This window comes from Onychostruthus taczanowskii, unplaced genomic scaffold, assembly GCF_017590055.1.
Source record: "Onychostruthus taczanowskii isolate IOZ18803 unplaced genomic scaffold, ASM1759005v1 scaffold7, whole genome shotgun sequence".
In the NCBI taxonomy this organism is placed as follows: domain Eukaryota; kingdom Metazoa; phylum Chordata; class Aves; order Passeriformes; family Passeridae; genus Onychostruthus; species Onychostruthus taczanowskii.
The window spans coordinates 14,835,128-15,123,485 of record NW_024504786.1 but is presented as its reverse complement, the minus strand read 5'-3'; the positions used below and the strand labels follow the sequence as shown (position 1 = coordinate 15,123,485).

The window sequence follows — 288,358 nt, the reverse complement described above, 5'->3', positions numbered from 1 at the left end:
TTTGACCAGTTCCAATACTGATTTGTTAAAAATAAAATGGTTCTGAAACCTGGTTTAGAGTTTTTTGCTCTAAGCAGGCATTAAATTTTTATACAGTTTTTTTCCCTTTTGGCCCAAATACAGCGCTCTCATGTAAACCAAGCGGAATGCTTCCTGTTGTTTTCTGATAAAAAGTGCACTTCCATTCATTGTCTCCATGCAATTTCCTATCTTTCTGTGGTAAAGAGGGGTAAATCTGAGACAATTTATAGGCTACCTCTAGGGAAAATAGACTTTTATAACATGAAGTTGGAATGTTTTTGGGAATAATGAACAATGAATGTTAGAAATAGTTTGTGTCTGTTCTTTTCTTCCTCTGCACAATCACTTTGCTGAAGACAACTTCATCTATTAACAGTGATGAAAATTGAATGCTAAATTTGCTTCTTCTGTTAAGGCTTTAAGGCCTTTGATGTTTCTTTGCATTTTTAGGTATTTCTTGTTTTCTCAGATAATTTTTGTATCTTTTACAGTCTTGTTAAAAGTTTGTGATTTGAGTCAGGCATTTCTGAAATACAGCCATGCCTGGGGAGCAGGGGAGTCCTCAGGCTAACATTGACCACTGTTTAAAAAAGTATGGGTGCTTCATGGGGCAGAAGATTAGTGCAAGAGAATAATCTGCATTTGATTTTTAGACTAGCTGCTTGAAACTTGGGGTTTTTTACTACTTGAGGATAACAAAGGGAAAAATTCAACAGTCCTTTTTGAAACATTGGTGGACCGCTTTGTTTTCAGTTCTTTGACATGGAAACCAGAAATTGTGCTTTCAGGATGTGTTTAAATGAAAGTCAGTGCATACATGCTGTTCTGTTTATGGGTATTAAAAAGATGCTCTTATGTTAGTGGAAATGTTTTCCAAATATTGGCTTGGGAGAAGGAATGGGAAGAGAGAGTAAGAGCATATGTGGATGAGTTTGCACATTCAGGCATGGAAAAATACTAGGAAGAGTTCCTGTAAGCAGTGTTTTGCAGCAAACCTCAAGAGAAGGTAGGGCTCTGACAGTACTTCTGGTCAGAACGAAGTACAGCAGAGGTTACATAAAATGTAGCTCTGTGGTAGAGTACATCTGCTTTTGAAAGACTTCTTTGTTTTCCAGGTGCAGATGTTTGTTTTCTAAGATTATGCCTCATGGGTAGCAATGTCTTGAGACTGTGCTCAGCGGATGTTAAACCAAACAGGTTTTTCATTCATTGCCTTTTCTGTTTAGTTAGCTTAATATGTGTATAAATAAGACACCTAGAGTTTCTTTTGTTTAACAAGATGCTTAACTGATTGGCCTTTTCTATCTTTGCCTTGCTTACTTAGGGATTGAAATAGAGTTTTGCTGTATAACAAAGGCATATGACTTTATAATTTCCAATTTTTCATTAAATGGATAATTTCGGTTTAATTCATATTTTCTAAGTAGCAGCACATTACTACAGCAGTTGAGTTTTATTTGAGAGTTAACCTTTCCAATTAAACTTGGATCAGTTTTATGTCCTGATAAGGACAAAAAGATCAATATAAGCTTATTTTTCAAAAAGTGAAAGAAGGAATTTCTGATTTAAAAATGCAATTTGAATTTTTTTCTACATAAAAAAACCAGTGAGGTCCATGCAGGTAACACTTGAAATTAGATCATCTCTGCTAAACAGAGATAAACATTGTGCTTTTACCAGTGGCTGGTAGCCATGGAAGTGGATGTTTTGCAACACATCCACCAGAGAGGCATAAAAAATTATTTTGCTTAGAAGGCAAAGCCAGCATCAGGAGTTTGTACCAAGCAAAACAGCAACTAAAAAGGTATGGGGCATGTAATCTGAATGATGCCCAGCGGGCCGGCAGATGATGTTAGATAGACTTTACTATGTATAACAGAAATGTCTAGAGAAACTGCAGAAAACAGAGGATCAAAAGACATGGGAGATTAAGTGTAATCTAATGTGTTGAAATGTCTGAATAGTTTGGTCCATACATGGAATAAGTCTGGGCAGAGTTGATAATAGTGGAAAAGGAATTAATTGGGGGATAATGGTTGGGGATAGACAGCACATGGAGCAAGGGTCTAATTGCATGTAGCATTAGCACCAGATGTCAGTGTAAAGGTGAAGAATGTAGGTTAATGCATAATTCCACAGATTTTTTTGTTTTGTTTTGTGGTTTTTTTTGTGTTTTTTTTTGGTTTTTTTTTGGTTTTTTTTTGTTTTTTGTTTTTTGTTCCTTGAAGAAAGAGGAAAGGTGCAGGGATGGTGTCATGGAGTTGCTGGAGGATAGTGAGCTCGGTGCACTGGAATAGGAAACCACTGCTGAGTTTCTGCAAAAGCACATGTTTTTAGTTAGTACGACTTGTGTGTTTTAACTCCTTCTACAACCAAATCTTGCCACCTCTACTGGATATTTCTTCAGGATATATTTTTTCTCAGTAGAAGTTTTATAGCTCATTGAATTCAAATAGATACCTGTGGAGTCTGATATCTGGGATGTTTTGGTTAGTTGGATTGGTTTGTTTTTTCAAAATAGCCAAAATTAGTCCATGTTTGTGAATCTTCTCCCTGCAATTTTAAACCTCTCACCCCCCTGCAATTTTAACTACTTTTGACTGAATCACCATTATCCCAATGGTGATTCAGTCAAAAGTAGCTCCACTGTGAAAAAACTAAAGAACTCAGGGAGTTTAGTAAAAGAACTCCCTGCAAATTAAGGATCTGAAGGGAAATGTGTTTATTTATACAAATAAAAAATGCTTTAGACAGTCATCTTCTTTAGTCTTCCTCCTGGCCAGTATGAAGGTCTGATATTCTGTACCCTGCATCCTTCTTCCGTCAGTAACACTTAGAGAGGAGAATCATGTTACTCAGTACTATTGGACAGCCCACCTCCTTGTGGTTGCTGATCATTGTGGAGGTGCTTCTCCTGTTAGTGAGCAGAAACACTGAGGTTTCCTCTATGCTGTTGTCTCTCGACACAAAGCTGTGTAATATTTCCAACCATCTGATCTTGTCTTTTCCATCTCTCAAGGCTGCTTGCCAGAATGAACTGGTCCTGAGCATTGATGTCTTGTTCAAGTGCTTGCATATGAGGGTGAAACTGTTTTTTTCATGGTTATCTTTAATGAAAGCTGCTCTTCATATTAATAGTGGAGGTTGTCCATTATCCTCTACATTCAAATTACTAGGAATTGGGCTTTCCAGGTGGTCTTCTGTGAAGGTGTGTGCAGGAAGGAATTTAGTATTTACTGTTAGAGAGCCACCCATACAGAATAAGTAGTAGTGACTTAACATTTTCTCTGGTAGTGATAGTTGCCGCTTCCCTCTGTAAATTCTTATTTGCCTCAACTCTTGTGTATATTTTTCGGTATAAATACTTCCTTCAGTAAGAAACTCTCTATGAGAAGAAGGTTGTGTAGGTGGTAACAATTGCTCCATGTAGAACAGTGGCCCTTTGCCCATGCACTTTTATCTTTAGAAATGAGTGGTGAATATCAAGGGAAAAAGTTATTGCTGAGTTTTGCTCAAGTGCTCTGTGAAGCTTTTTAGTTCAAGATTCATATGATTTCTGCTCTCTGTTGTCATTCAAAAGTATGTTTGTTCAAGCCATCATTGTCACAAAGAGAGTTAAGAGAATACCCTTAAAATTAACCTTCTCTAAAAGAACTTTTGTGAAAGTCTCTCATTTAGGCACACTGAAATCTTCTTTAGTTAGCCTCCTCCACATCTTAATGTGCCTTTCAACATAAAGTGATGAATTCTGTTTTTATACATAATGACTAGATTATTGTCATTCTCTCATTCAAAAATCAATTTCAGTTAAGCTGTCCTTCTTCTGATGAATGTTCTATCCCATTGGTGTGGCTTGTACCCTCTGCTGGGGCATATGGGAACCATGCTAATGTGCTGTGGAGCTCCCAGCACAGATTCATGCAATTTGTGGGAGCTGCTCGCTCTTTTCAGCTGACAACACTGCAGAAATCACCATGGAAATACAACAGAAACTACATTACCCTTTACTATTGGAATAAAATCAATCACAGTTATGAGTTGGTCTTGGGTTGTTGTGTTATCCCCCTTAGTCTTACTCCCATTTCTGCTACCTTCTTACAGCAGAACACATGTTACTCATTAGTAGCATGGATGATATGGGAAACAAGAATGTTGAAGTTGGATTGAATATGTTCCAGATGGACACAGCTACACAGTATCAAACAAGGTTGGGTCTGCACTGATTTCCTGTAACATATTAATTGGAAGTGAAAAATAATTCCATACTCAACAATTTTCTAGAATTCTGAATTCACAAAACATTTGCAATAAGCATTGTATTGGAAAATATATACCTAATAATTGGTTCTTATAAATAAAACAACCTAATCTGCTTTCCATCCTCTAAAGGTATTAAGCAACAAAAATTTGATTGGGGTAGGAGTCAGGATTCACTAACAAGATTAAGTGGTTACATGCTCCAAAGTTAAATAAAACCCAAGGATGGCTGTGTGTTCACACACTTAAATTCTCAGCAGAGAAGGCACTAAACGCTTGTGACAGCACTAGGATGGATAAACTGGAAGGTATCTTTGACCCTTTAAGTGCTTTGATTGGGATGGAGATGCAGGAGAATATCTGTACATATTTAGAACTGATAAGGTAATCTTGATGTTTTAATTGGACATTGATAATGAATTTTGGCAGGTGATGCAGGTGAGGTTGGCAGGAACAGGGTGTGAGGCTGGAGTGGGATACTGGCAAAGGCTCATCCTGGGGTTTGTGGAAGGCAGAGCAACAGTAAAGCCCAGGTAGGATGAGGCTGTGGTTTCATGTTGGCTTTTCAAGTAGGTGGTGTGGAGGTGATAAACAATCAGATTAGTAGAATTCTAGGGAGGACTTTGTTTCAGTTTCTTTTTCAGAGTGGTAATATGCATTTTGTAGGATTTAAACTACATAGAGGAGGTAGCTGGCTTTCTAGTCAGAGAAAAGTAGCAGGAAGGAAGGAAGATGAAGGTTCTGTGACGGAGCCAAAAGTTGCTAATTTGGGTAGAAGAGAGCTCTTGCCACCCCCACTGTAGTGTGACAGTGCCTTGTAGCAGCATCCACCTTTGAGAGGGGCACATGTGCAGGTGCAGTAGGAAGGGCTGGAAAGAAATGCAGTTTATGAATGTTGAGCCAATAGCATTGCTATGGTGCATGCAGTATAAGAACAGACTAAAGTACGGCATAAATGCAGAGGAGGTGGCAGAAGAAGCTGCCTTTTGCCACTTACAGGCTGAGCATTCAGTGGACTTTGTGATCTAGAAATAATTTTTCCTTTCACTTGCTGCTGCCTGCAGGCATGCCAGTGTATGTGGGCATAGCACTACAGCCGGGTTAGTGGTTGGGCAGGTATGAGGATTATGATTTGGTATTGCCAGTGTAAGAGAAACGGTGATTGTGAGAGTCTTGAGTTGCTGGGAAGGGCAGTATGGGCCCAGGACACACCTACTCAGGCACTTGTGTGAAACTTGGCAAAAATTAGACAGCAGGATCAACCTCTCAGTTATTTACCCCCCCACAGCATGCCTTGCATGTGGGCAGTCTCACAGCACGTGTGGTCTGATTGCAGTGGAGCGTCCTCCAGGTAGTCCAGTTGTTGGTTCAGATTTCCAGGGCTATATCCCTTTCTCTTACAAGGCTGGCTGAAAGCAGTTCTATCAAATGCAGTAATTTTCCCAAAGCATTGGTTTCTTGGACTGTGCGGCTTAGAGCAGCTTTGTGCACCTCTTCCCTCCAAACAGATCTGACAGAGGGGGCATGCCCCAGGCTGCCAAGGTGTGCAGGCAGGTGCTGTGCAGCTGCACTGCTGGAAGAGTGGCCCTACACCAGTAAGCCCTGCTCAGGAGTGGCACAGCACGTGGGCTCGCTGCCAGCGAGGTGACGGAATTTCTGCTGGAGATCTGGCCCCTGGCCAGCCAGGGTGGAGCACAGGCAGAGCAGGCATGCCTCATTCTGCCCGTCCCTGTGCAGATAAGCTCAGCTGCACACAGTCATCCAGGATGTGAACTTCTGCTCCCTCCGGGACTGTTTCCATCTTGCATGTTGAGCAGAACAGAGGGATTTCTTAATGTGCATTTGAGGTGCCAGAAAAGGAGGCAGTTACAGCATGAGCGAAACAGTCACAATCATCTTCCCCTTGTAAGATGTGAGGGCAAAATCCAGATCTCTTTTACTCTAATGTATTAAATTTGTTCAGATAAGTACCAGATGAAGGCTGGAGGGGATGATTGGCAGATGTCCTGCATGGGAATAGGTGTTCACAAGGAAATCACAAGGGAGGTATTTGCTTTTTCTCCTCAACCTTTGCTAAGTAAAATGCACATTTTTATCAGCAGCTCCATTTCTGGTTTTGTTCAGTCTTGCGCCTTGTTCTTTGTGGGTGAGTGTGTGTTCTGATTGAAACATCTTAACCATCAATTCCGCTCTGGCTGACCAGAAACAATTCAATGAACAAGTGCCCCTTTCCTTCCCAGCTCAATAAATGCTTGTGGAGTTTAGGGAAGTGTTTTGTGCAGGTTGTGTAACATGGTGTGCTGTAGGACTTACACATCAGCGGCTGGGCTAGTTTATCAGTAGGTTCTCTGATCTGCTCTTATACATCAGGAAAATGCAGCCTCTCTGCTGGCTTTGTTATTGTTACAAATCCTCAATATTTCTTCAGCTGTTACAAAGGGCAACTTTTTAATTTTTTTTTTCCTTTAACTGAATCGTATCATTGCATTTTGTATGTGTCTTCTTTACAAGGAGTTAAATAAAAACCAGAAAACCTCCAGTCAGTGCTACTTGGTCAGTGCTACTGCCAAGCTCCTAATTTAGGGAGAAGAAAGTTTGTTTATCCTCTGTACCCCAAGCACATGCATGAGTAATTTATGCCTTGAGCATTGCCTTTACAAATATTCCTGCTCTGTGGGAGCTCATAGGATATGCACTATGCACTGGTGGGTTTCAGGAACGGCCTCTTTGTGGCCCGAGGCACTGCAGAAATCTCCCTGTGCTCAAGGGCTTTGCTTTTTCCAGGTAGTCTGGTTTAAGACAGACTCGACTTGTGAGTAAATGGCCACCTGCAAACTGTATTTTGAAAGAACCATGGTTTTAACCAGCAAAGTGTAGGTCAGTACTAATATAATTAAACATAAGTGTACACCAGTGTCAGATGATCTCTAGTGCTACAATAGCTGGCTTTAGACTTGACAAAACCAGATAGAACTCTTCCATTTAATCAGTTGAGGATTTTCTTTATTTTGAACTTCCTTCTAAGGAAGCATTTTATTTCAATTGCATATGTGCACAACTTGGAAAAAAAACTATGCTTCTGCTTTGTATTTCTCTTTTATGCCCGGCAGCCTCTGAACTGACTGGTTCATGCGAGTCTAATTCTTATCTGAGTGACTTTGGTGCAAATTAGGGGTTAAATCAATTACGTTCTCCTGTGACCTTCTGAATCAAAAACATACATGTATCTGTTACTGTTAGGGGTGGGCTTGAGCCATTTTGGAAAAGCAGGGCTGCTTTTCATAAATATTTGTCTTGATTTAGTTTCCTGGGATATAGTTTAAATGTAAACTGCTCTGTATGCTTTGCTTTTGTGCTATCTTGCTCTATCACATCACACGGTCTCACATACTATATAAGAGTATGGCACTACATCATGCTGTGCTGATTATTTGAAAGGGCGTACACTCTGTTTTGGACTAGATAACTGTTATCAGTGCAGATAATTGCTGTCAGACACAAAATAGACTCAGTAAACAAACATTTCATTTTATCATGTGACAGATGCCTGCTGTTTTGTACTATGTATTTGAATGATGTTCACTATAAATCAGCACTGCTTCAAAAGCAACAAATCCAGCTCGCCCAAATCCTTCCTGACATAATTACCTTTCTGGTAGATATTAAGTTTTCATTGTTATATACACGTGATGGCATTTACAGTTGCAGATAACAGTGTTTGACATAAACATCTAAAACAAACCAATTTCCCTGACCACTGTCACTGGTGGTGGTGGGGGTTTTCTTGTTTTTTTTGGAGGTTTTGTTGGGACTGTTGGTTGGTTTTGGTTAAAATTTTTTGGTTGTTTTGTTTATTTTTGGTTTTGTTTAGTGGGTTTTTGCTTAGTGGGTTTTTGTTAGACTTTTTTTCCCCTCTCTTTGTTTTCATCTCTAGTAAAGAATACCTTCAGTTCTGGAATTCATAGTTGAAAATTTAGGCTTTCAGAGAGAAACAAACCAATGAGCATATTCAGGACAACTTAAAAGTGCAATGGGAATGAAAGTCTTAATTTTGTGGAGAATGGACATGAAGCTTCTGCTTGTGTTCCCATGGATTTTCTGAACAAAAGGACGATCATTATTTGACAAGTATAAACAATGTATTGCTTTTTCTTTCTCTCAGTGATGTGTGTCTGTGTCTTTCTGTGCAGGTCCTGTGCCTCAGAGGGAATGTGTCTTATTGCCCGTTAACAATTCACACCCAGTCCATGCCTTATTGGAAAGCTTTACAGTCTTGTCTGGCTGTGCAAGCCGGGGCACGACGAGCCTGCCCCAAGAGGTGCACGTCCTCAATCTCAGAAACCCCAAGGAGGGTCTTGGCCATCATGAAAGAGAGGTAAAGGGGAAATTACTTTTTCTCCAGATCCCTGGTGATAAGTATGTCTGAAAATGGGATTATTATATGTTAATTTGCTGCATAAAGTTATTTCTGAATTGTCACCGAAGTACCACAAAGAACCATGTACAATTTGCATGGAAACTGTCCACCTACACTTTACATGTCATATGAATAAACTACTTCCATACCTAGCCACCCTCTTCATTATCTTTCACAACCACAAAGTATACTTAAAAAAGGTAGGGGGTGGGCAAAGGAAATAAGAAACAGATTTAGATCTCCCACAGGCCTTTGCAGAATTGGCTGTCTTCAAAAGCCGATCGTTTACCTAAATGTGTTGTAAATTAACATGAATACCTTTGGATCCCTGCCATGACCACTATAAACAAACACTGAAGTTTAGATTCTTTTACCAGTGTAATACAGCCTTAATGCTTCACTGAGGGGGGACTGCTGTACAGAAAGAAAGTGTTGCTGACTATGGTAGTCCAATTACTCATTTACGTGTGCTGAACTTGGAGGGACTGGCAAAAACTTCAGCTGTTCTGACAGCAACAGCAGAATAAAATTTTAGATGTAAAGTTGTGCCATATTGTTGTTTACTCTCAAAACACATCAAAACAGAGTGCCAAAGTACAAAGAAAACATTGCATGCCATGACAGCTGAGCCTTTTAGTTCATATTCTTACAGTATTACACACACAAATCCTTAGTACTGTGTCATGTGGGAGCAACGTGCGGGTACACAATTAGAGAATTTGTAAAGAGAGAACAAAGATGGTTCTCTAACAGGGAGAAACCTAGGAAAAGAGGGTCTTAATCTGTGCTGAAAGACTCCACTTGAAAGTTCTTTCTTAGTGATTAAAATAAAGGCAGATACTCTTGGCCAGAATCAGTCTTTCCACTGACTTCAGTATCAGCCTTGTTGGTGACTTCAGCTCAATGTGTATTGTATGCATCCATGAAACTTCAGCTGTTGTGTTCATTTTCAGTATATATATGTTCTTAAATGTCTAGTTTGTGATGAGAAATTATTTACCCTTTTTTTAGTAGATATCTCATTGACTTCCATTAATCAAAATTGCCAGATCTTCTACTGTCATGGATGAATAGAAAAATTATGATTTTTTTGGTAGGACTGTGAATGAGGAACAGATAGTTTTATATTTGGAGGGCGTGGTGGGGGTTTGTTTTGGGATTTTTTTTTTTTTTGTGTGTTCTTTAAACCTTTCTTAGTATGCCAGGCACTGGATTATCAGCCTGATAAGTGTACTGTCAATGACTGAAAAAAGTGTAGGTATGATCAGTTCTTGGGACATGAAGACAAAATTGTTGGGCTTTTTGGTTTGCTCTGGGTTTTGTGGGTTGTTTGCTTGGGGGGGCTGGTTGGGGTTGGTTGTTTTGGGTTTTTTGAGCATAGTTTCCGATGAGAACTAAATAGCTGTATATCATTCTGCTGTAGATTTTTCAGTGCTTCTCTCGTCTCCCAGGAAAATTTAAATCAATTGCTAAGTCATAGGCATATTTGGTATGAGTAGATCTCACAAGGTAATCACAAGTTTTATTGAAAGTGAGCACGAGAGTGCCCGCATGGTTGTGGTACTGGGGGAGCTTGTAACTTCTTGGTTACTAAAGGGTGCCCAGGGCAGGGATGAAATGGGCTGCAGCTGGAGCTTGTACCTCCTGAGAGAGCAGCATGACTCAAGTGCATTTGCATAAGCCCAAATCCAAATTTCCCTCTGGGCAGCTGCTGGCACCGCTGGCGTGACGCGGAGCTCTGCGCAGCTGTGAGCCAGTGCACGAGCACGCAGGCTGTGCCCCTGCTGCCTGCTCAGAGTGACACGATGGCGGAATGAAGTACTTGGCTTTGACTAAAAATACTTGCTGTCCAGCAGAAAGAGGCTGCTCAAACCTCGTCTAATGTGCTTATGATAAGAAAGCAGTTTGCCCTAAGCTGACTTGTCTCTGTGCTTTGGGGGTGTTGTGAAGTGTAGGGCACTGAATAGATCTCAGCATTTGAAACCCGCAGCCTCCTTCTCCCATTTCCTGAGCAACTTCCAGTCACGGCCCTTGGAGATGGCTGCTCTACAAATGCACAGGAAGCTGGAGCAAGGTTTGCTGGCAACAAGGTTTTGCTGAGCAAAAGAGTGTAAACAACTTGGAAAGATCAGATTTTACTTATAGGATAAGACTCAGAGAACAAAGCAGAGCAAATGTTATCTTTTCCATTGTTGTAGAAACCAACTCCAAGTGGTCCTTTGTCTAAAAGTAGAATGTACCCATCACCTTAAGTAATATGAGCTTGATTTACCAGCTGAGGTATTTCCTGTTGCCTGCAAATGCTGATAGCAAAGGTAGAGATTTGTTTATCATGTTGTATTTCCAGTAGACTCCAAAATAAAACCAGTAATTTTGTTTGACAGCACATTACCTAGATTTAGCAACATTGAAAGCATGTTTAAATAAATCACGTATTTGTTCAGAGGTTGGCTGAAGTTCTGATGATATGGAATTGCAAGATCTGAAAATTTTTAAGTGAAGGCTTACTTTGGAGGTTGGGTTGTTTCATTTTTAACCTGCACTGTGCTGGAATGCTGCTAAATTACACATTCCTTACTTGCTGGGAGGAGTGTAAACTTCCCCTAGCAAATTCCTTGGAGGGTTCATGCATTAAACGTACTTGTGCAGTTATCATGGTTCTCATAAAGATGCAACATATGTGTATGCATTAGTTTAACTCTCTTTGACATTCATGTAGAGTATACAGACAACAAACGTTCACAAATTTAAGCATAGGAGAGGTGGCTGATGAGGGGGAGGGCATGTGGCAGGGGTGATGCAGGCAGGCTTTTCGGTAAGGGTTAGTAAGATTTGGGTGCTTTTCCTTCCCTATAAACTGGGAAAAAGAAGACAAAAGACAGACTGGAAATGTATAGGAGTGTGTATTCTGAACAGTCTTTGTTAAACTGAAGTTTACCACTTCTGTGTTACGGCAGAAATCTGGTAAATATAAGATCACATCACGAAATGTTATCACATTTATGATCTTCAAGGAATTTGTTTGTATTTTAATTCATTAATCCCATTGGGATGAAATCTTGTATATTGAGACTGGGAATGTCTTCTTTCTTCAAGTAAGAACCCCCGAAGTTTCAATATTTTTCAAATATTTCTTAGAAATGTCTTTTATCACAATTCATATTTGGCCATGCTTTATCATAGGAAATAGAATACGGGTGCATGTAATAGCCTCAAGTGTTTATATTGAACTTGGCAAGAAAAATGCAAGCCTTTTTTGTTTGTTTTATTTGATCAAATATTCCTGGGGAAGTGAGTGCGTGTGTGCATTTCTGTACTGATCTGGGTCTCAGCTGAATGCCAGGAACTACTGAACTCTTACAATAACTTTCTCTTTGGCTTTGGTTATCTTCACTGCTTCAGTTTCTCACTTTTTAGAAAGGAGATAGTTGCTTCCTCATGGAGCTTTTTGTTCTTAGGAAGTTATTGTTTGTAGAATCACTTGGAAACTCTAGAAATTTGCACCAGAAGAATGTGTATAGAAGAGCATAAAAATTTTTTTTAAGATGGAAGTGACTCTTTAGGTATATTATCAAGTCCTAAATTAATGGAGGATTCTTTTCTTATGCCTGTTGGTTGAATCTCCCTGAGCTGCTTCGAGCACAGTTACAATTGAAATAGTTAACAGGAGAGAGGAGAGGCATATAAAGTTAATCTCATGTGAATACTTAGGATTGAATACATATGAATACATGGAATCAGAGTTCCTGGCAATGGATTCACTATTGTTTTCGTTGACATCCTCATCCTCAAAAACTTTAAGATGTTGTGCCTGATACAGATGTTTAACATGTGTTATATGAAATAAAGGCAGGAAAACTGAGGACTTGTCTTAATTTTTATAATTTTGAGTAACACCACTGAGGCTGTAATAATTTGATGGACCTTTTTCCCCACTGTTTAATCAGTGCTACTTGGCAAAAAGTTAATAATAACAACTTTAAAATTTCCTTTGACAGTAAACATGATATTAAAATGGCTGTTAGCTCCTGGAATAGGCTAATTATATTAGGCTGATCCTGAATTCAGGATAATTGTTCTGTGTCACAGTGTTTTTGGTTTTTATGATTTCAAGATCTGGGTGATAAAGGTGGTGAAAACCTAGTTCATTTTGCATATTATGCTACATATTTACTGTATTTCCCAGTGTGTTTGTTTTAACTGTTTTCAGAAGTTTAATACTACAACAGCCTTACCCAAGGCTATGTCAGGGAAAAATGTTTTGTTTCATGCTCAGGCATCCAGAGATTAGGAACAGCCTTGAGATTCAGCTCAGATAAAGGGGCCACTTTCTGGGCATATTTAAAACATGCTGACCTGCAGCACCAGAGTCATGGTCACAGGGAGCCTGGAGGTCATGTGCTGACAGCAGGCAGGAAGGGAATTCAAGGTTTGTTACTTGACAGCTGGACTTAGTGAGGATTTTGTTACCTCTTCATTTGTTTGAATAGGTACACAGTGCTGCATGTGGGTATTTTTAGTACTTCTGGTAGGTCAAAGGCCTTTGCTTTGAAGAAAAATAGATGCTTCTTTAGAAAAAGAAGCTCTGAGAGAGAAAACAAAGCACTGTGCCTCTGCCAAGGTACAGACAAATTCTGAACTTTGCAACGGTGTTTTTCTTTTCTTGCCTCTTCGCTTTCTGACCACCTTAGCTTGGCAGCAGTAGTCAATCTCTAGCTATAGCAGCAGACCTGCATGTTTCAATGCAAGTATGTTCAGGGGTTTTGAACCTTCAGGCTCTTCAGCTGGCCATCTCTCCTGTTATACTGAGCCCATCAAGGTCAATTAGATCACTTCATCCATTACTCCTTGTTCTTTGATGATGTGTGGTTGATGAAGTTGTGCAGAGGCAACATAATCAGTCATCCTGGGTACACAGAATAACAATGGAAAATGAGTTTGGCCACCTGCAAGGCTCTCTGTCAAATTTGAGGTTGGCTACTGCTTTTTATTGTAATCATTTTGCATGGTGTTTTGTGAGGGAAGAGTGCCACATAAGAAGGTTGAGAATGGGAAGTCCAGATGAATTACTGCTTCCACCAGTGCTCTGTGCCAGTGAGGTCTCAGAGTCAAGCTGTGAGTGACTCTGCGGCAAATGTACTCCAGGAACACCCTGTATTTGATGCTTGGAAAGCAGGAGTTCCTCATCACATGCATCTTTGATCCTGGGTTATTTCCAAAGCTTGCCCACAGCTTGTGGAAGCTCCACTGGCTCACCAGGGTGGTTTCACAGGCTGCTGTTTACTCCCTTTATGCACAGCCATGCCCAAGAGCCCAGCTGGAGTACTGGACCGAATCAGAAAAAAAAGTACATTATAGAGCTTATAAAGCCTTAAAAATAGCGGCAGCATACGCCACAGAAATCGTAGTCATTCAGTGTCTGTCTGAGAGAACTCTGTGTCTGCTGAAAGCTGCAACTCCCATGCAGCTGATACATTAAAGTGACATTGATGTCTGAATTGCCTTCATGATGAACATGGCATTACCATATTTTTAAGAAATGGAGTTTGCTTGTTGTTTGAAAACCTTTACAATGCTCTTTCCCCTCTTCTCTTTGTTAGCACTTTGAGGCATCTGTGCTTGCATAAAATCCCACCTTTTTTAATGTGGCTTTTTCGTCTTGTTTGTCTGGACTGCAGTCTTTGCATGTTGTTTTTAGCCAGCTCGGGATTTGCTGGTCACTGGATTTGGCAGTCCTTTCGCGTTCTGCCCACCAGAACTGCCAGAGGAAGTCCTGTGTTGGCCAGAGGAGCCTGTTTGTACAGAGCCTGATGTCCTGCAGGAGCGTGGCTTGACGCGTGTCTGCCCTTAAAGAGGCAGCAGTGACATCTCATGACTTGGAAAATGCTGTGCAAAGCCTCAGTATATTCTGTTTTTAGAAATGGGCCTGTTTGCTGTGTGCAGAAAGTGAGCCCTGTTCTCAGTTGAGAGCTGTGTGGAGCGGTGGCTGAAGCCCTGCCAAGGCCTACCACAGAACACTGACGGGTTCAGAAGGAAAAACGTCAGTGAGTTTTCTGACTGCTCACAGTTTTGAGTTTTGCTGACTGCTGCTTAAAATGTCGTGTTGGAAGCTGTAAACTGGTCTCTCGTTTTCCTCTGATGCACAGTGCTGCAGGTACTCATGTGCTCTTGCAGGGTTGTAGAGAGCAAGAAGGCTGCTGCTGCTGTTTACTGGATGGGCTCTTCCTGCTTCTCTATGGCTTGGATGTGTAAGCACACTGTGCACGTGGGCTCACACGTTTCTTTTAATCTTCTGAAAGCAGTTTCCTTTTTATTTAATTTCTAATACTGTTTGTGAGCATATGTAGTACAGACACACATTTACACAAGCTCTTACTTGGACTGGTGAGTTACTGACAATAAAGTAAACAAAATTGTTTCCTAAATCTGGAGCTGCTGCTAGGTTTTCTGTTTTTTTATGAGTCATGCACACATGCTGTTCCTTACCCTGGCTTGGAAAGCAAGAATTTCATTTTGCATGTCCACTAAAGACGTGAACACTGCATTTTACACTTTCTCTGTGACAGTGCCTCTTTAAAAGACACCTGTAGAATGACATTTCTTTTTTCCAGTCATCTGGATCTATGTGTGGTCTAGCTGCAAACCCTGAGGAACAAACTCTTTTGTGTGTGGAGGCTTTCAAATGGCATAACTCTCTGCCCTGCAGTGTTTCTGTCATCTTTTCATGTTTGTTTGTAGTATTTATTTGCTGTCTGAAGCCCTATTATCTCAGCCTCCTCCCCTTCCCCACCTGCAGCTTGTGAAACAGTGGAAAGTATGATGTTAAACCATTAAGGATACACCCTGAGATTTGGAAATTCTGTATTCATTTACCAGGTTTGCCATGATGTTTTTTAGACACTGTGCTATGTTACATCTGCATGGTGTTTTGCAGTTGAGGTGAGACCTGCTGTGTCAGCTCTAGCCTCAGAGATGAGATAGGGCTAGTGCTGTCTCTGAATACACATAGCATTCAGTGCTATTATTGTACTGAGCCTGGACTAAAGAGACCTGTTGAGAGCTGAGATGGGTTGATACTTCAGTGATACATTAGTGCAGCTCTGGCTTTTCTGCTGGGTGGCTAGCATCTATCTAACATGCTGAAAATACAGGCAGTGGAATCTTGTGTTTACCTGAAATAGCCTGTGTAGATTAGTTTAGAAGGCCCCAAATGCATTTAAGGAAAACCGTCCTGGCAGATATTTGTCATATGTCTTTTATCTCTCAGTTTAAGAAGCTTTTTCTTTGGGACAGGAGCTGCTTTTTAGTATGTCATCATATATCCTCTGACACAGTTAACTGCCTCCACACCCATTTTTTCTCTTCAGGGCACTGGATATCCTGTTACACAGCTACCTAGTAATAGTTTAGGGGTGGGAGAAGGGAAGGCAAATTAAAATTTGCAGCTCAGGCGATGCACTGAAGGAAAACTTAGATCTGCAATATATGTACAAATAAATATGGACTAGAAAATTATCTGAAAGTTTGTTTCATTTCTGCATGAGTCTTCTACCTTAATTATTAAAATAAAACTTAGTGTGCTGATACCATTTTTTGAATAGGCCACTAGCAACAGTGGCAACTTGTGGTGTATAGGGACAGATCCTCTGCCCTTAAACAGATCTAAAGCCAACAAGGAATTTTCCCATAAAATGTACAAAAGCAAGACTGTCCCCTCAGTATTCATTATATGCCATGTGAATGGTATTGACATCTACTGATTTATGCAAAGCTGAGCAAAACACTGTGTTTTGGGAAGCCTGGCTGATCTGCAGAAAGGCAGATGGCACAAATGGTTTCACTTGATCTTTGGGAGCCTGAGCATCTTGATCAGGTCACAGACAGAATGGGCAAAGAGGTCCCAGCTTTGTACTGATGGGCATCAGTTTTCCATTGACCAAACCGTGGGGCTGGTCACTGTGGGCAGCCCTTGCTCTGCAGGTGACCAAAGTGGGGATTGTGGTGTGAAAGTTACATTTGGTTGGCAAAGCTGAGCAGAATTGCATGTGCCTCATGCTGCCTCAGTATGACTTATGGTAATATAGTTATTGCCCTTTGTGTTCTGTCCTTATACAAACCCTCAAGTTTTTTTACTCTTATTATTCTTGCACTGTGAAAGTCATACCCCTTTCTATTGCAAATAGGACTTCAATAACTCTCCTGCATATTTGCCAAGTTATTTGTGTCAGGAATAGCTTTTATTACCTAGGTATTTGCATAAATTATTAGCATTTGGCTGTTCCAGCTTAGAATAACAACGCAGGAACATCAGAAATTAATTTGCTATGTTTTTGTCTGAAAATAAATGATGTGACTAAGCTGTGGGCAGAAATAGCCCAACATTTCCATGAAGCTAGAAGCACTATTTTGTAATGTCTCCTTGTGTCAGAATTTTCTGACGTTGTGTGAGCTGTGCTGCTTTCTGAACAGGCACTGCATTTCTAGTAAAACCTTACCAGCATGGTTGCCTGCTCTTCCACTTTTGAGGAGAAAGTATCACTGGTGCAGGAAACCACCAGTTATGAACCAGACACAGGCAACTCTGCTGCCAGGAACAGAGCAGTATGTTTAATGTCATACAGCATACTCATCTGGCACATGATGTCTTTGATAATGTTGTAGTACTAAATTTTACTTGTAATTTGCTTTTTTTAGTCTGTTGTGTGGAGCAGCTGAATTACAAAGCCACATGAGGAGATCCAAACGTGCTGCAATTCCATCCTATTACACAGACCCTCAGCTTGGTCATTTTAATATTGGGGCAAGAAGAGTACTGGAGCTTACACTGGAGGTAGAACTACAGATAGTTTTTGACTATTCTGCAAGCCCTTAGGCTTTTGTTCTAAAGGGCTCTCTCTCATCCAGCTGTTGGATACAAGTATGACGTCAGTGTATGGGCAGGTCAGTTTTCTAGCTGGTTCTGAAACCTTAGATCTTCATTAAAAACAATGTGCTGCTCTACATGGAATAGGTGCCAGACTCAAGGGTGATGCTTCATCCCTACTGAAGGTGAAGGGAACTTTGTTCAGTTCTTGTCTTCAACACATGTTTGGGGGCTGTTGTTTAATGGCTGAGGTCAGTTGGTCTGTTCAGCCCAGGGAAGAGGAAACTGAGAGGAGACCTTACCACATTCTACATTCCTCATGAGGGGAGAAGGAGGGGTGGCTAGTGGTGGCTAATGACAGGACCCAAGATAATGGCCTGGAATTGTGTCAGGGGAGGCTAAGCTTAGATATTAGGAAAAGGTTCTTCACCCAGAGCGTGGAAGTAGTCACAGCCCTAAGTCTGACAGAATTCAAGTGTTTGGACAATGCTCTCAGGCACATGATGTGACTCTTGGGGTGTCCTGTGCAGGGCCAGGAGTTGGACTGGATAATCATTGAGGGTCCCTTCCAACTCAGCTTGTTCTGTGAATCTCTGATTTTCCTCTGAATCATTAATAATGGGAACATCATGCATAATTCAAAATAGTTTTTTAGTGGATGTTGGCATGTTCATGTGCTGTAAGACTTGATTTTTAAGCTCTTTGTGTCTAGCATAGCACATCCTGACCTTTAGCCCCTGCTGTAGGACAAATGGGGGTGAAGGGAAAAGGAGTTTTCAAACACCTTTTGGTTAAAGATTTTTGAGAGTACTTAATGAAGAGAGGTCACAGGTCATAGTTGGGCAGTCCTTATCAACTTTTCTGTTTTCTTATCTTCTTTTTTATGGAGCCTACTTTTCCAGTCTGGGTGGTAGATTGTAACAGTCAAGAGATTGTGCAAGAGTATTCTCTCTTTTATGAAGTAATGTATGGGACCTCATCAGTCTCTGGTTTAATGCCAGTAGCTTCAGTGGAATTATGCCAGGGGTGAATCTTTCCCATGATTTTTAAAACTGAGCTATAACTGCTGTTTAGTCAATCTGATTCTCCAGTACTGTGTGGGCGAGAAGGTCCAGGCAATGCCCATCTATTTGCAATCGTGTACTTAGGGTAAAATAAGCAAAGGGTTGATTTTAAAATTAGAGTGTTACATGAGCCTTGGAAATAAACTTCAGTCCCCCATGCACCTGGGTAGATGCTACCTGGGACTTAGATCCATTCCCTAAGGATTGAGTTGTGCCTCATCCTGGAAGTAACAACAGGTCTTCCCTTCCCTTGTGCCTCGCACATCGCAGTTCCCTCCCTGCTCTCTCCCAAGGTCCCTGCCCCAGCAGCATCCATGAGTGCTGCTCTGGCAGACAGAAGGTGGCATGGTGTGACCCCAGCAAGGGCTGGGAAGGTGGCACAGTTGGGTTCTGTGGGAGAAAAAGTAACTCTCTGTGGGTATGAGTGCTTCCTTTTAGTGCCATTGCAGTTTCCCTGGAGTTAGTGGTTTCTTTGGTACTGTTTTGAAGATCTGTCTCATTGCTGAGGTGAGTTTTCAAAAATTGGTACTTGCCCTGTCTGAACAAAGAGTCTGCGTTGGAGAACCTTCCCAGAAGGGAAGCAGTAGGATCTTGTGTGCTTTTAGGAACCTGCTTATACAATAATTTCATTTAAGAATGCAAATGTGTAACCCTGCAAGCAAAGTTACATTCAAGCAGTAACACCATATGAATATATTTTGAGTTTCTTGGAAAAATCAGCAAACTCGCTCTCAGAAACTGTTGGCTCTCAAAAGCTGTGTAGTGTGATCTACTATAGCTGGCTTGGTATCAAATCTGTAACACAATATTCAGTGAGCATAGCAAAAAATATGAAGGGGAGGAAAAAACAGTATTTCATTTTGAATCACAATCCCTGTCTAAAGAGTATGCTTTTTCTTTAGTTTTATTTGAAGAAGAAAAGGATCCTTCCCAAAGTACTTGATAAACACCTCTGAAAAGTGGTGCAGTACCAGATCCCACCCGCTTAACTGGATTAATGGATTAATCCTTAACTAAATTCTGTTATGGCCAATGTGCTAACATTTTAATTTTTTCTAGTGAATTTCAGTAGAAATTCCGAATCTCCTATACTGATAGATACAAGTGAACTGTAAAAATAGGGTTCTTTATATTAATTTCTTTGACTTGTAATACCAGAATAAACTGTGTTCTATAAATATTGTATTAACAAAAGGGATGAGAATACTTAGGGCAGAGATAGGTGTAAATTTCCACATTTCAGATCTAAATTTTGCATGCTTTGAATTAGTTAATTTAATCTTTGCAGCAGTGTAATGAGTTAAGATGTCATAAATCTGTCTTTACTGCATCACTTGTAAGTCAGAAAATGTACTTACGTGATCTGAGAGTTAAAATTCTTTTTTTCTTCTTTTTTAGAGAACAGCTGTCCAAGCCTAGACAGTGTAATTCAATACAATGCTGCATATTTTGTCCTGGCTTTTTAGCACAGATTTGTAATGGCTGTTTTGGAAAATGTGCTATGAATTTATCTAAAGGTCTTCATGCCGGAATAGTTAATTCAACCTTACAAATCCTTGGCACTTAGCTTTCATCTTTTTAGAACAAAACACGGAGCCTGTGATTTGATGCCTTGAAGTCAGCAAAACAAAATGGTACTTTAACAGCAGCGTTTACTTTGATCAGTTTTCAGCATTTGTGTCCTTGCCTTTCACATAGTACAAATTGCTTTACCAGAGTAGCAGGGCAGGAGCCCATAGACTGTTTTTGTAGTTGGTTTCTGTGGTGATACTCAGCCTTCCATGAAACTGATCTCTGGGGACAGAAGCCTCTGCAGCCTCCTTAACCTTTCTGCTGCTGGAGACCTTAAAGGAACTGTGCAGAATGTGCAGGGAGCGATGACCAGCATGGTCTGGACAGAGGCAGCTGGCTCAGCAGTGCCAGCAGAGCTTTGGTGGGCACTGCGCCCATGAAGGGAAAAATGCATTCTGGCAAACAGGACAGAACCACTGGGCTTCACATCCCGCTGGTACCTAGGTGCTTTAAAGAGGAATGCGTAGGTTTTGTTCTAAGATTTTCAGAATAGCTTTAGTCTATAATTTTCAGCTATGACCAAATTGTTGTATTCCTCACAAGTTAGTCATGTATTCTTTGGAGGAGTGTGTGCCAAAGGGGGCCAGACGTGAGTCTGAAGAGGAGCTTCCTCTGACAAACAGCTGCTGAAGCTGAGCCTTGCTGAGAGAGCCATTGCTGACACACATGCCCAGAAGGTCTGGCCTAGCTATTGATTGCACAATGAAAATGTTGGCTGTGCAACAGCTTTGTGATCAAATGAGCCCTTCGCTGGGAGTGAGGAATGTGTTGGACCACATTGGCTTATTTTCCTGTACTGTTGTGGTGCTGTCTGCTTGGGTAATATGCTGTCTCTTAATATGTTTTTAAAATAATATGGGCAAAGCTTAGCAGCTGCTTTTTAAATGGACTAGGTGACCTAAAAATGCCCAAGTCCATTTAATTTTTCTGGTTTCATTTTCTTTTGGTATTGTTTGACCAAACTGGTCACAGAGCTGCCTGAGATGCAGAAGACTTTGAATGTATTATGTTGTTGAGAAGTACCAAATGTGTGTACTTTATAAGCTTATTTGAAAATCTAGGAATGGGTGGAGAATGTCCCTTTTTGGATCTCTGATTTTTTTTTTAAGCTTATATGGGACTTTCAGAAAAAAGTTAGGAACTTTACCACAGAGTTCAGTGAGTCCAGAGTTTCATACCGTGTCTTCAAAACACTCTTTACAGCACTGAACACACATAAGATTTGTTTCTGATGGAGTTTCTGGGCAAGGCTTCCATAAATATTTATTAATATGGATTTTGCCAGTGAAAATACAAAAAGAAAGGGAAATTTATAGTTATCTCTTGTGCTATTAATTAGAAGCTTTTTTTTTTTTTTTGTGGTTCAAAGCAATTCAGTATCTTTCTATAAATTTGTGTTGTGTTCTGAAGGTGCTGTGAACTGTAGACATAAGAAAAAATGTGTCTTGAATAGCTCTTGAGCTAAGATGGGACAGAAAGGTGTCCAGGGGAGGGGGATCACTTGGGACTCAGCTAATGCATGGTGTAACTAGAGCCACAGTGGGGGCACTGCAGCAGAAATGGTATTTTGTTGAGATTGCTGTAGAGAGAGCAGGGATGAAGATCTTCCTCTGTGGTGCTGTGGATTGAGGCAGCCATGCCAGAAGTTAGCAAAGGGCCAAGTCAGTGGGAGCACAGCTGTGGCAGCAGAAAGCTTAGCAAGGCACAGCTACAGAGAGGGCTGGTGTTGGGCTGGGGTGCTGGTGCAGCTCAAGTGTTGAACTTGTGTTTGTGTCGATGTCATAACTTTTAACACCTTAGAGTCCTGTTAAGCCTTTCAATCTCTGAAGCAGGAGTGGGAAGAGGCATTTAAATGCCTCTGATGCATAGTCAAAGTCCAGGCTTTCACTTGGACTTTGCAGTTCAGACCACTCTCCCTCACATAAACACCTCTCTGGTGAGCTGTTCTGACCATGCCTGCAGTATTTGGGCTGAAATTTCCCTGTGATACCCACTGACTGGAGTTATGCAATGTAAAAAACCCAATGCTTGGCAACAGGGTTTTGGTGTTAAGATCTTGAGTGCTGGTAACTTCTCAGCAGTTTGCTTGAAAAACTTTCCAAGAACCAGAAAAAGGTCTCTCATAACAGATACCACTGCTGTGTATCATCAAGTACTGACAGTGATGTCGGAGCAACTGTAAATATAAGGGAGGAAATGGTTATGCTGTGGGGAGTCTGTTAATTTTGTACAATTTCTCAGTGGTATCAATCACATTCAGACCTGGCTACCCAGCAGGTAGCTTCCTCAGCAGTGCTAGCTCTAAAGCAGAAAGTGATTATGAAAAAGATGATGACCAAGATGGTCCTCAGCAGTTTCTGTGGAGCTCTGGGTTTTTCTTTTCCAGTTTGTAGAACCAAGTTTTTTTTTTTTGCTCAAGACTCATATTTTTCCTGTGTACTTTGTTAGGTAAACAAGTGTAGTGACAGGGAATATATATGCTGAGTAGTATAGTGATGGAGATTCCTGCAGAAGCACAGTCACATTAATGATATTCTTTCTCAAGTTTAGGACTAGGCACATGAATTTTGCATTATGTGTTTTGTTGTTTAGTCATGAGCATCACTGAAGAGTGCAGTAATGCAGAATCACCTTTATCTGGAAAATTTGCACAGCAGCATTTAATTTAGTTAAGGAAAAAGTTGATTTGGTGTTGAGGTTCTGTACCTTTTCCCAAAGATCTGCACTTTTCAGGAAGAAATGTAGGAAAACTCCGTGATGTGGTATAATTTATCCTGCAGTTTCAGCCAAAGGCATGGATAGATACATCACCACTTCTGCATACAGCTCAAACTTTGTTGATTATTTTCGTGCATGTATGGAAATAATAATGTGTGTGTGCATTATATACATCTTTAATTTTACAAGCTGAGGGAATAGCAACAACAGTCTGATAGTAGATCCAGTTGCAAAGAGTCTCTGATTTTCTCACTAAGGCAGTGTGATTGCTCTATGCGCTCTCATGTGACTCAAACAACAGGAAGAAATCTTCATGAAGTTTAAAACATCTGTCTTGTCTGTGATAGTTGTTGGTTTTGAACAGTTTTGTCTGAGATCAGTTGAAACAGAGGTACCTCTCCATGTCCTTATTACCCAAAGGACTTGGCCTAGCTGTTTCTGAGATGAAATTTTCAGAGTGTGTTATATGTATTGTATCATCCCTGCTTTTAAAAAATAACCGAGATTTTAAATAGCAAAAAATTTTTGACGTTTCTAATAAGAGCCATATCTTTTACATTGACTTGACATTCTGACAAAGACAGCCAGGATGCATGCCTAAGCTGAGTGCTCCTCTTGGCCAGTGCAAGAGCATTGTTACTGGTTTTTATTCTTGGTCATTTAAGCATACAAACTGTAAGTAATTTCATCAATATCTAGGATCAAAGGAAATGAGTTATTATTGGGCATGGAAGTATGTTGGATGCACTTTATGCCATTTGAAGCTGAAAAAAAATCAGCATGAAATTTGAACTCATATTTCTGAGATCAGAACTTCAAAAGATATAACTGGACTACTTTACTAAACTGAGATTACAGGGTTTTTATTGTTTTGTAAGAAAACATGATCCTAGAACAAGGTAATTACATTTAATAGTTTTAACAGCTTATTATTAATTAGCGGTGATTACAACTGAAAAGCCACAAGAATTAATGAAAGCTGGTTAATTGTCGTGAATTTAATAGTGGTTCTAAACACCTTTTCCTTTTTACTTTCACCTTTCCATTTCTAGATAGAACAACAAAGCAAGAGTCTTGTAAAATGAATAATTTCTCTCTTATTTTCAGGTAACAGAACTACTTTGGCTCTTATAGCTGATAGAGAAAAGCAGTTTCTGTAGCTAAAAGCATGACTGTTTGGCTTGTCAAGTTTGTAGAACCAAGTTAGATTCAGATCTCTGTCCTCCCATTAGAATTGAGATCACTACCGCCCTGCACTTGGCTAAAATGAGGTATTTTATTCTTTAGAGGCAGTAAATAGAGAGAAATGTGGTTCTTGGTATTGGTGTTTTCTTTGTGAAATGTGTAAATAGCACCGTGCCCTCTGCTGGAGCGGCAGGTGGTGCCAGAGGTGGCTGCAGAGAGCAGAAGATGGCACTGCCTGGCCTTCCTGCAGGCAGGGCTGTCACTGCCCAGCTGCTGGCCAGAGAGGAGCTCGTTCTTTAAGGCTGCTTGGGTTTAGTACAAATATGGATTTACTCAGTTTTCCAACAAGTTTTAATCAAGCTTAACAAAGAGGAGGACAGGGATGTCCTCGGTGCTCCCAGAGGCGTGTGTGTGGGGTTTGATGTCTGTCACTGGGGGGATTGGGGACACCTTTGGTCAGAGGCATTTCAGAATCTGGTGCATTCTGCTTGTAAGCAACTGCTGCCAGTTAGTGAGGGCACAGCCAGCTGTTTGCTAGATTTTTTGCAATTTCTTAAGTAGTGATAAAAGGTCTTTCTGCTGTCCTCTGGGTGTCTCGGACCGGAGACCAGGGCCTGGCTTTGACTTTATAGTGATGGTGAACTTTTCAAGGTGAAATAAATAAAACAAAAAAGAAAAAAAAAATTAAAACCCAAAAAAACAACCAACCAACCAAAAATTTCCCAAGTAAAGCACAAAACCAACCAAAGTAAAACCACCCTACTGTCTATTTTGGAAAATATTTTCAATGAATAAATAAAACAAAAAAGAAAAAAAAATTTAAAACCCAAAAAAACAACCAACCAAACAAAAATCCCCAAGTAAATCACAAAACCAACCAAACTAAAACCACCCTACTGTCTATTCTGGAAAATATTTTCAACAGTAATAGGTACCTAGTTTTCAATTTGGTCTCTAGCTTTCATCTAGTTAGTTTACTGGATGAATCTCCATTTACTTTACTGGTAAACTAATGGTTGTTTGCCACTATATAGGAATCATGCAGTGAACTATATGTAGTGGCTCTTTTCTATTTCAAATATCCTTTTAAATTCTCTAGCAGAATACAGAATTAATTCTCAATTATCTTTGTGCTCATTTCTGTTTGCCACCACTCAAACTGGTGGTTGTGTCCATGTTTGCTTCCTCTGTACTTTTTTTAGAAAGAGCTGTGATTGTCAGGGAAGCTGCCTGTCACCGGTATGGTGGGACATCAGCTTCCCTGCTCAGTAGATCATCTCTCCATTGCACACTAGAGGTTTCTTCCTGTAATGTGGGATGAAGTATCAAGCTGAATCCTCACTGCTTAAACAGCTTATTAGGTGCCACAAAAAACACTGTAATATCAATTGCAAGTCTGTATATGCTAAAAAAGGACAGGCTGTTCTGTCGTGTGTTTGGTTATGGTTTTGCCCAACACTGAACCCTTTCTAGAAGGGCAGTACTGGGATATGAGGAGCTGGGCAGGAGGGACTTCCAGCAACTACAAACTGGTTGTTTCAAAGCCACTTCTAACAGGTTGCCTCACTTCCATGATGTCCTCTTTCCTCAGATCATTTACCCTGTGTACCTTTTTAGCCTCTGAACACAGGCATTTTCTTTCCCTAGTGTATGTTAAAATTTCTTTTGGAATTCCTTCCATAAAGTAATGTAGTACTTGCTTGTGTTTCTGGATTTGTTCCTCCTGGTTTTTGTTTGTTTAGTTTTATTTGTTTTGCAGGCTAGATTTATGCCCTTAACAGAATCAGCAGATGAAGTTTTATACTCTAAGCCAACTTTGTAGACTACCATCTAGAAACCAGAAATCAGAGTTTGCTGTGCAATTTTTTTTATCTCCTTGTTCTCCAACTCTCAACTTAGTGGTTTGACCTTTTGCATGAGATATTTTTCATCAGCATTTGCCAAGGTTTTCTTTTTAGCAGTGCTTTGCAAGCATAGAGCACAAATGTTAACTCTTTCATATTTTACTTTCTCTGCTCTGCTGACTGACTTTTGTGCAAGTAGATTAGTCTGTAATCCTGAGTCAAGAGGTCTGAATGTTAAAAGTCATAATATATATATAAAAATTACCTTTGATTCATTGTTAAAAATTCCTGGAAGTATTCACATATTTCTGTGTTTTTCTGTAGGTCACATTACATTTGAATCCAATTTCATCAGTGCATATTCATCAGAAGCCTCTGGTGTTTCTTCTCAACTCTCCTTTGCCTTTGGTCTGGAAACTAAAAACAGAAAGATTGGCACCTGGAATCCGAAGAGTTTTCTTTGTAAGTGTACACAGTCCTCTGGCCTGCTCTCTGTCATAGCTGCTTGTCACATAAGGCATGGAGTTAATGGCATTCATTTGGAAAATTTTCAAACTTAGATTTAAAAAAAAAATTACGAGAGGGTCAAGTTTCATTGTAGGGCTCTGGGGAACAGTTAGGTGGTAGGGCAAAGCAGTTTGGGAAAAGTAGCCAATTACTTGTTATGTGAATTTAAGGAAAGGGAAGCAAAACTGCTTTTCGAATCTGCACATTATATAATTATTAAACTAACAGCCATTAGAGTTCAAAAAGCTGTGAGGTTATACCAGATTGCCAGTCCTGATTGGGAGTCTAACAGTACCATAAAGCAAAAAGCCTTAGGGCGATTGGAAATATTAAGAGTGAATGCTAATTGTGTGGTCTGTGACCAAAACAAAAATTTGTATCTATTGAGCTCAATATGTCCAGTTATGGTTTATGTCTCTGATGAAGCTTTGGTCTATTGAAATGACCAAGCTAAGCCCAGAATGAAGTCATTTTTATTTCTCAGAAAGACTGGAGCACTGCTTATAATGCAAGATCCAAATATTACCTAGTATTTGTAAATCATGTCCTTACTGTTTGCCAGGACATTCAAGTTTGCTATTTGTAGTGAAACAGACAAGTTGTTTGGATTAAATTTTTAATGCATGACATCATGTCTAATCATGAGTTGTCTTTATGAAAGTTGCAGCTTTCACTATATTCAACTTTAATTGCAGAACTACACTTGATTATTTTTAGCAGTGTCCTTATAGGGCTTAATTTTGCTCCTTCGGCACAGCTGACATTGGTAGGCAAGATTGTTTCTGCAGCACCCAGTGGGAACTTAGTTGTATCACTGTGCATCAGCAGGACAGGAAGATGCACAGTGCTGCAGCATTAGAATTCTGGGAAGGGACACTGCTCTCTCAGTTGACCTGGTGTGATAGTGACATGGTGAAGTGCACCAAGAGTTCTGTCACTTGCTGGACTCCGCAAGCTTTCTGGAATTGTTTCTTTTTCCTGTCATCAAGCTATAAGAGCAGGAGTAGCCTTGATATTTTGAACTTCGAAGAGCTCAGTCTTGTTTCCAGTACAGTGTATTACTGATTGGTGCAAAGAAATATGGCTTTGTTTTTATTCTAAGATATTCACAATCTTAGGTTTTTCATTGGTGTTTTGGAGACTTGTGACTGTTATCTTCCTGTTATGTGTCCTTAGTGCAACCAGTACAGTTCTGGTCTGCTCAGAAAATGACTGAGGAACAGCAGTGTGACAAGTCCTCATTCCTCTCATGGACAAAAGAAGCAGGATCTTTCATCAGATAATAAAGCCTTGGACTTATTTTCAGTTTAGTTTTGATCTTCTCCTACAATGCACCATCACTCCCATTTCCTATCAGCTAGATTTTATTCAGCTAGTTTGTGTTGTTCCTCTGCACCCAGGATTTTCCCGCTCCCCTTATCTTGCTCTGGGAGTGGAGAGAGGTCTGCTGAGACCCATCCATTTCTGCTCAGCTGATTGTGCTGGAGTTCAGATAGTGGTTCTGCTGAGCTTGCTTGGTTTGTCTCAGTGGCCTTTTAGCAGCCTGCATTGAGGTATAGGAACAATAGGAATGTGCCTAAGGCTCTGACTGCCAAAACTGCATCCTTAGATAATAAGTGTTTGCTGCAGAAAACTGTTTCAGGTGCTTCTGGTTACAAACCCAGGCTTGAAGAGGTGAGCAGCAGCAGTCATGGATCTTGCCAAGCAAGAAGTTGCCTGACCTCAAGAACTGCCATGGTAAACTTGGCCACCGATGCTGCAGGGAGGAGTGGACTGTTTCTTAGGTGGGGCAGGAGTACCTGGTAGTCTCTACAGATTTGCTGCAGTGTTGGGGGACTCAAATCAAATACCTCCTCTCACATCTCTATCTTTTACTCTCTGCTGGTCATGGTAAGGGCTGAGTGTTGTGGTGCCTGGTGCCATCCTGCCAGCCTGTGGTGCTGGGATAATGCTGCTGCCTGTGGGTCCTTGCCTTTTTGTTGCAAGGGACTGAACTGGCTCTCAATGTTAACCCATCCCTAATCCGTCTGAATAGCTAGCTCTCCATAACAATTTTGGATCTCATTAAGTGCCACAAGAATTTGTGTAATTTTCCTTCCACCATGTTAAGGTTTCTATTTTTCTTTCCTACAAAGAGCTCAAAGAACAAGATTGCATGTACCAGGGTACTGATCCACCATTACCTCTCCCAGTTTAGTCTTTGTCATCCCTCTCACTCTTAAAGTTGTTTGTTCTTTCCCTAAGGTGATATTTTTGCTGTAAACATAAGCTAACTTCAGTCTCTTGGCATGGATTCATCAACCTTCCCACTTTTCATGGCCCAGTTTCTCAGGGCATCTTGGGGTGTTAAGCCATGAGGTTATGGGCTGAACAACTTTAAATGTGGTCACCATCTGTTGCTTTTGCACAGTTCCACTCTGCTCACAAGGACAAATACATTGTTTTCCCAAAAGCTTTCTGAAAAAACAGCACAGAATCATGTGGAAAAATATGGAGCAAATCCTAGCAGCACCTGTAGGCAAGTGCAGTATGCTAAATAGAGATCATGGGGCTCTAGTTCTGCATAGAGCTGTTTGCCTGTGTTGAGCTGTGCTAATTTGCAACTCTGCAACAGTCTCTGTCCTAGGAAAGGTTGTCCTTTTCCGGAATCATGGGTTCTTGTTTTAGGTACGTTGTGGGGCAGAGGGACATAGTGCTTCTGCCCTAGTTGCTGAGAGGTTCCCTGCCTCTGTGCCAGAGCCTTCAGTGAGTTCAGACAACTGACCCTAGGACTGTAAATAGCAGCTCCAAGGGCTGCACAGTGCAGAGCATGCTTCCTTAGCCCTTGTTTAAAGGGCTCTGACTTGTTCAGTCTCCTTAAATGTATAGCCAGAACAGAGGACTGAGTATGTTGAATCATGAAAGATTTAGAATTTGAAGAAACTTTTCTAGTGCCCATGAATTCCATGGCAAGCATACCACAGGAGTGTCATAACTATTGTGTCTGTCTCTATGGAAGCCTCAGGCAAGATATTTGCTGACTTTCCAGCTTTTCTTTCAGACTTTCCAAACAATACATTAATTCAAAATTGTATTAATATAGTGTATGTAAAGTATGAATTGCAATGACTTTCATTGACTGAATCCTGGTTAGAATGGTAAGTAGTGTAAAGAAATTTAAATGACAACTTCCAGGACCTGCTGCTGATAAAGACCACACTGCTAGAGGCAGGTCAAAGTTTGTAGTGAAAGGAATCATTAGTAAAGTCCTAGCTCTTTATTTCTTTTTAATATTAGCTTTTTTTTCCTTGTAAAGTATCATAATAAATTCTCAAACTGTTACAGGGACATGTGATTTGAGTAAGTAAATAACTAAATAAAAATCAAAAATTAGTTGTATTATAAGTTTCAAAGCTATTTCTAGCAAAGGTGTCTCCAGGATATGAGTAGGTGATGAATTGGAGAACAAGTGCTGTTAGCATTGTACAGGTAGAGAAACCAAGGTACCCTGAGCTTGAATGGTGATTGTACTGGAGAAGAGGGTAGAATCAGGGCTGTGTGTTCTCAGTGTCTTCATTAGCAAAATGGTCTGATTCCTTCATTCTGTGAATTTATTGTTTGAGTTTCCATTAAAGCTAAGCTGCCCTGAGAAGGATGAAAAGATATAAAGCTTGTATCAGCACATATCCAAAAGACTGGGAAAATACAATACTACTGAGTTGGGCTGGAGTTTAACTTCTTATCCCATAGTTCAAGCATGGATTTTTGCCTTCCGCCTGGTCCTCCATCAGTTAAGAAGCTTAAAATGAACATGGGAGAAAATCCAGGCTTTGGTGATTGGTTATAGTATGGGGGAAGGACAAATTAGCTTCTTGGTAAATGTTTTTTCAGTATGGACATGTAAATTTGGTGTGTATGTGTGGTTTTGTATTTATTTTTATCATGTAATGCACAGTTTCACTCAGTGACACATGTGCTTTATCTTCATGGTTTCATTTTCACAAAATGCCTACTGGTGGCTAAACCTCACAGTGGAATAAATTATCATTAAAATTAGGTAGCATGCCCCAAATAAACCAAAGCTTGTGTTGGGTTAGCATCAGGATTTTTTTAATGTTGTGTTTTGAAGAGTTTTTTCCAAAGTGGCACAGAATGGAAGCACAGTGATTCTCACATAGTGACTGTACTTTGGAGGAAGCCATCATGATGGAGCATGGCACCTAAGGGGAGTTGAACTTCACTATTCTGTTGCCTGTATTGTCATTTTGCTTCTCAGGGTGCTTTCCCCATCTATAAATCAGAAAGAACACTAGTGAGTAGTCTTAAGAAAAAATTTGGGCATCTTGGTATAAACCTGACAACAATTTTCTGTATGTGCACGAGAAAGAGAAAAGAATATATGGTGTCTGACTAGTGTGGTGTTAGCAATACATTTAGCATGGACAGGGTTATTTTCAGACTCTGCATGAGTTGCTGTATATTGATGGGTGAAGTAGGTGATGCTGTGAAATTACAATAATTTCAGTAAAATAAGTCTGGAGTTTATTTTCATTGTGTTAAAAATAAATGTACCTTAGTATCCTGGCATTTTAATCCAAAAATACCTGAAATGGGTTAGTGCATGGACTGCCTGGCCTAAAGTAATTGGAAATCATCAGTTACTGGTGCATGTAGTCATATTCATCTGATTGTATATTTGTACATGTCACAAAAATACAACAATTTGAGAATTGGGCACTTTCTGTTCAAGTGTAGCTCATCACTCTGAAGAGTATTGCATGGGTGGGAAGCTCTGCTCAGTTCAGCAAGGGGAATGCTTGTAGCATCTGTGCTACATTTTATTTTTTTTTCCTCTGCAGGGGAATAAGTGCCAAAATTGCGTTATAAAGGGGAGTGGGAGAGGAAGTTGAAGGACATCTTCACTAGACTGGTTAGATTATGACATCACAACTTTATGTAAGCTAGACAGCTACTAGAAACTGCTTTTACCTGTGATTTTGGTGCAAGTCAATATTGCAGAAAAATATTACCAGACCTCTTCCACCACCCCACTTTTAGGTTTTCATACAGCAAAATAGTTTCCTTCCTTCCCATCAAGTCGTCATTTCTCTCCTTCCCTAAAACTAGTTTATTGCTAACATGTCTTGGCAGGAAACCAGAAGTTTTATGAAACTGCACAGAAAGAAGGTTTTATAGGTGCTACTCAGAAAGTAATTTTTTTTCTTTATATTTGGTAACTTTTTCAATTGCTTTTATAGCCTAGGAATGTCTTTACTCAGCAAGTGAAAGTAGTGAGAATTAAATCAATGAAAAAAGATCCCAATCCCTTGTGATTTCCTGTTAGAAAAGATCCAAAACGCCCTTAAATATCTACATATGTTATTTTATGTAATGTATGATTTAGGAAGTGATGCTTGAGGTTGTTCTCTGAGTTAGTTGTTCAGGCAATTGAATGAGTAAAAGTTATGGATAAGAAAACACTTATGCAAACAAATAACCTTACTTGCAAGAGCTAGGAGTGAGTGTGTGTTAAGGTAGTGAAATGGAGGAAGCAAGAGCAGTAATGATAAATACAAAAACAGATCACTTGCTCTTAGTTTGAGATTTGAAAAGATAACAGTTGTAAAGAAGACAGTGATAGAGTGAAGAATTTAATTATTAGTAATTTCTGTATTTCTAAGAAGAAATATCCATGTTCTTATTACTTTAGCCAATTGCTGGTTTATTCCTCTCACTTCATGAAAATATGGTTCACATATTTTGGGTCACTGCCACCAAACCACAGGCTGTTCTATGGTTTGCACTAGATTTGGAAGGCTGACAAAACTCACTGAAAAACAAGTCCTATTTGTTTTCCTGTGCCTAGTATTTAACGGGAAATCAGGAGGCTAAATTTCCAATCACTGGTTAAACAGACCCAGATGTGAACAGAGTGCTCTTCTAGGAGAAGAGTGAGGAAGGATAGGAAATGCATGACTAGTGATAAATTTGGTATAAATAGTGACCTTTCACTATTCAAAGTAAAAGCAGTAGATTTTCAGTGTTGTGTAACAGTGTGAAGAGGAATTTAAAAGGACGTTTACATTACTGCAGAATCCTGAGTTTGCTTTTTTTTACAAATCTTCATCGTTCTTCTACTCAGGAGCTGGAAATAATCCTGTACTTGCCCTTTTCCACTTGGAAAAGTTCATATTCTCCCTTCTGGTCCCCAGACTGTTTCCTTGACTTTTGAAAAAATGTGAAAATTAACATTTTGTGTCAAATTAAAAGCAGTGCTTAGTAAACAGTAACTCTTACTATGCTTTTCACGATAGTAAATTTCCCTGTAGACTTTGTGTCCTGGCATGATTCAACCCTGGCAAAATACTGCTTTTCTAAAGTATATATAAATGGGTTACTCCCAGAAATATTAGGGGGACCTCAGGCTACCTGTGGTGGTGATTCTTGGCAAAGGAGTGGAAGGATTTTGTCAGCAGTAGGAATGGCAGAAAATGGCAGAGTAGTAAGTACATGCTTGAATATGATGCATGTAAAAGGAGTTTAAGAGTACAATAACCCTAGCAAGGCATCTTTAAATATCCAGGGGGTTGAGGACTTTTTTTCTTCAAAGCTTGCTTCAGGAAGACATTGCAGAAGAGAAGTGCTATTTCTGGTTTAGGAAGCAAGATATAGTACATTAAATGAATATGCAGAGTATAGTAAAAAAATTCTGTTTGTGTGATGTCCCAAAATAGGGAAATTTTATGATGTATAGCTTATCCTCTGCTTTCACTGTAATCACTTCGGTTTGGGCAGAAATATTTCAAGAATACAAACTTGCCAGTAAATTTCACAGGAAACTAGGCAGGTGCTTGTCCCTTAGATTATTCTTTCACAAGACTTCAAAGGCCTGCATTTTTTTGGGGAGCTTGGTTTGCTAAGAGTGTCATGGAGTTCATACTAGATCCCATGTCATTTCAGACATCTTTCAGAACTCAAGCTTTACTGTGTGGTGTTTGTTTCAGCTGTGAGAGTGGGCTGTCTCTGTGGGTCATTGCTCCAACCTGAATTTGCGTTAGGAGTGTGGATAGGCCAGATGTGGATGATGCTGCCTCTTGTATCTCCTGCTGATCTTTCTCACTGCTGCCTCTGACTGCTCCTAAGCATTCCTCCTTCTCCTGGTCCCTCGAGGAGCCCATCCTCGAGGACCCATCACTTTCAGGACCAAGACAGCTGGTAGTCAGAAAGACTTAACTTTTAAGTTAATCCAGCCTGCAAGAGTGAGGAAACAAATATTATTTGGGCGTTTAGTGGTCGAGGTGTACTCCCAAACCAATCTTGTTGAAGGACCTGGAACAGGCACCTGTGATAGTCTTTTCTCTTCTGTATGGTCATGGCTCCTTCCTTTCTTCGCTTGCTTCAGTAAACAGGGGGTTTAGCCAGTGGAAGTTTACAGAAGCAGGCAGTGGATTTTGGCAGACTACTGGTGTTAGTGACGTGGAGATAATAAATCACAACAGGTTGTTACTGAGTCACTGATTCCAGTGGAAACTATAGCTGCAGTTGCATAGATAGGCTTTAATTCTCCTCTCACTTCTTCCACTAAATTGCCTCTGACTTGAAACAGAATCCCTGGAAAAGCTTCTGCTACCTTATTTTGGTCATATCAAACAAGTGTTATGTTGAGTCTATTAAGATGTTGTTAAATTAAGTGGGCAGTTACCTGTGTGCAATTAATAAACTCCTGGTGAGCCTTAAACTTTGGTACCAGATTTCCCCTTTCCATAGATTTTCTTGTTTGGTTCTTTATCATTCTAGTAACTGTTCTTTAGGGGTTTTGAAGGTTCCACTTGATTTGACACAGATTCAGCTTTGATAGAAAATCCCAGGATCTTTTTCCTAGATGTATAAAGATAAAGATGTGCAGGAGTCCACTCTCTGATCTTGTAAGGTTCTGCTTTCTTCCTGAGAAAACACTGAACAGCCTTAATTATAGAAGGATCTTTGGTAGCTGTAAAACTCAGTATCTCCCAGGAAGTTGAATTAAAATCTAAAATATATTTTAAGATGGTGCTTCTTATGTGTATGTTTTTAAAAATGTGAGAACTGGAAGTGGAATTTTGTAATGACTGCATGTAGTCTTGAGAGCAAAATGAAAAATTTTGTCATTGCCTGAGAACATCACACCTCTGTGGCTGTAAGGATTATGCAAATTTGATAGATGATTCACAAATGTGGCATGTAATTTCAAAAGCAGCATGTTTTTATTCACTTGATGAAGAGAATTGTTCTCTTGATGATTAAAGTATGTTGTATACGAGTTTATGAACAACAAAATATACATTTTTGAGTTTGTGAATACCTGATATTTCTCCATCTGTGACTTTATTTTTCCTCTGTAAGAGGATAAAATTACATCAAAGTACAATACCAAAAAACACTGGCTGACTCTGATCCCCATGTAGGCTGCTCCAATAGTTGGTTCAAATCTTTCAATTTTATTCTGAGCAGATATACTCCTCTCCTACATGTTCCACCACAGTTCTGATACTGTACAGCTCAGATAAAAATATGAAGGATGCTGCTTCTTTTCCTCCTAGTATATTTGCCTCCATCATGGCTTTAGGGGTCATTAGGTGGTCCTTGTGCTGGCAGGCTCTCGATGGGTAGTGGTGTAGCTGTTGTTGTGGGGGGAGGGATTGCTTCATGCTGGGTGGCTGTGGACACTTACCTTTGTATCCTGAGTCATGTCCCAGAGGTGCCCACCTCTCTCTCAGGGCTGAATTATGAGCTTACTTCCTACTTGGGAGTTCTGAATTATAACTGTGTTAAACACTTAAAATGTTATAAAGCAAAGTAAATATCCTCTTGGATCAGATTCAAAGAAAAAAAAAGGCAATAAATGTTTAAAGGGAGAGAAGGAAATAGGTCAAATAAGAAACAGAATATGCCATTTTGTGTGTGCACTATCACACTTACCACTGTATATATTTGAGATGACTCAGGTTTGGTTTTGAGAGTTGTTCTCTCTGGGGAATAGCAACTCATGACATTTGGCACTTCTGCCAGGTAACTGGTGTCCTGAACTACCATGGCAAGTTTGGTAGTTGCAAGGGCAGTTTTGTTCAGACTGGAAACTTTTCTTGAGGGATGTATAAAGGCTGTTTTGCCCCAGCCTGAGGGGTGTATATTTCCTTGCCTTAGTATGGCGCAGAGAAACTTTCAGGCCCTGTTTTCCCCAGTGGTCAGCAGGGTAGTAGTGTATGCAGCCAAAATACGTTCCTAAATATGTTTTGTTCTTTGATGAAGTACTCAGGTTTTGGTAGCATTTTCAATATCCCATGCTTGATCCTCCTTTCTTCTGAGGAACAGCCCTTTGAACTGTGGTGCTTGCTATGGTTAGTGGCCATGGCCAGTATCTTTTGGTCTTCCAAACAGATTTTCTGTGTCCATCCTCTTCATTTAGTCTCAGAAAAGTGACAGGACATGTAGGTTTACTCAGCAGCAGAGGATGTTTCCAGTGCAATTCCTTTTCATGTCCTCACAACAACTGGAAGAAATAGAGCTGGGGCACTTTTTCCACTCTGCAACCTCAGAAAGTAACCACTAAAGGAGTTGAAGGGAGGAGATAAAAGTGGCTGTGGCAGCAGTCTCTTAATCACTCAATCAGTGCGTAATTAGTGCTCAGATAAAAATTGGTTCATTCCCAGATATTTAAAACATTATTAGACTTCAATGCTTTGCATTATCGTAAGCATGTTAGATTTGCTTTTGATTTGTTCTGAAGAGTAAGTAGTTAATGTTCAAGGCAGGTGTTGAAACAGTGATGGTTGCCTTTTTTGGAAGGGTCTGTTGAATTCTTTCCAGAACAAATAATGTGCTTGGCTCACTTAACCTTGCCTTAGGTCTGTGTAGTAAAAATCCCAACATTGGCAAGCACAGCAGAACTCTGCTGTCCTTCCTAAAACCTGGGTAGTGGAACCAGCATTTCAAGTAGACTTCAGTATGTGATTGAAAAAAATAAATACGATAAGCTTCGTGTTTGTTTAAAGATGTTTACTGTGTGATCACTTAGCGAGGATGCTTGTGCCAGACTTTTTAGTTGCTCTGCTTTCTGTCTGTCAGTTTCCTCCCTTGGAGCACGTGGTCACTTTGATAGGATCTGTCCCTCAGGAAGACATTTGTCATGCTGCAGGATGATGAAAAAGGTTTTCAAGTTTTAATTAGTAATAAATTAAAAACCAAGTGTATTCTGAGGAAGACAGCTGTTGTGTTAGCATACATTTAACTATCTCAAATGAAAGATACAGCAAAAATGTATTATTGCAAGGTAATAAATTTCTTTGATTGTTATTTACAAGGAATAATATTTTCTTTCATGCTGTCCTGAAATGTTTAAAAAGACACACTGATGCTCCTTTACCCTGATGCTGACCATAAAAAAAATATGGAAACGGTGTGTAAATGAAAACGAACTACTGCTCTTACTGAATAAACTGTTTGTCTCTGAGGGTGGAATGCCAACATCTATTCAATATTCCTGCAAAATAATTAGTTATTTAGTCCTTAAATCCTGTGAATTTCATACATGGGAGATTTTTCTAGTGAGGCCAAAGCTCTATGAAAATATCCCACGTGTCTCTGATATAAAAGTACACAATCCAGCATGACCTGGCATGTGCTGTGTCAGTGCCACCCTCCGAGACTGTACACTTGGAATTTACACAGAATTTGATGTGTTAGGAGCATTGTAGAGGTGCTCCATGAAATCAGCCCGTGGCATGGGTGCTTCTAGGTGGTGAAAATACAAAGTGAATGCTATTTGCTAAATACCTTATAGAGCTAACTGGTTACTCTGCTTTCCTAGAACCAGATTAACTCTGATGGCACGCTTTGCTTCCTTATTTAAGAACTATGAGAGTATTGAGAGAATGTGGCGTGGTCTGTGTTACACTGAATAATAAAGATTTTTTTTCATGTAAAAGAAGCCTCTTATGTTAGTCATTTGAAAACAAATAAGAAATATTATTCAGAATTGAAACAGATGTCAGTTTTAACTTTGAAAACTATTCTGGCAAAAGGATTCCTAAGGTGTTTTTTGCAGCAGATCTGGTCAAATTGAACTCTGAATTACCTGCACCTTCTCTTAGAGAAGAATATATGATATGTGCATAATAAATGCTGGCATTACAGATGGAGGCACAGGGAAGAATTTGCAATTTCTTCTCACATGCTGAAGATGTAATTTATGTATCTACTTGGACAAATACTTGCAAGTGCCAAACAATTCGGTTTATATCACCCTGAAATAGTGCTGGCAACAATAGCTTCAGGGAAGGTAATAGTTTGTTGCCATACCATCCTTTTCTTACCCTCTCCCTCCCTTTGCCCCCAAAGTTTATCTCCCCTTGCAGCACTGTGGTTCTACTATTGCAGCAGTAGAATTTTGGAGAGTGGTTCAGAGCCCTCTGTTTATCAGCTGCCCTGTACACCCCACCTGGGCTGATGGGCACTTCCTTCTTTTAAAAACCATCTCTGAAAAAAGAATCATTATGCAGATGTTAAAACATGAGACATTTGTGTATTTTGGGAAATAAGCCATAAGTCACCTTCAGTCACTGCATTTGGATGTGACAGATTACATTGCTTAAACATGCTACGTGTCTGTGTGGATAAATGGCTAAATGTACCACATTAAAATATGTTTTTGTTCCCATCAGGTGTCTGTAGGTTCCGTTGTTCAGTTTGAGAAGGGAAATTTCTCCTTGTCAGCAGAAACAGAAGAAAAGTTTTTTCCTGAGAAAAATGAACATCTGCTACAGTGGGCCCAGAAAGAATATGGAGCAGTAACATCTTTCACTGAACTTAAAATATCAAGAAACATCTATATTAAAGTAGGAGAAGGTAAACCAGAACAAAACCACCTGAATTCATAGACACTTTCAGATGCTGAGAATGTGTTGCTTATATTTCACTTATTTTAATTTTTAAACATACCTCTCATTTTCCAAGAGATATGATATGAAGGGGGAAGCAGAGAAATAAGAGCAAGCCTAAAGACCAGACCTTGGGTTTAGGAAACTTTTAATGGATTCTGGTGCCATAACTTTATGCTCCTAAATGTGGATGCAATTGCTCAGACTCTTACAAGAGTCAAACTTTGCCTTTTAAACAGATCAACTACTCATGGTGATTGTTTGGATGTATTCATCTGAAGAAGGAGAGACCTTGAAGAAGGGGGAAATTTCTAGAAAGACTTGGGTTACACTTGGTTTTTTTCAGTATTTGCTTGTATAAGGACCCAGGCTTCTTTGGGCGAAGAATTATTGCTTTCTTCGCCAAACTAAGTCACCTTAGTCTGTACTTATGTATTTTCACCCCAAGAAGAAAGATTTCCTGTCCCTCTGAGCCACGTGCCAGATTCTTCAGGTGGCCTAGTGCAGGTGCGAGAGGACTCCAGCTCTTTGGGGACTTCACACAGGCCCATATTGGGGTGGGGCTCAGGCTGTAGCTCCATAGCTGAGCAGTGTTGGCACAACATAACTATATGATCCTCTGCAGGAATGTCTCTACAGAAACTTCCAAACAGCTGAGCTAGTTGGTTACAGAAAAGAAAAAAACAATAAAAAGCCTTCAGTAGAGAAAACATTCTTTCCTAACCACATGTATCTGATCATTTGATTTCCTGACATAGGAGGTTTGACCCCCAAAATCAGAGCATGCCTGAGTTAGTTTTATCCAAATCTTGCCAAATTTGTAGAGGATTCCCTTGTGTGGGGCTTTTTTTTTTTTTTTTGGCTGTACTTGGCACCAGTTGTGGATTTTAATGCCAGAAAATCATTCAGAAATATATTTCTTAGCTTATTAAAATGCTCTTGAAACATATACATGGGAGTAGTGGTCTCTGCATTGTGGAGACAAATATTTAATTAGGTACGTTGAAAAAACCAGATAAAATTTTGCTTGTTGATTTGCAAGTCTCCAGTCAAACCAGGAGGCTAAAGAGGAGGGTTTTGCATCATCTTTAGAATGCGCTACAACACAATTTAATTAGGAGAAAGTACACAAAATGGATCTTGGCAGGCAACCAAAATAGACAGTTTCTGAGAAGGCTCCTACAAACCAGCTCAGCTGTAACCGTATTTGATTTTGATTTAAATTCTTGGCAGAAGTGAATATGTGTGTATGTGTGGGGGTTGTGCATGTGTTCAGGGGTGGGGACAGGGTCAGTTCCTGAACTGCAGCAGTCCTGTGAGGAGTTCTGTGGAAACCACGTGGGATGTGGTCCTGGTCTGCTTCTCTGCAGAGTGAACAATGGAATCACTGGATTTCACAAACCACAGCATGCAGTGACGTACAATTTAGGCTTTTCATACAAAACTTAGATTCCTCATGAGATTTAGTAAGGTACCCTCAGCTGACAGTCTGTGAATCACTGCTACTATTGCTCATAACCTATAGGTGGTCACACAAAGCAGTTCCTTGCTATGTGATTGATACAGAATTTGATGGCTGTATTCATAGAATTGTCTACATTTCAGCTTCACTCAAGTTAGACAAATCTGAAACTGGAAGATGTAGCATTGCAGAAGTGCAGGCTGTAGCTGAATACAGAAAGCGCAAACCCAAGGACAGAGAGATCTGAAGAAGGCTGATCTTTCATAGAATAAAGCTGCTTCTGATGCCATGGGTCTCTTAAGTCACTTTTGAAACTGCAAATGAAAGGCAGCTGAGAGCACTAGCAAACTGGATCAGGGCCAAGTGCATCTGAATCCTGTTGATTCTAAAGAGTGGCTGATCAAATACTGCAGGGGTGGTGATCACAGCAAGAATTTTAAGGGGCCAGAATGGGGATGTGGAGGAAGAGGGCACAAGAAGTGTGGTTCTTGTTCTTCCCTTGGTTTGTGTAATGAAGGAGAAGGCAGAGTGACTGCTGTGATAATCACTGTCAGATTCTAGAAAGCAGGGCTGCTCATGGTGTAAGTGGTCTTGGTATGTGTTTTTCAAGAAAAGTCAGTTTAATTCCTCATGGTTTAGTAAGACATGATGGAACAAGTCAGGAAGTCCTATCAGTTAGCTAAATGTTACCTAATGCATCCAGCATCACCAGTAAATCCAGGGCAAATGTGCTTGCCTGGAGGGACCCTAATTTCAACACATTTCTTAGCTAAATATGAAAAAAAATTAGCTTTAACAGTAGCTGAATTGGAAAATGTGAGTCTATTTACAGATGGTAACACTGTGCTTCTGTCCTGGCAGAAGCTGAAACATCAGTCCTGGCTGAATTTATAGCCAGTACACAGCAGTGCACATATCCTGCATGCCATGCTTGCTTGGCTTAATGCTGCCACATAGTCCCATTGGTCTGGCTTAGCTGTGTGTCCTGCTGCAGGATGAGCACTGCCTAGAGTTTGCATCCTCCCTCCTGACACCCCTGTAGGCCCTTCACTGATCCCATTTCTATCCTGCCATTAAATGCCAGCCAAGGTTCTGATCTCTGTTGTGCTAAGGGCTAGCAAACTGTGAAATATACATAAATAAGCCCTACCATCAGGGTGCCCAAGGAAAATTCCAAACACCTTGCTTATGCCCAGATCAGATTTTGAAAGGCAAGCTCTGTTTGGATGGGATTTTTACTGCTGAATCCAACTGCTGCTGCCCAGGGTGCCTGTCTCGGGGAATGACACTTGATTAACAGTGCTCATTTGCACAAAAACCTTCTCAGGATGATGTTAAGCTTGGATATTCAACTTCAGCCAAGAACCTGTGGATGACACCTAATTTGTGCAGCATAGAACACACAGTGTCTGTCCTCATCAGTAAAACAGAAGTGCTGCACACAGAAACTGCAGATCCAGGTGTGCAGTCCTGTGTGTCCATCCAGCCGCCTGGCGCTCGCCGAAGGAGGAGGCGGCTGCCGGCCACCGCTCGCAGCTCCGCTGTGATCCAGCCAGCAGAGCCCTGGGCACCCCGGCCTGCTGGCCAGAGACCTCTGCTGAGGGTGTTGACTGCAAACCTCACGTCTGAATCCGTATGGGGAGTCTGGGGAGATTAGAGAGGCACAGAATCCATAAACTGGCTGTTTGTTGGCTGGTTTGGTAATGTTTTTAATTGATTGCAGACACCTGCTGTCCCTTTCCAAAGCACGTAGACAGCCCTGAAACTAACGAAGTAGAGAAGTGTAGTGAGCAAAGAAAGATGAAATGGATCCCCTTTTCTTTTCTGCTCCAGCCTGATTTTGGTAACTGCTGTGGATGAGAGTAAATACTTGCTGGTGTGAATGTCGAGTAGCCCGTGCTAGAGTTGAAATCTGCTGCAGAGGAAAGGCGTGCTATCGAGCGGAGGCCCAGGCTGGGGAGTCTCTGTGCTTCTGGCAACAAGAGCAGCACTTCTGGAGAGCTCCAGAGACGCCTAATGGAAGTGCCAGGAGCAAGAACTGAGTTCTTTGCAATGGCAAATGATAGCACGTGTGGTAATTACCCACAAACTACTCCAGAACTGTTATTTTATGGCCTGAATAATGTTGTACAGCAGTTAAGAAGCAAATACCTAGTGTGTGTGTATATATATATATTTTAAAATTCAAGCTCAGCGTAGACCATTTGGGATCATTTTCCATTCTGTGCTGCTGTGGGAGGAGCTGGCAGAACTGCAGCTGCGTTCAAGGCTAATCTGGCAGGGCACATTCCAGATGTTGGAGAAGTGCTTTGCTTGGGCAGTATGAATAGTTACAGCCTTACACAGCTTCAGTAGTTCTGTAGGGGACACAACAGGGTTAATATTCAAAGGCTGCTTTGTGTAAGATCAGGAGAAGAAACTCCCCTGATTGTTTCTGCAGAGACCAGGGTCACAGGAGTCTGTGGTCTTCCTGCAAAGTTGGGTAGCACACACAAATACACTTCAGAGGTGACGTTTCAGTTCTCATTTAGAGAGTGCATGGCCTCAGCACAGCTCATAAGCGTTTCTTCACAGTTTTGTATTCACAATGCATGCTAGTTGATTTATTTTCTTTCGGATTTTTGGGGTTTTTTTGTATCTTGATACTGACCTTAATAGAAAAGTGTTTCTTGTACAGCAATGGTCAAAGACCCAGCCATGTGGAATTTTATTCTTATAGGATTTCAAGTACTTGAACATGGTACTTAGTCCTTTTATGTATTATGACAATTCATATGTAAAGCTATCTCAGAAAGACAAAGTACTCCTGATTTTCACTAGAAATACTGTTTCTTGGGGTACAGTAATATAGGCTGTGCATGAGAATTTCATATGAAGTGACTATTTTTTAGGGTTTGCATTTTACACTAGTGGCTCTTCACCCAGAGGGTGTTGGGGCACTGGGACAGGCTCCCCAGGGCAGTGGTCACAGCAGCAGCCTGCAGAGTTTAAGAAGCCTTTGGACAATGCTGTCAGGCACAGGGTGTGACTCTTGGGGATGGTCCTGTGCAGGGCCAGGAGTTGGACTGGATGACCCTTGAGGATCTCTTCCAGCTCAGCTCAGTTCTGGGGTTCTGTAATGATCATATTCAGCTTTTTGGTTAAAAACAAAAGAGAGATTGAATAGCTATGCTAGAATTTCATAATTTCACATATGCGTGTTGTGATCAGAGTTTCTTAATATCAACAGCTGATTCCATAATTTTCTTGATGCTTTTAATTTTCCATGTGCAAGAGAAACACAGTATTTGTTGTTTTCTAAATAATACTGACTCTGACTATACAATATAGAGGAAATATATTAAGTGAGGAAATGGAGAGTATTTTCTGTAGTATTTAAAGCATAGTAAGTTAACAAGAATAAAGCTTTTTCCACAGGGAGAAGGAGTTGATTCCAAAAGTTATCTCTGAGTAAATTGCAATAGAAAGAAATCTCTTGTAAAGATGCAAGGGACAAATTAAATGTATTTTATTTTGAAAAGTTTTTCACATATTTTTCTTCAGAATTGTTTTCAAAATTCTCTTTGCAGGGATTTTCTTTCAGTAAGTGTTTAAATACATAAATTATAACTATTAGAAAGTTGATGTATTGGTGCAACGGTAATCTCCCTTTCAATATGATGATTTGTCACATGTGCTTATAATAGACGGTAGATACACCTTTCAGCAATATAGTGAACACTGAAGATGATGTGGTACGTGCATGCATCTAAGCTGACATCTGTGTTTAAAGGTCCATATGATTTCTTTTTTTCCTCCCCTTTCAGATCAAGTTTTTCCTCCCTCATGCAACATAAAAAAGAATTTTCTCTCTTTAAATTACCTTGCGGGGTACCTACAACCAAAGCCAGCAGAGGGGTGCCTTATGTCTAACTTAGTCCAAGAAAGAGAAGTTCATATCATTGAACTAAGTACTCCAAATTCCAATCCTAACAGGTAAAGTATCATCTAAATAGACTAAAACTGTCTGAAGTAATAGCTAACAACTTCACTTGTTTTATAACAATTAACTAAAATTAGCCATTTCATCCTTAAAGAAAAACTTGGGCTTTAATACTTTAAGTAGAAGTTGGTTCTTCAGTATGTAAAGATTTTGAATTCTGCTTCATAATCATAGGATTTTTCTGGACAAGACTGCAAAGCACAGCTTTTATGGACTGTATACTGCTCCCCTGCTTGCTCAGTCAATCACATTTTTCCAAGGATAAGGTGAATAAGGGAATATCAGTAAGGGCAGTATCTGACAGAGAAGTTTTAAGGTTAGACCACTGTATGAGGAGGTGAGACAGAGGTTGAAATAATCTTGACCTGTCACAGGTCAATGACTGGCAGCAAGGTCTAGGACAGTGGCTCCCAGACAGTGTTCAGAGGCTGCAAGTGATCTGTGCTCTATGCTAAGTGTTCCACAGCTGCTATGAAGATTCACAGCAGTATTTTCTGTCCAGTTTCCAGCTGAGTTTAAGGGATAGTTTGATAATTATGAGAAATTTTAAGGGTTGACAGTGGTGCACTGACTAAAAAGGTTTTTAACTACTGGTTAGGAAAAGTAACTCTCTGTACACATTATGAGGATTTTCTAAATTGTCAAAGGCACCTTTGGGAGATAAGACATATAGAATTCTCATCTTTGGCTGGTCTTTCCTAGATCTTAGTGGGAGAACATAAGTGGGGTTTGCTTCAGATAAGAAGAGGTTTTCCAGCTATGACTAAGGGCCAAGTATGATTGCTAGAACAGAAATTTGCTATGAAACTTAGATGGTTATAATTTCATCAGAGATAAGGTAGATTTAAAATGCTGTCTGCTTACTGCATTCACTGGATATCTGGCATTGTCTGATTCTGCTCCTCATGCAGCTGCATGTGAGTGGATCCTATCCCTAATGAGAAAATCACACAGGGAGATGGAGGTGGGAGGAGGTGTTTTTGTGAAAAGGGTAATTCTCATTGCAAGATGTTGAACCCAGAGCCTGATAATTTTATTGCATAATAACCTGGGGAGAGTAAGGAAGTATTGACGTGGAGTGGTAGTGTAGTGGAATAGCTAACCCCAAATGTTGATGCAGCCCCATCCTGAACAGAGCTGATGCAAAGCATCATTCCAAGTCCCTTGTAGTGTTACACAATGACAGCCCTGTTTCCAAGCTTTTAGCTTTGGATAATATCACAATAGGAATTTGCTTTTGCGATAATAACACTGCAAAAAGTTTAAATGTTTTGCTATTAAAAGGAAAAAAAAGTACTAAGTTACTTTGTTCTTAGTTTTATATGTCATCCACAGCTATCCTTAAAAAGTTTAAATCCCCAAAGAAATATACAGAAGCTGAGCTGGGCATGTGTAAAGCTGCAGGGGATGGATCAAAAGTCCCAAGATACATGAAGTCTCAGTGTAGGGTATTAGTTGGAACCTATTACGTGGGGATGAGCATGTTCTTATAATGTATGGCCCCATAAGATGGTCTGGAAGTATGGGTTTTTCTGCTGAATTGGTATTTTGCACGTTGAGATGTTATTGATGGGTAAGAACCCATTTGCTCTACTTATTTTACTGTGATCTTGAAAATCTGGACAGTTTTCATCTATTTTCCAGCAAGCAGTAGGCTGGACATGTGGGTTTTTTTCTTTTTAAAGTAACTATATACCCAGAAGTAGTGGAAACTGAATACACTGCTTAATTCCTCAAAGCACGCAAGATCTTAAGCAAAGTCATTCCACCATTTAACTGTTTAGGCAGAGACACCCCCCAGTATAGTACTTGTGGTTTGGGTTGGGTTTTTTATGCGTGTGTGTTAACCTGCTTGTCCTCTTTACTTTTTTTTAAGGTATTTAAGTTTTAATACAGTTATAGCCAGAGGAAACTGAAACAGTTATATTTAGGCACTGTCACAGTGAAATCAGAAAATTATGTTTACTTTAGAAAGCAACCTGCTAGTCATATAACTTACCTGCACTAAATAATAGGTGAATTGAGTAGCACACTTCTTGTAAATAAGAGAGAAATATATTTTTTTCTAAAAAGTACTTGTTTCTATTGTTATGCAAAATCACTTAAGTGTATATGGAATAACAATCTGTTTTGCACATGTTGTGTTGCCTGGGATAATATCCAGCATTTTAATCAGCTGGCCAGACAGTGGAAACATGATGGATTGGAAGAAGGTTGATAGCTGAAAATTTCTGGCATTCTGTTGTAACTTTCTATTTTCCACATACAGTGCTCTCCAGGTGGATATAATCGTTGACATTAAACCATCTCAGCCAGGCGCCAGACTTGTCAGAGATGTCGTGCTTATCCTCAAGTGCAGAAAGTCTGTCAATTGGGTTATCAAGTCTCATGATGTCCAAGGAAAGCTTGAAGTGATTGTAAGTTAAGGCATCTTTATATTTTGAGAGCTTGCATCATAATGCAACAGTACAGAATCCATTTAAATGTGATGTAGTGCTTGACCATGTTGATTTCTGAATGTTTTCTCTTAGCTGCTTCTTTTTAATAATTACTGCATTTTAAGGAGTAAATGCATAAATTTTTTATTCTCATTAACTTTCAATATATGGGCTATAAAACTGACCAACACACTGCAGAAGCCAGGTGGTTAGAACAAGGATTTAGTTTGTGTCTTTTTGGCTGCTGTTGAAGCACCCTAAACACAGAGTAGGATGTTCATTTCTCTTTTTGCTGTTACTTTGGTGTATGGATCAACGGGTTCATGCCAGAAGTTGGAATGATGCCTTCAAATGCAGAATAGATAATACTAGATATGCAGCACACACCCACATCCCTTTAGAAGTGGAAACTCCTTTACTCCTGCTTGTAGTTGTAGTAGTATCTATCCCTCTTTCCTGCCAGTACTTCTGTCTCCAGTAAGTGTTTGGTCAAATTGACCTAACGCTCCTCAGACAGCAAAACATCTTTTTTTTAAAGTTAAAACCAAGCTCACTAAAGTTAAACTTCTAAAATTACTGGAGATGCTGATTCATGTTGATTTTTGGTACAGGCTTTGTGGTTTAACACCCTTTCTACTAAGAAAATGTGTGTTTCCTTGCTCTGTTATAAATAAATATAGTTGAACTGATCTTGCAGCCTATAAATTTGCAGCCTATTTCTGTCTTAAGTGATCAGTTAAGAGCACATTGTACAGTTGAGCTGAATGTTTGCTCAGGACCACACAGTAGCCTCACAATTAGCAGTTTTGCAGCAATTCAGTTACATTTGCAAACTCCAGTTCTTGGTATTTATAGCAATTTTCCTTTGCTCAATTGCTTTCTGCTTGTAATCTGTGCAGAGGAAATTCTGGCAGAATGCAAAGGCTAATTGATCTAAATCTCCTAAGAAAATAGATTGATAAGAAGATTTCATAGTAGCTTTTGAGAGTGAAGGAAAATAAAAGAAAGCTAATTTTGATGTTGCTCAGAAAATTGAATGGAAAAATTATCTAGGGTGGATGATGAAGTTCCCTCTTGATCCCTGACACATATTTATCTTAAAGACAGGAGAGAATGTTCTGGTCATTCTGTAGGGCCGAAATAGTCCTAAAAGAGGTCAAGTTTGGTTGCTGAGGATTACCACTCTTGTAAGCAGAATGATGAAAAGCAATGCTTGAATTCAAAGTTTCATCCTGGGTTATTGCATAAAATTCACCACTGTATATTTGGGCATATATGGATCTACTTTCACAGGGTAGAGAATTGTGCTTTAGTTCACACCATGCTAGGAAATAGCTCAAGTAGTGTATTTCAAGCCCATGAAGCTGCCACTTTACAGATGATCAATTTTCACTAGACAGTTTCTAAGGTCTTTAAAATTTCTAAAATGCTGTACTTGAATATAGAAAAGCAACACTGCTTTAAAAATTTTATTTCTAGGTTTCTTCTCTATTAATTATTGAGAATATAAGCAAAAAGTATAATTAAAAAAAGGTTTCTGCAATGAGTGGCAGAAGGTCACATTTTATTTAGATTAACAAAAAGAGAAGGTAATACATTAAATATATACAGAAATGTCAGCATTTAAGAGACTTTGTATTCGTGTTAGGATTTGTGAGTAACTATTTACTACTTCATTTATATAGATGCTTTATTTTCTGAATATATGTTCATTTTCCTTTATTTAGAGGGGGTAAGGGAGGGAACTAAACTCCCCCATGTCATTAAAAAGCCTGCATATCCAGCATTTAGCATCTCTTCATATCTCTGTTAAGCTGAATGCCTTTCCAAGCCCAAATTTAGACAATGCATAAAAACATTACTAAGCAATTAGGTAATGCTTCACAATGTTCTTTTTATTAGTTGAAGCAGTTCCACACACTTCAATTTTCCTAACTTCTTGCCCTCACTACAAATTAGAATTGTCTTGAGGGGATTGGCAAGCAGAGAGGGGAAGGTTAGTGCTAAGCTGCCTCAAACCCAGTACTGCAAGTTACTGAGGTCTAAGTTCACAGACAAAAAATGAAAGATGTTTTAGGTCATACAGCTCGTCTCCCACCTTGCTGTGTTTTTTGAAACTCTGCAAGAGGATGGACACAAACTCAAGTAAAATGGGAGTACTTCAGGTAAATTAATTGCACTTGATGTATGTGCAGTGCTCTCTTCCCAGGCTGTGTTTAACTCCTGTGTGGAGTCCTTACATGCAGTGCTTGTGTGGTTCTCTGCTTGTACACTGCTGTTCACATCGCTTCCTTTGCAGCTGGTGTCCCTCTGCAAAGCTGAGAACTGTGCAGTGAAGTTCCAGAAAAAAAATTTCTTGAGGGGCAAGGAGCGAGAGAGATGCAATGCACAAAAAAAAAAACCCTTGAAGGTTTCAGAAGCTTGGAGGGATGGTTGTTTACCTGAGAACAGCTGCCCACCACTTTCTGAGATGGTGTCTGTTCTGAGTAGGTTGGTGGGGGCTCAGATCACCTGGTTTCAGTCAGTTTTTGTGAGAGTGTTGGCAGGGCAGCAAGTGAAGGAAGGTCTGTTCCTGCAGCCCTTGTTCTTGCTTTTGTTTCAGTGAGGTGATGCAAGACTGAACATTTACTGGCTCGCTGTGCAGTGGAGGGGGTGTAAGCAAGCCCTGGAAACTTTGGGTGCCAGCTAGGACAGTAAAGTTCTGAGATCATATTTGTTCAGCTGTCTTCTCATGACAGAAAAGTAAAGAGATGCAGCAAAGTTGGGTTACCATAATAACTCCTGCCAGTCAAAGCTGCGTGGTAATATGAAAATACGTGATCAAAGGTTAGTTGATCCCAAAGAGTCGTAAGGCACTAAAATTAGGATACCTGGTGCTCCATTTTTGTTCATATCTTCAGTGACTGAGCAGTGCTGAGCATTGGTAAATGTTCTGGTAACAACAGTATCCTGAAACCAGGCACTCTGTACTTAAAGTTATCTCTAACTTCAGTTGTGAAGCCCCAAGTGTTTAAAGGCTGCCGAACTGGGTCTTTAGGAAGAAATGAGGGAAGGAGCTAAAGGTACACTATGCCATTCCATCAGGACTCTGGACGTGCTCTATTCACTCCTTAGTTCAAAAACTCACTTTGATGTCAGGTAGAGAAGTACAGCTGAGCTCTCTGACCTGCGTAGCATGTCCATAGGAGCACTGCCTAAGAGATCTCTCTAGTCAATCTTTTGGTGTTCCAGAGTGAAGGATTTAAGATTTGTTCACATTGAGGGAAAACCAGTGGGGATGGAAAGAAGATGCAACCTATATGATGGAGAAGGTAATCAAGCATGGGAATGAAAGTGTTTGTGGAACATTCCATGGTATCAGCTGCATTAAAAAATGCATTTCAATCACATTGCAGAAATTGCTGAAAAGTGGGTCATCGTGCCTTTCCTGCAGCATCTATGTTCACTTGTTCTGTAGCCATTGATGTGATTGTTGCAGTGATAATAGTAATGTTGTGACTGTAAGAATAAATATGTATGTATTTAGCTTTGGTGTGAATTAATACATGTTTGTGTAATACCAGTGAATATTTTTGAACTGCCTCTCTAACAGTGAGAGATGCTTCTTCTATTCCTTTGACTTGCCCATTTGGACAAAAAAATTGAAATTTTACAAAACATTTACAGGAAAATGAAAATTAAGTGGTTGTGTGACTCATTTATTTAATAATATTTTAGCATGTTCATTCATAAGATCAGCATGTGCATTTATGAGTTTGCTGTAGCAACATATTTGTGTAAAACTTGTATTGTTAATTAATTTTATAATCTTTTCATTTACAGAAATGTTTTTTTTAAGTAGTCTGGCCATGCATAAATGTGCATGCTCTCACTGCTCTATTGAGTGTTTAGTTCAGTTGTGTTTAGCAAACTCACTACTTTGGAGGAGGCACACAGCATTTCTAGGGTGAAGCTCACTCAGACACAGCCTGTCCTTGGTGCCAGCTGACTTACAGCATTAGCTGGTATCAGCTCTACTTCATGAACATGCTTTTTGCCTTTTTCAGTAATGCTCATTTGAACAAAGGTTTCCCTTTATCCAGCTTAGATAATGCTCTAATCCAAGACTGAAAATTCATTTGTCACCTTGAGTTCAGTTCAGGAGTAATTTTGGATCAGTTTTGAAGAAAGTATGACCTTATACAAAAGGCTGTAAATATGTTTTGTCTGGGTTAGGGATTAAAAGTTTCTGATTGCCTTGATTTACTGCACTCCAGGCAGAGGCTGAGAGGAAGCAGGGGGTTCTTTTCCATCTGTGCAGCAGTTATATGCCTAAGGTGGCAGGGTTTGGTTTATTTCCCAGATGTCCTCAGTTTGCTGTTATTTAGTAGATTAAAACAGCACAAAACCCCAGGGTTCAGTCAGTGTCACTATTCCATTGTAAGTATCCTTAAGTGCTAAATCACAAACCAAATTTTTCTTTACTTACAGACATCAAATAGTATTGGTTTTGGAAAAGAAACAGAACGATCCATGACTATGAGTAAATCAGTAATACCTGACCTTCCCTCATCACATGAGAGCTTGATCAAGTGGGCTTATGAGCATAATTATAGTCCAGTTATTTCCTACACAAAAGCACCTGTTGCTAACAGATTTCATCTGCAACTTGAAGATATAGGTAAGTTTGAAGATGAACTTTTAGCATATAGTAAAAACATATCTTGTGTTTCTAGGAATACAATTACTTAAATGGTGTTTTCTCAGTTTTGAAGCTTTGGTTTTGGCTATTGCACTTTTACTGCTTGTCATCAAGAATGCTGGTAATAATCTATAAATGATGGTTGTAAGTAATAATCTGTGGCTTTTTGATTAGAAAAATCCAGGCAAAGTTGTGTTATTTCCTGAAATTTGGTGGAATTAAATGTTTATAGTTCATCCAACGCACAAGACTTCATAGCTGATGGTACCCAGTGTTCACTGAAATAGATGTCAGCAACTCGATATCTTGTTAGTTAATAAATCCAGCTTTGATTTTGTTTTTTAGTGTATTTTTTCCAAAAGTATGAGCATAGTGTTTCCTTGGGACGATTAAATAAACATTGAAACTGTTTACAGACATGAGAGGCTTACCAAAAAAGTCTGAGCAAACAGAATAAATACAACTATTGAAAAAAAAATGGGTATTTGGCCAAAGTAATTGCTGATGTAAAACTGTCTGGGTCCATTGAAGCTAGCAGAGTTGCATCTGCTTTTTCACTAATTCTGAGTTTCAACCACTAAAACTATTGTTTTACAATTTTGATAAAGCTTATGTTCACATTAATTTTATCAATTGCACTCTCATGGGTTCTGCCCTCAGCAGTCACATGTATGAGCTGAGAGATAGTTTCCTCATTTATTCACTCTAAAGTTAACTCTTATTTGGCTTCATTCTGGTTATAGAAGTAGTTTCACAACCGTAGTGACTGAATTTGTGATGGGTCAGGTAGTGGAAGAATTTCACCTAATGATTTGCACTTCAGCTCTTTCAGCAGTACCAAAATAGTATATTTGATGAATGTGATGTTTCTTTTATCTCTCTGGATCTTTTACGTATAATAGGTCCACTCATCAAAAGTTTATTTTCAGCTCTTGGTGAGAGAGATTTCTGACAGCGACTAAGTACACCAAGATTAGACGCCTCAGTAACAGCTAAACACTTCGTTGTAGGAGTTGTGACTACTTACCTGAAAAGCACAAAGATGCTGCTTTTAATGGCCTTCAGGAGTTCCCTTTATGGATTTTTTTTGTATGAAAATTATTAGTTCTGGATACTTTTTAGGAAAAATATCTAATAAACTAATGTGGATTTGTTTGGTTTTGGGTTTTTTTTCAGAAGAGATGAATGATGAAGAAGACCATTCCCTTCCTCCAGAGCTGACAGAATTGCTGGGTGCTAACCCACTGCCAGCTCCGAAGAATACTGATGGCCTGACTTTTCCATTTCACATTAACAGAGGAAGACATGACACAGTGGGAGAAGAAATCTTCCCATCCAGGCATTCAGTAGATACATTAATAAATCATGACTTCGGGCATTCCCTCTCAAAACATAAAGAACCTGAAGAAGTTCAGGGCAGTGCTGATATGGCCCTGTCAATAAAGTGTGATGACAAAGTTATGACAGTAGCTGTAGAAAAAGATTCTCTACAGGTTGGTGTGATATCTTATTCTCAGAACTGGGAAGGCTTTTTTGGACAGCCTATTTTATTTGCATTTTGATTGAAAAAATAAACATTTGAAGTCCTACAGCCATCACCACACAACCTCCCCCAGAACAGTTTGGTGAGGAAACTATACTGTAGATCTTCTTTGCCATAACTGAGAGTAGTGTTTTCTCTTCCCAGCAATCTGGTGGGTTTTAGAGGGATTTCTGATTGAAGGTGTGCACCGTTGGTTCTATCAAAAAATTACTGTACTCAGCCATCAGTCTGAGTTTTTAATTTCCAAAGAAGCTGCTTTTGGTAGCAGTGTGAGACCTAAATAGATCTAAAGATCTGTCTTTACCATCTACCAGCTGATAGGTTGCTTGTGTCCATTTGTATTGTGGAAAAGAGCTTGAAACAGCATTTTAGCTCATTTCAGGCCGAACAGAGTCAGCATTATTAATCAGTGGATTCATAATGAACCTGTTGTTTCCTTTTTTTCCATGTTACATTTATTCCTTGTCTGCCATGTATAACAGCATTTTGAGAGTGACCTTGCCTGGATGTCAGTACAATGAACTTGGCTTCCTGCTGTCAGCAGTCACGCACAGTGACTGAGCTGCAGTTCAGCAGGAGCCGAGCACAGTTGTGTTCAGCCCCTGACAAAGCGCCTTTGTTTCAGGCTGGCGGCTACGCCCGCACGGAGCTCTCGCTGCTGGACCACTCCTGCAAAGCCAGCATGAATGGCACCCACTTCATCTTGGAATCCTCACTCAACAAATGTGGCACTCGGACAGCTTATATCTTGAACAAGATTGTTTACTTTAACTCTGTGAGTACTTTACAAAGAGGATCCACCTTCTGTACTGCACATCGTAGTAGTATGAGGAAGCCACTGCAGTTAGATTTAGTCTTGGCAAAAAGGAGGCATCCTGATCCTTCCTGCCTAGCTCATATTAGTTGCAGCCATGGTCCCTGCATTCAAGGAGGTATGAAGGCTGCACATTCAGTGTGATCCTGTGGTCAGACAGTATCCCAAAGAAAAACAGACGATTTGGAGTTAAATACATTTTACAACACGGCTGCCCTTTGGAGACCATCTGTACCAGAAGTTGCACTGGTGTTCCCTGTGAAGCTTTGATCATCCATACATAAGCAGTAATACATTGCTGTAAAGAGAAATAGGAATGAAGTTTTGTAATGGCACAAAGCACTACCTTTTCATTCATATCCTGAATTAAGTGAAATCTTTTTCTTCTAAAATTGTGTGTGAAAAAAAGCTTTTAAAATGTGATGTCAGTACAATGTGAGGAAAATTATATTATTTTTGCATGCTTTTCTCTTACAATTTGATATTAATTTTTTTTAGCAGTTGCTATACGTAATGAAGGGACTCTTGAGTACTTGTATATGAGTGGTGATGCAAAGGAGCCCAGTTAGGCTGTAATCAACTGCTTCCAGATTGGCTCAGCTTATGAGCCAGAGTACAATGCAGATATTCTGGGTTCAAAAGTAAGGACACGTTTCTCTTGCTGAGCTTTTCAGTACATAGAAGTAACTTTGGCAAATGATGGAAAGCCTGTGGTCCAACCCAAACACAGCTCAGGCAATCTGATCTGACCTTGCCTGGTTAAAACTGTTCTGTGCTGGGGAGTCAGTAGCACCTAACTTTAGAAACAGTCCCAAACCAAGACAGAATCTTTGGCAAACGACAGAACAGCATGGGTCTGGAGCTAAATACTCTCATGGTCCCTGTCTTCTATTATGGCCCAAAGCAAAGTGGTTATTTACCTCCTCTCCTTTCTCCATCATGTCTTTTAATAGTCTTGGCTATACACTTGAACTCCGAATCATGTATGGAATTGTTCAGAATTTGGGAGCGTTTCTTCTAAATCACAGACACCATGCAGTGGAGTGTCAAAGGGTGTGTGTGTATGTCATTTTTTAGCAGTTGCTCTAAGTCTAAGAAAACAAAGTTGAAGTCCTGAGAGGGAGGGAACTAGCTGAGAAACTGCAAGCATAAAGAGGCAGAATGCAGAACACTGGAAAACAAAACCATAAATTTCCAGGTGAAGAAATGAAGACATGTGAAAAGGATGATTAAAAAAAAAAGGAGGGGGGAATTCAGTAAAAAAAATGGGGAGAAAATGAAGAAGGAATATTGTGGTTTTGGGTGTACATGTCTGAAAAAAAATTGCTAATGACAGGAGAGAAAATCCTTTAGTGACCCTAACATTTTTAGTGATTTTTTTGAGTACACTAACGAGAACTGCTAGTAGCAAAATATCACTTTAGAAAGCCATTTCTTTTTTCAGTGTTGGCTATAGAAATACTAGAAATAGAACTTAAATACTGGCTGCTCATTCAGACACCAACACCCAGACTGGTGTCTTTCTTCACTGGCTCTGAATTCTGGAAAAAAAACTCAGGCATTCTTTAAATATAAGCTGCATATCCTACATGCTCAGCATAAGGCTGTTCAAGACATGCTTTCACCATTTGCTTAGCTGGTGCTCTTCTTGTGGCCTTTGCATTATTCTGAAGAGAGCAGAAAATAACAAGCATGAGAGTGCTCGGTTATCACCTAATCTAATTTGTTTGTAATCCCTCTCTGTGCAGATTGTCATTCAGCTGTCAGCACCAGCTGAAGGCAGTGGCTTTGAAGATGAGGACATGGAATCGGGTGATAATGGATTTCCAGGGGATGCTGATGAGGGAGAGGTGGCTTTCTCAAGCTGGCCTGAAATAGCGGTATGCTACCCTCGGTTTTGCACCTGACAATGAAGAAATGCCTATTGTAATAGGCCTTTCACATGAATTACATTAATTGTCTAGAAAATCATTTGTCTTTTAACACATTTCTTCTCACTACGGTTTCTTATGACCCTGTTGAAGATTTACACTAAGTAGATGTAGTTTGGGTGGGTCTATATTGTACATAAGAAATGTGTCCTGCCACTCCTGACTCGTGATGTTACTGTGGTTTTTTTCTCATTTTAGTTTAATTGCACGCTGCACCAGCCAGAGGATGACAGAGGCATTTTATGGCCTCCTGAACCACACATCACCAATGTGACCTTCAACATGGACCTGTACAAAACAGATTTATTCCTTGCTCCCTCCCAAGGACTCTTCTCTGTTGCCAAGAATGGGCCAGTATATGTAGAGGTAACAAAAGACTTCAAACTAGCAGAAGGGTTTTGCAAGGCTGTGCCCCTGAGCCATATCTGTTCTTGTCAGTTGAACAGCTGGGCAGCTGGTTCTCTGCAGGCCTCTCATGTCTGCAGAGAACAGAAACTGTAGGATAAGGAGTAGGACAATATTTTGGGTAAAAACCCCAAAGGATTCTTGCAAAATGGATGAATTTAACTTAGGAGGTAGATTGGTGATCCTTGATAAATCTGCTTTTCCATACCAAACTTTAAGGTGTTTTCTGAGCTCGTGCTCTGAACTGGCGTGTCCTGATGGGTTCATTTTATTCTATGCCTGAACTTTGTCCGAAAGATGCAAAAAAAATATTACAAATATGTGTCTTCCATATGCTAGTGTTCTCAGGTTACACAGTTAATACAGATTCTGGTCTCTCTCCAATCTGCTTAAAAAAATCAGTTATAATCCTTTTGAATGCTGCCGCATAAGAGATCTAGCAGATTTAGATGAATAACACTAAAACAAAATCAACAGCCATGTACCCTTGACTTCAGGTACATTTTGCACAGTATTTCCATGTGTTGCTGAGTTGCTTATGAAGTCTGTGGAATCTCACACCAATACAGTCGGTATTTTTAAAGATAGCTATGTGAACGGAATTTTGGATTTTCAAATAGTGGTAGGCATTAATAAATGCAGCTTTGTCAATGAAGAAGTATTGCTAGTTTCTAGGCAATTAAATCACAAGCTGTGAGCTATGGGGTTGTAAGAGCAGGAAAAAGCAGCAGTGCTGTGCTGTGTTTCTCTTGCCCAAGTTAGTTCTTTGCGAGCCCATGTTGCACATTATAAGCACAGTGACCCATTTGGTGCAGTTTTCTTCATAATTTCAGTGTGCTTTCTCATTTCTTTTTTGTCTAACCAGTGGAAAGTACTTAAGACAGCTAAAGCAAAAATAAAGTCTGTCGCACTCAGTTAGGAATATTTTTATAACAAACATTTAAAACCATCCACTTCCTTCATTGATCTGGGATGAATCCCCCTGACTCTGAGCCTGCTGGAGCTGTTTATTCAGACAGATGTTCTGATTTCTTCATCACCTGTCCTGGCAAAATCCTTTTTTTTTTCTGTTTTTCTTTCTTGCTCAGTGGAAAACATATCAGTTTTGAACTTTGGTGACTCCATTTTTTTAAGATGACTCTGGGGTTTTTTCCCCCCTTTTTTGTTTCTCTTTTGCATTTGTTACTAAGAACAACATTTTTGGGTTTTGATAAATACATATTTGGTAAAAATTCTATATCTCCTTTTTCCTTGTTTGGTAAGGGTTTTTTTGTGTTTGAATCTTTTGGATTCTGGAGTTTTATTCTTTCTCCTCTACTGTCATTTTCTTACCATATTTTGATCTTCCACATTTCTCCTGTGTTTCTTTTCTTTCCTTGAGATATCATTCATCTTTTCATTTAATTAACTGTAGTATGCCTTTCCTACTTACCATAATCTCTTTTTTAATTAGTTTACACCATCAGCTTGTTTCCTCTCAGTATCTGTGGCTGACTTTTGTTCATCCATCTTTATTTCTGTTCTTTTTAGAAGATAGTTTTTCTTGCTTAGATGCTTCAGCACATCCCTTCATCTCTAATTTGATTGCTGCTCACATAAGGGAGAGAAAAAAGGAGAAATGCTTTTATTCACAGCTAAACTCCTAGCATCCAGAAATCACTGCAGAGACCACACAATTTGGCAGGCTCTTCCTTAAAGATACATGCAGCACATATGGATTAAATATGCATATAAGGCACATTTCTTCTAAGAAGATTTCTTGTGGAACTGTTTCATTGGGCAGTGTTAATGGTTGGACAAATGCTTCTGTTGTTTATTAAGAGCAACATGCCTCATTTGTTACAAATTCCATTTATTTTTTCCTTTGAATTATTCTGTAGCATTTATTGTCTGCATTCCAATCCAGCTGAGCAACATCAGGGCATTGGAAGCTTTCAGTCTTAATTATTTTTCATAAAAGAATATGAATTTCAAACTTACAATAAGCTGAAAGGATCCTTTCACAAGAAATGATGGCTTCTTAGGAGACTCCCTCACCCCCTCCAGCCCAGGAATGCCACCCACACGTCAGACCATGACCTCCTCTCTGCCTTTGCATTCCTGTCTTGGCTGGGGGTGGATTCTCTGGTGTGTCTGTTGCCTTTTTTTTTTTTTTTTTCTATTTTCATTGTAATTTTGAACAGATACAAAACCATGGAATTAGTGATTGATTTCCATACAGCTCTGTTATAGCTTGTGTGTCTAAGGGAGGCAGTGTCATCTTAGGTGGCAGACACAGATATTAACTGTGTGTCTTATCTGAGGGGAGGGGTTCATCTGCTTTCAGAAAGATAAGGGATTGCTGTATTTATGCATGGTTATGCTATTAAACAGCTGCTGGTTTTGAAACCACAGATTTTCTGTCTCTCAGTTTGACAGTTTACCCTTAACATTTAGCCTTCAAAATATTCCAGATTGGAAATGGCACTGGAAAACTGCTTAAAAATTGTTGAAAATATTAATGAAATGTGAACTAAAAATGTCATTTCTGAGATCTTTACTGTCTCTTTCTTTAATGCAGGTGTCTGTGACTAAAGCTGACAGATCGTTGGGCTTTGCTATTCAAACGTGCTTTGTTTCCCCGTTTTCAAATCCAGATAGAATGTCTGACTATACCATTATAGAAAACATTTGTCCTAAAGATGAATCTGTTAAATTCTACAGTATTGAGAAAAAGAATTTTCCAATACCACATGCACAGAAGGACAGAAAAAGATTTAGCTTTGTGTTCAAACCAATGTTCAACATCTCACTGCTCTTTCTTCACTGCGAGTTGACTTTGTGTACAAATAAAGACAAAGATACTCAAGGACTGCCAAAGGTTAGTGATTAATTAAATTTATAAAAACTTCTGAGTTAGATAAAAACAGTGTATTTTTTCATCTGAACTCTGAATGCAGTAGATAGTTTTCTGTGGAACTGTCTAATGAACATGATATATCTAGGCTCAGAATTTTAGTAGATAAGTATTAATACACTGTGCATTTTGACATAATTTGCAGTTGCTGTTTAAATTTCTTTAGGTGGCTACAAATACAAATTGCTTTTTATTGCACAAGTGGTTCAAGTTTATCTTTTCTATGCATATCTGAAGCACAAACAATGTTAGCTTTAATTTCCAAAGACATGCACCATATTAGATAATACTGTAATCTGATTGCTACAAAAGATAACGTTGTTTGGAGGTTCTCTTTTTTTGGTAAATTGTGTGGGGTAAAACTGGTTATGAGGCAACTGTGCCACTGTCAGAGCTGTCCTGGCAGATGGGTGACTCTGACCTCTGTTCTTTGCACTCCAGTGCATTCCTCCTGATGAAGCTTGCACCTCTCTCAACGTGGATATGATCTTGGCCATGATGCACAACAAGAAAACCTTCACCAAGCCCCTTGTTGTAATAACACATGAAGGAAAACAAGAAGGTATAGAAACGAGCTTGACCTGTTTAATAATGCTGTATGTGTAGAATATTGTGTAACATACAGTCACTTGAGGGAGCATGTGACATTGTATAACCTTGTGGTGGTACTGTGCCTGTAAGATGTTACTTGTTAGGAATTTCCCTGGCAGCAGTCGTCAGGCCAAGTTGTACCCATTTTTTAACCACCTTATTGTTCTCTGGACTTGTGGGTTTGCTGAGCATTGAGAGAGGAATACTCAAAGTAGTACAAAACAACATGGGTTTTGGAAGTATGAATGTAGCAGTAGCACTTAGAGCAATTTCTTGTTGCCCAGAGATCAAAGGCAGTCTTCTGCTCCCTGCTGTGTCCTTTATTTATTCTGCTTGTAAATATAAATTTATGAATAATAACAATAGAATCACAAAGTATTAAGGATCTTAAAGCCTGATAAGTTTGTAAGGCAAAGAGGTGGCCCCTGGAGGTTCACTAAATTCTTAAACTATGAAGAGAAAAGGATAGTATGCACAAAGGGGCTCCACTTTGGTGGGACTTGTTTGATTATGTAATCTTTCTTGAAAAGAAAGGAGTGTGGTTCGTAACTGGTTGAAGGAGCTGGAGAGGCTGAAGTGCATTATGAAATAATGCCAAACAGCATGATGGGACTTATTCTACTTTAAGAATATGCCCTGTGAGTGATGGGAAGTAAGACCTATTCTCTGTTTCATTTAATTAAAAAGTTTTTCTTAGTAGATCACTCTGACAAGAGCATCAGTCATGTTTTGATGCAGTCCTGGAAGAAAATATGTTCATTTGTCTTTTGTTTTTGTGTTTGCATTGACATTTCATAAGAAGCTTCAGTGGCTTCCCATACACATCAAAATCGTCCAATGGTATCCAAAGGCTGTTTGACCTCTGGAATGCTTTTCAGGGAGCATCAAAAGGATGGTGATCAGGAGTCCTTTAATCTCTGTTTGACAGTGCTTGCTGTTAGTCTTTGAACAATTTAAAGTTCAAATACAGCATTGCTAGGGGATATAGGCAACAAATGTTTCTGTCTAAGTCTGCAAGTCAGCTCATATTTAGTTCAGAGGGATTTTAACAAAATTGTTAATACAGACCAAATCCACTATGAATTCAAGTCAAGTATTTGGTCTGTTGCTGTTACAATTAAAATTGTGCTTTGGGCCTGATTCTGGACTTCCATTTTGCTCAGTTCTCATATTATTTCAGTAGGTTTTCTATTGGGAATGAGTAAATCCTGCAACTGAAATTCGTCTTTCACTAAACAGACTCGTACTTGAGCTCTCTTGTCCTTATGATGTGTGGAGCATTGTGCACAGCTCCCATCTCGAGCTCCACTCAGAATGTTGTCTTTGTCAGAGGCACAAGGTCTCAGTGTGCAAAGACAAGCTGAATTTATAAAGATTACTTACAAGACAACAGTGTGATAGAGTATTTTGTTGCATTGTGGGTGATTTTGTATAATTGTAGGACGCTTGGTGGAAATCTCCCCAGCATATCCCAGCTTTCAGACAAAATACAAAGTGGCACATTAACAATGTAGCTTTGTTGGTATGCAGTTGTTCTGCAGTGAATCAAAACCCTTTTCTTAAAGCCAAATGCCATTGTTGGACAATACATGAACCTACTATTTGGAGAAGAAATTATATCATGTTATTGAACAGGAGTATTTACCTCTCAGAGGTAGCATTCTTAATTTTCTTTGATGTGAACAGAACCAGCTTTCACTACTGCAAACCACACTATGTGAGGTACTGCCACTGGTTCTCCTACAGAGGTAGCATTCTTAATTTTCTTTGATGTGAACAGAACCAGCTTTCACTATTGCAAACCACACTATGTGCCACTGGTTCTCCTCATCAAGCCACGTGTGAAAGTCATGGGCTGGACATTTCAAAAGTCAGAACAAACTGGTCATTGCTAAGGTGTTTTTTTCCTTCAGACAAGCTTATAACTATCATTGCCTGTATTATAAATCACAATACTATATCTAAATGAGAATTTGCAATAGATCCCAATGGAAGTGTTTAAAACCTGACCCCATGCCACATACGTTCCTTGTGCATTCCTGCACTTCCCCATGCTCTATCCCACTCCCATGAAAGGCACACAGATGGCCATTTATGTGCTAGGAAATACATGTTCTGTTGAAATAATTTACCAGTGTTGTTCAGATTTTTTCTAAGTGCAGAAACTTTAGATTATTATTTCTACAGCAAAAATAGACAGGACATAGAAAGAAGGTCAAAAGGGTAATTAACAAGTGCCTCTATCCTACAAAGGTATAGAAAGTGTTGATAATTCTAAAGGCTGGCAGCACTTGTTTTTAAATTAGATGTTTTTTGTGGACCTCAGTGATCCTCACTGCTTCTGAGTTGCTCTGAGCAAATTGCAATAAAATACATTTAAGAACTGGATGTCTGAAGAGAATTGATAATGAGCTACACAGCTTATCATTAGCTGATTTCATATTCTCTCTGGGGAGGCCAGTGGTAGAAATAGCATGGAAAATTCATTTTCTCCTCAGCTCAGAAGGCATTTCCTTGGCACTTGGGATATGCCAGTGGAGTGTTTGGACAATCTTACAGTGCCCTTACCCATGTTTGTACTTCTCAGGGCTCCGTGGTTTCAGTCCAGCCCTCCTTGCAGATCACATTTAGTTATACTTTTGCTGTTATGTGCACTTGATAACTTTCCAGGTTATTTGTGCATATACCACCCCACACACCCCTCTATGTCCTCACCTGTCTCCTACTACTGTTCCACCTGTTTTCTACCATCTGCAAGAGATACGTGTTAGAACAAGACACAATAACACAATTTAAGAATAAAATGCTTTTTTGGGTTTTGTAGGCACATGTGTCTCAGGGCCTAATGGTCTAAAGGATATTGTGGAAGTTTGGTGCTGCCATCTGGGTTTTAGAAGTTAGAAGCATAGTTTTAATCAAGAACACTTTAAATAAATAAATATATTTATTTTAAGTGTTCATGGGCTGTTATGTGTGCATTGAAATGAATTAAACTATTTTTTACTGATGCTAAAGATACAAAAACAAGTTCTGAAACACAGTCTTATCAAATCCTTCTACATCTGTTGCACTGATCACATTCAGATACACCAGAATAGAAATGAAATCCCTGAGTTGCTGGGCAATCCAGAATCAAACTGCAGCTAACCAAACAAGTCCCTGGGTCTGAAGCCAGAATCTCTAGCTCTTCTGCTTGAAGGGGCATTCTTGGAGAAAGATAAGAGAGGCCAATTAAGAAAAAGGAGTGGAAGTTCTTCATTTTTTCAAACATTTACTTGTCTCTTTCTGTTATGGAGTGATATCTTTATCACTAGGATGATGATACTTGATATTCTGGCCTAAAATAATATCTTTGATCTTTGAACAATACCTGTGCACTTTTATTTCTTATATATAATAATAAAGTTTTAAACTCCCCCCCCCCAAAAAAAACCCAAAACAACAACAACAAACAAACTAAACCATAAAAACAAAACCACACAGCTTCCAAGACAGAATACCATGTAGGACTCAGGAAAATGGGTGAATCAATGCATATTCATATAATTTGGACTAAGCAGCATGTATTGTGCTATAAAACTCACTATTCTTTAATGAGTGTGTTCTTTTGTGTGTGTGTGTGTGTGATTTAGTGTGCTGGTATCTCATGATTGGTGAGTGGTCAGATGTCAGATGAATGCAATCACCTTAACACAATCTTTCTTCCTTCACAATCTGAGAACTTTAAGAGTTCCACAGAGGGATAACCAGAGTTACTGTGGGTCATGCCTGATGACATCTGATTTGGGAAAGGTTGCAGTGTACTGGCCAGCAAAATATACGGTGCATGAACTATACTCTAGATAGAGTCCCTTGAGGAATAATTAGTATATGAAAAGAATTTTTCTGAGATGAGTGAGATTACTGAATTTGGTCTGCTTTTCTTGAAATTCATGGTTTGTAAAAATTACAGTTAATGTCTTTCTGCATAGTTTGTAGGCTGCATGTGGAACTCTCTCTGATTCATGGTTTTGTGCATTTTCTTTGTTTTAAATTAGATCCTTCCCTTCCAAAGCCAAACCTGAGACAGCCACGTAAGTAACTCTTAAAACAATCTCTTTTAATCTTTAAACGTTTTCCTACAAAGCATTAGATAAATTAAGAAAATTCTCTTCAAGCTTTCATAAGAAACTTCAGTGTGTGCATGTTTAATTCAGAGACAGAACAGAATTCTGATTGTATCATTGATTGAGAGGTTCCAATCAGTGTTCAGGGGAGGACTGTGACCTTTTGTGTATGTGAAAATCAGGTTTGGGGAAACACCACTGAGAGTCTCAGCCTTAGCAAGTTCATGTGCTGATGTGTGTGTTATCTCCCCCTCTCTGCTGAGGCCACTGCTTCCCAGCACCAGTGTTAGAGCAGCAGTGCCATCCCTCAGAGCTTCTGTGCCCTACCTGTGTCCTATTTCAGCCTCACTCCTGTCCTGCACCACAGCCCCAGGTGCACCAGCACGTACGGGCCATGCTTTGATATGATCATGCCTTGGTATGAATTAATTTCTTTGGGTTTAATGTTATCTTGGTGTAGTGCCTTAATCAGGATCGATTAGTGACCCAGAAAAGGAGAGAACCAGCACCAGAATAAACAGGAAGGTGCAGATATGTGCAGCCAAAAGCGAGAATGAATGGTGAAAAGGGAGATTTAAAGAGGAAGTGCAAAGAAGGTTTTTCTTCTGCTCCTGTCCCTGTGTCTTCAAGACTAAATTCATTCAAAATAGCAAAGCCAGTGAGCAATTATGCTTCTGCCACTTCTCCATGTAACTTCCTTCTCTCCACTGTATTTCCTCCTAAAAGGAGAGGACACTGACTGGTGCCTGGTGAAAAAACTGTTGAGTTTAGTCTTTTGTGTTTACATTTGAATGACTAGAGGTAGCCAAAGGAACCAGAAACAGTGTCATAGAAAAAATGAAAGAAAAACCTTCTAAGACACTATCTGTCAGGTGTTGTATATGCAAACTAGGTCACAAACACCCTGAAATGGGTCCTGAAGGCCCTTGCCAACAGGAGCTGCTGGAGAAGCCTTTTGTCAAAAGAGGATGAGGGATGTCCTTGGGGCATCTGCTGGATGTGTAAAGTGAGGGTGTTGGTTGTGTTCTGAGAACTGAAAATTCCACTGAAGGATACTACTAAGATCCTGTCAGCTCATTTCCTGGCCAGCACAGTCAGTAAAATGTTATTCCTTGGACTAAGCAATTTTCTGGGAGATAATAAAAATACTAAAACTAGAAATCAGTTTTTAAGAAGAAATTTCCCTAAAATATTGCAGAATGATTATTGATTTTTTTTTTTTTTTAGTATTTCTGATTATCAAAAAGAAAAACACACAGGCCAAAAATTTTTCTGTTTGGATGATTAGCACTGGAGGACAATACATCCAGGAACCAAATGCTGTTACCCTTGAAATGGTCCTACAAAAGGGCCTCTCCCCTAGAAAGTGATTTACGTGTGTGTGTGCTTCTATTTTTGTGATCTGGAATTAATTTCAGTTATTGAAAGCGTTGCCAAATGTGAAAAACAATTGTTTCTATTTATGTTTTCACTGACTTTTTGCTGGCATCTCTTCCCTCTTAACAGCAGTTCCGTTCTCCACCTAGATTTCAGACTGAACTTGAGAAGATGTAGGGGAAAGTTTGCTTGAATGTTAGGCCATTTAAATGAAAAGCATTTTTGCTAAACATTTCAGCCTTTTTAAAACACACTTTAAAGATGAATGAATACTTAATTGAAAGCCAGTTATTAACAGCCAACCAAAAATGCTTAATTTTGGCAACATTTTCCGGATTTGGGTGTGCTGAGCTGGAGTTTTACTTTGTGATGTGGAACAGTTGGTTGGACTGAAGCCACTCGGAAAGCATCACTTTCATTTCCTTGATGCAAATCTGCCAGTCTGTTTCTCAAAGCGGTGCTTAGTTAACGATGACATTTCAAAAAGCTCTTCCATGAAAGAGTGAGGGTGAATTTCTGTAGAATGGTATCTGCCTCTGAAAATAAGAAGTGCCTGTGTTTGTGTTTCCCTGAGCAGCCGTGCTGTACGGGCTGGACACGCTGACGGTGGTGGGCATCGCCTTCGCGGCGTTCGTGATCGGAGCCCTGCTGACCGGAGCGCTCTGGTTCATCTACTCGCGCACAGGTACCGCCGCGCGGGAGGAGGGCAGCCAGCCACCACTGCTCATCCTGGCCTTCTTCATTGCCTTGCTCTCCTTCTTACTCAGGAGTTTTCCAGCAGCTCCTCCCATGAGCCTCTACTGCATATCAGCCCAATGATACCCGCCCTTCCCTAAAGGGAGATGTTACGTGTTATGGTTTAAAATTTGCTTAAATAATTTTAAACACAAGTCTTGGAAACTCACCTGGGGCATGAGTAAAATTGAGTATTCCTGGCTTGTGTGTTATCATTAGTAACATCTCTGTATTTCAAATTTAGTTAATATTTCAGTTAATGGATCCCTTTTGGTCCCCATACTACTTGTAATTTTTTTTTTTTTTTTTTTTTTTTTTTTTTTTTTTTGCAGTTACTGCATTAGGCTGATGTGTACAAGACATGGGCTAACTGGTTAAGAGAATGCTTTATCTGAACAGACATATTCTGAGTATAACTAGACTTGAAAATTTTTCTTGGGCCTTGATTACATAGAATTTTTATCACAATTATTTAATCCTTCGTTCTTCGATTACTATTTTCAATTGCTAGAAGTAACGTGTAATCTTAATTGTGTGCAACCAAATACTTAGGAATGTGTCTGAATTGGTGCAGCTTCTAATCACAGGTAATCTTCCAGTGTCTCAGAATTTTTTTCCCATGCTAAACTAAATTAGCAAAAATAGAATACTGTATTGAATAAAGAAGGTGTTTGGGGAGCTTTCTGTTGCATGGCCCAGACAATGATGGGACACTGGTGGAGCCTTGATTTCCAGCATGTGACCTTGGCTGCTTGTGGACTATGGGGTATCTCAGGATCCTTAGAGTATACTGGGCTCCCAGCTACTTCCACTTTTGACCTCACGAGAGCACCCTACCAAGATCTGGGAGGTGGGAAAAATGTGAGGTCAATTACTCCAAGCCTGTGCAGCTCTAGAGCACTGAAATTTGCCTGTTGCCCACTGCAGGGTTTTGGTTTGGGGTTTTTTTTTTTTTTTTCTGGCATCTGAAACCTCATGGAAGCTATTTAGGAGTGAGAATCCAGCCCTGTTGGGTTACAGCTTCTGTAAATATTATGACCTAGAAGCTTATGTTAATTTGGAAATAAAAACTATGGCATTTTTTCCAGCTGGCAGTGCAACAATTTTTGTATAAGCAGTTTAATACTTCTCAGTGCATCAGCTGTGTATGAAACTTGTTTGGAACTGAAGCAAACATGGAAGATTTAAAGGTTGTGATAATATGTATAAATTGTATAATTCTATCTCATATAAGTACTGAAACATTGTGGAAGAAAAGTAAGTGCTATTTCAGTGAGTAAGTGGGAAGTTAAGTAATTCCCATATCGGTAACTTTTATTAACAAAAAAAAAAATGAACTAATTGTTTAATTAATACCTTTGGTCCTGCATTTGTGGAACTTCAATCTGTATTCACATACAGAACCATCTATAGATACGTTGTGGGTCAGTACTCAAGGAACACTGGGAAGCCAACATGATAAACCCTTCAGCAGCAGTGGAACTTGGACCAATCCTGTTAAAAGAATTCTATTAGTGAAGTACATCAGTCATGGTGACCACATACAATTAGTGGAGAGGGCAGCTGCTCTGGCTTTGTGCTTGAGAGATGAAAATAAGTGGAGAAAAAGGTCAGACAAAAAGTAATGAATATAAGAAAGAAAGGGGACACTGTAACTCATCAGATTAAAGAATCACAGAAATTATAAAAAATATCTAGGAGGTTTTCTGGTTCAGATTTTCAAAGGATTCTGAAAGTGCACCTATGTTCCTGTGCACGTGATTTTTCACTGTGTGTAACGTCTTGAATCTGCAAAGCATAACTTGCAGCAGACTGCAGCAAAGGCTCTGGCAGGCACAGCCTCTTAGAGGACAACTGCTGTGGCAGACAAGATAATCCAGCTCCAGTGGAAACATTTTAGAGCTTGCCTGCAGGCTTTTATTAACTTGAGGAGGGGAAGAAAAAAAGGTAATCCAAATTTCATCTACAGAGTGGCTGTCTTTTGCCATTAGAGAATTTATGCATTGCTGAATCGTGTTCTGAAATGGCATCTTTTGTTGTAAGTAGTACTGGGTTTCCAACACATGGTTTAGACGAAAGGTTGGAAAATATGAGTTCATTCTAAAACTGTTTTGCTGATACTCAGAGCACAGATAAAAGCTACTGCTGGTAGAGAATGGCAGCTTGGGATGTGTGAAGTAAGTTATTTTTGTTGCTGTAGTGCTATGTGCAATGCAGCAAAAGGTCACCTTTTTGCCAGTAGTAAGATTTGCTGGTACAGTTTTATTAGTGTGTCTCTGCTGCCAACAAAGAAAGTGTTATGTGAATGAGCTCTTTTGTTTGTCTTGATAGGCCATTGGCATTAAAACCTCAAGCAAGTGATAGCAGAAAGGAACTACAAAATATGTAGAATTGTATCTCCAGATATTGAGCAACGATTGTTGTGTTGTCATGTAAGGCTTTTGCTAATTTCAGTCATGAAAAATTTCTGCCAAAGCATCACAGCTGTGCTTTAGAAAATCCTAGATTTTCTGTAGCAATTCAACATGGAGTAGAGATGTCCTATGATACACAGGTAGTAAGAGAAGAGAGAGGGAAAGCTAATATCAAAACAACGGAGGAGGAATTCTAGCTGACTTGTCTGCAAAAAGACTCAGTACTTTTGATCCTTTCTCTAGTCAGTTAAAGGGCCTGAAAGGTGTTGGTGCTGCCTGGAGAGCACCCAAGAACTAAGGGAAATACCAGACATATGCCACAATTAACCTCATTTATCTGGGGGCCTTGTAAAGAAGCAAAAATTTTGCAGTGTGCATGAATGCAGAAACTCTTCATAATTTAATCATATAAATATGTATCAATGTAATACATGTCTTAGTAGGGTTCATTGAGTATGTTTAGGAGAGACAGGCACAAGCCTGATTAGTTAATGAGACCGTTAAACCTTGTAAAGCGTGTTAAAGAAAACATCCGTGCCTGCGTTCTCTAAGGAAGTGCGCTTCCCTTCTTCAGGCCGTGCTGCGAATTAAGAGGATAAAGTGTTCCAAAATCTGAGAAGTTAAAAGTGTCCCCTCCTCCCCCACTTCTCCCTTTTTTATGAGATCTGATTTAAAGTAAACTGACATAGCAACCAATTATATTTGGCAAATGGAGATAGAAAAGCAAACATTCAGACTTCCTGGACAGGGAGTACAACTGGCAGCTTTCCTAAGCGTGAATAATAAAGTGCATGTTGTCGCGTTCAGATGGGTAAAAGCTTGTTTACTGTCAATAGATGAGATGTGTCCATTCTGAGCAGTTTGGGTTCAGTAACATGAGATACATGAAGCTGTTTATATGAAAAAGACAGATGGAGAATGCCTCTTCAGTGATTGTTTACATTTCTTTACATCCTTTTCTTGAATACTCTTTTAAAAAAAAGTTTGCTACGGTTTAGCTAGGTGTTGAGGAAATAAAATACAGGAAAAATCAGCCAGTCCAGATGTAGTTGCTAGGCTGTGTGTTCATAACATCACTGTGATTTGGATTTTCTTTTTTCTTGAGACTATTGAGGGAGCATTTGTTATTGTTCAAGAAGTGATTGTGGTGCATCAGAGCTGCTGATGTGCTCTAGAAATGATGTGCTGCAGAGGCCATTACAGTGGAAGGAAGGAGCCTACCAACACAAAGAGAGGGGAGGATGCCTCCCAGGACACTTTCCAGAGGACCAGGAGAAGAGAGTGAGCCATTGGGCTTGCTGGGGACTGTGGCACTGCACTTTTGCTTTACCATAAAATAAAAACAACGTGTGTTTGGTTATAAATGAATTTATGTTTAAATGCCTACAGATTGTATTGATGTGCTGAGGCTGACCACAGCTGTGTGTAACCAGCAGAGTTGCAGGGAGAGGAGGGGGCCGGGGGCCTTGCCGGGGGAGCCCGTGGCTGCCCTTCCTCTGCTGCCTGGGCGGCTTCTGCGGTGGGGCTGGGGGTCTGCAGCCCCCTCGCTGCTTTCTGGTGTTTGTCTTCACTTGTTTAGTTTTAATGAAAGGGAGTTTGCTTATCGCTGCCTTTATAAATATATCCTGTAGTACAAAAGGAAGGAAAACATGTACACAAACAACGGGAGGAGAAGGGAGCAAGTCAGGAGGGGAAGAAACATCCAAACAAGGCGTATGAAAGCTGTACAGCACGATGACACATACTTTGATTTGATACTGTTTATTCTGGGGGGTTACAAAGCCATTTCCAAAGTTAAAGCTGAAACTTGATTTTTTTGCAGATGACTGGGGGTAGATTCTGATCTACTGCCTGTGAGCAGAAATCCACAGCTCGTGTATGAGCTAAGACAGTTATTTCTTACACTGGGAAAAACAGACTTAAAATCTGCTCACTAGAGTAAAATGCTGGACTGAATGCTGCATATAAAAACAAGATCTTCACCTTCTTTTAAAAAGTTTATTTGGCCTCCTTGGCAGTGTGGTTTAGTAGTTTAGTTTGTTGGGTTTTGTGTCCTGTCCTGCCCCTTCTTTCCTCCCCATTCCTAAACCAGTGGGGTGTAAGGCAAGAGCTGTGTGTTGTGGGGCCTTAAGTGCACTTCAGCTGTGGCTGTGGCTTGAGCTAGCAGCACATCTGCTGGTCTCCATTGCACAGAGCACTTGCAACCTCTGTTGTGAGAAATCCTTAGACCTCCCTTGTTTGTTTGCAGCACCTCTGAGTACTGAGCAGCCTGCAGAAGGATATTTTGTGGCCTGAGACACAAAGCGTTAAAGGCGCATTTCCTCTGCAGCCGCATTCCGAGAAGCTCGGACTCTGGCAGCTGGGCAGCAGCACACAGGGCACGGGGATGTGCCAGAGCAGCTCCTGTGGGAGGAAGCTGGCTCGTCCTTGCACTGTAACCCTCTGGATGCAGGCTGTGCCTCCAGCCTTCAGCCTGTCACTAAAGCAGTCACATGGAAGAAAAATTGGAGTGTGCAAACCTGACCCACAGCATCAGATTCTGGATAACATAGGATAATGTGGAGCAGGAGAGCTGTGTCACCACAAGCTCATGAGGCAGGAGATGTACTAGCCTCTGATTTTTCCTTATTGCTCTGCCCATGATTCCACAAATCATTTCTGTCTTGCTCCTTTTCTGGGAAAGCAGCTGTGCTGGTGCTGGCTGCCATGGCAGGTCTGCAGCTCAGGCAGCAGCAGTGTGCCTGTTACTGCACTGAGATCACAGGTTCACATGCTGGAGATGAGCTCAAGGGAGGGGGCAGCTACAGTGCACATTATGTAAACTTAAGCCTTGCCATCTGTTTTGAAGAGACTATTTTGTAATATTTCTAAGGTTACAGACTTGAGCACTGTAACTTTAAAAATGCCACAGTTATGGTTTCCTATGTGGCCTGATTATGATCTTTCAGGCATTACATGGCACAATTTATTACTTTCGTGCTTAGTTGACAGCTGGATTTTTCCTTTCAATCCCAGCCACAGGTGCAGAACGGTGTGAGGAGACTCCAAGTGCTTGACTTGGCAATCTAAATAGTGAAGGGGTTTTAATTTATTGTCAGTAAACAGTTAACAATAAATGGTGAGACATGCTCTCACTACAGGTTCTAAGCACTGCACATACTGTGGTAGCTATAGGAAAACTTCCTGCATGTTGTATTAGGAGTAAATCAAGTCAAGCTTTCAGGATAGCCTGTTGTTTTTCTACACGACAAAAATGGCTGTGTCTCAGGATATGTGGTATCCAGCTGATTGAAGAAGATTGTTTTAAGCTACACTTTTAGTAAATATGCTGCTCTATAAACTGGCATTAAAACTAAATCCTACATTTCCTGGTCTTTTTCCTGGAAACAGCAAAGCTGTGAAGTGTCTGAGTTGTGTAAAAGGACCCATTTTGAGTGACAGCTGACAACAGAAGATAGACAATGTTGATCTTGGCAGTTTCCATCAGCTGCTTGTAAAATCTCAAGGAAACAGCACTGTATTTTCCCCATGTACACAACAATGCTTAGGTGCCAAAGTCTAGTAACATTTTCAGAGATACTCCAATTAAGGTCTGTTACCCAATATGTTAATTGCATGGGAAAACAAACCACCAGAAGAGGAAGACTGGGAAGAAATGGATTGTTGTTTTCTGTGACAAGATTTTCAGTTTCCCTTCTCCTGACCCCACTTTTTCTCTTGCCTGTCCCTCAGGGGAGACAGCGGGAAGGCAGCAGGTCCCTACATCGCCGCCAGCCTCCGAGAACAGCAGTGCAGCGCACAGCATCGGCAGCACACAGAGCACCCCCTGCTCCAGCAGCAGTGCCACCTAACCCGGGGACACAGCCGAGGAGCAGCACAGGACTGTGTGGGGACATCGGACAGCAGCTTCTTAACGTTGAAAGGATTGGTTTGGTTGCTTCTGAAAAAGATGAGGAGGGATTTTTTTACAGGAAAAAAAAACCTGACTGATTTTGTTTTGGGGAAGCCACTGTGTGTGTGAGTGTGTGTATGAGCACACAATGCATGAGTGAACACAGCCTGTTGGATCTTGTTAGCATGTTATGCTGCGTGTGACAAAGCTACTAATTTTACAGTACTGCAACCTGTTCTAGGGGTCTGTGGGCCCTCAATGTGAAATCTATGCCAGTTTGGAAAAATGCTGCTTTGTCTATATGATTTTTTTCCTTTCCCTGAACCTTATCATTGACACAAGGTATTCATTAAGGGAATTCAGCTATAGAATCACAGAATGGTTTGGGTTGGAAGAGACCTTAAAGATGATCTAGTTCCAACCCTCCTGCCATGGGCAGGGACACCTTCCACTAGACCAGGTTGCTCAAGCCCCATCCAATGTGCCTTTGAATACTGCTAGAGATGGGATATCCACAACTTTGCTGGGCAATCTGTTCAGTTCCTCACCACCCTCACAGTAAAGAGTTTTTTCCTAATGTCTAATCTAAACCTGCCCTCTTTCAGTTTAAAGCCATTACTCCTTGTCCTATCACTACATAAGATAAGAAGAACAAAGATTATCTTAGGTCAAAGGATTTCTCTTTTTCTGAGCAAGAAAGCATCAATGTCAGATCTCCCTGGTAAATAACATTTTATTATTCAGCTACATTTAGCCTGTTTTGAATAATCTTTGTTTTTTCAGCTTACAGCTACAGCATCTCATTTGCTTTCCTGTTGTGTTTGCAGCTTCAGATTTGTTCCATGCATTTTTGTTATAATAGTCATTGATTTGGTAATTGGAAAAGAGCACACTCTAACATTCCCTCTCTTGTTTTATGGGCCAAAGCTCTTTTATAAGAGGTTTTTTGATCTGCTATACCAAATACAGGCACACACAAAAATTAAGACAAAGAATGGTCTTGTGCACTAACATAGATGGGTGTGTACCTTTAATGGCAATGTCTTCATGAAAATAGATATATATCGAGATATACACAGCCTAATCAGTTTACCAATTGGAAATTAGTACAGCATTCCTTCCATACATGAACATATAATCCATAAATACATATATATATATATATAAAGTTAAAAACTGTATTTTCAGTTTATAATAGGTAGATAGATGAGCTAAAGAAGTTGATTTGGTTCTAATCTTTTAGCTAGCCTAAATTCTCTTGGAAATAAGAGATGAGTTTGAGGGCACGAGGAATGTACAATTAGTGCCTGTTGTTTGCTATTCTCTGAAAAAAGTTGTGCAGTTGTTTGTGTCAAATTGTTGTATGAATGTTATGATTGGATGGTCCCAAAGTAGTATCAGAATATGGAAATGGAAGAAGGGTACTAATTGTCACTATTTTTAGTGTCATTGCCTTATCTTCACCTTCAGATTGATGCAAAATGAAAAGCAAAAAATGACACTTTTAACATATAATTGTTTGACTGTTACTTGCCACTTTGTAATGTGTTCTACTGATCCTTCTTTGAGGAAGAGAGAGCATTGTTTTCCTCTAAAAATGAGATTAATAACTTTCATTCGTTGTAGTGAAGGTTACCTGTGTTCTACAAGAGAGGAAGGGACTTCATTACACTCGAGTGATAGTCTGCTCTGAAGTCTGTGCTGCAGATTTTTTGCTGATTCTACACTTGTGCCTTGCTGATGCCAGGATGGTCCAAGTGCAGCACAGGTGAAGATTTAAGTGCCCAGGATCAGGCAGAGTGTTACTCACTTTAAATCCAATCTGTTACCAAGCCTGCAAACACCTATGCAAACGGGTAACCGCTCGCCTTGTCCTCACCGTTGGAAGCTCTGAACCAGGGCTGGTCTCAGCGTCCGTGCAGGCAGGGGGGCCTGAGAGTTACACATGCAGAACTGTTTGATGCTACAGCCTGGGAGCAGTGCTGGTGACTGGACAGGTGTCATGTAAGCGTGGTTACCCCGTGCAGGAGGGTGTGCAGGACTGGCTCTGCTCCGAGCCGTCGGGAGGATGAATGTGCTGCCTGTGTGGTTGAAAAGAAAGCGCTTTGCCTAACCTTCAGCAGAATGTATTGTTAAAGCATATTCTATGTGTAAAGTCTTTAAAGATGTCTTCAAAGAAGACTAGAGTCTTTAACTTCAATCATAGCTATATTTTACTACATTAAATTTCTGTATAAAGATATATTTAAATGTTTTAGATAAATGTAAGTTACTCTATATGAAATGTTTAATTTCAATTACTGTGAAATTTACATATTTTGTAAATTCCTTTCCCCATTTTAACCCTTTCCTTCCTCAGATATTTTATTAAGTAGTTTCTCATAGGAAGTGTTAGATTTGGTTGTTGGGATGGACAGGTTGAAAAATTCTGTGTAAAATAGATAATTGTATATTTTTGAGAGAAACATGCTGCATTATCAATCTTTTTATCAAAAATGAGATTCAATTTTAGAATAATTTTCAGATTTCTATATACCATTGGATAAACCAAAAATATATAAAGGTCAAATATTTGATTTGTTGACTTGTGTGTGAAATACAATTTAAATTAACTGAACTTGGTATACTCAGCTATTTAATTCAGCAATTTTAATACAACTGAGTTAATTGTGTGTTGGAGTTTACCAAAATGGCACATGACTGCTTAGCAGATGGAAGAGTCATTTCTGCTTCAATAAAGAGAGAGAACCAAACCCAAGCATTCCCAGGGAATAACTTTATAACAGAATTGTGTAGTGCTTTGCAGCAGCTGTTAAGCTGCCCTCAGCTCAGAGCCTGATACACCTCCAGTCTCTGGTTTTGTAGCAGCCATCTGTCACCACTGCCGGTCTCTGTGTGTGGTGTGGCAGCTCCTGAACGCTGAGGCACTGATTCCCACCTCTGCCCCACGGGGTTTCAGCACGCTGGACTCACATGGCAGAGCCCTGTGGGGCCAGAAGGCCAGGGAGACTCAGGAGTCCCAGCAGGGGTTTGGATGGATGGAGTCAGTGGTTAATTTCAGCATGATGGAATCAACTGCAAAGGAACTTCTTATGTAAGATTGGGAGGATTGGGCTTAAAATGGACACCTTGTGCCTGTAAAAGCTATTAGTAGGATACTTAAACTCCCAAGTAGATTGCTTGTTCTGTCATGTGTTGTCTAATCACTAACTCTAACCTTCTACATTATTTTGTTTTGGACATTACTACATTTGTGTTTCAAGAGATCAGATCTTTCTGTGTTAGGCTATTTTTGTAGGATTTTCCACATGAAAATGGATTTTGCAAAATGTCTGTAGATGTTGATGATTGTAACCTTGTCCCTGCTCTTTCCTAACCATTCCTCTCGTGTATGTTCTTTCTTTTATGTATATCTACCTCATGCTTCACAAGAAGACTGTACTGTTGGTTGTGCTGGCAGCCCTTCATGTGAGGTGACTGTTGTGCCCTGTTGTTGTTTGTCATTCATTGGGATGTTCACAGCATTATCAGATCTTTGCTGCCGTGTCCTGACTGTTCAAACACAATATTCTCACCTTTGAATAAAAAAGTATTTTTCTGTTAGATGAAAATGCCAAATCAAAGAATGGAAGAAATTTACTTGCTAAAACCTGTGGCCAGTCTGAACACCCCATTTGTATTTCATATAGCACTCAGTATTTCAGAGCCTTGTGGAAATGCATAGTTGTACAGTTTTGATAACCACAGTGTCATGTCATCTTAGTCTCTTGTGCATAATAAAGTATATATCAATTTATTAATAATTGATGTCATGCTTCATTTAAGTCTGTCTCATGTCCCATAAATTTCAGTGGGAATTGTGTGCAGGATTTGATTTTGTGTATCCACTTCTGAAGTCTTTCATCCATTGGCTTTGTTTGATTACTCAGTATCATGGCTTCTTGCAGAAACCAGTAGATATGTTTAGTTGAATGCTGCTGGTTTTCACTCAAAGTTGAAGTGCACAGTTCTGATCCTGTGGGCATTTAGTTGTTGCATGTCAAGACACAGCCTCAGTCGAATTCTGCAGAAAGCCTGGCTTGAGCACAGTGAAGCCCATGGCTCTGCAGCAGCAGAGTGCTGCTGGCTTGCACCTGTGACTGCAGCTACACTGGAGACATGTGAGCAGGACTGTTTTCATCACTGAATGGTCTTCCTGTGCAGGAGCAGATAGTTTTGCTGTGCATCAGCAGGACAAGAATTTGGGTTTACTATCCTGCTTTCTAATTTGTTTCTTGTATTTTTTGTTCAGAATATTCTTTATGGGCACTTGGGAGCAGCCTTAGTGGTTTTTCCCCGGGTTATTCAGATGTTGTAGTTATTGACTCACAAAAGGGAGTTCCTTAATAAGGGGATCTAAAATGTTAAATGATCACTTTAAAAACCAAGATTCATTCACTACAGAAAAGGCTATTAATTAGAAGCAGTTCTAAGCTTATGTGTTGCCTATGACACAATTCACAGAAGTGCAATAGATTTATTGTTTCAGAACAACCATATTTCTGTTACTGCATCAAGATAATTCTGTTTTCCTGTGGAAATGAGCTCCATAGGGTGAACTCAGCTGAAAGTTGCTGTAGCTGCTGTTCCCTTTCTCCTGTAAGATTTATATTTTGATTGAAACATGGTGTGAAAGCATGATTAGTGTCTCATACGTGGAATTAATTTTAAAATGCAGTTATTAGCCAGTGAATTCTGATATATTTGCATAAGTATTTTTAGACAATAAGAGGTAAGAGTATTGCCATATTTCAGAGTAGATATCAGCGTTGTGCATATTTGTTCCCTCGAGCATTGTGAGCGAAGCAAATGTTTTGGACGGTCAAAAAATATCAGGTGCCAGTTTTGGGAAAAACACAATCCAGAGCTCTTCAAATTTAAACAGAATTAAATTTATCACATCATTCCTTCCAAGACAATATAAAAGGAAAAGGAGACAATATTTTGATAAATTTTCACAGCTGTCACTTTGTAATTGTAAAGCAGATATTTATGAGGCTGGAAGCCTGATTGCAGCGTGTGTTTTTGTAGAGTGTTCCCAAATCTCAGGCCCTGAACCTATCCTTGCCAACCTGCGTGTATTTGCACTCTGCAAAAGAAAGATCAAATTACATCCTTCACCTACCCCAAGAAGTTTACAGCTCAAATTGCAAATGTCTCTGTCGTTTGCTGGAAGGCCTCGGTGCCACTGCAGCCTGCCCAGAAGGTGATGTGGGCCCGGCTGGGCTGCTCACCCTGCTGTGCTGAGCTGCAGCTTTACTGTGTTTAGGAAAGTCTGAAAAGGAGTTGGTTTGTGGATAGATGAGGAGGATAAGCAGCACAAAAGTGTTACTCTTGCACTCTTGTTTAAATAACAGATTTTTTCCATCCAGTTTTGGCACATATATTTTGAGGAATTAGTTAAAAAATATTTGGGTGGAGGCTCTTTTCCTCTGTTACTGCTGCTTGTAAACTGCCGGCTCTGGTAAAGAACATACTGTAGAGACAAAAAATTAAATCAGTATTTTAAAAAACAAAATCTTGAGTATTAATCAGAGAAAGCTGATGGTATTTAACAATGTGTTAAGTGGCTCACCCTGCGCTCTGTTTTGTCAGTAAATTTTTTATGACATGCCTGCAAAATCACAGTGTAATCCCTGCAAGTGGCTATGGTTTTGCCAGTTCTCTAAGCATTTAAAGTCCAAATTTGCTTTGTAAATAGGGTGAAAGGATAAAAAAATTCTTAGTCTGTCCTTTATAGAACTAGGCATATCCCGTAGGCTTGTATGAGCTTGGGATGTAGCCTTTGCATTACGCAATATTTTTATTAGTTCATGATGCTAAAGTGATTAGTAACATTGGCTATCATTGAAAAATAAAATAAACAGGAAGATTTTAGAGGAGTATACATGCAGAGCATTCACAGCAGGAATATTTATGTTTTCACAAAATTCTTCGAGTGCCAAAACATGTCACAGAAAATTTAAATCACTGAAATAAAATAACATGAAGGAAGCAGTTAAGAAGTGTCTGGAAATGGGAGGCTGGAGACTCCTGCCACACTTCATCCCGAAAGGAGCTGGGTCTGGCAGACTTCCAGGGCTGCCATGCCCCCAGCGTGCCAAGGCAGGGGGGCTGGGATAGTGCCTGTCACTGGGATCTCCAGCTCACAGTGCTGGGCATCCAGGCGGGCATTACTCGTGCTGTTAACTCTGGGTACGGCTGTCCCTGTGTAACAGGCTGATTCAGACAAACCAGGTGTGTGTGTGTAAGCTAAGGGGATCTGTCTGGCTTTTGCACTGGGAAGAAGGGCCGTGAAATATGAAAGGCTTCAGCTGGAAGTCACCCTCTGCACTTGGGAGGGTCAGAGAGTGAGCTGAGCGTTCTTCTTGCAAGCAGGAGAAGAGGGACAGCACCACTCCTGTCTCTGGGAGCTCCTCTGCTGCTAAAAACTGACTCCAGGAGTTCAAAATAAAAATCCCCATCCTGAACAAGAACCAGCTCCTGTCTTTTCCCTGTGCAGCTCGCACAGGAGCAGCAGGATGGAGCAGGGGCCCCACCGCGGGTCTGGGTGCGACCTGCGGCCCTCGGGCGGGCTCCGAGTGGCCGTGCGGGCTCGGCACCGTCCCACGCGGGCTTGCAGTGGAGCTCAGCGAGGGGAGGCAGCTGGGGGCTGCGCGGCGGCCGTGGGCAAGGCCTCCTCAGGGGGGGAGCCGGCGGCTGCTGGGGTGTGGGTTTAAAGGAGGGCAGCCATGCCTGCCCGTGTGCCCAGGGGAGCGTGTGTGTCCCATGTGGGAGCAGCGGCAGAGCTGTTGGGACCCTTTTTGGACAGAGTTAAATGTCACTGTAGGTGAAAGATGCCTGTGGGCTTTGGGGAGTGGCTCACGTTTTTATCCTGATTGTTAACTTGCCGTCTCACTGGGGCATCGTGTGGGGAGCCATGAGGGCTCTGCAGCCCCGGGAGGATCTCCGCCGCAGGAGGCACCTGCACAGGCCGGGGCTCCGGGCACGAACGGGCCCGGCCCCACTCTTACTTTCAGTGGAAAGAAACCCAAGGGTGGGGTTTGGATGCCAGTCTCAAACCCCCTGTTAGAAGCACAGAAAGTGCTTGACAGGCAGCTCTGATGAGCAGGGCAGCACGGAACAAGCAGACCCACAAGCGCCAGGTGATGCAGGGTGTTGGAGGTGGGAAGATGGTCAGGCGAGAGAGGCGAGAGCAGGGACGGGATGGCAAACACGACGAAGGTGAGGCTGTTACTTTGATTTACATGTATTGAGATGGTTGTGCTCTCAGTCTGACGATGTGGGAAGGCAATGTTGATAATTAACAGTGAAAAAAGGAAAAAATCCATGATGAGGTTATTGTCAAGTTGGTTGACAGAGAAAGTTGGATGAATGCTGTGATTATGAGTGTTGCAGCATGACTTGTGCCGTCTTTCTCCAGAGAGGGCTGAGGGATGATTGCACTGGAAAGCACGTACCCCACTGACATGCTTTGTACCATTACAAAGCACGCCCATGTTTTTACTGGCAGCGCTTAGTGAACTTTTCTGTGACTTCCCTCAAGTGCGTGTCCCTGAAGTGAGTCATATTTTACTACATGCTAGACAACAAGGGTCTGTCATAAGCCAAGGGGCCTTGCCTGGGCCAGCTGCTGTCCCTGTGGGCTATGGAAAGCACAGGATGATCTGCTCTGAGGACAGAATAATTTCTTCTGCTTGGGTTGTGCCCATCACCTGAATCATGGCATCACCTACCAAGGAGGCCACATTTATATGGGGAACTTCACCAATCTAGCTTTGGCAAGGCATTGTGAATGGTTAATTTTGTTTCTGGTTTAATGGTAGGACTAGGGTTATGCCAAGCTGATTCCAGGTGATTTTTCTGTTGTTTGTTCTTGTGAACTTTTGTTTATTATATTGCTCTTCCATTACAAGATAAAAATGTATAAGATGTTGAAACTTAGACCTCATACTTTTAGAGTGCATGCCTTTTAATCAATATCTGGTTAAACAAGTGTGAGCCAAGACCAAATTTGCTGTTCTCTCATCTAGATGTTGTACGAAATCTTAATTGCAGTGTTTATTTGATTAACAACAAATAGTATGGTTCCATAGACCAGAGCTACATTTTATAGATTTCTCATGCTTTTACTGAACAAAAGCAAAACTGTTATATCAAAAACCAAAGTATTCACACAGTTATGTTTTCAGTATAAATTCACATGTATTTACAAACACACATCATTCCATTTAGCACTGGGTGAACTCAGGAAGGGAAAATTCCAACGTGTATTGGAGGCGAATGCACGTGGCCATGAGTAGTGCAAAAAGCACGTAGAATATGCAAGCCAGTTCTCTTGTGAGCAAGCAATTTACATCTGGAAGTTTTGACTCAGTTGTGCTGTCTTTCAAAGTCTTACAGGCCTGGCTTGCTTCAGGCAGTTAGGGGAGCCATCATCCTGTGCCTCCTGTGTGGTGGCTGGAGGAGGCAGCCCGTGGAGATGTGAGAAAAATCCCTCTCCTAACTGAGCACCTGCAGTGGGCCAGGATGAATCTGCAAAGGCAAATTCTCCAGAGGGCATTGCTCATGCTGGAAACGAACTCTTAAAAAACTGTGTGCTTCAATCTGAATGAACTCATCATTCTCAGACCTTATATGTGCTGGTGGTGCCAGTGTAGGAATATGACAGTACAGTTTTATTTTGGCACAATCAATAAAGGAAACAATTACATGGAAGGAGACTGGAGGAGATCAGGGTCACTGCCATAAAAGTGTGCAGCTTCTCTCTCTAGGACAGATGACTCCAGTGTTGCCACCTGCTTACAAACCTTTAAGATTTTTCACAACATGGAAAGAAACCAATGTGTGTAAAACTGGAGGCATTTGCCAGGACCCAGGTTCAATGCCACATTTGAAGAAAAAATAGTTTGTGTTATTCAGAGTCCATATTTCATTTTTAAAGCAAACTAAGGGCCAAATTCTTGCCTGATACCAATCTGCTCCATCAGCTTCCGTCAAATTCTGTCTATTTACACCAACAGAGCATCTCTCAAGTGTGTAAGCTGTTCTTTAGTACCTAATAACAGAAATATAATCTGGCAAGCAGACAGTTTTGACAGCTGCCAGTGTACTACAGATCCAAGGATGATTCCTTGAACTTCACCTCTTCCCTCCTTCTTTAGACTTTTATTAAAAACAGGACCTATTCCCTAGTCTCTCATGTCATGCTTATTGCAATGTCAGTTCAGCACACTACCCATTTTCTCCAAACATGTGAGTTCTTCTCCACAGCTGTAAAGTCCTCTTCCTCCACTCTAATCAGCATTAAAATCTCTTACTTCCAACTGTAGTTCTGACAATTGCAGTGCTGGTCCTCCTATTTGCAGTTAAGCTCACATTTCAGACCAGCCAGTGCAAAATGCCACGCTCAATTTTTAAAAAGATGTCTTTTGAGCAGTGTATGCAAGGCAACAAGGCATTAGAGCTATCCCAGCTTCAGTGACGTGGGTGGGTTTTCCTATAAAAACCCCAAGAAAAGGTTGAAGCAGGTGTTCTGCACACCTGATCACAGCACAGGGGGTGGCACTTGAGGTGTCCTCGCTCACAGTGTGGCTGTAGGCTTGCCCAGGCAAGTGCCCCTTGCTATATTTGACATTGTCTTTCTGGGGCAGTGTCACTCCCATAAAGGGAGAGAAATGTGTGCAGCACTGGGCTGTGTTTCCCAGCTGCTGTCACTTTGGCACTTGAGAAGGTCAGTGCCTTCCAGGCTGCCACGGGCTTGCTCCTGACGGGGGGGACAGTCAGCAAGGGGCCCCTGCTCTCTCGTGTCCCTTTCTCGGCCACACTTGCTCAGATCTCCAAGGAAAACACCAGCATTAGTCACACATGCATCAGCTGTAACCATCCCACCCCTTACACGCCCTATTCTCATTGCCTGTTCCCAGATGGTTTTAGCTGGCCACTACTGTAAAATGTGTCCGTGCTGTGGCCAGGACTGGGCTAGCTGGCACTGCATGTGATGGAGCCTGTTCATCAGAGAGGCTTGAAAACTGCTCTGTTCATCCAAGATTTCAGAAAGGTTTTTTCCTCTTTTTCCTTTGAGCTCATTGCCATTCCTGCATTGAGTGCTGTCCATTCACACTTCCAAGTATGCTTTTGGACAAAGCAAGCACATCTCTATCTTAACACTTTTACCTTTGTCTTCTGGGAGTGAGTTTGTAGGTTAGGTGATGTCGCTGGAGACAAAGAAGTAGCATGTAGCGTTTCAATTCCTGAGTATTAAAGAAATATTTCCAGATAACAGTCTGCAAAAAAACCACACAGACTGCAAGTTGCATTCAAGGCTCACTCATCAAATGCCTTGGAATAGCAACTAAAATAGTAAAATCACACAGTGCTCTTAGACAAGTAATAGATAAGTGCAGGGGCAGGGGGGCAGGGAATAACTATATGGGATAAGTATTTTCATTGTATTGAACCCTTTGGAAAAGATTTCGAGTTTGTGGAAAGAAATGACTGTTCAGTTTTGCAAACACAGACACATGAAACTGTTGCACAGTGCTAAAATATTTTTGAGGAATTAGAGTTGTTCTTTTATCATTCATCAAATTTGAGGAAACCGCTCTTCATGTGTCATGGGCCACGCTTTCAACATACTCTGTGATTCATTGCCAAGGACTAAGAAACTTCAGGGACGTTCTCTGAACTTCTCACCTTCCCTAGGACTGACTGCTATTGAAATGCACATTACGTGACCCCTGACTAAAAGCTTCTAATGTGTGATTCAAACTGAGACCTGACCAAGTATCTGATGGGGAAACTTGCATTTTCCCTGAAACTTTGCTTTATTTTCCTGAAGATTTCTAGTGCTAAAATTAAGCCTATTTTAAACTGATTTACTGAATTACATCACATGACTATGTCTCTGGCTGTGAATTCAGATAGACAGCCAGCTGAGGAAATTTCAAACCTTTGTTTTTTTCTTCTAAAACAACTTGATAAATTCATGTGGATGTCATTGGGATAGTGCAAAACACTCTCATGGAAGGATTACCCATTTCTTTTTTCTTGAGGAAGATTGCTTGATCAAAGCTATCCTATAAATCTTGCAAAACTGTCAGGTGTTGCTCTCCATAACACAGTAATAAGAGCTATTCACTGGTGATACTAATTAAGAAAAACATTTCTCCCTGGCAGTGGTTTTCCTTTGATGTTCCTGTTAGGGCAGTGCAAACAGGCAAACGCCAGAGAGCTGAAAACTGATTGCTGCTAGTGTGTCACTGGTGTCTAATACTGCAGCTCTGTTGCCAATCAAGCACAGGGAGTTTTCTGTATAAACTGTTGAAGGCCTAATGGGAATTTCCCCCTAAAACCCTCTCCTGCAGATCCAATGAAAAATGGGCTCTTTACTGCTTTTCTCTGTGTATGTATCGTCCTCACAGTTTGAGTTCATTTTGCAATAGAAGCAGCTTGTGTTTATTTCCTTTCTTTTTATACCCTAATAGTGACAAATAGGCCTTAGCAAGCTATTTCTTGTTTTTCTGTGTACTCCAGGTGTTGCAACACTGTGGAATTACCTTTGTAATAAAGCACTCACACATTGTAAATCAGACATAGCAAAATATCTATTTAGGCCACCTTGTCTGAGACATCCATGATGACTGCTCTGAAATTAGGATGAGCAATTGGAAGAAGTGGCAAGGGGAAGCTCAAACTGTTTTGGAGATTTCTTGGAAAAACACATGGGGTTTTGAGACATTTATTCTGTGTGATGCAATCAGTGTATGCACTGTGTATGCTGGGTGCACTATGGAGGTGACTCATTCGTTGCTTGGGTGCAGGGGGTGAAAGAGAAACAAGAGATGTTTGCTGTATCCTTGCAGAAAGCATTGAGTTTTCTTTACTGTACTCTATGCAGGATTCTTGTTTTAACTTTTCATAGAAAACCCTCATTCTACTCTCAGTCTAATTATGAAGTTACTCACAGAGGAAGACATTTTCCCATCTGAGCAGCCAGCACAGAAAAAGGACTACAGGGGACATGAGTAAATAACACAGGAAAGAGAGGTGGAAGGCAAAAAGAACAATAATTAAAATCAGAACTTCTAATATATTGCAATTTATGGTTGTTTAGGGATTGTATAAATACTTTCTTGCAATGCAGTCATTTAGATATCCTTAGAGAAATCCATTTAGCCAGGTAAACCAACAGGCACAAAGTATGGTTCAGGTTTTTTTTTGCTCCTGTTAACTCTCCCATACTAAGTATGCACTAACATTCTTGGTTCTACTTGGGTATTTGTTTACACAGAGTACACTATGTTCCCAAATCTTAATTTAATCTTTGACCATGACAGTGATCAACTTCTTGCTCACTAAAATCCACCAGGCACAGCAAACTGTATATGGAGATGGGACTCTCTTCAGTGGGGACACCACTTCATTTGAAAGGTGACTTTGGTGGAGTAAGATGACATGAAACTATTCTAGTGGTTCTCCTTCCTCATCAGAGCAGTTCATTGACTTACTTGAAGTTATGGTACCAAAATTACGTTTGTTTTTAAAATATTTAAATAGGACTTGTTGTATGTGCCTTCTGTTGTTATTTCCCCAGCTCAGTGGAGGTTTATTGAGGGAACATCAGTGGGTCAGCTGTCCCCACCTGCCCTGGGCTCCAGGTGTGTGGGGTGTGGCTCGTGGGTCCCACCCAGGTGGGGCTCTGCCCGAGGACTCTTTCCTGGTGCAGGATGCAGAGGGAAGGAATTAGCCACCTTCAGTGCTGCAGCCCACTCTGAGCTTGGCAGGCAAAGATAAGGTAACCTAAAGAAATGAATATGCTTGGTTTTTAATTTTGAAATAAGGCCTTTGAACTTAAAATTTCAGAGTTACAGTAAATATGAACCCTATGGTGGATTTGTCTCTGAGAGTAAAGCCGTAGTAAATAGTGGGAGAGTGGGGGGATGTGTGGGGAGTGTGTGAAGAGCCCTTGAGCTGTCTTTATTTGACTTTCATCAGAAATTATTTAGTCAGCCTAATTTGAAAGGCTGCGTGGACAGATCTTGCAGATGCTGAAATGGAAGGATTGCTTTAGCCAACATATGGAAAATATTTACAGACCTTACACAATGGTGATATATAAGAGTAAACAGAATGTCAGATAAGCCCTGCATTCCTTTATTTTCACTTAAGACTCAGGAAAAAATGCATGCTTCTTTGCTAGCAGGGAGAGAGTAGGGCATGTTGGAGGGCAAACTGATCTGGAGAAAAATGTGCATGTTAAGCAAAGTGAACTATCAGCTTTAAAATTCTTAAATAATTCACATGCCACGATATCTCCTCCGAAGTCTGTGCAAAGGCTGATTTTTGTGGACCGGGAGCTTAGGTTATGGCTCCGTTTTCTGTCCGCCTCCATTTAACTTGCAATTAGAAGTTCAAATATCACAATTACTTTGACCCTGCTCACGGTGGGGTGGCAGTCAGGGATGTGTCTGTGCCAGCTGGGGAGGGGGACAAGCCAGCCCCTAGGGCAAGTTAAGGCTATTCTTCCTTTCCTTGGCCACCAAAGCAGCACCCAAGGATTTCTCATGGAAGCGCAGTCTGGGAGGCTGAAGGCAGAGGGTCTCTGAGCAGAGCTCTGGAGGGAGCAGCGCTGAGCTCGGTTCTGCCCCCGGGGCTGGAGCCAAGGCAAGGCTTGGGCACTGAGCTTGTGTTCCCAGAGCTGAGCTTAGCTCCTTGGGCTTAGGCCTGGTTACATTTTACTGTGGTTTTATACTATTTGAGTGTCTGCATTGCATAAATCTGTATTTGCCTGCCCGCCGAGCTCCTCGGGATTCCCTGGGAGCATCACGCAGGAACAGCGCTGTGCCCGGCCGAGCGGCCCGGGGTCATTGCTCCGGCGGGAGCGGCCTGACAGCTCCCATGGGATGCAGCTGCTGCAAATGGCTTCTCATCCTCCTCAGTGGGGAATGGACTCGTGATGCTTCTGCTTTTTCTTTCAGAGGCAACGTTGCTAATATATAGGAAATGCAATCCATTGCTAGCTAGGTGAGGGGGAAAATGCGTATTTGACCGAGTATGTTACCAAAGTGGAGATCTTAAGAAATGTTAGCTTGTGCAAAATACTGGTGGTTTGAAACAATGACATTTTTAAATGTTGCTGCCCTAAGAACTTTCTTTGACTTTTGCTGTTGTTTCTTTTGGATATGCTTAGCTGTTTATCTAAGCAACTCTGGTCATTGAATGAGGTTTTAAGAGAAAAGGTAAGCAGAGGAAAGAAAATAATACAGGCAAATACAAATAACTTCTGCTGTAGCAGCTAAATTTCTTTCATTTTGAAACTCTGCACCTATTTTAAAATGTATTGATTCAGTAAAGCTTTTCATGTTTCTAAAAAGAGCAGTATTGAGAATATTTACCCATACTGAAATGCTTAGGAACTACCTAAGGTTTGTTAGTCTTGGCACAGGCCTGCAAAGGCAGTCTAATGTCATCATGTTTGAAAAAAGAGGACAGTGGCAAAGGGTGATTCAAGTGCAGCATAAACTGCACTTAATTACAGCTGTTAATTTACAGCACAATCTTAGTTTTAATAAAAACAGGAGAATTGGTACACAGTGTTGACAGAAAGCCTGAGGCGAAATCAGATTTAACTGTGGATATCAATTAGAAAGAACAGCCAGTGTTTGCCATTGCTACATATATATTTTGTTGCTTAACCTTTTCAAGAATACTAAATCTGTATGTTGGGGGGGGGGGGGGGTTTGCAATTGGGCTTGTTTTGTTTTGTTGTTTTTTTTTTTTTTCAAAGGCCAGTCTGTAACTGTGTCTGAGGTACTTTTATATGACTTTGGTGTGCTGGTCTGCTCTAAGTTCCACTGACAAACACACACCAGGTCACTTGCTGCTTGGTGCTCACTCATGTCAGTGCTGGGTCCAATAAGAACCAGCTGTGAATGCATCTGAGCTGTCTCTGATACAGTTCCAAGTCTGGAAAAACTAATTCCTCCCTTTCTTTGCAGACAGTGTTGTGCAATGGCCTGAGCTCACTAAATTCTTCTGTTGTTCAACAGTAAGTAACCTAGGTACTACATCTGCTTTAATGGCAACTGGCTTGTTGAGGCAATAGATGTTTGGGAGTTTTTTGCACCCTAAGCTCTGTAGATACCAACTCACCTTTTTTGCTGATGGAATTACAAGAAATCAGTACAACCATTACCTCTTGGCCTCTTTTCCATACTGTTTTGCCAGCTAAGCAGAACTGAAAGACATGGTTTTCTGGCAGAACTCCAGGAATCAGGTTAATTCTGTTGCTGCTGTACACACAAAACCACTGTTAGGGAGTTTCTGTTAGCTGCTTATAAAATGCTTTGAGGAAACATTTTATAGGACAGATTTCCTTAAGATGTGAAATGGTACCATGAGCTAAGGTGGCTAATTATGAAACCATATGGAAAATCAAATGATAAAGCAAGAAAAACAACCCAGGCACTTTGGTATGTGGTATTGTAATGTTTCCTGAAAGGGGTGAGCTTGGCTAGCAAGATTTCCATCATTATCCCTTTCCTCTTCTACCCACTACATCCCTTGGCTCTGCAGTGCTCTTGCAGGTGTTGTTTGCTGCAAAATACATCTAATCCCCAAGGAATCTTGATGAGTACTCAACATACAATAAGCTATTTGGGCCAACTGATCTCTATTTCTACTTTTGGAGTGAGAAGTTTGCTGTAGTTTTCCTTCACGAGGTTTTTACCATCTGCCTTAATAATATTAGTGTTTACAGGTCTGCAGTTGTTGACAGCATTAACTGCCTTGTTTGTTCCCTTTCCTTCTGCAAGTAGTCTGATGTTACACAGAAACACCATCTCAGCCACTTTCCTATTTTAGTATCCCAGCAAGCAATGTAGTTTTCCTGGGCTGTTTATTCTCTGCAGCTGTACTCCAGGGTTCCAAAATGAGGGCTGAAAGGTAGAATCAGTTAAAGCTTTCAAGTAGTACAGCATTAATATTTGTGCTTTATCTTCATAAAATACTGCTACTAAGACAGGAAAGTGGCCACAAATATAGTTTACAACCGCACTGTACTTACAACTTGCAGTGTTAGTAGCCTGCAAGCTGGTCTGTCTTTGTAAGAAATATACACTCTAATTTCCCATGTCCTTTCCAGTAACACAGCCTATATTCAGGGTCAGGATAATCAGCTCCCTGAGTTGGTGGAACTCTCTAAGATTTCCAAGGACTACATGCTCACAGCCCAGGACTAGCTTGGGTTTGTCAAGACTAATTATCAAAGTGAAAAAGCAGCAAGAATCAGCTCTTGAAAGAGCTCCAGTGATCTTAGGGGATGTGGTCCAGTTACAGTTAGGATAAAAATTAGAAAAAGCCACGGACTACAACTGGTATAGAGGCAAGAAGTATTTACAAAATGGAGGGGAGGCCTGCACAAGGACTTGGCAGTTTAGGAAATGACTGTTGAATGTGGAAAAGGGTTCTGCCCATGCCTGGTGTTACACTTGGGTTTAGGGTTAACAGAGAGACAAAGCCTCAGTAAATGCTGACCCAAATCAGAACCCGAATTGTTGTTCCTGGCCTGATCCCATGGCCCCCCAGTTATGGCCCGGAGGCATGAGCTGCCAGGGATCTAATGTTTGCACAGCCTACCCTTCCCTCCAATCAGTACATAATAATACCCAGTTATGGCCCAGACAAATACTTCAGTATTTATTAATTTTGTGTGGCTGATCTATTTTGGTTACCCTTTTGCATTCTGTCCCTGCTTGGAGGTGTCTCTCTCCTAACCCTAGGAATGGGCTGAACCTGAACGTGTGGCCACCAGGCATGACCCAGAGGCCGTGGGTGAAATCCTTGTACATCCAGCCTCCTGTTCTGGCAGCCCTTTTTCATCCACAGCAGTCGGAGCTATTCTTTCAAGATAACGAGCAACTGGGTGGTGATCATCCAGCCCTCTTTACATCATGTTCCTAAGAACAAATACATTACAAAGAGAAGAGAAGAAATGCCTTTTCTCCAGGCCTATTCTGCTTGGCAAACAGCTTCTATTCTGGTCTGTACTGGGGCTTGCTATAGCTACCTCCTGACAGAGCCTTCCCCAGAACCTCCCTGTCATGGTCACAGTTTGTGTTCTTGTCGACATATGTCCTCTCTGGTGGGACGGTTTGGATTGTCCTTTCTCCAAGCTCACAATTTCAGAAGGTTGAAAAAGTGTGATATTTCAGGACTGTTGTTCTGTGTTCAGCAACTTCATTTTAAATGTAGCCTTGAATAAATCATTGCTAACTCAAGGCACTCAGCTGGGGACCAAAGCACTGTCAAGCTCATGGAAACAAATGTAATGCTGACCAAATGTCTAGTACATCGTGTCACATTTTTGAGAAATGTCACAAGGTAAAATATTCATTCTTTGGCAAAGAGAGATCTCAACTAAGAGGTGCCAAAGGAATTCACAAAGCTTTGGAAATCTCTACATATCCCTTTCTCTAGGGAAAGAGGGAACTCGAATATGAGTTTGAGCATGACTGTTTGCATCTCAAAATGAAAGCTGGAAACCCAACAAGGACACACAGATTTCAACATAGTTTGTTGCCACAATTAGTACTCTGTGGAATATTGATTCTGAAGCTGTTGAACCCGTTCTCAGGGGTCTGTTTTGTAATTTATATTGTAGGGTTTGCATTGTATAATCTAATCGGAATTTGCAAGATTTTTATGCATGTTTGTTTATAAAAATCAAGGCTGTGTACTAAGTTTTTTAGTTCTCTTCTGTGCTAACATAGATATGATCAAGGTGTATTCAACAGTCCAGTCACTGTTAACTCAAGGAGAAGCAGGGAACCCTACCTGGCCTTGGATGAAACCGCTAAGATCAATTAAGGTATAGAAGGTCATTAGAGCAACTTCTCCTTGTAGTATTTCTGAGATAACAACTGATACAAATTCTGATGTGAAAGAGTGCACTTTGTTCAGCAGTGGTCCCCCACACTGACTTACCATGCTGTCAGTATTATTATTTGGTAGTTTAAGACCCTTATCCTGGGGCTGGTGGTGTGTTTGGTGTAAGCACAGGTGTGCTGAAGCACAGCACTGTCTAAAGCAGCAGTACCTGAATCCTCACAGCTTCCCCATTGGTGATCAGATTTACACTGCTCTGGAAAATAAAGTGGATCACAGGTCTGAGGATCCTTAAGGATATTGTACAGTACTCTACCCATCTCCTTTGTTGTGGGCACTTGGACATCTAAGAGGTTGCCATAGTCTGTGCATTTCCCAGCCTCTTGTGTCCTCCCCTGCCTGTGTTTGGGTGGAAAAGTGAAATAATTTCATTTTAACAACTAAGGAAAGGTGGCTTAAGGACATTCAAAATGCCCTCTGCTGCAGCTCCTGGGAAGAGTTGGTATTTTCTGTGCTGGTGAGTTAGCCAAAACTAGTGGCAAGAACTGGTGGAAATTCATTGTCCCAGGTAACTGGGGAAGGAAGATTATTTTGTTTGAATATGCTGGGAGCATATGTCATGTCAATAATAACATGGCATCAATTGCCTCTCATTTATTTCTCCCTAACTGCTTTCCTCTGGCATTCCTGCTTCTTAATCAGACTTATTTCCCCATGTATTCTGTGCATTTTTCTTTCAACCTTTCTGTTGTCTTTTTTTACATTTTAGGTTCTATTCTTTTTTTCTTTAGTTTTATTTTCTTCCCACAACACCCCTTTGCTTTCTATCCCCATGCCCTGTTGGCTGTGGTATTCAGTTAGTGCTATGATTCAGGCCTTCTGATCACATCTGTTAAAAACCTCCTGAATGAGCTGGATATCATGTACTCAGGCTTGCTGAAGCTTTGCAGGGCTTGCAGCAGAGGCTCAGACAGAGCAAGCTACTCTAGGTACTTCCCCTGCTTCTCTAGTGGGCTCTGAAACCCATGTCAAAGTGTATGCTAGGAAAGAGAAGTTACTGTTATTTATTTTGGCTGTCTTAAATTTGGCATGGATTTATGGTCTCTAATCTGAATAGCAGTTACTATAGGAGTAACCAAAGCTGCAAGGACAGCTACAAACAACTTAACTCTTTTTATTCACATCTGAGGGATTTATTGAATAGCACCCCAAGACAAAATTGAAGATAAAATTACAATAGTTGCCATCATGGACTTCAAACAAACTCTTAATCAGCCTGTCATTTCATACCCCCATTATAGAAAAAAAAGTGAAGTTGGGCGACATTTCTGCTCTTAGGGATTTGTGTCCACCAGAAAGCTCCAGGCTAGTACACAATATGTAAATTCTGTTTATGTCAACCACTATTTTGTGTCTTTGCTGATTTATATCCTACTTGAGTGAATAATGCCTTGTACAACAATTGATTGGCAGGTTGTTGGCTGTCCTTAACCTCTGGTGTTTCTGAGGGTGTTGAACCATTAGCAGTGCTGGGAAGAAGCACAAGTTAGCCAGGAACTGGTATTTCATCATGTCACTGTGGTGGTATGAGCTTGCTGATAGCCTGTGATGATGGATCAGGCCAGTTGGCCTTGGAGAAAGTCTTGCCTGTTTAAGGACTAGCATGAGGAGAGGCAAGATAGCTGTCACGCCTCCAGGCTGTTTCTGTATAAGAGAAACAGACCACTGGACTGTTTTGCCAGTTAGGATGGAAAGTGTGTTTGGTTTATGTCTCATATAAATAATAGAAGTAATAAAAAGACACAAATACCTCACCACAAATGAAGCGGTCAGGAACAAATTTGAGAGAAAAACAAATAGCTGACCAAAGCTCATTAACCACTTGGACTTAAGTCTGACTTCAGTCTGCAATAAAGGGCTTTATTAGCCTCTACTCTTGATGTGCTCTGTTGATTTAAGCACCTAGGGTTTTTTCCTGCTTCTGGCAAAAACAAGAATTGATGAGGATAATGGTGTTCATGAATGCCCCTCACTGGCGAGAAGAAGGGTGCCAGGACTCCTCTTGTTCACTCTTGTCTCTGCCCACAAGGCCAGTCAGTGCTTGCTCTGTTAGGAGATGCTGGCAGGAGTGTGTGTGTCCTTGGCAGAAATGCAGCCTGTTACACACACACACACACAATAGTACACAATGTCCTCTTTCCTCAAGCTCTGGAAATGAGTGCAATGCTGTTTCCTTGCTCAGACATCCAAGCCTGCCTTCCCGAGTGCAGTGCCCGAGTCCAGCCCCAGGTACCGCTGGCCAGGCTGGGCTCCAGGCTGCAGCCCCACGCTGCTCTGGCCGCCTGGGAGAGCTCTGTCTCCGAGGGAGCTGCTGAAGCCAAGCTCACATGCAAATAGTCTAAGTCTTGCCATCTATCAGCCTATATCCTGGCCAGTGGCTTCTGGTGTCTGTTTCTTTGAAATGCAGAGCTATTAAATTTATTTAGCTACTTTATTTAGATCAAATGTAGTTTGGTGTCTTGAAGGTATGTGAATGTTGTTGTCATCTCCTCCCACAGTCTTTTGTGAAAGTGTTTTTTTTTGGCAATGGTCAATTTTGTGTTTATGAGGACTAATTAATATTTAGGTGATCCTTTTTTTACAAATGATACTTCTCTTTAAATATGTGTTTTTCTGCCTGTGTGTGGTTCATAAAGGTCAGCCTTATTCAATGCTGAAGAAGACACCATGGGCACTTTCTGCTGATATAAGCTGCCATTAGCAGAAACATATCAAATACATCAGCAGACAACAGGAGTTCTTAAGTGCTTAGGAAAGATTATATTAGTAAGTGTACATATTTTAGTTATTACTAAATTTCTGACCTTTATTAGATCATTACTTCACACAAGAAAACTCGTAGACCAGCCGTGCTGCACCAGTGTGGAGGGCAGGGACGGCTGTCTCTTTGCTCTAGGAGAAAACTTATTAAAACTAAAATACTTTGTATATGAGCACTTGGTTGCAAAAGAATCTACCTGGGTATTTTCTTGGGAGGAATGAATTTTGGGTCTGCAAAAAGAAGCAACCAATTTTCAAATCCCTTGGTCTGGTGCATGATGCACCAGCTGGGTGACACTGCAGGGTGCACCCCTGGCTGTGGGTGCCAATGGAGAAAAAGCTGAGACTGAGCAGACTACCAGGGTTTGTCTGAAGACATTTTTTCCAGATACCAGGAACTATAATCTTTCCTGGCTTCCTTGAAATGCCGAGTGCTAAAATAAGTGTTGTAGATGGAAAAACTGAAGGAGAATGCACAAACAACAGATCAAATTGAGTGAAGGCCCAAATTTCACATATTAGGTTTCCTTCAGAAACAGAATTAGATTAAGAAAGATGAAATAAAGGAGATGATAACTTAGGAAAAACAAAAAAAAATTCAGTGGTATATATATTACCCCAAAGAAAACATACAGCCCTTATGGGTCTCAAAAACAAAATAATTTTTTGCTGAATACAATAAATCAGGTTTTCAGAATAGAACAAATAATTTTTGAAGTCTGAGGGAAGCAACAGTTCTGTGATTTGGAAGACAGGGCCAGCACAGGATGGTGCAGCCTGTTTGCCAGGACAGAGCCTCCTGGGACATGTGTCTTAAGCCACTGATCCATCAGCTGTTTCATTCTTCTCGGGAATCTCTCTGTGGAATTTGTACAATTTATACTATGGTTGAAAGGCAATTGTAATAACTTGTGATCACAAATTTTTCTATGTAGTTAACTTGAGTTTTAAGTTACCAAATTTAAGTGGCTTGGGACACCCCTTGTAAAGAAAGTCCTGCTTCTCTAGAGGTCAGCAGAGATGTTGGAGCTGGAGTTCCCTGGGTAAGTGGGAAGGAGTATCTGGTGCTGTCTTCCCATGCTCTCTTTGGGAATGTTCTACTCCAAGAGCATGTTAGTCATGTTAGCCTGTGCAGAGTGCTCAGGGCTATCTTCTCCCTTCTCTGCAAAATCTCTTAGAGGGTATCTGTCAAGGTGAATATGTCCATTTTGTAGTTCTTTATTCTGTGTGATCTGTGTCAGAATACTGCAGGGGTGCCTCTAGTTGCATCCCAGAATTTTGAAAAACTTTGCAAAGAAAAAACGTGTGAAACAAAACCCTACAGTATCTCAGAGGAGCAAAAATATTCTAACTGAAATGAGGCCTGCAAATGCACAAGATATTTAGTCACCTTCTATCCTGCCATTCCTTCTCTTTGTCCCTTAGCACAGCACGTTTCCCTCATACGTGAAGGCACTCTATCAGCACTTCATTGCAGTCAGCTCGGGTGCCCTGGGAATGGATTTTAACGAGGCAGCTTAATCCTGCCTGCTCTCAGGAGTGCAACTGACAGTGAGGAGTTGTGCAAGAGATGCAGAGATATGGAGTTGGCAGGAAAGTGTGAGTGTTGTGTAAATAATCCTGTGGATCTGATGTGTATGTTCTGGATGTTGATTATGCTAAAAGTTTAATTTGAAGTGAGCAGGAAAAGAGACTTAGCAATGGCTTGAATCTGATGGTTGCTCTCAGTTCCCTAAGGAGCTTGAAAAGTTGGTTCCTGTTGCTTGTTACTGTTCTCATCTTTAATCAGTGTTCTCCTGTGCAGTTTTATTTTATCTTTATTTATGGACATGTTTTTTGTCTGGGGTGTTAATTGAAACCTTTCTTATAAATACTACATGCATGCATGCTAAGCATGGAGGCTGTGTACCCACAAAGGTTCAAAGAGTTTTAAACAGAGGAGTCAGGAGTGCCACAGCTGCCCGGGACTAAAGTGCCATTTAGTATGCATAGACTGTTGAGCATGCAAGGCATCTGTCTTGGGGAATCTGCTGTTTGGTTAAATTGATTTTTGGGGAAAAAAATTTGTTTATTGGGAAAGAGAGTGTTTGTCAGTGTGAGACTATCAGACCACACTGAAAAAAATTGAGAAAAAAGAAGGATGCTTTTTCTCCTTTGTTTTAAGGGGAAGCAAGTTTATTTGCAAAAGCAGGGCTATCCTCTGTGGGACTGTGTATTTTTTGCACCCCTTGGGTGCACCAAGATGTCCAAAATGTTAAAAGGTTTCTTAGTCTGACATTGCTAATGCTGGTAAGAACAGAGTGCAACTCCTCTCATTGGAAGTCTCTTTTAATAGCCTTGTGCAAAGCTCTCTAAAGTCAGTGGAAACGTTCTAGCAGCTAACTTCAGTGGGCACTGAGCCAGGTAATACATCACATCTGTGCTAGTCACCTGCAGATGTGCACAAATAACATGCAGTAGAACGTGCTTAAACTGTGCAGCACAGTTCAGGACTTTCTGTAATTTGTAACATCCTCCTTTTAAGAGCTGGAATGCAATGCAGTCCTTTTAAAAAACACAAAAAGACCCCCAAGACCCACCAGCACACAACAATAAAAAAACCACACCTACAACCAAACAAAAAAACCCCAGCAAACAAACATAAAACTCCACCAAACAAAACAAACAAACCTCCAAAAAAAACCCGCCAAAAATATTGAAGGCAAATCCTGAAGGTCTGCTTCTGAGAAATGCATTTATTGTGTGAAAACTGGAGTCCAAAATCAGTCCAGAGAAGTTCTATGACAGTAAAAGAAAACAGAATTTCCTGCTGTAGTACAGCAGATGAGGAGGCTGTGAGCCACTGTATTTGGAAAGAACAGGTATATGAGCAAATGGATTACAAGCCCTTTGTAAACTTGCTCTCTTTAGTGTTCTCAAGCTGAAGGTGCCTCTCTGGGTAAAAAAGATCTATAACCCCTGTGGCCAAGAGAGGTGAAAAGCAACTGGCCTGGTGTTTTTACTTCTTCAACCTTCATATTTCAAAACATGATGCTTCATGCTTTTTTCAGTATCTTTAACATTATTTCAGACCTGTGGTGCAGAGATCCATTTCCTAGGATGCCTGTGACTAGCAGCTGATGAAATCCTTGTCAGAATGATGTCATCAGTCATCATCAGAGATTACTATTTTCTGGCTCTTTTGAGGTGATTCTGGCAGCTAAGGAGTCTGAGGGGCAGAGGCAGAGCAGCACTTCTCTTCTTTCAGCAGGACCTGAGCCCCTGTCTTGCTTGTTAGCTATGATAGCCCCTTCCTCTGGATCCTTGTTTTCCTTCCACATGCTGCTGGTCTTCTAAGACCTTTCTCCCAAGTGCTGGAGGTCCCCACTGAGAACTTAGTTTTTTAAATACCTCTTTGCATACTTTTTCTGTGCTGGAGTGGAAAACTTCACTACATTAATGACAAGCCCATTTTCAGAAATGAGCATGTTTTCCTTAAAAGCCTCTGCTGGGAGAGGGTGAGAGTTTGTGTTTTTTTCAACTGTTACAGTTGGCTTTTAAGTATTTTTGTTTAAATAGCTTGATTTATTTTGGTTGTCAGAAATTTGCACATTCAGAGCTCTGGTAATATGTACAAATATTTACAGATGGCAGCAACAGTTGGAATAATGTCTGAACAGCCTTCTTCACAGCAGTTAGCAGGATATCCAGAAAGAACTGAAACTGCAAGAGGGTTTGCTAGATACAAGCAACATGAGACAAACAGCTTATTCAGTGGAGATGGCTAATCTCCATTATGATTTTGAATTTGCTTTCTCCATCTTATTAGTCTACATTACTAGAAAGAAGTGTTATCAAAACCAACTTTCTTCACTTTTAACAGGGCCTCTTGCAGAGCAATTTCTTACATGCTCTGGATTAGACCCGCTCGGGGTTTGAGAAGAGTTAATGTTTGACATCTCACATCATATTTTGTGAGCTTTGATGAGATAAAATGGACATTTTTATGTAGCTGATGAGGCAGCTTCTCTCCACAGCAAAGAAGGTATGGGCTTCCACACAGGGCATCTTCTCCACAAGAAAGAAACAGGATTACTCTGAAGAGTCTACCTCTTCTATTGAGATACATAAGAAAATTGGCAAAATTTCCTAGTCTAAAGCAGGTCCTCTTTCTCATCTCTTGTAAGTCACCAGTTGCAGACACCAGCACAGTCTCTGGATCAGCTCCTGTGGAGCTTGGGTCATGGCAACAGTGATGTCTTCATCAGATGAGAGACTCTGCTATTACAACTGGGGAAAACCTTACCTTGCGTTAGTTCCTGACTTTGTGCCAGAACTGGTGCTCATGTACATGACTGTCAAGCAAACCACAGTGTGGGGCATGTGCACAGGTGAAAACTAAACATTTGGGACAGAAGAAAAGGGAGGGAAATTAATTTTCACCCAGATCGTCTCCCTGATTTGTCTCATGGTTGCATTGCTATTCCTGCTGAAGAAAGAGGAGAATGTAAGATTGGCCCTTGTGACAGAAGCCTGCACTCAGATCAGCATGAGGCAAGTGTAAAACCACTGCTCAAAGCCCAGTCTGTACAGCTCTCACATTTGGCAGGAAAGGTTTCCCAAAACCAGGTAGCTCAGTTCATCAGGAGGAGGAAAGTACTTGGAATGTGGAGATGGCCGGATTATGAAGTCTGTTATTTATTCGAAGTGTACTGCAGCATGACTGACCTAAATTCCATCTATTTAAAACTTAAGGAAAGTCAAGCTCAATATGTAAAAGGCTAGCGTGGCGTGTTGTAGCCATGCCTGATGGCAGAGAGAGCCCAGGGCTGTGTGCTGGGAGCTGGGGCTGAGCTGTAAGTGCTGCAGTGCAGGGAGCGCAGCATGGCCAGGGCTGGTGCGGCGCAGCAGACAGTGCGCACAGCTGCAGGGTGTGTGCGTGCCTCCCTGCCGTGCTCCCTGCAGCACCTGTGCCGAGCTCTCCCTCCATTCTGATGTGGGCAAGTTGCTTTAGGACACCACATTAGGTAACGTGCCGTGGGGACGAGGTGCACTTCAGTGTCTGAGCAGGGAGCAGAAATCACAGCTGCTGAACAGCTTTCAGAGATAAAACACTTGCCTCTAAAGCAAGGCTTCTTTGGGAATGAAAGACGCATCTAGCGATCAAACAAGAGGTGACCATGCTGTTCTCCTTGTAGCTCTTGATGACAAGTTGCTGAGAGTGATTTCAGCCCTGAGATGTCTGTACAAAAGTTTTTCCAGAGAATCCCTGGCCACTTATCTTGGCAAATAATCAAGCTATGAGAAGTATTACTTAACCTGAAGATGTCAAAAAATTATTTGTGTAGTTAAACCAAAATGATGGAAGAATAAGTTATGGCAAATAACCATGTTAAATGAGGGTCAGGTTGCTCTCTTAATCAAATAACTTTGCCAAATATTTACTAAAATAGGACAGACTCTTGTAAAAGTATAAATAGTTTGTTAGTTATTTAAATAAAAGATCCTTACAAGCCTTATTTGGTATGATTCTTTGATAGTGTTTATGAGGGGGGTTTTAATAGCAGGATTTCCATTGTGATTTTTCACTAGTGAAAAGTAATTTTTTTTTTCCTGGCAAAGTAGATTTTCCCTATAAAAATCTGATAGAAAATACAGTACTTCATAAATTATGAGATTGTAAACACTTCATGCATGAACTTTAGCAGTAAATAAATATTTAATTAGAAAGGGCATTGCCATTTTTGGATTTTGACTAGATATTTTGTTGCCATTTTGCAATAGCCAGGTTCTGAATCGCTGATAAGAAAATACTTAGATATGCATGGAGGAGAGGGAAGGTTCTGGAAGAAAAGCTTACAGTCTTTTACCTAAACATGTTCTTTGTGCATGCTTCTATTTGCAGAACAGGATATGTTCAGAACAGGTGAGACAAATGTTTTTAAAATTCAATACTAGAGAATATACAGAAAATAATGCAACACGAATATTCAGGGTAAATGTGCACATTTTCAATCTCCCTGATCTTATGGAGTTGGGAATGTCTTGCTCTGACCTGTTATGTACAATTCACAATATTCCTTAAAAGAAGCCCACAGAAAAGAGTTAGAAGATAAAAATTACTATAATAGTATGGAAGTCCTGCATAGGGAAACTTAAGAACTTTAAGAAGTGAAAAGTAAAGCATAATGACATTTTGGACACTTCTTAATATGTGGGAAAGAGCAGAATTCTCTGATTTCGTTTTGGTGCCATAGGTGTTAATACCACACATCCACAGTGTAATTACAAATGGGATGAGGATGGGAAAGTGTTAAAAAACCTACTGTGAATGGATAAATCAGAAAGCATTCCTGATTAGGCAATGATTGCTCACCAAGTTACCCTGAATAATCTTCTTGGTTATCTTATGTCTAGTATATATAAGTTTTTGCAACCGTGGTCCAACTTAGCCGAATGGGCGACCCTTGGGATAGCACATGTCACATGAAAAAGGTGGGGTGGTGTTAGAGACAGACTAAAATAAAGATTCAACAATATTTTCAGCTAGTCTGTCTACAAAAAGCAGTTTGGCCTGAAATATTGAAGGCTGATCTCTCTGGCTGCTAATTTGAAAGCAGGATTTTGTCGATATCAAAGTTTTGCTGCTATTTTTAGTATTGTGATTGTGTAACCTGTAGTTGTGATGGTGAGTGTTTGTATGGATCATATCTCATATCTTTGGCTTTGGTGGAAGTGACAATCAGTTTTGCCAACACCATCAACTTCTGCTTTCTAGTTTTCCTCTTTTTGTCCAGCTTTGCTCAAGGCATCTATCAGAGTTAGGTGCATATTGTACTGAGGCACAGTCACAAGTATAGAAGCAGTCACTTATTCTGGGTGTGAAAATGGCCTGCTCTGAAGTGATTTCAACTCCATGGTAATAGCTGGAACTATTTGGAAATGACTGATTCCAAGAAAGGATTGAGCCTGGTGTTCTCCAGGCAAGGTCAGAAAACCAACCGGAGTCCCAGCTGCCAGCTACCAGAAGCCAGAACCATGAAAAAAAATGGGGGCTGCTCACTTTATTTTACAGAGGCTCCATCCTGACCTCCTGTCTGTCTGCACATTGTAAGAAGTAATTAGATATAAATTTTTTTTCAGTAGAAGATCAATTGCCTCCATACAACCATGAAAATGTGGAGTGTACTTCATTCCCTGCAGTCACCCAAATAGAAAATATAGCTAGCTAAGAGCTAGACTGCCATCTAACTCTAAGCATAACACCCTATAATATTGTTTCAAAAGTCTGGAAGTATTCCAGTATGTGATCGATTATTTGAGTCCAAATGATACCTAAGCAAGTGAGTCAATAAAGAGATTAATCATAGATGAAGCAACTAAAAACATGCCAAATAACTGAAAAAGGACCAGTAGAAAATGGAAACAAAACATAAGGGGTGCAAACCATAGCAACAGTCAGTGTTGCTGGCTACAATAGGCTTGTGTTAACTAGAAATAGAACAAAGTAATGCTAGGGATCGGAAAATAAAAGATAAAGGCAGTTTCAGTATTTTCTTTTATAAACCATGCCATTTATGGAGTAATACAGCAGAAAGCAGTACAGTTTAAATAAACAGTGTAAAAAATGGGAATAGATAATTCTGTGAATGAAATGCATTCTACATTTTAAGCTAGTGAATGAGAGAAAATTCAAAGTGTTAGCAGTTTTTTGCTTAAAAAAGAAAATACTGCTGATGCAAGCAGATTGTGCTGGACCTTTCCTGTGCAAACATCTGCAAAATAATCAGTCATGGTTAAATGGCAATCTTTAACTGGTGACACTGTTTATATGAAAAGCAATTTTGGTGCTAAATTCTTGTGAAATATAATGGCAAAGTGAGATGTCTTTTTCAGCAAAAGAGAGACAAGCAATAGCACCAAACTCGTAATACTTGAAAAATTAGGGAAAAAACAGAAAACCTGAAAATAGACAACCAAAAAGAAAGTGAACAGCAAGGTTTTGCAGTTCTGTTAATGTGTTTCAAGTGGTTGGGAATTTGCCAGTACAATGGACAAGGTGGCTCTACTTCAGGAGATTTTAAAGCCTGGACATGCCTTATACCAGTAAGTATTCTCAAAGAGTTGAGGGTTTGGAAATCCATCTGGGTGTTGATGCCATGCCTCAGGCTTTTCTTCTCCCAGGTTTCCTAATATGCCTATTGCTATTTTATGTGCTCTTTTATACATACTAGAGATAGTCCCCTTGTGGGGAAGAAATATGGGCCATTTATTAACAAATCTTAGAGGTTTCTACTCTTTAGCAGTTTTGGTAGAAAAAGTCATATGTGGGTTAGTGGATAAACAAGAGGTAGATGTACAAATATGCTCAATCACTAAAGCCTTCTTACTGCAGGAGATCAGACCAAAAGCCAAGGCTTGCTAGGTAATATGCAAGGAGAAATGTATCAGTTGTTTAACTGAAGGGTGTGTTGAGTGAAAGAACATGCTGGATGGGGGAATAAACAGCTGGGACTCATTTGATTGTAACGCTCAAAGCACCAGACAGTAGTGTCAGAATTTCTGCAAAGCCAAGAAATCCTCAAGAGACAATGTTCATCTGCTGACTTGAATGGAATAGTGGGAAGAATAGCATCAGCCCAATTACTTAAACCTAGCTTTGCTCCAGTGAATAGTATTTGATGAGGCAAATTCTAGAATATTCACTATAAACAAATTGTTTGCACAGCATCAATTTCTGTCTTTTCTTAGTGTTCTGTACCCAGTGTTCCTCTGGACACAAATGAAAATATTTGGTGGGGACACAATATGTTTTGAGAGAAGATTTCAGAAACACACAAAAGCATCATTCTAAAACTAGTGTTATGTCTTTGGAATTGAGACAGAGCTCCCTTTTTTTTTTTTTTTTTAATAGATAACATTAATATTGGGGAAGTACAGAGATAGGAAAGCCTGAAACAAACAGGAAAAGCTGAGAAACTCCAGTCATGCTAGTGCCCTACAATGGAGGAGATGCTTCTTTCATGTTTCATTTTATGTGGAATTCCTTGCTTAATACTATAGGCACAATTGTTTTGCTATCTTTTCAGAGGTGAGGATGGATGGGAAAGTGAGCTGGTTTTAAAGCACCTTATCAGTGTTGTTATTTTGTCAAAAAAATCAAACTCTTAATCAGTTATTTCTGATCTGAACTTCAGACTTCAGCACCAACACAGCTGCAGTTGTACAACCCTAAAAGAAAAATTTCCAGAAAAGTATTATTTCAAAAGCATTTAGCAGAGCAGAAAAGATAATTTCTATTTTTAAAAATTGCAAACAAGGAAACCATAGGACTGTGGCAGTATATGTTCTCTATACATGCATAAGAGGGATTTTGATGTGTCCTTTTCAATTGCTGTGTGTTCTCAATGAATTTGGATTAAATGAGCTTGAAAGTAAGTTTGATACATTTGCTCTTCTAGCAAGGCCTATCAGAAAAAAAAATCATGTCTCTCCCACAGCCTGGCCCCTTCATCCCCCTGTGTTCTCCCTGTAGTTCATTACTCCTGGGTTGTGCTCGTGCAGTGCTGTGATGATCTGTCTCTCTGAGGGGACGCACTGGGGTGCTCCATTGTTTCAGTGGTTTCTGTGGCAAGGTCAGAAAAGCAGTTGTGCCACCGGGACAGAGTGGGGGCGTGGGAGGGCAGAAGATGTTTTTCTGCAGGAGGGATCCTCTTAAAACAAGAATATTTCTGAAGGAAAGGTGTTTTTGCTGCATCTTTCAGGCATCTCAAGAGTTTGAAATCTGTAGATTACTGTCACAATCTAGAAAGTAAACATAGTGAAACCTGCAGTTGATTATACCATGCATTTCATTTTTTCAAGTGATCCTTCGAGTGATTTGAGGAAACTCATTAAAAACTGTGTGCTGTATTCTGGCCATAAGGGTCTATGGCACTTCTCTGTAGGACGTAAGGATTACCCTTCAATTCCTACCTTATTTCAGCTTTGACTTGAAACAAAACTATTATTGGGGTCGACAGACAGCTCGGTCAAATCTATCCTGGAGGAGTCTCAGAGCAAAGAAATTGGGAGATTAGTCACACCAGCTTGCCAGGAGACTTTGCCTTTTATGTCATACAGGAATTGCAAAGGGGAACTTTGGAATTATGGAACTGTGCACAGCTACAGAAATGTATGAATAGCAGCAACAGCAGAAGGCACAAGTGAGTCAGTGCTGGAGTCGGTGTTCCCCCACAAAGCCAGGATCTGGTGGCTGACTCTGTTGTTGGTTTGTACTTTGATAGAAAATGTACTCTCAGGCAATACTGTTCTGTGATGGCTGGGTCCCGTGTGCTCTGACATGTCTCTGCCCTGAATGTCGTGTTCAAAGAAAGGTTTATATTCAGGAAATCTTTGTTTATGAGTCATCTTTGTCATCTAAGAGGAGGTGGTCTGCACAGGGAGGCTGTACCCTGATGCGGTGACCTGAGCTTGATGATGAGATGCAGAGTTTGGACAGTGGTCCTGGCTTTTTGCATCTGTGAAGTCTTCTGATTGTGCACAGCACTTTTGGAGAGATGAAGGCTCTGAGATGAATGGGCATGTTTTACCTATGTGCCCCAAATGGGTTAAAGTATCTTCATCACCATGAGAGGAATGGGGAAACAGGCACAGTTCCTCCCATGGTACCTGCTGACATGTAAAGGTGGGCAAAATGGAATCCCTGATACATGCTGGCATCTCGTTTCACATACTGGTTTTGTTATTATTTTGCTTAGATTTATAAACACAAGTACTGAACAAATACTAGATTTTTGTGGGTTTTCCTTACACAGAAACACCCACAATTCTTGCTGTAGCATAACATCACTTTCTTTCAGGGCAGCTGTTGTCAGGAACGATCAGTATGGCCAAGTATTTCCCACTGCCTCCACCCAGTCAGGAGTCTGTTGAATAAATGTGATTTAGCCTACACCCAGATGGAAGCAGGATACTGAGGGAGTTTAGGGGTTTTTCCTCCTATTGATTGGTACCTCAAAGAAATCAACAGACTTGTTAAATCTAATTGATTCCAGCTTCAGACATGCAAAAAAGAGAACTGAAAGTCTCACTCTTTGATTTTTCTCTATGAGACAGTAGATACAAATATTTTGGAATTTAAATTTTTTGAATGCTGATGATTATTAAAATCAATTCTACTCAGGCAAATTAAACTCTTCCCTATGAGGATCTTTTGCTAAATCAGGATTTTTTTCCCTCTGGAAATTAAAACTTCCTACTGAGACACTGCCCAACATTTTCACTTCCATGTTTTGGACTAGGGACTTGAGCTAGCTCTAATCTTATCAAATATCTGTTCAGCAGAATGCATCCTCAAAGGAAATTAAGGAAATTTAACTGAAGTAATCTATTATGAACATATATTGATTACAGGATAGATTTTCAATGCTAAAGAAAATCAGCCCTGAGGTTTTGCAGCTATTCACTGGGAATCTTAGTATGATACAAACAGATTTGGGTTAAAAGCCAGACATATAACAGCTGTGTTGTTGAAAAATTAGGAATCTTATTCTAAATATTTTAAGCCAAAAGAAATGTTTTTAAAAATCTGCTATGCTTCAAAATTGTCTCATGTGAGCAATTTCATTATCTTTAGGGGAACAAGGACTATTTAACTGTTTCTGGATCTTGTCCTTAACTAGTGACATATTTATATACTCCTAATTCAGGAAGCAAAAAAATTAAGAAACCCTCGTGTTCTAGAGATTATAACTGAAGTTACTAGTGTCACTTACAAACATAACTCTTTTTAAAATCCAAAACCCCCCTATATCTGTCAAAAAAAAAAAGGCAAACAAAAACAGAGGATTTAATTTCTAACTTCAGCAAACCAAGAAATCTAAGTAATTCTTATGGTTTTTTAAATTAGTAAAGCACGTGGGGAGCAGTGGGTGGAGGAGGTTGTGTTTCCTTCCTACCACTTCAGCATGGGAGGAGCTCCATCAGTCGGAGTCCTGAGCCAGGTCACAGGGAAGCAGCAGAGCAGATGTGAGCTACAGGGGCCAGTGTGTTGTGTTTTCTTACAGCAAATGGGTCACTCCTCTGAGAAACAAGGGGATGTAAGAATGTTAATTGTTCCTCATGGACTCCATGCTGATGAACTTTGTTCATCATGGACTCATCAGTGCTGAAAAGAGATGACTTGCTGGGTGCCACAGACTGGTGAAACCCTCAGACTGGGAATAAAGGATCATGTCTTGATCCTTCTTCAATTATGAAGAACTGCTCTGTGTCTAGCTTGAAGAAAGTCATCTCTGCTTGGAGAGGCAGAGATGAGGACAGTTGCTAATGCATGCCTACTATGTAAAATTTTGTGACAAGTGACACTGGTGGTAACTGGAGCACTTGCTTGGGTATGAAATAGGGAGAAATTTAAGGAGAAGCAGAATTTGGAAGGTCTGGTCTTCCAGGAATAGCAGGTGTGTGGATTCTGCAACCAGCACTGTAGGAACCCCCTTTGCAGGGAACTTTGTATGGGTTGGACACTTCTATTCTGCCTTCTGTACTAGCTAAACTTAAAAGAATTCACAACTTTGTACAAATTATTCAAAACCATCCAACTATCCATCTCCCCCTTACAGAGTTCCCAAGAGTGGAGATAACACTGGCTATAAGCAGGCAGTGTGAAACTTCTTATCACTATTATACTCAAGCTTTCAGGCAAAAAGTGAACCACATGTCTTGGAGGGGAGGAGTAGACATCTGTTTCTGCATTTCCACTGACAAATGTGGCTGTTCATGATTTGGTGCAGCAATTCAGCCCAAATCTTTAAAGAGCAGGGGATTTGCAAATATTTTCTGAATTTAGCATGTGGGATCCTCTATGCTTAATGCACTCAATTTCCACAGTGCTCTTGAGTGTTCAGAGAGGGCAGGTATCTTGCCAGGGTCAGTGGGCCTGTCCTAACCCGGGACTCTAGGGCTGGGCAGCCTGTCCTGAAGCAACATCTCCAGATGTTTGGAAACATCTGGGTCCTTGGTGCCAGAGCTTGAGAACAAGGCAGCCCTTTGTAGATCTCCAAAGCAAACCCAGCTCCCCTTTCATTGCTCGTAGCAGACATCTGATTAGAAATCAAGCAGTTTGGAAATATTTGGAGCATAGAGAAGCTGGGATAGGAGTTAGAGAAAGACCAGGGCAGGCTGACTTTTGTGAGTCCTGTTCAGTTGTAATCCTGCTCTTGGATGTTCTGCTGCAGCCCGGTAACACGCAGGTGATCTGACAAGTGACCACTTAGAGGTGCAGTGTGCTGTCCTGACCTACTTTAAAACCCTTGATTTCAGCTGAGCCCCACTCTGCCGGCTTGGCAGGAGGCTTGCTTCAACGCCTGCCTTATTTCCCTTTTGCAAACTAACTCTTTAGTGGAATAATTACTGTACAAACTCCAAAGCCCAGCAAGCTGCTCAGCATTCCAGTTCCACAGGAAGTAAATTCCGAGCTTGCCAAGTCTCCCTCCTCTGCGGCTGCTCGGCATCCCAGATCCCTAAGCCTGTCAGCAGGGGTTACGTAACAGGCACACGCCGGGGCTGTGGCTTTTTATACAGAAAACCAGAAATGAGTGAGTGTGATGTGGCAGGAAGCAGCTTGTATGAAAGGCCCAAATGGCGATTGAGAGATGACAGTAATATGTTTTCAATACTAAGTTAAAGCAATGAAATACTTACTTGAGCAGCAACTCTAAAGTCCCTGAAGCTGGTTTTAAAAGGTATAAATGAAGTAAACCTCAAAAATTGCACGGTCAATTTATTTGACAGCATGAGCTTAAATTGCCCTAACAGCTGGTTTAAAAGCTGTTCTCTTAAGAGAGAGACAGAAGTATTAAGGCAGCTGTCTTTCTTTTTAGAAACATGGATAAAGGCAGTAGGAATACACCAGTAACAACCTCCTGCAAGGAGATGAGCAGTTAAGGTTTGAATCGCTATGTTGGGACCCTGAGTGCAGCCACCAGCCCTGGGGCTGTGCTTGAGCTCAAGCTTTGTCAGCGTGTTTGTCTCCAGCCCTGGCCCTACCTCCTGGATGTATCCTGGGTCTGCACTGTGGTCTTGCTTCCAGTTCCACTTCCTTTTGCTACTGCCTGGACCCTCTGCATAGACCCTGGACCTAGTTTATGTCCCCTTCAGGGACTGCGGATGTGCTGGCACTCAGCTGCGCCTGTCCTGGTCACACATGGCAAGACTGTGGTTTGTGTGTGAGGGGCCTGTCTGCACTGGGCCACCTCAGCCTCCGGCTCACAGCCCTGCATGGAGCAGCCGGCTCTGCTGCTCTTGACTGGCCTGCAGTGGCACTTCCTTGCTGCTGGATTGAAGGCATGGACAGTGCCCCAGGGTGGGACACACCAGCCTCAGCAGTGTGGTGCTGAAAGGGTGAGACACACCAACTTCCACAGCAGTGTTGGGCTGAACTCCCCTGCACATCATCAAACTGCTACAGAAGCTGATGGAAACCAACTTCTTCCTGTGCCATTTATGCTTCTCAAGGGGTAACAAAACTTTTCAAGGTGCCTGTCATGTAGTCACACTAAGCCAATTGACAGCATGTTCCTGACCTCTCTTTTCAGATCATATCTTTTTCCTGTGTACTGAGGGCATTGATTGCTTCTTGGGATGAGCTCAGGCTTTTGTTTAACAAATTTCCTGTTGCAGTGGGGACCAGAGCAGGGGCAGCAGTGTTCTTACAGTGTGTTACCAGGCCCTGGGGTTCTTGCTGCAAGTCTGAACCTTGCTGATGTTTGTTGAAAATTATTTTATGTGGTGACATTTGGAGACCTTCAGAGTTACAATACAGTTATGTTAGACTTGAACAAACAGAACTCTTAAGCAAGATACTGTCTCAGTTTCCCCCAATAAGAAGAGAGATGATACAAGGAGGGAACTTCTGGTTTTGCTCTATAGCAGGTGTCAAAGCTGGGGGATCCTTGATCTCTGATGGGTAGGGTTGGGACAATTTTGATCTACTTTGCCAGAATTCAACCTACTTGCAGCCCTGCTGCAGTGGAGGGTGGCATGGGTGCTGAGGAGCAGGCTGTGCTGTACTAGAACCTGATGCTGTGTGAATGTTCCCTCCTTCCTTTGACCTGTTTGGACCAAACTGTGCCCCAGGAGGCAAGACCTTCCCTGGCAGAGCCTACCTGGGCCTTGGAAAGTCCATATTCACCTGCCAAGGTTGTCCTCATGGATCATAGGCAGGCCAGCCTGACCTGGATCAGGACCTGCAGCTCCAGCAGCACAGCAATGGCTGAGCTTCACCTGTTTGGAAATGACTGGAAGTGGAAATGCTATGTAAAAGCAAACCTATGTTTTGAAAGGAATATATAGTAAAATCTTGCTGAAATAACAGCAAATATTTTCAGGTGATTTTTGGTCCTTTCAAAATAGTAGCTAGGATTTAGAGGGAGGAGTGGAAATTTTGTGGCTGTCCTGTCGAATTAGAATCAAAACAGAGAAAAGATGGAAGGGAATTGGTAATAATTAATTTACCAGGATGCCACTGCTCTCATTCAATGTGTTCCAATAAAAAGTAAATATAAATCCAGATTATGTCTGAGCACATGAAGAAATAAACAGTTCCTGTGTATTTCAGAGAAGAATGAACTTCTCATTGCTGTGGTTCCCAGTGGTTCCTCAGTTTACTTAGAGATGGTCATTGTCAGTACATTCTTTAAACATGAACTAAACTCGTTTTTGTTTTGAAATTATGTACTCTATCATCATCAACACCCTAAGCAAGACACTTTGTAAACTATTGTCATATTACAGTTTCATAATGACAAAACCAGCCTAAAATACATACATATAAAATATAGAAGGTCATAAGGTACTGCCAGTATCTTTTGGGGGTAAATTGTCTGGTTCCTCTAAAAGGATTGCTAACCTGATACTGCAGAATTCTGGTGCCTCAAGCAGTGCCCCATCTGAGCAATCACTTTAAAAGTATAGCTCTCTAGGGATGAGAAGAAGAACTGTCTTACCTCTACCATTGTTTATTATGAAAGCTAATGGAAAAATCACATTTGGAAAAGGTATTATGCAGATTCTCTGCAACTAGAAATCCAGCAATTTTAGAAAGAATTTTATTCCTTTCTGCTAAAGGTATCCTGTTTCTTTCCTTGTGCTTCGCTGTGGCCTCTCTTTGTAAAGAGGCAATGGAATTTGTTTGAAAATCCAAGCAGGGCCTTGGTCATTTTTACCAGCCTGACTGGGCAGGTACAGCCAGCACTTACATTGGCTGTTGATCATTTTTAGATCTGGTTTTAAAATCATTGTAGAGTATTTAATAGAAGGAATTTCATAAACAATGTAAAATTTCATTGATGCTTTTACAATTCTTTTTTGGTTTATATTTTTTAAAACACTATAAATGAAAATGTTTTCTAGTGTACTTAAGTGCTCTGTATTGCATTAGTTCATATTCCTATGGTTCAGATTGCTTGCAGTTACATGTGTGCATTCATCCCTGTGATGGATGATCTTTTTCTGTGCAGCTGAAGTGTTTGAGGAACTTGTACGTTTCAGCAAACTTAACCAGGTAAAAAAAGGAAGAACGTGCACTTTATCACTGCAAATGTTACATGTGAAGGGAGTAAATACATTTAAATTTTAAGAGAAATGCTTAGGCTTTCTTCCATAGATTCCTCTTAAATGGATCATTTAACTTGCTTCTTCATTGTATGCTTCAGAAACTAGAAAGGACTAGAAATTACTTTTTTTAAAAATTATGACAAGACTTGAGCATCTTCTGGCCCTCTTGTGTCTTCCTCCCAGATGATATGTGCATCTGCAGCAATGATATGTGCATCTGCAGCAAAAAGACAACTCTAAGAAAGAGGTATTTTCAGTGTAACTTGATTAGCAAGTTAGTTGCTGTGTGTCTGGAGCACCAGGGAAGGATCTGTGTGCCAGTTTGCCTTTGTAGTCAATAATCTTTTGCAGGAATACAATCATGTATTCACAGACTGCTTCTGTACCTCTGGCATGGACTTTTAACCAGCATCTCTTGCAATCTGTTTCACAACCACCTTTGTCTCCTGTATGTGCTGCTTGCCAACTGTAAATAATGGACTGAGTTTTACATGAGCATGCTCTTTGTATATGTCCTAATTCTGGAAAAAGTTGTGTTACCCAGGCCTCACTAGGGACTGGATTTCTGTACTAAATCCTAGCATGTGCGGGTGCCTTCAGCAGGCTGTCGAGATGGCTGCTGCAAACCCATCTTTAAAGCTTTACTGCAAGCCAGACTATTCTGAAACTTGGCATGCAGCATTTGGAGTGGGTGCAGTTCTTTTTGTTAAATCCGGGTCTGTCTCCTGCTCTCTTTTTATAGTCCAGGTTCCCTAGGGCAGAGGGAAGTACCTAACTGCAAATCTGTCTTGCCAAGTGCTTGGCAGCTGGAGCTTCCCCCCACAGTGGAGTCTATCTCCAAAGCAGATAATGTCCATTTGGAAGAACCTGGCATCTTAGGCTAGAAAAGGGCAAAGAGTTTTGAAGAATAACTTAGAGATTAAGCTCAAGTAACACACTTATTTATAGACATTGTGGATAAGACAATTTTGCACATGTGATTGATTGAAAAGAATGTCTTGTAACAAAATCTGTATTGTTTTCCTTTCTCTTGCAATTTTGTCTTTGGCCAGTATTGCTTTATTGTGGCATTTTAGGATATTTGGATGAATGATGTTACAAAATGTTATGATATTATTAATGTTACAATATTATAACATTATTATGATAATGTTATGTTATTTTGTACTTGTGTATCACACAAATAGATCTATAATTTTCAAGAAATTTATGAGCTTTATTTGAATCAACTAGATAGCTAGAGTTTGAGAAGTACTTTTATGGCTTTGTGTATGTTAGAGAAATCTGGCATCTGGGCTTGTGAAGTGTGCATTCCAAGGAGCACATATCAGCAGAGCAGAGGTACAGCAGAATTAAGGGCCCAGGGTTGCTGTGAGTCAGTTCTGTAAAACAGCAATCCTGCAGAGTCAGCACAGGCCCCACGAGCAGAAACCTAAACATCTGGTTAACTTTAGGCTTGTGCTTAAGCTTCTTTGACATGAGCTGCTACGGGGGGGTGGGATTGCTTTTAATTTCTGTTCCAAGAGCTTTACTTTGCAAGGTTACGCTTAGGAAGCACTTTTCCAGCAGGATGGAATTTGTTCCCTAGCTTCAGCCTGCCTTCACATGGTGGGGCAAGGCAAAGGCATACAAGTTCCCAGGTTTCTCTCTTCCTTTTCTCTCTCTTCATATGTGAGCTCTGCATAGGGGGAGCCAGCCTAAAAGAGAGCTGTAGCTCGTTCGTGTAGGTATCCCAGGTGGAGCATCAAGGGATGCAGAGGTGCTGGGTGCGCACCTGCCTCGGTGTACAAACAGCTTACAAAAGCTTAGTGTTGAGATTTCCCTTTCAGCTGGGGTGGTGTGTTCAGTAACACCTCAATGTGTGGGCTGACCAGTGTTTGTGAAATTATCTGAGGGACTCTGGCTGTAAACACTTGCAGTGGGCTTGTTCCTTTACTCCCCCAAGCTATGAAAACAAATTGCTCTTCCTTTTGGATTGAATTCCATTCCCATGTCATTTTATTGCTGCTCTTCCTCTATGTTTCTCTCTCAAGTATTTTCCTGTGTTTGCCTCTCAAGACTTTCTGTATTCATATTAATTATTACCTGCAATAGTTTGTATACATATATTCTGCATACTGCTTTATAATCAAGTTCTGAATTAAATTCAGTTGTCCTAGTTCTAATGACAACATAGTCAAAGAGAACCCTACAAGAACAACCACGGCTGAAAATGCTTGGGGGAAATTACATTCTTGCCATGACAGTGATGTTCTATCTGAAAAGCTGCTGGAAAAATAGCACTAGTCTGTCAAAGCCTTTCAGCTGCACTCTCTTCTAACAGAGAGTGGAAAATGTTGCTTTGATCCACCCAAATAAAGGAACTTGGCTTTGGAGGGCTTTTCTGACTCTTTGGTCAGAATGGGTTTAGACCAGTGAGTTCAGTAAAGCTCTTAAAGATCCCTGCTGTGCTGAGGTCTGATACCCTTAATTGCACATTATAAACTTGATAAACTCATTTCTGGGAAGAAGAATGTACAAGTCAAATGAATAGAGTGGGAGGGAAACACCTTCTAGGAAGACTTAATTGTGAACTGAGGGAATTAAGGCTTGACAACAAATGCTGTTTCTGTTAACTGACCAACAGGATGATCTCCCTCCATCCAAGTGGGAGGATGTTAATGACTCGTTACAGTTTGTTTGATGGGAATTGGAATTTATTGTGGTATCTGGTCGCATCTATCTTTCAGTTCTTCATCTGTTTTGATAAGGAAAAAATCCTGTGCTGCTGTATCCAGCTTCATTCCTCCTGATAAATAAGCTGCATATCTTTATAAACCATCAATTACCCTCTGTTTGTCAGTTTTATAAACTGGAAAAGATTAGTGGGAAGAGAAAGGGAGGGTTGCAGCTCATGTTGTGTGCAGGACCGGATGGTGTCAGGGAGGGAGCTGAGGGCTCCTGCTGAGCAGGGAGCAGGGAAGGTGGATGGGGACACCCCACCAGGGCACTTCCCTGCTGCTGCCTCCCCACCTGCAGCTCCTGCCCAAAGCCTGTGTGGCCCAGGCATGAAAGAACACCCGTGCACAGCGCTGCCCTGTTCTCCAAGTCTGGGGAGCGGATTGCTTGGACCAGGGTTGCTGTTGAAGGACTATGTCTTCTGCTGGGCTGAAAGGTGCCCTGGGGGAGCTGCCCCCTTTGTAAGCACCACCTTGAGAGCCTGCAGTGGGCAGAGCTCCTCCTGCATCCACAGCTCCCTTGCTCACTTGTATGTGATGCTTTTTTAACTGTGCCAGCTGCAGTGCTTTTGGGACCATTGGTTTCCCCTGCCACAAACACTGAAACTAGCAGAGGCAGGTGTATTTCTTGTGCTACCTGAATCTTACTTTTGATCTCTCATTGAATGTAGTCCTCATTTTTACAGAAGCCTCCCTCATAACTCCCAGTAAATTCACAAGGAGCTTTTTGCACTGGAAGATAGAAAATAGACCTGCTGGGATTAATCCAGACTACATGCGCTTGGCTGAATCACGGCAATATATTTCTCCCCTGGATATTTTGAGACTTCTTTGAACATTTCAAATTAGCATTTCACTCAGGCTGATGCTAGTGATAGAGGATGAGTGACGTTAATATTTGAAAATTTTGTAGTAAATCTAATTTTCAGGTTTGCATGCCAAATCTTAGCGTGTACTGAGGTACTTGGAGCTGACATATAGATCTTGTAGTTACAATTTAAATGTGTGGCTTGTCTCAGCATTTCATGCTCTGATATACAAATGTTACAGGGTTAAAACCAGTGTGTTGTAAGCAGGATGATATGGCTCTTTTGAATAATTAGTACCTGGTAGAACTAAACACCATCTCACAAACTGTGATTATGGTCTGTCACCACACACAAAACAACTGGGCTGGTAATTTTAATATTTTACCTCACATTTTACTGGGAGGCCATGGGCAGTTATGCATGTCTGGATTATGCTCTGGTCTCCAGGGGTCAGTATGTATTCCTAAGGGCAGTGCGAAGCAGGAGCTTGGTAGTTCAGCAGCTATCAGCTGAAGTGGCTCAGTCATGTCCTATCACATTCATTAGGTTCCTAAATGGCTACAAAAAGTAAGCCTTGATTAATCAGTTTTAAGTGCTCTATGAAAGTTGTAGGCGATGAATCTCCATGGAAATGTTTCAAGGAAAAGCCCAACATTAAGTCTCCATTTTAAATCCTGAAATAAGGCCAGGTAATGCAATTCTGGAGCACTGTTGATCCAGTATATTTGTATCCTTGTCCAAAGTAATTTACCACAGATTTTACAGTCCTCTTTTTGCTGCTGTGATAGAGGACTTAGCACATGTAAGTCATAATGCAGCAAATGAATAAAAGCATTGATTTTTAGTGAACAAAAAGCTGAGCTAACAGGAGGTAATTAACACAGACCTTCCTCCCCTCCCAGCACGGACTGCCTGTAAGTGAATATTTCAGAATACTGTCAGTTTTACAAAGACAGCTGGGGTAAATACCTATAAATTCAAACTGCACACTGTTTTTTCATTAAGCAACTGCAATGAGTGTGACTCAAGTTACAGAGTTCCAGAACTAGTTGTAAGCAGATCTGCAATGGAAAACATATGCCAGATTATGAAGGATCCCAGCAGGCAATAACTGCTTGGCTGTGAGCTGTGTGCAGGACAGCTCTGTGTCCTGGTGAATTGTCCATAGTAAATACCACAGCTGAATCCATTAAATACACTAAAAGAACATAAAGGTCCTCAATATGTATGAGTTCAAGAAGCGTTTGGACAACACTCTCAGGCCCATGGTGAGTCTTGGGAGGGTCAGGAGTTGGAGTTGATGATCCTGGTAGGTCCCTTGCAGCTCAGGTTGCCAGGGAAGTGTCACGGCACCAAGCCTGATATGAGTTCAAGAAGCGTTTGGACAACACTCTCAGGCCCATGGTGAGTTCCCTTGCAGCTCAGGATATTCTGTGATGATCCTGGTAGGTCCCTTGCAGCTCAGGATATTCTGTGATGATCCTGGTAGGTCCCTTGCAGCTCAGGATAGTCTATGATGCTATGTGTCTTCCCTGCTGCAGTAAGTGAGCCACTGTTATTCCCTCTCTTCTGGGATGTGGAAGGAGCCCCACGAGTAGCCAATATAGCCCATGGAAGTGGGCTGGCCATCAGAAGGTGGAGTAACTTCTTGGAGTTTTGAAAGAAAGTTTGAAAACATTTTATAGCTGAATATCAATCTGGTGAAGGAAGATGATGTTGTTTATAGAATAAGGAAAAAAGCTGGCTGTAGCATTTTGTGTCCTCTTGAGATACACACTACTCAGTCTCTCCTCAGTGCTTGCTTCCTGACAAGTGTATACTCACATAGTAGAAACTTCAGCAGTTCTCTTTGAAATTGGCATTCCCAGATCTGATAAGACAAGGCTACAGACAAGAAAACTGAAATGCTAGAGAGAACTCTAGAATTTCTTACCTCCACCACCAAGTTCAATTGGGGGGGTTGATAAGGAAACGGAGCTCTTTGAAACAAGTAAACAGACAGAAGAACAGGAGCAGGACTCAAGAGGACTCCCAGGACACTTGGAAATAATTGATACTTTTCACATAACACACTGTAACACTTACAGCAGCAAAAGAATGATTAAAGACAGACACCTTATAGCAACAGAGTGCATTTGAGTGGATTTTTAGGGGGAGATGGTGAGAAAAAAAAGGAAGGGGAAGTATGAGAGAGGTTTTATCAATGAGCTGCCTGCTGCTACACATGACCTTTGGCATTCATTATATCAATCATTTCACCTTTCCTCCCAAGATCCTGATTTTTTTTTTTTAATGTCAGTTGTTGGGCTACATCCCTATCTCATCACATCAAGAAGTAAAACTAATTATGCATTATTTGTTACAATTTGTTTGTTTATGCCATAAAAAAGCATGGATCAAATTAATACCTTACACAAAACACTTTTAGCACTAGAATTTTTGAAGCAGAAGTTTAATTAGGTCTTAGATTAAAATGTGACTCTTCTGAAAACTATGGAAGAACTTGATGCAAGAAACCAAATAACATGTAACAAAACCACTCTCTTCCCTGCCATAGCCCCACAGGAAGATGTGAGTCTTTCCATAAATGGAATAAACAATACTCTGGGGATACTCAGGAATGCATATAGTGGTTAGTTTTAAACATGATACAATAAACCATTGTATAGGGATAATTCTAGCAATCAGTGGACATGAAAGTAGAAAGGGTTGAGTCATGGAGAGGCAGAATTGAGCGTACAACAGGCATATTTAAAAACCCTTGGTTATCTAGGTTATGCTGATGTAAAATATCCAATTTACTGGACCCTCAGCTCAGCAGTACTAGAATTTTTTTGTTACCAGGGTAACAAAACTCTATATGCTGGCCTTTGTAAGCGTATGATCAAAGGGACTATCCAGTTTCCACCCACTGTGTGCAGGCTGCCAATTTAAATATTTACTACCCCTTGAACTGGCCAGCCAGGAACGCAGCAGCAGAGAGGGGAAGGAACCACATATGTACTGCCACTGACCTGGGACATGTTCTGTTTTCTGGATAAGCTACAAGAGAATTCTGAAGTGAACATGCTGTGGCTACATAAGTAGAATAATTTACTATGTGCTCTAAAAAAAATAAACATTAGAAACACCCAACCAAAAAAGCATTTACAGTTGTGCTGCAGGAAGAGCATTGCTTCAGTAATGTCTCAAGAGAACTGTGCTTGCTATAAGCCTACCACTTGAGCTGCATGGTTTCATTATAGATTAGGAATTCATAAAGCTCTAAAGTACTAATTTCCTTTAAAATGCTGTTGTTCTATGAAGTGATTTGAATGGTTAGTAATTTTCTCTACACAGCCAAGCTGTCTTTTAAATGTGGTGTAAAATTGAGCAAACAAGAGGAAACTGGGTGGTTGAGGTATTTTTCCTTTTACTTCAGTTGCCTTATGTGGTCTGCCTTCGTGGGGCAGAAAAAATTCAGGTGTCCCCTGCTAAATGCAAACTATTTATATCACCTCATTCAGAACATTCCTCTTCATAACCAACAAATATATGAGGTAAGCTCTAAAGTTTTTTTCTTTGTATTTTGCTCACTAGTAGAATGTAATGGCCAGAAAGGTGCTAGGAAAATAAATACAAATATGCATTTGTTACCCTTTTCAACTAGGATGAACATAATAAACGTGTCAGTTTCCTCACCTAGTCTGGCTTAGTACTGAGAATAAGCTAGTCTTCCCTATGCTAAATACACAGATGTATTTAGATTTGCTCCCAGCATTCTGTTCTGACAATTCTGGGTATCAGTTTCAATTCATCTCTCTCAAAGCCCATGCGGCTTTGTGCTGCTGTTTTTGGTTTCTGCCCAGTTTGTTACTAACCTTGTTTAGATGGTGTCCAGAACTTAACACCAACCAACCTATGGCCTCACAACCACTGAACATTTGTTGAATCTAATTTCTGTGCAGAACTTCTTCTAATTGCAGCTCTCATGGTACAAGATTCATGTTCAGTGTATAAATATCTCAAATCATGTATTTAAACTTTAAAGGAATCTTAGTACTTGGCTCTTACCTATAGTTTTTAGAGATTCTTAGAAACACAGCAGAGAGAAGCAGAAAATCCAGTGGCAACCACTGCTCAGCCTAGTGTTTTCTTGCTCTTTTCCTTAATATTTTTCTTTTTTTTTTTTTTTTTTTGCATTTAACATTTTGCCTTCTGGCTTTCTTCTTCTGTGGAGTGTGGCAAAAAGTACTTCCTTAGCATATGCTAGTTGAAACACACTTTTCTTTTTACTTCATCCTTCCACTTGAAAAAGAATTCTCCACATTTTAAACAGCTGACTGGAAAAAGGAATACCAATGTTTTTCCAGCTTGTTATGGAGCTTAGAACTGTTCCTTACAAATTTCATTTACCCTTAGTGTTTCGGTAAAAACACCATTAGCAATGATTTTTCCTTTTTGGCTTTTAAATGAATGCAGAGGTTAATTGTGGGTCTGAAGGAGCTGCTGAAGGCAGTTAGCAGGGAAGCTCAAGAGCTGCAGTTGCTTAAGAAAGCTCACAAGAGATAGCTGACATATTTTCGCTTGTTGTCAGCTGGTGCTCTCATAAGAGCATAGACAGCATGAGTGAATGTAGGAGGAAACAATACATCTGCAGACACTGGCAGACAGCATTGCTTGCCAAATTTGGCCACAGTTCCTTTAGATAAATAATTTCTCAGTGACGTGCTGTGTTGAAATTATATAAACAGCAAAAATTACAAGACCTGGGCCCCAGGGTCTTGAGGGTTTCAAGATTTTCTGCAATCAATATTCTGACATCTGCAAATATTTTTCCCCTAACAGCTGATGCCAGAAACAGAGCAACATTACCATTATTTTCTATGTATTCAAGATTTCTAAAATACTGAAATCTTGTCTCTTCAGCCCGTCCTGGTTAGGATCTTTGCACTATCATAACCATCAGCTCATATGAGAAGGCTTTTACAAGAGTTATCAAAAGAAGCCTCTTACAGCAACTGCATCAGCATCTCTGTATTATGTTTCAGTCTCCAGAATCATCAAGGGGTTTAAAGAAACTTCTGTTGAACATGATGTAGCTTACTTTGCACATTGCAGGTATGGGATTTTCCTCCATAGGACCAGACAATAACTGTGTGGTAACTCTGTGGTAAGAGTTCCTTGATAGTTGATATAGTTCCACTATAAGAGCCATACACACTAGAGCTATCCAAAGTGTCTTCTATCACTGAGGAATTTATGCAGGAAACCAATGTGGAAGACCCCCTGAACAGAAACATCCCACGGGAAAACCTTACCTGACTTTTACAGAAGCATCTCTAGACAATCTTTTGAAGTTATAAAACCAAATCATTTATTGAACAGGTATTTTTTGAAAATCAGTTTCCATAACAGAAATCAAACCTATGCCTGGAAGTCAAGACATCCTTGAAGGCAGCAGCTGTGGAACATTGACAGTTACCCATGGCACTGAGGAAACATGCAAAATGAGTAACTGCATTTATTACTATTTCCTAAGTAGCAAAGACCAGACAGGGATAAAAATGTACTTTTAAAAGTTATGCTTTTCTTTTGATGATATAATCTCCAGCACCTGGCCTTTCCTCTAGCAACACTCCCAAAGTAATACTATTGTCTGAAAATAGTCTGAACAAAATGAATACTCTTTGTTCCATTTTCAGTCCCCCATGTACCAAACAGGAACAAAGCAGAGATGTGCAAGTACAGAAAAAAGTCTCTCAAACACTTTCTTATTTCAGTCTTACCTTAAGGCAAACTTGTAAATTTTAAGGGAATATCTTGAGAATTAAGCATAGACCTTATGAAACTCTATTTTCTTTATTGTTTTTGATCAAAGTTAACTTTCTTAGAGAACAGGTATGCACAGCAATAACCTCTCACAAGTGTCTTAGGATAAAACCACGTTAGTGATGTTTATGTAACTTTTGCATCTGCAAGTATTTCTTAAACTGACATTTGCAGTCTAACTGTACAAGACAAAATTTCAGTAGTTCAGAGCACAGTGTGACATTATTTCAATGAGTGTAAATGCTATGGGCAACAAGGTAAAACTGCCTCAGGGTTTCATTTCCACACAAAACATATGAAAGGAACAACAAAGTAAGTTATCTTCTCAGAGCCTTATGCCTTTAAAAAAAGGATGCAGTAAAGCCTCTTTTGCAGTTATTCTTGTTGCAGGGTTTAAGTCTAATAGCTTATCAAGTAGGTCATATGCTTCATCAGGAACCTGATCCCATCCTTTCATGTCAGTTGCCTTTGTTTCCAAAGCACCATCACCTTCCTGAAAACTCTCTAAGTGTTGAATTTGTTTTCCAAGTGTGGCAGGAGCACTGGGTTTGTCTGCTGCAACTGACAAAGCTGTGTTGTTTTCAGACCTGCTGGGCCCTTCCCCCTGAGATCTCTTACAGCTGCTGTTTGTTCCTCTCAGCTTTTCACAGAGGGTTCGTAGGTTTTGAGTTGGGACAACTTGGGTGCACACAACTGATTTTCCTAGGGAAAAGAAGTTGTACAGGAAGCCACATTTTATTATACTTTCTATGCAACGGTAACTTTTATTTCAGAGAAACTTCATGTCTCAAAGTATAACTGGCATGAAAGAAAAACATCCCAAATCTATGAAAGAACCAAATCCAGCCCCCCAGGCCTCCACACCAGCCCTGTTGTTACAGAAGCAGCCCCTGAGAGTCAGAAGAGGTCATCATCTCAGTTCTGCTCAGAACAAAGAGCTTCGGGTTATGTGAAGTTATGTAGTGACAGGTTGTCAGCCACCCTGTACACAACTTTTTGCATTTCACTGTCATTATAACAGAAGTGAAGACAATTAAATACCCTGATTTTTACACCTCTGTCTGGAGAATGAGAATTGATGCTGGCAGTTACTCATCTAGGTAGCAAGCGCTGCAGCATTTAGCCTGCAAGCAATTAGGGGAATGGTTATTTGGATATTTTGTGGTGATTGTGTCTTTTTTTAAGCAGGCCAGCTGTTGGGTATTGGGTTTTTAGCTTGTTTGTTTGTTTTACTAGGCCTTTTGGAGGAAGGGGTAGGGGGAAAAGCAAGGTTTACATCATGTAAATTTTAAGTCACATTGACTTAAGCCTCCAGGCAGAATTTTGTAGAAATAGAAACACTGTCTCAAGAATTCTAACCAAATGCCAGTAGGAAACATTTCGTTGGCATACTTCACCTCAAGTAGCCCTAACTTAGTGAAAGGAAGTAGACAGGTTGAGAAAACTATGGCATAAAGTACACCATACACACATTGTAAAAGACAGAAAAACACAAAACTGTCTTAAAAGTCTGTCAATATATACTTCAGAAAAATGTGATTTACTTCCAAAATTACTCTCAAACCTAAAAATATATTTATTTACACAAAAAAATTGATTGTAAATCACAGCATTAAGTAACATTTTCCCCCTTCCCCCATAATAAAGGTTTGCATACCAAAAGTTCTAGCAGCCTGAATGGTTTCTCTGGATCCACGAACTGTCATGATTTGTGCCAAAGCAGTTAAATCATCACTTGCTTTGAAAAATGGATACCGTCCACTGAGTAGAGAGAGGAATATGATTCCTGCAGACCACATGTCTATTGCTGCAAAGGAAAGCAAATTTATTAACAACTGAACTCAAATTCATCACAAAGTCTCAACTTTAAAAATAAATTATGATCTGAAAAGTTTCTATCAGCAAAAGTTATGTTCTAAAGTACTTCTTTACTTTAGTCACATAGATAATACTTCAGATAAGACTGAAAATTTCTGTAATTAGATTGAAGAATAATTTCCTACTTCGATGCAGAGGAAGTTTTTTTCATATGAGTAATTTCATTAACTTGCTGAACTTAAAATGAACCAAAACAATGTTTGAAGTTGTTTTTACCTGGGAAGATGAGAGAGGGCAAATGAAATGGCTGGTTTGATATGTATTTAACTTTACTTCATATGAAGAAAGCCTTATTATAAGGGTTATAAATGAAAAACAACTCACAAATGTTTGTGAAGCAATTTTTGGGGACTGAGGCTGGCACAGGTAAGCAGTACTAAGAAATTGATCTTATTATGAACTTTGTTCTTCTCTAATATGAACTCACTTGACAAGATAGGCAGTTTAAAAACCATAATAGTTCAAAGTTATTCATCACTTTCATTGTGTTATGAAGAGTACAGAGAGTACTTTGGGGAGAGAGGCCAAAGCCTGATGGAAACTTCAGTGCTGGAAGTTACAAGAATACCTGTCTGCCATAATTTTTTTGGCTCACTAAGGTGCACATTTTAGGAGATGGCAAGGAAAGTCAAGGAGAGAGTTTGAAGGATCTCAAACTCCAAAGAGAAAAATTAACAGTTGGGAAATAGAGGCATGTTCATCCTAGTCCTGTTGAAAAAAGTAAGTAGCAAAATGGGTAGTAATTAATTTGAACATTTTAATTAGAAACACTCAGCACAGAACTTTGATTTGAAAAAAAAAGTATTAGGTTGACTTTAGTTGCAAAACCAGATTTTATGCATTTTATTAAAAAATAAATATCCAAGTTAATCATTTGGCACAATTTACAGTGGAAAGGTTTTCAGCCTTCTGCACAGTTCCTGTAAGAAAGTATTACTGTATCACTGTTGGAAAGATGATACTGAAACTATCTGAGGGGCCACGTGTCCCCCTGAGGATGTGGTTGGGTAAGCTGGAGTAATCAAGGTCAAGACCTTTGAGAAGGTTTAATTATATGACTCCTGCTGAAATTATAAGGCTTCATCCATCTGAGTGGGCAGTAAATCCTGGCCCCACAATTGTGGTAGAGCTGTGATCATCAGCAGAGTGCAAGATCTTGTGGAATGACATCAAAATCATGATTCCTCCCTATGCTGTTGTCTAGTGTGTTATCCAGCTAGTGAGGAAAGGGGAGCAAGAGACAAACCAAGGGAAAGTGTAACTGGACCTGTGTAGCCTCAGCTTGGGAATTTGGGTTGTACTGTGAACCTGGGTCACATGTGCTGTAGCAGCTCTGTGTAGATTTAGCTGGATTCAGCCAATAACTTGGTGTCAGCACGGAGGCCAAAACCAGGAGTAAGACTGGCAGGAGTAAAGGAGGTGACTCCAGCAGCCCCAGATGAAAGTGGACAGTACTACATGCTAGTTCAAATAAAACATAATATCATAAACATTAGTGTACCCAGTTCTAATTAAGGCCTTTGCTGACATACTGCAGGAGCTCAGCACCACTGACTCAGTCCAGGGATGTCTGTGCCACACCCAAGGGTGTCTAGATTTATCCCTACTTTTTGTAAACTCATTACCCTAGAGAACAGAGAACCATCTGAAAACATTCTTAACACCAGCCTGTGTCCAGGATTTCCTAGGTATGTCTTCTTTCTGCCTCAATTTTGTCTAGACAGATTCAGAGATTGTCTCAACTTGTCCTAGATTTCTGGGTGACTGCTAGCCCATAAAGCTGGCTGTTACAGCACAGGCACAAGAACTCCACACAAGCTGCCATACCTTTGAAATCCCAGTCACACCCACAGCACAGATGTTGTTTCAAACAGCAGTAAGCTATCTAGGCATAAGCTGATCAAATATACTGTTAATTCTATTCTGAGTGTGTGTACATACTTTACTGAAAATTAACAACTTGCTCAAAAGTTATTCAGGAAAAAATGGCTAAAATCTTATGTTTTAAATCCAGTTTTTGAGAACATTTCTATTTTTTTGTAAGTCAGAACTCCTGGCCATACACCAAATATTTAATGGGTAACTTTGCTTCTATTGGCTCTCCATCCTGCAGGTAGGCACAACCTCTCCCACCTTGCTTGCATCGGATAATGCATTAACCATCCCTCTGCCCTGCCCCAGTATTTACCCAAACCACTGAATCTTATTAAATAAATTTTAACACAGGGAAATTAAAATTTTAGTTCAAAAAAATTACAGCATTTACACACACCAGCTACTTAAACCACTAGCAAAAAGTAAAAATATGATAAAAAGTCATTAAATGATGCTTTCTAGAACACACTTGCAATTACACCATTAATTACACCTGCTATGGCAGCATGTGTTACAACTTGCCTAGCAAAGGCTAAACAATGGTCCCTCTCCCCAAGATTTATTCAAGATTTTTCTTGAACAAATAAGCCAAGAACCTTTATAAAAAATTCTTCTTTGTTTTAAATATGTTGTATTCAACTCCTGCACATGGCACTACCTTTCAAATGAATAAATACACACTCAAGTTTCAAACACAGGAAAAATATTCCTGAATTGTTCTTCCTCTGAATAATAAACTTTTAATTAAAATCAGGAAATACTTGAAAAGCATTAGAAGGGATGACAAATGGAAGGGATAAAAAATCCTCCCATAAAAAAAGATAACAAAATATGCACAAATGAGAAGGATGAAAAGGTGAAAAAAGCCATTTGTTTGGGTCGGTTGGGCAGTACCTGTGGTCTGAGTGGGGCACTTTGTTAATACCTCTGGTGCTCTGAATCCAGGCGTTCCTGCCCTGGGAGCCACTTGCTGACGCCTTGTAATAAGAGACAAATATATTTAGAATGTAAAAGTTGATAAGTAAGTTCTAAATCTAATAATACTTACTATTATTTTTAGAATATACTTGTGTAAGGTGTGTAAATAACCTAACCCTGCTTTATTCAAGTTTTACAAAGGTTTCAAGCATCTTATCTAGCATGAAATCCTAAGATACACACATAATAGCCTTATTATCTATTATATTTTAATTATACTAACTAGCATAAGATAAAACCAGAGAAACACATAATTGCATACTTAATTCACGATGACCTTCTCTTAGTTTCATCTAAGAAAAGTGTCATTTTTGTTAAAGGCTTGTCTTCATGGGAAACTTGAAGCTGAGGGTAATTAACCCAAGGCAAAAAGTGTGTGAGATTCTTGAATGTGGATGCTATGGCTTTGTGTTAGTGCAGAGCATCCCAAGGGTTGTTCTCAGTGTTGCCAAGAATTTACTTTTTGTTGGATTAACTAAAGATCATGTGTGCATAAAAGGCAGTAGTAGATCTAACCAAAACCACCTGCAGATGGATGGAGTTTAACTCAGTTACTGAGATTCTGCAGCATGAGGCACTGGAACAGGTTGCCCAGAGATGCTGTGGATGCCCATCCCTGGCAGTGCTCAAGGCCAGGTAGGATGTGGTTTGGAGCAGCCTGCTCTAGTGGGAGTTGCCTCTGCCCATGGCCGGGGTTTTGGAAAAAGGTGACCTTTAAAAGATGACCTTTTCCTTCCAACCCAAACCATTCTGTGATTCTGTTAGTTTTTAGATGAACAAATACAAAACAATCATGCTTCCTTTTTATTCTACATTTCATGATTTCCAGAATCCCGACTGTTGCTATAGTTTAGGCCTATTAGATAACTACTAAATGACAGAATTTAGAACACTTTTCTAAGTGTTGTAATTAACTCAAGGGATTTTCTACAGCAGATGTAGGTGAATAAATAAACACAACAAGAAAATAACTATCAGTGAATCTTTCTAGCTGCAGATAGCAATTAACTAATCCATGAATTCCATAAACTATTTTTGTTTAAAAAGAGCATACTCAGTGTTTTAAGGGCTGCAGAGATCAAATACTATCTTTCACTTACTAAATCAGCAGTCTAGTAAATCTAAGTTTCTGACTTTGCTTGACAGCAGAGTAGACAATTTTACAACATTATCAAAGCAAATTACCTTGAAAGGCAAACACTGCAAACTCTGTCCGTTGCATAACAGTCACAGAGCAGGTTTAAAGGGGAACCACTGGCAGCTTTCCTGGCTGCCCCATTGCTCACAGTTTTGGTAGAAATAATCTTCTTCTTTGTTACCAACTTCCTAGACGAAACATCTATCATCTTTGATTGTTTTATGAGCTGCAATGGAGATATTTTAGAGATGGTGACATATTTAAGAAGTTTCCCTTTACATATAGATAGGACAGTTCCTAAAATACTGACTTAACAAATACTGATGAACAAGAATTTTAGAACAGAGAGCAAACCTCTTTAACAGTATCAAAACTACTACAAAACAGACACTGGAACTTTCTAGATAGACTGACTTCCTCCCCTTCAGAAGACATTTTCAGTGTTTACCGAAAAACCAATATATATTAGATATTCTGAAGCTACAAGGCAAGTATTTTTCAAGTTAGTATAGTGTTTCAAGATTTTTGGCTCAACATGAGAATAAGAAAAAAATATGAAATGACACAGCAACACACTGACACTAACTCTAGTTCTACAATAAAATACCATAAACCAAACCCTCTAATTAGTTGGGGTTTCCCCCATGTCATATTAAATACTAATTACAGAAAAATAGTTACAAGTTTTAGCCTCAGCTTCAACTGCAAAATATTTTTTTTTAAATGTCGTGAGGTAAGTAGGGAGTGGTTTAGCACAGGAGCAGCTCCCCAGGGCAGTGGTCACAGCACCAGCCTGACAGAGCTCAAGAAGCCTTTGGACAGTGCTCTCAAGCGCAGGGTGTGACTCTTGGCGTGTCCTGTGCAGGGCCAGGAGTTGGACTCGATGATCCTCATGGGTCCCTTCCAACTCTTTTATGATTGTGATTCTGATTGTGACTATTTTATTTTGTGATTCTATTATGAGCTGCACAGATAAATGTATAGGAAAAAATATTAACTTAGCATCCAAACAAAATCAGCTAGGGAGACAGCTACAGAACTCCTTGTTTAGGAGCTTCAAAAAGGACTGAAACAGAAATGAAAAATTCTTTGAGCCTTTCAGGAAAGACACACTTAATAGTCTGCTCAAAACATTTTAGTTCCACAGCATTCTGGAGCAGTGCTCAGTCTTACAGAACAACCAGTTCTATACTTTTTCAAATATGCAGCAGATTGATCCTACTGATGAGTCAATACTTCTTACTTTTGTGCTTGAGTTCTCCTGGTATGTGGAGCTGTAGACATTGAAATTCCTCTCTCCGAAGACGGAGCGCTGGACAGAATGGTGCACAGAGTCCTCCTACAAGACCAGCAAAAAGGACAATAAGGATCCTGTTTAACAGGCATCTGGGTACTGACAGTTCAAAAAGAAGCGTGGAGTGTCATAAAACAAGAGCAGCCGCATGTAAGTAATTTTCAGGCATCAGGTTACTGTGGATGAAGAAACATGGTCTAGACAGAACAGCAAACATGTTTACAAAACCAATCACACCTCTCAAGTGCCCCAAGATGATCCAAGTGTAGTCTGTACTGCACTTGTTATGCACCCAGTAACTAAACATAGGTGAATGATTATTGGCTTGGAGAGGCGTTTCCCCATCCATGTCTCTAAAAAAGGATTTAAGGCTGTCTATACAGTAACTTAATGTTAGGGTTTTACACAGCCTTCAGCACTGTATTACATCTAACAGATAATGGTGAAGCCAATAGTTGTGTAGAAGCAGCTCCTTAGATATCAACACTGTGCTGCATGCAGGCTCAGCTTCTGTGCAAGTACTGCATCTCCCCCTGTTGGAGGAAGGAACACATTAAACATCTACAACAGCATTAATGAAAGAGACTGAGAACCTTTCCTCCTCTTCCTTGTTTCATCTGTACTTTTGAAAGTGAGCTGGACCTTCTATCAGCTGCTTTTGAGGCTGGCTGTTGAGCTGTCTGTTTAGGTGCTGTGACACTGACAGAAACCCCATTTCCCAAGGTTACAGTGCGATTAGTTTGCAAGCAACTTCCCTGCTGGTCTTCAGAGTGGGCAGTTTTAAGAAGCTCAATTTTCGTATCAGGGGTTCCTTGTGCCAAGCCAAAATCTACCAAGGCATACCTGAAAAGACAAATTCAGAATCAGGAGTCACAAAGTATCTATAAGTCATTCAATTACTTACTTATCTTTCACATTTCATTCAATGTTGCTTATCTGTACTGTTGCCAGCATCACAGTCCTATTTTCTTCCTTCTCCTCCTACTGACCCATCTTACCTATCTCCTCAATGTTTTCACCCTACACCATTGTTCATTGTTTCTTGTCCCAAAATATTATCAAGTGCCTCCTTCCTCCAAAGGTATTTAAAAAAATATATCCAGCAACTCCTTTCTGAAGTTCTTCTAATCCTACAGCCCTGAATCTTCAGCCAGCAGTCATGTGCAAGTGACTCTACTCTTGCAGGATTCCCATGAGCAGAGGACACAGGTAGCAGTGAAGACAGACCAGACCAACAGTGCTTAAAGTTTTGACAGAGTTCTGGCAAATACTACTGGACTTTACTTTAGTCTTCAGGCAGGTAAGGCTGCATTAGTTCACACTTCAGATCTGTCTCTAAGAGAATTATTTTTTGCTGCAACCAGTAGAGAGACAATCCATCTGTCCCTGGGTCTCAAACTCAACTCCACGCTCTAAACGCAAAGTGGAGATTAAGGCTCCAAAAAATGCAGGAAGAGCAAAATGACAGTACGTGTTCATTTTGACAGATTAAAAAAAAAACAAAACAGTATTTCTCAAAATCTTAAGCTTTCAGTTTGGCCAAATGCAATCAAATCTCCCCTACAAACTTTCACTGCATAGAATCACAGAAACATTTAGGCTGGAAAAGACCTTTAAAATCAAGTCCAACTGTTAATCCCACTCTGCCAAGTCCCACAAAACCATGTCCCTAAGTGCTGGATCTACAAGTCTTTTAAATTCCTCCAGGGATGGTGACTCAACCACTTCCCTGGGCAGCCCATTCCAATGTTTGATAAACTTTTTTCTAATATTTAATCTAAACCTTCCCTGGTGCAACTTGAGGCTGTTTCCTATCATCATTTTTTACTGGGGGATGTGCATCCTGCTGCAGTGCTTTGTTTTGGACACACTCCAACACCTCAGTGTCTCAACTTTACAAGCACAATGCTAACAAATACAGGTATAGGACTGCTAGCACTGAAGCATTCTGTCCATTTCAGCTCTTCACAAAGAAGCAGTACCTCACTTTTTACAATCTTTGAATTTTGTAACTTGCAGGCAAAAGAGCCAACTCTACTAGTTATAAACATTAATTCAATGTAAAGTGAAAACAACCCAAAGCCAGCTATCTTACCTGTATCAGTTTTACTCTATCCACTATTAGAAATGTACAAGAATCATTCTGTGCACCACAAGTTACAATTAAATTTATTTTAAAAACCTCCATATTTATTTTTCTCATTTTTATTTGAAAATGTAGTACTTTTAATCAGTAGTAAAATCTTCATTTTTTCAGGTCTTTGTCACTCTATGAAGCAGATAATACATTAAGTAAAAAACAATCCTTCCCTTCTTAAGTCCCTTAACAGGGAAAGAAAAATTTCACAACTAAAACCCCACATTTTTAGCTTTATTATTTAAGCACATGTTATGCAGCTGGAAGGAAAGAAGCCTAAATGCCTAATTGACTCTGTTCTGCCAAGGCACACATCCCCAGATGAGATCACAGTATGGCCAGACTCACTTTTTTAGCTGCCTGTTGTAGAGGAAGTTGCTGGGCTTGACATCACGGTGAACAATACCGAAGTGATGAATGCGCCTCAACGCTTTAAACAGATTAAACATGTATTCCCTCACTTCTTCAAAGGAAAGGGAATTCAAAATGTCCTGAAAGAATATTTGGATACTGTAATTTATACAATCATAGAATAATTATAGAATAATTATGCATCTGCTTTTAATTGAATATTTTACTACATATCAAGTCTGACTCACCAAGAAGGACTCATGCTCCAGATATGGCATAACAATAACAACGTGATCATTTTTCCTAAAGCAGTATTTAACTCCCATCACATTATCTTGTCCCCTAGAAGAAAAGTAGTATTACTGAACAAAGACCAGAAGATAGATGTTTATTTTCCTTTATTTCTTCAAAATAAAAACTTCAGTCAGGCATTCTTTTATAATCCTAATTTATATTTTGACAGCAGTCTTAGCAGCAATCAGTGCTTGTGCTCTTGTTGCTCATAGCTGTGTTCCATTTGACCTCCATTTTATGCTCCATTCTGCAGTTTGGAATAGAACTGTACAGATTAACTGTGGGGCTGTGGTTTGTAGTTACCACTGTAATTAATATAGGCCCTAACTTTCATGATCCTACTGCTTTAAGAAAGTGCTATTCAGCACACTCCACCAACAAGTATCCATTCCTAAAACCACATTTCTAATGAAGTGATTCTTTTTTCCAAGCATTTCAGAACTGGAACTTTGTTACCACAAAGATATATAATGGAATTTCTCAGCTGGTAAATAGAGCACCCCTCCAAACTGAGACGAGCAGCAAAGGGCATCTGTGACAGGTAAGACACTCCTTTTGTTATTTGCTCTCAAGGAAAAGAATATATACATGTGTGGTTAAAAACAAATCAAGAGAAGTGACAAAATTTAAATACAAAACAGTGAGACAACGTTCAGCAGTTATGAAAATCATAATTTTTTTGTTTATGTACCCTGCCACTGTGAGGCACTGAAGTTCAGCAGCTATTCGCAGAGGGTGGCTGGTTGGAATCAAGTGCTTCAGGGCCATTTTCTCCTCATATCCTGTTTGTAGCTGTGCTGTGGCCAAGTAAACAGAACTAAAAGTACCTGTAAACAAAGGAGAAAAAAACTGTCTTCAACATTTTTAATTAGGTCAATGCAGATTTTTACAGAAGTGATCTAACTGTTCACAATCCGGCACTACACTTGATACTACATCAAAAGCAGATTCTAGAAAAGAAAAATCCAGTTCCTTTTTTCTAATACTGAATATACTGATCTTGTATACAAGTTTTTTATGTCAGTAAAAGTGCAAATATAACACTGTCTAACTTGCCTGGGACACAGTGCTCTTTGAATGTAAATTTCCTGTCTTTGATTTGCTTTCTTGTTTAGGTAGCTTACTTTCATCTGACATCTAACTCCTCTCCCTACAATGTAAGAGGACTATATAATGCTAATCTGAAAAGCACTGCCAGAGCTATTCAAAGCACTTCTGAAATTGCTTCATTTTCCTTAATTCTCTAGCTTATCTGTAAAGTAAGGCTTCCCACATGATGTGTAACTGCACTGTTTATTTGCCCAGAGCATTTTACCACATCCAATGTGATACACTTGCTTGAGAAAGGGAGTATTCAGCCTGTATGATATCTTATCCAGCCATTTAATTTTAAGGATATCCTAATAAGCATCTTAGGAGGTTAATTTGTCCTAATGATCTGAGATATCTGAACATACAAATTAAAGTGTTCTTCCATATGAATAAAGAATAGAAATTACTTTTGATTACATTAAGTAATGTGTTTGCATCGTGCTGGTTCAACAGTATGACTGTAAACATACATCACAATGCCAGCAAAACCTAACTACTTCACACAGGCATAAAAAAAATCCCAAACAACCTGGAGACCCATACCTTCAACAGAATTGATTGCACCAACAAGGACTACCAAATTAGGACATTATTTTCGGTGGTGAGAACTACTAAAGTGAAAGTGATTCCACAGTGGAATCCTAAGTTGAAACATGTTTTCTCATAATGCTGTTGTACTGCAAATGGTATTTTTAAAAAACATTGTTTGCTCCCAAGAGTAAAAGCAGAGTATTATTTATAACCAGAAATTTTGTTTAACTACACTATCTTTTTTATGATAGGCAAAAGTTTTTTTTTTTTTTATTTTACATTCCTGTGGGGAATGGAGCTGGGGGTTTTAAGTAGTTTGATGGTTTTTGAAACCAAAACTCTTAGGCATCTAAAAAAGCGCTGAAATTCCACACTCAGAAGTACCTGAATCTATTTATAGTCATGGCTGACACTAATTTAAGGTATTCACAATACTGTCTTGTTGAAGGCAAGGTGAAGAGAAGCACTCTAAAATTTGATACTGTATGTCTTCAAAAATAAAAAAGTTGTTCATTTTTTAAGTAAAGCAGCTCCAACCTTTCACTTTCCTTATCCACTTCTGCCCAATAGATTTTAGTAGAGACAAAGCTAACTTAAGGAACACCAATTAAGTATGTCAAAACACAGCTACACATAAGTAAATCTTTCTCATGTAAGGGAGAAAATGAATGGATTTTTAAGACTATTTACTTGAATCTACCTCAAAAAATTTTAATTGCCAAAATTGGAATGCTGGGTTTTTTTTAAAGGCTTTAATATACCAGATTTTCAAGAAAATATCTTGAAAGGGTTCCTAATTAATATACCTATATGCTCAGAAACATACTAGAATTCCTACAGAGACCATACAGTAAGTAAAAAAAAAGGCATTTGGCTTAAATTGTTTATATTGGGATCTTTTATGTACACTTTTTAAGCTAGAAGTGCCAAAAGAAATCTTAACTCTAAGCAAGATAAAATGAAGTATTTACCTTCCCCGATTTTTTCCTTTATTTTGAACACATTTACAAGCTGTGGCACTGCTTCATAAAGCTTTTCAATATCTTTTTTTACTCCTGCTGTGGGAAGAATGGGGAAAGTAAGTTAGGAATTTTATTACTTGATTCAATATCTCACCTATTTTGAAGATCACAAATTACACTTGATAGGACTGTGGATTCACATACACAGAGTTAAAACCAGCACAAAGGTATCCTATCCTGTTGACATTACCATGTGGATACTTGATATTGTTGTTCTTCATTACACTAAGCTGCAGCATTTAAACATTTTTTTTTTACTTATCTGACAGATAGCATATTCTGAGAGGGCAAAAGCTGCCTGGTTTGTAGGACACCTACAGCTCATCACTAAATGTTTCCATGGGATTTGCAACAGCAATTTGACAAAAGGCAAAACTGTAACAGTTGTTTCTGTAAGCACAAGTGTAAATCCATCAGATGCAAATCACAAATGCAGAAAAAGCAGTATTTTTTAGATATTTTTAACACTGGTAATGCAGTCCTTCCCACTGTTGCTTATAATAGCTGGCAGCAAAGCCCATGTTTGCCCTGCATTTCGGCTGCTGCATTTCATGCTGCAATCACTAGATGGCACGACAAGGATGCTGTACTGTATTATTTCAAAAAAATCATGTAGTATTCCATAACAATTAATTTCTTTTGAAGCTATCAATTGTGTAGAGGCTGTGACTAATTTCTGTGAACCAGGGGTAAAGAATATTTCAGTATAGAGAACTAAGCACAAACTGGTATTTGTGAAAAGCTGATCAAATGTATATACATTTTTCATCCTAAAAATAAATAACTAATTAAATTTAGCATAAACAGATAAGTTGTAATGTATTCTATATGTAAAAATGGATCATATTTCACCAGGGCAGTAAGCCATAAGCAATAAGATTTTTTTTTTTTATAAATCACAGATATGCTAGAATCATCATATTTCACCAGGGCAGTAAGCCATAAGCAATAAGATTTTTTTTTTAAAATCACAGATATGCTAGAATCGAAGCATGGATTAGCGTGCATCCCTAGCTTTCTATGTACCTTACTTTAAACAACAACAAAAACTGCCTAAAGAACACTTTCTTCCTGCTAAAAGCCCAATAAATTAGCTAGTAATTCAAGTAATATTTAACTCTCAATTTAATTTCTTTTTATTTCAAGATTTTATAAAAACTAACATACTAAAAATGCTTCTGAGAACTGAAACCTGCTTCCTCACTTAACTATTTACATATTTACATGATTTTTTTTTTCCTTTAAGTGGTTCTCTCTGCTTCTTCAAATTATTTTAAGACATTTTGGGAAATATTTCAGGAATTAAAAAATCCTAAGGTATATACTAACAACCACAGAGAACTAACTCAACAACTGCTGTGGAATCTGCCAGTTACTCAATTTTTTCCAACACTGAATTCAGATTCCTCCCTGGAGAGAGTTAAAGCTGTCAGACCTCTTCAAGCAGGGTGGCAGAGGCTGCAGTGCCTACCCAAGGCACTGACAGCATTTAGGAGCTCAATGGAACTGGATTGTGTGAAAGAGAGAAGTGCTGGAAAAAGTCAGTGACTGTCCTTGTTGAAAGACAGGAGTGTAATATCACCTGGTCTGTCCTGGGGCCTGGGTCCTCAGCTGGGTACAGAGAACATGCAGTCATTGTGCCATCAGGGTAATAATACTAATAACATTAGCCAGCATTTTCTGTGAGCAGATTTTAAAGTGATTTCTTCTCATATTTACAAAGCAATACAAACACTATTCAGCATCAATCTGGGCAAAATACTGGGTTCACTTGTCTGGTCAGTTTTATTCTCAAGGGCTGGCTTTTTTTCATTCTGGTATCCTCCTATAATAACATGTTCTGTTATATATAAATAGTAGGTTTAGCAAAACTGCTGTTGCTGAAGTTTTGTAACACACAAACAGCAGGAATAACCTTAAAATCAAAAGCAGCCTCAAATGTTTTCATTTCATTAATTCTTTATACAAGAGGATCGTATACAGACAGGCTTATAATCGATACTGAAATTTCTCTAAGTGATGAAGCAGCATGTCAGCAACAAAATGTAATGTTTCAGCACATACCTGAGAGCTTGCTGTTCTGCTCAAGATTCCCGTGGAAGTCTTCAGCCTGCTGAGGGTGCTGTTCATCACAGGGAGACTTCAGCACAGTCTCCATCACAAAACAAGTCTCAAGTAAAAAAAAAATCCAACACTTCGAGGGCCACTTCTGGACACCTGGGGGAGCAAGCATATCTGGTGAGACACTTCCTAGCCCTGCACTCAGTTCCTGAGATGAGATTTAGGGAGTCTGGGGAGTTCCTCTGTACTACCTAAAACAAAGTGCCACCCACCATCCCAGTGAAACAGCAAACCAGTAAGGAAAGCAACGGGGATAGAGGGGGGGAGAAGGGAAGGAAGACTTCAGGATAAGCTTAAATACAGCTGATTTTCTTCTCTCATTTTTCCTCATTCACATTAAAGCATTGTCTTTTCCCTAAAGTTTGCTTTGAAAGGCAAGGAATGCATGTACACAGAAATAGCTGCACTGCACACTGCAAAAGCTATAGACAGCCAGAAAGACTGAAAGAAATTATAAGAGAAAAAATACCTTCTCCATATGAGAGATCTCTCCCTCCTAGACAAATTTAACAAAACGCATAATTATTCATTGCCCTCCCACCACAAGAAAAATAGAATGTGCTTATTTTGAAATGCTCCTTCCCAAATCTTGGAAAAACTACATACAACTGTGAACTATTAAAGTCCACTAGTACTGTGCAATCAAAAAACCCCCGATAATTCAGGAGCAAAAGAGTGGCAGGGACTCCCAGGGCAGAACAATCAGTGATAAGCAAGCCTGGAAGCAGCAGCTCTTACAGTTGCTCAAAACTGGTTCCATTCAAAAACTTTCCTTCCTTGTTACTTTGCCAAACCTTTAAAGATCTGGATGAACTTTTCCACACGGGGGAAACAAATTCTGAAAAACTGCTGATGAAAGGATTCATCTGTTTCAGCTGTGGAGCCAGAAATACATTTTATCCCCAAAGAATTTGAGCTCCCTTTACTCTGTCATCCTTGTGTAACAACAGGGACAAGAGGCAGGAGCCGTCTCTTTCGAGCCCCGTTTTCTGCTAGGTCGGTTCTGATCTCGCACAGGTAGGCACTCGCAGAGCTAGTGCTGAGCAGGCCGATTAGCCCGTTCCAAACGCGGGCCAGCACGGCTCAGCAGCAGCGCAGGGACCGCAGGTGCACACACCGGTACGGAGCAGCCGCTACAGGCGGCAGGAGCCGGCGCACACCCAAACCGCGCCGCGGCTCGTGATGGCACCGGGGCCGCGCCGAGCGGGAACACCCCGAGCTCCCCACGGCCCTCACGGGGCAGCCCCCGCCGGCGAGGCCCGGGCCAAGCGCACGCCGCGGGCTTCCCCATCGGCCCCGGGGCTCACGGTGTGCAGACGGGCCCTCCGGCTGCCCCGCGGAGCCGTCACTCAGCTCCGCTCCGGCCGGGCAGGGGAGCCGCCCCCGCGGGCATCGCGGGCACTGGGAGCAGAGGGTGCGCGGAGCGGCGCGGCTCGGCTCGGCTCGGCGCGGCTCGGTACGAGCGGGGATGAGGGAGGGGGAAGGAGCGGGGGACACTCACGCGGACACCGGCGCGCGCCGGGGTTTTGCTGCTGCCGCCTTTCGCGCCCGCCGCCAATCCCGGCCCTCGGCGGAAGCCGCGGCCCCGGCCAATGGCGGCGCCGGGCGGGGAAGGGCGCGCTGCCCGCGGGCGGGGCGGGGCGCGGCCTGTGCCCCCGAGCCCGGCCCGCTCCGGGAGCGGCGCTGCCCGCCGTGCCGCAGGCACCCGGACCGTGCTTGTGCCTCGGACTTCGTTTGCTACGTGTGGTTATTGCGAAATAATCCGACCACAAGTTCCCAGTAAATTCTCGTTCTCTACAGCTCTGCTGTAAATTCAGCCAGATGACCCGGAGGCCCAGGAATGGCTCCGCCTACACCATTGTAACGGCGCTTGGCTGGCAGCTTCGCCTTACTGCCTGAGTACACGACAGAAGGGATCGCACAGAATACAACATTAAATTCGTACCTTGGCTCTGGCCTGAGCTGTAACTGCTGAACAGCAATGAGCAGGACTAGGAAACTCAGTGGAACTATTTCAACTCTTCACTGTAATGTCTCCTGATGTTTGGAGTAGTTGGGTTTTATTGAAATTAATGCAGTTGTATGCTTGTAAATGAAAGAATTTAGCACTTCTTGTCTATTACCCATTTTTGGTCAATATTTCTTCTTTTTTTAAAGATAAAATAATATTACTCTTGTTGAAGAGTAGCTGCACTGCACTTGATAATACATAGATCTCTTGTTCACTAGAATATGAACTGAAATGATCTTGTTTATTGCATAATTCAGGCAGTGATCTATAACTGCAGCCCTTGGTAAATAACCAAGCCCAGGGTTGCCAAAGTTCCCAAGGCAGTGTTCTGGCTTGGCTTTACCTTATAACAAGCTGTACTTGGGCTAACAAATTGTTAAATAGAGAAACAGGTTCCACCACTTTTGTTAAACTGTGCTTCCTATTACACATTTTAGAAGGAGGGTGCTGAAATGAGTTGCTGAGCTGCTTTGTTTTAGTAGGTTTTGGTTTGATGTGTGGGTTTTTCTTTTCCTACAGTTGTTCTCATTTGTACTTTCTGTTTAGGGCTCTAAGAAGTCAGTGCAGCACGTTGAGATTTAGTGAAGTTAATTTCAGTTAAGTGTGACTGAATTTAAAAGCAGATTATACCGAACATTAATTAAATTAGGTATAATGACAAAATAATGGAGTACAAATCCGGTTCTTTCTTTTATTCATATAGTTTTACAGGAGTTCGGAGGGCACCATGAGCATTCATAAGTGCAGGTTTGTCCTAGTGCTAATGACAAGCAACATCATTCTAAATTAACCTCTTGGGACAATCTTACCTACAGCCATTTCTGAATACTGTTGAACCAGGAATTCTGTTTGCCAGTTAATACTTGCAAAATAGCTGCTGATTATTTACAGGTTGCATACTTAGCTTTGCTGCCTCCTGGCCAGGTCAAAGTTTCATCCAACTTCCTTGGCCTCCCTGCCTTGGAGTTGTCCTCATGTGGAATACCAAATCACCACCATTTCTATGCAGCTCCCGCTATTGGCACTTCTCTGTCAGTCATATCCATACTAACTTCCTCCTCATCACTTCAGTTACACTTTCACACAGCAAGAAATCTGCTTTCTTTATATCTTCTTATCAAGACCACTGTCTAGCTGTGGTTTCTTTCCCTGCAATGTCTCAATTCATCTTGGTTTCAACACCTAAAATTATTTTCGTTTAGACCCAGGTCATTTATCTAGCTTGATCATTAGCTTCTCTCCATTATCTCCTTTCTTATTGATCCACATATGTTGTGCTCTCTCACGCCATCCTTCTAGTGATTTTGGTTCTCTATCATGTAAAATTTATTTTTTTTTGTTCCCATGAGCATAACTGGCCTTGTGGTATAATCTCATATTGTTTCTTAATTTATTGCCCCACTCTTCCTAGCCTGCCAGAAACACCAGCCTTGATGCTTGCTTTCATTTATGTCTTTTTACCCTCTTCTTTCTCCTCTGTTTAAGGAGCAAGTTAAGTCAAATTGGATATGACTTTTCTCATATCTTCTCAAAAGTCACCTCCTCATCAATGTTTTTCTCCATGTACATCTTCACAGGAGAGAGATCAATTATATGTGCTATTTCCACTCTATTTCCTCAGTACTTGCTTAAGTACCTTGAGCTTATTCTTGCTCTATTTTGAGTGAATTTAGAAAAAGTAAAGGTGTAGCTTCTGCTTTGCATCTGCACAGCTTCTGTGCCTTTGCTGTAGCATGAGACACTCCCTGTTTGCTGTTGGCTTGGATAAGCAGAAGCCCCTTCTTCACTCGTGGGGCAGAGAAGGCTCCATCTTCTCGTTCAACACTGAGCATCCAGTTCCAAGCATGCACCACAGCAAGTTCTCAGAAGCAAAGAGAAGAAATTGCATTAACTAAAATTGGCAAACAAAGCAGCACATCTAATGCTCTGAGCCAGGCTGCTGCACTGCCTTCTCTTGTGGCTTTAGGTTGGAAATGAAGGATGAGAAGCCAGATGATGAGCCAGGCCCGTGCAGAATGTTCCCTACGGCTGACAAGCAATCGCCAAAACCCACATCTGGGAGCTCGCCAAGAAAGGATCCAAACACTGCTGTGTGATTGCATCCACTGCTGCCAGAATCTGCAGCTGAATCAAACCTTTTCTGTCTGCTGACAGGCCTAAAAGAATCTGTGCTGACACTAGAGCACATCTATTAAACGCTTCCTAGGTCAATTAAACCAGAAGCCTCCCTGTGTTTGTGCTGTCCTCCAGCCTTAGAAAAACAATAAGCAAGATCCAGGAAGGCAATTGGTGAATTGTGTCCAGCACAAACAGAGGCAGGAGATCCTTAACATCCCCTTGCTGCCAAGAACATCAGGTCATAAATTAGAAACTTAAAATTAGAAGTCAGAAGCTATTTAGAAATGAGCAAATAAGAGCAGTTGTTGCCCTGTCAGTATTAGAAGTATACATACAGACATATAGACAAAAATCAATTTTAATGACAGTAGAGACTGTTAAATGTACTATTCAGTTTTCATTAGCCTAAATGACACCTGCTTTCCTACTTCTAATTACTCTTTTTGTTAGCAATATGAGTCTGTGGCAAAAGTTCGCTCTCTTTGGCACCAGGTTGAGAGACATCTCTTCATGCTATTGTGCCCTTTAGGAATACTGTCAAATTCAATTATTCAGGACTTGTGAGTCTTGCACTAACATGAAGAGATTTATTTGAAAACCATGGGACTATAGTCCTTTTTTCTGTTTTTCAATTTCCATTTCTTAACCAGGAAAACTGAGATTGCCAGCTTTGCTCTCACATGCAGATGAGTGCAGCCCTAGAATAATGCACTCAGATGTGTCAGTGACTGTCTCTGCCAGCATTTTCTGATCAACTATATCTCAAATATCAAAAATTGTTATGATGTCAGAAAACATACCACAGTAACAGTCTCTACATCCTATTTAAAGGCAGTTAAAAATAGATATAAAAATTACTTCAGGCAAAAACAGAGGAATTCTCAACCTTTTATAAACTGTGTCTCATTCAAACAAAGTATGTTTTAGTAAAATCTAATAAGGAATGTAGGCTCTCCTTCACAATGGAAAAGTTGAAAAAGGTCAAACTGAGTAAGGTGATGAGTTTGCTGTAGCAGAAAGTGTTTGTGCAAACCCTGACTTGTTTCAGTGTGTATGATTTTAAAAAGGTATTAAATTTCTCTGCCTTTCATAGGCATTTCTTGGAACTTAGTACTAGCTGTGTGCTTTTCCTTTCCTCATGTTGTATATTGTCTCTTTGAATGTAGAGCTACCGTTTTCTTTGTTGTTCTTTATATTTTGTCAACACACAAGAATTTCCTCATGGTTAAATAAGAGATTCTGGTCTCCTAGTAGATATGTAGATAACACTGTGATTTTGCTCTAGTAGCTGACATAAGGCTGAATGTGGTAACCTCACTTACTGAATGATTATGTTGTCATTGGGAATACTCACACATGTAAAATGAGTAGGACTTGGCCCTTTGGTCATATTTTTGTAATAAAAGATAAAATGAGATTTTTAGGAAACTGCAACTTATGACCGTAATATTTATGAGGCTGTCAGGACTGCACTGTAAAAATTCATATTATTTAATTCTTCACTCTGACACTAAAGCATCATTTCATTTATATGCAAATAGGAATATGCTGTTTCTTCACTGAAGAAGCTGTTTGAATTATTCAGATTTTATTAATAAAGCTTCATAAATAAGTATTTTTTCTACTCAATTGGTAGTGGCCAGGAGAGAGAATGTATTTATCAGACTTTGTTATTAGGAGCTTCATAACAAAATATGAAGATTTATGGAGTACATAATTAGACATTATGTGATTCTAATGGAAACACTGGGTTATCCAGATGAAATACTGTTTTCTTTATGCATTTCTCCTTGGCAGAGGCACTTTCTGGAAAATGGACAAAACCTGTCCCCATCACTACATTCCAAGAAATGCCTGTGAAAGGCAGAGAAATTTAATTCCTTTTTTTAATCACACAACTGAAACAATTTTGAATAAAAGAAGGTGCCTAAGGAAGACTATAAGAAATGCCAGGGAGAAGCAGGTAGAGAAAATGCCTCCTCTGGGTGGAGGTGCTGGGTTGTGTGCTGCTGTTAGCAGCATGGGCCACGTAGATAAGTGAGATTGTGAGTGTGTGTAGGGCAGGCAGCTACCTGAAGGATCCTGCTTTGGATAGCCCAGCCACAGAGGCAAAGGATGTTCTGCATAGTCATTGTGGACATAATTATGGTCAGAGCAAAACTTAATAATGTACATTAATTCTGGCCCTTTAACACATGACCAGGTGTTTTGAATGAGAAAATTCCTAAAGAAACCACCCACTTGTCATGCTAGCTTGTATAACCACTTATTTTATTTCTATGACATTGAATAAGACCTGAAAACACTACACCTAAAGTATTAATTGCATGAATTTTTGAATAATAACTCTGTAACATTCATTTCTGGAGTTTAATTAAAAAGAAAAAAGTCAATACAGTAATGACAAGCCTGGTCATCCCCACCTAGGGCCTCTCCCCACCCTGCCCACTTCCCTATTTCAGCCCAGCCGGGGCTCATTGCCTTGGATTTTGGGGATGCTCTGAGAGTGCTGCTCTCTTGTTCCTTCCAGCCCTGCTTGGTTGTGGGATGATGTCCTGGACTGTCCCTGTGCTCAGGGAGGTGACACAGGGCTGTGGGGGCTGTCTGCTCCGGTCATGCCCACACTGGAGGTCCTTCCCTGCACTCCAAAGTTATATTATGCCTAGATTATTATAGGTAAATTTTACTGAGGAAGAAATGCCACACTCTGTTCTCCTTTACTCCTCTCCTCCAGTGCGAAGGTGTACAGCAGAGCCTCTCCATGGAAGCTTTCCAGAGCAGGTAGGTTTTGACCCAGGTGTTTCCAGCCTGGCAGCTCTCTTTGCACATAACTGTAGGTGCTGCTGGTTCAGACTCCCAGGTTCTTTGGCCAAAGGAAGCAAATACAGAAATTTAAATTTGGCACCACATATCCTAGTCTGGGCAACTAGGCAACCTAATTTTTAGGCTCTTGCAGCCCAGCAGTAAATCAAGGAAGAATTCCTTGCTCTGAACTGTGATATACTTGTAACTTTCTCCTGTTGCCACTTCAGTTTTTCCTTGGGGCAGAAACACTGAAATCTGAGAAAAATTATTAATTTCTTGCAATCTCTTATACTGAAAGTAGTAATATTTCCAAGTTGGCTGCCTCTGATACTACTGCAGTGCTTGTCAGCTGCTGTAGGAATAACAGTACTGAATTTGAATATTGAGGGTTTTTTTGTTGTTTTTTGCTTTGGATTTTCTTCCCTTTTGTTGAGAGGATAACGTGCCTTGGAAAAGCATTATTTTAAGTGTGTGATGGTGCACTGCAGAGCTTGTTCTGTATTAAATTCCAAGGATGAATTCTCTTGTGAGTAGTTTGCTGTGACTTGACTGATTCATTTATTTTTAAAGACAATTGTCTGGGGATTTTTATTTTTCTTTTTTGCTACTCTCAGCTACAGGTGATGAAATGAAAACTAGCTTCACTGTTATATGAAAAACTACAATGAGGTGACTTTTCTAATAAGGAATAAGGTGGTAACTTCTGTGGGCTGGCAGAGGAACATGTTGAAGTTTATTGTGGCTTCACCCCCATGTGACAGGCACAGCTCTGTGTCAAGATACAGCAGAAGGCATTTCTCAGACTGGCACAGGGAAGGCAGGGATGTGATCGTGTGGAAAAGCAGTTCTGCTTCTCTTCCTCCCTGCATGGAAAAGCATGCCATGTTTCTAGTTTACTGTGACCTCTGGCAAATATGTGGGAGTCATGTTCTCCTTGTAATCAAGTTACATGTTCAGGTGTCTCAGACAAGCCCCTCCAGACAGGTGAGGCAATGGACCAAACAGCACATATGGCTGCATCTGGAATAGACAGGACACTCAAAAAGGAACTCTTTTGAGCCCTCAAGTGCCTCAATCTTCTAATGTTCCTTTAAGCACAGAAACTCACCTAGAATATTTTATTATGTGACACTGCCTTGCCTATATCTGGTTGCTTGCTTTCTGCTGTAATGTCTTTTTTTTTTTTTTTTTTTTTTTTTTGTGGGGAGGCATATAGGACATTAGTTGTTCCAAAATTTCTCCTACACAATACCATTTCTGGAGTTTATGGATCCCTTTGAGTGAGGAAATATCCTCAGTGAGGAAGTATTTTAGTGCTGTAATTTGGTGTGAGCATGCTCCAAGTAGTGGGTTTTGCTGCACATGAGCTTTCCAGGGAGACTTTTGGAGACTACATTCTGGTTTTAGTTCTGTTCTTCACTCTGTGGTATGCAAGCCACAGGACCATATGGTACAGCCACAGAAATATGTGTGCTCATTATGAAACTGCTTCCTATTACAGCTACAAAATATGGAAACTATGAGTTAAATTGATCAAAAGTTATGTCACTTCAAGAAAGCAGCAAGCCCAAAACACTTACCTGTGAAAATGGAAATGTTGTTGTCTAATAGGCATTTCTAAAATACCTAATGTTAAGAAGAAAACTGAAAATTAATTTAATTCACAAGTAGCACAGGGAGTACTCCAGATATTTTGCCTAACTGAAAATGGGTTTTCTACTATCATTCCCTGAAAGGGGCATGAGGGATGCAATGGCTGTGTTCATATTTTGTCCATAGGAGTTGTCAGCTACCTAGTGACTAATGCATGTATTCAACAAACATGTTGAAATGTCCCTGGTTTTGGTACAGGTGTGGTAGCAAACTGACCTTTATGCAAGTCCATGGCATTCTCAGACACTGCTCTCTGTCACTGAAATCTCCCATAGTCTCTCTTTTGACCCTCTGTTAACTGAAATTTGTATCAAAGTACAAAGAGTCACTCAGTAATAGGTATTATCATAGCAATTTTGAAAACAAAAGGGAAAGCAATAGGATGGGATGGAAGGACTGAGAAAAGGATTTTTTACAGCTAGCAGAAGCAGTTTTGTAAACAATGCTGGTAAAACTCTAACAAAGGACAGAACAGACTGGAGCCAGTGGTGCTTAATGGGGGGCTGGGAACTCCCAGGAACATTACAGTGCTCATTTGGAGTGGCTGAGGGGTTCTTCTAGCAAGGACCACGAAGCTGTTGTGGAAGCACACAACTTAGCAGGGTTTCTTCCTTCAGAGATTTGAGTAAGGGAAAGGAAATACGGCAACTGTAATGCCTCCCTCCACTATGAACACTGCCTTTCATGACAGAAGAAAGGCACAGCCTCTCAGCCTTTCTGATCCCTATTATATTCAATATTCGTATAGCCACAGGCTTTGTGTCCTAACCATTCCCCTCAACTCGTAAAACTCAATTTCCTCTTGTTTTTTTATACATCCTTTGGGCACAGTTAGGGGTAAAGTGTTGTAGATGGTCTGTTTATCCCAGTGCATTCTTGCATAGCACTGACCAAATGGGACCTTATTCTCTGCTGACTTTATCTGCATTTGCATATATACAGTGCAAACAAAGCTGTGTGTAACAGTTTTACTTGATGGCATTTGGTATCCACACAGCTCTGATGAAAGTTACTTCCTAAGGAGAGGTGGAATGAAAAGTCCAGCCTTAGATGAAAAGGTAGTCTGGAGAAAATCCGTGGAGGAAAACAAGGAGAGACATTTCTTAACAGATCCAGCAATCAATGAAGAGCTGGTAGGGATAGCTGAAGATGAAAACCGACATAATTTTACATTAAAATTGGCCTTTAGAGGATTAATTTTAATGTTTCTGCAGGGTGCTTATACTGAGAAACATTGAGGTCAAAATACAAGTATCTCAAATTAGGAAAGCAAACAGCTTCGATGATAGCTTGAAATGATCGGATTTCTTAATGGGAGACTTCAGTGAGGTGAAATTACGGTAAAAAATAGATTGCTAAAGCAATGAGAACAGTAATGTGCAGCCACAGGAGAATCAGGGTGTGGAAGAAAGCCAGGGTCAAGGATGAAGTCAGCATCCCAGCCAGCAGGGACAGCCAGTAGGTCAGGCTGGAGCAAAACAAGAGAGGGAGCAGCACATGTATAATAAATGTGATAGGCAGGGCCAAATCCTGCCCGAGCCTGCATCAGTACAACTTCAATGGCTGAAACCTCTTAACACAATGTCACTTCCAATATGATCTAACAACATACATGCAGGCTTTTATTTAAATCACTGCACAAGGCTAGACTTTCCAGTCTCCTTTGCTGCTTCTAGGCAAATGTAACTTCATTGTTCCACTGCTATTACTATTGGGGTCTTAGATACTGCTGAATTTCTTCTCTTGTATATCTTCTATGAGTAAAAATTCACCTGTTTCTTATTGGCCTTCTGTTTTAGCAAGACTAAATTTTTCAAGTTAAAAGATCATTTTAGGAAAGCATGATATTGTACTCTATTTCTTGAATAGTATACTATTTTAAAACTGAATTCTTTTTGCATTCTACCCACTGATCCTAATTTTAAAAAATTTAGAGATTGTTTTTTCTTTTTTTTTGCTATGCTGCTAGTATTCATGCTTCCCATATTTTGGCGTTGGTGGTTTAAAGAAAGGTGATAAAACGGAGAGTCAGTTCCCAGAATTAATAAGCTGGAAAACTGACTTAGTTTGAAACCCCTTTCTTGTCATATCCTTTGTACTTGTAGCATTTATATTATTTTTGAAGTCATCACTGATGTGGGAACAGTTATTTTAATCTAACAGTTATCTTTCCATACAAATAAAACTGTGCCCACTTATCTGCAAGTATGCATGCACACAGGGATTTACTACTCTAAACCCAGAAGAAGTTACAGATACTTGTGGTTTGAACTCTAGCTTTTAAACTCTGGTTCTTTTATTTTCATTGTTTGACAAAAAAAAAAAAAAAAAATCCCTATGGGTGATGTTACAAATAAAAATCAAAAAATTGCAAATCTCTAAAAGCCGCCACATCCCTGCGTCAAAACTCTAGGATTTAGTTACTCTTTCTAATGTATACTTTCTCTTAAATTAGCATTATAGAGAAGACTGTATTTCCTCCTTGTTTCCATCAGTATAACAGAGGTAGAGTTAACCCTTCACTCACTGAGGCACAGCCACAGTGGGACTGCCTGGGGTTTCCCTAAGCCTGCTGCACTTTCCTCCCACGAGCTGCCAGCACAGGAGCAGAGAGCCAGGGTTCCTGAGAGAAGGGTTCCATAGGTGCATGCAGAAGGAGGAGGAAATGCACACGGACAATCTGTGCTGTGCCCAGCTGGCAGCACTCCTGGCAGAGCCGTGCCGGGATCCCGGTGGGCACAGGGAGCCCCTGCAGATGGGAGCACCGCGCCCTCCCACCAAAGCAGTCTGGCAAAGAGAGCTGTGAGACTGGAAGGACAGTAATACATAGATCACTTAAGGCATCTAGCTTAAAATATTGAAAAGGAGGCCAGAGCTATGGTAAGGAGAGTTCTTTTAGAAAATTGCCTGTGGACTGTATTTTAATGTACTAAAGCTGTTCCCTCAAGCTATTTTACACAATACCCAGTTTTCTTGATTTTCAGAAGTAGTAATGATTCAATGGATGCAGAATCATAGAAAGCTCCTGAACTCATCTTATACAGTCCTCCGCTGCCTTGAAGTCCTATTTTCAGCTAGTGGTTCAGAACTACAGAGCATTACAAAGGGGCAAAAAATTCTTTATGGTGTTAACTGATACCTTCTTTGAAATAAATTAATTTTAAACCAGAGAAACTGGATGTATATGAATGAAATTTTGCTTCTTTTTCCTGAGAGCTGGTAGATTAACTAACCTAGATGCTTGGTTTAACACAACAATTATAGTAATGAAATGCAGCATTGTCTTTTGTGTTTGGTATTGGGGGGTGGGGGGCTGTGTTCCTCTCTTTCCAATATTTCTGTAGATATTTCTTGAGGGTTGTTATGCTTAAAATAGAAATTACTTGAAACAGTGTAATATGAATAGAAATAATGTAAGTAGCAAGCCCCTGTCCCCAGTTTAATATGAGGATAGTGCTTTTTTAATCCTCTCCGAACATATGGCAACCAATTCCTTGTATAATCCCAAAATATAACCTAGAAATACAATTCTGTGAAAATTACAGTTTTATAGGACTTAAGATACATGCTGCATACTGTCTAGCTATATAAATCATTAGGGGAAAGTTGGCCTGGTTTTATGACAATAGCAAATAACGTTGCTGAGATTTTTCACTATTAAAATAAAACTAGGAAAAATGTAGATCATGCAAAAATATAACTGAAATTTTAAAACTCTAAAAAAAGGAATTCATTTTAATGTCTTTTTCTACAAGACTGTTCTGATTGAATTAGAGATTACTGAAGTACTGTTGAAGCAAAGCCACAATCTGTTGAATTTTCACCATGATAAGAATATTCCCCTTGAAGATTCCAACTTGGCCCAAGGTTTTTATGGAAGTCTCAAACAACTGGATATTTTAAAACAGAAGTAGTCTTAAGTATTGGTATTTTACCAGGTTGAACATTCTGTTTTTCAACCTGCCTTAGGTGGAAATGCACTGTTTCAATTCCTGTGTCATTTTAATTTCACTAGCTTTTACTTAACTGTCCTATCAGCAATGAAAACGGTCTTGATCTGGAGAACAGACTTCACTCTATCCAGCTCCACCATATTGTCTGAAATAGTCTTCAGCAGAAAAAAAAAAAAGGCTGTTTTAACAAATTAAAGCACAAACTCCTCAAACATCATCTTGAATCTGTACCAAATTGTCCAGATATAAAGACAAAGTCAGCTAAACTGCCTGACATTAGTATCATGTATGGTAAAATCTTACGCTGTGATTATAATGCCAGTGGGCTTCCCAGAAATCAACAAAGGAATCACTAGTTATAACCATTAAAAATAAAGCTGTGCTTTACTACCAGAGAAGTGAGATGGTAGTAACAGGGAAATCAGTCTGAGTCATTGAAATTCCTTGTTTTTCTGTGACACATTGTAAAACTGTTTAATTGGCAGGAAAGGAATAATGTTAAAATGCTGATTTTGGGCTGAATGTGCAGCAGTGGTAGTTTCAAAGGGGAAATTTTGCTGCTCATTCCCTAAGATAATTACTGTAGATTAGTTATGCTCTTAGAATGATATGTGCTAGTACATGTGTGTGCTTATGTTTCTGGGCTTTCCATGTATGAGGGTCTCTGTTCAGCACAGGAGGCATGTTTCGTGCCCTTAGTGTCAGATAAAAAGGACCAGGTGACACCCAAGCTGTGTTTTCAACCCTTGAAATAGACACAACACACACCCATGAGCTAATGACAAATTCTCTTTAGTCTTTGGGAAACAGATGACAAGAAGCAGTAGTAACAACCTTGATTAAAAGCTTGGAGCACATTTGGGGAAATAGAAATTTACTTTTGAAACATGAAATACCTGCAAGTAAATGTAACCAGATCTTTCTTTTGGTGCTGACCTAGGCAGGTGCTACAGAAGCTGGGGCTTCAGGGTCCAGATGCCCTTCTCAGGAGCCCCAGCCACTCTTGGAGCCCTTTCCTATGGTTTTTAAGGGGTTTTCTTGTGTTTTGGGGTTTTTTTTTTGAGTAAATTTCCTGTGCTTTTCTGCTGTCTCCTGTTTTATTGCAGTTGTTCTTGTGGTGGTAGATCTCAGCTCCATCAGGATAACTGCCTTGTGCCTCTGCTCTCCTCTGGCATCTGGAAAGCAGTGCTGGGAGCTGACTGGCAACATAATATATATGTGCTCTAAAACTGCATGATTGCTGGGCTTTGTCTTAACATTTTAGTGCATTTCTCTTGCTCACATTCCAATCTGTAATTACTATTATTTTTTAAAAATACTGTGAGTTTCAGTTAATTCTGTAGATCAATATTCTGTACCTTGTGCCTAGATGATAAAGATTCTTTGCCATACATATAGAGTAGCTATGAGGAACATATTTTTTGTGATTTTTTTTTTTTTTTTTTTTTTTTTTTTGTGAAGAGGAGATTTATCCTAACACTTTGTTTTTCTTGGTACTCCTGCTGTTACCACTTCTGTTGCCCAAGGAAATGTTTCTACCTCAAATCCCTCTGCTTCCACAGTCTATGCACAGACTGTGAATATAGGCCATAGGTCACACTTTGGAGAAAACAGGAGGGTGGAGGGAAAAGGAAAAGTTACAGGTCTCAAAAAGAGGGTGAACTTTGATGGCTTTTTAGATGAAGCAGCTCAGGTTGGGGATTCTAACAGCCTCCTTGGTCATACCATTCTGGCTCTGTAAAGTCAGAAGAAAGAGCTAAAACAAGGAGACAGGAGATGGATTTTTATTTTTTTTTTGTATATATATAAATAAAAATACCATCTGAATATCATGAAAATTTTATCTTTCACCATCTTACCAACAAAGAAAATAAGACTTTCATGAGAAAATTTATTTTCGCATTGGATATTTTGTAGTCAGCTTATGAAGACCAAATGTTAAAGTAATTTGCCTAGGTGTTGCAAATCTAGCTTGTTAACAGGAAAGCACAACACTTAAATAAGTACAAAGAAGTAATGAATGGCCAATAAACACTTGAAATTTAGACTTTATAACATTTAGCAATGCTACAGCAATAGTTTAGGTTAGGCTGATATTTTTTGTAAGTTAGCATGACTTGCAGAAACATTCTGATAAAGCATTTTAATCTTTAGTTTCTTTCATACTAAATTAAACAGTTTAAAGATATATATAAAATCCACTCTTGCAATTCTATGTTATTAGCATGAGAACAATTTTTCACTTTTAAATAGTGATTTGACATTTTGGTTTTCCTTGCAAATGTGATCCAAACATCACTGATGTCACTGTAAATACTTTGCTTATTTGTAGCAGGTATTTGGTTCCCAAATATAGTGGGCTTAATTCCTTTGCATGAAATAAACATTTGGACAAGAGCACAAGTGACTGTATTCTCTTGTAGCTAGGGGAATGCAGTGATTTGTTTGTGGGGGGTGGTCTCAAGTCTAAGATGATTTTCCTGAGTCAAAGAGTAGTATTGGCACATATGTGCTCCTTCTACATAAAGTTTAATTATTCCATACAACTTGAAATGGTTTTACCCTCAAAGAACTGGTGCAGGCTTGGATCACAAAGCTCAATAACGGAGTAACTGGAGCTTTTGCTCATGAGATGGGAGATGTGGACTGAAATCGCTTCACAGAAAGGGAAAGGATCTCAAGTGAATACTGTAATGCTGTTGGATAAAATGAGAAGGGAGAACCTTACTATATTTCATAGTGCTGGGCTAGACTTAATAAATTCCCAAGTCTTCTTTAGAAATACATAGGAAGCCAGGGCTTTCAATTTTCTACAGAATGTTTTAGCAGAAAACACAATACCACGTTCCAGAAGAAGACTCACAAAACTACCATTATGACACTGAATTCTTCTGAAGACAAAGTCCAGTGATCATTCCATCTTTCCTTTGTGTATTTAAATGTATAGGTCCTCTTCTGAACACCTTAACCCAAAATTTCCCAATAGGTCTGTATGGTCTGAATTAATACATGAAAGGGTTGATTAGTGAATAGCTGGACTAAATATGCAAATTACAAAGTTTTCTTTGAGGCTTTATATGAGAAGATGTTTTAAAAACTTTATCAGTGTCAACATGTCAGACTGCATTTCTCTGTGAAATCTTGAAACTGCTCTTTCATCTATGTTGTAAACACATCAACAAGTATGTAGAATGTCTTGACTTTGAAATGCTGTCACCTACTTTCTGTATCGTTGTCAGTAGTCAGCTTGTTATAAAAGTGTTTCATATCTAACTCTGTTTCTTTTGGTAGTGTGTCGACATACTGCATTTTTCAGTTGTGCTCCTTGCTGCTGCTTCCATTTTTATCAAAAATTCCGTGTGACAGAAGTTTTTCTTTGCAACATGTTGATCTCTCAGGTTCTCCACTGTCACCAAAGCAGTTGTGCTACTTTGAGGATAAGTTGAGTCTGTGTAAACCATCTTCAGTGTTTTGTGCCGAAGTGCAGTGGGATTTTGTACTCAAATGTTTTTGTGATGATGAGAAGTCCCCAAGCTTCAGTCATTGTCTTTACTTCTTAGTTTGGAAATTTCTCAGAATGTTTTCTATTTAGTACTGTGCCTACTCCTGAGATGCTCAGCTGTTTGGAGTCCACAGTTTGCTTGGAACAAACCCATCTGGTGATGGACAAGTTCTTAAGTGTGAGTGTACTCAGACATTCTATTTTGCTGTTTCTCATATAATTTTTTGTTTTGTTTGGGGTTTGTTTTCAGAACATATCAGGAACAATTGCTTCAAGTGCCCCAACTGGAATCTGAACATCTGTATTTAGTTACTGCATTCCAAAATGTAAGGCACTTGCTACTTTAAAATTTTGAATTATACTGTTTCACAAGGATTTTCAGTTGCAAAATACAATGCTGCTGGAGTATACAGTGATACAAATTTGGTTGAATTGGAAAAAAAATATTCTGTTCAAGTGCTTTTGAGACTTGTTTATGAAGGACAGTGAGCCCACGGACTATGATGAAGTACTGAACAGATAACTTAACCATAGAATCCTTAGGTTGGAAAAGACTTTTAGTATCATCATGTCCAACTGTTAACTCAGTACTGCCAAGTCCACCACTAAACCATATCCACAGAATCGTGTTTGCAGACATTTTAAATCCCCCCACAAATGGTCACTCCACCATTCCCTGGGCAGCCTGTTCCAATGCCTGATTACCCTTCCCATAAAGAATATCAAATTTACATCCTGTGTGAGGCAGCTTGAGGCCATTTCTTCGTATCCTGATATCAGATACTTGTGTCATTCTCATGTGTTGCATCTTGCTGCATCTACAAGAGTACTGTTTCAAAGGTCAAGTCATGTTGCATTCCTACATCAATTTAGTTCCAGTGCTGTAAAACAATTTCCTGGTATCTGACATGAGTCAGGAGGGTTGGCTTATGTCCATTCCATCATCTGCAAGGATGCACAATACTTCTGCACTTGTACTTTCTGTTGGGTATTGCTTGCATTGCAATAATATCCCAATGATCTACTCAGGACTAGACCACCTTGTCTTGTACCTGTGTACAAGACACACAGTTTTGCACTTAACCTTCTTATGATGTATCAGTACATAGATTATATTATCAAGCATTGAATTAGTAAATTTGAAATCATAATGCTTAAGGCAATGAAAGTTGAAATGGAGAAAATATAAACTTTGAAGAATGTATGCTTTCTACCTTAATTCAAGGAGAGTAAACTTCATTTTTGAAGAAAGATCAGTGCATGAACTCGTTTCCTCCTCTATCAGTATAGATCACATTCCTGATAACTAACATATCATAAAGAAACATTTTCTAGTTATGGTATGTTTCAAAACCAGGTTGACATGAACCAGAGATCAAACAAAATCTGTATACACGGACCTACTTTGAAAGAGCGAAGGATCTGTAGGGTGTTCAGATCATATAGTCTGCAGAAATTTAATTGGCATATTGTTGCTGTTTAACTTAAAATGCACAGCATAGCTACAGTATGGAAGATTATTAGAAATAACTGAGTAAGTAGGCTGTCATTCTAGGAAAGACAGTTTCAAATTAACAGAATTATCTTTGGAATACATATGTCTTAGCCCTGACTACATCAAGCTGTTAATCATACTGGCTGGACCCCCCACACTTTGCATATGGATCACACTGCTGCTTTAAACAATGTGGTTGAGTTGTTTTATTCCACCTTAATCAGTATAAATTTAAAAGTTAGGATGTGACCAGGGAAGGCAGAGAGTGAAGATTAAGTTTTCTAGAAATCTTTGGATGAGCATTTCAAAGAGAACAGTAACTAAAATATTTTTTTTTCTCCCAAACAAAATGGAGCAGACACATAGCCAAGAAAATAAATTCTCTTAAGGAGAAATCAGACACATAGTTGGTAAGTGGCCGTAGTATCATGGTTCCCTCAAATCATTGTTTGCCAGAATAATAAACCACATTTGAAAAAAATAGAAACTTTCTTGGTGAATAAAAATGCTATGTGTAAAACAAAATGTATTCTAAAAATTAATCATATTTCAAAATTCACAATTTTTTCTGTTCCTTGACTACAGGCAAATATTTTTTACAAATGAAAAAATTATTCTAGTAAAATAATCTACAGATTTCCTAGTACACTTATCTATTTAAAGGAGGAACTCTAAAAAAGTGTTACTTTTCAGGAATTCTGAATGTTTTTTAATTATAGAATTGTAATTTCCAATCCAAAGCGAGAAATCTTGCTGACAGGAAACATTTTCAAAGGGCATGAACCATTAGATGATCTGGAATCCAGATGTTAGCTGCATAGCTGCAAGCAAAATTGATTACTAATAATTCCAACAAAAAGCTTAAAAAATAAGAGCATTTGTTGTATTTCTGTTGAGAGCTGGCTTCAACAAAATAGTTCTAGCTTAAAAAAATCCATTCCATCCCTACCTTTAAAAAATTATATTGTTGGAATTGACAAGATGAAAATAGATATTTTCCAAAACAAACGGCGGTTGCAGATGTAACTTTCAGGTTTGTCATCTGTGCCAAAGCAGACTCCATGGACACTTTTCAATGAGACATTTTTGTTTCATTTTTAAGGGAAGCAGCAATGACTTGGCTCCTAGGAGGTGCACTGCAAAAGAGCAAATATCACTACAGCATTAATATAATTTTATTTCTTTCTGTCTATGTCTTATTTTATCAGCTGAGCATTTGAATTAGATATACAGGAATTGTAAAGTATAAGGTATGCGAACTATTAAGCCTATACTCAATATGATATGCCCTTTGTCTATGTGTAAAATTGCTAATGTCTCTAATTAGTATAGGACATAAATGCTTGTGTGTGACAAGATTTGTTCAGGGTGGGGCTGTGAATGTGGAATGTGCTTGTTTTGTTAATTTGAAGCATGAGCCTAATACTATACATAATGAAAATAGTTCTTGGTTAGTCTATAACTGAGGGTTAATTTTTGAAAGTGTTAAAAAAACCCAACAAAACAGAACCAAAAAATGTGTTTGGGTAAGATATTTAAAAAGGAAACAAATGTTAAAAATTACAGAAAAGAGCACTTTCTTCACCTCACCATGAAAAAAACCCAATAGTGCTAAAAGTATTTTAGTTTAGCCACATAAAAGGCACAGCTGAGGAGCTGAAGTTGCGGGAGCAGCATCTGCGGGGGCGCGGCCGAGGCGGCCGGCGGCGGTGCCCGGGGAGCAGCGGCCGGCGGCAGCGCCGGGCCCCGCGGGGCCGCGCCGCGCTCTCCCGGGAGCCGGCCTTGCGAACGCTCCGCCACGGGAGTCATTCCAGCGCTACGCATTTACTTACTCACCTGCCTGAAGTTTTTGTAGGGGTGGCGCAACATGCGGCCCACGTTTGTAAGTCCTACATTTAAAAATGTTGGTGTAAATCCACCAAAGCCAACGTGATAAAATGGAAGGAACTCCCCTTTTCCTCACCTAACTAGGTAATTTCATTTTTTGCTGTATTTTTATTTATATTTAGTTGTACTGGAAAAGGTTGCAGGTGCAAATCTTCTTTAATAATTGAGTTTTACAATTTCTTTAATAAATTAATGATTGGAACCACCTCAAGCACTGATAAAAGTCATGCAGTTCAGGGGTTGCCTCTCCCAGGGTTTTCTGCCATGAGCAAGGGTGCTTTTTAGAGACCGGTGGTTTGGTCACGTCTCAGAAATTGTGGATAAAGCTCAACAAAGGAAACTGAGAGAAGTCACCACTGATTGTGAGCTCACTTTCATCTTCCTACTTTTCTACACTTAATTTGTCACTGATTTGTTCAGTTTGTAGGTTCTGGAGAAAACTGAATGTTCTAACAGCTCTGTATTTAGCAAGTATGAGAATTATTCTGTTCTCATATGGATCACTGACCAATGTCTGGTGCTCATGATTTTCTAGTTGTGTTGCTCCAGAACATGCAAGTTTATGACTTAGTATGTGATCTCCACGAGCTGGAAAGACTCAAAACATATGGCAGATCAGATGTTAGGCTTGGGGAAAATCAAAAATTAAACTGTCTCAGAGCAGTTGAGAGACTGCTTTGCTATATATTTTATGTGATTTGTGTGTGTGTTGAGGGAGATGTCACCTAGGGAAAGGAATTGAAGAAAAAAACAGCTTTAAAAAATGAACTGTTTGTATTATGGCTTTAAACATTAAAGTCTGGTCAGCTAAAAGCAGATGTTGTGAACCAAGATGGAAACTTGCCTGAGGCCAGAATCAAAGAAGGCATTCACTAATAGTAAGAAGGAAAAATGCTTTCTGGTTTCAGAATTTATTGTAAGCAAAAAAATGAATGCTTTCTGCATGCTTATGCACAAACATTTTCCCACTTTTATTCAGATTACTGAATAAGATTGATGGCTTCAGAATTTAATTTCAGACAATGGGTTCATTATCAATCCTGATTGTATGCTAAGCTCCTTATAAAATCTTTTGTTATTCTGTGCTGGCCAAGATCCTGTCATGTTGGAGCAGGAATGAAGTGCTTCTCACCTTTGGCTGTCTGCCCAGTAATTAGATGGGGAGGTGGGTTAAAGCATCTAAATGTGTGGTATAAAATTTGGAATATTGTAATATGACCCAATTCTGATGCAAGTCTTTTAAAAGAATAAACAAAGGCATGAATATACACTGGATAGTAAAAATAAACATATTTATTTCATTGACCTGGGTCTTAATTGACCTGGGCTTGCATAACTTGATTGAACACACATTAAGTATACACAAGGTGTAAGAATTTGAAATGGGAAGTTAAAAATTAATATTTTCAAGAAAGAAAAACAAAAAAGTTGATTAAATAAAAATTATTTATGTTAAAATCAATCAATATTTGAGAAAATATTCTCCTTTTCATCTATTTATGTATGAGGAAATACATATTTACAGTAGCTGCCTCTATAGTATTTGTTGAATGTCATGAAGCTTAACATTTAGACTTTCTTAGACAGTTGTGCCATTTACTGAAAATTTGCTAGTTCAAAAGCTATGCTCTAATGGCAAGTCCAGAATTTTATGCTGCAGTATTTCAGGGAGGAGTGGGGTAAGTGACCTAATTCTGCATTTTACAAATACTTTGTCATATTGTTTCAATTCATATAACTTGAAGAATTTTGTTGTACCACTTGAACAGCAAGGGCAAAAAACTTACTATTTTCAAAAATCCACTAAAAGGATCAATATTTTTGCTGTCTTTATTTCTTTCTGCAGGAATAATTTTCCTAACTGAGTTGTATGGTTCAGGAATCAGCTGCCTTTTCCAATTGACATCAGGGTTGAAGTGAGTAAGGACTTCTCAAGAGAGTAATTCCCAATAAATCCATGCTTGGACAAGCTCTAAATCCAGCATCACTGGAGTGTCTACACATTCCTCTCCGGCAGTTTTTATGGGGAAATTTAGGCCAATTCTTTCCCATTAGAGGACCTCCGAGTAGGGGCTTTGTCAGGCGCTGCTCCCGGGCCACCCCTCACAGGGCAGGCAGCGGGCGTGAGGCGGGCCCGCGCCCTCCATTTCGCTTCGGCGGGAGCGCGGGAGCCGCTGAGGGGGTGCCGAGCCCCTGAGGGGAGCGCGGGAGCCGCTGAGGGAGCGCCGAGCCGCTGAGGGAGCGCCGGGTGCGCACGGCCGCCATCGCCGCTTCCCGCCGGCCCCGCTGAGGCGGCTGCAGCGCGCGGCCCCCCGCGCCGCCATTTTGCGCGGTGGAAGCGGCGGGAGGCGCTGTTGGTGAGGCGGGAGGCGCGGCGTTCTCGTTCCTCGGTGAGGGAGCGGCAGCCTGGCCGTGAGGGCCTCAGGGCCTCGCAGGACCCGGGGAGCAGCGCAGTGAGCCGGGGATGCGGTTTGTTTGGGTCAGCACCCTTGAAGGTTGTGACCTTCATTTTGGGCCCCTGGAGAGAGCGCTGTGATGAAATAAGTGTACTGAGGAAAGGATTTGTTTTAGAAGGTGAAAAGTAAGATGGCTTCAAAACTGAGCAAATTCCCTCGTGGCCTGCAGTGTTTGCAGTAAGGTGTTTGTTAAAGCAGATACACGAGGGAGGTCTTTGCTCCCAGGACTTGGCAAACACCTCTCAGTAAACGTGATTCGGTGGTCTGTGCTGCTCCTGCGAACACCTACTCCCTCATTCTGCCATGTGGAATATGCATTTTCCCTGTGGAATCCAAGAGTACTGAGCGTGTGGAAAAGACGCTTTGTTTCCTCGCCATCTTGGAAACGTTTTTGGCTCCTCCCAGCACTCCCACACCCGCCTTTTTTTGCTGCTTTCTTTTTCTTTAAAACTCTGAGAAACTTTTCACTGTTTCCCAGGTGGAACAGGTGGGTGAAGGGAGAGCTGCATAAAGGAGTGTGTTTCTTTTAGATTTCCAGTCTTGTGGAATGACCACGATACCTGTTATTTTTATTTCTATTATCAAGCAATTTGGATTAATAGAGCTGGTCTGTTAATCGAAGGAAAAAATTAACATGGACAGCAGAGCAGGGGCCCGGGAGATCAAACATTGTGCATAACAAAGGCTGCTCAAGAATGAGAATCATAAATCCAGACTCTTAAATGGAAGTAGCATAATCACATTTGATGATTCCCCTCCTGAGGTGGGAAAACCATTTCATACTGGTGTGCAGTATTTGCAGCTCCTTGTAGCTGATGGAGCAGTGATTATTCACTTGGATAGGTACTAACACAGATTATTACTACTTCAATGGCATCTTGATGGTGCTCCTCATGGATACTTTCTACTGCCACTACTGATACCAAGCCTGAGAGTTCTTGCTTGAGATTACTGACACTAAAAGCATGGAGGCAAAATTAAGCACCTTTGTTAGATTTATCAGTGTGATTTCTAAATTCTGTATTTATTAATATGAAGGGGAAAGTGGCAAAACCTGGCAGTGAGGGAGTGGCAGAAATTGGTATATGTGGTACTGCAGACTTACAGTGTGTAAAAGGGGCATTGGCAGATTTTTTGTTTGAAGTCTTCACTGTGTTCACAGATAGTTTTGATCACATGCTCCATATTCTGGTATTATGAAATGTTTTCCTTTATTTAATTTGCAACCTCTCTCTGGAATATTTGGAGATTTATAGATTCTGTGAAAGAAAAGTGCTTTTAAAATTTTTGATTCACAGCTGACAGTCTACAGTAATTAAGGAAACCTGAAGCCTATTTGCAAAGTACTCTTAAAGATCCTTTAAATATATTACTAATGAGACGCTGGAGCACAAAAGAAGTGTCACCTTTGGTTTTATCTCTGTAGATAAAGAAGAAAGGTTTGCTTTATTTTACCTCCAGAGTTGGCCTTTATTGAGCTTTATAAACTTAATTTGTATTTTATCATTTGTTTCAGTGAGTCTCAGGTTTTTGACTCATGAAATCATCTGTGTGTGGTATTCTTTTAGTAAGGTCTTTGCTTTTTAAAGTTGTCCTCAAGCAAAATTAAGAGCTGTAAAACTTTTCTACAGAAAGGCATAAAGAAGCATTTCTAATGCCCACAGATGGTGCTAAATGAAAACCACTGAAATTAGCTGGAGTATTTTTAATACTGATGTATACAATAAATAATTTAGAAATAATCTCTGGTCCTGCTGTTTCAGAACAAACCTGCTAACAACTTTAAGGTGGTGGGCCATACTCCAATTATCCAGGTAAGCAATTTGCATGTATGTTTAAAAAAGTCTAATTTGCTTGTAAATTAAAATAATTTTTGGGGTAGCAGTATAACTTTACTTTTTTAGATAACAGTATAATTTTGTTTTGCAAAAACTTGACAGACTGTGATCTTAAGAAAACAATTGGAGAAAAACAATATTGGCTGCAGTTGTATAAAGTAATCCCAGAATAAGCTGAGTTGGAAGGGACTCAAGGATCCTCGAGTCCAACTCCTGGCCCTGCACAGGACACCCCAGGAGTCACACCCTGTGCCTGAGAGCATTGTCCAAACTGGAACTCTGCCAGGCTGCTGCTGTGGCCACTGCCCTGGGGAGCTGTTCCTGCACCCAAACACCCTCTGGGGGAAGAGCCCTTCTCTAATGTCCATCCTAAACCACCCCTGACACAATTTCAGGCCGCTCTCTTGGGTCCTGTCACTGGTCACTGCAGAGAAGAGATCAGTGCCTGCCCATCTCTTCCCCTCATGAGGAAGTTGAAGAATGTGGTGTGTCCCCTTAGTCTCCTCTTCTCTAGCCTTCTCTAGGCTGAATTTTAGCTTTCTTCTTAGAATTTAAAACTTTCACATAAACTTTATCTGGATCTTCATTCCTACCCACTTTTTCTTCCCAGATATGTCGTGATAGTAAAGGCTGCTTCAAGTGCTGCCCTATAGGGCTTTTTTAGCAGAAGCAATATTTTATCAGGAGAGAGAATCTCTGTTTGGAGAATGATTAAGAATGCAGTCAAGAGCTCTAAAGGAAAACAATATAGAAACTAAATATTGGCACTTAGAACTAATAAACTTTGTATTGCTTTAGGTTCAAGTCTAGTAATTTCAGTTTTACATTTTCTTGTGCTGCCCATTGCAGACTAAGAGACTTCACATTTGATCTAAAAATGTTCAACTCTGCAGACATGGTCTTTTCACTGGATAATTTATTTTATGAAAAACCAGATATGAGACAAAGGTAAATCTTTATTATTAGATATAGATAATTGTTTTCCAAACGGAATAATTTTGCAGCAGTGTTTTTTCTTATGGCTCACTTTTTCATCCATTGATAGAAATGTGGGGCTAGAAATTTCTGGTTCCATAACCCATACTTTGAAATGTTTCTCCAAGCACATTCAGTGATGCTTGGTGTATCTGAGCTATAAGAAATAAGGGTTAGCAGAAGTTAGGTTATTTATGACTAGTGATTTTGAGCTAATAGTTGTGGAGGGTGCTCAGAAAATGCTTTTACCTCACATTTGTGTGTTAAAAATAGGTGTCTGGAAAATGAAGATCATAAGACTTGGTTTATTGCACCTGCTCCAGCTATTGCTGAAATTCCAGCTGCAGAGGAGTTACAGAGGGAACTGGAAAAAAACTCAGCTAACACTCATATGGGTTAAGTATCAGAGAACTGAATCACAGAATCATTGCAACAGTTGGAAAAGATGTTTAGGATGATCAAGTCCACCCATAAACCTAACACTGCAAAGTGCAACTAGTGTCAGACAGTGTCAGATATTACTTGACATTGATATTAAATTACTCAACAAATGATTAGTGTGACAGGTCATTCCTCTTTTGCTGTGAAATATGAAATATTCTAGGTATGCAAGTAGAGGCACAGAAGGCATTTGAGTTGAGAATGATGGTGTTAGATGTGCCAGGAGCATAGCAGTCTTCTTTAGGCACAAACATGCCACAGGTTTAGTGTGCAGAAGTGTGCAAGGTAAGAAGTGTCATCAGAATCTCAGTTACTGCACATTGTTTCACAAAGCATTGTAACGCAGTGCAAAGTGGCTGTAAGAGCATAGTGTTGTCACATGGATCTGATGGCTGTCTGCCACCCAAGGAACAGAGAGTTTATATGAAACTCACTTTTTACTTCCCCTTTTTGGGGCTTTAATCAAATTGTTCAGGCAGCCAAATTTGAATCTGGGCATTAATTGCTGCTAAGTGGCATATTCCTAGACATTCAGGATTATTTTAAGGAAGTTTATTTTAAAGAATGTCATTGCTTTATCTCTGTCAACTAGATTTGTGCATTTCTTAGCTGCTGTGCTGATTTATAATATTCTCTATTTAGGAATTATAGTAAAACAGAAGGTGTGTTTTTTTCTGCTTTATGCAAGAATAATTCCACTAAGAGCTACTTACTCAAATAAGCTTTTTGATGTTTGTAGGATTAGAATTGTTGGGATTATGTCACAAACAGGGCATTGTAATTTTAAGTTTCTAGGTGGGTAACATTGAAATTAAGACAGCAAAATAAAGCTGTTTTGTTATCTTGTTGCATTTAGTTGCTCATTTCTGTTGGTGCCTTTCCCTTCCTGTTGCCAACAGCTATGCTTGTTGATCTGGTCGGCCAGGTCAGGACACTGATTCTACTGAGAATTAACCCTGCAAAACGAGATAATTAACCAGGAGGGTTATGAAACCAGCCTGTCACCAACATCAGTACCAGTTCTGACTGTTGAGATTGCAGTGTTTATCTCAGCTGTTTGTAGCAGGAACTTTGGGCTTGGTCATTGTGTCATTTTTTTAAAAGACCATCTTTATTCTAGGGCAGGGTGAAGAGTTCTGTCATGTAAACTATTTCGTGGTTCTGAAGAATAGTTTTTATTCTTTACTTTGCACATGGAGGAAAGAAAGGGACCTTGTTTTTATAACTTTTTAATTGATAATGCATGCATTACATTCATGAGCATAAGTCATAAAATACACACTAAAGTTCTTGCAATAAGGTAGAAATATCAGTCTGTATAATAGATGTGAATTTGGCTGATTCTATGTGAAAGATACTTGATTAAATGACTGTGAATAAGAGTATGAATATTAATAAAATAATAATTTATAGTTTCTGTAGAAGGAAGAAAGCATGAGAAGTTTATACAGCAATGTAAGAGTAACACAGAAAAAGCAGAAGATAAATCATCAGCACCTGTTCATTTTGGCATAGCCCCTGAAAAAGAAGTCCTACAATTAAGTCTAGGAGAAAGAGATAAAATTAGTTTTCAGCGTGAAAATCTGAAAGTGGTTTCATCTTTTCTCTCCTTTGATGAAAATAAATCTAAAGGAATGATAGATTTTTCTCAGCAACCACAAAATAAAGCATTAAGTGAAAACAGTGATGATGAGAGTGTGCATTCAACATTAAGAAAAAGGTATGTGTCTAGTCAGTTCATCACTGTCAGAATCATATTATTATTTTAGATAAATCTGTTGAACACAAAGTTTGGGATCCTTCAATTGAAGGTGCTTTAGCAGGCTCCAGATGCTAATTCTTTCAGTATAAGGAAAAAAATGTTTCTTTTTGGCAATATTTTAGTACTTTAATTAAATGTAAGTCCTGAGCTCAGCCTCATTCATGAGAAAAGTAAACATTGGTTTGTTGCTTAAATTTTAAAAAATTTTTTAGGTAACAAAGCTTTTGGAAAATACTGCTCTGAATTCTTTATCTGCATGGATGAAGGCTGAGATCATTTGCTTTTCTGAGCAGAGGTCAGCTAGTCAGGAATACCTTGAGCAGTTCTCAGTGTGATTTCAGTGCTGCCTGGGAGGAGAGATTTTATCAATAAACTGCTCTTCTGTGTCCAGCTCCTCCCATTCCTCAGAACCTGGATGTCTCTATTGGTTTTAATGATGCAGAAACTCAGAATTAGTCTGCTGTTAGGAGTCAGAGCCCATCTGGACAAGCAATTTCTTTCATGTTCTTTCTGGAATGAAAATGAAGTTAAAATGTATCTTGAAAGGAGTCTTTAGGTCAGATTACATTACGTTAGATACAATTTTACTATTTATCTTACTAGTTCTAATAATAGTTTGCTAATACAAGTCTATATCTAGTATTTTTCAAATATTAGATAAACTGTAACATGACAACAAGGTAATGAAAATTCTGGATCTTTTACAGCTTATTTAAAAAGTCTGGCAATGTGCATAAAAATACAGAATTTAAAGCCGGTTCTGTTGATGTGAAAGAAATTGGTACTTACTTAAATACAAGTGAAAACATGAAAGAAGTGACAAAAGAAGGTTTTTTGAGAAATAATCATCATGCTCCAATAACTAAAGACTCAGATTTTACTTTGCATAGGGTAAATAATGAGGAGATTGTGTCTGAAAATGGAATTAAAATTCAATCATTTTCTAATGCTTCAGAGATTCTGGATATCACAGGTAATTATTTTTATTCTATTTCAAGAAAAATAGTCCATTGTCTGTCTTTGGTATATAATAATAAAGAGTATCCAAGATCTGAGGTAGAGTGAAGAACATTTCCCAGCAGCTCAAGGTGAGATAACTGGCTAAAATTGATAGAATGTATTGCAGTCCTGTGGAACTTAATTGCATTGTTGTTCAGCATGAACTGGCTAAACAGTTTATGAAGAAGATTCACATTTTCAGGTGTGCTAAGTCATGTAAACCTTTTTGAAAATGTCATTTCACATCCCCTCAGCAATTTGAAAAAAAACAGCCTTGTTCCTTTGTGTGGTAAAGAGTTTCATCTTCATTTGAAAACAGAAATTGAAAATTAATTGTTTATTTGTGGTGTGGCTCATATTTGTGTCTTTGTAGAAATATATTTTAAGTCAGAGATACCTAGAAAATGGAGGGAAGTGGTAAGATTTTGATGAAATTATAAAATATATGGTTTAGAAATTATTTTTAACCTTTAATAGTTTTTAAGTAAGTGCAGTTTATTTCTAGATTTTAAACTTTTTGGGACATGACACATCTGTGGAATGTACCTTGTGTGCCTGACTACTACAGAAATATGGAGTAGAAAATTAGTTCTAGCAGAAAAATACAGGGCAGAGCGGTGGCTTAGGATGGGGATAGGATTTGGAAGCAGGTCAGGAATGAAAAGCGAGATTCCTGTCTCATTGCCTTATGAGCAGTGGAGATTCAATTTGTGGGTGAGGGGACAGCAGTGGAGACCATTCACTTTGCCTTCAGCAGGGGTTTGCGTAGCACACAGTGGCTGAGAAACCACTTCCACAGCACTCTGGTACCCACGCAGGGCACGAGGGGTGGATCAGCAACTGCCTGCTGTGAAAGGGTTGGCTGGGCTCAGAGGGTGGTGGTGCACTGGTCACTGCCCACGGGCCAGCAGCGAGGGCAGTACTGCAGGGGGGAGCTGACAGCAGTCTCAACAAATCCACAGTCCTGCCCCAGGGAAAGAGAAGAACCCCTGGGTTCCTCTGGGATGGTTTGACTGAGGGCAGCTCGTGGAAGAGTGCCCGGGGCCTGGTGAGCGGCTTGCTGAACTTGAGTGAGCAGTGTGTCCCAGCAGTAACAAAGGCCACCAGCATCCTGGGCTTTGTTAACAAAGCTAGGGAGTTTAGAAGAGTGATTGTCCCTCCCTTGGCGCTTTTGAGACCACAACTAGATACTGCATCAAGTTCTAGTCAGTGGTACATGCAAGGCACCCTTAAACTGGAGAGAGTTCATGAAAGGGCCACCACTATGGCTTTTTTAAATGATGAGCTAGTGACCTCCTGTCCTATCCCATCTTCTCCTTTCTATCACCTGGATCTTGTTGCAGCCTTGAAGCTCCTTACAGAACACACAGCTTGGGGTCAGGAAGATACTTTTCATGGTTATTGGTTGAAAATGAATTTTATTTTATAAATGTACTATTTTCACTTCTTTAGGAACTACAGGAAGAAAATTGGAAATTTTGAGGGCTGTCACAGAAATACGTATCCTTGTATTTGCTGGATCTGGTTTTCCTGATTTTATTGCAGTGCTTTTACATTTGCAGAATTAGTGTTTGATTTGTAGCCATAGAAATTAATGCATTACATTATAATAGTTTCAATTTGTAGCATAATGCTGGAAATCAAAGGTTCAAGAGCTGTTTATCCTTTTAACTTCCAAAGCAAGATTGAAGATAAGACAACTTGTAGATCATTCATTCCTAAGAAAGCTTGTTCTTATTTCAAATGTTCAAATTTTATCCTCAAAACTTTCTTTTAAAATATAAAATGTAAAATTTTAATTTGCATAATATGTATTTCAGACATTTTCTATACAAATACACATATACACATATATCGCCACAAACTTTAAATAAAGGAAAAATGAATTATTATTTAGGCTTATTAGGAAAACTGTATCTTATTTTCTACCCCATTTTCTTAGAAGAAAATTAACTTAATGTATTCCTTGTTGGTTTGTACCTATGTTGTAGTGTGCCTATACTTAGTATTTCCATTCTTTAAGCAGATTTTACCATAATTTTCTTTCTTCTTGGCCCTGTCTTGAACGTGAAATAAAATCAAACATTCATCTATATCTATCAGACTTCTGGGTTTTTTACACACTCTTTTCAATACTTTGTTTCTAGGAACCTGTCAAATGGTAGGTTAAATGTCAGGAAGAGGAAATGTCTACATTTAGGCACCTTAAATTCATGTAAATAGCTTTAAAAAGTCACAGTGAAAAAAATTATTAACGATTCTATTGTTGTGAATTTACCAGTTAAGGATCATTAATTCTTTGCAGCATAAAAAGAAATCACTTATTTAGAGCAGGGATTTTAAATAAGTATTTTCTTTAAAAATCCTTATTTTCTTTATTCTAATGTTATTTGCTTTTCTTTACGCATTTTGAACTGCTTTTATTTCTTGCTTTACTCCTGTATCTTTTCCTTTGTAGTCATTTAATGTGACATGGATCTGAGGCTTTGGCAGTTCATTGTTGCTGTTGCTGTGGGTGTCACACCTGCCTGTGCTCACCCTCAGCCTGAGGAGATGCTCACAGTCAGGCTGCTCATGTGGCTGCTCTGCAAGTCCAGGGATCAGCTCACTGCTCTGGAGCTGGAACCTAGCAATGCTCCCTTTTCATCTCCTGCATGTTTTAGATAAGAATGTTGTCTGAAGAACATGTGTTATTGGCAACTGAAAAATATCTTTAAAACCATTTAAAAAGTGATCATAGGTGAATTTTTGGCTACTGTTATGTCTGGGCATACAGTATTATGCTAAATAATTTGTATTTGTTGTATTACAAATATTATGTGACTGCTAACACCTTAGATAGGCTAACAGCATTGTATTTGTTGTATTACAAATATTATGTGACTGCTAACACCTTAGATAGGCTAACAGCAGAGTTGTGCTGGTTCATTTATCTGGTTTGTCCTTTGCAGCTTCACATTCCGTAATTGTCTGCCATGCCATGAAGCCTATGCCAGGGAGGAGGTTCTTGATTATTGGTATAATCCTGAGACCTCTCAAATAGGTAGTGGTTTTTGCAGTGAGAAGGAGTATACGGCACACCAAGAATCTGAAACTACTGACTAATTTAATAGGTTACTTTTGGGGAACTTTTTACAAGCCTGTGTAATACTGTGGTATGTTTTAAGTTTGCATTTAGATTGCAAGAACAAGATGCATTTACATTCCTAAAATTTTATAATTTATGCTCTAGTGTTTTACATTCCTTAATGCTCTCAAGCAACCCAATTTAGAAGTATTTTTAAGGAGTTTCCATATTTTAACTATGCACAGTCAAAAGCTTTGGATGATGTAAGTATGGAACATAAACTGCAGCTGCAAGTAGTTCTTTGTAGATAAATTTAAGTGGTACTTTGATATTCAGAGCATAAAAGGGATTAGAATAATATAACATATCTAGAACCTCTTCCTGGAATAGTTTATCAGTGTTGTGCTTAGCTGGGAGAAGGGACCAGAAGAACTTTAAAAAGTGTTTTTCTCAGTTTAAAATACGTTTATGTTAAGATGAGAATTATAGTTATGCATGCAGATTGGTAGTATATTTGCAAGGAGGAGGAAGGGTGGGTGAGTGGCGCTGAGGAGGAGGAAGGAGGGAAGACCTTGTCAGAGGAAAATGAGGGAGCTTCACGTGGACACACTTGGCTTCTAAGATGGTGGAGGATAAAATGTGTGGAGAGGAAGCATAGTTATGCAAACCTTTCATTTGTCATTACTGAGAACTTAACAGGACTTGGCAATTCTTTCCTAGCTTTTATATACGGATAGGAACTTTGTGATTTGTGCTCCAACTGGCTCTGGAAAGACTGTAATGTTCGAACTAGCTATTACCAGATTACTCATGGAAGCACCACTGCCTTGGTTAAATATTAAAGTTGTTTACAGTAAGTATTATGCAGCTTGAAACATTTTGGTGACAGAACAGAAAATGTCATTCTGGGAATGCAGAGATCTGGTGTGAGTCCAGGAATAATATTGAGATTAAATACATTAAGATATTTCAACCTGCTTCATTCTTTAAAAAGTTGATTTAGTGTTTATTTGTGGTACCATTGAAACTATTATTGGTATTTAACAGCACTGTGTAATTGTAGTGTTCAGCATTGCCTATACAAATAAAAATTAGAAAATCCTGTAGAAGTTTGTCCTCCAAGAAGGTGAGATGTACACAAAAAGGTAAGGAGGAAGCAAAGGGAACTAAAATAAATTCTTAGTGCATGGTTTCTGGCCGGCACTATCTTTTGTATGGCTGGCTGTTGCTCTCAGATGAGGATCAAATTTTCCAGTAGTCGCTTACCTGGCAAAGTTTCCTGCTGTTTTCTGGATACTACCTCAAAGGCACCAGAACTATGATCTTCATGAATTTAACTGATCTGTGTAGAAATATGAAAATACTTGGAGATACTCACACCGGTTACACTTCTTTTCTTTCCTTCCTAGATAACTAAGTTAATATTGTGTAAATTGGATTAAATTGGTGATTTTGTCCCAGTTTTAATTTATTCATACATGTTTGTCAGCCTTGTTATTAAAGGTTTTATCCTTACATTTGCAAAAGCTTCGTATTTGTTTTTCTATTCGATTTTGTTCTGCTTCTTACAATAAAGCTAGTGTTGCTTTAGAGTTTACTGTGTACTGATCTTAGAAGCAGGCATGTGCTACAGGTTCTCTGTCAGCTGGACCAGGTTGAGTGTATGGTAATAGTTTCCACTTGCTGTGGTAAAATTACTACAACTTGGTTGGTTGGAACTGTCAGTAAAGAAGCAGTTAGCTGCTAGTGGTGTTAAATCTGCTGACCTTTCCGGATTCCACGGTGATGGAGAATGAGACTTGTCAGTTTTCTGAATGTTAGAGCAGAGGTGGTGATCAGCCTACGTCCTGCTGGTGTGAGCCCTGGTGCGTGGTTCATCAGCGGCCCCATTTATGTGAGTTAGCTTGCAATCATTCTGTGGAGTTGTTTTCCAGTAGCTTTATATCAAAGGACTGGTGACTGTCGTTCCAGGAGCAGTCACTTGCTTCTCACATTCTTGCATTGATGGAGATTATTAGCTTTGTGATTTTGTGAATTACTTGCTGGTAGCTTAATCAATTTTCTGGAGCTAATTACTTCTCTGATACTCTTATGAGATTTGACACCTCTTTCTGAAGCAGAGACTGGTTCTTTAAATTTCTTCATTTTAGAGATCATTTGTGAGCTAATGTGCAGAAATAATTCATATTCCAGTGCCTCTAACTAACCTGGAATGTAATCACTGCAAGATCTATTATACTAGGGCTGTTTAGGGCTCATGCTTAGATTGCCTCTTTCACATACTTCACTTCATTTTCCATATAGATGAATCATCTAGTATAGCCTTATGTGTATTGTTAATCAGTCCTTATTGAGAATGACATCTGATTTCTGGAGAAAAAGAGTCTGCAAAAATACAGTGTGTATTCTCAGGGAAAAAAAAAAAATAGTAGATTGTTTTAGGACTCTGTTCACGAGAATAGCACAAGAACTGCTACCTGCTGTGTTAGCTGCCTCATATGACCCTACACTTAACTGTACATTTGATTTTGATAGAATACCAGAAGAAACAGAAGTCTGTTTATTGCTCTTGGATGGTTTCATACTTACACTTTGCTCTCTGAATACAGAATACTCAAATAATTCTTAACTGGGAAAAGGTTGCTATTTGTATGATTTTCCATTAGAAAAGATGTATTTCCGGTGGTTTCTTCCATCTGTGAGAAAACCTTTGATAGCTGAATGGTTGTTTCCATGTGGTACTGCAAAGAAAATCAAACCCAACAGGATAAAGGATTAAGAGACAGCATAAATAATCTTAATTAAAGGGTTCTGTTTCTGCTTGCTTATGGGAATAACTAGGGCCCAAAGCTCAACATTGTGCACATGAAGCAGGATAATAAGAACAGTAACACCAGTTACAGATTTTATGGTTCTGGAAGCAAAGCTGAAAATTAGGGAAATTAAATTCAAGAAGGCATCTTACTAAAGAAACTAAATGCATACATTTCTAATACAGTTGAAGATTTGGTTTCCCTGATTTAATTCTCATTATTTGCTGTTGTTTTTAGTGGCTCCAATAAAAGCTCTCTGCAGTCAGCGTTTTGATGATTGGAAAGAAAAATTTGGACCTATAGGACTCACCTGCAAGGAGTTGACAGGAGATACACTGATGGATGATTTATTTGAAATACATCATGCTGACATTATTATCACTACACCTGTAGGTTTCATTTCCAGTTCTTACAATAACTTAGAATAAACAGATATTAGTGGTCTTCTAATTGTATGCTTTTTTTTTTTTTTTTGTTAATACACAGTAACTTTATGATCCTTTTGTTTGTCTGCACACTGCTGTACACACTATCAGTTCATATAAACAAAAGTTAGTAATATATTAATGTGCCAGATGAAACATAGATGGCATTAGCTTGAATTCATTTAATTGTTTCTTTTTAAAGGGTTATTGAAGTCTAGGCATGTCTCCATGTACTATAGTTGTGGCATGTGTTGGCATTTAAACCATCTTTCATCTTCTGTTGTTGTTTTGATGTGGTATTTTCCTCCAAGGAAAAGTGGGATAGCATGACTAGAAGGTGGAGAGACAACTCTATAGTCCAGCTTGTGCGACTGTTTCTCATCGATGAGGTAAGAAAATGAATGAGGATTTATGCACTGCTTTTGTATCTTTTGTTAAGGTAAAAAGAACCTTAGAAAATATTAAATGTATTTAGCACATGTCCAGATTGTAACTGGAAAATATTTAGCACATCTTTTAAAATTCCTGATAGGTACACGTTATAAAGGATGAAAGCCGCGGCGCAACTTTGGAAGTTGTAGTCAGTCGGATGAAAACTATTCAGTCTTCTCTTTGTCGATTCTTAGAGAAGCACCACACTGTTCCTCCCTTGAGATTTGTAGCTGTTTCTGCAACAATCCCAAATACTAAAGATGTAAGAGTTACATTTTCACTGTATTTTGATCAATGGAGTTATGTTTTATATAATTGGTCTGGAATTACAATTTTAGATTGATAGCAAAATAGTAATTTTTAAGCTGTCATCTGAAGACAGCTATGAGCCTGCTGCTAATGTAAGATTATCTTCAACTGTAGGGAGATGTCAGCCATGTATGGACATGCTTCAGTTTTAGATTTCTGCTTTTGATTTTTACCTCTTATGTGCAAATGACAACAGACTTGAGATTTCAGACCAAATTATATTGGTCCTGCAAAAAGCAGAACCTCACCTGTGATTTTAAATGGTAAAAAATGTGTTACTAGTTTACATGTGACAAAAGCTAAGTAAATTATTCTGTGATGCTGTTAGAGCTGGAGCACAATTAAAAGAAGAAATTTATCTTTTCTGTTCTACTTCTTTTTTAAAGATTGCAGAATGGCTTTCAGACAATAAGATGCCTGCTGTATGCCTGAAAATAGATGAGGATCAACGACCAGTGAAGCTACGCAAAATTGTGCTTGGTTTTCCTTGCAGTGACAATCAGACAGAATTCAAATTTGACTTAACTCTTAACTACAAGATAGCCAGCATTATACAAACATACTCGGAGCAAAAACCAGCACTTGTGGTACAACAGCTTTTTTTTGTCATGTTTGAAATGATTTCTTTCTTGAAAGTATTGATTCAAAAAAATGTCTTTTATTTATAGTTTTGTGCCACAAGAAAAGGAGTACAGCAGGCTGCTTCTGTTCTTGCAAAAGATGCTAAATTTCTACTGAGTATAGAACAGAAACAAAGGTAGTTTTCTATTTAAATTGGAAATAAGTGTTTGTGCATTTTAGTAAACCTGTGATATCTGTGAAGAAAGCTGTTGAGCTAATACAGTTTCTAGCACAGGAGTGTGCAACAAAATCATCATCACAGTTGACATTCTTTTTGGTAAATTGGCACTCTTCTTGGGAGGTTTTATTTGCTTCTCAGAGTTTTAGGATACCTTTCACAAATATTCAGTTGTTTCTCAAAGCTACTTTCTAAACATAAAAATGCTAATTCTTATTGCCCTCTGAGACCTTGTAGTGCAAAGATTAAGCATATGAATAGTTGAATTGGATGTGACTTTACCAGTGTTTTAAGTTTCTTTACTTTATCAGATACTGTTGTTAAATACAGCCATAATAATTATTATTTACTTCAGTCACGGCAGCTGCAGAAGCTACTCCTGACTTTGGACCTAAAATGTGATCTTATGTGTTGTTCACATAAAGCAAATAAGGATTGTTGATTGTCACTTGGAAAGATGACGAGGCTCGAAAAGCTGCAATAGCTGCCCCAGAGAGTCAGTCTGTTCTCTTTGAGGGTGGGAAAGGTGGTGGTTGAAAATAACCAAAGAATGTATATTTTTTAATTTGGTTTTTCTTTGTTGTTTGTGTGTGTTGCATAGATTACAGGGGTTTGCAAATTCATTGAAAGACTCCAAACTGAGAGGTAAATATAACCTACAACTTCTCTGGTCTGTGATTGAATATTTGCTTGAGAAAACCTAGTTAAGTGATGTATATAATAATTTCCTTATCAGACCTTTTGACGTATGGTGTGGCTTATCATCATGCGGGTATGGAGATCTCGGACAGAAAAATAATTGAAGGAGCTTTCACTGCAGGAGACTTGCCAGTACTTTGTAAGTAAAATTAATGTAGAAAGCCAAGATTTCATTTATGTATCCTGAGAAGATTGCAGTTTGGAAGTAATATTTTATGGTTCTATAGTTTGCTTAATCTTTGGAAGTTGTGAAATCCAGGTAGAGGTGTTTTTGTGTTTCACATGTACTTTTACCCAGTGAGCCTGTATCCATATGCACTGTTACTACTAAAGACCATAGAATTTCTTTTCACCACACATGGAGGTCATACCCCTCCTATGTCCATATAGGTCTGGCCATGTCCATTTCCCTTTCCTACCACTGAACCCCTCCCATTGAAGTGGAGTTCTGTGCTAGTGAATCTTTCTTCCAAGTTTCCAAGATGTTTTCTTTGCAGCTGTGGCTTCCCTGAAGGTAATTGTCTACATTTTTGCATCTTAGGTGGGCAGGATGCTATTTTCAAACTCCCATGTGTTGTGACTGATGGGGAGGTCCCTAAGAAATATTCCATCTGTTGTTATGTGAAATGAGAAGGGATCTGAGATGTAATTGTCTCATCTCATCTGGGCTTTCTTTTTCTGTAAAAAAAAAAGATCTAGTCCCCTATGGGGAATTGTCTGTGTGGTTCATGTACAACACTAAATGATTTGTGGATTTTTTTCTTTCCTGTTACAATGGTCGTAAGAAAAAATAATATAATTACTAATTTTAATTTCCAAAAGAATTGAAAATTTCAATAATGCTTTGTTTTCCTAGCAGAATAGTAATATCAGTTGGCCCATATTGGCTTTTTGTGTTGAATTCTTGCCACTGCATGTATTCTTTAGAGAAAGTGAATTAGGAAACATGAGTATAAGGTTACTTGCCACATACTTGACTGATGTTTTCCGTGTGCGAGCGTGTATTAGTAAAGTGTTGTGATAGTATTGGTGGTGATTCTGGTTTGGTGCCATGGATGTAAACAATGCTAATGACTGATGACTTAAAAAAAAAAAAATCTTAATATTGACCTCTGCTAAGCAAGATGAAGCCATGGCTGTACTCAAATACAGAGCCTTGAAGAAATAAGAGTAAGGTTTCTTCATTGTGTGTCTGTTATATTGAACATGGATCATGGTCTGGATTATCTCCCAAGTATAAAGGAATGTTTAAGTGAAAGTATCTGGGACGTAATTTGTTAAAGAATATGAGTACAAATGAATGCTGATAATCAGATACACAGAAACTGTTATGTAACTGCTTGTCTGTAATTTACATCAAATTCTTGGTGGTGCCCACTGATTCCACTAGAAACTAAGAACACTTAGGCATCAGGAGTTAAGTTACCTATTTTCTGCTTGATTAGTGTCTGCGAGGCATTTTGATGGTGTTCATATACTTTGATCCGATGTAGTTACTACTAGCACCTTAGCTATGGGAGTCAATCTGCCTGCACACCTGGTGATTATAAAATCCACAATGCATTATGTTGGAGGAGTGTTTCAAGAGTACAGTGAAACTGATATTCTGCAAATGATTGGGAGAGCTGGAAGGCCTCAGGTAAGTCAATGTTTTATTGTATTGATGCTGTCTGTAGGCAAATTAGTAGAAGCTATTCTTGCAGAAGAAAGTACAATGCCAGTGTAGCATTTGGTTTTTAAAGGACTATTAATACTTAAATTACTCCTAGGTAACTTTTCTGTTGAGAAAGAAATCTGTTTGCTTTGGTATTGTCCATCAAAAATCACTGCTTCATCTTGCAGTGGAAAAAGATCTGAAGGTTACATTTGGGTTGCATAGTGAATGGGGATTAGAGAGAAAGTAGGAAACTGCCATACAATACCCATTTCAGACAGGATTTTGAGAACAGAGTTTTAGTGGATTCAGCAGGTATGTGATGCATATTCAGCTGTGTTTTCTTTCTAAGAACTAAAGAGCAGCTTTTATTTGGGGTTTTATTTTTCAGTTTGACACTTCCGCTACAGCAGTTATTTTGACCCGTTGCAGTACCAAGGAGAGATATATACAGATGTTAAATGGTGCTGATATCATAGAGAGCAGGTAACTAAGTGGTTTTTTATAAGACTCTGGATAGTAGCTAAACTTCATTGTTTCTACAGAATGTGTTTTTCTTCACATGGATTTTGGGCTGCTTCTTTGGTCTATTTAGAAGAAATCAAGAAAGAATTAAGGAAAATAAAGCCAAGCTATTCAGTATTTAATGGTCTCTTGATTTATTAGCCAAAAGAATCTTAAGGTAAAAAAAAAAAAGTTTCAGATTCCTGCTGGAAAACTGAGGAAGCTGAAAGAGTATTTATTGCAGACAAAAAGCAGGAATTGAAGACAGCCCATGTCTCTGAATTTCTAGATGATAAAGTCTGGAAAATACTAGATCTATATTTGTTGTTAACAGATTATCATGAGAAATATGTAGGAAAGTTAGAACGTTAAAAGGTAAAATAGGAAATTTTGCTCATTTAATTTTGCTAACATTTAATTTTTCAAATATATTTAGAATATCAACAGCACAGAATGTCTGTGCTGTAACTTTCAAATTTATGTAATTTTGTTTTCTAGTAAATGTGGAACTTCACAGATGACAGTTGATTTTTTTTCTTGCTAGGCATTATGCCATAATAAACAAATTATTGATTACTTATACAATCTTTACTGTATTCTATCAATTTCACTGATTACAGTGAACAGTTGTGTTTTGGGGGGAGGGGTTTGTTTGATTTTGTTTCTTCCCAAAAATTAGTTTTGGCACTTTTTATATTGCTCATTGATAAATGTCCTTAACTCTTGTTTTTTTGCACTAGCTTGCACAGGCACCTTGTTGAACACTTAAATGCAGAAATAGTGCTCCATACTGTCACGGATGTCAGTGTAGCTTTGGAATGGATACGATCAACATTCTTGTACATTAGAGCCTTAAAAAATCCAACGCATTATGGTTTGTTTGGTTTTATTTTCTTAATTCACCTAACTATGGCATTAGGGTGTGTTATGTCCATATTACTTTTTCTATCATTTTCTTATGGACTGTTATTTCATAATGTGATGAAAACAAGATGTGCCATGTGGCCTGTAACATTCTGTTCTTTAACATAAGTAGTGGGAGTTTCAGCATGGTAGAACATTTAAAAACTGTGAAGAAGACATTTACAACTTCATAATCCATTTCTTTTTATCTTAATATGCTGGACCATGTATTAATACAGTATCAAGCCATAATGTCTTTTGCACTGCTGAATATGTAATCTGCTAAGAAAAAGAATAGTCTAGTATTTTCTTTTCTAGAATAAAATTCTAGTTATCTTAATTCCAGTGTCTTCAGTTTGCCTTGTCCAGAACATTATCCCAGTCCCCAGCCCTGACCATATCTTTGTTCCTGCCCACTTGCTCTACACCTGATTTTGAAGTCATTGGCTAATTGCTGGAGACAATTTTTTATAAGGATTTGTAGCTGGAACATAGCACATCTAGTACTTGAATGGAGGTTACGATTTAGGTGGCTTCCTATATTCCAAATAAGCAAACATGTACCAGGAAGTTTTCATTGACATTTCTGAAACTTTTAGGACTCTGGTATTTTACATGGGGCAATGTCTGCAGCTTTTACCTTTGTGCATCTGTTCTAGCAGCCTCTTACTGATACTTAGATAATTGCACCCTGTAAGACTTCTGACTTGCTTGCAGCATAATAAATATTCCCACATTTTACACTTTGGGCTATTTGTCTGCTTCCTAACAATCAGCAAATCAGTTTAATGGGTATTGATGTTAAGGATGAAGCATGTGATAGTACTAGGTTAAAATAACTTTTGTCTTTGCCATGAAGGTTTTTCATCTGGATTAGATAAAGTTGGAATTGAAGCAAAATTACAAGGTAAGTAGCTTGTTAGCTTTTTTCAGTAAAATGTTACAATTTAGAGTAGGTTCACCCATGTTTATTATCTATATCCATTAATTTCAATAGATCTATTTGCAGAACAAATGAAGTCTACTGTGTGTTATTAATTTTATTTTGTTATTAATATTTTTGAAATACTATTGGTGTCTTTTTTAACTGGTAGGAAATTTTTTCTTGTATAGATGAAAATCATTTAATGCCTTTACATACCTCATCTCCATATATATGCTCAGAAATATGGAGCAGAATAATTTTGATTGTTTGTCATTCTTCCTAATTTTCCTTTGATTGATCTCACTTGCTTTCATTAATTTGTTACTATACTTTCAAAAAAGTCCTTTGCAGAAAATGTCATCTTCCATTCATAAATTTAGCCTTGAAAACAAAGGATATAAAATGTAAGCATCTTTGCCTTCTCCAGAAACAATTTAAAATTGCATGAGTTTAAGAGGCTATTTTTTTGCTAAGACTTGAATAGAACCCAGTTATTAAACCCAGGTTTTTTTTAAAGTACTGCAGTTTAGTTATTTACAATTCCATTACAAAATATACAGCTGACAAAATCATTTGGGAATTGGTGCCTATTAACTTCAAATACAGAAATAGCATACAACTCTTCTCAGGTGGTTTTGTTCTGTTAATTTATTTTAATGTAAGTTTTCTGGTACTTTAAATGTTAGTATATTTATAAAAGAGTACTTGCTATCAAGTTCTGCAAATCTACAAATACAATTTTTTTCCTTCAGTGAAAGTCCTCATGTCCATCCAGACCATTTGGATTTTAAATATCTGGAGGAGGGTCTGGTCCATGAAAACATGGACAGATAAAATGCCCAGAAATTTGTAGAGCTTGTACTTGGACTCCACTTACACATTTTTGACATTACTTGTAGGAAACATTTGTGATTGGTTTTGGGCTTGGTGGGATGATGCTGCGGCTGCTCATTGTGTAAGGGTTTCAAGGGCCTTCAGGAACACAGCATATTTGCTACCACTTGAAGTTTCCAAATGTGAGAGACATTGACTCTGACTTGCAGACAGTGAAAACAGTACTTATTAGTAAGAAAATATGCCTTTTTCAGTAGTTTTCTATCTTTTCCTGTCTTTTACATCAGGAGTTTTCTATTCTTGCCATGTAGGCTGAAAGGAATAGAGGGAATGAAATGTGATGCTACCTAAATAAACCTTTATGGGAGAAGGCATGGTTTAAAATGTACAAATAGTGCTAGAATAATTCAATTAATTTTTTTTTTGGTGTATATTTCCTTGCAGTTCTGATGTTAAAAACTAGATCATCTTCCCTGCAACATGAAATAATTTGTAGTAATGTATATAATGTGTTCATATATTTCACATGTAAAGTGAATGATTGCTAGGGGAACTATCTCTTTGAGTGCTGTTCTAACTGACTTTTAAATTCTGAATATTGCCTTAACTACCTAAATAAACCTTTATGGGAGAAGGCATGGTTTAAAATGTACAAATAGTGCTAGAATAATTCAATTAATTTTTTTTTTGGTGTGGATTATATTTCCTTGCAGTTCTGATGTTAAAAACTAGATCATCTTCCCTGCAACATGAAATAATTTGTAGTAATGTATATAATGTGTTCATATATTTCACATGTAAAGTGAATGATTGCTAGGGGAACTATCTCTTTGAGTGCTGTTCTGACTTTTAAATTCTGAATATTGCCATAGTCTTGAAAAAGAGAGAACAAAAGCACTTTGGTCATTCTTATGCAGATACCTGACACAACGGGTTTAGGTAAATAAATACAAATGCACATGATACAGTATGAAAATTTCTAATGAAGGATTCATGGATACTTGTGGGTATTTGAAATTCGAACCATTTTGGTGTTAAGTCTTTTAACAGAAGTGCAGAAGTCTTTTGTATAAGTGCTTGTGGGCTCTCTGATCTGGCATTCAAAATGGAATATGGCAACCTACATTCCAGGGTCTAGTTTGTTTTCCTTTGCAACTTTTGCCTTACTGAAAAACAGTTGGCTTGTCCTTATCAATTATCTTTCAGTGAGTTTCCCCAGAGAGAAGTTAACCAGCAACTTTAATAGAAGGATTCCAAAACCTTTACTTTTGTTCAGTGGAATTACTTGGGCATACATTCATACCATTTGATGATGATGTTTGTGGTTTGTACATGGATAAGGTATTTTTAGTACATGCAGAAAACATTTTTCAAATTTTTGACAGAACTGTGTCTGAAGAACTTAAATGATTTATCATCTTTTGATTTGATCAGGATGGATGAAGCAAATAATTTCAAACCAACAGGTGACACTTGTTTCAAATAAACTAATTTTCAGAAGTGATGTAGAGATAGTAGTGAACTAGGAAGGGTCTCAACTACCCTTGTGACCCATTAGTAAGAGTACATAAATGTAGTAGAGAGTAAAATCTGAGGGATTGTTTGAGTAGAATATATGGACAAGTTTCTTGACCAAGTCATGGATGTTCATTCTCTTGTTTCGTGAATAGATCCTCTCTTGTTTCTGAAAATCTGTTGCGGATAGAAGATTGCAGAACACTGTGACAGGATAGTTGGTTGTGGCACAGTGCAATGAGGGACAGGTTTTATCAGTACCTGCTCTTCTCTACAGTCCTCTGCTAGAGGTGTTTGGCTTCTTAGCGACCACAGTTCGCTGCCTGGTGCGTTAGTGGGGCTTAATCTCCGTTGGAGAGAATTGCCACTGGCACGTGGCTCTTTCTGCCCCTCTGTGATCGGGTCAGGCATGTCCATCACACAGCTGGGGGCAGTAACATACTGAGTAGTGGGGGTGAATCTCACAGAGCCCAGTAATAAGAAAATTAATTTAATTTTGTGGCTTAAAGAACTCTGAGCCACTAAAATATACTTGACGTACTTATTTTTTTAAGGTATGCGCTTCTTTTACAGACACTGGAAGATTAATGGCATGGTATTACATTGCATTTGATACAGTGAAGCAGTTTTTTACAATTAAGGGAACTGAGACACTAAATGAATTGGTAATATGACTTTTTTTAAAAAATTACACATGTTCAATTGTTTTTAAACAGTCTAAGAAAAGAAGCATAAGGTGTTACTTATTTTAAAGAGCTCAGGCTTTGTTTGTAAAAAGTTTTAGAGAATATATCTAATTAAATTCTATATGGAGTATTTTTGAGACTTTGTACTTTGAGTTGGAAGTCAAAAGATCTCATTCTCCCTTCACTAACCTTGCTTATGAAGATGCAAAGTTGCTGAAGCTGTTCTGTTTATGTATTAAAAGCCTTAATGTTTTCTGCTTTAGTAGGTTTATTTGTTGCAAAAAACAGCTGCATCAAGAGCAGGTTTTACTTTTAAGGGAGTTGTCTTTCTGTTTTAAGTAACTTTCCTCTTTCAGCTAACAAGTTGTTATCTGAAGCACAAGACATTTTGTTTTCAAGCAAATACTATGGTAAAACAGATTTGCTGTGAAAAAAATGGAGCACTTGTTCTCCTGTGACAATCTTTGTTGTTAAAGTGTGAAGAAAGCAAGGTGAAATACACAACAGAAAAAACTCTTTGTATTTGCCTTGTATAAAGTGTTACCAAGTGTGTGGTTGATTTAGATAACCTCAACTGAAATAGGAATCTAAAAGCTGAAAGAAAGATTTTCCCCTTTCGTTAATAGCCTTTATAGGAAGAGAAAAGAAAGTTGGTCAGTATTAAAAGTGGATGTGTCTGGATTGTGTCTTCATGGTCATACTGTTGAGACAATAATTTTTTTAAGTGCTCTTTTTTAAAAAAAGTTTGAAGTGATAGAAAAATGACACATTAAAACAATACTAAGAAACTAATTATTACAGATTACAATGATCTCTAACTGCACAGAATTTGTGGATGTGAAGTTAAGAACAAGTGAAAAGAAAATATTGAACACCTTGAATAAAGACAAAGACAAAATAACTATCAGGTATTTAAAAATGCATTGAAAATTGAAAGTACCTTTTTAACAATAAATAAAATGAATTGTAGAAAATATGTATGTTTTTATGCATAGGTTTCCAATGGAGGGGAAGATAAAAACAAGAGAAATGAAAGTAAACTGGTAAATATTATATTGCCTTTTTATTTTTTATTGAAAACCTGTGCCATTTTATGGCTGTTGAAGTCCCTGGTAAATTTTGTGTCATTTTGCAGAGGACCAGATCTTGTATTGTGTTGTTTCTACTCTGATTTTTTTTTTCCCCATTAAAAACTTTTATGTTGTTATTTGTTTACAAACCCATTCTTTTTCCAGTCTCATTCAGGCTCAGCTGGGATGTATTCCTATTCAAGACTTTACTTTGACACAAGATACTGGCAGAATATTTAGAAATGGCTTGAGAGTTACTAGATGTATGGTAAAATTTAATTATTTTTTGTATATGTCCTAATAAGCTACATTTTAGTTTATTAACATAAGTCATCTTCTTTTTACAGGGCTATCTGACTTTCTGGCATCATCTAAGAACAACTTCTCTGCTTTATTAAACTCTTTGATTTTAGCAAAGTGTTTCAGGTGCAGACTTTGGGAAAATTCGCTTCATGTGTCTAAACAACTGGAAAAAATTGGTAGGTACCAGTTAAAAATTATAAAAGTGTAATCTTGACAGAGAATCAAAGCTCATAATTAGCCTGCTGATTTCTGTGGTATCTACATACATAATTGAATTAGCCTGCTGATTACTTATTTGCCACAATTGAGTACCACAGTTGTCAGAAGAATCTGCCATAACTAAAGTAAGCTATTTTGTAATTTTCTTAAGGCTTTCATAGTATTTCAGAATTGTTCTTATTCCTTAATGTTCCTCTCAGTATCCCAGGCATATTCCACATTGATGTCATTGTGTGTCCCTGACTAGGGACTAGCTTGCTTTCCAGGCAGCTGCTGCTGTAGGTCCTCTTACTTGTATGCATTAAAACCTTTTAATTCACATTGAAAAGGATAGGAATCATGAAATAGAAATCAATTTATTATGCATGAGGTTCTTATACACATGATGATCAAAAGTTTCTGATGATCTTCCTTTCACTGTATCCTGTTATTGAATGAACTTCTGGCTGGAAGTACAGGCTTGTCATAATTATTTGAAAAGGAGTTCAGAAATTTTTGAGTCTTCTGTTTTATAAAAATGTAGTCATACTTGTTTGAGGTAGTAGTGTATCTTCCTGCTTTGATGTCTGGTCTTATCATACCTTCATGCTTTCAAAATTCACTGCAGTATTCTCTGTATTTCTTCTTTAGAGACACATCAGGTCTGCACTGAGCAGTGTAGCACAGAGATCTGCAAATGAGAGAACAAACCCAGAGGTCCATCGGGTCCAGTACCTTACAGGCTTGCCTGCTCAAGGGCAGAGGCTGTAATGCTTCATTCATGTGGATTCAAAGCAAGGGCAGGGCTTGTTAGCCTGTGCACAGCACAGTGCACAGTGCTGGGAACACATTTCCACTACCCCACACCTGTGGCAATGTCGCCACAATCATCTGAGGAATCTGCCTCGTGTTCAGCATTTCTGTAGAGTTAGGATGAGTGGGATAAATATGGCACTTGCAGTGTAGACAAATCCTTCCCTGTACACTATATTCAGTAGAATAAAGTCACATTTAGTTTTTTAATAAGAGGTGTATATACAGACATCTCTGTCCAATTTTCCTTTCTTTGGGTACATTTTTCTTATGCTGTCATAGCTCTTGCACTGTATGTTACAAAGAACTGCTAACTTCCACAGTGTCATTTGTTCCCCTCAGAAGCTTCTTTTGAACATTCTTCTGACAGTTCACCCTTTTCCTGAATCAAACACTGAATTGATGCCTGTAGTATGATGTGATTTTTTAACCTCTGCCTATGGCTGCTAATCTTCTGTTTCTTTCTGAAGTTAAATGAATTAAGCTCCTAGAAATTTGCTGATACCATGTAGCATATTCAGAAATCCTTAATTTTTAAACTCTTATCTCAGTGTGCTATTTTTGAACCTTAAAAATGCCTTATTAGTCAGTATTTCCATTGTAAGAGTAACTGTTCTTTGACTGGCACCTGGCCATACTGAGACTGGTATTTCAGGAATTCTTACTGCTCTCACTGGATTTCTACAGCTCCTGTCTAATAATGATGCTCTCTCTTGTTACTGAATGGTAGGTTTGATTTTTGTTTGCTTGTTCTGACAGACAGGATAATGATCAGTTGTCATACAGGATTTATGACATTTACTACTTGATCAATTTTATTTCCACCCTGTTTATTCTTTTTGCTCAGTAGTGTAGGTGAAAATAAAGAGAAAAAGTCTTATTTATATCTGGTATTCTCTTCACTGGCAGAAATTCTTCTGTAATTTTAGGAATTATAGGATAAAAGAGTTAATCTTCAGCTTCAGTTATAGAGAAACTGGGCAGCAGCTCCAGCAGCAGAATTAATGTGAGAGTTCTCAGTATTCTGACTGCAGAGCTTCTGCAAAGGAGCAGGAAGACGGTAAAAGATGTTTTCCCCGAGTCAGACCCAAAAGATGTTCAAATACCTATAAAAAGACAAAAGGTCTTCCTTTTCTCTAAATTATTAAATTCTTGCGTTAAGTCTTCTCTTATAAGATTACAGTAATGTCTTCCAAGAAGCAACCTAAAAGTATATAAAGAGTTTTCCCACTTAATTTTCAGATTTCTTACACTTGTTCTTTAGCAGAGCTCTTTAGCAGAACTTACACAAGTTCTTTAGCAGAACTGTGTGAGAAGGATCCAAGTACTCATTCTAAGTATTTGCTGCTATTTTTTACCTACAGTCACTGCAGTTGTTATAATAGGCAGTAATGCCAGGTCAGTTCAATGCCTTTTCATATGCTCTGATAGGTCTAAATCTCACTGGAAGTACTGTGAATCATGAAGAGAAATAGAAGTGAACGTGGAATTCTCTGCTCTTGTGGCTTACATGCCACGGGAAAGTTTTTTGCTAAGGCTGGAATGAATTGTAGAAGATTATAATAAATACTTATTTTTCAGTAGATTTCATTATTAACTTGCTCAAAAACATTGAGGTTTTCATGATTTTAACATAATTAAATAATTTCTTGAATAGGAAAAACATTCTGAGACAAAGAATACTGCGTGGCATGCTTTTTTATCATATATATACAGAACACATTTCTTGGCTTCTGCAGAAAGTGATTTAAAATCTGTTTTACTGTAGAAAATGCAAAATTTGTCATCATTGAAATATTGTCTATTTTCATGTTTTGTTTGTATTGCATTTCTTTTGCTCTTTACTAATGGAGAAATTAATTAATACTGAAATACTTAAATGAAAATCAGTTTAGTGATTTGCTGGGCAGAAAGCTGCATCAAATGTAACATAGAATTATTTATGGTATGGGTTTACTGCTGTAATGCAGCTGTTAGAATAATTTGAGGTTATTCATTGTCCTTTAACAGAATAAAACTTGTATACATGTTTTTCACAGGTGTATCATTGTCAAATGCTATGGTAAATGCTGGACTGACATCATTTAAAAAAATTGAAGACATAAATGCAAGAGAGCTTGAATTGGTAACTTATTCTTTTGTACATAGATAAATATGATAGGGAAAATACTGAGGATTAATACTGTTACCAGTAAAAGCAGTATAGTTAATATATATTTGCTCTATGATCATAGCAAAATTTAATGTTTAGGTGATTTATTAATTTTAACTAGTAGAATTAAAAAAACTGTGTAGCTACTGCTGGTTTTCCTTGAAAATGTGTATGATGTTTTGTTGTAGCAAATTTAATGTGAATGATGATTTCACTGATTTGGCTGGCTGTGGAAAGCAGATGCTTAAATATGTAGAATTTCATCATTAACATGGTTTGAAACAAAGAAACAAGGACAATATGCACTTTTCTATTAGGAGTGTTGGAAACATGTATAAGGGAATATATATTTACAGTTTCTCCTAGTGTATCTTAGTTATGAAAATTCCAAATTTCCATTATTGCAAGTTTGAGATAGGAGTAGAATAAAAATCTTCTAAATCATCTATAAAGCACTTCTTATTTTAGGAAAGGTAAGTGTTACCCTAGGACTGGTTCTTTGGCTTTTGGCTTATTTTCTGTGGAAGCTGTTTTTCCAGTGTTCTGAAAGATATAACAGACTTCTAAATCTTACTTGGGTTTTTCTGTTTTGACTTTGGAAATTTGATTTCTCATTTCTGGCTCCTTTTGTGTTTTTCCTTGTCATTTGTTCTGTTTTAGTTAAAGCCTGTGCAACATAGAAGAGTCATCTCAAATAGAACCTGAGTAGTCATTGGTAGTTGATTGGGTGTTAACTGAACAGAAGCAATAGCAACATGTAAAAGTGTTGGAATTTTCTTTTGGGAATCTTGCTATTCTGGGCATCACTGACAGTAGAGATCCAAGAGTGAAAGGGACTTTCGTTGCTAACATAATTACTCAGGTGACTTTGATTCCTTGGATTTACATTTCGCAGATTTTAAACAGACATCCTCCTTTTGGAAACCAGATAAAAGAGTCTGTTTTGCACCTTCCAAAATATGAACTTGAAATTGAACAGGTACATTCTTTTATATTTATTTTATATTTTTATGCCGGTATTATTAAATGAAAAAGCCAGTACTGACTTAAAGAAATTCTGAGTCTTCACAGATAGAAGACACAGACTATTGTGACCTCCTTCCAGCTTAGCAGGTAGAACGAAGCTCCTAAATCTCAGAGGAGAGCCTTGGAGCAGAACATTCCCCATAATATATTGGCCTCTCTCGTTGATAGCATTTTATGCCTACCAGTATATTCACATTCTATATGTGAGTCTGAGAGGTCTCTTCTATCTTGAATTTAAAAAAACCCTAGAGACAGCAAAACATCCAAACACAGCTTACTGAAATGGTATTAATGCATGTTTATTTTCTACTGCACACTTAGGAATATAGAGAAACAGTTAGTTATTGCATTAACCTAGCTGGTGCCCTTTCAAAGGAAGGGTACAATTCTATGTGTAATCAAGAGCTTTGAGGTTCTGATATGCATTTTGTATTTATATGGAGCACAAAGACACTGTAGCTTTCTAAAATGCAAAATTTGAAAAGTAACCTTAAAGCTGGTAGACATGAAGACACATTTGAAGTTAAAAGCTCAATGGATGTGTGAAATTCTGTTGGTATAACAATCAGTTCTAGTTTACTTTTCATTTGACATAATACCAGATGAGTAGCTCAATTCTCAGAATGAAGATTTAACAATTATAAATATCTTACAGAGGAATGTTGGGATGCCAGAATATAAATTCTATATAACAAGTCTTATTCTTGCATATTTCTCTTGGCATTTGTCCTTGATTCTCAGTACTGAATCAAACTTAGGATATTCAGCTTATGACCAAGTTAGTACTGAAAATCAATGTCTCAGAAGAACAAATAAAATTGTACCACAAATTCAAATTGCTTGAGTTGAGTTTTTGTGCTTGTATCAACAGATAGAATACATACCCCTCCATAAATTTCTGCTTTGCATATTTTAGCAGTTCTGTCTTCTGTATCATTTTCCCTAGCTTCCCAAATACAGTGGCACGTTGGCTGAAATCTTAGTTACCATCAAATTAACAAACTATGAGCAGCTCCAGACAAAGAGAACAGCGCCAGACTTCCACTATGTTACGCTGGTCATAGGAGATGCTGACAACCAAGTCATTTTTAATCAGAAAATTATGTATGTATAATCAGGTTTTTTTGCCTCACATAGTTATATGGTGTTGGCTTTTCATCTGTTCTGTGACTTGCAGATTTTCAATACTTCCTACTGATGTCTAATAGTACAAAATTATTCTTTATCCTACAGCATTTTCTAGTCACTGTTGTCATTTAAAATGCTACACAAGATTCAGGAACTCCCAAAACATGCCAGTGTGCTTGTCAGTGAAGAGAGCACGTGTAAATATCTGTTCAACATCAATGTCATATTATGGAAAAAGTCATAATAATTTTCCCGTAAATATAAAACAAGTAAAATACCTTTTAAAAAGATAGATAAACCAGTTATTACTTACTCCTGTTAGCTATATTTCTTTAATTATATTTTAGAAATTCTTTTTTTTCCCCTCAGAGATGGATTTAAATTCTCCACTTGGCTAAGAGATGCTTGGAGCAAATGGGAGAAGAGAAACAGAATCTTCCCAACTGCTTGACCTTCATGAGAATTCTGGCCAAAATCTGGCACTTTTGGCAAAATCGAAACTGATCTACAGGATCCTGGCCCTCTTATGGCCATAAATCATACATTATTGACAAGTTATTCTTAGGCCAATTACCAAGCAAAACTAAATAAGTAGGGCCAAATACAGGCTCTTTCACTGGGTTACAGATACCATAGTATGCAGTTGTGTTTTCATTGTCCTTGTCTAACAACTTTGCTGATGCGTTACAGGGATTCTGTGCTCCTGAAAACTGGAAATTGGATTAAGAAAATTGAAGTTAAAAGAGCTCTTAAATCAGAAGACATTAGTATAAATTTAATTAGTTCTGATTATGGTAGGTTAAGGTATTTTTTGAATTAAAAACCAATATGCATAAGATTTTGGAACAAATGACTAAAACACTTTCTGTTAAGCCAAAATATAATAAAGTGAGCTGGTCTGGAGACAAACCTCTACAACATGTATTTTACTGGGTTGCATACCTCTCACGGTTACTTATCTGTTTATTTAATTTACTACCATATTAAGGAACTGGGAAGCATCACAACTGTTACTAGGAGACAGTATTTTGCTCTGTTGACACAGATTGGGATTCTCTTTTGTCCTTCTCCTTAAGTGAGTTAACTTTCAGTAGGGATAACGTATCAGCCTGACAGGTTATTTATGCTGAGCAGAGCTGTCTGTATGAATGGTTAGGTTTTGCATTTTGTAGTAAAGAGGTGTTGGATATAGATTCATGTCCTCTTTATTAAAAGGAAATTTCTACAGCTGAAAATGTTGTGCCTTGCCGTGTGCAGATTTAAACATAGGTCCCCTCAGTGTCAATTTCCATACAGTTTGAACTACAGCAGCAAATGAGCACCTTATGACCTTGAAACACAAAACTTTGAAAAACAATCGAAAAATAAACTGACTCCATTAAATTCTGTCATCATACCCCACCAGTAAAGAAGAGTGCTGTGTGTTAGGTTAACTGAAGTGTAGTTGATGCTTCCATAGTAAATATTGACATTGAGATTATTAGAATAATCAAGCCTGGAATGATCTATATAGCTATAGCTAGACCTGTGGCTCTGGAAAAAAGGGTTTTCTAATCACACAGAAATTAGAATTGTAATCTTATCTGTATGTACAGTAGATAAAGTACTCTATACTGAGTTCAGTAAAACTCAGCCCAACAGTTATTTTTTCTGAAACTGTTAACAGTGAAATTAGACTAAAACCAGGTCTTGCTAATCTCTGCTTATTTATAAGTCTGTTCCTATTTCAGACTTTAAGGAAATCTCACGGTTTTTAAAAGCCTGTCTGGTCTTCCAGCAAATTTTATTTCCCTAATAAAAGACAGAATTACTCTCTTTACAAAGGGTATCTCAGTCTCTCATGAATATTGGCCTTCAACTTGAGAAGTATTAGCAACATAGCCATTTTATGCCTTTGCCAGTACAGAGCTGCTGATACTCCTGAACACAGACTGGAGTACAGTTTAAAAGTTGAAATTTTATCAGCTGTGCAAAGTATTAGATAAATGTATTTTTAACACAATACAAGAACATTTGGTTAAAGGAACTATTCTTCTGGTAACTATGTCTTTAATTCTAAAAAATGTTTGGGGTTTTTAATCTCAATCCTAAAGAATCTGGTCATACGAGAGTGTGCTTTAAGGGCAAATTATTTTTAAAAATTTCCATGACGTTTTAGTAACATTTACTTGCTTAAACACTTCAGAAAACTAAAGATAATTGTAGTATAGAAACAGTTTAAAGCAGTTTTAATATTTTTGTCTTTTTTTTTTTCCCAAGTTGGTCTTGATATACAGCGAGCATATACAGCCTTCTACTTAACACCAAAACCAGAGGGACGTAAGGTGGTTGCAAATCAAAAGTTGAAAGCTGAATCTACACTTGATACATGTTATGGCTCACCCCAAAGCTTGCCAGCAGCAAAAGTAGATGCAGGTAAATGGTCAGATCACAATATCTGGCTAATACTAAAGTCAACAGAAAATTAAATTTTGCTTTCACTAGGGAATTAGATCTTTATTTATCCCTGCTGTTTCTTTCTCAAAGATAATAAAAATACAACTCTGCTGCTTCTACTTGTAAAGTAGTACACTGCAATTATTTGATGATTTTGAAAGTAAGAAAAATCATGGGTGTTTGGTATCCAGTATTACTGTTTGAATTTCTGTATTATATTTATCTAGGAGGCAGATCTAAACAGGAGATTGCTTACAAGAAATATGGAAACAGAGAATGCAACCACCGCTGTAAAAATAAAGATGTGTGTGGGCATGACTGCTGTGAGTTTCATTAAATCTACAACTTCTGATACTATTAGAGAAATGCAGTGTAGAACAGCTCCCATCATACCAATGGCTACGTTAACAGAAACAATACAAGCAAGAGAATGGGCCTGAGTTGTTGTGATGCAGTCACAAAAGCAATTATAAGTAGCTTTGGCAATAGCACTTTTATAGGCACTACAATGATTAATAATACTTTTTGTACTTAGCATATGATTTTTAAAAATGTAAAGCTTGTTATGCTTTTATATGAATACTGTGTTAGATCTTGTAGTTAGCATACTAAATATTTTAGAATATTTTAACAGAAGATGTTAAGCTTAGTGGCAAAGTTTTTCAAAGTAATTTGAAAACAATTAGTATTTATCTCTTATAACTAATAGAAAGATTATTTTACTTCATTTTCTTAGGTAAAACTGGAGTACCTCCAAAGTCACAGATGAATGGAGACACAAATTTTTCTTTGTACCTAGCTGATTTAAGGAGCAGGAACTCAGTTTCATCTATACCCCCAGTAAAACGTCTAAAGGTTCGCTTGAATGCAGTCAGCCATTTCATAGGCTTATTTTAATCTGTTACATATTTGTGGGCATTGTTTGCAGAGAGAATTTTGTCACTAAATATGAACGTTCAAGTTTGACTTTTCTGTGTGGAGTGCAAAAAGTAAGGAAGTACAAAGGTCAGGAATCTTTCAGAGGTTCTGCTGTTCTTTGGGACATTGCCATTGGTCCACTTTTGTGCATGTCCTCTATATTTTTTCTTCTATGGTATTTGATAGCTTGTGGTTGATGAGGTCCAGAGGCATTGTTGGAAGGTACTGCACTGTGACTTTTTTGGCAAAATATGACCTGAATGAAACAAACTGTGGTATTTATTAGTCATGCTACTAAGAGTCCTTTTTTTCACTGGCACGTAGATCCACTTGTTTATAAGAAAACCATCCCTATTAATTTTAAACTTCTGAAACACTTCATGGCTTGCACTTCATTCCTCTGAATGTAGTGTTAAACTAGGTCTTTCTGCAGCAAGAATGACATTTGAGGTTTTGGAGGGTTTTATTTCCACCTCACAGTTTTGTTTGCTTGTTTATTTGCATAGAGGATTATTTAGCCTACAGCTAATGCAGATGAGAGTCAACCAGTCTGGCTTTGCCAGGGTGCTTGGCTACCTCCACTAGAAGCACATAATTCAAACCTTTTTAACTGAGTGCATTAAATACAGACATCAGAAAGTTTTTATGATATTTTAATATTATGCTAACTTACAATATTAATGATGCCATTAAACTTGTTTAAAAATAGTAGTTCTTAGTATGTTTATATCTTATAAGTTAAAATATTTTGCTTTCTTTAGATGCAGATGTTAAATCAAGCTGAAAATGTGAATCTCAAACAATTTGTTTTTACACCTAAATCTTTATTGCCAGCCTTGCCAAGGTATTACCAAGAATTGTTTTGTGAATAAATTTATTTTACAACTTTCTGCAGTTTTTTATGAACATGTCAATGATCTATTTTTTTTAAATAGGTCTAGCAATAAACTGTCATTTTCATCACCGTCAGTGGATCAGGTAGATAATACGAATACCTTAGAAGTATCTCAGAAACAACTGCAATCCTGGAATTGTGGAAAGAGTAGTAAGTTATTGCTAATGTTTAAAATTACAGTGTTTACTGTTTTGATCTTTAATGCTTCATATTATTCTGCCACAGATAAAAGCAGATACTGTTTTTCAGATGCTTTGAATGTGGACTTTGAACTGAGAGACGATATTTGGGATGACATTGATGATGAGAAATTGGTATTTGCCAGTAATTTTGTCAGTAGAGAATTAGGTAAGGTTACTTCAACAAACTTTTTTCTTTCCTACAAATTATTCTACGGGCTATTATTTGAGAATAAATTATTATAGTATACAGTGAATAGAATGGCCTGAAATTTTTGGTTAATTGACTAGACTGACAGGTTTCTTATTCTGCCTTGAATGTCAAATATATATTGTGACAAATCCAATATAGAAGGAAGATTTGAAAAACAATTAAAAATTTTTGATGGCCTGCAACTGCATAATTGCTGCTGCATAATGTATACTGACTATATATCTCTGCTTATCTTTATATTAGCCCAAAACCCAAAGAAGAAATATTTCAAGTGTTAAGATGCTTTCCTAATTTTCGAGGTGTTATTTGTCCTAACATTGGAGATATTTAGAAGGGGTTGTGGCTGCTTCTCAACCCTCTTTTTAAAACTTTCATTCTTTCGCAGAACATGGAAATATCTGCCTTCAGAGTCCAGATGAATGTCAACCCCTCTGCCAGTATACAACAAGCAAAGCCACAAATAACATTTCAAAAGAGTAAGACTTACATAATTTGCTACTATTTTATTCAGTTTAAAATACTGTCTGTATTTCACATGTATCTGTGTAATTAAATATATAGAAGGTTGTTCACTCATAAACGTGAGTGAAATTTCAATGTTTAAAAGGTATGAATTGTTGAGTTATTTTAATTTGATTTTTATTTAAGTATGCAGGGAAATAAGTAGAAAATTCTGTACTGAATAGCAAATAATTTTTCCATTCTGTAAAAATACTGAAATTATTCAACTTGGTATTTTCAGTTCATGCACAGTACAAGATGAGTCCAATATTCAGAACTCAGATGTTTCTGTGGTCAGTAGCACATCAAAAGTGAATTTACCTGTACAGAATAGAAATATAACTTTGGTGAGTAAAAATATATTGATAACATAATTTTCTATGACTTGGGTACTTATTATGTAAATATGTCTGCCATATCTGACTTATGAATCAATTAGGATATAATGAATTTTGAATTGTCCAAATCATTCTGTGTTCAGAGAGATATTCCTGATACAAAGAAAGAGGATTTGAATTAACTTTATATAGCATGATCTCAGAACTATTTGCTCAATTTGATTGTTTTTCTGTCCAGTATATAGTTAAATTCATCACATGCTTGGTCCTTGTCAAACACCATAATATCAATTAAATACCAGTACTACATTCTACAACAGTCTGGGAGTTTCAGTTGGTTTAATCATATATACTTTTAAACTTTTGTGTTGCAGTTCAGTTTTCAAGAAAAAATACATGCAGGTCCTTCTCAAGAGCAAAAAAATGTACAGTGTTCTTCCATCTCAGAAATAATCTCAGACTCTTCTAAATTCACTAGGAAAGAAGATTTTTTTATTTTCACAAAAGAACAGGAAAAAGAAGTAGATCCTAGGTAAGAAAAACTTACATATTTTTTCTGTTTCTTCAGTGTTCCAGTGCTTAGTTCTTCATGGAACACAGACTTTTAGGCAATGTGTTAGTTTCTAATATTCATTGCTAAAAAGTTTGATTTTCACAATAATAGTAACAATTTTTCTTAAGAGACATTACTTAAAATTATATTGCTTGTCTTGGTTTCTCTTGACTCTCTATAGTGTTCCTGATTCCATAGGGTTTGATGGGCTGTACCTAATTTGTTTGTTTGCTTAATCTTTAGATTTCTTCTTGATGATGAAACCAATGATGTCAAGCCCTTTCTTGGAATATTTGATGGCATTTTGTAAAACATGTAAACAAAATATGTTGTAAGTGCTGGGGAAAGAACTTACAGTCAATTTTACAGTGAAGGCTTCAGTCAAGAGGATTTGATTTCTGTTGTATACCTGTTTATTAATAGCTGGATTGCTGCATAGAATATATAGTAAATTAGACACCAGTTTTGTTGTAGAATTTATAGAATTTTAGGAATAGTATCTTGTTTTGCAAGTATTAAAGTATTTTTGTTGACCTTGCTGTTTTCAGGATTATAAAGAAAAATATTGAAATGTGTCAAAGAATAGTTCATAATTTGAGGGTACTTCTATAACTCACAGAAAATCCCATTAGAGAAGGTAAAGGATTAAGTGTTTGTAGTAACATGTTTCTTGAGTTAGTAATGTTTTAATGTTAGTTAATTAGTTGTAGTAATGTTTCTTGAGTTTTTCTTTCAGTTTCTCTAAAGCTGAATTTTTCATAGTGCTGATTCTGTAAAATAATTAGATTTATAAACAGAAGTAATAGAATGATAGATTATCCTAGATTCTAGATACTCCTTTTGACAGTGCTATGAATGTGTTAATAAAAAAGTGCAACTTAAGCAGATATGTTTCCAGATTCTCAGCAAACCAGTTCTTAAATGTCTGTAAAATACTCTAAAACTCTCTTGCCTGTTCAGTTTCATACCCAAGGTCATAAAATGGACATTCATGTGCCCTAATAGAGATTTAGGCACCTGGCATTGGATTTGGATATTTTCTTGTAGCTTTAGTGTTTGAATAGTAAACCTTAAAAGTTCAACAGTTAGTAGAATATATGATATTGCCTAAAATCCAAGAGAATGTTAATTTTTACTGTTAATTATTCAAAATGTGAGGAATTAAAATGTTACAATCACATGTGGAACATAAGCTGTCTGTTCTTTCAGCATCGTTTGTGGTGCAACTAAATGCAGCCATGTTTGGCTCCAGTACCAGGTTGTAATTTTCTCAACTAATAACATTTTCCTTGACTCCAGTGTTTCCTTAGGCTTTTGACTTTATATAACTCTTTCTCTGCATGAAAGAATGGCCTAACCTAAGCAGCCTCAATACTCACCCCTCAATATGTTTTTGCCTATGCAAATGCCAGCAGGCCCAAGCTTAACTCACTTTTCTACACCCCAAGTATTTCATTATATCTCAAAGTTATTAGTATGTCAGATCTCTTTTTGTCAGATTTTTTAAAATTAAGCTTCCAAGCTGATGTAACTCAGAATTACTGTACTAGTGCTACATTTAACCCAGCAATCCTAGTCATGTACACATTCCAGTTCTGTGTCAGGGTAAGATTAAAGAATGCAGATTTTATCTCCTGCACACCTTCGGATTTCCATGGGAAATGGCTCCCGGCAGATGCAGTGTATTAAGCTTCCAAGCTGATGTAACTCAGAATTACTGTACTAGTGCTACATTTAACCCAGCAATCCTAGTCATGTACACATTCCAGTTCTGTGTCAGGGTAAGATTAAAGAATGCAGATTTCATCTCCTGCACATCACCACCTTCTGATTTCCATGGGAAATGGCTCCTGGCAGATGCAGTGGTGTGTCTCAGAAGATGCTTCATGTAAATGACCAGGAGACCACAACCCCAGGTCACGCCCCAGAAGGTAAGTGTTGACATAGCTATGGAGAGCTGTAATTGCCATTGTCTAATTGAATCCCAGGAAGAGACAAACCTAGTTCACCTGCACTCCCTGTCTGGTCACTAGAAAGAGGCAGACACTGTCAGAAGATATTTTAGATTGTAAGTGGGCTGAATTGCTCTCTGGTGGAACTCTCCAAATTACCTGTGATGAGAGTGACATGGAGAAGCTGGTGTACTGTAATTTTACAGACAGGCTCACTGAATATTGCCTTGTTTGTGCATGTGAGACACTGAATTCCTTTATCCATGTAAGGATCTAACTTTCCTAAGGTGAATAAAAGGGCAAAAGATGGCTGTGCTTTGTTTCAGGTGCTGACCAAATGCTAAAAGAGACAAATTCAACAGGGTATCATCCGACATTTTTACTAAGCTACTAACAATGAGTAAAATGCAGACTAAAGTACATTTAAAAATTGTTAGTCTAAACTGATCCTTATTTTAATTCTATGTAGAGTTGAAACATTAAATGAATAGCTTGAATTTCAATCAATGGGATTGTGTAAGTAATTCTTTGGGGATACAGCAGGATGCTGTATCCCCAAAGATGTCTGGGGATGATTCTACAAAATTTACATTATAAAAAATACTGTTTTCTATAATGGAGTAGTGAAAGAAAATTCAATGTGATGAGAAGTCAGATTTTACTATCTTACTTGTGTGATTCCCCATAATAAAATACATGCTTATACCTGCTTTTAATTTAACTTCAACTTCCTTATATGCTTCCTTGTCCTATCACACATATTGATTTCAAAATACAAAGTGAGGTCAACCCATATCTGTGCCTGAAGAAAATGTAATATGCACTCAAAACCTATAATCTTCAAAAATAGTGGGAAAATAAGTATAGTGTTTAAACATGTTGCCAGACATATTTGTGTATAAGGTAAGTTTCAGCATACAGAATACTGCAAATGTATTGTAACAGAATTTTCATTGTGTGGTGCATGTCTTGAGCACATTTTAATTATATAGCTTTAATTCCTGTATTTGAAGAATTTTCATGAGTTAAACATTACAGTAATTGTCAAAATAAGAGCAGTTGCAACAAGTCGGACTCTTGTTATTTGGGTGTATTTTTACTTAAATATACCTTCACAGGATAGTTATGTGATGTATAAAAGTTGGTGCTCTTAAAGGCCGTCAGAATAATGATAAAGAATGAACAGAAGTCACCATATGAAACCAGTATACCCAAAATATTTGAAATCAGTTATTTTGCAGAGCAAAAATGATAACATTCTAATGCATCATTGTGACAGTATCAGTGGTACCTCTTCTGAAAGAAAGGGTGTCTTGCATTAGCTCTTTATGCCACCTTGTCTGCATGTCATGTAGATGAGCAAAAGAGTTGTATCATGTCAATTGTTTTACTGCCAGAATCTTTAATTGTATCTCTGAAATGAGATCTGTGAATGCCTGTTTTTTTTCCAAGCTCCTTTGCTTAACAAGGAAATAGAAAGGAAGGTTCTAATCAGGGTAAAATTCTCTTCCTGCAGAGGGCTAATAACAGACTGAATTTTTGGAAGACTTCCATGAGAATTAACTGAGGTACATACAGTGTTTTCAGTGATTAATTTCAGTTTGACTGAAAACAATCAGATAGAAAAAGGGCAGGTGTTTATTGGCTGCCACTGTTCAGTTGAGATAAACCTGGCTTAGCCATGCTTCTGTATTTGTTCTTGAAATCTATGTGACATTAAATTGTATCAGTTTAAGCCTTCACTTTTCTCCCAGTGTTGTAACTCCTGGTCTCCCTGAGCCCCAGATGGGCACATGGGCTGGGATAAGGAGTGACCTCTGTAAGCACTAGGGGCTCTTGGGGCCCTTTTGTTGTAGGTCTGTCTCTAGGCACTGCTTATCACTGTTGCCCTTCCCTCTGGTTGTGAAGAGACTGGAAAAGATGTGCTACTGTTGACTTGCAGTCCTGCTCTTAACAGGAGTCCCAGTCCAGACTGTTTATACTAGTTAGGAAGAGTTGTTTCCCAATTTGCTTTAGTGTGCTACCTCCCACACTGAAACCCTACACTTTGGGGAATGTGCTTTGAGTGGTCCCGAGTCTGTCTTCTTGTGCTTTTAAAATGGATTATTTCCATGTGCCAGGACTTGAGGGGTACATCTAATTGGTGATGTGCGAAAATGTTAACACATTTTGCAGAAATGCAATAGATGATACTGGGTGGACATACTTCACTTCAAGAAGCTGTATGTCCTTTCAAATATAATAAAATTGCCTAGATGTAATAACAAGTAAATTCTTCCTGTGTTGAACATGTACTGCATGGAACTACCATGTCTTTTTGACTGGGACTAGATGGCAATTTCTGTACTTTAGATAGCTGAGCATAGGGAATAAGGCAAAATATTTTGTTTTGAAGGCTGTAAGGGTATTTTGTTTATATAAAGGAAACAATGTTTCTTTTGTAACTGTGAAACTTCCTATTAAAGGATGCGTATAACTTTCAAAATAAGAAGACGCTTGTAGCTGTAAATGGCTATGATATATTTGCTGTTCCCCCACCCACATAGAGGCAAAACCTATTTATGAGGCTTTATTAAGTGCAAATAATTCCCATGGCTTCTGCACAGAAGAATCAGCTACAGAATATAGTCTGATTTGCATATAAATGACATGACATGATTTCTGCTCAGAAAAATATATTGAAAAATACATATTTCTGCATTGGAAAACCGATATTCACACATATTAAGGTCAGCTTGTGTAACTTGTTTTAAGCTGCTGCATGTTGATACCTGATCACACTTGCGGCTAGATTCAGGATTTATCCTTTGAAACTATGGATTTCTTCTTTTGATCTAATTAAGCTATAATTTAGAGAAACAGATTCCAAAACATTTATCTCATCAGTTTAAGCATTTAAAAGTACTCAAAATATTCATCAGTACAAGTGGAAAACTCTGAACTTGACACTTTTCCTTATCTCCAGTGCTGTGAATTTGTGATGTGCGAGAATTCCTGTTGTTTGAGTGAGACAGAAAAAGGCTGCTAACTTGCTCTAGTCACTTTAATAAATGATAGGACGTAACAAAAGTAGACACAGAAATATTACTTTCTTATGCTTTAGTCTGTATAATACAATAAGTAATACAGTGAACCTTGCCATTGAACTCTGTATATTTTCACAGATTCTTGCATCCTGCTTTGCTAATAGCTTTGATGGTGTTTCTTCAGGCAACCAAGTCACTCATTTGAGAAAAGTGTCCACTTACTGAGAGGCTCCTGCTGCTTCTTAGATCCATCCTAAAAAAAAAAAAAAAGAAAGATGTTGGACAGACAGGCATTAAAAGGTTTAGAAGAGACCTGCCACACCTTGATTTCAAATTCCTGGCTGGCAGAGGTCTTAGTGAGCTGAATGCCATTGCTGGAAGCAATAGGTTCTGTGCTTAGAAAGATTGATTTGCCACAGTGAATGGTCAGTAGTTTTGAATGCCTCATGGAGAGCTTGACACTGTCTAGTAAAAAAAAAAAGGAAAGTAGTGCTATCTAGAAACTTTGATGTGCAAATCAGTACCTGCTTTTTAGCAATTTCTTTCAGTATATAAAGGCTATTAAATTATCTGATTGAAAATGAGGCAGTACAATTTATTACTATTTTTCCTGGTGTGGACTAATATTTTAGCTGTTTAATTCCAGACTTGTTAGGTTCCTGGGTATAGGAAATATACTTCTGTTATCCCAGAACTCTATCCTTGTGTCTTATGTGTTATGCCTGGAGAAGATTTTTCTGTCTAGTTAGGAATTTCCACACAAAGAATAGTCACCCAGCAGCTGTATCTTTTATCGTGTTCAGTGTCTTCTCAGTTATAAAGATTTTAGGCTCTGAGGTCAGTTTGGTTTCTAAAAATTGTACTAACTAAAAATTGTAAAAGGTGCATTGACCAAGGCATCAGCACATTATCAAATAATTTTATTTCTTAAGTATGGCAGCAGAAGTGATAAAGAAAGTGTCGGCCATGAAATAGATGTGCTTATCTTGTGATTCATCCCAGAGATGCATTTCAGAGACTGGAGGCTTGCTTAGTGAGGAAAATAACCTGTGTTAGGAAGATAAGAGGTACAAGTGGATGGATCTCCCTCCCTGTCTCCTGGGTGTGATTGTCTCAGACAACCATATTAGCAGAAGCTTAGACACATTCTTAGCTCCTGGAATAGATTTGCTGAAGTGACAGTGCATACTGAGGATGATGGTAAAAAGATGGGCAGTGTATTCTGGAAGAAAATAAAGTTGGCAGCTTGCAATGGAGGAACACAGCTTCAGATAAGCATGTGGTTCAATAGAAATTAGTCTCTGTCCATAGACTTTATAGCAGCCCATCAGACCTGCTCTTTCAGTTCAAGCAGTTAATAATATCTCAGCACTGTAGCTTAAGGGATACAATTTTCAAAATTATTGTAGTGTGGGACCAATAAATTTCAGCACAAAGAAGGCACTATTCCATATAATTTATTTTAGATTTCCATCTAGGGTATGTTCTGACACTCCATATGAAAGTCAAATTGTCCATGTAAAATGGTTTTCAGGTGATAAGTTGACCCCTGGGGTTTTAGTAAAATAATAGATTCAGAATTCCATCTGACTCTCCAATCTATAAAAGCTAGTTATCTGCTGTTTGAAGGATTTGATAAGAAAGGGAAAAAAGGAGAGAGCTTTTGTAGAGTGACATTTTTCTCATTAATGGGGACAATGTAAGAATCACAAACTCCTTCTGGATTTGGTAGTAAATACTCTGCTGACGTGTTCCAGGAGGTAGTTGTTCTGTGTGAGGAGTGTATGTGTCTAATCCTCCACATGCATATGGAACAAGGAATATTTCTAATAGACATGTACAGCCTGTCAAAAGAAGGATGTTTACTGTGCCATCATCTGGCCATCATTTCTAAATGCATTCCACCACCAGAGTCTACTTTGACAGAAGTTTTGCTGCAGAATGACTGTCTTACAGTGCCTAGAAACATGGTAGAATATTTAAATGTTGTGCAAAACAAAGGGTAACCTGAAAAGAAATGAGGTATTATTTTAAGCTCTTGTCTGAACACTTGTATAGGACCTGCTGTGATTTTTGTTTCTAGTTTTGTTATTTAATTGTATTTTCTTGAGAATACTTAAAATAGTTCCTATTGTATCTTGTGACTTTACTGTCAGTTTAAGCAGATCCAAAGTTGGGTAGAGGCTTTGTTGCATTTTGTTTTAGTAGATGGGTGTATCTGCATGTTCATGCAATGTTAGTGAGTAACTGGGAAAAGGTGACAGTAAGATAGGACCAGACATTGTGAGAGTAGAGGCAGCTTGCTTAATAAAATGCTAAAAGCATGTTTATGCTTAGTGCATTTGAGTGCCTCTTTGAATTTTGAGGAAAAAAAATACCTCCTGCTTTTAAAAAGCAACTGTGCTCAATAAAATATGACTTTATACAGTCTTTGTATATAAAAAAGATTGTCTCAAATCAAAACCCAAGTCCTCCTCAATTGTTTGTGATGTTCCTGTGTGGGTGGTGGACATTGAGCTCACTGCAGAAGTACTGTTACACTCTGTTGCTGCAACTTTTGCAGGTGTGAGGAAAGCTATACAGAGGGCACCCGTTTGCCTCCTGTGTTCTGGAAGGGGCAGACATCTCCTCCTGTGAGAGGAACTGAGCAGTGCTCAGGAGTGAAGACACCTCACGCTCCCAAGTTGGGTAGAGAAGGGAAATGTAGTGATCTGAGATCTTGTAGGCAGTGTTGTGGAGGAGCTGGGATTTTGCCTGTGGGACAGAGCAAGCTTTAGAACTGACAGGAGAAGGGTAAGTTTCCTAGAGGAGGTGTCTGTGCCACCTCTGTGAACCATTTCAGAAATTTTCACATTGGAAGGAGGACTGGAAAGAAAAATTTGCCCTGCAGTGACACAATGGAAACATTACTTTTAATGGAAACATTAATTTTTTGTTAATTCTAGCTCTCCAATAGATCAGACTTGTCGTGATTTAAAGTACAATTCTATCCTCCCATTCCAGTAACATTTGCTCATAAATCTGGATTGTGGCTGTGCTTATCAAACAGAGAAACATCTACCTAAACACAATGGCTAGTTTGGGGTCCTTGTGGACAGGATGAAAAAGAGCTAACTGCTCTAACACATTACCTCTTTCTGGTTTTGTTTGGTTGGGTTTAGCTTTATAGAGATAACTGGGTGTTAGTCCTGCAAGCGGTAAGTTATAACAGATGTGGGACAGGCTGGCTCCCTCTCTTGAACGAACTCCTGCTCGTTCAGGTGTATATGAGCAGCACTGAGATCTACTGGAGTGTGCTCAAAAGCAAAGCATCTGTTGCATTCTTAAAGTGCTTTTCTTCTGGAAGAGCAGATCTGAGAACCAGAATTTATGAATAACTGACTTCTGCTATTGACTGGATTTAATCTGCATTAACACTTTCCAAAGTAGCTATATATTTTCCCCTGGGTTGTTTGTCACTCTGAGGCTGATTTGAAAATATGTCACCAAATTTCAAGTTTTCAGGTGTTAGTGCTGAAACATTACCCCTCCACTGAGGTAATTATCATGTGTATTTGTGGCCCTAGTTAATTGTAGGCCTCACCTTTTGCTTACTTAAGCCCTGTGAGAAATTATTTCCTTTCCTGGAGTGGGATGATGCACAGAAGGAAGTAAAGTACTTTATCTGCATTCTTCCATACCCCTAATATTGGGAAACGCTGGACTGATATGGTGTCAGGTGGTGTAGCTGGGTGAGTATTCACTGGAAAATCTGTGAGTGCAGCCATAGGCAGAGTTGGTGTCAGACATGAAAACATCATGATCCAGCCCTGGAAGGAGAGTCCCAGAGCTCTGCATCAGGGAGGGCACACAGAGCAGCCACATGCCCAGCATCAGCCCCCTCCAGGACAGGGACAACAACAATCCATTACCCTAACAGCATAAGTTTACTAAAGAAGCATTGGATAGATGTGGTTTTATAAAAAAGTCTCTCCCATAACTTTTAAAGAGCGAGTGGGGTATCTGTTCTAAGACTTTGAATTGAGGACATAGCATGACTAAAAACCAAAACAGGAGAAAAACTAGTGGACAAAGTATTGTCTCCTTCAGAGGCACAGCTTTAGGAACCACCTGCTTCTTACATAAAGCACTGAGGCTTCGAGGGTAATGATGAGTTTGGGGCAAGACCCACCTTCATGCCTGTATTTTGCCTTTTCTCCCCTGTAGGCAAAATTTATGCAGATGCCATTTTGTCTACTGCTATACAAGGTTGTGCTGACTGGCCAGATACTTTTGGAAGTATGACTGGAATGTGCTTGTGAAGACATGGAAACCTAATCAGTAATGAAAATAGTCACTGAGTGTAAATCTGTGTTCTGTCAGAAAAGCTAGCTGATGCTGTGGAGCTCCACTCTTGCCCTGTGCCTCTCAGCTGTTGTACCAGGCCAGTTGTTTTGTAAGGCTGTCATGTGAATTATCTTTGAGAAGCCGGTCTCTCATCTCTTGTCAATGCTGTTATTGCCAGAAGAAACTGCATGTGTACAAAGAGCAAAGCAGACTCAAATGTTACCTTCCATGGTTGCATTTCACTCATCCTTGAATTGGAAAGTAGCCTTTGTTTCATGTATGTGGCACGTGAGCTACATAACGTTAATGCAACAGAGATCCTAAATCCTGCTTAGAATTGTCACTGGCAGCTATTAATGTATTTTCAATAGTATTTTTTATTTGGAGCTTAGTCATAACTCACCAAGATGTAGTTCTGCTTGTTAGCTATAGAGGTGGTTGAAAGGGCTTGGGATACTCCAAGATTTCATCCCAGCTTCATAGCATTCCTCATTGCCTTGAAATTGTGCTAGGCTTTGTATCTGTAGTGAAAGAACTAAAAATAGAGCAGCACTAAATTGACATTTCCACTCCTTGTGTGAATGGAATGGGAAATGAGAAGCTCTTTGTCACCAAGTGGAATGGGTAATATAATTCCAAGTACTGGCTGCCATTTGTAAACAGTTATGCCTTTCTTGCAGACCCTGACAAGAGATTTCAGATCATATTTCTTTAAAAAGGTCTTTGAGGAATACAACCCCCAGGATGCACCGCACACTAAGTGTGTTGATGTCTTTCACGCGGGGCTCACATCGGACATTTCCCCTCCGTTACCGCGCTGACAATCGCCGGCCTGAGGCGCGTTGAGGAATAGCCCATCCGCCGTGCAGGAACCGTGCGTGAACGAGCCCTCGGTCACTGCGCACCCGCGGGAGCTCCGCGCCCCCGGGCAGCGCGGGGGGCACAGTGGGGGCGTTGGCTCCGTGCCCGCTCCTTGCAGCCCGCGGGCCGTGCGGGACGGAGGCCATCGCCTCGCTGGCCGTGCCGGGGGCGGCCCGGGACGGCCGGGGTTGCCGCCCACGGGGCGCCGCCCTCCGGGTGCTTTAGCCGGTGGCACTCGCTTGTCACCGTGCGGTCCCCCTCGGTGCTGGCACCAGGCGCAGGGAGAGACCGAGGTATGGCACAGCTTGTGCTGTAAGGCACCCCATGGTGTGTTCCACGGTGCTTGTCCAGAGGGCTCTCGCGTCTCGGCACTGCTGGGTAGGTGACACACAGACCTGCGGGCAGGGACGGCGGGAGGGACCCGGCCGCCACCGCCGCCCACCCGCGCCCTGGAGGGACCTGGTGGCAGGGCACGCAGCTGGCCTTGCTCGGGCAGGTGTTTCCGGACGTAAAGGGAGCCCTAAATACTGAACAGCCATGCAAAAATGTAAGCTAAAAGCGAGGGCGCCGACTATACCGTAGCACCGGCGAGAGCTGTAGTCTTAAATGGAGAGAGGCCTACGTAAGATGGCCAGTTTTGTGGGCTTGCAGTGTATTGTAACCGATTGATTAAATGGTTAACAGGGGACTGATGTGCTGCAGAGGGAAAGTGATGTACCATCCTTTCGGGATTTTTCCAAACGAGGGAGTCGTGTGACCCACTTCAGCACTGCAGTTCCCTCCTCCCTCTTACTTTGTCACTCCTGGGTGACAACTGGGCCAGCCAGAGCGGACGGCCGAGCCGGGGCACGTTTCCAGCCGCTGCTGCGTGGAGAGCCTCGGTGTGCAGTTCCTCTGCACCGTTACCCTTCCTGTGGGAAGGAAAGGAAAGAAAAGAGCCTTTTCCTTAGTGCAGAAATAGGTTATGGGGTAGTTTTTGCCTGAAAATTTATTGTCTCCTGCAAAGGAAAGTGCGTGCCCGGAGCAGCTGTTGCGCTGACCTCCCTTCCCTGTGAGCGAGGTCCCCGCTGCATGCGGGTAGGGGAAGGGAGCGGTGGCAAGGCCTGGCTTGGCTCTGCGGCCTTGCTGGGCTTGGCTCTGCGGCCTTGCTGGGCTTGGCTCTGCGGCCTTGCTGGGCTTGGCTCTGCGGCCTTGCTGGGCTTGGCTCTGCAAACGGGACCCAAGAGGCCGGCGGTGCCTCTGGGACTGGGGAAGGCTTGGGTGTGCCTGTGGTCTGAGTGGGGCTGCACGCAGATCCTTCCTTACGGAAAAGTTTTTGTCACGGGCTGGTATCTGGCTTCACATTCCTTCCCAGAGCTCTCTGGATGTTAACTTTCAAAAGGGAGGTCTCCCTTGTGGATTTATGTCAGTGATTTTGGGTTTTAAACTATTCATGCATGAAAAATGACTTAGGAGCTGTATACTCCCATGTATGAATAATGACTACATGGGAACACAGATTACAGCAGTTTTGCACTGAGACTGCTGCAGTTTACATGCTCTCTTTGGGAACATTATGAAACGTTTTTAAATGCTGGTTCATGTTAATGCATTGATTTCAATCAGTCTCTTTTTGTCCCTTTTGGATTTGTTCAACTTAACAGCTAGCTTGTTTCATGTTTGCTCTAAGATATGCTTAGCAAATTAGGCAAATAAAAAAATGCATGCAAAAATATGGGGCTATGCACATGTATCAGGTTTTTTATTTATTAATAGACTTCAATTTCCATATGATAGTCTGCCTTTTTTTTTTTAAACTTTGGCTCAATGGATAGTTTATGCCAATTACACGTAGTTTAACAGCTTTGAAATCTGTTTTTGCTTTTCTAATGCATGAAGACATTGATTCTGTTTCAGGTTTTAATTAAACTCTACACTGACTTTAAATTCTATTGTCCTTTTCATTTAAATAGGATTTTTGTTAGATCTTTAACAAGACCTCAGTGGGGTAATAAATCTAAGCAATTGTCCTTATTAGGAGTAGATTATCCTCAAGAGATGGAAAGTCACAGAAGTAACTAAAACCATTTGCAGAGACTGAATTAAGGCTTTTTCTTCCTAAACATTAAACAGACTTGAAAATTACTTGCTTGGGCACTCAAATTAAATTAAATGATATTTTGTTTATTTTTCACATTTTCAGTGTAGGCTATTTGCATTTACTTAAAATTTGCGTTTCATTGAGTAAGGTTCACTCCTGAATAAGGATCCTTACTTTTCAGTATACAAGCTGTAATTGAAGCTCAATATATCCTGCCATTTTGTTTGTTATTAACCCTTGCAGTGCTTCTAATGCAGAGGACCTGCTGACACAGTGAGTGCATTCTTAGTTAATTGGGTTTTTTTGCCATAGAGGTGAGTCTTGGCTAAAGAATTGGTCTTGTGTTTGTCCCACACCCCAGCCAAGGAGAACTGTGGAGTATGCAGGAGTGTGGAGCTTGTGCAGAGATCTCATATGCTGGATTAAAAACAGGTTCTTGGAGAAAACTTGTCACAGACTCAACAGTTCTGTCTAGGTTTGACCTTACTGTGTTTACATACTGCTAGGAGGTGAAAGGGGATATAACTCATGGTTCTCTTTTTTTTAGCTGTTTGCTTCATTCGATGGTATTCCCTGTTCTGCAGGTGCTCCAGGTTTGCTTTGTTCCTGGCTTTAGTCATCAGTTGACTTCTGATGGGACAAGGCCTCCTTTATACGCACAGTCAAATCCTGAATAGCTCCCCAGTGTTTAATTCCCAACTTCATTATACACATTGTGGTGCAGTTTCTTTAAGCATTCAGTTGTGTGGAAGCTCCCTTTTGGGGGGCACACATTCCTAGGACTTAAGTCCTACAAACCAACGAGCAAAGGCAGGGATGTTGTTCCGGGACATTCTCCCAGTGAGCCCTGCCGAGCCAGCGGCGTTTCCCCGCTGGCCGCAGTCGCTGCGCTGGCCAGGCCACTGCCCTCCGCGGGGGCGCCGCAGGAAGCGGGGCTCAGGGGACCGGCTGAGGGGGCCACGGCCGCAGGAAGCGGGGCTGAGGGGACCGGCTGAGGGGCCACGGCCGCAGGAAGCGGGGCTCAGGGGACCGGCTGAGGGACCGGCCTCAGGGACGCGGCCGCAGGAAGCGGGGCTGCGGGGACACGGCCGCACGTGACGCGCCCACGTCCGCCTCCGCCGGGAAGGAGCCCGCAGCTCTGCGCGGCTGATGAGGACCGGCCCCTCTTGGTTGTTGCAGCTCTACCGGCTCTCAGCCAGCAGGTATTTAATGTCTCGGAGCCGTCCTGTCCGTGGGCTCCTCTGCCCTTGTCCTGGAGGCCGGGGTCTCTGCAGTGCCAGGTCCTGTCAGCCTCCAGGCTGCTGCTCCCCTCCATGGCATCTGCTGTGTTTCTCTACTAAGAGACTTCACCTCAAACCTTCTCGTCTTCTAAGTGATACTCTAGTGATACTTTGGGGCAGAACGAATTATGTTAGAGGGACACAGCTCATAAATATTAATTTCTAATTAGACTCTATTTGCTGCATATTCTAGGCAGCATTACAGGTTTTGAGCCTTCATCTGCCACTTTCCATATCACTCAAATAGCAGGGATTTTAGCATGGTGAATCACAGAGGAAGGTGGAAAATCTGATGCAAAATGAGATAACGTACTTCTTCATTATTATGGCTCTTCTGTGCCCTAATAGAAAACTTTAAAACATGGAAGGTGCTGACAGCAGGTAAGTCACCTAGTTCCTGCTCTAAAAGCCTGGGGAAGGTGGAGGAAGAGAATGCACACCCTGTTTTTTAGGCTCAGATTGCAACTCGCCCTTCCTTCTGAAGCAGTGCACTGGAGGAAGTGTGGCAAACCTTGGTTGAGTCCTGCAACTTATTATATGACCCAGTGCACAAAATCATGAGCACTAAGAGTGCTCAGCCTTTGGGACAGAGTCTGGGGAATTAAGAGGTTCTTCATCCTGCCTTGCATGGCAATTAGACCTGATACAGGCAATGCTATACTTCGGACAAATTCCACAGGGCATAGTTTTGCTCTGGGTTATTACCAGGATGTGGGATTTTCCCTCTGTTTTCCCCAGCAGCAGGGCCAGGAGTTTGTGGCTCTGCAGGGTGAGATTGAGAGGGCCCAGCTCTGTCCCTCACTAAGAGATTTGTGTTATTTCCCTGTGTCCCCTCCACCCCTGTTTCCGGGGATGCATGCTGTAGTCAGAGGCAAGTGCTGTGACTCTGCCTGCAGTATTAAAGTAATGTGTCTATAAGAAATGCAAGGCTAGCTAAAGGGACTTCCACCGCTTGCTGATGTGCAGTGAAAAGAATCCCGTCTTGCCTTGCACTCTGCAGCAATGTGTGTTGCATTCCAGTGCCAAGTACATGCCGCAGCATCAGATGTGGGGAGCTGCTGTTTGCACGTGTGCCATGCGGTGAGCTAGCAGCATTCTCCCTGTTCCAGCAGCCTCCCTGGAGGGCAGCAGGCTGCTTAAAAGGTCAGCGGGGTACCTGTGCATCACAGGTGTGAAAAGCTGCCCTCGTTAGGCCCTGAGGCAGCAACCTGCTTTCACTTTGTGAAGCCGAGCAGAAAAGCTGGGGGTCCCACAGTGGCAGGTATCCCTGAGCACAAAACAAGGCAGCATGAGGGCATAAGAAATCCAGTTTGCTTCTCAGCATGAGTGGATGGGGTTTGGGTGGGAAGGTAATGGGAATGCTCAATGTTTGCTGCTAACATTTACTAAAATGACAGCAAATCCCGTCTGTATTAATGTTTGGCTTTTGAGACGCAGTAGAATTTTACTTTGTTAAAGAAGGTAGGAAGCCTGGAAGTAGCTCTTTAATCTTCAACTGGAAAATACAATTTTGAAATCCATTCTCTTAGGAGTGGAATAATCAAACAGAGTGGTAATGGATGTTAAACCTACTCTGAATGTTATTTAAAGGATTTCTCAGGTGGAAACAAAAGTTCATAGGATGATGTCAGGCTCAAATGGACATCACCTTTACTCACAGTTGTCCACATGAAGAAGAGAGGTCGATCAGCATGTGATTGTTTAGGAATTATTAAATGTTATTATGTGATTCTTAAATACTTCTATTTGCTCTTTGTTCCAACAAAAGGCTGTTGGAACTGTATCCACATGTTTTTACAAGCACAGCTCTATGCATGAGAACTTCACCACAAAGGGTGTACAGTGTCCTGCATGTGCAGAAGTCTTCAACACTGAGGAGAAAAAACCTGTTAGTCTTTTCCCTCCTACTGCTGACCTGTTCCTCTTGGCACATTTTTGATCTCCCTTGGTCAGTCTGTGCCTGATACCTTGTATATGTCTTCTTCTTCCCCACACTATAATGGTCTCCTGTTTTTCCCAAATGTTGTTACATTTCCTTTCTCCTTCCTCTATTTTTCATTTCTCTTTCCCATTTGCAATGCATCTGCTGTCTCTGTTGTTTTTCACTTCTAATTTAATACCACCAGTGAATTTGTGTCTCTCTGCAGATCATTAAAAAGGAGCTATGTGGGATTACCTGTAAAAGAAAACACAGCATTCCCAAGACAGGTTACAAACTGGTGTGTGTCAATGCTCTGTTTTGGAACTTTCAGCTTTGTTTAGTTTTTTTATCAGATGCAGAGTGATTTCTGGATCTCTTGTTTGCCACTCCAGCATGAGAATACAAGGAACAAATTCAAGAGTTGCAGGACTTGAAAGGACCTGTGCAGCCCTAGGAAAAGGGCAGTTTCCTGTGTAAAGCAGAGCAAAAAAAAATCCCTGTCCAGTCACAAAACTAGTCTGTCCTCAGCCTGTGGGCAGATTACAGGAGTCCTTTCCTCCTTTTTACCCTCTGAACAGGCTGTTTCAACTCACCATTGTGATCAGTGGCTGGCAAGCTGGCAGAAATGGATGTGTGCCTGAAATTCCACCATGTAGTGAAGGGCCACACCTGTGGTGAGAGAGGAGTTCTGCTCCTCTGGGAAGCCAGGAGTCATGTGATTGCTTTAATCCAGCACAAATCTCTGTGGCTGATGCAGCCAAAAGAAGCATTTGTTTTCTGTGGTGGGTGGCAGACTTGGATGAAGGAACAAATCCAACTGTGAGCTACCATGTTGCCTCGTGAGGCCGACCTGAATGCCGGCATTGGCACAACAGGGAGTTTTTGGGGCAGGAAGCGAAGACAAGCAATGTCACCACATGGTCAGTGGAGAGAGAGGCTCTTGGAGCATGAGTCTCTTCCCAGTGCCTGGTTTTAGGATGTGGATGGCACTGCTGTGCCTGTGAGGTCTGTACGTGCCAGCTGATGCCCAGGGTAAATCCGTGCCCCGGTGTTACAGCAGCATTGGACTCACCTATCCCTTCATTTTGCTTGTGCTCCCTGCTGGAGTGCTTCACCAGGAAAACTCACATTCTCAGCCCTGTTAGGGAGGACAGGATGGGCTTATAGGTGAGCTCTGACTGGGTTGAAGGATGGCCTTGGGCAGCAGCAGGGTTTCTGAAAGCCCCTGTAGGCTGCATCTCCTGGCACAGACTCCCTGCTGCCTGCCCTTGGTCCTGCTCGGCTGCAGTGCAGGAGGCAGCCAGCATTGCCTGGGTGGTAGTTTTAACTCTTTGTTACCTAAAATTCACAGTTTCAAAGTAACACAGCAGTTAATAAACCACTGGCCCCTTTGTCCAGTCACATCCCTCATGTTGCCCCTGCCACCAGTATTAATAATATTGTGCATAATTTCCCGAGCACAGACTGGGAGTTGGGGAGTGTGAGGTGTGCCTTAAGGGGCTGGTAGCAGCAGTGAGTGTTTGAGGCTGTATGATACCCACTGGTGTGCGTGAACTTGCTGTCAGGGAACTGTTTAGATAGTGCTTAGCACTGGTCGGTGGCAGGACTGTAAACTGAAGCAAAATGTCCTGATTACATTTTCCAGAAGGGATGATGCAGAAGAAAATTGAGTTAAAAATTAGCTTTGAAATTAGCTGAAAGTTTTTTACCAACCACGCAGGACTTTGAAACATCTGACATTAACAAAATAACCTATTTGAAGCAATAGTAAACTGCCATCTGCTGGTAGAAAAATAATGCACATAATGAACGTGCAGACTTAGGAAGTGATAATTCTTTTGTGTTTGACATGCTGCAGTCAAATATGTACATGACATGGAAGCTGCATATATTTATTTAACGGGTGGTTTTCATCTCTATTTGCATTTTCATATAGAATATGCTAAACAGATGCCTATAATATAACTAACTTTAATGACAAGCACAGAAAACAAGACAATAAGAATAAAGAATGAGGACTAATAAAAGCAGATGAGCGATCAGGATGATGACAGGCTCCAAATGTGTCCTATTTACATTGCTAATAATGAATCACAAGCACTTCCTTTTATTGTTTCCCCCATCTTAGACCCTCCTGTATGACCAGAATTGTAGCACTGAGAAACGTTTCCTGGCATCTTCATTTTGATTTGTGTGTGTATGGATGTGGTTCCTTACACAAGCGTGTAAATAGGAACTGGGTCTTTAATTGTTCCTGATTTAAGTAGGTCATCTTCTCCAATACACAGATCTCTTGTCTTCTGGTAAGCCAGGTCAGCTGTTGAAAAGGATATGGAAAATACTACACAAATATGACCAGAGAAAATGATTTCACAAAGGACCACTCCCAAATTATATGGCATTACAGAACCAGTTTCCATAAATCACCAGCATGATGAGTACACTGCAGGGGAGAGACTATCAGATTTCATGTTTGTATAGTGTGTACCAAGTGGGTGTGCTGAGCATTACTGTGTCCCTAAGGTGCTGCTGCACTATAAATAGCAGTGTTAGCGTGAATTACCTCCAGTGCAAACATCAGGCCACTTGCCCTTTTCATATGCATGCAGTTTTGTTTTATGATTGGGATTATTCCAAACACAGCCTATTGTTTTAGCAAACTGATCTTCTCATAGGAAATATTTTAAATGGGCAAAGAAAAAATAGGTCAGTTCTTCCTTTGAAATCAGAGAGAAGTGTGTATTTGTAATATTTCCCAGGCTTATTTCCTTGGAACAGGTTTGGCAGGTATGAGAGGAAGTTAAAGATTTATTTTTGGTGCTATGTACCAGATGTCATACCTGCTCTTCTGAGACAGCTGCTTTTATCTCCAGCAGTACCTGCTCTAGTAGCAATGAAAAAGTGACTTGAATCCCATTTAAAGCATGTAGTGTGCACTGTTCTTGTGCCACTAAAGGAAAGGGAAGGCTTGTTTGGGAGACTCCAGACAGAGTCCTTATGCGTCACTCTAAAGCAAACACGTTTGCATCCCTCTCAGCAGTGTTTTTGCCTCCTTGAAGATGTGGTGAATTAATATGCCCAACTCCAGGGCTTGAGACCCCAGCAGACACTGAAGGGCTACAAAGATGTCCAGTTTGAAGTGCTGTTTTATTTATGAGATCTCAACATTTATGGCTCATTTTGTAGCATCCAGGTGGTTCTTTCTAAAGGACTATTTCTGGGGAATTTCTGCGTGCTGTGCACACTCCACTCACATTGGCCTTAATCAAATGCTGTTCAGTGTCTCCTGAAAAGAGCCCTGCTTGGTGGCAGAGTAACATTAATACTGTAGGGCCAAATCCTCAGCTCAGATAAACACCACAGCTTTTTCTGACTTGTAATCTGTGGAGGATTTAGCCTTGGTGCATGGTCACAGAGGCAGACAGCTTGCTCTGGGTCCTGTTTACTGAAATGCTCCAATAGCAACATAACATGATCAGATGGGAGCAGCCAGGGGAACATTGGTGCCCATGGATACCTGTTAACAGGTGGGAGCTGAAGTACACAGTTACCATCAAAGACACCACTGTCCTCTGCTTTGTTCTGGAGTCTCCCTGCCAACAGGACTTTGCCTTCCAGCTGAAGAATGACTGATGGTTGAAATAGCAGTCCCAGTTATTTCAGGTATGCCACTGACCCACATGACCCATAGGAAGGATAAGGTAAAAGGCAATCAAAGCAGCATGTTCCTGTGGCCTCTAAGGGCTGTAAAAATGGAAACATGGGAAACAAGCTCATAGATATATGAAATGAGGATGAGGGTTCACTGTTGCCTGCTATAGGCTAAATCAGGAGTTGAGTGAGACTGACATTTGAGCCAGCAAGAGAAAGGAGATGAGTAAGAAATGATCAAAAGGTAAAGCTGGTATTTCCTTCATGTTATGCTAGAATCACACTGTTCAAAAAGGCTCCCGAACCATGGAGAGCTGGGGCAGGCAAGGGCGAAGAGGTGGGTTATGGTGATGGAAGGGTATTGTCATTACATAAATTGGAGCATTTCAAGTCTGTTTAACTGTTTGGTGCCATATCCTGTTGGTCTTTTCTGAGCTTACTTTGCAGTGGAATGGGGGAAGCTGTGCTGATTGCACAACTGGTTGTTTGGCTGTTTCTTTTCTCTGTGTTTCCAGCAAATTAAGCACTATGTCCTGCCTGTGCTATGTTCAAGGTTTGGCAAAGGGCTTTTGATGGGTTTGCCATCCTTTTGCCCAGCACTTAATCTTGCTTCTTTTACTAGTATGGCTTCTATACCAAAATGCAGTGATCAGACTGAGTAACAATAAAGCTACTAATGATTTATCAAGGAGCAGGAAAGCCCTTAGTCAGGGGGCAGTTTCTAGCAAAGTGTAGTCCTCAAGATGAATTGAGGTCCTTGTCTTTGCAAGGATTACTGCATGGTGGATGCAAAAATGATAACCTAGCAGTTGTGTTGTTCAGAAAGCAATAAAACACTCACTTCAAAAATCAAGAAGCATGAAATAGATACAATTTTACTGGGGCAGGAAGGGGGGAACACTAGGAGAATCATGAAATGGCTGCATATTGTTAATTTCTGTGGATAAAGTGGCATTTGGAGACCTCTGGTATATATTTGAAATAAGCAATGAAATAAGGTTCATGTGCTATATACTTGTCAAAGCCAGGCATGGGGGTACGTGGAGATGCTCTCCTTTCACACTGCTGATTGGAATTGGGCCCATGAAGAAGCCAGGTGATTAATGTGCAGGGCTTTATTTTTTCTGAACTCTGTTTCAGAGCAACAGCCTGTGGCTAATTAAGCAGGGAAGATTTGATTGCAAGTTTGAAGGGCAGCACACAAAGATTCTCCACACATCTCTTGTTTGAGCCTTAGAGGGTAGGAAAATGAAATATTGGAGAAGTTTGTTCTGTGCTGGGGCAGAACCACTGCTTCTTGAAGAGCAGTGTACTGTTAGAAAATGTGTATGTATTTGAGTCAACCAGGATAAAATTTAAAGCCACAATGCACTTGTAAGGTGGTAGTGGACACTTGGTACTAGCCCACAAACACACAGCTGCCACTTCAGCTGATCTGCTGTGGGAATCATGCTCTTCTTAAATCTGGTGCTCCATTTCTTTGGTGATGACACCTTGCTCTTGCTGTGTTCTTTCCACCCATACTGTTGTGTACTCTGGCATCTAATGCTGAAAAGGCAAATGAGGCTGCTGAGTCCAACTGCCTCAACAGAAACGCAACAGGGGAATTGAATACTCAGTCTGAAAGATTTGGCAATGTTAGAAGAATCTTAAGGGGATTATTTTGCAATCATTAGCCACCATTTATAGTCTGTGTTGTACCTGTTTGTAAAATTAATTTCATCAGTTGAAATATTTGAAAACATGTTGATTTAGGAAAAATATTTTTCTGGCAGTACGGTGTTATGTGAGCATTCATTTATTAACCCTAGTAACTTCCTTGAGAAATAGGGAAGTATTTCAACATTGTTTTTACAGACTGGGATAAGTAAGGCTCAGATGTATAGATTTAGATCTGTATGTTTTAGTGTCTGCTGAGTAGTATTTGGCCCTGCTTACTTCCACTCCAGTCTTTCCTCACCTGAACTCCTGGTCATGGAGCAGCTGTGTCCTATGCATCTCCTAGCACCTCTCTGGTTGCAGCCTGTGAGCAAGTCCGTGCTGGGAGGGAGGTTAGCAGTGAGGATGGGTTATTGTGGAAGAGGGGAAAGGAAGATAAGTGAATGACTGTCTTGCTTCAGGCTCTAAAAATGATGTACCAAGCTCCCATTTTGAACATGGGAACTGGGGAAGGAAAGCGGCTGCACGGGAAGGAGCAGACTGAGGCTCTGTGTTTCCATTCCCAGACATCCAGATCAGACAAGAGAAGACAATGAACCAGTATTGGGAATACAGACAAAATCATGGGCCCACTAATAATTTACTAGCTCCAGGAACAGGAGAATGTTGTAAACTGTAATTATGACAGACAACAAGGTCATTGGAAACAGTAGTACCCAGGATAAAAAAACAAGCCTCCCAAAAAGATTTCACAGTCCTGTGGTGCAATATTTCCATGCTCAATGGGCTGCTCTAAATGTAACTGTTATTAGATATTTACCAATGATCTGAACTTAAAGTGTGCTGTGGAATGCAGTGACAATGGGGAAGGATTGAGAATACTTGTTAGAAGGGGCAGCAAGAAAGTTTCAAGGGTTTCTGTCTTTGCTTTCTTCTGAACCTGTTTTGATTTGGGTTTTTCTTTTTCCTTTATTTTTTATTATTTTTTTTGCTATAAAGTTCTACTATAAACAATCAGAGGAAATTTAGCAATAATATTGTCTGTGGAGGCTAGGAAAGTAAGAATACATTCTACATTGATGTTTTCCTTTGTTTGTCTTTTTTATCTTGTTTATCTTTGATCAGCTGCAGATGAAATAACCAGCTAACTGATTTCCCATACAGGGCTGCCACTCTTGCTGATGAAACTGTGCTGACATGGGAGTATGCTCTGTAGCAGTCTAGCAGTATCCATTTCTTATTCCAATACACTGACAGGTCATTCAGGGAGACAAAAAATGCTATTCTAAAGTGGAAAAGAAACTGCAATTTCAATTTTGTTTTGATTTGAAATTTTCCAGCTACCTATCAAGACCAAATCCTTGAACTATTTACTTAGAGTAACTGAAATACCCCTATTTGATATAGTGGATATGCAAGATTTAGCCATTAAAGAGTTGGGGTAAAGTTAAAATCCCCTTCAATAATAACTAAAGTCGGAGAAAATCTTTCAAGAAAATTAAACACTTGATCAAAAAGAGAGAAGGGTTATTGTCGAGAGCATAAAGATTAAACAGGAGAGTTGTCTCAGAGAATAACCATCAATGATAAGTAGCAGGCAGTTAATAATATCCCCTCAGGGATCTTCTTTTACTCATGTAGGTTTTTGGACAAATACAATATTACATTTCTTATAGTTAAAGTGTGAGGGAGCTTCATGTCATTCTAGAGCAGCAGTGGAATAAGGACAACTGGAATGGTAGGAGGGGTGACCCAGAAGCTGAAACAGCAGGAAATCAGTGACAGATTTTCCACATAACTCTCTTTTTGGCCCGCAGATTCTGAGATATTTTCTCAGTCTCCCTGATGTGCCTATTTTTTCATACCCACAGCACTGTATTAGTGCTGAGGTTTTATATGGTACTGGCCCTCAATATGGAAAAGGAGGAGAGACCAAGTAAATGAACCAGTGTGATTCCATGTTATAATTAAGAGCTGGTTTAAAGCTTCATCATGCCGATGGTTGAATTGGCAGAACTAAAGGCATCGTGATCTGTAGACAAGGGAAGGCACACAGGGCGGAAAAGGTGGGGGTACAAGGGTCTGGAGAACCTCTGAAGCCAGCTCTGCAGCTGGAGAAACTGTAACATGAAACAACTCCCTTGATCTCTCATTTTTCTTCCCTTATTCTCTCGGCCTATGTAATTGCAATAATAAATCTTTTTTGTTCCTTAACCATCTTGTGGCCATTGCAAACATTTAAGAATTAATGCAGTTCTCACACATGATGCACATGTTCTTCATGTCCCCTTGTGTCCCTCCATTTATTCATTTATCATGTACACACAAAACTCCCATGAAATATTAATCTGAAATACAAATCTCTCTTTGCATCCTGGGAGCATTTGCATATAGTAATGTTAACGAGAGTATTAATTCTGCATGCACAGTCTGTGGACTGCAGACAGGGCCAAATCTCTCTCGGCAACTGTGCTGAAATCAGTGACAAATCAGGAAACATTATTTTCATATTAAAAATGCTGAGTGGAAAGTGACAGTTTCCTAGAACCAAAATGTTGTTCTTAAAAGTCAAACAAGAATATTTGAAGCCTTATTTTCAGATGTTCCTTCTAAGAATTCCTATGTAAAGGAATTTGATATTGCTCCATGTTTCTACCCAATGGTTCCTAATAAACTGGTACAGTCTAGAAAAAGAAGGATTTAATTTTTTTAACAGTGCTGTAGTTCATGGGAATCTGAACATTTATTTTGCTTTTCTTTCCTGTTGGGAACATCAGAAGTAGCTATACTTCTTCCAGTTGGGGAATGACATGCAGTTGCAGATGGACCAAAAATAATTCTGTTAGGCTGGAGAGAGGATAATTTGCTCTAGGATAACAAAAAGTGAAAACTGTCTAAGCAGGCGTTTGATGAAATGGAAATAGCAGGAGGATCTCCTGTGGTGGAAGAAATCTTTGCACGTCACTCCTGGCTGTGAGCACAGGTGGGGTTGTCCTGCCTTTGACAATGGTGAGAGCCCTAGGGCACCTTGGAGGCCATTGGGAGCCGCAATGCCTCTGGAACAAGGACACATTTCTTGGCCTGGGTTTTACTGGGGAAAGAGGGAGGGAGGGAACAAACTTGTCTGATCCTTCACTGTCCAGAGAAAATTAGTACCAACAATGAAAGATGAGTTCTTTGTCTGCACCCACATCCCACCAGACACACAAATGGAGGGGCACTGTTACATACACCCCTTGCCCAGGTTCAGTGCATCCCTGCAAGTAATTTTTTTCTCAGTGGCAGATTGTTAAAGGGCTGCATTTCCCTCAGTAAAACTCACATCATTGAAGGTGTACAGAAGATTTTTTAAGGGAAAGTCCCTGCAGCTGAAGTTGGACATTTCTTTTTGCAGGGACAATCTCCGGTGAGAGGCAGTTGCCAAAGCAGATCAGATCCCTGCTGCCAGGAGCTGCACCCCTCAGCGGGAAGGCTGGGGCTCTCAGCAGATCCCTGGCTGCTGTTTATGGATCTTGCAATGCTCTGTCTGTGCTGCAGAAAATCAAAGCACTCATGTTTCAGGAACAATGTATCTTGAGTTTGACTTCATTTCTATTCTGATACTCAAATTCTGATGTCTGCAGTTTGTGAAAACAGTAAGTGCCTTACTGTCTTCAGGAACAATGCCATTGATCCCTCAGCTCCTTCCTGTAAAGCATTCATTTGACTATAGAGCTTTTAAAAGTATTATAGATGAATCATGTGAGACAACCTCCATAGCTGGAGTTAAGCACTTCCATGTGCTTGCTGAATCAGGGACCAAGTTGTGAGGAAGATCTTCCGGGACTCACTAGAGATCCATAAGAAATTGTCTTGACTTAACCAAGCCATGGTATTTCTCTTAATCTTTCACTTCCTTCTTATTCATGCTTAAATGAGATACATCTGTTTCCATTTTTCGCATTGTTCTGTTATGTGAGTAATGATATGAAGCTTAAAGGGTAAAGCACAATAAACACTTACCCCCCCCCCCCCCCCCCCCCCAGTGTGAAAGAATAAATTAGTGTTAAGTTTTGTGAAGTGCTTTAAAACACTAAAGCAAAACATTTGTTTCAGCTTTTCAGCTGCAGGTCATTAAGATAAAAAACCCTAGTCTGTGTGCAGTGCAAAACTGGCAAAAAATTTATCAGCTCAAATACATTTATTTACCTGTCTTTTACTATAACAAGTGAAGATGGTGAAAGGATAGTAAATCTCTGTCAGGGATGGAGCAGTTAAAAGTGTTCAGTGTAGTAATCCACAGCAGTACCTTGTAGTAATGAATCCGATCTGGAGATGCCTGGAGTTTGCTGCAGTGTTGCAAACTTCCAGCTGAGAGTCTCCTTGACCTCCACATCTTCCAGCCAGGCACAGCACTGTGTAGGGTTGCCTTATGTCCTGTAGATGTTTGTGTTACTGAACTTCAGCTATGAATCCTTCCACCCACCCCCAGTAATTTAATTGTTTCCAGGGCAGGTGGCCAGAGTAAAGCTGAGCTGGCAAATCTACAGGTGAACTGTGACACTCTTTCCATGCCAAAGCCCAAATGTAGATGTCTGTGTTCTTTTGTTGGTAATGATCTCCTTTATAAAGCATTTTGAGGTATAGAGATGAAAAGCCAGCCGCTACCTGTGAGCTTGACTATTAATAAATAATCAATGTTAACAACGAGTGCATTCCCTGGATTCTACAGGAAATGCCAAACCTTGCAGGCAGGTCCTGGCAGGCAGGTAATAACTTACTCCTACAAGAGGCAGTGTCCACCTGTGTTTCCCTCTGTCTTTAATTAAAAGATCTAGTTCCTTCCTTAGTGTAAAGGAGGTGTTGTGTATCATGAATGTGCTCCAAAACGGCATGTGGCTTTTTTGGCGCCTTAAGGGAAAGTACTTAACTGTTCTTCCAGTCTGCCAGAGCAGCAGCCAGTGAAGTCTCAGCAGTTCTGCTCCGCTATGCTCACACCCTCCCTGCAGCAAGTGAATTGGATGTTTGGGGTCTTTAGCAGCCCTATGCACTTTCTAAAGCAGCACTGTGGGTCCCCTTTGATTTAAACCCTCAGTTTCTGAGACAGGAGAGTGTATGTATATTGCTGCACTGAATCGGTTCACCTGCAGCTTTCCCCACCCCCAGCTTATGAGCATGATTTCCTTTTATGCACTGCTCTGTCACAGCTTGGCAAGTTTCCCAAGACAATCCATACCAGAGAGGAGAATATGGCTGCTGAGCGGTGTAGACAGGAGAAATGCCTTATGTAACAGATTCATTTAAATACTATGAAATGTTGGGACAGGCGAGACAACTGAAAGCAAAATGCAGCCCTTAATCTCTACCACCAGTTCTGCTTGCCCTCACCATCATCAGCATCTAATAGTCACTGCCTGTCTCCATTCACATCTCCATCTTTTTCAAGAAACTGCCTGCGGCAGAATGTTCAAACAGCTTGGCAAGCGGTTTTAGGAGAAGGGGTTTTATTTTTTTTTTTCCTCCTAATTCTTCATGAGCCTCATGAGCATTTCCCCACTAATATGCCTGTGGCATCATTAGGTGTTTAATGAGATTGATGTTGCTTGACTATTATTGTTTTTATAGCTCATTTTGTTTTGACAAGTCTTCAGTTCTGTGGCAGTTTATAGTGTGCAGACTTCCCCTTCCTATATCTTACAGATTTTGCAGAAGTATTGCCACAGAGGTGTTGTCATAAAAGCTGAAATAATAAATTGTCAACATTCAGTATGTTTGAGTGCAATACGTGTTCAACACCACGGCAGTTTAATGACATCAATTAATTATATTAGTGTATTTGTTTTATAATACTGAAGCACCAGGAATACTCCAATTAATGGCCATGTCTTAGACAGCAGTTCAGTCCAATTCTGCACAAACAGTTCTGTTTGGAATCTTCTAGCAGTTCCCCAAAAGACCAGCTTGTACTCCAGTGGATAGTGGATCAGAGTCTTGCTCGTCACATCCAGAATCTGGATCACTATAGGTTGTGCTCAGATGAAAAATGCCAGCATTGTACCTGCAGAAAACAAGGCTGCTGAAATTGTAAGTATTGAATAGACCCATACAATGTCATTTTACCCCCTGCATTTTGTCTACATGTTGATGGTACTGCATCCATTTCTTTACTAATTAAATTAAATGGATACAGGTTTTGTGTCAATGCAAGAAAAATGGCTGTATTTTTAACATACTAATTAATACCCATTAAGTTCTCACTGTTATGTTATCTTCCAAGTAATTTTACCTGGTTTAGGCTGCCAGAACATACTTTCTTACTACTACAGTGGCAGAGCCTTTAATGCAGCTAGCTGCTGTCACGAATTTGGCTTGCTTGCCTTTACTAAGATGGGGGGAGTTACTGGGGAGAAGGACAGTGAAGGTACTCTTGCTGCTTCCTTGTGCAATGTGTCCTGCCTGACAGTAAAGGGGAAGAAGCTGCACCTCTCTGCAGTCCCTGTTCTCCTCCCACCACTCCACAGTGTGGCTGCACAAATATTTTGCTCTTGGGATTCCTGCTGCAGGTTCCAGAGGTCTGTGCCTGTGTTCCCAGCACAGGCAGTGGAGCTGCACAGCTCCAGGAGTACATAATGTTAACAAAGCAGTAATTGTAAACATAGCCACTGTTTCAAACATTCTTATACTGGCTTCCAAGGACACTACTTTTATGTCTTTGTTTATATTTAATAGCAGTTACCATGGTTAACTGGCTTTATTTTGGAAACCTTGATGTTTCTCTTGCCAGTACTGGCACTGTGAGGATCAGAAACAAAGATGTGCCTTTTTACTCTGTGTCTTCTGATAGGCTTTGTCATTTGGCAACTGTTCTGTTAGACTTTGCAGAATTTGGACAGGATTCTGATCTCCTACAAAGTGACACACACACTTATTAGAATGCAGGAACAGATTTGGGGCCTTTTTTCTGATTACACCATGCTGAGTGCCATGCATGAGGAATTAGAGGCTGTCTGTTATTATGTGGCCAAACAGCTGCAGGAACTTCTAGTGAGTGCTTTTAAATACTAGTAAAATAAAAATCAAAATAACATTCCCATGAAGCAGAATGTAAAGCACAGGCACTCCTGGAAGTCTCCCAGGCTTTAGAAAAGAATGATCAAATCTGGACCAGGCCAGTCTTCTTACACTTAAAGTTCCATTGAAGTAAAATATAAAATAAGGAGAAATGTTGGTGTCTTCTACAAGTTCTTTTGTGGTAGTTCCTTTTTCTAGTCTCTTTTCAAACCCAGCCCAGTGTAAGAAAAAAAGAAAAAACCAAAATTTTTATTTCTAAATGAAATGAAACTCAAGGCTTGAGTTTGTAGGGATTTTTTGAGATCTCACAGCTAGGAAGCATTTTAAGTTGAGGTTGATACCTACCACATTTTATATTAGGATATTTTCCTTTTAGGTGCATAGGTAATCACTCATATGACATTTCCAGTGGGGTACTCCCCAAGCCATTTAATTTTCCTGCTCCTGCTGGGAAATGAGACTTGTTCAGTCAGTCTCCCCTCCCTGCAAGTAAAATATCCTCGTCCTTCTCAGAACAAAAGAACTGCTAGATGTAGGCAGGCCAAATAGTTTTCTCCTGTCCAGTAAAAGTGCTCCTGTGTTACTGTTAAGGCTGTGTTGCCTGAGCACGATGTGCCTTCTGGACTCCCTGGGAGTGCTCCAGCTGGGATGCTAAAGGAAAATTGCTCAGAAACCTTCTCGGTTTCCCCCCAGATGCACAGAATCTGGATGACGTCCAGTAAGTGACTTTCCCTGAAGCGCCCCCATACCTGTCCAGCAGAGCCACGTGGCTTAGTCTGTTACACTGCAGCTCTGCCCCTGTGCCACACCTGCCACACGTGTTCAGCACCAGCTGCCCACTCTGCTTAACAGGGATGTGTTCTTCATCACCCCCAGTGCAGCCCCCTCCACCTGGCCCTGGGCTGCCATCTGCCAACACTTTGGGCTTCTCATAGTCTTCTACCACATTTGGGAGGCCACAGCTACAAGCCAAGCCTTTTCTGCATCTCTTAACCCAGAGGAGGATCAGCTATCTTCCTTCCCAGAAGGAAGAGTGACCCCCCGCCCCCTTCTATAAATTGTTTGTAAAGCAAAAGGAGGGAGCAGTACAGATTTTGTTTGGGAAGGCCTGAGTGGGTTGTTTCAGAATGGACTGGAGGACCACAGAGGTGCTCACCATCCCAGGGAGGACACCAACTGGCTGCTGCAGCAGGATCAGAAGGCTGGTGGAGGTTTTTAACATAAAGGTAGGGGGGTGTAGGTTGTGGGTTGTATGTGGTACGTGTGTTCTGATGTCACATGAGTACTGGAAGGGCCTCACATGGTATCCTGCTGCTATGGGATGGAGGTACCTACGAGCCAGCCCCTGTGCATGTGTCGTGGTTGCCCTGCCTTGATTCCCAGCATCTCTGCATTCAGGAGCTCCCCAGCTTGCTGCTGCCCCAGGTTGTACTTCACAGTGACCCTTTCTGGCACAAGAGGTATAAAAGGGCCCGAGTTCATGTGCACCTGGGGTTAGAAGTGGTGGCTCTGTGTCCTGAATGCTCACCCGCGTTTCCAGCCTGGGCCCCTTGTTAACACCAGGTATCAGCTCTCTGAACTCCTATGAAGCCCTGTGATCTCCTGTTTCTGGGTCCTATGCAGCAAAAGCAGGATGTGTTCTCAGAGGGCGTTTTCAGCCTCTCTGCTCTCAGCAGGCTGCAGAGCTGTTTGATCAACACAAGCTTTGACAGTCAGGCATCATTAATTTTCCACAACCTGAAACTCCTGAAAGGATGGGCTGTCACTGTTCCTCGGAGCCTTGCTGGCCTGAACTGCCCTCTGTGCTGTCCTGCTGCAGCACAGGAGGGCTGCATGCCTGGAGTCACTGCTCTCCTCCCTTGGGCCTGAGATTTAAATTCTGTCAGCTCCATCAGGGAAAAAAAGGAATTCTCAATATAGAATTATTTCTTTTTAAAGCATGAGATAAACTGTAATGCATTAATGGTGAAAGTGATCATATACAATTCAGGCTTAGTGAGTACCCATTGTCTTAAATTAATCCTAATAAGCATTGTTTTCCCCAGCATGTGCCATTTTAACAGTCACTGTGGAGAGCTCTGCTTCCTAAAACTATCACAAATGAGACTACGCCCTCCTCTTTTGGAAAGCATAATTGATAAAAACTGACAAAACATGGTTATTGCTTATTTGTAAATGGGATCCTTTAAAAAGTACTCTCTTATGTGGACTGGGTTAAATGACTTGCTGATTAAGACATCTACATGAAATATTAAACCACCATTATCTGGCTCCTGTTAAAATTCAAAATCAGGATTCTCTTTTGTGCAGATTAAGTAAAAAAGTCTATGCTGTTTTAGAGTACAATATAAATGTAGTAAGTAAAAGCTAGAGGTATATTTGAATGACAGTTCACACATAATGTCCTAAGAAGAAATTCTGATATGCTTGGGATGGAATTAGAGGGACACATATGACACACTAATAGACAGATCTGAGTGCTTCCTGAGTGTTCAGATACAGCTTCTTCTGCTGAAATTCCCAAAATTACACTACTCTGCTGATTATTTCTGCTTTTACAGATACCCCATTTTTACTCTATGAATTATCTGCACAATCTAACTAAAAATACACTTCTAAAGCTTTATCTGAGTCCCTTTCCACACACGTTGTTAGAACCCAGAGCCAAGGCCTGTGAAACTGGGACAAATTTGAAAACTGAACATGACTGTTCTTCTAAGTTTCCTCACTCATTCTTTTGTCTGAGAAACCACTACTCAGCGTGCATTCCAGGATACTGAAATAACTATTTTACAGTTATTTTAAATACATAGATTTTTGTTAGTAGGAAAATGAGTGCTAGAATTTTCAACCAGGGCCTGGTTGAAAGCTCATTAAAGTCTTTGCAGTTATTTCAGTGAGCTTATAATGAGACACTTTATGTTCATATGAGCTTCACACTAAAACCAGTATAATAATAATACAAGATCTGCCTGCAAATCCCAAACCTGACAGATTTCCTGAATGAGATAATGGCAAATGAACTGCTTTTCAAAATAATTCACGTGAGAGTTTAAGTGGGATGTGATATGGAAATACTGGATGGACAAGAGAGAAGCAAAAGTTTCAAATAGCTTTTGATCATTGCACTGAAGATACATTTTTTCAGAAGAGTGATAATGGATGTGGGTCAAAGTGAGGAGTTGAGGGATGCTCCTATTCCTTTGGCATAAAAAGGAATTAGCAGGGAGGTTGGAAAGGAAAAAGTCACTGGCTAACAATGCTGTCATCATAATAACCCTAGGTTGCACCTTGGTCTTTTCCTTTTTGTTAATAAACTATGCCATATACTGATTCTCTGCAACCACAAAATTTGATAAATAATTTTTCACAATTTCATATTAACTCTAAGACTGTGTAGAACTATCACAATTTTATATAGTTTTTTTCCCTCTTCTTTTCAGGATTCAATTACAAATATGTCTTGTTTTTATGCTCTGAAGATATTTACTTACCCATACACTATATATAGTGTAAAAAAGCTTTTGTAGTTTTTTTTTAAGGTTTATCCCTGATGTTAGAAAACTCAGGTATATTCATAATTAATTGTCTTGATCAAAACCAAACTCCTTACAATTAAGAAACAAACAGAAGGTATGGCATATCAAACAGACTTTCTGCTGCTGTGATCTTACCTAAACACAAAATAAGATCCATAGTACTTCCACATTAATAGTAGTAAAATGGTTTTTTTGCTTTCTTTACTTCTTTAAAAGCCTTCCCATACACAAACCTCTGACACTTCACAAACAAACAATAATAAAGCTTTTTGTAGTTGTGTGAAGCATAAGGACAGGAAGGTGTCTATGTCCATGGAACGGTGAGAGAAATCAGAATTGCTGATATAGCAATTGCCTACCAGGCAGAGGAGTGGGAAATTGCAGGGAAAAGAAGGCAGTTTGAAATCCTGCCTGGCAATGATTTTGACTGAGAGATGCTGTTCATTTTTCAAGTGCTGCTAAAACATATGGAACTTGCTTCTTAAGGCAAAGGGGTTTTGTGAAGATGTCTTCACTTGGATCTTTGTCCTGGCTTCCATCTGGCCAGATGACTTTGAAGTACGGAAGTGGTGGGGGTTGGCTAGCAAAGCCTTTTCCTTTTGGGAAGGGTGTTGAAATGGTCTTTGCCTGAGAGAGGTGACTTCCCTGTGTTGTGCCACCTGTGTCCCTCACTGGACATAGAAAAATCACAGTTTGGAGATGGAGTGTGCCTGAAAGGATTCTTGTCTCCAATTCTCCACATTGACATCGCTCTGGTCTCTAATACGCTGCAGCCATGGGTGTGACCCTGGTGCTAGTGCCAGAGGTGGATGTGGGAAGTGGGGTGACACACCTTGAAGGAGACAGAAGGTGACACTCTCAGGCCTAGTGCAGTTTCCCTCTCGTCACTAGCGTTCTGCCAGCGTAGCACGGTCATGGCAAAGGTCCGGCCCACAGTGGTAGGAGCTGGGTTCATTCGTGCTGTGACCTCTGCAGGGGGATGTTGAGGCTACCAGTGTGACACTTAAACAAGGATCTTGAAATTACCATTTCTGTCTTCTCCCTGTGTATCATTTTGGCACTATAATGTGAACTGAGTCATCAGTTAAGCAGAGCTATGATAATTTATACCTATTAGATCTAGGTCCTTTTCCATCATCTATTGAAGGCCAGTTTATTGCCACTGCTTTCTTCCCCTCACACTAAATTATAATTAATCAACAGATTCAGGAAGCAACCTGTTATGGTTTCATTGCTCATAGCATATTTTCATATATTAATGCTTCCTGTGTGTGATGTAAATGGCAACTCTCCAAGGCAATGCATTGTTTTTAAGAAGGTCAGTGTTATAATGTATGTGGTATTTTCCTACACTAACCTGCTTTCTTGTGATCTTTGAATTGTGTGACTTGAGCTCAGCAGCTCAGGTGTGAGAAGAGAGATGGCAGATCCTCCTGAAAGGAACACAAATGTAGGCTTAGCTATTGTCTTGGAGGATGAATTAGAATAACACCTGATGAAATAAAATAAGGGCTAAAGTTAATAAATGACTATTGATAATTATTCCAGGATTTGTAATTGATAGTTTACTGAGGTAGTGCCTGTGGAACAGCTAAGAATGGAGCCTGGTGTGCCAGGCCAGCAGTGCTGCCCCAGCAGCTGCTCCCCTCTGATCAGTGGCAGATGACAGGAACACTCCATGGTGGTGAGGCTGAGAACAGGAGACGACTGTGGGAAGCTGGGAGCGAGCTGCTGTCCTGACAAAAGCTGGTTTGTCATTGCAAGCACAGGCCTAGCCAAGGGGAGCAGGTCTGAGCAACACACACGGAAGTGTTCGTACCGTTGCCCATGGACAGAAGCTGAGCAGTGAGAACACAGTGGAGTTGTCTTTATTATGTAATCTGAGCAACCTTCTCCGAGATTTCAAACACACACAACAGTGGGACAGTTCTAAAGGCAATCCACAGTGCCAAACAGTAATGTTTCCCTAGGCACGCTGTCTAAACAGCCTTGTTGCAAAATACTTCATTTCAGGACTAACCTTATCTTGGGATCACTGTTAAGAGAGACATGGTTTTAATTTTACCTATATGCTCTTACTGCTCTTTTATTATTTTACTGGTAATTTTAAAAGTTTAATTAATATTGACAAAGGTGACTAGAAAATCTTGAATTATGGCAGAGACTAAATTTATAAATAAAATACATTTTTTGTTTTGTCTGAAAAATAGACGAGACAATCCTCTTTAATTAACATTGACAACTGTATCTCAAAAGGGCCTGTGAAAGAAGCAAGCCAGCAAAACATGAATCAACAGCTCAAGCAGCAAAAAAAAGATTAGGAAAAGTCACCTTCCCCTTTTTTTTTTTTTTTACAATGTTGAAATAAATCAAACTGCTCCAAATAATTATTTTATTAGTTCTTCTAATATTTCAGTTAAAATAATGTTGATTACTGTTTGTTGAAATAACCAGTACATTGAGTTCCTAAATTCATGGACATTAGTGAAATCAGCAATATGTCATTGTGAGAAAGGCCAAGAAACCAGAAACATCTCTGTAGCGAGTAAAGAAAAACTCTGTGGCAAGTTGAGCAATGAAACACAGATATCTTTCATATCATGTTTCTGTGTGATTGTTTTTGTAGTTACAAGGGTCTAAAGGCACCTACAAGACAACCTTTATACATAAAGATAAAGGATTTTATTAGTACAACTATCTCACCTTAAAAAAATCCCATCACTATATCACAGGTACTCAAAAACTCTACTTTTTCAGACTGTAGTAGTGTATTTCATAAAAGATGCTACTTTTACCTATAGAGACCATTTTTGTCTGAATTTCAGACATCAAGAATCATTTCAATTTTGAAAATGTTATGGAAGACAAAATTTTCTACCAAGGGCTATGGTATAAAGATGGGATTGAAATAGTAAATGGAGAAGGAAAATTAATGGGCTAAATGTGATGTATCCTTACATGACAGCATTTTGTAAACCATACAGCCTTAAAATGTTCTATAACTCAAAATGATAAATATAGCTCAAATATAGCTTAATATTTTATCTGTTGTTGTTTTGTTTGCTGTACACAGAATCACCAGAATATATGTCAACTGAATATGAAATTTTCAAGGAATGATGCCTATAGTGGCTATATTTCCATGGTGAAGCTTTTTGCATAGAGCTAATGAAGTGCTTGGGGTCCTAGGGAATTAAAGGTGCTATATAAATGTAAGAAATTATCATTAAAAAGTTCTTCCCTCCAGGCATTTGGGATTTTGCTGTGTGGTACAAGGAGGCATTTGCAGTCTTCTTTCATTCCAAATGCTTCAGCTTAAACATTTTCCAACTCTCCCTCTGCAGCTTCAGCTACAAAAACGTTTATATGAAGAAACAGTTTCTAAATTGGTTCCAGTTAATCATACTTTGCTGCTAACTTGAAAGCACCTGCCTTGGTTTAAGCTTTTTATAGCCGTGTTGAAGATCAGGAGGAAGTAGGAGCATCATTCTCTCAAGAGATTTTCAAATGCTGTTTTAACCATTATTAGGCCTTGTCTGCATTGGTGGAGAAACAACACAGGCCACAGCCAGAATTCCTGCAAACAGAAAGCCAGCTGTGCAGTATCTGGCTTGATTTTCAAGGATCCTGTTGTGTGGTTCTTTACTGGCCATATGTGTTCTTTCACTGACATTAGAATGCTTCACTGGTCCTAAAGTTTCTATTTCGTGCAGAAATGCAATCCCAATTTTGTGTCATTTTGGGTCTGTTTCCCAAGTCTTCTTAATCCATCAGGCAACCTTTAAGATCATCTATTACTTTTCACATACTACAAATCGCAGCAGAAGTGGAATTAGAAATCAAAAAAGACTTCTGACATCACTGGACATAATCTTTTACCACACTGCCATTTTAATGAAATACTGCATTTATGTTCTTTATTCATTCACACCAAATGTGGATTTTTTGATCCATAGATTTATGTGAATCATAAGCATTTTTAAGAATCCACTAGTGCTAATGGAATTGAGCTTCTTAGTTCAAGGGTTGAGAGATTAAAAAATTGCTTGATATCTTTAAACTATTAATAAGTTGTGGGATTTGGTAGCATTAGAACTGAAGTTCAGGTTTTGTTATGCTAAGCATTTTACTTGTTCACAAATAGATGTGAAACGTAATAAAACATTGCATCTTCTATAAGCCAATACTTTCATGTAATTTGGTGATTTCCTTCAGTTATTGAAGAATTGAAGCAAGAATTGCTGTTCCTTAAATCTTACCTTCTGTGGGACAAAATATATTTAAATACATGTGATGACCTTAAAATGATTGCATGCAATAAAATATATGATTTTAAGCAAGAAGCATAAAGGTAGTATTAATATTTGCTTTTTCACATATTTATTGTTTGTATTTTGGTTAGTGTGGAGCACATGTGATGTAAGAATCTTAGAAGGAATCTGTGGATTGCATAAGATGATAATGTTTCTTTTGTTTAAGAGCAGTAGAAAAACTGTCCTTACAAGCTCCAGAATAATTAGAACTGGATTTTATAAATGTATATTTTCAGAAAACAAGCTTAATTCTCAGAAGAATAATATTAGCACTCATTAGGGGACTGAATGCTTTGGGGTACTGTTAATGAAATTCATAGCCTTTTGCCTGTGGGCTATCAGTTTGAATTCAGTCTAACTCAGTGGAGATTGAAAATTGGCCTATTTAATGGTCTTTTAGTCATCTCTAATGAGCTGAGTTTGGTGGGTCTCAGTCCAGCAACATAAACCACTCACACTGCCTTCTCCTAACTGGCAAGCTTCAGAGAAACCCCTGAATTTAATGGATTTTGGGGAAAATTAGCTTCTGGTACCATGGAGAAAAAAAGCAAAGAAAAGCAAAAGCTGTGATAGACGATGGTTACATGAGCACTAACACACACACTATTTTTAAATGTGGAATTTATAGTGATTTATAAAGTTTATAAATTAGCAAATTAGCTGAGCATGTGACACATGCTGCCACACAACTATACTGATTGTAACACGACAAAGACTCCCAAAGGGGATATCTACACCTGTGCATAAGATCATGACAACACATTAAATGTTTAAATGCCTCTGGGATTCACTTTTGTCACAAAAAAAATAGGATCAGAACAGATATCTAGGTATCAGGATAGTAACTGCAGCTACAGAAAATTATGCTGAAAACAATTATAACCTAGTGTGCCTCCATTACTTCACAGCAGTCAAATTCTTCTATATTTTCCTTATAGAAATTTAACTTAATATTAAAAACCATACTAATACCATTTCCAGGATCCTGTAGAGAATATATGTCAGTTTTACTTATCCATATCACAACAGAACTGTTCCTAATGTCTACCTGAAATTCCTCAGTACAGTTTAAAGCTGTTACATTTAGCCTTGTCTGCAGTGCACTCAGTGAACAATGGATTTTTCTCCGCATGGTTTTTATTCTCTAGGCTTAAAAACCCCACCTATTCCTATTTTCAGTTAGGGTCACATCTTTTAAAATGGTGACTTTTTTCCACTCCCTTCCTTGTACTGTCTTCTACTGGAAGTTTTTGAAAGAAATTTTTCTTGAAATGCAGAGGCCAAATCTGAACAGGCAGATGAGGCTTCACCAGTGTTAAAGATGAGGAATTCTTCCCATGTCCTAGATATGACAGTTCTGTTTAGGCATCTCTCTGTATTGCAGCTTTTTTCACAACGGTGTGACATTGTTGATGCGTGTTCAGTTTCTGATTTACTCTGATCCCCAGCCCCTTTTCTGTAAACCTGCTGTTTATTCATCTGTTCCCAGTCTTGCGATTGTGCAATTGTTATTTTCCTGCTTAAATGTTGAAGTTGGCACTTGTATTTATTCAATTGCATCATATTTCTGCAACTGTTTTTTCAGGAAGGTTTTGAATTCGTTTCTTGTGCTGTAACATGCTTCCAGCAATGCCAGTTTGGCATTGTTGGCAAATCCAATCCATGTAAACTGTACTCTGTCACATACATAATTAGACTTGGGACCACAGTCATGACATACCCACCTCTAGGGAACTGTATTTGCTATCCTGCTATTTGTCACAATGAAATGTTGCTGATGTAATTTTGCACCACCGCAGTAATTTCATTATGTCTTTTGCTTGCTCAATTAAGACTTCTCTGAGATGGTGTCAAAAACCTGACTTTAGTCATAACCGACCAAGCACTACTCACATCCAAGGCCTGTATTCTGTCACAGCTTGGAATGAGTTTGGCTCGATGTGATTTTTTTGACAAATCTGTGTTGGCTGTAACTTATCCCTTCATTAGCGATCATGTACTAAAGATGTGTGATTATTTGCTTCAGTACTTTTCTGGGAATAGAGGCTGGAATGATTGACAGTGCTTGGCTCTACCTATTCCCCCTTTTGAATTACGTGTGCAGTGTTTTTCCTCTTCCTCTCTCCTGACATCTGTCGTGTCCCCGAGCACTCTGACCACCGCTCACACCTCTAACGTTGCCTTTATCAGCTTTTCACTCGAGTGTGAAATCCCCCGGGCCCAGCAAGTTTGAAGGGAAAAAATTAACTCATCTAAGCAGTCTCTGCGCACTTAGCACTCTCCGCTGACTCCGGGAGAATTCCCTCTGTGATCCGGGGTTCTCTTCAGCAGCATTAGTCTGGGGAGAGAATGGTACCGAACGTGTCTTTTTGTCACCTGCCGGCTTCCCGCCCCCCGGGCAGTCCCGCTGCGCCCCCGGCACCGTCCGCAGCGGCCTGGGCCTGCGCCTGGGCCTGGGCCTGGGCCTGACTCTGCTCCCCCGCTGCCTCGGGAGCGCCCCGGCGCGTATTCTGCCGCACCTGACCCGCTTTCCCAGGCCTGTGGGAAGGGCAGCCCGCAGGGCGGGCGGCGCTCTGCGCCCAGCGCGTTTGGGGAGCCGCCCGGGGGGGGACATTCCCTCCGGGCCTGGGCACATTCCCTCCGGGCGGGCGGCGCTCTGCGCCCGGCGCGTTTGGGGAGCCGCCCGGGGGGGGACATTCCCTCCGGGCCTGGGCACATTCCCTCCGGGCCTGGGGACATTCCCTCCGGGCGGGCGGCACCGCGCAGGGCGCGCGCCTGCCGCGGCGGGGAGGGGGCGCGCGCTCCCTGCGGAGGCAGGGAGGGGATGCCGTGCGCGTGCGCCCTTCGCCCACCGCGGGGCGCGTGCGCGCGTGTGTGCGTGTGCGTGCAGCCGCGCGCGGAGCGGCGGGGCGGTCAGGAGGCTTGCGCGATGACGTCACGACGGCGCGCGCAGGACGTAACCCCGGCGTGACGCACAGCCCGGCGAGCCCGTGAGTTTCCCGTTACGATTTAGTTTTTCGTATCGCGCCCCCGCCGCCCCCGCCCGGCCGCGGAGTGAAGGGGGAGAGCGGGAGGCGCAGGGCCCCGCGGGCCGGGAGGCGCGGGCCGGGGCCGAGCGGAGCCCACCCGATCCGGGCCGGGCCGGGCCGAGCCGGCCGCCCGCCCTAGCGGCGGGTGGCGGAGCGGGTGGCTCTGCCCCATCCTGCCGCATCGGGAACATGGCGGCCGCCCCCGACCTGGTGCGGCACCGCGGCTCGGCCGCAGCCGCCCGCGCCGCGGTAAGTGGCCGGGGCGGCGACGGCGTGGCGCAGGCCGAGCGGCCGCGGCAGGCGCTGCCCTCCCCGGCCCTTCCTTCTCCAGCCCGCCTTGTCGCCTCTCTCCGTCCCTTCAAGCGCCCCTCGCCACCTCCCCGGGCCGACGAGCGGCGTTCCGGGTGCCCCGGCCGGGCGGGACACAAAGGGCTGTGTCGAGGAGGGTTTTGTTCGGTCACATGAAGCGGCGCAGCCAGTGAGCGCGGAGCGGGGAGGGGGAGCGGGGCCGCCGCCATTGCCAGGCGCGGAGGAGCTGGGCAGCCCGCGGCGGCCGCTCGGGGCCTGGGGCCGGGCCGGGCCGGCGGCAGCGCGGCCGCGGGAGCCAGGTAATGCCGGGACAGTGCCGTCGCTCGAGGGTGGCCCCGCAGGCGCCCGTGCCCTGCCGCCGCCCGCCCCGGCGGGTCCCGCAAGGCCGCCTGTGCTCCGCCGCGCCTCTCCCTGTGCGGGTCCCGCCCGCGCTGCCCCCTTTGCTGGCGGCCAGCCCGGGAAAGGCTGTGCTGCCGTCCTGGGACACGGGGAGCGTGCGCTCCTCACCCTCCCCTTCGCTCCCTTCTCGGCGTGAAGCGGGCAGGCTCTGAAACGCCTGGTGTCGGTACCTGTGGCTGGCGAGTCCCCGGGCCGCCGCGGCGCTGGCCGGCGTGCCCTCCGGGAGCGGTGGTAGAGCTCCCGGCGCAGAGGTGGTTCACGACAGCGAGGGAAAAGTTACCAGTTCAGGTACCAAAGTCGTGTGTTCGGGCTCCCAACAGCTTCAGGATCTGGTGGTTACTCTGACAAAGTTTGTGTTACCAGCTTGCAGTGATGAGCATCATCTTGACAAACGGAACGTGTGTGAAATGTAGAAAGTTTTTTTTTCTTCTCATGGTTTGTGTGTAACCTTCAGCCTATTGGCAGTGCCTCTGTCGTGGTAGTGTGGTCTGTAAACTGACAAATCAATTCGTAATAGAACACAGGTATGATCTATCAAAACAGGTTTCCATCAGTGCTGTACAACTCTAGCCCTTTAAGCAAAACCTCATTTGCAGTGATATTCTGATTCCTGCCTCCTTTTTCAGTGCATAATTTAATTATGAAGATTGTGTCATGGAAGTTTTCTTTCAAACGCATGTGAAGAATGAATGTGCACCAGATTTTAGAGTGAGAACTCATTTCGTGTTGTATAGAATAGTGAATTAACACATTAATTAATTGACAGGGTTTTTAATACAAGTTTCAGCATAATTTTTTATTCGAATAATAAATTTTAAAGAGAAGATTCTTCACAGTGGAGGGCGAAGGGCTTCAGAGTTTTGGTAACTTAATGTGATTGTTGTAGAATTCTTTACTACCTGACTTGTGCAAGGTTGGTGATTTGAGGACAGAATAAATGGACTGATTAGACAATGCAGGATAAATCTGGGGAGGCTTTTAGTGGGTCACTTAGGTGCAGAGAAAATGCAGCAATTTTCTTATTGGAGAGGAGTTTAAGCAGGGTGCATCAAAGAGCAGTGCAGTGTGACAATCCTGTTACACTGACTTAAGTCAGAGCTGATGTTGCAAACCTGTATAATGTTACTGCAGAGTTATACAAGAAATACAGTGAGAATTGAAATTAATAGTCTTCAGAATGTCTTCTTAGGATAGTTTCTTCTGATGTCTAGTATTCATTCCTACAGATTTCATTTTTACTAAAAAGACCTACTCAAGGAAAAGGAATTTTGTAGAGGAAAACACTCAGAATGTCACCAAAGAGACTTGACTTGTCATTTTACACATTTTTTTCTTTTCTTCAGTCTGCATGACTTTTTTTTTTTAATTAAAAAAAAAATCCTTGGGCAAATATCACTGTCAAAAAAAAAACAACAACCCAAAAACAACCAACCAAGAATGTACTACACAGATCTTTTTTAAAGTTTTGTGAAGTCCAGTGTCTGATTTATGCTTAGTAGCACTAGGAGGAATATGCCTAGGAATGTATGAAAGTTCTTAATGCAAAAAAGGGAGTTGAACTCTCATCAGGTGACCTGGCTAATAGGAGAAAAAGTCACTGACCACTTGGAGCAACTTTGTGAGGTTATTTAGTACAGAAAAGTTGACTGAAATAGGAGCATCAGTAGCTGAATGAACAGCGTATTAAACAAGAATGGCAGGCCTTTGACTTAACTGAATTTCATATGGGCACTGAAGTCAAGGTTTGTTAGTGGAGTTTCTTGTCCAATAGTTTGTGCTTAAGCTTGCAAGCATTAGCACGACCTATTAGTGGGTGTGCTTTTTTAGTTCAAGCCTTTTCAAGTCATTTATGGAGAAAACTCAGCTGAAAAATGAATGAAATTCTCAATAGTAATAAAGCCCACACAAGTTCATGCACAGTTATTGGTTTCAAACCCTTTCAGGTTTTTAAAAGCTCTGAGAACTTAAAATTGGAGAAAATATAGAATAGTTGTGTCACTTGCTCTGCAGCTTCACCTGAAGTTGGTTTGAATTAAAGGTTTTTGAACAGATGCTGATTCCTTGTCCTCATATTTATATTTTCAAGCAACTTTTTATCTTTAGCGAAGTTCAAGTGATGTGGCTATCAGAGCGCTGCCTTAAGATGCTTGTTTTATGCTCTTTGTTCTTTTAGTACTAAATGCATTGCTCCAGTGTTAGTTACTACAAGCCACATTCAATTAGTTTCCTTTGTGCTCTGGATTGCAGAACATTTTGTATTATGTATCCAGAGATTGGAAAAATGACAATAAAATTAAACAATGTTGCACTCATTTAAATTGATTTGAGACTGAATAAACTTGGCATAACCTCCAAGACCGGATTTGTTCAGATGAAAATAATGTCCATCCTGCTTCAGAGTGGAAAGGAATCCCTGGTGAAATAAACCAAAACCAGTTTGTCTTTGCTGAAAATATATGCATTGGTATTCTTGAGCACTCTGCCTATAAGCCAAATCTATAATCTGATTTTTATCAATTAACATTTTTCCTTGCTGCATTTTTTTACCAATGTAGATGTAAATTTCATATTGGTACTGCATGAAGAGCTTAAGTTACCTGTGGAAATTGTGATTTTTGCTCACTCTGGCTGGTAAAGATACGGTCAGAATGAGTTAAAGGATTTCTTGAGTTTGTACTATCATGAAAATACATCATTTTTGTGCCTAATTAACAAAAAAAAAAAATCTCAAACCCAGACAGAAAGCTGACATAAACGTTAATGCCTGTATACATTGTGTCCCTTAGATAATTTAATAGGAACCCTTTATGCAAGCAGTGATAGCAGCCCACATTGTTCACACAATTGTAGAAAAGCTCTCTGATGGCAAGGGTGTGAAATGGCCATGTAAAACCAAATGCAAATACTGTGCACCTCTATAGTGCAGTAATCCTATGGAATGTAATTTGATGCTCAAATCACAGTTCACCATCAAGAAATACCATGTAATGAGTTCGCATAAACTTCTGATATGTGTTGTTTTCAAAATTTGAAAAAGCATGATAGGCTCTGTCTTACCTAGTCTGCAATTCAGTGTCCTGCAGTGAATATTTCATCTTGGTACAAAGTCTGCCCAGGATCTATAGGATTTACCCATAGTGGTAGAGGAGAAGGAGAGCGAGCTTTTTTGAAATTTCATAATCAAATATATTGTAAAATAATTTCATATAAAATAATTCCTTTTAAATCCAGTTGTGCTGCCTTCCTGTCACTGTTCAACTGTACACAGCAACTCTTAGGTTGACAAAATGTTGCAGCCATGCCCTTACATTGCCAGTGAGATTAAACGGGGGAAGACAGCGGCTTAACAGTGTGTGTGTGTGTTCTGTTACACTGAATGTTAACTGACATAACAGGTCTGAGCAAACTTGGGATTACAGAGAACTCTCACTCCAGCAGAAGTAATTGTAATGCTCTTGGTATGGGAACTGATCGTTCCTGCTAAATCCAGATACTGGAAATGGAATTCTCTAGTTGATGTTTATTGATTGATATTGAGTGCTTTGTCTTACAAATAATTAACTAGTTTAAGGATCATGGGCTATTTAGTAATTCAGTATTTCTTGAAACTCAATCCAGTTGATGTGAAAATCAGAATAAAGGTCAGATGGCTGGGTTTAGGAATATTTCAGGCCCCTTGTTAGTGTGTTGTAACTTTTCAGTATGCTGAACGCTACAAGTTAGATATTTATCATACTTAATTGGATTTTTTTATTCATAAAGGGACATTATTTTGGGAGTATTGAACAACTGTATTTTTTGCTTGCCTTAAATGGCTATTTGATAATGTTCATTTTTACAAAGCAGTAGAACAGGAGAGAGGTTGCATTTTGGGAAATGGGATGGGAGGAATTACAGGTGCCTTATTGATTCGTCCAGTTGTAGCTGAAGTTATGAATTGAGATCATTGTACCTTCCCTGTTTTCTGGACCAACTGTTAGCACCCATTTGTAAAAATACTTTTCATAGCAAAGTATCTCTTGTGTAATTTACCTTTATTTGCAGGCTTTTACCTGATGCATCTATTTTTAGTTTGAGTGATAGGCAAGCAGTTCCTTAGCAAATGTAATCATTGAAATGTAGTAATGAGTCCCTTCTGCCTGCCTTTGCCCAGAGTAATATTTTGGTACATTGATGGCATTGAATTGTGCTTTATCCCATCTACTTTCCCAGTGTGGCTCTTTGGTAAGGACAGGGGTGAGTTTTCCAGAAAAGGCATACAGCAGAAGGTCAGGTGACTGCATTTGGAAAACTGATCCTCATGTCTGCTTGTAAAGCGTGGCAGCTCTGAAGCTGCTCCTTGCTGCTGCCGGTAGGAAGTGGCTGGTGTCTGTTACTTGCCTGGCTGCAGTCCGTGGGCTGATGGGTGGTGGTTGTGGTTTAGGGTTTTCACTGGTTTGGTTGGGGTGTTCTGGCTGATAGGAGTTTTTTCTATTTCAGCTTCAGTTTTTATTTTCTGGAGTGGTTATCCTCTGTATATTTCTGCTGTTTGCTTCTGCTTCTACTCAGCTCTCCTAGGGGCACTATGTGATATAATATTTGATGCTTACTTTTGGAAGGCCCTCAATGTTTATAATGTTTGTTGCTGATACCTTTCTTCATCTTCAAATGTGAGCATGTAAAACAGTTTTGTGACTGTTGAGTTTCAGGAACTGTCTCTGATATTAACTTAGTTTTCTGAATTTATCCTTTTCAGTCAGAAGAGTTTGGAAATCTTTAGAATTTGTATCCTAAAATTAGGCTCCCAACAACCAAAACAGTGGTTATAGGTTGTTGTTGTATTTGTTATTGTGCTTATACTTACGTAGGTGTTTGTATTTAGGCATATAAGAATATTGTGTTTTCTTATGAATGTTCTTAGGAGCCTTCACCAAAGACACCAGTTTGTGTTCTCCCTGTGATAATTGGTAGGGAGGGCAGAGGAGGGGAGTGTATTTTTGTTGTTGCTACCCAGTCGGCTTGGTATTAGAAACAGTATTTTCAACAGAGGACAGGCTCTGCCTGCAAAGTTCCAATACAAATAACTTCTTTTCTTCACACAGAAGTGCTGGGTTTTTTGTTTTAGTACCATTGCTGTGAGTGTATCTTCTGTGAGAAAGTCTTGATTGTGTGTGCTATCACAGGGAGTGGGAAGTGGCAGTTCTGCAGCTGGCTTCTCACAGTTCTCTCCCACACTGAAGTGAGTACGCTGCCCTCCTTTGCTTCCTTTTTCATGACATACTTCTTGACATATTGAAATCACCTGATCTTTTGTGTTCTTGGGCAGAACTTTGAAACTCAGAATCTGTGGCATGTAATGAAAATCACTGCACTGTGTATGAATTGTAGTGAATATTAGCATTCTGAAATTACTTGTAAAACAGTTTCTCATCTTGTAGAAAGTTGAGAACAAAATGGCAGTTAGTTTTGTTAATAACTCCCTAATCAGGTAGTTATTAACAAAAAATATGTTGTGACAGTTTTTTTTCTGGGGTAAAAAGGGGAAGATAAATTGGGGAGATATGTGATGGTGAATTAGCCTAGATAAGCTGTACTGAAAAAATTTGAAGGGTTTGGAGCAATTGCAGAATGGGAGGGAGTAGAACTTGAATGTCTGGAATGCAAGTTGAGCTGAAATGCTGCAGGAACAGAGGTGGAAAGGTTGCTTGTGTTGTTACATAAACCAAAGATAGTAGGTACTTGTCCATGGTCTTTCTAGATCTTTGCCTTGGGGAAACTATTGAACATTTGTATTATTTAACTTGTTTTCTTACAAAAGTGGTTTAAGATAGTGATTGTCTTTTTCTGTGTCCTTGTAAAGCCTTGACTGTGTTGGGCAGTAGTGACTCAGATGATGAAAAGTAGTTGACTCGTTGAGCTGCTTTAGCATGGATTCTTAGAGACCTTTCCTTTTGTTAGTGTTTTGGAATAAGTACATCACTAGTGGTCCGTGCTATGTTCCCCTAAATGGCAGGCCCTTGTTCCCAGACTTTGGAGGTGGTGAGACTTGCTGAGGACGTTCAGTGTGATCCTCACTGCTGTACATGTGGCTGAAAGAGCTGGTGGATGAGAGAGATTGTTTCTTTCCTGGCATGTGTAAGATTTGGAGAGGAAGAATAACTTATCCTGAAAAAATTTGTTCTCCAGGTATCTCTCTCTACCACGGTGGTAAGAGTGCTATTGCTTTTCAATGTTTTACCAACAGTAATGAGCACTAAAAGGTATAATGTATTTTTGCACAAAGGAGAGTGCAAAAAATAGAAGTGATGCTTCGGAGAAGCCATCCAGGCTCCTATATAACTGAAATATCACAGTGTTTCTAAAAATACCATACAGGTACTGTGACAATTCATTTTTAGAAATGTCTTTTAGACACTAAAAACAACTTTGGAATTTGCCTTCCATTTTTTTATGTTACAAAAGCTGAGCAGAGATAATGACTTGTCTAGTGAGGAGTTATGTCAAGAATAAATAAGCAATTGTGTTTGTTTGTCTGTATGTCTTTACAGATATTTATCAATATTTGTATCTAGACAAACAAAAGTTGGAATATTGTGTTTTGGAACATCATACAAAGTTCTAAATGAAGGCAATATTTAGGATAATGTACTGACATTCAGTAAACCTGAAGGCATCCAGGTTCTGTAGTCTTTTCAGAAGCTCAGCTGTGTCCATTAGGAAATTGGAGAGATTAGTTGATAGTTTTGCATAAGAAGTACTGCAATATTACAGCAGGACCTTCTTTCATGTCATTTGGAGCATTAATGATGAGTTAGTTTTTGGGTTTTGGTTTTTTGGGGTTTTTTTTCTGGTGGAGGCACTTAGAGAAGAGTAGGTTTGTTTGACTTCTGCAAGGTGGTTGCTTTGGTCTTTAGGATACTGGGAGCTGTTTTAAGTAAAGTTTTGTTTAATATATTTCTAGTAACTTGGCTTTAGGTCCATCTAGTAAGCTGCTCCTGAAGCGTGCTGATGCATACTATTTTCAAAGGATGTAAATATAAATGAGGGATGATTAATTAGTGATCACCCATGTTGATTTCCATGATCTTCTTAGATCAAAGTTTTATTCCAGCTTAGTGATACTGATACTAGGAGCTAGGGTGCTTTTGTCCAAAGAAATATCTCTGTGATTTCACTTTTGTTATGACAGATACTTTTACCTTAGCTTTCCTTCTGGTTTTTAAAGTAATTTTCCAGAATGCCATTTTCAGCAGGAAAGAGTGCTCTGGTTTTTACCTGCTTGAGGCTGTTCTTTTTCTTCATGTTTTCTGTCACTGTAGATTCATTAGCATTTCTTCCTGTCCTTAAAGGAGATTTTAGCATTCAGAAATAAAAACCAAAGCTGTATGATGTTAAATCAGCAGCTATTTGAAAGAACGCAAAACTGTTAAAGTTACCAGTACTTTTCCACAGGACAATCCCATTAGTGCAAGAAACCTACCTCACTTCTCAGCCCTCCCCGCCTCAAAAAAAAAACCCTGACCAGAAAACAACAAAAAGCCTCCACTCCAAAACCCTCTTGGCTTTTCGAGACCAGAGTACAAATCTGAGTGCTTTGTGGCTGTCTATACCTCATAAAAATCAAGGGTACAAACATCACTGTTTTCCTCTAAATATTGTGAATTCCAAAGTGTTTTCTGGTTCATGGAAGAGCTTTGGTTAGAATATTCTGATGGCTTATTTTGGAGAAGTTGACCTGTTCTGTGCTGTAACCTCCTTTGTTTTCTGTTCTATTTGCTCTCAGAATTTCTTTAGTTTTGTGAATCTGAGGATAAAGACAGGTTATTTCATAAATTTTTAACAATCCCTTATGTATTTCTGTACTTTGTTATCAGAGTTCTTCAGTGTCATTCATGGTTCTCGTTTTCTCTGAAGCTGTTGGAAGTTAAGTAGGTATTGAGTAAGTTCTGAACTTTTTTATCAGAATTGTTTAATTTAGTGTGCTTCCATATGTTGTCTTGGAACTTGAGGAAAAGTTACTCGTGCTCCTTTTATCCATTTAAACCAGATTTCATATTCATACATATTCTCTCAACATTCAGGTATCGGTTATATTTTTTTCAGTGTTTCAGTGACAAACAGAAGGTCTTGAAATCTAACTTGTATGCTTACGAAATTCCCAGTAATGAGGAAACATGGTAGCTGTGGGGCCAGTCAGTAGGCAAATAGTCAGCTGTATTTAGGGACCCAAAAGAAGGCACAGAACCTCTGTTGATGTACAGCACTAAGCTTTTGGGACACATTAGTCATTGTGAATTTATTAAGCCTTTGAACAAGGTATTCAGAGGTTTTTTATTTTAATTGTGAATGTCCAAGACAGTGACAAAGTTTCCTTTATCTTTGACGCTGACTTTGGTTTGCTTTAAGAAGCTTTGTTATTATTGCAAGTAACATAAGCTGTTTACTTGCTAGAAGAAAATATTTCTGTCTTGGGGTTATGTCCTTTTTAGGGTGGGAAACTTATAGGTTTCTTTGCTTCAATTAAAAAAACATGTCTATATTCTGAAACAGAGTAATGATGTGAACGACCTATGCCATTTATACTCTTGGATTTTATGCAGTCTTAGCCTATGCAGATCCAGTTCTTTGGTGCTATCCTAGTAATCCACTGTAAAGCATATGAAATAGGCTTAGAGTATCTGTCTTGTCTCTTCTGTTTCTTGAGCTACTTTTGAAAGTTTGTTTGGGAAACCTGCTCTGGTTAGGAAGACTGACAAATCAAGGACAGCCAATGGGCTGGATATGCACAGGTGAGGATAACTGGTGTGGCATGCTGGAAATACCAAGTTTTTCCATTTGCCTTTGTGTATTTGGAAGAACTAATTAAAATAGCAAAAGAATCAAAGATTTTAAGCTTCCCTGAAACAAAAGGAAGGGAATAAGTCCACAAGCATTTAAAGGGTTCAGTGCTGAAAAGAAAAAGATTAATTAAACCCCGATCTTGAAGTGAAGCCTGCATAGAACTGCTGCATCTTCTTGCAATCTTGCATGGAGGCTTCATAAATGTTTATTAAACAGTTTAGAAAGTAGACCTCAAAGTAGTGCATAACTTGAGTAGAGTCCTTGGGGTAGATCTTGAAAACACCTGCTTCATAGCAAAATGCTTTTCATGGAATAATTTTGTAGCAAAGGCAGTAACTTTAGTAAACTCTTTGAAATTTCAGAGAGTTGAATGATGACTGTATTAATAATCGAGCTTGTGGACCCTGTCCAGTTGAACACAGGGACCATGAATAGGAGCTTACTAACGAGATGTGGACGCTGTGTCAGACCTGAGCTGTGGTTGTGGTGCTGGTGGTGTGTGACTGGCTCGATTGAGTGTTCGTGACAGTAACTGGTGTCACAAACTACATTTCAAAGAGGCATGTGGAAGCATTTGCCCCAGTTTGCTTGCCAGGTGTGGTAGTATAACCTCGGTTGTAAGATGTGTGTTGTTCCTATTCAGAAAACATTCATGCAGTTATCTGGCATGAGGGTGTAAAATAAAACACAACTGGTTTCATTACGTTGCATTGCTGCAGCTCATCTAAGGTGGGAAATAGTTTTGACCTATTTATGTAGGCCTTGGACAATGCTGGAAACTTACAGTGTCACCAAACCAAAAGTGAGCACTGAGCAGCTCAGCGAGTAATAGATTTTTTACATTTTCAGTGGCTATTAAGGTGATAGTGTTGACAGCATATTATAACTTTCCTTCTTCACCAAAACCATTCCTCTGTTACCAAAAAGCAGGCTCCAGCCAAATGAAGGGAAGTCCTTATGTTACTGGCTAAGTATATGTGGCTCCCCAAAGTGCTCTTTCCTAGATTGTAAAGATTATAGCTTATATATCAAGCCAATTAAGAAGCATTTTGTAGCTTCACTTCAAATCTGATAAGCAATGGCTGAATTCTGTTGTATGAAATATGTATATATTTTATTTGGAAAAAGAATTTACTAGAAGAATGGCAGTGCTGAAATTTATATTTTTAGGTGATTGGTTTGGAATTTGTATTTTTTGGAGATTGTTTTATATGGTTATTTTCTTCATCTTGGAACATTCATTGTAGTCACAGCTTAGTCCTCTGATAAGGAAGAAGGCTGTTTGAGAGTTAGCACTGCTCTTTACAGGGGGTGATACACCAGAGTGTCTGCTCTGTCCTCTGCTGGAAGGTACTGTCATAGGGATATCAGAACAAAATCTCTGCTGCACCAATTCAGAGTTCACCATAGGCCTTCCTTCATTTTAAGTGTAAGCCCTTAAGGAGATATTTCTTAGCACTTAATGAGTGAAGCATTGTAAATACTTATGAAAACTGTGCATGAAATCTCTAGGAAATTTTTGTTAGATTTTACTTTTTCATGGGCACAGAAAATACATTTCCTTTGAGGCTAGGAACAGGAGATTCCCTTTCCTGCTATGGTCAGGAAATGTCAGAAATGCTGTCTAGACAGACAACAGCAGGCATTAGAGCTCGTGATCCCAGCATAGCTACCCTTTCAACTGGAACAAACTTGTGAGGAACTGAATTTGGGCTTAGGATCCTGTTTTGTAGGGGGTACTTATGTACTAATACCAGTTCACTATTTCCTGCCATTGCTGTTACAGATGTTTATGTAATTCACTTTCTGTTCTCTACTGCTTTTGTTCAAACTGTCATGATCGCAAGAAGGGGAGATTTTTTTGTAATTTTTTTTAAAGGAAAGAAGAAAATAGTAATTTATCACTAATTTTGAGCTGTAGGATTTTAGGCTCAACTTTTTTTTGAAATCTGCATTGCAGTCTTAATTCAAGACAGCGCTTCAAGTTTTGTCATTTTTATAAGACTTTAGAAACACGGAGAAGACTTGGAAATGAATGTGTGCACTAGTCTGCCTTACAGTGTAGAAAATTCAGAGATATTCGGAATAAGTCTATTGAGGAATTGTTTTTGGCTCCAGCACTGGCTTTGGTGTGGTTGTGTGTGATCTGCGGAGGTTGGGTGGCTGCAGCCGGCGCGGTGACCGAGGCGCTGCCTGCGGCTTACACTGGGTGTACTGCCTGTGTGTCCTCAGCGCCTGCGGGTGGAAATCATGAACTGCAGCGCTGCCCTGGCCTTAAAGTGTCCTTTAGTAGCAAACTGGTCAGTCTGCTAAATGTGGGGTTTGGGTCGTTTGGGGTTTTTTAAAAAGGGAACTGCCGGGCTGTTATGTTTCCATTAGTGTAAACTGAAATTGAGTGGCGTGCGGCGCTAGAGAATGCTGATAGGTGAGCACGTTGGGAGGGAGGCAGCTCCAGAGTAGCCAGAGAAGAGCACGGAGCAGTTTGCTGCCTTTGCGGTTATACAGAGGTTGCAGGAAGGACTGCTGGCTTTGAAACAGTGTTAAAGCTGGAAAGAAAATGGCTACCAGAAATTATTGTTGCTACAGTAAGAACAGGGCGTGATTATTAATGTGCTGCTTTAACTACTGTTAGAAATGTTGTGTGAGAGACTGCCTTGAAGTAAAAACGTCATTAAAGGGAACAGATATTTTAATCCATTTAGATATAATGGATGTCATCAGGCATTCTTGTTTTAGAATGACAGTGCTTAGTGGAGAAACTAATTTCTAGTAAATATCTTTTAAAACCTCACTACTGCCTTTTCTGCACTAAAAAAATTGCTTAATGGTTTTAAATTTTAATAATAAACATAATGTCCTTACAAAACAACTTGCAGGGAAAAAAAAAAACAGTAAAAAGATACTATTTCACAAAATATGTTCTATAGGGTAACATAATTCTGGCTTTCTAAAATTAAGCCCTGAGTGGTTTTTTTTGCATGCAGCACAGCTTTTTTTTTTTCTTAAGATTTTTTTTTTTTTGAGATTTAAATAAATATGCCCACCTAAATTCTGTTTGAAGATTTATAAATAAGGTTCAAGATATAAATAAGGGTCAGGTTATAGAGTGGAATCTACTAGGGAAACTGTATTGTACTTTGATAAGGATGTAAGTGTATGCATTGTGTCGTAAACTTCTTGCAGATTTTTGATTAATAGGTTGCAGTTACATTGAGGAATTTCAGAGTTATTTTATGTATTACATCAGGAGAGGGATAGGTCAAGTTCAGTGAATGTGTGAACAATAATTTCTATCAGGATTCCACAGGTGGCAGATTGAGGACAGGTATGGTCTGACAGTAAACTGTGTCTGCTCTTCTTCAAAGTCCCATATGTGTGATGTGTTGTATACCTAGGGAAGATCCCCTTTTTCTGTACTTCTTTCATCTTTTGGGGTTTTGGTTCTCTCTCGGACTTCTTTGACTGAAAAGGCACAGGATTCATTCAGTGAGAGGTGTGGCTGATAAACTGTTTAAAGTAATGTGTGCCAAATATGCATAAGATAAAACTTAGAAATTGTAGCGAAATGAGTAGTATGTGAAAACAGATGTTTAAACTGTATGTTGATACTGCTTAGTGGTACACTAAAGGGAATGCACTAATTTGATGGACACAATCTTAACTTAAACTTTTTTTACTTTTATGCTTAATTTTAATAAAACCTCCATGTTTTTATTAAAATTTCTGTAGTTCTGGAGACAGGAGAGGACAAGACTACAAATGTGTAACATCACTGTGCAGTTTAGTATTTTAAAAACAAACCTTGAAATATAAGAGGTTGCCTCAGATTGTTTCTAAAAGCTTCTTTTTTTGTTTAAGACACAAAATGCATTTTTTTTTTAATTAAGACTTTTGGTTCCTTAGAAAGCACTTGGGAGATCAAGCTTTCCTGGTTTGCATTTTCAATTACTTTTCAGCTGAGAAATGGGAGGTGCAAACTTGGACTAAAAATTTTTAAGGAGCCATAATCCAATTTCTTACGAGATAGGGAAGATTTTGTGTAAATATTTTCTGGAATGCTTTTTTGCAATGCTTATAGTCATAGGGTATGTCAGTGCATTTTGAAGTGCTCTGTGTAAAGCTTACATGATGATGTATGGTGAAGGAATGTGTATATATATATATCTTACTGGGCACAGAGTGATTGTATAACTGGAAGGGTAGAGGCAGTTCCTGTACAGGTAATGTATTGATGGGATTTTCCTGCCAGCATAATGAACAGAGGCATGTTCAGAGTCCAGGATGATGCCAAGGATGTGTACAGTGCCATTAGCAGTTTGGAGTGGAACAGAGAGATAATGTCATTCTGGGCTTTAAGCTTTCCCTGTTTGAGAAAAGCTGTTATATTTAAGGTACATATGTGCAGTAAATGAAAAGCTAGTTCATGTTGTCAAAATGAATAGGCTGAAGGGTAACTGAAAATGTATGGATGTGTATTATGCAGGTGGTAGATTGATCTGTAGAACGGGCAGAGAAATTATGAAGACATTGAATTATTTCTCTGTAGCTTATTGCTTATGGTAAATCTCACTGTGAAGAATGCCATTCAATTTAGCAGGGTATTGATGGACTGTAAACTTTTTAATATCAATGATACTTAGAATGTTGCATCCATCGTAGCTGAGGGGGGAGAAACTGCATTGATAAGTAACCTTCAAAAACAACATAGTAGTATTTTCTCTTAAGGTCTTAAAATTCTATATGTTTTCAGGACTTCCATCTTCAAAGTGATGCTTCAGTTTAGTGCTTTTATGATGCTTTCATTTGTGTGCTTATTGTTACGTATTTGCTTACTGGATAATGTATGCTCAAAGTCAATAGCTCTCAAACTGTTTGTTTCCCCTTGCTTCTCTGTAAACATCTTTGCAGCTTTATTGTGTGCCTGTTGTGTACATCTTTGAATGTTTGCATCTGATCTCTTGATTGATAGAGAGGAAAAACAGCCTTTTCGACCAATATGTTTTGGTAGTCCAAACTCCTCCTTCCTAGAATACTTTTTGCTGTGATGACTTTTCAATTTTATTTTTTTATGGTATGCACATTTTTCAAATAATAATTAAATCTCTCGTTTGACCTAATTGATGATATAAACAGAGGTTCCTTTTTTTCCATTCATGCTACTCTATGAGTCTACTTTTTTCCCTACTGTGATATTCCTATTAATGTTGCATTCAACTACTTGTAATCTTGTTTGGACTGAAACGGCTTCCCAGTCTGAGGTATGATCAGCTGTGTTCATTTCCTATGCTGTCACACGTTTCCTTGAAGTGCTTCACTGTCCCATATGGAGTGTTGTCAAAAAGCAAAACTTTCTACGAGTAGAAAAATAAGATATTTCAACATTTCCACGTGAAAGCCCTACCACAGCTTTGGGAACTGTGCGTGTGGCTTTTACTGTGATGAACAGACAGAGGAAAAACTGTAACTTCTTTGAACTGTTTTTCAGATAACTCTCAAAATGTAGCAGGAGATTCAAAATGCAAGAGGCAGTCTTCTCTCTTGCAGTTTCTTCCTTGCTTTTGTTCACTCACTGCAGATTCTTTGAAGTCAGGAGCATCTCCAGTAATGACTTAAATTTTGTCTCTTCATGTTATAAAGTGTTAAACTTTTGCTTAATTTAGTTTTGAGTAATTCAGACTCTAGTATAGTGCCTGTTCTTAAGTATTGCTCTACATTAACTATTTTAAGAAGAGTGATGATTATTTTTTTCTTTACAAATTTAATTTGGTAAATGGGATTGTGGCATATATAATTCAGTTGGTGAAACTACAGTTGGAATAGCACAGATTGAGAGGTTCTACAAATTCTCGAAAGGGATTAATTTTGTGGTTTTAGAAAAACCTCATGTTTAAATTCAAATGATTATTTAATCTACACTGGCTGTTAGTTCTAGATATTTGTGGCTACTGAATATAGATTAAGCTGTTTTTATACTTTTTAAATAGAAATCAAAGACAATCAAAGCTCCTTCTGCAAATAGAAAGCAGGAAACTATGTTTTGTACAGACAAGGTCATTGCTGACTACTTGTTTGGAAAATGGCAGTATAGGCTTGTACTTAAAGAGCTTTTCAGCTGTATCAACTGATGTAGGACTCTCATCAGCTAAGTTTTTGCCTTTTCAGTCGTCTGAAATTACTTCATCCCTGATACTGCGTGTACAATTTTGGCAGGAACTTCTGGCTTTCTTGTAATAGCCTTTTCTTAATAACCTCTGCTTTCTAGTGGCTATTTTTTCCTGCATTGATATTTAGGATTTTTAGATTTTTGTAAGAGTATAGATTTTTTTTCCAGAGCTGCAACAGATATTAGAATGAAATTTATACCACACCCCACACCCTGCATTTGAATTTAATACTGGGATGGTCATATCCTAATAAATGGAGCTGCCACTCTGGACTAACTAATCAAATTTTCTAAGCCATTAAGTCAAGTCTACAGTTGCAAGCCTTTTTGCTGTGTTTTGTCAAGCTGTTGGAATTGACTGTTTAGCCACAGTTCATATCAACAAAAGTAGTTTTTATAATATAGTTGTTCTAGTCTTTGTTTCTTCCTCTTTTTTTCTTCCCACACAGGCATAATCAGCTGTAGGGGCAAAACTGGTTTTGTGTTAAACAGCAGCACACAGCAAAACAAAACTAGTGGAATAAACCACCTAAGAAGCTTCCATGTGAATTTCATTCCTAGCTGCAGTCATTCCAGGAGAAGGTGGTAGTTAAAGCTGAGGGTGTCTTTTCCCAGATGGATATGGAAATGTCAGTTACGATGCAGATTGGTTATGAAATAAGGGCTGCATAGTAAACAAGTGGGTCAAAACTCTTGTTATGATTACAACAAACTTAAGTCGTTGTACACCTTTGCATTCCAGTGTTTCTTAACCTTTTTCCTCATAGAGGGAGGGGATGTGCTGTTAGGAGATACTTCATTATAGCAAGAGTTTTCAGTCCGTCTTTTTTTGGTTAGCATCACTGGGGGTGCATTTGTGATCTCTTTCATCTCTACCATTTCGGTTTTCTTCCACTTCCTGTTCACTGCCCAGATCAGAACAGGAAGCTGCTTGTCAGAAGCCTGACCATTTTCCAGCAGTCCTTTTTCCCTGCTGTGGTCCCCCTTCTCACTCTTTGAATATCGAGGCCTTCAGGTGAATGCTCTGTAACTACACTTCTTAGTCAGTTCTCTCACCCTTTTCATGCCCTCTTTTATTACCTGGTATGGGAGAGTGATTTTAATTCCCACTTCCTTTCCTGATAATGAGAATTAAGACAGGCAAATTGAAGCAAAAGCATTTATGATGTTGAAATCTTTGCCTTTTCCTAAGGAAATTTTTGAAGAACTACCTTTCTCGAATCTGATGGTAAAGAATGTCAGGCGCTCAGTTACTTCAAATGTCATCACCCTTGAAATTAATAGTAGGTGTTAGAGTTTGTAATGGAGTGAGAGAAGTCTTATTTGACAGCAGAAAGCCTTCGAGAGGAGATGTGAGTGCTGGTTAAGCACTGTACGTGGGTGGCTTTAAACAATCTCAATGCTATCAATGGTTTGGGCTAAGATCTGGTGTCCTGTGGGTTGTGTTGTCTTCATGAAGATGTTTGCATGACACTGCAGGTACTCCCATTGGGTGGAGCTTTGTGCATCAGAGGGTTTGAAATCCCAAAAAGGGGGGTTAATTCTGTAGGGCCCTTTGAAGTTGGTGCAGGGCTACAGTGACCAGCCCTTTGGTCCTTCAGCAGTTTACTTGCTAGTGATCTCTTTGTGAAACTTGTCACCTTTCCTTCAGCTGGACAATATCTAAATTATGATGGCCCATCTTCTCTTTTTCCTTCTTTTTCCCTCTGTGCCAGATGTAGAATAATCCCAGATTTATCCCCAGCTTGGTTTGTGAGCTCCCTGTGATCCAAAGAATAATGAAATGCAAGAGTACTTGCATTTAAGTTTTCTGCAAAGTGCACCTTGAAGTACATGTCCTCTAGATAAATTGGTAACATAAAATGGGAAGTCTTTCCCTATACTAAGTCAGTTGATGGATCCAAAGTAAAGTGTTCCTATTGAAGGGCTGTTACAGAGAGTGGTGGGTGGTGTGACACTGTACTGCTGTATCACCCCAGTGATCTGCAGTTGTCTGGGTTCAATCCTTCGGAAGATTCTGTCTGCACTTGAGTCACAAGCCATGAAATCTGTGCTGAGAACAGTTATTGCTAATGTTTCACTCATTGCAGAGTTTAGAAGATGTAGGTGTTGAGGCCATTTTGCACGGGAGCAGAGTCATTGTGGTTCTTAATTAAGGAAGTGTTAGATTGGGGTTGTCACTCCCCAGCCAAAGTGCACAGCCTTACTGAGATGTCTGGTTTAGTGCTCATCATCATGTTTGATCATGTAAAGTCATGACCATTGACTTCCTTTCTCATTTTATGGAAGGTGTTTTGGCTCTTTGTATATGGAGGCTGTTATTTTTGTGGGAATATAACTGTAGCTTTACATTTACTTTCTGTAACATACAGTAGAGCTCCACTGCAGTTTGAAAGTAACACTTCTGCTTCTCTAGGTGAATGAATATTACTTTAAAATCTGACCAAAGTATTATATTTTTTCTGTAATAAATCTTACTTGAGGAATGAGTATGTATATTGAATAACATTCATGCATAAAGCTACAGTTTAATATGATGCTTGGGACACAATCCTGGGGCTAGGAAAAGGAGGGAGCTCAAATACTTATCTTCTGTTGCTTTATATTATCCAGTCAGACTTTTTTGAAAAGTCTTCCCTTACTGTCTGTCTTTGTAATTTAGGCAAGGGGCTTTGAGACGGTTGCAGCTTGATTGGGGAACTGTGAATCAAAAAGCTGTGTGTGAATAAAATGAGATATGGGCGGTGTATGATGATAGTTATTTCATTCAGAGTCACTTCTGATGATGCCTAAACATTTAGTCTCGGTAAGAACAACCTACCCTTTTTGTAAAGCTCTGTGCAACTAGTTGTGTCTTCAATAGTAGACCCAGTTCTATAGAGGTACCATACCCTAATCCATTCTCGCTTTTGTGCAGCTTCAGTTGCTTTTGGAGTCTCTTCAGAATTTCCAAATAGGAAGTGAAAAATGACCTTGTGTAGTTGGTTCTAAAGATACATGAGCAAAACAAGTTCATCTGACATTGATCAGCTTTCATGCAGACAAATAAATTATAATTTTTAAGTGTGCCAGCTAACCTTAGAATCATAAACACAACTTTGCCTTAAAAAAGATGAGAAATTAGAAAGGTCCAGGCTTCAAGTCCTCCAACACTTATCTCAGATATGTTGAAAATTTTTGCTAAAAAATTTTTTTTTAAGCGTTCATTTGTAACAATTTCCTTTCTCTGTATCATTCCTTGTTCAGGGACCTTGAGATAGCTGACTTTGAAGGCACTAGCAGCAAATGCAGAGCTTTTTTTCCCATGCAACTTCTTTTCCCCTGTTCTGCCCACTTAGTTTAATAGCATGTGTATATTTGATACAACTTCTTGGTAGATTTTTAAAATTAATCTGGCAATAGCTATATTATTTGGAAATCACACGTGTTTGAGAGAAGACCACTGGCATGTTGATACTTTTACCCTGAGATCAGAAAGATAGAATACTTTTATGGCTGGGGATTTCTTACCTCCCTGCTTTGCTAATCCTGTCTCATAGCCTAGGACACAAGCAGAAAACAATGACAGCTGTACAGTAAGTTCTTGTTTTATTTTGCAGGTTTGTTTTAATGTGGAAGTGGATCTTACAGCGTAATGTAAATCAAACAAGCAAAGGTGAGTAGGAGTTTTGTGTTGGTGGATTTTTTCCCAAAAAATGCCGTTTGCATATACTGCTAAACCTGCAGAAAAATTATCAGTAAAAATTTTCTTGAACTTTGTATCTTGATTACTGTAATGTATGTGTATGTACTGTAATGGTGCAGTGTTACTTCTACAAAACCAAAAGAGGAACAAAAGATATTTTCCCCATTATTTAATATTATGATGATAATAATGTTTTTCTTCCATAAATTATTATAGTTTAAAAGCTGTCATGGTGTTTTGCTAGTTGTTGAGAGACAAAATTATGAGCGCTTTAAATAATTTTGTTCTCTACATGTTATCTACTTGGTTTCAAAGTACTGAAAATGTACTTTGCACTGTAAAAGCAGCATGTTAAACTTGCACTTAATATATTAATAAATAACTGCTTGAGAAATTTGACCAACTATCAGAATAGCATTTCAAGTTTTAAACAATGAAATTCTGTTGGAATTTTCTCCTCTCTTCCTGTCTTTAGGAACCCATTTGCAAGCTATTTGAAATACAAAGGTTATGGAGATTCACTGCTGGTAGAACTTAAGTGTTCATTTGCAATTGCAAAGTGTCCATCTAGGAAAAATTTCCTGTAACTGGCATTTTCCTCCTTCCTCCCACCCCTTTCTCTGTTATTTTGAGAAAAAGAATTAAGAAGCTTATCTTTTTCTCTTCCATTTACTTGCTACTTCAGGGATAATTTGAACTATAAAATTAATCTTGTCTCCATATAATTGTGTGAAACATATGACAATGAGCTTTAATCCGTTTTAGCTTGAGTCTTTCAAGAGAATCTTTAGGTAAGACCCCACAGTTCAGTAAGTTCTCTACTTTGGAGACATGGCATGATGGACTCTCAACTACAGAGACCTGTGCAACAAACCAAAGCTGTCTCCTCAGGTTTCCTGCGTGCTGTTTGACTTACGTGCCATCTCAGAATGTAGCTGCTTGCAGTGACTTGATATTTTGAAGAGGTGAGAGGGAGATCCCATTTGCTTAAATGAGTTTGTTCCTCAATTCCAAGCTCCAATTATTATGTAGACTTAATATTGCTTGGAAATTGTAGTATGTACATATTAAAATAGACATGAACTGCTTTGTTCATATCTTCTGTTCCACTAAGACTTCTTCAGAGCTGTTGCTGTCAACTTTAAAATACTGATTATAGAAGAGTGCTTTGTGGGGAATTTAAAATAACTCTTCTATGGAGTGTTGATCTTTTGTATAATGTATAACTGATTCAGGACTTTGATTATGAATTGTCTTCTGAACTGTGAACGATTAAAAATAAGCTCTACTGCTGTGTTATGCATATACTTACGTGTAGAAGATGTTTACTGCCTTAGCCTGACTTTGCTGGTTTCTGAAATGCTGCTTTGAGAAAAGAAATGAATGTAACTCTGCAAAAGGAAATACTTCATCTAAGGATGAGTGTAAAACAAGAATTATGGCTAGAAAAGGGACTTGAATTGACAGTAAAATTAAATAAAATTCAATTCAGTAAACTGTTCCTTGTGCCTTCTAAAAAATTCAATTCAGTAAACTGTTCCTTGTGCCTTCTAATGCTTTCAGTACTTAAAGCTTGCCATTTATGCTGTTTCTTCTTAATTTGTGTGGTTATCTAATTACTCGTTTAAATACAGAAAATTAATTGAAAAGTCTGATGTGTAAATAACTGAGTGCAGTTTTAAGCATGAAGTCTTCTGAAGGAAACTGAAGACCTTTCATCTTAATGGTGGTTATCTGTATTTAGTAGGAAAAAGCTGGTCTCTGAGGAGAATGCCTGTAGGATTGCATTCACAGCAAGAGGACAGAAAAACCTGTAAAAGAATAAGTGGAAACAGTGTTAGGATGTTTGATCAGTATTGCTGTTGCTTGGAGGAGATCTTGAGGTTCCCAGAGTTCAGTAAAAATGACAACTGAGTAGTCAATAAATCAATGAAATTATTGTGCTCTCTTAGGGAGCAGAACAAAACCCAGATCCAGTTCTGTGAATTTGTGGTGTACCATGGCTGCATTGCATTGCAACGTGTATTGCTTCTTCTAGTCAGGTGCCTGAAAAACTACATAGAAGAGCTGAAGAAGGTTCAGAGAGGGGCAGCAGGGATGACTGAAAGAGTTTATTTTCAAGAACAACCTGCAGTTCCTAGCTGCCTCTGTCTTCAGTCTCCACTCATGAGTGTAGTAGCTGCAGCATCTCAGACTTCTAAACAGTAATTTTCACTCTCACAGCTCAGTGCAGACTTGCCTTCTTGTGTAAGCTTCTGTCTTTTAAAGCAATAGCTGAAAATGTGATTTAGTTATTTGCTCAAGCATTTTTCTTGTACACTTGACCGTAATGCATTTCCTGATGACTCTGCTAGTGTGCTTTCCATGTAGGGTTTGAGTTTTGTTTTGTTTGTTTTTGTAAAGGTTTTGGAGTTTTGTTCTTACAATTTCAAATCATTCACATTCCTAAGGCAAATATAAAATACATCATATTGTGACTTTTGTAAATAAATAAAGAAATCTGTTACTAGTTAAAAACACACAGGTATAAGATACTGTTTACAAACAGTGAGTGTGCTTTATTGGGGTAACCAATATTTGTTAGTATTTGTTCTTAAAATGTCTGATTTAAAGACTGCATTTCTGAACTCCACAGGAGAATCGGTCTTGTTTTAAATACAGGAAAAAGTTAGGAAAAAGTCAACTTGTTCTCAGTGTGTTAAAAGTGCAATGGGCCACATTTCCATGTAGCAGGATAGGTTGCAGAAGTTGCATGCTTGTGCTGAATTTCCCTGTAATTAAGTGTGTACAGTGAAGTGAGGTCATATTTTAAGCTTTTTAGATACCAGGCAAAGCAAACTAGCTTCCAGAAACTGCCTTTAATGTATTTAGTATTGCTTTACCTAAAAGTAGAAGGGTGTAATTAGTGAATAGTGCCATGAATGCTGAAGAAGGATAGGATATATACAGAATTCTGCACAGGCTAAATTTTAGTATGTGGAATTTTTGTTTCCTTGGCTCAGAGAGGATGTCATATAATTTTATCTTGTTCATATTATCCTGGTAGCATGAAGTTGAGTTTTCTGCCATTAATCACTTCTGGTGATGACGTTTTTGTTTTAAATTAAAAAAATAAAGAAACAAACACCAAGAAAAACTCAGGCTGACCTGAGTTTTTCTTCTCACTTGTTTTTCTGGTCATGTGTGGTGTTATAAAGGTTTGAGTCCTTTAAAAGCTCTGATTTTGTATTTTCTTCAGCAGGTGCAATCACCTTCTCCAGGTCAACAGAATTTTTTTGTTCTTAATCTGAAAATGCACAAGATGGCTTTTTTGGCCTTGCCTGGTACTGCTACTTAGAATCTTACTGGCTTTTTAATCCTTGGTAACTGAAAGAATGTAGGATGAGAGGCAGTTTGTTGATAAGGAGGAGTGAATATCACTAATGTATTTCATTACTCCAAGGTTCTGAATTAAATTAGTAAAAGCAGAGTGTTTGTTTCAGCTAGTGTTTTTATAATTTGCAAAGATGCCATGCTTTAAAAGTTGAAAAATCTGTTTACATTAGCAGGAGATACAGTCTGAACATTTGTGATTACATTAAGGTTTGTACAGCAAGTGGTTATCAGCCAAAAAAGCAAAAATCATGAGAAACTGCTAGATATGTTTCAGGTCATGCTGGATAAAAAGAATGACAACTTTTATTCAATATAACAGTAAATAAGGTCAGAATTGTTCTGAAGTTGAAAGATGCGTTGTGTTAATTGGGTTAAAGTATTCTTAATATAATTTTTAAGAAAGTTGACACTTCACAACTAGTTCATGCAGGTAACCAACAATATTGTTTAATTAACTTGTGAAATATTCCTGTAAAAATAGTCAAATATATCTGATTTCTAAAAATTCCTTTCAGTCTGATTGTGATCTTTACATACTAATGAATGTAGATTGAGTGGATAGCTTATCCAGAAAAAAAGCTGGATATTTATACCTTATGAGGTCTTTTATGTCAGTTACAAAATTCTCTTTTTTTTCCCTGCAATCATGAAAATAAGACCTCTCTGGTGATATAGTTGTAATCATTGGGAATTTGCATAACGTTATATAAAACACCTAATTGTTTTATTGCTATATATTGGATTTGTATTGGAAAAAAGGTTTCTTTACCCAACTGCTTATGAGTGGTGTCTGAACAAAAGGACCGAATTGTTGGAAAAACCTTTGTTTTACATTGAAGATAGGGTTTAGATTTTGATATTTGGACTCTGCTTTGATTAATTTTTAAATGTCTTGTGCTAGCAGAGCGTTGCTCATATTTGGCAGCTGCAGGAACGTTTTTCAGTTCTGTGTGCTCTGCACATGGGGAATAACTCAATCTGCAAATCCAAATTTCACCACCACTTGGTGGCAGTACCTGGCTTCGAAAGGACTTGTCTCTGAGCAGATGCGGTGTCTCATCCCGTAAAACTGTAGGTTAAGGAGGAGTAGATTAGTTTTTAAATTTCTGAAAGTTAGTTATGTGTTTTAGAAATGAAAATACTTTTTATTTAACCCACTGGAAGGATTTGCATTTGTATGTCTCTATGGAAAATCTAGCTATCGTGTCTAATTCGCAGTTTAAGAGTAGTGCTTGTGTTAATAGTATTCTCAGAAGATGTGTTTAATGTTCCCCAGTTGATTTATTTTAGCATTTACTTCTAACATTTTGCTTCAGTTGAGTAGTTTAGTTCAAGTAATTTTAGAATATAAAATTTGCTTCATGGTAGAATTCTTTATAGTGCTGCATTCTGCAGTTTAATAGATGACTGTCAAAGCTTCTTTTTTGCCTCATGAAATGTTCTCTACATTTTTACTTTTTTTTATTTATTAATGTAGATTTTGGGAAAAGATTCCCCAGTGGATTTTTCTGTCAACAAAGCTAGTGAAAGTTTGTGCCCTTACCCATAGTTGTCACCTCTCGACTGCCGATTCAGCGGTGTTTGGATCCCAGCCTTTAGAACTGGATCATGAAATGGTTGATAAAGTGTGAAAGGAGGAACCTGGGAGAGTGGAAGAAGACAGCAATTATTTAAACTGGCTTTGCTGCATAGAAAAGTGTAATTCCAATACAGTATATGATGCCATGTTGAAAATACTTCTCTGCTAGCCAGAATCTTCTGCAATGGTCAGCAGGTTCTTTAATTTTAGGATAATGCCCCATGTAAGGACACTATTGGTGATCTTAAACTCTGGAAGAGTGTGGATACTTTCCTAAACATGGTGTCTCTGTGAAATGTCTCACTTAGTGTGACTGGAGAGGAACATTGCTGGTGGCAGTGGGTTCTGTAGGGAGGAAATACTTTTACTGTATTGCCTGGAGAGCCAACACTGAGAAGCCTCTCTTGAGGTGTGGCACGGCACATCAAGAAGGTATTTAAGTATATGGTAGTGAAGAAGAGGGATTCATCCTGTGTAATACCTAGTTCCTTTTGAAAAGCACCTGCCCATGAAACTGTCTTAAACTGCTGCAAGAGCAGTTAAAACCATAGAAGTATTTTCTATAGTGATACATGTGGTTCTTGCCACACTTAAATTGTGCTGTCATTTATTATTATTGATTTCAGTATTGAATTTTAGCATGATGCCTCCCATTGTGACAAACTGGTTATTTCCCCAAGCAAATCAATACTAGAGGAGTAAGATTAAGAGTGGTTGGTGGCAATAATGGAATTCTATTTTGTGATTTCTAATTGTATGATGGTTGTTGTTAAGTTTTGTTCAGTTTCCTTTCACATGAGATGTTAATACATCATTCTTAGATGTTTTAGACTAGAAATCAAGTTTCTGAAATTTTGACATTTTTAAGGAAGTTTTGGTTTACTTACTGTTTGTGACAGAGCTTTTGAAGACATTGCATTAGGAACTAAGTTTAAGGAAGATAACTTTCTGAAAAAGTGTGCTTTGGGTTGATCTTCCCAATTATAATCTTACTGAGAAGATGAGCTGCTTTTGTCATGGCTGCTCTATAACTGAGAATTTCTCTATGTTCTTTTTCCACAGATACTTGACAACTCAGTGAACTTTCTAACAGTATTTAAAAAAAGGTTATACTGTGGGTGGCAGTAACTTTGTATTTATTTAGGTATAATACAAATGTTGTATTGATTATATTTCATACTGCTTTAAAAAATTTTAGTATGGCAGTCTAGTTAGCTATGAGAGTTTTCCAGTATTCGTATTGTTACATGAACAGCTGTGGATTTGAATTGTATTGAAGATAACTAGTTTTGAATGGAACTCTTCATGTTGTAGTTAGATTAATAACCGTGGACTGTGTGTAAAGTTGGGGGGGGGGGGCGAGTACTCATGGTATTAGGCATATTAAACAAGCTGTCTTTTCACTACGAAATTTTGAAAAAATGCAGAAGTGTTCATTTGTAGATTTCAAAGCTAAGTAAGGCAGTCTACAAATAGTGTTTCTGCTGTGGAGAAGGAAATGTATTTTCAACAGCTTAATTTGCAAACACAAATAGAAGCTGAGGGAAGGCAAGGTGAGTCACTGACTCACCTCTAGTTGTCAGGCTTTGTGGTTTTATTTCCATTTGAAGGGTGGAGTGGGATAGCTTTTTAAAAAAAAATAAACTGGAAAACAAGTAATAGGTATTCTTCTAATGATCAAAGTATCATGATTTTACTGATTTGGGCCATTAATATTGCTAGGTAACACCCAAAGCTCCAGAGGCATAAACTCTGTGCATTACTATATGGAGGAGGCAAAAATATTGTGCAGCTGAATTTTAAGGTTGTTCTTTTTCTCTCAAGATGTGGCTGGTTTGTGCTGGTGCACTACCAGTTCCTCTCTTACTCTGTACAAACCTTCATGTTCCAGAGGTTCTTAAACCTTTCTCTTTTGACAGAAGTTCTGTGCTTGATATTTGCCATGATTAAGGTTTTAAAGCAAAGACTGATGGGGCAAAATGGAAGGAGATGCTTTTTTAGTCCTGTACCATGATGTACTTAAACTCTCTCTGGTCTTCTGTTTGTTGCCCAAAAAATCTGTGACTTTGGTTCCATCACCTTTGATACAGTCTTGTCACTTGAGAAAGCTTTATTGCAGGAGCACTTGTGGAAAAATGGAAGGTTATGTTAGTTTTCTCTATTTACATAATGAAGTCTCAAAGAAAAATCTAAATGGGAGCAGTGCAAACCTGAAGCACCTTTCCTGTCTTGAATATTTGAACAATCCCTTGAGTGTCCTGGTTATTCACACATCTGCTTAAAGGACTTGACTTATGAGGAGTTATTTAGCACAGGACAAGTACGTTTTTGCCTTGTTACAGCACTGCTGAAAGACACTCTATTTCTTCAGTTTCTTTAACTAGGCTGATTAAATTCAAACCATTTAGGAGATGGCTTCTAAGTTTCTGTGCTGCTTAATAGTCGCTCTGTGCTTTTAGCTCGTTGGCTCATATTTATGAATTTAGTGAGAAACTTGATATCAGAATGCATAAAGGCACTTCATGCTTTTCACAAACTCAGCCAAATTCTTTTGTCTTAATTTTTCAGCTCCAGTGCGCTTTCAGGTTTATTGTAAGTCCCTGTGAAATGACACTGAGCTTGCACTGAGGTGTAAGCTTTACTGAACTAGCATTGCATGAAGGCAGTGCTCCTAATTTGGTGTGAGACCCCACTGCGTCCTAAAGGTTGTAGTTATGAAATGAGGACTTGGAAAGGTCATAAACCTACTGGTAATAAATACAATTAAAAATGTACATAGAGCAATGGATTTAAGTACATTCCTATCAAAAAGAATTATTAATGAACAGAAAGTGGACAGCATAGATCTGATGGCAGGAAGGTTGCATCTAATCTGAATTACTGAGTGACCTAGGAAGCCTGCTTGGAGGGATTACCAAATAATTATGTTAATATGCAATTATCACCTCAATTCTTCTGTAGTAACCTGAAGATGTAGTGTAGTAAGGGTGTTATAGCAAGTGCTGATAGTTTGCAAAAATACTGATGTTCAAGATTTTTTAAGACAATAAGATTAGCTTAAGGCATTTAAATTATGATCTGTCAGCTTGAAGATAGATCTGACCTTACACTTTTAATGCTTAGACTGTCTGGCCACAGGCAGTCATATCTGCAGAACACATTATGATTTTTAAAACTGATACTTTATAAATAAAAACAGTATTTAAAATTAGGTAGATTTTGAATCAATTAATAGTGGAGTGTGGCTTAGCTGAATAAATAATTGGTTTCTTTCTACTTTTGAATATTAAGTAATTTCTGTATAGTAAATAACATAGCACGTAAACCAAGAATAACGCTGTTAAGTGCATTGCAGTTGTTCTAGGCTTAACTGAAATAATTGAATTGAACTGAATAATTGAATTTAAATAATTGAATTCGACCTAGCCTTTAGATGAAGTGTTTTTCAAAGGTAGGAGCTGGAATTGTGTACACTTGTGTAGGCTTTTCCAGACATTTTCCATCACCGTTTTTACATGTATATATCTCCTAGGTATATTGCACTAGATCCTTAAATAAAAATTACCTCAACCATCTAGTTGAGGTAATATAGTCCTGGTAGTGGATATGATAAACAGTACTTTCAACAAATTGAAAGTTTAATCTCAATTTTTAATTTTTCAAATACACCAAGTATTAAATGCTATATATTTTGACAGAATTAATAATTTTGTATTCCTGATATGGTATAGAGAAGATTATTTTAAAACTCTTGATGGAAGCATGCAAAGTTCATTGCATAGCCTTGGTTATATCTTAGTTACAATGATTGATTTTTCTTTTTTTCCCCAAGAGACAAGTTAGATGATAGCATTTCCTAAAAAAACATGGCATTATGTCTTTAGTTATGCCTGTCATTGTTACTGCATAAATTCTGACACGTGGAGTAGATAATGTAACTGAATTACTGCATCTTGGTTCAGTGTTACCACAAGACTAAATTATTGCAGTTTAAAAATACATTTTCTGTTTTCTCTACTGCCACACTGTTAAAGCCGTTAACTTTATTGTTGTTGTCCTGCACAAAAAAGTAGTGAATTGTACCAACTTGATAGCTGGAAAAGTAATGACACATGATGATAAGAATAAAAGTGATAATTAGCTGAAAAAATATTAAAACATAGCAGTGATGTTATTGATACAGTAAGCATTTCAGGCTTGATTCAAAGACTGAAATCTGTGGGGATACCTGCTTTACCATAGAAGACTTGTAATCATACCCATATGGAATGGTTCCCCGTCTCCGTAAATACGCAGTATGGAGAGGAGTCTCTTACAAGATTGCATTAGGTAATGCTTTAGATACCTGATGTCTCTGAAGAGAATTTCAGTTTAATGGTGACCACAGGGTGTCTTAGCCACTTTCTTAACTTCAGCTTTAATACTAATATTCATTAGCATTATGATTTTGTACGTAGAGCAATATAATTTTGCCTTCACCTTGTAAACCTGTGTGAAGTTTTGAGGAGCCATTCTGATAATGAGGATTGCAGTCTCCAAGCAGCACAATATTCTCAGTCTGCCTCCCCGCTGTTCGGGGGTACCAGTGAAGTTGCTTTAAATGGGGAAGCGTCTGTTCTTCCTCTGAACCCCTCACACCAGAACAGATGGGTGGAACTTGGAACATGGAAGGTTTTACCTCAGAGGTGGTAACAGTGAAGCCACTCATTAACACTGAATTTATCACTTCGTTAGCAACGTTGCTTCCTGTTGAGAAAAGCTAATACAGGCTCTCGGATTGACTGAGCACGCTTTTGTCTGCTTCTGCAGCAGTAAACCAAGGAAAATGCGCATCTTCCAGGCAAAATTGTCTTACTCAATTTCTTACCAAGGTTTTGTGACCAGTTTTATACTTTGCTGCCTGATACTGTATGAAGCCTACGGTTTTGAGTTGTAAAATTGCTGGAGCTGTTGTGCATCATTGTAGGCTTCACTTCTTTTAATTGACTTCTGCATTACTGATTCTTGGCGCATGTTTGCACTGCCCATTTCTAACGTCTGTAGGTGATGTAAAGACTCCTGCTGGGTGGTGCATTATCACCATTTTAGGGTGATAGCTTTGGATGTGATCTTATTGGAAGTCGTTATTACAGTGAAAAATGACCCATCTCAAAACAGCAAAGAGAAGCAAAAATCTAAGAAATGGCAAGATGAGGAACTGGGTGTCTAGTAGAACATTATGTAAAGGTATGTTATAGATAATAATACAATAAAATATTTCACATACTTTAAGCATTTATTATGGCTCTGATGTGAGCATTTCTAAATTGACTAGTTCAGTGATGGAGTAGCAAAGGAAATATTTTTTACATTACTGAATTTTTCATTGTATTTCTCCTCCAAATAGAATGACTTTATCTGCAAAAGTAAGTTATCTGACATTAGGGTTTGTTTTTTACAAACTCAGAGAGGTTAAATAATTGTTTTGTCCTTTTGCTGATTTGAAACAAAACAGGTGTAATAAAAGAGAATTTCTGTGAAGCTGTAGTTAGCTTTGAATTGTGTGAATAACTGTCATTCTGCTGAGTTTAAAATACTGGACATATTTTAAAACATTATGTATGAAGATGAAACTGGTGTTGTTTAACTAGGCTGTTTTCTCTCCTTAGGAAAAAAGGATGTCCAAAGTGGTCTTCCTGGATTTCGATAAAGGACCATTGCAGGAGGCCATGGATATTAGTTGTGAGTTATAACATCTTAATTCAAAGAATCTAGGTAATAACTCCTTTTAACTGAGTTCCATTCAAAATGCTAATTAGTAACTGAAACTATGTGATTGCTGGAATCAAATCCCACAAAAGATCAAAGTGAGTAGTATTCTCTAAGGGTAAAATATATGATTTCTGCAAAATACAGATGTCCTGACTCCTAGATGAATGTTTTAATGCTGTATGCTCACTCTGTTCTGAGGACCTCTATAAAAAGTGAATGCCAGGGTAGACTGAAGTTTACATTCCTGTTGATCACACATTGATTTTCATGTGTAGGCAGCTCCTTTATGCTCACTAAGCATTGAATAGATGATTTGATGTATGAGTAAGAGTCACTTGTAGAAAGACAAGGCCACCCACGGGGAATTAATATGCAGTAGTTCTCTGTACTGGAAGATATTGTTAGTGTCATGTTCTGGATTCAACACGGTGACTTCATCTGGTAGGTAGATCCCAATGAAATGTTTTGTTCTTACAGTATTTTCCCCCCACCTTTGATAAGATGTTGATTAATTTGTTTATTGTTTAAAATATCCGTATAAGCAAATGGCATTTATTTGTTTTAAAGCAAGGAGAGTCCTTTTGTAAGAAGGGAATAGGAAGACATGTATTTTCCTCAGTGAGTTTGATCCTTAGCTGTGTCTTCTGTCACTAATCAGATGCTCAAAACCAGCTTCATTGTGTTTTTCCCTTCTGCAGGTTTCCATGTAGCATCAGGTCAGTTGTATGGAAGTACTTCCAAAAAAGTGCTACCTTGAGAAACATAAAGACTGTTTTAGATTCCTAAAGAATGTTTAACCACCCCTCCCCGAATTGCTAATAGATATCTAGGTAGCCTTCTTGTTTTTACTTCTGGAGAACAACTGAAGATAATCTGTATTTATGTACATATAGAATGTATTTGCTTTTCTTTTGACAATCTAATTTTCCTCATTTTGCTTGTGTGTAGGTGTCAGGCTTCTTTGAATGGGATATTTGGCAGTGACTAGTTTGCTGTATGGTTATTAATAGTGCAGCAAAAAAAAAAAATTTTTTTATTGCTTCATTGATTCACTATAAATATTGTGGATATCCTAAAGGAAAAGTAGATTTTTGACAAGTTCAAAACATCTTTTTAGATTACAGTATGAAGAGTGATCCTGAAGAAAGCTGTAAATTAAAGTCATTATTTCTGCAATTGCCTGATTTTTTCTTGTTTGTTTTTTAGTATAAATGTACTTAATGGACAGACCAGCAATATGGGTGATTTAGAGACAAATACTGGAGTCACTGGTGCTAAAGAAGAAGAAATCCTGTGTGATGATAATTTTGTATCTGAGGAAGAAGGTGGCATTCCCAAACCAGAAGAGAGTGACACATCATTTCAGAACAACACTTTGACTCTGACTGAGGAGCTATCAAGGGACAGATCTGAAAAAGCCTTAAGTGGAGGCCAGGCTTCTCTATTTATACACACTGGTGCTCCTACTGTTTCTAGTGAAAACTTTATGTTGTCTAGAGGAACTGCTGTTAATGGACCAGTTTCACACTCCACCTCAACAAAGACTTCCATTATGAATAAAGGCAGCGTTTCATTAACCACTGGACAGCCTGGAGGTCATCTCTCAGATTCCTGCTCAACTTTGACAGTGGTTCATGATCTTCAGCTGCCCGCCAAGAGTACAACACAGAAATCCAATCAGCACCAAGTTTTATTTTTGTTACCTGATGTAGCACATGCTAAGAACCTGACTCATTCCATTAAAAATCTACCTACCTCTGCTTCAGTTGGTTGTGATTCACAGAAAACAGTAGGAAATAGTGTAGACAGCACTTTAGTAGACCAAGTAGAAGTTTGTGAAGATGATAAAAATTTACTAGTAAAAGATGATTGTGTCGATACATTAACAAGCATTTCCTCAGGTACAGGTGGCTTCAGATCGGGATGTGATCCCAGCTGGGATCCACAGAAAGAGTTTATACAGTTTCTTATGACTAATGAAGAAACAATAGAGAAGTCTCCCATTCACTGTAAGGTAGGGCTAGAAAAGAAGCGAAAAAGGAAAATGGATGTTAGTAAAATAACACGCTATACCGAAGACTGTTTTGATGATACCAGTTGTATTCCTAGTAAATCAAAACTATTAAATGTTGAATTCTTAGAGCAGAATGAGGAGCTACAAATAGTAGAACCACAGAAATATTCTTTGAGTAAAGTAAAGCCTGAATCTACAGATGAAGAGCTGGAAACTGTTGATGGTATCCAGCAGCTCATTTATAGTCCCACTAGTAACTGTGCAGAAGATACTTCTCCTGTTCACACTAGCACTTTTCTATCCAATACTTTGAAAAACAAATGTGAAGAGAATGATTCTGAACCACCATCTACTTTCAGTACTGATGAACCATCATTTTATCCCTGTACAAAGTGCAATGTGAATTTTAGAGAGAAGAAACATCTGCATAGGCATATGATGTACCATTTAGATGGGAACAGTCATTTCCGACACCTCAATGTCCCCAGGCCCTATGCCTGTAGGGAATGCGGAAGGACATTTCGAGATCGTAATTCACTTCTTAAACATATGATAATTCACCAGGAAAGAAGGCAGAAATTGATGGAAGAAATCCGTGAGCTGAAAGAACTTCAGGATGAGGGTAGGAGTGCACGGTTACAATGCCCGCAGTGTGTATTTGGTACCAATTGTCCCAAAACGTTTGTGCAGCATGCAAAGACCCATGAAAAAGATAAAAGATATTACTGTTGTGAGGAATGCAATTTCATGGCTGTGACAGAAAATGAACTGGAGTGCCATCGAGGGATCGCTCATGGAGCAGTAGTCAAATGTTCAATTATTGGTAGCGACTTGTCCCAGAGAAAAAGTCAGAAAAAGGCATCCTTGAAAGATCCTTATTTAGGATCCTCAAGAAAGTCATCGACATATATGTGTAAGCTGTGTCCGTTTGCTACTTCAGCTAGAAGCATTTTAAAAAAACACATGGCATATTTGCATTCAGCATCATGCCTTGATCCCTTTGGTAGCCATCTTAGACTAGATAAAAGAAAAGGCAGTTTAATAGAAGAATCTTTAGATTTCCGTAGCAGGACAAAACAGTTGATCAAACATTCTTCTACTTTTCCAAAGAACTCTGCTTTAAAACAGGATGTAAAAAGATCATTTGGCTCTACTTCACAATCCAGTAACTTCGCAAAACTTCACAAGAGACCCTACAGGATACAGAAGGCTCGGAAAAGCGTTTCACAGTCATCTGTAAGTGTGTGCAATCTAAATTCTACAAACAAGAACTTTTTTACTAGAAATAGCATTGACCAAAAACGTAGATGTTTTCATCAAGCAGCAAAGCAGAAAGCTAGTGCCAAAAAAAGTAATTATTTATATAGACACAAATATGAAAACTACAGGATTATTAAAAAATCTAGTGACTCTTACCCTTTGCATTTAAAAAAGGAAGAGTCCAAATCTGTCAGTGCTTTACATTTATTTTCTTCATCAAGTAATAATTGTTTTGTCATGGATTCAAATAGCCTTGATTGCAAAAGGGCAGAAGGCTGTAAAGATCATAGGCATGTAGCTGTAAAGAGAGTGGTTAAAGAATCCAGGAGGGAAGGCTCTGTTACAGGAGATGATTTGGATTGCTATCCAGATTTTCTGCATAAAATGACTGTTGTTGTTTTACAGAAACTAAACTCTGCTGAAAAAAAAGACAGCTATGAAACGGAGGATGAAAGTTCATGGGATAATGTTGAACTATGTGATTACACTACACAGTCTGTGGAGGATGAATCTTACAGTGATATTAATCAGGAGCATGTAAACCTATTCCCCATATTCAAAGGTAAAATGGAAGATAATGAAGCTGGTGATAAATCTTCACTTGGTTATGAGCAGAATGATGGCTTTTATTTTGAGTATTACGAAGATGCTGAGGGTAGTAACTTCTTGCATGACTTGCATGATCCTCAGAATTTAGAAAATGTAGGATCAGCATTGCCAAAGCATAATTCAGTTTTCCACTGGACTGATTTGTCGCTTGAAAAGAAATCATGCCCATACTGTCCAGCAACCTTTGAAACAGGTGTTGGCTTGTCCAATCATGTCAGAGGACATCTTCACAGAGCTGGACTAAGCTATGAAGCCCGTCATGTTGTTTCACCAGAACAGATAGCAACAAGTGACAAAATGCAGCATTTTAAAAGAGCTGGAACAGGGACTCCAGTTAAACGTGTTAGAAAAGGTAAGATTTGTTTTTTTATTTGGGTACAAAGTTGGGTGGACAAAGGAATTTATTGAGCACTGAACAAGGCTTGCTTTAGCTTCTTGTAAAACCTCTCTTCTTGTGATTTGCAGTTGTCATGTTTAACTGTATATAATTGTCAAAAAACATTATAATTATTTTCTTTGTAGCGATTGAGAAATCTGAAACTTCCTCTGAGCATACATGTCAGCTCTGTGGTGGCTGGTTCGATACTAAAATTGGATTGTCTAATCATGTGCGAGGACACCTGAAAAGGCTTGGCAAAACCAAGTGGGACGCACACAAGTCTCCCATCTGTGTTCTGAATGAAATGATGCAAAATGAAGAGAAGTATGAAAAAATCCTAAAGGCTTTGAACAGTCGCCGTATTATTCCCAGACCATTTGTTGCTCAGAAATTTGCATCAAATGATGACTTTTTATCTCAGAATGTTATACCTCTTGAAGCATACCATAATGGCTTAAAGACTGAAGATATATCTGTGTCTGCATCGGAGGAAGAAGGGCTGAGTTTCCTAAATGAATGTGATGAAACAAAAGCAGTACTACATGATGAAAAAAGAAATCAGTCACTTACACTGATAGAACTCCTGAAAAACAAGAGGTTAGGAGAAGAAAGGAATCCTGATATTTCCCCTCAAAAGATTCATAATCAAACCGCAAGAAAGAGGTTTGTTCAGAAATGTGTTCTTCCATTAAATGAAGACAGTCCATTGATGTATCAGCCACAAAAAATGGACTTGACTATGCAGTCAGGTAAGAAGGTGTTTCTTGACAACATTTCCAAAGAATCATATCATTTGTAGAAAATGTACAAGTGCAGAGTATTTTATTTGGGATTCTGTTCATTTAATTCTTGTTCCATTTCCAGAGGACACTTGACTGCGAGAGGTAGCACAGCAAATTTTTTTTGACATGTTTTTCCTAAAGTGAAAAAACCCCTCAGCAGCACTGAAGGGTTTTTGCATGGAATATAGTTCCTGTTCTGCATATGACTGGGCTTGCACATTGAAAGTGGACACAAAGTGAGCCTCAGTAAGGAAGACAACACATCCTGCAGTAAACAAGTTGAAGTGTCCTTGCATATTTGGTAGACTAACAGTTCTGAAATGTTTGAGCTTGCAACCCTGATTTTGGGCATTGGAACAGCTGGTTTAGGAATACTGCATTTAAGTCTTCAAGGTTTGTGCAAGGCAGCATTTGCTCAAACTAACAGAACTGTTGATACCATTATAAATGCATAATGCTTCAGATTGGTGAATCACTGTCAACTAATTTTGATGGTTTTAGGCAAACATACTCTTACAACATAGATTAATTCTTGTTTGTTGCAAATTGTGGCTGCTGTGAGAAACTCATGCTTGCTTAGGGCCTGACTGTCCTGAGAGACAACCTGTGCTGGTTCAAGCTTTGTTGGCATACAGTTGTAGCCAGCAGGTTTCCAATGCACGGCCTCTGACCAATAAGGACCTAGATTGTCCCTCCACTGAGAATTGTGCTAATGAAACAATTCTGCAATCAACTTCCTAGCTACTCTGTATACTAATAGAGCAGGCTTTTAGGGTGATGTTTTTAACTTACTTGTCACATGAGAATTATTTCTACTCTTGGGGATCTCTTACAACATCCTTTTTAATGTGTATGTAGAGCTTGCATTTACTGGTTTCTTGGTTGGACACCACCAATGCTACAGGATTCTCAAGACTGGAGAGCAGGATCTTATTTTTATACCCCTGACTTTTTTTTGTGCTGTTTCTTTTCTTGTTATTAAGCAGGCTAGTAAAACTGGCAGTGCCTAGTACTTTTTCACCTGTATTCTTTTCTTTCTTTAAACAAAAAAACCCAACAATCTGATGTGCTCAGAAGTTCTTTTAGGGGCTATAAAAGTGTGGCAATAAATCTCTTAAGAAGGGTGGCTTTCTAAAATGACATAGTAGAAGTGGAAAAGAATTACATTTTATGTCTTCTGTACGTCTGTGGTTGTCCCTTAAGACAGGAGATTGCTTAATAAAGGAAGTGTATCTTTGACAGGTTTAATGATTTGAAAAATAATGCTCAAGGAATAGCTTGCCAAACCTGACACTGTGTTTTACTTTCTGTATAATATTTACTGCTCAATACTAGGTAGAACCTGTTTGGTTATGATGAACAACAAGTAAAAATAAACATACGCTCGCATAGTACTAACAGTTCTGAATGGGGCCCGATAGTTTTCTGTGGCTGAGGTAACAGAATTTGATAACTAACGCACTGTGCCAGTTGAGTTAATAAGAAAATATTTAACATCAAGTTGAAAATCTTTTTTTTTCCTAAAAAAGGCAAATATTCCTAATTCTGGTTTTAGTTTTATAAAGGCTTTTACCAACCAAGTGTTCTTCTTCTGTAACTTGCCTGAAAAAACAGCATGTCTTCTGTGGGCTGCTGGAGAATAGCATTCTTTCTTTCCTGCAGAGACTTTACAGCTGAGTAGTTTTAGCTTTTTCATTTATTCTTCTAATAATTTATTAGTAGAGAACCTGAAATATTAGTTCACCAAAACAATATATCTTTGGTAAAATGCAGGGAGAAATATTGTGAAGTTGAGGAGGAGATAAGTTACAATGGTTTCTTGGTCTGTAAGTGAGGAGTTCAGCATTGTTTCATTGTTTTCGTGTGATAAATAGCTTGTTGCTTTGTTGATATTTATTTAGCACAAAGATTTTAGCAAAAAAACTTCAAATAATTTACTTTTGTTATCAGTTGTGCATCTAAAGTAATGAATAGAAAATGCACTGAACAAAATGTTTTGTCTAACAGCTGTTCAGTGGTGTGTTTTACCACCTTTTTCTCTGAGCCTTCAACAGCAGCCTAATTTTAGTATTGAGTGCTTTAGTCTTATGGGTAAAACACTTTTAATTACCACTTTGTCAACTTGACTTTTCAAATTCTCTTTATTGGAAATTCTGAAAGCTCTGAAATTTCTCAACAGAATTGTGCTATTCAAATTGCAGGATTGTATTTTGGAATTAGAGCTTCATTATGTGGAGATCTGTAGGAGCTTGGTAGTAGGTATTAAATGCAGAGTAGCCTACTGGGCTCAAGTTGCCTCCTTTCTGTTCTTTTTCAAATAACATGGTTTGGCTTAAAGCACTAGGTGGAAAACTAATAATGGGTAACTTGGATCCTTCTAATATACTAAACAATTGCATCAATGCAGTGAATATATTTTAAACCATCTTTATTGCAGAAAACTTTTTACAACGCTTTGAGAATTTCATTTTTTGAAGAGAGAACTGGATTATAGTTTTCTTTTGAATGATAGGTATGCCTGTGAAGCTTAGAACGTGTGTGCATTGCAATACGACGTTTACAAGTGCTGTTAGCCTGTCCAACCACTTACGCGCTTATGCACGAAAGAAGAGTGCTGGACTTTTGACTGGGACAGGTATGTTTTGTTACAGATGTAAAAGCAAGTCTGTCTATGATACATTTTCTTCATCAGACTGGACAAAAGCATATGTTAATTCAAAATAATTCTGAAGCTTCTGCCGGTAAACAATTTATTTGCCATAAAACTTCAGCAACCTGTAAGAAAACGTATGTTGCTGTTGTCCACTCTCGTGTCTGATTTTCATTCTTAGTCTTTGATTTTGGATCCAACATTTAAGGTATGTAAGCAAAACTAAGAGACGGTTGCTTAAATTCATTCTCTTATGATATTGCAACTTCCAAACCAGATAGCTGGCCTTCTAGTGAAGTGTTTTAAAGTATCTCAGAAGTGAGAGTGGTGGGGAGAAAAAAGGCAACGATACAACAAGTAGTTTTTACTGTCTAGTACATATAGTTACAAAGAATACTCCAGTAAAATAGGAAAAGCAAGTTATTTTACACTCTGTATATTTCTAACAACATATGATATGTAGTTGGTTTCATATCTGGTTTGGCTCACAACCCAAAAACTACCTGTTCTGACATTGAGTGAGGGTAGTACAGCATTTGGCACTGCTGTTAATGTTTTTTATTAAAAACACACTTCATTTTGAAATTCTTCTAATATGCCATATATTGATTTGTTTTCAGAGACCTGTAGCTTGCTTGGCTGTAGGCAGTTTCTGAGTTTACTTGGATTATTGCTGAGATTAATGGGACTTCACATGGTCAACAGCAAATTGAGGAGCAGAGATGCAATATAATGAGGAAAATTTGGAGATATGAAGCCTGAAATATTCTGTAATTAAGAAGGGCAACCATCAGTTTTCTGTGTCAATAAACACAGACTTTTACATAATGCACATGGAAAATGCGTAATCCTTTTTTGATCTGCAAATGTAATTCATTATGCGAAGAATGACAAACTGAGTAGCAGGCTTTCTCTGTAGAAGGCTAAAGTAATGTGTTTGTAATACAGGCCTGTGGCTGCCAGGTCTTCTGTTGCTTTACATTAGTGCTACAACAAAGAAGATTTGGAAGGAAGTCAGCAGATGTAGTAATACCTAACATGTAGGAAAATATGCCTTTAGTCAGTGATTCTGAAAATTTTCGTATTTATTCAGTAGAAAGGTGATGGTAGTGAACTTCATTTACCACTGCTGTGATTTGATATTATCCCTGTGGTAAGTTCCTTTTCTTATATACCTACTGAGGAAATATTTTTCAATAGCTATATATTTAAATTGCACATTAATAACTTAACAGGAAATAAATGAAGGAGGCACTGGCAGATACGATAGTACAGAGATTGCATCCTAGACAAGCACTTTGTACCTAGCTCCCCTCTTACTAAGTGGGAAAAGTAAAGGAAGCTGGTTTAGGTACTTTCAGGGATTTTTGTTTGTTTTCTGTAAGAAACGTATTTTGCTAGTGAGGTAGTTGCATAGTCATCAGAACAGGTGTCACTTTTCTTAAAGGAATGGAAAGAAAACTCATGAGTCTTCTATCATTGGACCTAGAAGTTGGTTTTGAATTAGGTTGGAAACAAAATGGGGTTAGAAACAAAGTTTAAATAAAAGGTTAGAAACAAAAGTTGGGGGGAAAAAAAATCTTTTGCTCTCAGAAGCTGGAGCTAAGCCAGATAAATAACTTTCACCATGGGTAAAGGCCCGTCACTGAAACCATTGACTTAAGGAGTCAATGTTGCGTTCTAGCTGTAACATTATGCCAATGTATATTTGTAGCAACTTTGTCATTACTGTGCTGCAACTCTGTGAAGGTTGTAAACTTTGCTCATTGACTTGTCACTCAAGCAAGCTTAATGCAAGGCTTGTACACCAAAAAATATGCTTTTAAACAGTTGTTCTATTTGATATTCCACTTTGTAATATAAGTTTTGTGAAGAGAATTATTTTAATGCAAGATCTCACTAGTACACACTAGTTTTAAGGTACACACAGGTACACTCTTGTTATGAGTGTTGCTCTTGAGTAGATCTCAGGTTTTCCTTATTAAAAGATGGTTGTGGTTGACAGCAATTTTGAGATGTCTTCAGTTGGGCCTCAGCCGCAGCTAAACCTTCGATGGTCTTCAGCCATTGTATGGAGACAATGAGGACATGTTTATACACGTTGCTTCTCATTTAGCCTTTCTTATATCTTCTAAAGCAAACATAACTACCCAAAATAAAACATATCAGTTGAATAATTATCTCAGTTTCTTGCTGTAATAAAATAATAGTGTCTGAACATGAATGCTGTAATTCTTTTATCTGGCAGTTGTTATGGGACCTGTCTAGGCACTACTATTTATTAGGAAAAATAACATGAGAAATATGAGATCCCTGCATGCCAACAAAGTGACACCTTTCCAAGCATTACATTAGCTTATGTACTAGTCTCAGATTTTCCGTTTGTCTGCACGTGTTTTTGATATTGACTGTTATCATATTGCTCTTCTAGCAGACATCCTGCTTCTTCAGTCAGTAATGTCATCATATTTAGTTAAATCTTAGCCTGTTTTTCTTTTCAAGTGCAACTTGACAGTTTTAATAGTATAATAGACATAGTTAAGCATAACGGTAGCTTTGGAGAATAGACTCAAGAAAAACATCCTAGAAGTGAAAGTTCCTAGGTTGTTGGCTGTTTGAGGTTAATCTTTATTAAACTTTATTGGTGCCTATACTAATGCGTTATAGATCCACTGTAGAGCAAGTACTCGTGTCTTCAGATGTCTGGCTGGAACTTTTTTTGTTATTATTCCACTTTGTTATTAGTCCACTTTTTAACAACTTAATCGCTCATCTTGATTAGATGTTAATTTCCTTTTATACCTGTTTTTAGATGTTAATTTCCTTTTATACCTGTTTTGATGTATAGCAACACATTGGTGTTTCTCAGAGCAGATGGTCAATTTGCTTCTTTCTTCTGAGTATCTTTAGAGCATTGACCAAACCAACACAAAATCTTCAAAATGCATCTCACTCTTCTTCGTGTAGTTGTATATTCAGCTTCCTTTCTTTTTTTCTCTCTGGGCTTCTCTTGCTTCCTCCTGCCCTGGCTCTCCCCAAGTCTCTTGATTCTTTCTTACACCCTGTCTTTTTACATCTTCTCTTTGTTGACCCTTTTCACACACTTAGTCTCTTCTTACTGGCTTTCATCTTCTGGGAATCACCACTTTCTTCTTTGGCCTCTGCTTCTGTAGATGGAGACTGCTTTGTCAGAAGTTTGGGAGGGAACAGTAAAGTACAGAGCAAGGAGTCTGGCCTTCAAGCCAACAGTGTGGCTGTGGTAGTGGTTCATGAGGGCCACTATGTGTTCAAATAATTTCAAATGTTGTTTTGTCAAACTTGTAGCTCTGGGACGGTTGCGGTGGAAGCATATCAAACATGCAGGAATCTGAGATCCTCTGGCTTTGTATGTCATTGTTCTGTGCTGTTACAGTCATAACAAATCAGCTGGCATGATGAGCTCATTTTCAGCATCTTACAAAATCCTACAGAGAGCAAATGATAGGAGGGCTTTATTCAATGTACTTCACTGCGCAGTAGTGATGAGGAGAGATAGTAAGTGATTGAATTTGAAAAAATTATTGACTAAATGTACAAGAAAGTTCATTATTTTTTACTTGACAGTGTTTTCAAATGGTTAATTAGTTCCATTTCTATGTCCAATTATTCAACTTGTTTTAGCTTATGTACACTTTGACAAAAGTAATGAAGTCCAAATAAAAGACCCAGCTTCAGTTTTCCTGAAATAAGAAGCATTTCATGTTGGGGGAGATCAGGAAGCAGAGCATTTTAATTTGGAACTGCAGACCACAAGTCATGGCATGAAAGGGCATCTAATTGTGACCTGTCTAATTCACATAGGCATGCTCATTGAAACCTCTATGTCCATCTGCTTGTAGTCCTTCTTGATAAGTCATCACAGAGGTTTTTGTATGCAGTGTTTTTACCTAGCATATATTTTTTGAAGTAGTGTGCTCTGAAGTTGTACATAAGTATCTCAAGCAGAATCCTCCGAAGTTTGATAGTCTTTTGTTTTAAATGGGTTGTTTCTCATCATGTTGTATCAGCAGTTTGAGGATGTTGTGTGACTGGTTGTTTACAAGAAGTTTTTCAGTTATCAACTAGGAAACACCAGGTGGCCAAACTTGAAAGAAAGAGAGTTCTTCCAAAAAGAAGTGGGTCTTTATGGAGAATGAGGAATGATAGTTTGGAAGCTGTTATAACTACAAAGTAGCTGTTAATGATCAGTAGTTCCTACCTCTCTCTAGCAATTTGCTGCAGTTTCCATGCAGCTTCCTGGAGCTAAACTAACCTTGGTCTCTTCCCAGACATGATAAAAGACTTTTTGAGGAGGTCATGTTTTGTTACAGTAAAGGCATAGAAAAAGCAGGAACTGAGTTTTGGTCAGAACATGGCTGCTTTATGGGGAGGCAGTGGCTGAGGCAATTGTGTGATTTAGTTGATGTTTGCAACCACTTGTAAGCATTCTATCAACAGAGTACTCAAGTGTGTGCATGTGACTTTATTTAAACTTGTTCTCTGGATAGACAAAATGAAATTAATGTGATGGTTACTGGTACGCATGCCTCATAACTGCTGTTTGAATTGTAGTTTTCAATGAGCTTTACTCAGATATTCCTCCTTCTTCACTCACTTTCCATCTTCACTGGAGTAACTTCAAAACATACTGGTGCGGTTTTGAGCTCCCTAAAATGTGAAAGAATATGTTCATTATCTCAGAACACAAAGGGAACAAAAAAATTACCCTTGCAGAACACCTGCAAATACCCTTGCAGGATTTGTGTTCTTAGTGTTTTCTGTCTTTTATAACAGCTTAACAGCTTCTTGCTTGGGCAAATCTACTTTCAAATTTAGCTAAGCTGCTCTGAGAATTCGTAGTGTAATCTGAGTCCTTTTTTGTGGTCTTTTACTGTGGTATTTTCTTCTCTTTGTTTTATAATTTCCTTATGTGGTGCCTCCATCATAAATGGCTGAGAGAACATGCCCTTCCTTTTGTTTTCCTTGTTTTCTCACTGTTCATGGAAAAGGTACCTTTCGAGGAAGTACAAACTACCTTTCCTGGTTAATTATGGCAATTTCTGTCAGTGTTGCTGTTGTTTGATTGCACAGTAGTTCAGAGGGGTTTTTTTCTCAGAAAATTATACACACACACACACACACAAACCCATTAGGTGTCAGCAGTCTGTTGCAGAAGACCAATCCAGGTCTTATAGGAAAGCGAAGGCTCTCTGAAATGCTCCAGATGCGTGTGAGTAGAATCAAATTTTTTCATGAGAATTAATGTCTTTGCCAACGTCAAGGAAATCAGCAAGTTCTTGTTCCAAATGCAGGTTGGCCTCTCTAGCAGGAGTCTGTTGTCACTACTGCTTCTTTTTTTTTCCACTCATATAAAATTACATCAACTGACTTGTCATCAGATGCAACTCACGGGCACGTTTGCATTCGGGTATTACTGACTTCTGTTTCCCTTCTTCCCACGATGTTCCACAAATGGAAAAGGCAAAGCTTTTGCTGTAGTAAGTGCTGCAGATAAGTTGCGCCTCATACAAACAGTTCTCTTCAAAGCATGGGTGTCTGGGTTCCAGTACTTTATCTGCTTACATTGCTGCTGGTGTTACTGAAGTTGCGGTATGTAAAACACTTATATATGTGGTAGTTCCTACCTGATACGATAGTTAGCTTTTTTTCTTCCTAATTAAATGAAGAATATGTTTCTTGTGAGAGAATGAAGTATTAAGGACCCCTTGATGCTTTTCCAGAAGCATCTTGACCATTTCTCTCTCTCTCCCCCCTTCCACCTTGCATTACTGCTTTTTTATCCAGACTGGTTTTGTTGTTGCTGTCAGAAAAAAATGCTGTTAAGCGTCATTTTCCTAATGTTGATCTGAAGAAGTCTCTCTAGGTTGGTGTCTGCTTTCCAGTTATGATATTGGTCCTCCTTCAAACCTCAGAAATTCATTCTAAATTTTAGATAGGTAGGAATCTTTAAGTCCTGGGATAGAACTGGAAAACATCTGGTATTTCTACCAAGTTGAAAGTTGGGGTACAAGATAAAAGCTTGAGATATGTTCATTTCGAGGGCATGATTAAAATTAAGGATACAATCAAGACTGTGTGTTCTTTAAATCAACATGTTTTACCTCACCAGACAATGTCTCATGCTTCAGAATGCTAAGAGGTTAATTCTCCTGTTTCATATTCTAGGAGTCAAAACTTTAGCCAAATGTAACAATTTTTTTTTCCATTTTACTGTTAAGATGCTTCAGTAGCATAGCATTATGCCTTCTTGGTAAGAATACCACCTGGTACTGTCTGGTTTCTGTGGAGTTTTTGTTCAAGTGGTATAACTGGTTGTTTGCAAAAGTTTTTGTGTTGGAGTTATATTGTTGGTGTCTTGTGTTTTGGAATAGAGTGTAGCTAGATACACTTCTCAGTTCAAACAGTCACAAACTTCTTGAGCTTTATCAGCTGTTTGTATCATAACAATATTAATTCAGTTTAATCCACTCATCCCCCACTTTGACTGCTTCTTAGAATCTCCAGGTTTTGTTTCCGATTCCCATTACATTTGTTTATGGGAGATACAGACCTCAGAGCTGTCTGAACTCCTTTGCTATATGTTTCCTGTTCACACACGTTAATTTCATACACAGTTTCAAATGCTTAGACTGAATTTGAAAAGTGGTCTTGCCATCCTTGTTGGTTGTCCTAATACCAGCTCCCACTGCCAAGGACTAATAAATACATGGTTTCTGTAAGCTTCATTAGAATTCAGACAGGAGTGAAGGGGAAGCTTCATTTGAAACTCTTAGAACAAAAGGACAATTTTTTGCTTGTGTTGAAAACAAATGGCAGGTGTTTTATTCAAACTAGAAATTCCTGATTGTACTAGCTGAAAGATACAACTTCATAAAATTGTAACTTGGTTGAACATGAATGGTCTTATGATGGTACTTGAACTACAAAACAAGTTCTGAGATTTTGACAGGGTTATGTGCATGAAAGGGAATTTCCAGTGGTGCTTTGCTTATGTATAATTCTGCAATAGGTTTGTAGGTGCTTGCTGATACTAAAACAACAGTTTAATGCTGAATGACAATTATCTAGTCTTTCAAAGAGCAAGCACAATGCTAACCTAAAAAACCCAGCTTCATGTGTTCTACCAGCATATTTTTTAGAATATGCTATAATTGTTTTGTATTTACGTTACAATTAAATACAGATAAACAAGGAGGTAGATGTCTTTTCATTATTGCTATAGGGAATACTTGCTGAATATCTCTGTTTGACTAACACTCATTGAAGTATTACTTTCACATATGAAAATTTCTCTTCTTAGCTTTAGACTGTAAACAAAAGAAGTCAAGGTCAAGATCTGGAAGCAAGAAGAAAATGCTGCCGTTACCTCATAGTGCTGATGAAGTTTACATACTCAGATGCAGGTACACAGTGTTACTTTGGTTGGAAGAATACATTCTTAGGAGCTTACTAATGTCAGTCATAAAGAGATTCATTATTGTATCCATAAATGTTTGTGATTAAATTGAATAATGAGGGGGGAAACGAATTGCCTCTTTTCATTAATTTAAACAGGAGGATTTGATTCAGTCACACTTGGGTGTTAGATTGCCAGTTGTTTCTCTAACTAAAATCATAGTGGTTGTGTCTGAGTAATATTCTGTCCTTCAAAAGAAACCTTATATAAGAACAACAGATTGTTATTGCTGGCACTGAAAGTGTGAGAATGTGAGTTGTATAAGCTGCAGGGTTTTGTGCTCACAGTTACTACTAATGAACTCAATTACTAAGTTTTTCAGCTAAGACATTGAGAAACAAACTTAAAGAAAATTAAGACTTTCCTCTTACTGTCTTTGTTTTATATTTTTTCAGTAGAGATAGATGTATCTTGATGAATTAATTTTAATATTTGCATAGGTTTTGTGGTCTGGTCTTTCGAGGACCTTTGTCTGTTCAAGAAGACTGGATAAAGCACTTGCAGCGACACATTGTCAACGCAAATCTTCCACGGACTGGAGCTGGCATGGTTGAGGTCACATCACTACTTAAAAAGCCTGCTTCAATTACTGAAACTTCATTTTCTTTACTGATGGCAGAAGCAGCATCATAGAACACGGAAACATTTTAAATTTTGATTGGATGTAAATTTGAAATACTTCATTTTTTAAAATAAATGGCTACACTAAATTATGTTTATAAATGCTAAAGATGGAAAATAGAGGAAGTGGATTACAGTAACATCAAAATAAATTGAATACTTAACAGTTACAGTAAGTAGTCTTTATATTTTATATAGGGTGGAAGATGTGTTTTTAAGGTTTATTATGTTTTTGTCAGTTACTGTGTTCACTATCAATACAAGACCATTATATGTATGGCAGCCATTTTTAAATTGTTGCACATGGGTACTTAAAGGACAGATTTTAATAAAACAAAGAAACCACGTTCTCTTCAGTGTTACCCAAATCAAGGTTCTGTTTATTCCAAAAAGAATTACATAGTAAAATAAGATACTATTATATTTTGTTTGTATGTATGTAGTGTTTTGTATAATATCAAGAACTGCTAATACAATTTACTCAACTTAGGGCATTAAATACCATGTACTTCATAGTTCAAGAGACTGTTTCGTTCAAATAGGGCAATTAGTACTATTCTATCTAGGTGTGTAAGTGTTTTTTTTTAATCACATGAGGCTTTTTGTACTAAAAAGTGGAGGGAAACTTGTTTAAACAAATTTCTAATAGAAATATGTACATAATACTGGAAATTTGTGGTAAGGAAATATTCTTTACTTCAGTTGCATTTCTCACTGACAATAAAGTGGTGCATCCATGCTACCTCCTACTTGTCAACAAAGATGGTATTTACCCTTATGTTTTTGTATCATAGTAGATTCAATCCAACTTTCTTTATTACAAAGCATCTTTTTGTTAACAAGTTTGTTACTTTTATGACAATTTACTTAAAGTCTGACTTGCTTACAGAAGTTTGCCTCTACTATTTTATTTAACACTGTAGAAATGTACTAATAAGCATTGCTCACTACACGGTTAGAGTAGGCTTTTCATTTATAATTCTGTTTAAAAGATTGATCATTTTAGAAAATTCAAACACAGATTGAAATGTTTCCACATATGAAGAGAATGTTTACAACTTAAATTTTAGAGCTTGTTTTGGATGTGATTATATGTATGAAAACTGTAACACTATGCTCATGCTAAGGACCTACTTACAGAATTATTGAAATAAATGTGCTGTGAGGATGGAAATATGGTGCAGGTGTCTTGGTCATGATGAATTGTGTTTGTTCATTTAAACTGTCTTCAGAACATGATTTTTGTTTTAATCAAATTAGATTCCTCTACAAATCAATTTTGTATGCAAGTAACATTTCATTTTACTCATATAGGGTAACAGATACTGTAGTTAAGCCAAGGATATGCATTGATATTTTCTTTATATGTAAATAAAGTTAAAAGCAGTTAAAGCAAGAGGAGTATTTTGGTAGAGTATATACATACCTCACTGCCAGTGAAATTGCTTTCCTATGGTATATCTCCTTACCAGAAAAATCTCTAAATAAAAAGGTTTAAAGAAAATCTAAATGTCTATAATGTGAAGCATTTATTTGCATTGTGTGAATTAAGTTTGTGGAATTGATTTGTCTTGCTTGAGATTAGAATCTTCTCATGATCTTAAGTACATTTACTTGCAATAAACTGAATTGTTCACAGATGCATTACATTTGATTGGTGGAAAGTATGAATAAATGTCTGTCTTCCTGGATGCACAGAGTTCAGAGTTAACACATGAGGCTTGTTAATGTTCTGATAGAATGGATGGGCTAAAAATGCACGTCTGTGCAAGACAGAGGCCTCAGACAAGGCCATGCTAGCTCTGTCAAGGCTGTCATTAAATTAGTGGTGTCAGGTGTTTAACTGTACAAATTGCTACAGTTAAGTTTAGCTTTCTTGTTGAAATTTATTCTCTTGTAAGTGGAAAATCTACATCATTACATTTAAAGGCTGGAGGAATAAATACTTTAGAGATTTTAGAAAAGATAACTGGGATGTTGAAGTGTATTGCAGACAAATCATGTATGCAGACTAAGAAGTTTCTGAATTTGTGGATACTTGTGGAACTTTTTTATACGATGTGAAAACTGAAGATTTAAAGCAGTGTGTTGAAACAGAATAGAGGGAAGTGATCACATCACCTTGAATGTTTATAATGCTTTAATAGAGTGCTTGTTTACCCTTCTCACCAAAAAAGGTGCTTGTGAGAGCACCATACTTTATGGCTGTTAAGCAAATGAAAAAATCAATTAAGTGCAAATGATATTTATCTAGTGTTGTTAAGAATGCTTGTAAGGTGAAGCCATACCGTGCAGAATTTTGCATTAGCAAAAGACTTACTAGATTCATAAAAATAATTTTTAAAACCCTAGCTAATTCTATTTAATTAATTAAGCCCCAATTGTGAGCTGCTTTATGTAATACTAAAATAAAAATGCAAGGTTGTGTCTGAAGAGCAGTGAGCTCTAGGGCTGATCAGTTTCCAAAATGAGATTCTATTGATGAAGAACAGTTTTCAGTGACAGGCTGTGTGCCCTGCTGGCCTTGTGGTATAGTTCAAAAAATATGTAGGAGTTCTAGAACTCTTCTGACTATTAAATTAATTGTATATGTGGTTGATACAGGCTGAATAATCTTTAAAAAAAAAAAAAGAGTACTATTAGCTGTCCTTAGCCTCTAGTCCTCAAGTGGGGCTATTTGTTTTCCTGGTTTCTGTTGTGTGGAAATACAGATATTTTTTATCATTATCTACAAATCCCCCTCTCTGGAGGTTCCAAAATTCTATGTAGTAGAAGAGGGTAAATGAAATCGGTCACTTAGTGATGGCAGTCTGATGGTATGTGGCTTGAGGGGCTCTGGTGGTCTGTGCTAAAGGGCTGGACTTCGGGAGCTGCTCATCTCGACACCAGTGTCAGTCTGTTCAGCTTGGCTTGGGCTGCTCTGGGGTAAAGGCTGCAGTGGCACAGTGATTTCTGTTGGGTTGATTTTGGTTCTTTATCATAATCCTACTTGTTTCTGAAGTTATCCTAGATTCTGGTAAAGGTCTCTTTAGTAGTAGCCTCAGGAAAATTGTAGAAGACCACCCCCCATACACTTTTCATAAGATGATGGCCTATATTCCCTAGTCCCGATGATATTTCTGAATCCTCTTCAGATATAAAACTGCTTGCATTCCCTGAAAAGATGTTTCTGCAGAGCTTTGGGTAGGTGATGACAGTGCCCGCGGGAGCTGCTGCCAAGGGGTGGTGTGTTCAGCCATGGAAAACGAAGGCGAGCAGACAGCACATGCTGGGCATCTACTGCGGTTTGCCCGGTCCTGCTTCCTGTGGCCTGGGGGAGCTGTATGAGGTGGGCTGCTCCCAGGGGCTGGGGGGTCCAGCTTCCTCCTCAGGGCCCGCCTTGAGGCAGCAGTGTCAGGAGGTGGGTGCTGGTCCCTCCCGCTGAGGAAGGACCGACCGTAGCTGTTGGGAGGGGAGCGAGCGCGGCCGTGCCGAGGGCAGGGACAGGCGGGTTGGGTTTGAGCTGTGAGCCTGCGCTAATTCCCACTGCCTCAGCCATGCTCAGGGAAATCGCCAAGCTTTTTGAGGTAAGTGATCGCGGTAGAAACGCGAGTTACCAGTTGGGGCTCAGAGAAGAGCATGCGGAGTTTCCAAAGGTCAGTGTCACAGGACTGAGATGGGAAGGTGCAATGTTATTTTGACTGATGCTTTTCCTGGGCTAGTTACGGTTCTAGGTTTCCTGCAGTGCTTTAAAGAGGGGTTATGCATTAAATCTACCTGATTCTGAAAACCTACAGAAGATAAATTGGGCTGAACAAATGTGGAAATATTAGCAGTGAATAACAAGGACTTGCTTTTAACTAAACGGTTATGGGCTGCGAACAAACCCTGTTTAGTTCAGCACTATGGTTAACAGACTTTTCCACTTTTTGTAACAGTAGTTAGTGGCCTGGATATTTAAACACCAGTCTCATATTTTAAAAATTGATTTATATAGTTTTGAGTTTGTTTAAAGAAAACCCCAAACTTTTTAGGGTGGTTCTTTCTTTAAAAATGCTGACTGCATTATGATTTGATATTTCAATCCACCGTGCTTTGTAGGTGCTGTTGCCTGATACATGGGTAGCAATTGTGATGTAATGGAAACATTTGGCCATAGTGCCAGGTTTGTAATCTCTTGCAATAAAATGTTCCTTTCTAACACTGCAGGCTTCTTGGTGTTCTTCCCGTTGCTCGGAGGTGAGCTGCACTGCACGTGTCATTTAACCGGGGAATTCCACCCCAGCCAGAGCAGTTGTGTGTTGATGCAGAGGGCACATCTGCTGGCTGTGGCCACCTGAAAATTCAGAGAGGTGAGGCAAGAAGGGGAGTATTTACACTCCAGTGGTGGAGACTGAGGATGAAAATTGGTGGTGGCGGGAGCACCACCAGAGCCAGGCACCCGAAGCTGAATCCCAGGTGACAGTGGCTCTTGTCTGTGCCCATCTGCCCACTTTTCACTCTGTACAATCTGGTCTCACTGCTGCCTTCTCTCCCAGTTAAGAGCAGTTTTTCCTTGCAGCTTTGGCTGTGCAGTGTCTGCCACATGTACCTGGACAGAGCACACTGAAAAACCCAGCCTGCCTGGTGCTCTGCAAGTCCTGGTCTCCTGCAGCATGAGAGGATGCATTGCCATACCACAGCCACACACACATTGTAAGAGGAAAATGCAGAGGTTGATCAAATACAGCATAAAGAACTGTTGAGGGGTGTGTTTATTTTAAATAAGGGCTGGAGTGGGGATCCCTTCCATGTTTTGCTGAGTCTGAACTCTGGCACTGCTCATCTTCATTTCTTGTTGCACTATAGGCTAATAAACTTGTATTTAAAGAAGCAATTAAGAAGTCTCTTAAATTTAGTGCCCTATCCCCTTATTAAGATTTGAGCACAAGTCAGCCAACAGCCTTTTTATAAAACTGCTTGGCAATACTGAAGTCCATCAGGTAGAAGAAGCTGGTGGAGCAGTGCTGTGTGTGGCTGCAGTGCTTCCCCCCGGGGAAGGGGTCCTGGCTGCCTCAGCTCACGTGCCGGTGGCTCCAGTGGGCCAGCATGGCAGTGGAGGGGCTGGGCAGTGTGTCACTGACTCTGAGGGTGGTTTGTTGTTGCCTGAAGACAGACATGGAGTTATTTTGGCTAAAAAAAAACTGGAATAAAGGCATTCCTGTGGGAATGTTCTTCTCTAAGGAAAGGCAAACATTTTTACAAAAGCTCTGAAAGATCTTTCTGATGCAGGCTCCCATGCTCTTTTCAATGCAATTAAAACCCAAGCAAATGGCATTCTCATTAACTGTGAGCCCAGAGGTTCCAAAATTCCAACTCTCACTGTCCAGTTAGGGGACAAAGGGAGCCTTGGAGCCTTTTCAGAGCTTCCAAAGTGCTTGTACCCCTTATGTTGTATAAATCACAGCACTTTTGGGCTTTCTATACTATATTTTCACTTAAAAGTACACTTTCAACTCATAAGGTCTGAGGTTTGTGTACCAAGTGATGATAACTCTTCTGCTTTTGTATTAGAGACATGCTACATGAAACATGCTTACATGACACTCATGGTAAGTGTTCCTAAATTTATCAACCTCTTTTTAAAAATCTGTTTATTGGAAACTGAAGACTTCACATGTAAACCTTTGATTATGTATCTTTAAGTCAGCAGCAGCTGTGAATCGTATCTGTGTTTGTATCTGTGAAACTCGTCCATCCTCACTGCTGTAGCAACAAATGCTGAAGCTCTGAATCCCATTGTGCTCTTTGAAACGGCTTTGGAAAATAATAGACTGATAAAGGAGAATGCATTCTAACACCATTAGTCTGTGTTTTAACCAAATAAGGAATTGCATGTCACCCAGGTACAAGTCTTGCTGACAAGAAGTAATTCTTTCATCTGTCTTTTCTCTGAAAAAAACTTAATTGTGTGAAAGTAGGAAAAAGAAAACAACCTTATTTGGATAAAAAAGCAGGAGAAAAAAATCTTTTAAAAACAAACAAAACCCCCATAGGTTGAAACTGCAAAGAGAAGAAGACAGTGTAAGCCTGGGGTTGACACCTGTTTTGTAGTCCCTGAAATCTAGCTGATGGCTGCCTTTGCTGTGCCTCCACATCTTCAGGGGTGCACTTGGGTTCCTGGCACAGAAGGGGCTAGGGCAAATATTATCCTAAGAGGAACAGCCAAGGAAGGAGTTTTCACCCAAAACTGTTCAGGAAATAGGCAGTGATTAGAAAGAGGCTTTAAATCCAATTTCTTGTGTTGGAACTCAACTGTACCCATTCCCTTTGCCATCTGGAGTACATTTACTGAAGCTTTTTAAGTGCTGCATATAAATCCATGGACACTTAGTCCAGTCATAAAATAACTGCTCTTCCCATGTATGGCCTCAGTTACAAATTTGCTACTGAAGTCTGATTTTTCAGGTTCTGTTCATGACACATTGCCATTCATTGCCTCCAAAAATTTTCTCCTTTCCTATTTGACATCCATCATTTTGCAACATTGTCTTCTCACTGGAATAACCTCCACTGCTGAACCCAGTGTTCTCTGACTGCAGCTGACCACGAGTGCTAATGAATGACTGAAGAGCCTGACCCAGAATGTGAGTGTTCTTGCAGGATCCCAAACTCATTTCTTTGCCCTCAGGCCCAGGTTCCCATCTGGGAGCGGCACTTAGCCGCATCTCACTGGGCTGCTAACCCGACCGCTTTCATTAGCTTCACTCCTAGCTTGGTTTGTCTTCCCGTTCCTCAGTTGTTGCTTATATCCATATTTGGGGTTTTGTCTTAATTTTTTATCTCTCTTTTTCTTTAGGACATTATTTTATCACTGGTTTGCAGTGAAGAAGCTTTTTGGGAAAGTCCTCTATTACTGTGAAAACAGAGAGAGTACTGCTTAGTATTCTGAAAAGCATAGCTACTGGCCTAATTTATTTTATATAGAGACAGTAGCTCTCTGTACCTAAATGGAGGAGGAAATGTTTAGATTTTAGGGAGATTTTGGGTTACACAAACCAAAAATCCCAAGGTACACAGTACCAACTGCTGCTGGGAGCTGAACTCATAAGTTACCTTTCTGTTTTGTCTGCACAGGGCTGCATTTACTGTCTTCTCTTTTTTCTTTTTTTTTTTTTTTTTTTTTTTTCCGGCAGCCTTTCTGAAATCACAGAAGTATTTAGAAAATGGAGCACTTGCTTGAATGATTTTTGTGAATACACAGCTGGCTAGGTTATTTGAGCAAAGTAAAACAGGGGTATCTATTAAAAACTGTTAAAAACATTGGAGATAAGAATCTCAGCCCATTTACTTACACAAGATAAATGCAATAGATGGCATGAAATTCTTAGGAAGTTTACCTGTGATCTCAGATTTAGGTGGAGAACTGTGCAAGAAGTATGTGAGCAGCCCTCTCCACTAGCAGCAGCAAAACCAGGAACCTACAGCTTTCTTTTTCTTTTCCCAGGAAATTGTAATTTCCTGGGTTATGGAGCAGTTGGCACCCAGTTCATAAAGGGTGGGGAGAAGAGAGGTCAGCCCTGCTTTCCAGTTGCTCCTGCTGCAATGTATGTTGTGTGCTGGGCTGTGGAAGTTGTATGATGGCCCAGACTTCTCTTCTTGCTGTGTTATAAATTGAAAGCAGTGCATATGTTACAGGAGAGTATCTGCAATCTAGATAAGTATGACACTTGCTGCTGTAGTACCCAGATTTACAGTGGGCACTTTCTTTTCTGAAGCAGAAGGTGCTTATCTTGCTGTGTCTTACAGATTTCCAACTTCCCTCCTACTTTAAGAGATTAAGGATGTCAGTCCTGGCTGGCTGATGCTAGGCACTGAGCTAGAGTCCTGGTCTGAGGGAGATGCCTGAATGGCCTGTGAGCAGTCAAGGCTGCATTTGAATTTAGGTGCTGTGTTGGGTTTGCATGACAAGCTTTTGGTAGCAGGAGGGGTCATGGGGTGGTTTCTGTGAAAAGGCACTAGAAGTTTCCCTCATGTCCAGTAGAGCCAGTACTCGATGGAACCTGGATGAACCCACTGCTGCCCCATCAGGGATGGTGGTGGTGACTCTGGGATAATATATCCGAGTATAAAATGTACAGCTTCAGCTAGAGGGAGGAGAGAGAATATGTGAGAGCCACAACTCTGCTGACACCAAGGTCGGTGCAGAAGGAGGGCAGGAGGTGCTCTGGGTGCCAGAGCAGATTCCCCTGCAACCCGTGGGGACACCAAGGTCGGTGCAGAAGGAGGGCAGGAGGTGCTCTGGGTGCCAGAGCAGGTTCCCCTGCAACCCGTGGAGAAGACCACGGGGAGGCGGCTGTGCCCCTGCAGCCCGGGGAGGTCCAGGGTGGAGCAGAGCTCCACTTGCAGCCCCTGCAGGACTCCACGCTGGATCCAGTGAATGCCTGAAGGAGGCTGTGACCCCATAAAGGACCTATGCTGGAGCAGGTCATGAAGAATTACAGCCTGTGGGAAGGACTCGTGATAGAGAATTTCATGGAGAACTGTCTCCCAGGGGAGGGACTCCACTCTGGAGCAGGTAAGAGTGTGAGGAGTCCTGCCTCTGCAGAGGCAGAAAAAGCAGAGACAACCTGTGATGAACTGACTGCAGTCCTCATAGGGGAAAAGTTAAGCCCAGGAAAAATAGCAGGTGGGAGGAAGGTGTTTTAAGATTCAGTTTTTCATTTCTCATGATCATACTCTGATTTGATTGGTAATAAATTCAACTAATTTCCCTGAGTTAAGTCTCTTTTGCCCATTGGTGAGTGATTTCTCCCTATGTTTTTTCTGACCTATAAGCCCCTTGTGATATTTCTCTCCCGTGTCCAGCTGAGAAGTGACAGAGCAGCTTTTGTTGGCACCTGTTGTGCAGCCAGGGTCAGCCCACCATCCAGGTGTCTCTGAGAATTTGACCAAAGCTGAAAATATGTTCTACTGTTGCTGTTATCACTGTTGCACAGAGAGAAACCCTGACAGGTTTGGAATCACAATAAAAATTGAGCTGTTAGAGAAAATTGAACCAGATGTATTCAGAGCTTCAACTGCTTCATGTTTCTGCTGCCAGGAAAGAGCAGCACGTGCTGCCCGCAGCCAGAGCTGCTGCTTGCTGCTGTCACAGGCAGCTCGTTTATTATCAGAGCAAACCTGAGCACTTCCCCAATCTTTTTTTTAACTTTCCTTGCATGTACTTTCTGTCTCAGCTCCTTTCCCCTGCCCTCAGGAAAGTGTTAGTTGTGTTGTTTTTGACTGGAAAGGTTCTTGTTAAAATTCTGTCTTAATTCCAGAAGACTCACAAAGGTGAGGTTTTTACCCCTCTTCACTCTGCAGATCTGAACTGCTGCCCTAGCCGAAGGTGGTCTCTGCACGCAGGTTAATGAGACCCATCTCCAGACCTGTACCCAGGAACTATGGATCTGTATCTGGAACTGTGGTAAATCAAATGAAATAGCAAGGATAATTGTAGCCTTCCACCACATGGGTACTTTGCCTTGATTAACAGTCAGAATTGTTTTGATCTTACTCAAGAGAAAGGCAGCATAAAAACTCTGTGTTGTTTAGGTATGGTTAGTGCTGTAATTGGAAAATGGGGGATGGCAGAGCCATGGACAAGAATGTAGTAATGGACACACCAAATGAAACCACATCCTAGTTCTTAAGCTTTCCTGAACATCATTAAGTACTCCATTAAAATTCACATGATCTCTGACCTGATTAGTGCTGGGAGCTAATTGAATAGGAGAGAGGATTTGTGCCTACTGCTGAAAAGATTGCTCAGAAAAAAACTGTGTAAGTCCTGAGAAGATAGTGAGGTGCATCTCCTTGAAATACTGTATTTGAGAAGTTAATTGGTGGGGTATAAGAAAAGCAAAACGTTAAAAAAAAAAAAAAAAAAAAAAAGAATTGCAAAATCTTTAAAAAACAGGTGCAGCTAGCATCTGATATGGAAAAATGTATTGATATTTCAAGATCAGACATTATGTAAGAGAATAGTAAAAGTGATTAAACTACTTTGGGGAGCCTTAACACATGTATCTGCTATTTCTAAAAATGCATGAAACCCTGAATATTTTGTGGTCTCTCCAGCACAGAAAACATTTTACATTTAAGAGTGGGAACTGCAAGATGGAAGGAGAGAGTTACCTCACTGCAACATTTTCATTAGGATTGTGCAAGATGAGCCATTTACCATAAAATGGGAGGAGGAGCGAGCAGAGGAACCCACGTGTGCTGCAGCCAGGCTGGTAATTAGAACGTAGCCTGGCAAAATCACAAGGGGATAGGTAATAAAAGAAAGCTTTAATGTGATTTAAATACCGTGACGGAGTTGCACTCGGTGACAGCCTGGTCACCGAGTAGAGCGGGGCAGCGTCCCCAGCAGAGCCGTGCTCCGGCACGGGACACGGCACCGCCACCCCCGGGCACCGCGGGGACACCGAGGGGACACGGGACACGGCACCGAGGGGACACCGAGGGGACACGGGACACGGCACCGCGGGGACGCGGCACTTGGGAACTCCTGTGCCACCTACAGCCGCGCCACCACTGCGCGTCCCCGAGCCTGGTGTGGGCGCCTGTCCTTTGACGCATCGTGGATGAATTGTCACCGCTCCTCAGAGACTGTCACTGACAGAGGGCAGGGCAGCTCCGTTTCTGAAGTCCCAGCCCAAGCTGCTCTTGTTCCTCCCGGGAAACAACTTTTTTTGAGAATCGATCTCATTCACTTCTCTCTCTGCTTTTCTTGTCAGCTCTTGTCTTGGCTCGGAAGGGAATTGGCTCCTTACATCTCTCTCCTTCTGATTGCACTATGTAAAAAAATTGGCGTTTTTTTCCTCGCACATCATAAATAGAGAGGCATAATGGTTGCCTTATTTGTAGGACTCTACTTGGACAGAACAGTTTCATTAGTTGAAATTATTCTGTAAAGCAAACATGTAAATGGATATTTAACAGAAATAACTATTAGATAAACAGTTTCTGTAAGTTACATATTTTTAATTTTAATACTTAAATTGATCCATTATTTCTGAACAGTCACTCATCAGGTTGGATGTTACTGCTGCTGTTATTGAAGCAATGTGGGAGAAAACTGCTTTTCAGAAGATTTCTTTCCACTCTAAGAGGATGGAGGCAGGTAATGATACAAGTGTCAAATGTGAAAACAAAAAAGGATAATCTGCAAAATTGTCAGTGATGGATAATTAGTCTCCAGGGCATTGTATTTCTAATTGTCCCAGGCTGTGTTTAAACATGTCATCAGGATTAGGGGGAAAACATCTGTTTTCTATAATATTCTAATAAAATAACTTACAGACCTCAGGGTCATTTCCAGCAGCTGTATATAACCAGGGTAGATGACTAATTAAGAGATGATGCAGGTACAGTAATTTGGATACTGGATCTAAGAGTTTCACTGGGACAGAGATTGTATCAAGCAGGCTGATGCAGGTTGGGCTTTACCTGCAGCCTGCTGAGCAACAAATGCAGCCAAAATGGAAAGCAGCAGCTGAAGCTGGCTGCCTATAACTCATTTACTGTGCTCTGCAATAAGCCTTACAAAAAAATTTATGGAGCAGATGGGCAAGAAATGTTCATAGCCGTATGTGCCTTCAACTTTTGGTAAACACATACAAGTGAATGTATCTCAGGAGTTCCTCACTGGGACTCTTGGGTCGTGTAAAAACATCAAATGAGTCTGCTGGGAAAGGATTCTTGAGCTTTGAAACAAAACCATCATGGATGTGGTTAAAAATAGTACTTGTCACTGTTACAGATGTGGCATTTGTTCATCTGAAACTCCTTATAGATGACCAGGATGATGTAATTAGAGCATCTGGTGCTCCAAGTGAGACTAAATTGAAAGTGCCCGGTACTAGTGAGGAATAGGGGTGTTCCTGGCAGGGATTGTCAGGAGCCAATGAAGGTGTTACCGTTTCACACCTCTCTGCAAAGCAGGATGGCAGCAGGATCACACTAATGCATTGCCCATCCTTCTGTGAGGGGACTCCTGGGCCATGATCCTGAATCACTTCAAAACTGTATTTGAGCTAATGGAGACATGAGAGCAGAATGAGAGGGGCTTTCCTTCCTTTTTCAACCTGTTTGCTAGGGAGGCTTGCACTGGAGCAGCAGCAGTGCTGCAGGAGCCCAGCCAGCATTCCTGGGCCAGGGTGGGCACAGGCCCACGCAGGCAGCAGGACTCCTCTCAGTCTGTGCCCTGACTCCTCAGTGCCCTTGCTTCTCCTCCCTGGAGAGGACCCAGGAGAGCCAGGCCTATCTTTGGGGCAGGTTTAGTGCTGCAGAGAAGGCAGGGGCTGTAGGCTTTGTGCTGACAATTGGGCGCTGCACCCTCCTTGATCAGGGTTTTGGGTGTCTGCAGACCAGGGCTACATCTCTGCCCTTGAGGGTGCCTGAGGTGGCACTCTCAGTGACTTCCTTTGGTGTTTACAGCCACTCTGAACCTTAATTACACCCCCTCTTTATGATCCAAAATAGCATGAGACTTTGGGTTTTTCCTCTCTTGAACAAACTCAGATTAAAATTACCATGAGAATAAATACTGTTATTTTTCTGTAACATTCAAGATATTTTTGATTGATATAAAGTTTAAATGAAACAATGAGCATATATGTACACACCCACTCACACATGCACATCAGATGCAGATAATTTTCAACAGCATTTTCCCACCAACATAACTGGTTATAAAATCCCAAATGTTTCTTGCTTTTGAGATGAAAATCTGAGTTTACCTTGATGGATTATGATTCATGCTTTTCCCCAGAACAAGCCATTCATTCACTATTTTCATTTCTACCTCTAGTAACTCCACAGTTTTTTATTTCTAAAATCAGTGCAAAGGAGAGAAAGCATTAATTCTGAGAGCAGTGGTTTCCCTTTATTTGTGCACACAGTTGGCTCTGATGACTGCACTTGAAAACGCCCTGCTCCTTCCTCCCACCTCCCGTCTCTTTAGAGCATTGGCCCTTTGATAGGGGAAGCATCTTAGCTTTGTATCTGTATAGCTTTTGATACTAGGGATTTCATTTGAAGTTTCTTCTTCGTAGCATGAATAAATAGCAATCTTACAATGGTTTGTTCTAGGCTACAATAAATGAATCACACAAGCAGGCATGCCACAGTAGGACTGGGCAACTCATAGAGTGGGGAGGGGACAGAAGTTGTCACAGGGATATTCTCAGCCAGTTTTGTGCCCTGATTTAATTATTGTGTGAGAACAGTAGCAGAAAATTTATTTCATTTAGTGTATTTGAGACTATTTGCCGTGAGAAACAAGATGCAAAAAGCTCTGCAGTGTACAGAGCATGTGAGTGTGATATGAGAGTCCTGTTACTGATGTATGAGAAGAAAAGGCCTGAAGCTCTGTTTTATTATTCTGTAAATATGCTGTGCTAGAGGCTCTTACAGCAAGATGAAAGTAGAGGGTTTTTTTAATGTTCATTACAAAGGAGTCCTTCTCACACTTGGATGGGCGAATCTCCTTCTCTAACTGACTTTGTGTGGCCACTTGTCTGGAGAGTCCCTAGAGGTCAGCCCTAATAAAAGGTTATCAAATACCAAGAAATTATAGGCTTCTCAGTAATCAAAATCTGCTCCTAAGAAGTGCCAGATAATTTATTTATCTTCTGGAAACAATAGAGCAAAAACCAAATAAAGGAGGATAATCTTTTCAATAGAAATATGTAGTAGAAAATATTTTTAAATACCATTATTAAAATTACTCTGATTTTAACATTGGCAAAATTGTAGCATTGAGGTGCCAAGTTTCCTAATTAAAGAAAGAACTTCAGACGATCTCACCAGTGACATGAGAATGATGCATGTGAACTGCTATGTGCAAAACTTCCCTGCAAAGATAAGGCTGAATGTTTCATGTGTTCACTTCTTTACTCAATACTGCACAATTAATTTCTGTGTGAGTGTAAGCTGCTTATGAAGCTAATTATGGTTAAAAGGTACAAGAAAAGATGGCAAGAAAGTAATAAGTTCACATTACAGAAGTATTCTTAAGGTCAATCCTTCCTAACATCATGGGCAATTTGCAATAATAGAAAAAAAATTCATTAGGGCAGTAATTGAAATAGAAATGTGGGAATTGATTAGAAATGTGGGAAGAGATTTAGGTTTAGAGGAACATGATATTTATGTAAATGATCTATTTTTAATTTTTTCCCTATTTCTCATTTGCTGTGGGAAGGCTCTGGTATTATGGGATGGAACAAGGAAGGACTCCCATTCTGCCTTGCAGCACTGGTGCCCACCTAGGATCACCTCAGTGGTCTGGTTGTGGATGCACCTTAAACACTTTGGTGTGGTGTGGCTGGGAGTGCCTGACCCACTGAAACTCCTCCAGCTGGCACAGGGCAGGGGCAGGGGAGTGAGGGCAGGCTCCAGAGGGAGCTGGGCTGCAGCCAGGTGAGAGGGGACACCTGCACACCTGTGCAGGAGGGACGAGCTGAAAGGAGACAGCAGGGAAGGGCCCTCCAGCACTGTGGCTCCAAAACTCTCCTTGGAGACAGAGAGATGGAGGTTCCAATCCCTCCAGGCAGAAAAGGGATTGAACATGGATCTCCCACATCCTGG

At 39.5% G+C, this 288,358-nt stretch overlaps 4 protein-coding genes across 18 annotated transcripts in view; 3 read left to right on the top strand and 1 right to left on the bottom strand.

Moving 5' to 3' along the window:
- The window catches only part of TGFBR3 (transforming growth factor beta receptor 3), a 111,507-nt gene extending 36,098 nt beyond the window's left edge, over positions 1-75,409 (top strand). Inside the window, exons 3-17 of the mRNA XM_041421437.1 lie at positions 8,469-8,653; positions 26,266-26,403; positions 38,127-38,310; positions 43,611-43,779; positions 46,056-46,203; positions 50,695-50,884; positions 52,082-52,398; positions 53,074-53,223; positions 55,011-55,142; positions 55,392-55,559; positions 58,159-58,458; positions 58,936-59,056; positions 63,123-63,158; positions 65,146-65,253; positions 71,450-75,409. Coding sequence (XP_041277371.1) covers positions 8,469-8,653; positions 26,266-26,403; positions 38,127-38,310; positions 43,611-43,779; positions 46,056-46,203; positions 50,695-50,884; positions 52,082-52,398; positions 53,074-53,223; positions 55,011-55,142; positions 55,392-55,559; positions 58,159-58,458; positions 58,936-59,056; positions 63,123-63,158; positions 65,146-65,253; positions 71,450-71,568 — 2,465 coding nt within the window. The 3' untranslated portion in view covers positions 71,569-75,409. The remainder of the gene's footprint in view (positions 1-8,468; positions 8,654-26,265; positions 26,404-38,126; positions 38,311-43,610; positions 43,780-46,055; positions 46,204-50,694; positions 50,885-52,081; positions 52,399-53,073; positions 53,224-55,010; positions 55,143-55,391; positions 55,560-58,158; positions 58,459-58,935; positions 59,057-63,122; positions 63,159-65,145; positions 65,254-71,449) is intronic.
- A 42,451-nt stretch (positions 75,410-117,860) lies between these two features.
- Positions 117,861-134,555, bottom strand: CDC7 (cell division cycle 7). 3 transcript variants are annotated; one of them, XM_041421576.1, is made up of 12 exons: positions 134,500-134,555; positions 132,942-133,094; positions 130,827-130,913; positions 128,924-129,059; positions 128,187-128,280; positions 127,936-128,078; positions 126,044-126,293; positions 125,400-125,495; positions 124,204-124,382; positions 122,935-123,017; positions 119,945-120,094; positions 117,861-118,989 (listed from the first exon to the last, which is right to left on the bottom strand). In XM_041421576.1, the coding sequence occupies exons 2-12, from the start codon at positions 133,033-133,035 to the stop codon at positions 118,613-118,615; spliced, it is 1,689 nt and encodes a 562-aa protein (XP_041277510.1). In that variant the 5' UTR covers positions 133,036-133,094; positions 134,500-134,555; the 3' UTR covers positions 117,861-118,612. The 3 variants fall into 3 exon arrangements, with proteins under 3 accessions (XP_041277510.1, XP_041277508.1, XP_041277509.1); XM_041421574.1 differs by lacking the exon at positions 134,500-134,555 and having other exon boundaries at positions 132,942-133,422; XM_041421575.1 differs by lacking the exon at positions 134,500-134,555 and having other exon boundaries at positions 130,827-130,910; positions 132,942-133,422.
- Positions 134,556-156,484: 21,929 nt separating this feature from the next.
- Positions 156,485-190,360, top strand: HFM1 (helicase for meiosis 1). The gene is made up of 39 exons (XM_041421523.1): positions 156,485-156,692; positions 157,566-157,664; positions 157,965-158,086; positions 159,546-159,852; positions 160,602-160,867; positions 162,346-162,393; positions 164,153-164,223; positions 164,681-164,813; positions 167,011-167,162; positions 167,510-167,587; positions 167,731-167,892; positions 168,326-168,526; positions 168,608-168,696; positions 169,340-169,383; positions 169,475-169,576; positions 170,931-171,076; positions 171,483-171,577; positions 172,336-172,469; positions 173,358-173,405; positions 175,643-175,723; positions 176,346-176,437; positions 177,260-177,366; positions 177,454-177,501; positions 177,694-177,791; positions 177,876-178,007; positions 180,882-180,967; positions 181,890-181,973; positions 182,967-183,124; positions 183,839-183,942; positions 185,408-185,563; positions 185,812-185,907; positions 186,321-186,439; positions 187,264-187,346; positions 187,438-187,547; positions 187,623-187,745; positions 188,176-188,266; positions 188,533-188,638; positions 189,004-189,161; positions 189,426-190,360. The coding sequence occupies exons 2-39, from the start codon at positions 157,594-157,596 to the stop codon at positions 189,490-189,492; spliced, it is 4,368 nt and encodes a 1,455-aa protein (XP_041277457.1). The 5' UTR covers positions 156,485-156,692; positions 157,566-157,593; the 3' UTR covers positions 189,493-190,360.
- A 9,142-nt stretch (positions 190,361-199,502) lies between these two features.
- ZNF644 (zinc finger protein 644) lies at positions 199,503-275,264 on the top strand. 13 transcript variants are annotated; one of them, XM_041421862.1, is made up of 9 exons: positions 227,878-228,118; positions 247,160-247,215; positions 257,848-257,920; positions 259,157-261,200; positions 261,630-262,185; positions 262,356-262,961; positions 265,507-265,629; positions 272,984-273,086; positions 273,580-275,264. In XM_041421862.1, the coding sequence occupies exons 4-9, from the start codon at positions 259,188-259,190 to the stop codon at positions 273,770-273,772; spliced, it is 3,594 nt and encodes a 1,197-aa protein (XP_041277796.1). In that variant the 5' UTR covers positions 227,878-228,118; positions 247,160-247,215; positions 257,848-257,920; positions 259,157-259,187; the 3' UTR covers positions 273,773-275,264. The 13 variants fall into 13 exon arrangements, with proteins under 13 accessions (XP_041277787.1, XP_041277789.1, XP_041277786.1 ...); XM_041421857.1 differs by lacking the exons at positions 227,878-228,118; positions 265,507-265,629 and adding exons at positions 227,791-227,830; positions 248,137-248,210 and having other exon boundaries at positions 259,157-262,185; XM_041421863.1 differs by lacking the exons at positions 272,984-273,086; positions 273,580-275,264 and adding an exon at positions 266,265-272,947.
- Positions 275,265-288,358: the final 13,094 nt, after the last annotated feature.

Coding starts and splice junctions, on each gene's coding strand:
- CDC7 (XM_041421574.1), bottom strand. CDS start 133,110: ATGCTTGCTCCCCCAGGTGTCCAGAAGTGGCCCTCGAAGTGTTGGATT. Junction 128,079..128,186: donor TGGAGCATGAGTCCTTCTTG/GTGAGTCAGACT, acceptor ATATTCTTTCAG/GACATTTTGAATTCCCTTTC. Junction 125,496..126,043: donor AACAAGGAAGAGGAGGAAAG/GTTCTCAGTCTC, acceptor CTGGTCTTGTAG/GAGGACTCTGTGCACCATTC.
- HFM1 (XM_041421523.1), top strand. CDS start 157,594: ATGTTCAACTCTGCAGACATGGTCTTTTCACTGGATAATTTATTTTAT. Junction 162,394..164,152: donor GAGGGCTGTCACAGAAATAC/GTATCCTTGTAT, acceptor AATGCTCTCAAG/CAACCCAATTTAGAAGTATT. Junction 175,724..176,345: donor AAATAATTTCAAACCAACAG/GTGACACTTGTT, acceptor CTTCTTTTACAG/ACACTGGAAGATTAATGGCA.
- ZNF644 (XM_041421853.1), top strand. CDS start 259,188: ATGGGTGATTTAGAGACAAATACTGGAGTCACTGGTGCTAAAGAAGAA. Junction 262,186..262,355: donor AGTTAAACGTGTTAGAAAAG/GTAAGATTTGTT, acceptor TTTTCTTTGTAG/CGATTGAGAAATCTGAAACT. Junction 273,087..273,579: donor GTTTACATACTCAGATGCAG/GTACACAGTGTT, acceptor ATATTTGCATAG/GTTTTGTGGTCTGGTCTTTC.